The following is a 267,117-nucleotide window of genomic DNA, read 5'->3' as shown; positions in this document are numbered from 1 at the left end:
AAGTTGGAAGGGATCGTGAGGGTCATCTAGTCCAACCCCCTGCAATGCAGGAATATTTCACCCCACATGGGTCTCGAACCCACAACCCTGAGATTAAGCGTCTCATGCTCTACCAACTAAGGGGGTGAGCTGCTTTGCAAGAAGAAAGCAGCTGGCTGGGTAGAGAAGATTCCATCTGCTTTCCTGCACACTTGGAAAGGAATGTGGGAGGGCCTTCCTTTTCCCTCCCTTTGATTCTAGAGGCTGCCCAGCTGCTTAGTCCCCGCCCTCTCCTTACTGTCAGCAGCAGTACAGCAAAAGAGGCAGCTGTGCTGTGGAGCACACAGTGAGTTGCCCCTAAGATAAAAAGGAGAAAGATTACTGACTGGTGGGTATGCATGCGAGTGAGTGAACCTTCTTTCTTTCTGTCCACAGCTTCTTTCCCTATTTTATATTAGTTTCGTCTTTTGTTTGTGTGTGTGCCCATGTTTTCTGCATTAGTGCTTTCAGATGCCCGATTTTCTGCAACTCAATGTAGGCTTCTAATTGTCATGGATGCCCGATTTTCTGCAACTCAGTGTAGGCTTCTAATTTGTCCAAGCAACAAAGCATACATGCACACACACAGAGAGAGAGAGAAAATGCCCAGGTGTGTTATAGCAATATGCACACAAATTATGTGTGTATAATTGCAAAGCAAAATTTTCTGGATACACCCTTGAATACAATGCAAGTGAAACCCTTGTAATTTTTTTTCTTTGCGTTTTTGAGATCAGGAATCCTAACGTACTGCTTCTGATATCAAATCTAGATCTTAAAATAAAATAAATGATTATATGATTGGGGGGGGGCTTCCAGGGCAGAGAAAAATGACATTGACATGCAGTGCAATTAGTACATACAAGTATTGCTACATCACTTTGAGATGTTTCACAGGAACCAATTCATAAAAATGAATGAAATATAAAAGAGAACTGGGCTCAAAAGAACTTTCTGGCCCCTGGCCTTGTTTCTTTAAAAGGGGGCTACTCTGGGTGATTTGTACAAGATCAGCAAAAGTTTCTGACTTAGTTGTTTCACAATAGGTAAAGGTAAAAGGACCCCGTAACCGAAAAATGACTGAAAAAAATGACTGCTGAAAAATGACTGCTTTGGGAGAAACCAGGAGTAGTTTTTTTTATGTGAAAGGACTTGTGTGGCTTGGTTTTGGTACTGATTGCAAATCCCTAGGCTTGAGCATGTGTACCTTAATGTAATTCCAACAGTTTAAGCCACTGTTTCGTGGGTTGGCTAAGATTGATTAATCGTGGACCAAGTAGATCCCACATGCCTGAAATCTGAACACTTCTGCATTGAGAGAACAGATTCCAGCCTGTGAGAAAGGATTTGCATGGTGACAATAGTGTGCCAGGGGTCCACTAGGAGCACATGTTAAGGTGGAAACAGCATGGTTTCACATCTCCCCTCTCCACCAGCCCAAGCACTGCATGCACCCAGTGAAGCAAGGTGGAAAGTTTTCCAGTGTTTTATATTTTTCCCACGGGAAACTCAATGTTTCGTAAGTTCATTAGTAACAACGAAGGGATGTCAACTCTGCAAATATAGCATTAGGCAAGCTTGACAGTTTTGACTTTTGTTTTGTTTTGTTGGCTGAATACAAGTAAGGCAAACATGCTAAGTTAGATCACCCTCTAGGGCATCGGGAAAATTTCCTGATGCAAAGCGCCCTAAGGAAATCAGCTTAATTTGCATAAAGGGAAATTTTCTGGATTTATTTTTTTCCAAATTCGCACCCCCCCCAAAAAAGAAAACCCACATCCTAGGGTGCATCCCCTCCCCCACTGAGTGTATATTCGGGTGATCTGCTTCCCCTGCTGGTGCTTCCTGAGTTGAACTGTTCAAAAAGTGGCCTTATCTTCCAACTTTACAGTCCTCTGCTTGAAGGGAGGCCGGATTTAAGTCCTGCTTAAAGATAAAGAGTCACAAGAAGGGAGAGCAGGAAGGGGTTTGGAGCAGAATTAGCAGGTACACTGGTCACTTGGTCACAGACTTCTCCACTATGGAGAGGTCACCTGTATTTCCATTTAAATTACAGAATTACTATATCAAATTATATAGTATACTGTAATTTATATGACATACTGTATTTTAACAATGTATCTATGCAATTCTGCACAGTGTGCATAGAATACTTTTATTTCCTTTTTGGTTGAAATGACCGGGATAGTTGAAACAAGAAATAAACTTTGACAATGATATCAAATTTTATACACACACACACACACACACACACACACACACACACACAGTGGCACCTCGGGTTACAAACACCTCGGGTTACAGACTCCGCTAACCCGGAAGTAGTACCTCGGGTTAAGAACTTTGCTTCAGGATGAGAACGGAAATTGTGCCTCTGGAGCAGCAGGAAGCCCTGTTAGCTAAAGTTGTACCTCAGATTAAGAACAGTTTCAGGTTAAGAACGGACATCCGGAACGAATTAAGTTTGTAACCAGAGGTACCACTGTACACACAAACACGACCCACCACGGGTCTAGTCTATTGTCTGAGTCCCCCCCCCCCAAAAAAACCGTGGAACTGACTCTGGTGAAGCTAGGCTTTATTTCACCCGTCAAAGACACAGCTTCACACACACACACACACACACACACACACACACACACACACACACGTATTTGTGTACACACACAGAGGCTGGGAGCCTCAATGGCGCCCCTGGAGACTTCACATCACCCGGGCCAAAATACAAACCAATTGGCTAGCCCCCCTGTAGCTATGGTTCTGGCCTGCAGTCATTGCCTGGATCTGCTGCTTGCTCACCTGCTACTTTGCATTTGCAGAAAAGAAGGGGAAGCGTTTCACCAGTAGCACTAGTTGCTGCGTTCCTCCTCCCACTTTCAAGGGCATAAGGGTGGGACCTAGCTGGGCAGCAGGCGCACCGCAGCTCTTCTCTGAGCATGCTCCTGCCAGCAGCTATCAAGATGGTCAGACGGGTGCAGCCAAAACTCTTGCAAATCCAGTCCTTGCTCATTTCTGTGAAGGCACTTCATCCTGGCACCCGTGTCGCAGCTGATTCCCTGTGGGAGTTTGTGTACAGGTTAATGCACTCCCCCCCTCTACATTCTACATACATATAAAAGATACCGTTTGAGAAAGACTTCAAACAAAAGTTCTAAATAATTGGCCATATTGCTGCCATAGTTTTTTTCGCTGCACTGCTGTTGTTACTGTTATTGGTTATGATAATGTGATCAATATCATTGATCACCTTGGTTAGGCTGTGGCCCAATAAACACTTTTATAAATAAATGAGTCAAAGGGTAAATATATTAACGTAAAGCCCCTACTGTTGATAGTAGGTCTCTGTTTTAGGAGTTGGTACTAATAGGCTGGGGTTTGCCCCCCCCAATTATTTATTTATAGAAATTATATTCTACCTCTCCTCATTTCTGCAGTTTCTGGACAGACCTCAAGGGCCACCCCACAAAGAGCAAATTAAAGTAATCCAGTTGGGAGGTCAGTAGTGCTGAATGACTGTGGTCAAGCTATTGCCAATTTTTATTTTCTGGATTAGGGAGGTCTACAAAGGCAGCTGGTCTCCAAACGCCAAACAAAGAACTACAAGACTTCCACTAATTTAGGAAGTGTGCACGTGCCTGTTAGTTATAAAGATAATCTGCAAACGGCAGTCACTCTGAATGGAAATTTACAATTTGGCCCAATTTCAGAATGGGAACGGAAGAAGCGAGAAAGCAAGGGCTTGACGTTTGTTTGCTTGTGTTTCGAAATCACATCTTGATTGAGAAAGAGAATTAAAGGAAAGAAACATTCCCTATAAGAGCAACGGTCTCAAGGTGAAGTTACAGCTTCAGAGACTCCTAGGTTTGGGGCCTGTTGCCGTGTTTGCACATTGCAACATTCTAAAACCTGTAGAGAATATTTGCAGCAGTCAGTATGCATAGATTGCCACTGAATCCCAATTGCTGGGAAGGACCAATGGGAGAGAGCTAATGCTCTCATGCCTCTGCTTGTAACCTTCCCAGAAGCATCCCAGAGGAAGGAAGATGCAGGACTAGACGGTCCTTTGCTCTCATCCGGCAGGATGCTTCTGATGCCCCGATTTCAGATTCAGGTGCCGCAGCTCCAGGGTTTGCAGTGCCCCCTTAACTGGTACAGCTCCCCTGAGCATTCCAGCAGGGTAACCAACCCATATAGTAATTCTTTTGCACATATGGATGCTTCTTTTCTGAATTCTTCTTTCCCTGCAACTGCTACCACCACTAGAGTCCCCACCCCCCACCCCGAGGTCCTGGGTCAGGAGGGAAGGAAGAAAAACACACACTTCACAAACTGCGACGCTCCAGAAAGATTACAGGAAAAAAGTTTAAAGCAGGCCCTAGCATAGGAAAGGCCAGCATTGGCACTCTCTGGACATTGTTGGACTACAACTATTATTATTATTATTATTATTATTATTATTATTATTTAATATTATCTATTAACTTAATATATTGATTAATATATTAATTCCACTGGGTTGCTCAGACACGTGACTAAGCTGCAAGGCAGTTTGAATACTTGCCAGTCTGATTCCTCCAGAATGAAAATTTAGAATAGGGTTCATTTATGCCAGCTTTCTGTAGTTAGGATTGTTCCATTAGACAGGTTTAATTAGAGCAATTCTATACCACACCTTTGTACACTGTTATCGGGGGGGGGGGGGGAATCAGCTTATTCCCTTATAAGTTGTCTTACAATGCTAGTCTTCGTAGTCAGCCTTCGTTGGCTGGGGCTGATGGGAATTGTAGTCCAAAACACACACTTTGAGGAGCCACTAGATCCCCTCTTGTCTTTTGCTGCAGCAGAGCAATGTGATTGCTCATCTGGAATCTGAATATGGACATCCCTTCTAACATTTGAAACTATACTGGTGGCTACCAGTTGCATCCGCTTTCCCCTCACTCTTTTCTCACAACTTCTAGCGGAAGGTGGGGGGGGGATGCCTCCCGCTTTTCAGCAAATCACATTTCCCCCTCTTGTTCTTTTATTAGAATTGTGCCAGCAGACACGCCGAGCATTAGAACATGGTGTACAAACAAGCTGAGAACACCGTCTACATTTCAAAGAGTGATGTAGACCCGTGGCAGGCGGTACATACAAGATTTCTGCCGCTGCCAATCCACTTCTCCTTCGTCATTCTAAATCAGTAAAGTTATTAGCAGCACCTGTTATCCGCCATTCCAAATATATATATTTAAAAAGTTGAGTTTCAGAAAGAAAAGGCATGTGGTTTTCTCGCCCCTGCTCCCCCCGCCCCGCCCCACACCTTTGCCTTCTTTTTCTTAGTATTTCCAAACATAAAGCTTTGCTTTCCCCTCATAAACTAGCTGGATTCGTTGCATGGAAGAGTAAATTAATCTGCAATCTACTTGCACTGGCAAAGAGTGCTTGATCAGATCCGATGTGGCCCAGGCTGAAACGATAGGTCCTTCATTAGCCAAAGTTTTTTTTCCCAATTTTGGTGCACTTGTCATGTCACATCGGTAGCTTTCTCGATATTGGCGCACCAAGAACTTGAGTAAAATAACAGAGTACAGTAACTTGCCGTTGGCAAGCACGAGTTTCCTCATCTTCTCGACTCTTGCAGAGACCAAAAATCAATACTGTCTCTTTGCTGGAGATTGAAAGTCACTGCTGATTCAATGGAAATGAGCACTCAAGAGCAATTATATTGTTTCACAGTGCTTACCACAATATCCTAGGCTTCTGTATTAGAAGCACTTACCATTCCTACTTCCAAAGTCACGCAAGAGTGCCTTGCTGCTACAAACAATGGTTCCTGTGTGAAAGAAAAGAGGGCAGGCAGAAGTACCAGGGGGTGGTTTCGGACAGCCTTCTTCCTCAATCTGGGGCCCTACAGATGTTTTAGGCTACAGTTCCCATCAGCCCCAGACAGCCTACAGGTGCGCACACTGTAGACATGGGTGCCAGGAGAAGGAGCTGCTCAGCAAGGATGGTGTTGGGCATGTTTACTAAAGAAGGTGCCAGAACCCACCATGGACACCTCCCTTGTTCTCTTAGAATGGCAATGGCGCCCACCTGAGAGGTGTCGGGACTGAGTTCCTGTGAGTTCCAGTTGAAAAAAATCCCACAAGCCAATTGGGTGTGGCTTCACTGCCCCCCTTGCATACCAAATTCACACAGGAGAGTAATTCCTGGATGTGCATATCAGACCCAAAAAGTTAAAAATGCTGTTCCTTTAATGCTGCTCTTAACCACCTCTGACACATGGCGTTATGCATGATCCACTATGCCATGGGGTGGGGGAGCAGGTCACTTGGTGCATCCTTCTCCTCCCTCGTGCATGTTGATTTTACCCACAAGACCTGGAAACGGCTTTCTCTGTAAGCCACCTTGGGGGGGGGGTGTCCTTCGGGATAAGGAAGCAGGATAGCAACCGAATAAGCAAAGGCATAGAAACATCGTAAATACATTGGCCATATAGCTGGCATGATGCAGTGGTTAGACTGTTGGACCAGGACCTGGGAGACCAGGGTTCAAATCCCCACTCAGCCTATGAAGCCCATTGGGTGACCTTGGGCCGGTCACTGTCTCTCAGCCTAACCTACTTCACAGGGTTACTGTGAGGATGAAATGTGGAAGGGCAGAACTACAGGCACCTTGAGCTCCTTGGAGGAAAGGTGGGATAAATAAACAAATGTATCTGCCGCTTCTGTTAGCAAGTAAAGCACCAATTTTTCTGTTGCTTTTCACCTATTCCTGTGAGCTGTGCTCACTTCGGCAGCACATATACCTATTCCTGTGAGCTGTTTTTTAAAAGTACTATTCTTTTGACAACCAGTCTGAGACCTTCAAGAATTGATCCAAAGAGTCAAAGGGAAAGTCAATTCATGATGTAGCCCCTTTATGGGCTGCAACTGTGCCTTACTTCTGGAAGTCCTGTAAGGGTGAGAAGAAGTTCAGCCTCCGTAGCTATTTAAGCCTGCACTTGTCTGTACAAACTGCCAAAAAGGAAACCAATAAAACCTCAAGAATGGCGGGGATGATAACAAGCTTAGCCCTATAACAGTTGACTTCCCTCCCCGCCTCTCAACTGGTTTTGATTTCCCTCTCTCTCTTCAGTCAAGATTCCTAACCGCTATTTTTATATCTGGACAGCGCCGTCTTAATAGCTGGGGTGCTTTATAAATAATGAAATAATCATAAAATAAGTCTCCATCGTTATGCTGAAGCATTTGATTTAAAAGTACAAAGCTGCAGGGGGGGGGAAAGGATCATGAATGCTCATGAAAGAACCCCATTGAGATTCTGGGTTTTTATATATTCCCTTTGTTTTTCAGAGAGTCCATGATTGACCCAACACATTCCATAGTAAACCATCCACTCCAGGGGACCCGTCGTAGTCATGTTCTTGGACTCCAACTTGCATCCATCCCATTCAACATGACCAATGGTCAGTTGGGATCCAGCAACATCCAGGGGTGACCACGCTGGCTAGCCCTGATCTAGCCAGTTTGTTTGAACTGAGTTATGCTTCTTATCCAATGTTTGCTAGAACTTGCTCTCTGAACCCTTTTGGGACCATTTTGGTGAAAAGTCGCCGACAACCTACAATTAAAAACAGCTTCTAGATGCAATTCTCAAAGTAGCCTTCCCCTTGGGAAGAGAGGGAGAGAGGTCTCCAGCGAAGAAGCACATACTTTGAGTGAAGTGCTTCCCAGTTGGTTTCACATGGCTTATCCAGGGATTTCAGGGATTTCAATGTCTGTGGCCCTTCAGACATTGATTCACAACAGCTCTCGTTATCTCTGGCCCTCTGCTGTCTCGGCTAGAAATGATGGCAGCTGGAGTCAGACAATACCTAGAGCGCCACAAGTTCTTCTTTCTCAAGGTAGAGAATATCAAGTCTCAGGTCTTGCGAAAGCCCTCTGACTGATATCTCTGCACTGTAGGCGTTGTTGAACAACAACTCTCATCATTCCTGGTCATTGGCCATGCTGTTGGGGGCTGATGGGAGTTGAAATTCCACAACATCTGGAAGGCCACGGGTTAGCCACCCCTGATATATGCCTTGCTGTCTGCTAATCAATTTTTTTAAATGGAGAGCAACCAAAAATCAACAGTAGAACCCACACGTCCATATGCCAAGTGTGAGATTGCCCTGGGGCTATATCGGCTCAAGTCACTTGTGGAACGATAACATCCCTAGGCATTGCTATAGAATCAGAAGCTTCCCTTATTCAGCTGCTTACATTTGTTCTTGTTTACACTGTGTCTCGTTTTTGATAGGAAGTTTACTTTCTAGCGTTCCTGTTTGGAAATCCAGCAGTGGTGAAGAAAGACACGCTGCCCTTTGATTCATGCCAGCAAGTGCAATGCAGTGGCTAATAAAATAGCTTTCAAGCACTTCTTTTCCAAGCTACACATGCAGTCTTTAATTGCATCTGTGGCAAAGAGCCTAGTCATGCCCGTCATGCCTCAGGCGTATTCATACGGCATGATGTGTGTTCCATATACAATGATATAGATAAGATTTGTGACATGCCTTCGGTAAGGTAAGCAATTCCACATTCCAAGTACAACTCAGTGTGCCCATTTAATGCAGTATTCAAAGAGGTCGTCTATAAGATAGTCATAGCAGGCCTTTGAGTTCCTCATTAAATCAGGTGCTTTTCCCACAGCCTAATCATTTTGGAACCAAAGGTAAGAATTATGCCATTTCTGTAAGTTTGGCAGCTTCTTTGGTTTGTCAGGTCTGATTAGCTCTTCAACATCACTCGGGCTGTCCCGCAAGATTTCTGGCTCAAACGATCCCATTGGCAACAGCTTTGCTCCTGCTTACTCCTGGCACAGAGTTCTGAACTGTATCTGTACAGTTAATTAGGATGGGACACCTTGACTGCAGTCCAGTGGCTTCCTGGTTCCACATCGAGTAGCTCTTGCATTTGCCTCAGTGGGCTTTGAACAGAAAAAGGAAATTCTGTACATATCAAGTATTTTCTCCTTATGGAAGACAACTTGCCTGCAGCTCAAGATGACACCCCTTGCTTTGAATTCTGTGTGCAAAGGTCTTGCGCTGGTTTCCTAATCCTGGCTATTTGAAGGAAGTCAAAATGAAGAAGAAGAAGAAGAAGAAGAAGAAGAAGAAGAAGAAGAAGAAGAAGAAGAAGAAGAAGAAGAAGAAGAAGAAGAAGAAAGCAGAAACATAGATGTGTTTTCCACAAGTACCGGTAGCCAAATTCATAATCTGAAATTTATTGAATTAATTGGTAACTGGAGACCAGTTTACATAACCATCTTATGACCCTGAATCTCACCTTTGTACCATGCCATTGGTGAGCCAATCATGCTCAGAATTAAATTGTAGCTGCCTACCCATTAAGATCGGTGTGTGTAGGTATTCAGAGCTGTAGAAGCTGCTGCAAGTGTTACCTTTAACAATAAAGAATAACAACTCTGCCATGTGCATTCCTTGGGCTGGAAGCGCCCTTGACAACAATGTAGGTTTTATAATGTTTAACCCATTATATTTTATTTATTCAGTACTTAATTTTTTGTGAGGAGTCCTAGCCAGTGATTCATATTCTAAAGAAACAAGACATTTGAAATGGAAACAACAGATCTCTTTATTGTAGGTAATCAAATGACCGTCCCTTGCCAATTCTGAGCTATAATACTCACATACTCAGAGAACGCAGGTGTGGTTGTAGTCGGTAGAATTCTGGACCAGCTCCTGGGAGACATGGGTTTGGATCCCCATTCAGCCCTGAAGCTCACTGGGTGACCTTGGGCAAATCACACTGCCTCTTAGCCTAACCTACCTCACAGGGCTGTTGGGAGGAGGAAATGAAATGGGAAGAGGGAGAACCATGCATGACTCCTTGGGAGAAAGAAGGGATATAGATGTGATAAATAAATAAGAAATAAAACCATGTTGGTCCCAATTAAGTCACTAGTAATGTAGATTTAAGAAGGGCTGAATACGCTGAGCAAGAGTTTCAGCTGTTAACATTCAATGCTCTTCTCAGCTGTATATGTTCAGCCTCAATTCACTTGCTGCAGTATGGAGCTAGTGATGCTGTCCTGCCTTAGAAGGCTGTTGAAGGTTTGCCGGGACAATGAATGTGAAACACTGTGAACCATAGAAATCCCATTGTGTTGTTATCATGACACTTTAATCCAGGGGTCAGCAAACTTTTTCAGCAGGGGGGCCGGTCCAGTGTCCCTCAGACTTTATGGGGGGCCGGACTATGTTTTGAAAAATATATATGAACAAATTCCTATGCCCCACATATAACCCAGAGATGCATTTTAAATAAAAGCACACATTCTACTCATGTAAAAACATGCTGATTTCCGGACCGTCCGCGGGCCGGATTTAGAAGGCGATTGGGCCGCATCCGGCCCCCCGGGCCTTAGTTTGGAAACCCCTGTTTAATCCCTTAAAAAGGTCTTTTTGGTAGGGGGAAAAACCCAACTCAGCTACCTGCAGGTCAGTGATATCTCAACAAGAGCCACACAGCTTCTTTTAAACCACTTAATGTTGAGCATGGTAGAAAAACTGCTTGTGATTTTAATTACCCAAATAGATGTAATTTCCAGAAGGACAATATCAATTGTATTGAAAAGCCAGATATAGTCCACTAAGATATCTTGCCTCGTTGACAAGACAATGCATAGCCTCTGGAGCCAGCCTGTAGTGCTGACTTAAGTTCCATTAATATTATAAAGGGATTGGTCTTCCTTTAATTGCCAAGCTATTATCATGCCAACGCAAGGTCTTGGGGGACTCCTACTCCTTACAACTATATTTTGTTGCATCTGGCATCATCCAACAAAAGAAAACTGAACTGAAATCAAAAGAAGCAGAAAGCCTGTTAATTTTGAAGCAGAAAATAGAGATTAGAAAGCATTTTTCAATACAAAGAATACATCTTGTTCATACACAACAGAGTAAAGCTTCTTCAACGGTATCAATCAGGAACTTTAGACAGGACTTGTAGAGAGCCAGTGTGGTCTAATGGTTAGAGCACTAGACTGGGTTCAGATCACCACTCAGCCATCAGGAAATTCACTGAATGACCCTGGCTCAGTCACCATATTTCAGCTTAACCTCCCTCACAGGGTTGTTGTGAGTATAAAATGGGGAGAGGGAGATTTGTGTTTGCCACCTTGAGCTCTGGTGGGATATAAATGTTCTAATAATACATTCAGCCTGCCATAGAATTTCCACCCTCCCCTTTTAAACACCCCTGAAATTTCTCCTTTCAAACTAAAACTGCTTAAACCAAGAGATAACGTACGGATTGCGAGCCAAAATGGATTTTTCCCTTATGGTGTAATTTGGATTGTTTAATTGCGGAACAGCCAAATGTGAATTTTGTGACTAGCAGCAGTTACAAATAAAAAAAAAAGTATCAGCTGCATATTTTATCCTTTATTCTCCCCCCCCCCCAAAACCCGGCGCAATCTTCCTTTCTCTCTGCTCCCTCTCCATTTTTCATTTCTACATTCATTTAATGCCGTGTATCCTACTGTGGCTTCGTGCCTCTGGATTTGACCCTGTAGCCCCTTGTGTACAGAAGTAGCTGTGCTCAAATGAGTAGCACATTTTGGTTCACTAGGATGGCGCTTGAGAGCCAAGTTGCTTGTCTGCCTAAGTGTTTCCAGGACTCAGCCACCAGTAATTAAAAACAAAAATCTTGAGAGACAGCCAAGGCATTGCATAACTACGACACATGCACTTTTTATTACCCTTCCATAGATTCTTCCCTTGCCAAAGACATAAAGGAACAATGACACTGGCTCAAGGCCATCTCTAGAAGTATCCCATACATGTCAATGAATGTATCTCACACTTGCATAAAGTGACTTCTCAACTTCCATTCAGCCCTGCCAATTGCAGCATTTCATACCCTTCCATTGATAGTATAATGGATTAGTGTCTCCTGTACTTCCTCTGACTTCTGAGCCATTATGATGTCAATGGAAAAAGTCTTATACAAATTCTCCCACTCAAAGATGACACTTTAACACCCATATTTTAGATTTATATATGCAGTGATGCTAATGCTCTCATCACCCCAATATATTATATTACACACACACACACACACACACACACTCCTTTAGCTATTGACAGTTTGCAACTTATTTTAAGCTGAAACGCAAAACCGTTCGGGGGTTACTCACAAAGCCAGCAAGTAAGTGCACATTCCAGAAGAGCATTCAGTTCCTGGAAAGAACACTCATTCAATTCAATGGGACTTGCATTAGGGACATTGCTGGTGGAACGTGCCCTTTAATAACACACGTATAATACGATCATTATGTATGGGATTCTGCTAATTGCTCTGGGGCAACCTAGTCAGATGGGCGGGGTGCAAATAAAAATTATTTTTACTATTACTATTATTATTATGTCCACAGGGCTGCTGGTGACCAATAACCCAAATATTGCCACCTCTAAATCCATTGTCAGGCCAATCCGGTAACAAGACTCTGACACCAGCTTATCAGGACTGAGGGGTGTAGTCTAGCTGCGTTTAGGGTGTGATCCTGTGCCCATGCAGCTGGGAACATACCCCTGAGAAGTGAGCAAGACTAATTACTTAGTAAATATGTGTCTAATTCCACTGAGAACTTTTAAGCTCCCTTTACGATGATGAATGCTATGTAAGCTCCTGAATATTAACTTTGAAATCAATTGGATGTGATCTGAAAAGTGGCTGAATCATGTTCTGGATTCATCCTACTACACAACAGGATGACACACTTTTATAGTACTGGGTTGTCCCTTAAAACAGTGTGCACTCGTTTTTGAATTACATGCTTAATGGTTACAGGGAGGTAGCCGTGTTGGTCTGAGTCGAAGAAAAATAAAAAAAATTCCTTCAGTAGCACCTTAAAGACCAACTAAGTTTTTATTTTGGTATGAGCTTTCATGTGCATGCACACTTCATCAGATACACTGAAACAGAATCCACCAAACCCTTATGTATATTCAGAGGGTGGGGGTGGGGGTGATGGGAATGGGTGATGGGCTGATGGGAGTGGTAAACCTGTAGATGGCTGTTAACGACTGCTGATGACTGCAATTGGTCCTGGGGGGGAAAAACAAGGGCTGAGGCGCTAAAGAAAGCTTGATCATGCATAATGAGATAAGAATCCGATGTCTTTATTCATCCCAGGTGGCTCCATGGTTTTAAGCTGGGTAATGAGTTCCAATTCAGCAGCTTCTCTTTCCAGTTTGTTCCTGAAATTTTTCTGTAATAAAACAGCTGCTTTGAGATCTTGCATAGAATGTCCTGGGAGATTGAAGTGTTCTCCTACTGGTTTCTCTGTCTTGTGGTTTCTGATGTCAGATTTATGTCCATTTATCCTTTGGCGTAGGGTTTGGCCTGTTTGTCCAATATAGAGAGCTGAAGGGCACTGTTGGCATTTGATGGCATACACAATGTTAGAAGATGAGCAATTAAATAGTCCTGAGATGGTATGTTGGATGTTGTTGGGGCCAGTAATGATGTTGTCCGGGTGTATGTGGCAGCAAAGTTGGCATCTGGGTTTATTGCAGGCTCTGGTACCAGTGTCCATGTTAAGTCTGGTGGTTGTATTATTGTGGGTGAGGAGTTGTTTAAGATTGGGTGGCTGTCTGTAGGCAATGAAAGGTCTTCCTCCCAGAGCTTGAGAAAGGGAGCTGTCATTGTCCAGGAGAGGTGTTCACAATAAAAATTTAGGTAGGATGTCATTATAGAGTTAGGTTGATTGTTAGCTTGCCTGAGTCTTCTTTAAAATAAAACAGGGGGGGCTGAATATAGGCCAATGTACAAAGCCCAGCCTGGGTTTGTTTCCATTACAGTGGTACCTCACAAGACGAATGCCTCACGCAACAAAAAGCTCGCTGGACGAAAGCGTCTAGTGATTCTTTGTTGCCTTGCAAGACGAAGCTTTCTATGGCCGCATCTCGCAAGACGATTTTTTTGCTGCTTTTTTTTGCCGTCTGCCGTTTGTTTCCGCAAGACGAAAATTTCCGTAAGATGGCACAGCCCGCGGAATGAATTATTTCTGTCTTGCGAGATATCACTGTAGATGGTTCCGTAGATCCACTGCAAGTAAGACCAGAAATGAACATCACATGATCAAGATGCATTGCAGGGGGTTGGAATAGATCACATCTCTCTCTCTCTCCTCTCTCTCTCTCTCTCTCTCTCTCTGGCACACATTAGTGTGTAGGTGTGTCGCACAAACGTTCCCCATACTCCTCCTGGGCTGTAAACGGGTTAGTTTAACTTCTGGTTTGCTAGTCAAACTGAATTACCGGTACGGTTCTGTAGGGTGAAATGATGCATGTCCAAAAAGCATGTCACCAACTTGAAAAGTTTGGAAAGCTCTGGACTAGATGGTCCTCAGAGTCCCTTTGAACCCTACAATTCTGTGATTCTAAGGTGCAAAGACTTCAGTATGGTGAGCAATAATTCAGATGACATTTGCTGTGGACACTTCCAGACTTGCTACCATGGGGTGGAATCCTGACAAATTCAGGACATGCAATTATGGTGGATTATATGTTGCATTTTTATATATAATGAAGCATAAGTGTTCATTGGAGTTAACTGGGGCAACCCAGTCAGATGGGCGGGATATAAGTAATTAACTACTACTACTTATTAATAGCTACCTTTCTACCAGTAGGACAGGGGGCACATAGGAAGGAAATGAGGTCAGAAGGATGGTTGGACAGTGTTCTCGAAGCTACGAACATGAGTTTGACCAAACTGCGGGAGGCAGTGCAAGACAGGAGTGCCTGGCGTGCTCTGGTCCATGGGGTCACGAAGAGTCGGACACGACTAAACGACTAAACAACAACAACAACAACTTATTAATAATCATTGCTTTAGGGGGGGAATGTTATCTGCCTTGAATATCTATTTTTTAGATAAATAAAATAGTTACTGCTTCTAGATAGCAGGTGACTGGTGAGGGTAAAACAAAGCCCTGTCATTTCTCTCTCGCTCTTTCTTTCTATCTCTGCGCAGAGTCAAAACATATAAAATATTTCCTGGGTTGGGGATGCATATTCTCAATCAATAACTAAAACCTCATGTTACACAAAGGAGAGCAAGCCATTTTCTTTTATAATAGATTTCAGAAAGTGACCGCACTTTGCATTTCCTGCCTTTATGGCGGTTTTGGGTTTTGAAAGTCCCATCAATACAAAGCAAAGAACAAGTGTAGCACGAACCAACGAGCCCGTACAGGAGAAAAGAAAGACACAGAAACTCACAACAAGGGAAGAAGCAGACAGATCTATGCCTCAGGTCAGGTTTCAGTCCGACCTCTGTCTCCATGTATGTGGTCATGTTACCCCAAAGTGCTTCAGGCAAGTGGCAATCGAGATGTCGGCAAGGCGGGCCTGTTAGCATCGAAGTCACACGTAAACCTGAGCTGTAAGCAACAATCTCACTCAGTTCTTTTAAAGAATTAATATCTCAAATGATACTTTGAAGTCAACAGGTAATAAAGCCAAAGTTTCCATAAAGCAACAGGGGGAAGGGACATAGAGCAGGCATCCCCAAACTTTGGCCCTCCAGATGTTTTGGACTACAATTCCCATCTTCCCTGACCACTGGTCCTGTTAGCTAGGGATCATGGGAGTTGTAGGCCAAAACATCTGGAGGGCCTGACATAGAGCATCTGCCTGTCATGAACTGGCAGGACAATGGGGAGGAGAAAAATGATCCCAGAGAGGGGTGTAGCCATGCCTGGTACACACCAGGGCAAGCAGGGGGTGGAGAAGGAGAGGTTGGGGGTGTAGAAAGTACTCACAGGGCGACAGAGAATGGCAAGGGGGTGGGGGACTGTTCACAGGAACCCGAGGAGCAGGACTCAGAGCCAGAGGGTCCCCCGTCTCCATGAGCAACATGGCAGGCTCTGAGGTGTAGGAAGCAGCAGGAAGGGCACTCCAGGAGGCTGAGGCAGGCCAGGGCCCACAGCCCAGCACCCTAGCTGGCCAGGTGCGACTCGCTAGCTCTGGGAGGAGGTGTGTGATTCCTCAGCTGGAGGAGGCTTGGAACAGGTGAGGGTCACCTGCCCCATCAAGCCCAGGTGCTGCAATCAGCAGGCAAAGTACAACAGGGAAGCGGAGCTGAGGTGCTGTGTCTGCTCAACTGCCCATGTGGATGGATTGTGGCTTGGGTGTCCTAGGCTGTGCTTTTCAGGACTGAGCTCCAGGTTTTCTGACCTTGGAAAGGCTGCAGGGACTTGGCCTGACTGTTGGACTTTGGACTTGCTGTATTGAACCTGGGCTGTGTTTCCTGTGTTTCCTTGGGAGCAAAGACCAGTGAGACTGGTCGCCAGGTGTGCCGGGGTTCAGGATACTGCCTCGCATGCAGAAGGCTGCCGGTTCCATCCTCCAGCATCTCCAGGTAAGTGTGGGAGAGAACTCTGTTTGAAATTCTGCAGAGCTGCTGCCAATCAGTGGCGATAATGCTGAGCTAGATGGACCAATGCTCTGAGTCAGTAGAGGGTAGATTCCTATATTCCTTTCCAGTCATTGTAAGAGCCCAATTGGTCTCTCCCCAAAAGTGTCAAACACTCTAGCCATATGGCACGCCTCACAAAGTGTGTTTACCATTCCCAGAAGGCCGCAGCTGGAGGGGTTGGGTTCACCCCAATTCCTGAACAACCCACCTGGCTCTTCTGCTGATCTACAGTTGACTTTAGTAGAGATTCCTGCATTGCAGTGTTTCTCAACCTTTTCCCAACCCTGGCCCCCTTCTGACCTCGTTTACTTCCTATGTGCCCCCTGTCCTACTGGTAGAAAGGTAGCTATTTTGTTTGTAAATAGAACATGTTTTAGTAATAATTTAATTATATAAATTATAAAATTTCACCTGTCCCCCCCTGGAATATCCTGGGGGATCACGGGGGGCGTATGCCCCTTGGTTGAGAAACTCTAGATTAGGTGACCCTTTTGCAGTCCCTTCCAACTCTTCAGTTCTACGATTCTATTCTCGATGCCACCAGCATGGCTGTTAGCTCACAGAATTATGGAATTGGAAGGCATATCAAAGGTAAACTACTCCAACCCCCTGTTGATGTAAGAAATCCATTGCTACAGCATCCCTGCTGTGCTTCCATGGGGTATATCCAAAGACCCATTGTTTATGGTCCCATCTACACTATACATTTAAAGCAGTATCATACCACTCTGAACAGTCGTGCCTTCCCACAAAGCATCCTGGGAGCTGTAGTTTGTTAAGGGTGCCGCGAGTTGTTCAGAAGCCCTAATACCCCTTGCAGAGCTCCACTTCCCAGAATTAATTCGCTGGGGAGAGGGGTGGATTGATAAACCACTCTGTGGATTATAGCTCTGTGAGGGATTGCCCAGCAACTAAAGTCATTGATTGTAATTAGGTCCCATTGATTTCAAAGGGAATGAAGTACTGCAAACGTAGACTGGCTCCAACTCATGTGCTTTAATACTGTACTTGAATGATCTTTGGGGTTGTACAGATTTCATGTAATTTTCAAAAATACAATGAAAGCAAACAAAATATCTTTCATTAGGAGAGGCTACAAGACTTCTTCCCACATGGATCACACTATTCCTCTATCACTAGCCTACTAAGCCAAAGGCATCCGACCTTTCCAGTGGAAAGGGTTCCCTAAATTGTTTCCTGTTTTGCAAAGTCTGGGCAGGCATTCTTCAGCCAGCAAGCGGTGTGGGGGTGAATGTTGCCAAAGCCGAGGCCTCAGGAGCTGTTTGTACCAGGGAGAAAACAAGGTTTTCTGTTAAGAAAGGGTTGAAAGATCAGGAAATATGGGCACACTAACAGCTCAAATGAGAATGCTGCTCTAGCACCAAGAGATAAAACATCACTTAGGTATTTGTACTCCGTATCAGAGCTGAAAATGGTACCCTGAAGAATGGTTAAATGAATTCTTGCAAAAGCCCCAAACAAAAAACAAACCCTAGTTTCACAATTTAAAAGAGAAATGGTTTAGCAAATAATTGTTTATGCTTTTGGGTGGATTTTTCTTCTTCTCTCTGTCCCACCCCTCATAATTTACCCCTTACTTCTGTGTCATCTATGCCCCCTACCCTGTTTTTCTTTTCTTTTCCTCACTAGCTGGTAATAACCAACACACAGGGATCTAAGTCATAGACAGACAGTTGTGGTCAGTGACTGTAGGACAGTGGTAGAGCATGTTTTGCAAGAAGGTCCCAGGTTCAATCCTCAGCATCTCCAGGTCGGGATGGAAGGGAGCCCTGTAAAATTCTGCAGAGCGGCTACCAGTCAGTGTAGACAATATTGAGACTGATGGAACAATGTTTTGCCTCTGTATAAGACATCTTCACTGGCATTTCATAGTACTGTGGTACCTCGGGTTACAAAGACTTCAGGTTACAGACTCTGCTAACCTGGAAGTAGTACCTCAGGTTAAGAACTTTGCCTCAGGAAGAGAACAGAAATCGCATGCCGATAGGGCAGCAGGAGGCCCCATTAGCTAAAGTGGTACCTCAGATTAAGAACAGTTTCAGGTTAAGAACGGACCTCCGGAACAAATTAAGTTCGTAACCAGAGGTACCACTGTATATGAGAACTGCATTCAGCTAAGTAATTTTATATTTGCATATAATATGTGTGTGCATATATGTGTGTAATCTGCTCTCCAAAGTGGATCCCAGTAGATTGATCCAACCACTGGAGGGCCTCATTCAAATCCTCTTAGGAACAGAACCTCAATGTTATCAGTGGATCAGACTGGTAGTTCCAATTTATTGGTTAATCCCAATGGTTTCCAGCATTTACGGCACATCGTTAAAAGGAAATTGGAGTTTACATGATGAGGAAGAAAACCTCATAAAATCACAAGAAACATAAAAAGCAGGCAAATGTTAAGGTTCTTAGGCAAAATAGCCCCTTTATGCAACAATTTATAGCTAATAGACTGTTTACCTTGAGATGGATAGATTTCTAAAAAAAAAAAAGAGAGATGGATAGATTTCTAATAAGGTAGCCACATTTACCTCGCTTTCAGACGCCCTGTTGATTGAGCCTTTGTCTTGATTTGTTTGCACAGAGTTTGTGGGAGTGTTAGATGACATCAGCTTTGATTGACCCTTCACTGTGATTTGATTGTGGGGAGCTTATACAATGTTGTGTCAATAATTGCCATCCCACACTTTCCAATACATTTTCTTCATCTCAGACAGTCCAGTTTTGGGGGAGAAGTGGATTCATTGTGCAAGAGTGTGCTTTAATGGTGCAACCTGAATAGGGCAGTATGTGACTGAATCTATACTGTCCAAAAACAGCAACTGGAAGCCCCTTTAGATCCCATTGACCTGTATGTGAAAAGTAAGACAGATTTAATTCCCATTGATCTCAATGAGTAACAAAATCAGCTAGCCTTGTCTAGTGGATAGTTTGCAAAGCCTTTTCCAAATGGAGCCAGTCACATGGGATCTGGGCTTCTAAGCAGACCCAGGTAACCATTTGCTAAATGCAGACCGGTAGTTGTCATGAAAATTGCTGGCTGCCTTCTTCCCAAGAGCTACTTGGATTTGCAAAGATATGTTTCTTGTGTCTCTCCTCTGGTTTGGAAAACACAGCCAATGAGAATAGGCAGAAAGCACTCTTTAGTGAAAGAGCTGATAAACTATCTGGTTGTAGAAGACTGTGGAAAGGCCATAGCTCAAAAGGATCCCACTCGGTCCTTTGCATGCAGAAGGTCCCAGGGTCAATCTCTGACCTCTCCGGAAGGACTGGGGAAAACCTGTCTGAAACACTGGAGAGCAGTTTCGAATCTGTACAGACGGTTCTGAGCTACGTGGGCCAATGGTCTGAACTGGTACAAGGCAGCTTCCTATGTTTCTAAGAATAAGCAAATAAAGTCTGTACATCTCGCGTAAATGCAGGGTGAGTCCACAGTTGGGGACACCTTGTGTGTGAGCGACTTCCTACTTACACAGGAAACTGAGCCTACACCAATATAACCCAACAGGCTAGCTGAGACTGGATCCTTTAAGTCAAAGTGCTGTTATCAAACTGTAGAATCCCAGTCATTTTGCATCACAGGCTCACACTGGACTTGTTGCGTGCACGATGCCATCTGCATCTATTTTGTAGCAGCCATACCTCTTCATCACTTTGTCTCTGTGCAGTGGCATTCTGTGCCATGCCAGCTTCTGCACTTGGGAGGTGGGTATCTGGAACCAGCTTTGTTTCTTGTCTCAAGATTCCCACATACACTTAAGGGAAATGCGAGGTCAGGGTGATGGAAAGGTCACACACACAAAAACATCCTCCTGAGTTAATGCATGGGTCAAAGTCTCTGCAAATGAATGAAATGTTTGCTTACAAGGCATGTCATTTCATTGTTAGCAGAGGAGTCTTCCCACTTGATCCTTGCTTCCAAGTTTCAGAGATAAGACTTTCACATTCAAGGATGCGGGTACAAATGAGTGCACATTGACTAAAGACTAGGCTTAACCCTTCCCTTCAACGTGCCTCGATGCATCTTTCTGTAAGCAATGATTTCTAAAAGAAGCTATCCTCTTCCCAGTATCCCAATTTGGAAAAAAATAGCAGTTCACTCTGACTTCAGGTGCCCATCTTAATCTTTTGGTACAATGAAAATAAAGACAAAAAAGTTCGAAAATCCTTATTGTAACAGCAAGGAATTTTTAAAGGAATATGTGATTCCCTTCTAAATGACATTTCCTTAGCATACAGCTCCACAGTATTCAAGCAAGGTATATTGCAGTTAACAGTAATTTTAAACAGAAAAACTAAAACAAACCTAATTGTTATGTGCCTGTGGATTGCCAGTCTAAAACAATGAGAAACCTGAGTGTTTTTTTTTATTAAACCCTAATATTTATGTGCACATTACATGGAATACTGAATCCTTGCTTTCTCCCGTCTTACTAAAACTCAAAGATCACCCAAATAAACTTGCTGGTATTCATGGCTGTGCTGCCACGTCTTCCATTCATTTGTCTGTGGCACCATTTCCAAGAGATGCCATTTGCAAGCTACCAACACGCTGAGGACACTCGAAACGCAACAAAACAATCCCACTCTCTCCATTCGCAGTGTTTGATATTAGGCCAAGTACAAAAGTGTGCTGCTTATGAGCAGCTGAAGAAAACACAGCAAAATGTTCCCTTTGAGAATGGCAGAGGTGCTTTCGGAGACTAAGAGTACATATGTTCAAAAGTTTTGATATTATGATTTAGAATACTGGGAAATTTAGTAGACTCTCTGAATATGTCGAGCTTCGTTGTAAATGCCTACGGGCGGCGCTCAGTGATGTCTGCTTGTTTGTGCAGTGAAAATAACACTTGTGCAATGAGAGTTCTGGTTCCTCATCTCCCACCCCCAGCCCATCCAATACACCCCAAAATTCTGCTTTGGGGGAGACATGAAGGGCCACACGGGGAAGAGCAGGAAGGAGAGGCCTTGTTGCATGAATAGATGCCCACTTGTGCTATGTTTTAGTGTCTAAAATGGTGAAATAGGTGTGGGGGCAAAGCCTCATTTACCTGAATGGTCTAGTCTAAGTGATATTTTGAGTATAAATAGACATTTAGAGGGGTTTCTACATAAAAGGAAGCAAAGATCAGGCTGTTGTGTGCCCTTGAATAGGTAAAAAGAAGGTAAAGGACCCCTGGACGGTTAGGTCCAGTCAAAGGCGATTATGGGGGTTGCGGCACTCATCTCGCTTTCAGGCCGAGGGAGCCGGCATTTGTCCATAGACAGCTTTCCAGGTCATGTGGCCAGCAGGACTAAACTGGCACACGGAGAACCGTGATGAGTGCCAGAGTGCAGGGAAACGCCATTTACTTTCCCACCACAGCAGTACCTATTTACCTAGTTGCACTGGCATGCTTTCAAACTGCTGGGTTGGCAGGAGCTGGGACAGAGCAATGGGAGCTCACTCCGTTGCGGGGATTTGAACCACGGACCTTCCGATCAGCAAGACCAAGAGGCTCAGTGGTTTAGACCTCAGCACCTCCGTGTCCCTACTGTGCCCTTGAATAGCTCCATATTGGAGAGAATTAAGGGTCAAATTATATGTTACAGTTAAGGTTATGCTTAATCCTGAAGGCAGTTTACAGTTGGGTTATACCTTTGCCTTCTCGCCCCACACTAAAACATGCTGCAAAGGTGGAGGATTTAGTTCAGTAGAGCATGTACCAATGTGTTTATGAATAATAGCTGGAGTTTTTAGATTTTATTTATCTATTGCATTTTTTACCTTAGCTCTAAGGCAGGATACGTTGTTCCAGGTTCCCACTCACCATGTTTATCCTTACGATGACCCTATGAGGCAGGTTAGGCTGAGAGGGAATAGCTAGTATAAGGACTGTGGGCTTCAGGACTGAGTGGAGATTTGAACCTGGGTCACCCCTGTTCTAATCTATTATGGTACCCACTACACCACATTACCAAAAATATTTTAAAAAATAAAATTAATTATAAATTATACAATTGTAATTCTAAAATCCATATAGTCTTAGAATCCCTTGTTCCAATAAAGTTCCATTCTTGAACTGTGGAATAACCATACAAAGTAAAACACTGGTTTCAAAGTAATGTTTTTATTTATTTTTTAAACCCTCAAACTAAACCTTTTCACATGGAAGAAGTTTAACATAGAAACTACCTTTCAGGTGAGCTGAGTGGGTGCTCATCATTCTATCCATATATTGGTTAAGATAAATCTTTCTGAGTTTTTACACGAAACAAGCATGCAGCATTTAGTCTAAAAAAGCAAAACGGACTTTGGAGTTTGGTTTCTAGCAAAGAGGGAAGAAGACATTTAGAGCAGACGCAAGAGTGATTCATACTATAAACAAACTGATTAACATATTTCATAAAGGTTGCTGAGAGAGAAAAAGTTGGGGGAAAGATGTAATTGGTATTTTAAACAAAGGACTAACGAACAGAAATGAAATAAATGTCTGAATATTGCTGATGAGAAAAATCTTCCAGTTTTTATGAGGTGCTAAAGGTTGAAGAGACAAAGTACATACACTCCAAATTGGGCACTTGCAGTTTAAAAGAAGCACACACCCATTTAAAAATCTTGGTTCCAGCTTTCTGTCTCCACAGATGACTAAAATAGTTGTTGTTGTTCTGTTATGTCCTCTCCTTGTCCAAAAAGTAGCTGCCAGCACATCATGGCGCTGATTCAAACCCAGAACCAGCTCTCGGCTTGAGGGGGCAATGTTTCAAGCAACACCAAGCAGCTGGGTCTAGTCTGGTCACCATTTTAACTTCCCACAATGCTCCAATATAGGATTGCTCCAGGGCACTGTGAGAAATGAAAATGGCATCCGACCCCCCCTCCCAAGCCGTCTGAAGGCAATCCTATATAGGGAAGTTTTTTATTGAATGTTTAATGTTTTGTTATGTTTTTATATATGTTGGAAGCTGCCCAGAGTGGCTGAGACAACCCAGTAAGATTTGTGGGGTATAAATAGTGAAATTATCATTATGGAATGGAACGTCCCTATTTTCATTGGAGAAATGTTGGAAGGTATGCAGTTAGGTACTGCTACCCAGTGCTGCTTCAGAAGTGCAAGCTTCGGTGATGGTCCCATTCTGGCTCCAACCCCCAAACACACAAGCAGTAGATCGTACTTGCAATTATTCAGTACAGGTACTGAATTATGGTACAAGCTGAACTGCAGACACAAAGCTCAGGAACCATGGCTCAGGAGTTCAAGAGCAGGGCAAGAAGTTCAGAAGTTGACATGAACAACAAAGATGTCCCAAAAGGTTTCCATGCCCCCACCCACCAAGCTTTTAAAGACAATTTGTGGCACACTCTCTTGCAAGACTCGCTCACCTTGCAGGAATGTTGGGATTGCAAATGTGCGCTCCTGTGGGGTGCGTCTTTTCCTGCCTGCAAATGTGGCATCTGGTTCTAGGCAAAAGACTGCACCTTCCTTTTTGAACTCTATTCAGTCCCTGCCATTTCCAGTTCCACCTTGCCCTCCTAGCTGCTCCAAGCTCTCCTCAGCCTTCACTGAGACTCTCCACTCAGATAGCATCCCTGCTCCTGCCTTCCATAGCAGCTGAAGCTGGGCAGAAAGGAGAGATCTGCCTCCCCTCCAACCCAGGTTCCTATCATTCACCTCCCCTTCTGTTTCTTCCTTCTCCTGTGACAAAACCTACCAATCCAAAACCGGTCCTGGTAGCAGTGCAGGCCTCAGGACAAGACCTCAAGAATGCCAGGTAAGGATGCTGCTGGCACTGTTCAACCCAGCACATCCTGAGTGGTGATATCAAGAGTATCTAACAGCAATGCTCATGATAGCCCTTAGTGCATGCGATGACCCAGCAAGACCCAGATATGGTGGAGAATGCTTCTTCATGCATGCATGTATTATTGTGATAAGGCTGAGGCTCAGGGCCGACCCTAGCATTAGACAAAGTGATGCAACCATCTCAGACAGCAAATGCTCAAGTTATTCTGGCTATTCCTCTTGAGCCTCCAGCCATTCTTCTCTGTTGCCACATGGCCTCTTTGGGCCACCCAGTAAGATTTGGCAGCTGATCCAGTTCGCTTTTGTACATGGCATTGCCATCTTGTTCTTAACCTCAGCGAGAAAAATATATTGAGACTGCTTAGCTCCTCAACCATGCCAGCTGCTTGGCATCAAACTCAGGTATACTGCAGGAGCATGCAGCTGGAAGAGCGGAGGTATGGGAGTGAAGAGCGACACAGAAGGACATCTTCCAAGGGATCCAGAGACAATTGCGTGACTGATTAATGTGCTTGTAACAGGGAGTGGGAAGAAATAGATGAGGCTCTTAGAGCAGAACCAAGAGCAACTCTTGGTGTTAGGAACCTGGGGGTTGTCATATCATGGAGAACACCACAATTAGTTTTTGATCACATGGTTTTGCGCAGTCAGATTTCTTCATGGAATGACTGTACCCATTCATTTCACATGTCAGCAAAGATTCCTTTAGACAGATGTACTATGTAAAGCTTTCATTTTTTCTGGGTTCTTCAGTGCTATTTGAATTTTCTGTGCGGATGTTTGAGTACACACGTTTGCTCTGCTGCTCTTTTTTGTTTCTTTGTGAAATATTTTTCAATAAAATAGTTTTTAAAAACTATATCTGCTTAGCCTTAAGCATGCGATTATACACCTCGTATGAAAGGTGCTATTCTTCCAAATCTTGGCTTGTAAACATTATTTCTGGCTCTGCAACACTCAGACAATATTATTTGTTCTTTTTTTTCATCTTTAACTTTCTCATTAAAAAAAAGGCTGAACCTGTTGAACCACCTTTGAAACCAACAGGAATGAAGCATCTTCTCACCTGTGGATGATAACAGTGTTGTCGCATGAAGGCTGTTTCCAAAGTTCAGGGCTGTATGGAAAAGCTCACCCACAAGGTCTGTGTATCTTGTGGGTCACAAATCAAAACTGGCTTTGGTTGACATCTGCAGAGTCAGCTCTTGTCCTCAAACACTGTATTCTTTTTCAATACAATTGAACAGGGTGGGGGCACCATCTTTGTATTATCCCAAGAGATCAATCACACTTTTCTGGGGGGAACAACTGTTAAGGTGAAAATGGAACAACACACAAGAGTGTGAGACTCAAAAGCCAACGATATAAACATGCCAACTGAAAGATCTGGGCACAATTCAGTATATGAGCAACACTAACATTCTTGGGCTGCTGACAATATGTAGGATTTATCCTATTTTAATATGGATTCTCTTTTTTAAAAAAGAAAAGGTTGCAGATTTAATTATGTTGGACTTGACAAAGCTAATGCAATACCATTTATCAGCTCTACTGGTTATACAGGTTGCATCTTACCTTTGCTAAGGATTTGTGTTGGCAGATAGAATTTACAACATTTGCTTATTTTTCAAAGTTGTATCCCACCTTTCTTCAACATGGAGTTACTCCTACTTAAACTCCACCGACCGCTCTTTGAAGGAAAAGTAGCCTGACAGATGGAATGACTAACTAGGAGAGGATCACTTGGTAAACTTCATAGTTCAGCAGAGATTTGAACCCAGATCTCTTGCAATAAATAACGTGCAATAAATAATAAAACAGCAGCAGTAGTAGTGGTAATAATAATAATAATAATAATAATAATAATAATAATAATATATCCAAAGCTTAGGCTGAACCTGATCTTTACTGTATATGTGTTCTGATTTGTCTGTGGAGAGGTTATACAACAATGGACAGTCATCTGGATTTGCTGGAGGAGTATTTACATATCTTCCTGATAATCATCCCTTCCATCTACATATCTGAATGCACTTACCCAACACTTTCCTTTTTAGAATTAGGATAGCGACCTTTTAAATCCACTTTAATTGTACAAATCGGTGGTGGATCTTGGGGTCTCAAAATTCAGCAGCGCACTGTGCGAGACCCAATTTTGGCACCCCTCCACCTCTCAGGTTCCATTGTAAATCATATTTGTGGCACACCAGTGGCACCCCCTAGGCTCCACACACAGTGCAACCAAACCAGTTGGACTCTCCTAGTCTGCCTCTATACAAACCAAATCTCCCAGTAGGTCCATGATTCCTTCCTGCTAAATACTGGCAGTTGAGCGGGGAGGGAGGGAGAGAAGGTTGATAATTGTGGCAGCAGGAGAAAGAATGATGTGGGCTGGTGACAGACTAGAGCCTGAACAGACCTATGAGGAAAGGTAGAAGGAGAGAGTTATGTTTAGCCTGGAGATTATTAGGAAGTAATATGAGAGCAATCTTCATCGGTCTGAAGGGCTGCCCTATAGATGGAGCAAATCCAGAGGGCAGGATGTGAACCCAAGAGGTTCAAATTAAAAGGCTAAACTTCTTTGACTGAACTTTATGAAGAATTTCCTGGCAGTATGAGTTTTTTGACAGTGAAGGGACCCAGAAGTTGGTGGAAGCATATGTTTTTAAGTAGAGCCAGGATGTCCACCTAGCAGGGATGCAATAGTAGTGGTTTTCGCTAAGTGTTGTGGTGGGGTTAGACTAGATGGCATTTGAGGTACCCTCCAACTCCATCGACCTGTGAATCTATGGACCACAGGGCTAAGATCTTATTGCCTTTGTAGGCAGAACTGTTTTCCCTCCAGAGGGGAAGAATGGTCCTCAGTGAAAAACAATTGTAATATGGACTATTAAAAGTAATAGTGAAAATAATGAAATGTAAGGCTAAGTGAGAAAGGTTGAAAATCATTAGATGTGGTTGATGGAAGTCCCAGGCTTACAGCCAAAATGATGTATAAGATGAGAGGAGATGTTATGTTTTGTTTGGAAAAAATATATAATAACTAATATATATAGAGAGAGAAAGTGAGTGAGAGAGAGAGAATGGTCCTCAAAGGGTGTGTGTGTGTCTTCTGTGCAGAATCATTCTACCCAAATCATCAAAATGTCTTTAAGCACCGAGGATATTTTTAAGAGCCTGTTCGGCATGAATGTTCCTCATAGAAATCTCATCCTGATTCCTTGCCAATCCCAAAGGTCATTTCATCGTGGAGAAATAAGCGTGTCTTAAACTTCTTATCCAAACTGTTACAAACTGCTGCATCTGTCACTTGCCGTATCTGTTGGCACTGCTACAGATAAATGAAGCTTCTTTGCCATGAGATGAGTAAGGAATTGGTTCCAATCTAGCAGACTGGTGTTCTCTCTCCCTCCCTCCCTCCTTCATGTCTTTCTGTCGAGTGGGATATGATTGGCATAGCAAATCTAGAAGAGGCTTTGGATCTGAATGTTAACTGGGATTGAGACACAGGCAGGCACACACAACCGTCCAAGTTGCCTGCAATGCTTTCTCCATTTCTTGTGATGAAGATTTGCTTCACTTGTACTCAGATTGGGGGGTGGGTGGGTGGGCAGGGTGTAAGACAAGGGTTCCTTTTTAAAACAAGCAAATACACAACTAGCACACTTAGACTCCTGCCTTGAAAAATCAGTCACATTCGTGTTGTCAGAAGGTGGAAACAAGGAAAGCAGCCATACGAGTAACATGACAAAACTTCTCTCATGCAATCCTATCATTTTGGTAATTGTCAGGGATGCTGGTGGCTACCCTCGAGTAACAACGCTCCACACCGTCGTGTCTTTAAGGCTTTTATTGGTGCATACTTATTTACAGTGCAAGAGATAGAGGAAACATGACTGTTCAGCCTTCATCAGAACCTCGCAATGGCGCTTTCCGGCTACGCACCCAGCAAAGTAGTTTGGGGACCCCAACGCGCCGCCCCTTGCTCCTACGGGAGCTGGCACGCCTCAAATCGGGCATTGGGGGAAAGGGGCGTCTGTCCGATGCTCCGCCGCTGGCCATTTCCTGTATAGGAGCTCTAGGCTGCAGTCGCGGCTCTTGCTCACTTCCTCCTGCCCTTCATTGGACCTGCCGCTGGAGCTCTGACTGGTTGAGGAGCTGGACTTTATGATGGGGGCTGTTCTCTGTAACTCTGCCCCATACAGGTAATAATAATAATAATAATAATAATAATAATAATAATAATAATAATAATACCCCGTCCATCTGCCTGGGTTTCCCCAGCCACTCTGGGCAGCTTACAGTACATATAAAAACATAGTAGAATGTCAAACATTAAAAACTCCCTGATACAGAGCTGCCTTCAGATGTCTACTGAAAGTTGTGTAGTTCTTTACCTCCTTGACATCTGGTGGGAGGGTGTTCCACAGGGAGGGCACTACCACTGAGAAGGCCCTCCGCCTGGTTCCCTGTAACTTTATTTCGCACAGTGAGGAATCCAAGACCCTTGGAGCTGGACCTCAGTGTCTGGGCTGACCGATGGAGACGCTCCTTCAGGAATACTGGGCTGAGGCTGTTTAGGGCCTTAAAGGTCAGCGCAACACCTTGAATTGTGACATACCTGAAAAGCATGGTTAAAACACATTTAAAGCGCATGCCTTCCCCAAAGCATCCTTGGACCTGTAGTTTACCCCTCACAGTTCTATAATTTCCAGCAACCTTAACCTATAATTCCCAGGATTGTTTGGGGAATCCATGTACCATGAAGGGTTTTTTTTGGGGGGGGAGCCTTTCCACACACACACAGAGAGAGGGGGGGTAGGCAGGCAGGCAGAGAGACACACAGAGTACAGATTTACTTGGCTTACAAGTGTATTGCAGGTAGAGAGGTCAGTGTTGGCAAACAAGATGATTTGGAGTGTCGTTGCTCGAGGGTAGCCAGAAACCTCTCTGACAGCTGAGGTTGTTTTTTTGGGGGGGGGGAGTTTACACTACCACAAACTTCCCCCTTTCTTGTTAAATGGAGGCAGCAGATCTCATTTGTGCTTCCCTGGATTCAGTGCGATGCTCCCTCCATTGAAATGAATGGGGCCTGGACCCATGAAGACTTCCATGTGAGCACCGCGATATACATGGTGCTCTGAAGTTTACAGTTATCAGAAAATGCAGCAGAAGTACAAGAATCTGCCAAAGAAAAGCACCATCTCATTAATCCTTAACCTCATTGATTTGACTCAAATAACAGCAGAGTGAGGATTGGATTCGGGGTGTCTCTCTCGTTCTCTCTCCCTCCCTCCCTCTCTCTCTCTGACTGGCTTCAGAAAAACCTTTGGACGCCGCTTCCTCTCCCTCCAACACAGAGCGCTGTGCAAATAGCACTCAGAGTAGCACTCTGCAAATATTTAGCTTCTTTTTGATACCAGTGTCAAAACACTTATGTGCAATTCCAAAAAAACTCTGCATAACTTACCATGTTTAACCATACATTGTAGATCCCCCCCCTCCACTGCATTGGAAGTGTAGATCTTCCGGGAGGCCAGCTTGCACTGAAAGCATTCGTTTATGTTCGAGTCCTGCCCTTCCCTTCCAATCTCTTCATATAAAAATGAACCTTCTCTTCAAAGTAATCCCAGGCGGCAACCCAAAGTTAATAGGAATGGATTTGTTTGCCTAAAAATAGATGAGTGAGCCAAGTTTGCCACTCACCCCACACAAACAACAACATCTTCCACATTCTGTACACAGTTGCACAACCCGTTTTTATAGCATCTTAATTGTAATGATTTCCTACAAAGGCTTCTAAGAATGTTAGTTTGTTGGGACTTCCTAGAATTCTGAGTTTGTATTTTATGCTTGTTTTATGAATGTACTTTTATTGTCGATTTCATACTTTTCACCACCATTATGCATAATTCTCCGAAAATAAGACACTGTCTTATATTTATTTTTCCTAAAAAAATAACACTATGGCTTATTATCAGGGGATGTCTTATGTTCCTTGCTTAAAAATCCTGCTATGGCTTATTTTATGGCTACGTCTTATTTTCGGAGAAACAGGGTATGTGCGTGTGTTTGTGTGGTATATATATATATATATATATATATATATATATATATATATATATTCAAATAAAGTAAATTTTAATTAAAGGGCAGGTGCCATGCTGTTTTTATTGTAATTATTTGTATATTTAAAACAGATTTCATAAATATATTTCGTTTCAGTTCTATCAGTGTTGAATTGTTTTCTATGTTCTTAGCGGTTCTTGTTTTTACCTGTCAGCCGCCTTGAGCCCCATCAGGTGAAAAGGTGGGGTTTCTATGTATAAATAAATAAATAAATAAAGTAAATAAAATGGAGGTGACAGGAATTACTAGGAAGAATACTGGTGTACTTCAAAAGGACAATATCCTGGACACTGAGAGCTGGTGTGTTGTGTTGTTTAGACTGTTGAACTAAGATCTAAGAGACCAAGGTTTGAACCCCCAGTTGGCCACTGGATGACCTTGGGCAGGTCACTGCCTTAATTCAGATTAATCTGCCTACAGTGTTGTTGCAGGAATTAATTGAGAAGAGGGAGAACTATGTACTCTTGCTCCTTAGAGAAAAAGGGGGGGATATAACTGCAATAATTAAAATAATAGCACATTACCATCATAGAGGGTAGCCTCCCCACCATCCCTCACTTATGATTGGGTGTAGGGACATATAACGAGTTTCTAATTTAGGCTGCTCCTACAGCTGTGCATCAAATAAACTGGGAAGAAGGAACCACATCCAGCCTCACAATTAAACTAGTCATTTAGGAGTGTGGACAATAGCTCAGTTGTAGACCACCTACTTTTTGAGCAGAAAATCCAATTTCAGTTCCTGGCATTTCTAGTAAAACAGGGTTATGTAGCAAGCGATTAACCTAGAACCCTAGAGAGTATTAGAGAAAATCCAATGGATTCTTACATGCCCTTAGGGGGTTTGGCAGGGGTGGCACCCCTGCCAAAGCTTCGGCATGGCCATTTTGTGGAAGGTGGAAATGACCAAAGCGATGGACATCATTATTCTGAAGCAACTTCTTTGAAGCAGCTCCTTGGTTTACTAGAGAGCAAAGGATAATGAAGAAGATAGGGAGATGAGTGCAACCAGAAATATATTTGGAACCAGAAAAAACCTGGACATAAGGGAGATGGTTGCAACAGTGATGGTTGCAAAGATGCAAGCCTTCTCCACCCCAGCTGCAACCTCATAGTGTTGTCCTGCAGAGCTTCTCTGGTTGGCTCCAGGCCAACTTGATAGGCATGGAGATAGCCGCTGGAAATCTGCTGTGACGTGTACGCTAGGCTTTTTGAGGACAGCGTTGCTTAGACGTCAACGAGTCAGTCCTGAGAAATGTCCAGTGTACCATTTATAGTGTGGCTTTGTAGAATGAGTTTCAACTGTTGCCATCCAACGAGACCAAAGAGGCACTTGGAGGGGTCTTGGCTGTTAATCCCTCTTCCATGGGATTATGGCTATGGGAAGGGAATAAGAACTCTTGGCATCCTTAACCAACTGCAGCTCCCAGCATCCTTTGGGGGAAGCCTGTTTAAAGTGGTATCACAGCGCTTTAAGTGTATGGAGTGAATGTGGGCCAAGAATCTGTTCCCCCAGCTATTTCTGTTCCCACCTTTCCCCTTTTTAAAGCCACAGGACCCCAGCTGTGGACCTTTGGCAGACCCTCTTCTCAGTTAGCTGGCGACAGGGAATGGAAGCCTAACAGTAACAAATCCACTCTACTAATAGTAGACTCCCCTCCCTTTCCCCCGATTCCTAGGAGACAGATATGGTTACGCAAGGTCTGTGACACGAGGCCCCTCTGAGGCTCTTTTAAAACAAGGGAACGACAAATTGCCTTTTTCTCTGCTTCCACGTGGACTTCAGCTGTCATTATTTCCGAAATAAGTTTTAATTAAAGCTGCCCTCCGTACAATGTGCTACACTTCAGCTGTGTAGCAAATAACACATTAATTTCCCCTGACTCCTAGTAATCTTACTCTGTTTTATCCTGTTAACATCTTGTTCTGGCAAACACCGGTGGGAAATAACAGGTGCTAGCAGAGAAGCAATACAGAAGAGGGTTAGTGGGAGTTAATGAAAGTGATCGCCTTCTTTTCCGCTTTTTTTTTAATATTTGGGTTTTTCTTGGAAAACTTTCTGTCTTGGATCGTGATGGACCCCTCTCCATACAGCTAGGTTCTGCATGAAGTCATTCAGAGCTACGCCAAAGAGGGGTGTTTTCGACTGGAATGTCTTCCTCCTCACAGACGCTCCATGTCATCAGCAGCTGCATGATGGGCAGAATAACCACGGCCATAGCTTTTCCTGGCATAGAGATTTCAGAAGCAGCACGTGTTGAATTTCTGCCTGTCACACAGCTGAGAAATATCAGAAAGTCTCTGTCAGGAAAAAGAAATGGCAGCGACTGACTAGGTTGAGGGCTGAAGCTAAGCAAATTGGGGCCTTGTCATTACTTGGATGGGAGACCACTTGAAATCCATTAAAGGAAGTAAATGTAAGATACATTATGCAGAGGCTGGGTAGAAAAAGACAAATGCCCTCTTATTTTGAAGGCATTCTAGCTTCCTCACAGGATTGGCCCAATACATTTTGCTCCCCAAGGTGAAGATGTACAGAAACCTATCCAACAGGCAGTTGAATCTTATATATGAGGACAACATGCAAACTTAAATGGTGCAGGACAGTCTATGTGACACACAGAGCTCTGTTCTCCACACCTTACTGTCACATCTGCCTGATTGTAGGGGTGGTCCCGCAAGTTCTTCACATCATATTCAGCCAAGGAGTCCAAATTATTGTTTTGTTTTTCTCTTGGTTTTGTTTCAGCAAGAAATAGCTGACCTTGGATGATGATGATGATGATGGTGATGATGATGATGATGGAGATGGAGAATGAGATTTTAGGGATCAGGTTTCTTGGACATCTCACCTTAGACTCGGAAACTTACTTTTGCTATTGCATAGCGGTGATTAAGACATGGAACTGCCTTATACCAAGGCAAGCCAGTGTCCCATTCAGCCCAATATTGTCTATTCCAGAGATGGGAAACTTGTGGTCTCCAGATGTTGCCGGAATACAACTCCCATCAACACCAGCCAGCATGGTCAAGTGTCAAGGATGACTGGAGTTGTGGAGATGTAGTTTAACATCTGTAGGGTCATAGGTTCCCCACCCCTGTAGAGCAGGCACCCCCAAACAGTGGCCCTCCAGATGTTTTGGCCTACAACTCCCATGATCCCTAGCTAACAGGACCAGTGGTCGGGGAAGATGGGAATTGTAGTCCAAAACATCTGGAGGGCCGAAGTTTGGGGGTGCCTGCTGTAGAGCATTCTGTTTTCAAACACCAACTGGTCTCCCATTCTATTCTAGGCATTTGGGCGACATGTGACAAGGGTATATCACACAAGCTGACCTTCCTCTCTTCCGTCTGTAGATTTGCTGCCATTGACCTCCATACATCATGCCAAAGGTGAGAAAAGGCTCTACAGGTACAACCAGATTTATTGATTGCACACACACATAGTTAGAATCACAGAATTGCAGAGTTGGAAAGGACTGTGAAGGTCATCTAGTTGCCATATGCAAGTGCTCTTTCTTGCCATGGACCTAACATGCAGAGGGGAAAGCCAGAGCCAATTGGATGGAGGAGTTGGGTGGCCAAAAATGAAATATGTATTCTGTTTGGTTTGGCTGCACTTGGTGCAGCAAGATCTGAAGTTGCACCAAAGGCTGTAATGATAGAGATGCATCAATGCTCCGCACTTGAAAATATGCCTGTTGTCGTTCAGTTTTGCCTGTAGCATGTAACGCAGCCACATCAACATGTTTGCTGCTTGTTGTGTTTTAACTTGGAAAAACAGTCGCATTTGGCGTTAACCAGGTCTTCCCAACTAGCTTGTTTCAGGATTCAAGCTTCCTTCCCACCTTCCTTTCTTTCATGTTTACCCTGAAGCGTAGCAGTTGTTCTCCCACCGGACCTCCTCATTGCAGAGCACATGCTCAGTGATGCTGTTACTTTATGAAAAGCAGTTGTGACCACTGGGTATGCTGCCTAACACGTAAACAACATGTTCCTAGGCAAATTTGCTTGGAAATAAGTCTCTTTGTTTTCAGCAGGACTTATTCTGAAATAATGGTGCCTATGGCGCTAGCTCTAGACTCTTGGGGGGGGGAGCGGCCTTGGGCATGGCACCTTCAGTCGGTCCCCGTAGCTTGGAAAAGCAGGACAATGCACTCTGAGGCTGCATCTAATCTCCTCGGATATTTAGTGCAAAGTTCAAATAGTAGCACTGTTAGGGTGTTGAGCCATCTGCTGGTCTTGGGACCCTGGCATAGTGAAGTTGAGTGGGTGAGTTGGGTAAAGCAGGCTTTCACAAGTTAAAAATGCTAACGATCTGGATCAGATATGTACATTTATAAAGTTATGGCCTCTGATTTAAACCCTTTACTGTGCCTTCGCTCCAGGGATGTGAACGTAAAGACTCCATCAAGTGGCAATTAAAAGATGCATCATTTAAATGTGGTGAAGGATTTAGCCTTTGGTATGCTCTCATTGCCTTTAAGTAGAGGAGCTGAATGCAAGTGTGCGCTACTCACGGGCTACAGGACAGATGTTTCAATGTTCAGACTAACAGGAAGCTACCAGCAGGTGCCTGGTTTTGTTTTTTGCCAAAGAGTCATTTTGCCAAGGGATGCTGTAGGGCTCTCTACACTGACAAACAGTCTGCACCTTTTGCAAGAGGCATAATTGTTAGCAGAAAGAACAGAACTATGTCTTGCAGTAGTTTTACTTTCTCATCGGTAAATACAAGGCTACTGAATTGTCTGGTATATTTCTCTGTTGCCTATCTCAGTGTGGTGCCCATCAGACACAGTCAGCATGGCCAATGGTCAGGGATTATGGGTTTTGTGATCCAACAATATCAACTTCCCTGCCTATTATAAGGGAAGTTTTTAATGTTTGATGTTTTATTGTGTTTTTAATATTCTGTTGGGAGCCACCCAGAGTGGCTGGGACATAACAACAACAACAACAACATGTAATAAAGTGGAATGCAACACTTTGTTTAATGAGGAATGTATATCAAAATATTTGATGTATACCTGCCAATTTCAAAAATCCAAGAGGGTATTTACAGTGCAGTTCTCTAAATATTGACTCAGAAGTGAGTCCAAGGGGACTTACTTCCAGGTAAGTTGGTTACAGGATAGCAGCTTTAGACTCTCAAGTCTTTCTTCTCCTTGATATCCCTACTGTAAATTCTGCCCAGAAAGCAACAGAAACACTGCCAGATTCTGTCTGGGTAAAAAAGAAATTTCTCATATTTTGGATTTATTCATCAGTTCTGCATTACTCTACATCGTTTCAAAATCTGTTCAGTTTGCATAGATAGCATGTTCTTAAATTGTATATATTTCCCCTATCAAATTCAGTATATATACCTCTACCGTGGGTGATTGTATTTATTTTCTGCATTGCACAATTGCTTCACAATACTAGAAATGCAAGGAACTGTTATTATAGTATGTCATTGCTGATGAGATTATTTTTGTTGGTGATGAATGAAGTTACAATTTTAGTAGTTACTGGAGGAGAGTTACATAGATAATGGCTGATGTCGATGGTGGTGATTGACATTTGTTTTCTTAAGGACAAATAGTTCAGGGTTTTTGTTTGTTTGCTTTTGTGCAATTCGCCTGATACCATACATTCAGCTCAAGCAGCCGTCTGAAACAAATACAAGATAGGGTTGCCATATTTCAAACAGTGAAAATCTGGACAGAGCTTTTTTCTCTTTTTTGCCCTCCAGATTTTTGTTATTGTTGGCCAAAGTTGTTGGGCTTTTTTGAACTATTTTATGGAAAATAGACAAAAAAGGCACTGCTGAGATGGGCTGCCATACATCCAAATCCCCCCCCCCCAAAAATATTTGCCCAATTTCTGCCAGGACACTGCTACCAACTGCAGGGTTACGGATATGCCCCAGAAATTCTGGTTATATGGCAACCCTATATAGGAAAACAGTTTTCTGCCCTAAAGCTTTAGCCAATGTAGTTAGTGCCCTCCGGATGTTACTGAACTACAGCTCCCATTCTCCTTGTCCACTGACAATGCTGGATGAGGCTGATGGCAATTGTAGTTCAACAATATCTGGAGGTCACCATGTTGGGTATCCCTGGTGCATTGTTTATTACTATTCCATGGCCAGAATTATTGTTTTCTTACTGACTGCATAGACAATACTCGCTATCCTGCTGATACAAGTGGATGAGCTATGCATGGCTTGCAATGGATTGGCCAGGAAACAAGCTGTTGTCCCGCAATTCAGATGTGTGAGCAATTTGGCCTGGCCAAAAGCTCCCAGAGACCTCAAACACCCTGATCTCCCAAGCCCCCTTTACCTGGCTGCTGCAGTAAACAGCAAAGAGGGGGGGGGTCTCTCTCTAACTCTTCCACCTGGTGCCTGATACACTGCCATAGCTGCCAAGTTATCCCTTTTTAAAAGGGAAATTCCCTTATGCTGAATAGGCTTCCTTGTGAGAAAAGGGAAAACTTGGCAGCTATGGACGCTGCAGAATGGTGTGCCAAGAGAACCAAAGGTTCTGGTCAACCCCTGGGAAATGTAGTTTTCCTCAAGCACTATGGGTTCCTTGTGCCTTGGCATGCTGTCCTAAACGGAGAGGGAAAGACTTCTGTCTTTCTTTTCCTCACAGATGCTAGTCACCAGCAGCCAAACCAGCCATGTAAGTGGGAGATTAGGGGATGAATTGTTTGGAGCAGGGGTCAGCAAACTTTTTCAGCAGGGGGCCAGTCCACTGTCCCTCAGACCTTGTGGGGGGGGCGGACTTTTTTTTTTTTTTTAAATGAACAAATTCCTATGCCCCACAAATAACCCAGAGATGCATTTTAAATAAAAGGACACATTCTACTCATGTAAAAACATGCTGATTCCTGGACCGTCCACGGGCCGGATTGAGAAGGCGATTGGGCCGCATCCGGCCCCCCAGGCCTTAGTTTGGGGACTCCTGGTTTGGAGGGAAGGAGGGTTGGGGTATTATTGGTTGGGAGGCCGCTTGGAGAATAATTATTCTTCAGATCACAATTTAATCCAAGATTTGGAGGTTCCAATACTCACCTTTTCTGTTGCATAAACATTATAACCCCCCCAACCCCCCCTCATATCCAGGCTAAGGAAGTACAGTTTTTGCCAACATCTTAATTCACTTCCAATGTAAACATACGGTTTGCATCTTCTTCATGGCCTTGCCGAACGCTTATCTTCTGCCTTTCATCTGTCCCTATATCCCTAGTGCAGACCACCGCTCTCTCTCAACACATTACTGTACCTTTATTCACTTCCAAGGTCTCCCACCTCATAATTCCTAACTTCCTCTTATTCTTAGAGCATTCCTCCAGTCCCCTTTTCACGCTAGTACCCTTCCAAGTGTTCATATCCATGTTCCTACTAAAACAACAGCAATGCAACACCCCCAGTGATTCGTCTTGGTTCCTAAAACTGTAAATAGCTCACAGGGACATGAATGGCATTCATAGTAAGTTAAGGGCAAACAGCACATTGCGGGGAAGATCTGTGATCGAATCATGAGGGGGGGGGGGGAATGCAAAGGTTTATCTTTTTATCCAGGCTTTTTTGGAGAGAGGTGTTAATGGTTGCTTATGTCCTGCAGGTAACTTTATTCATTGGTTGCTGTTTTAACTGCATAACTATAAGCGGGGGAGGTGATAAATGTGCTAAATAGATGAAAAGTAAATAATAGTGCCTGGCCATTAAAAAAAAAATCCTGCTGGAAAATCCAGCATCCTGGTTTCACAGTGGCCAATCCATAGAAAGACTGGAAGGAGAATCTGAGTGCAACAGGGTTCCCCCTACTTGTGATTGACAACTGGTATTCACAGGCCTAATGCTTCAGATATTGGGAGATAGTGTACAGCCATCCTGGCTAGCATAGAAACAGCATATCAGTAGCGTCTAGAGGGATTGATTTGCATTATGGGATTGCTGTTAGTAGTTAACCCTCCATGCATCTCAGGCCAAATCCAAATTGCCTCCAGTTTTGCTTCTGGATAAAGAAAAAATGATGTTGGAAGCTATAATAATGGATATCTAAACATCTGTTCCAGTCCTTGCTAATCTGTGCTCTCCCTCCCTCTCCCTTTCATGCATCTGTTGATCACTGTTTTCTCAAGTTAGGGAGGTATAACTTTTTCAACTGTGTAAACCAGGGGTCCCCAGACTATGGCCTGGGGGCCACATACGGCCCCCAAGGCTCTTTTATGCGGCCCCCCTGGGGACCCCCGCCACCCGCTCTTACCGGCACCGTGCTGCACAGCTGCCGACTTCTGACCCAGAAAAGTGACGGAAATAGCTTGTGCGCACGGGCAAGTGTCATTTCCAGTGTACTTCCGGGTCAGAAGAGGCTTCTGCATATGCGCACGAGCTATTTCCGGCGCTTTCCAGGTCAGGAGTGTGCCAGAAATAGTGTTTGCGCATGGGCGAGCACAGCCGTGTGCTCCCGTGCCCCTGCGTGCGCTCTCCCACCCTCCGGCCCACCACGCAATCGGTGCGGCGGGCATCAGGCCCAAAGCCGGGCAAGTTTGGGGATCCCTGGTGTAAAACAGCCTTCTCCATCCTAGAGATATTTTGAACCCCCATGATTCACTGGTCATGCTGGCTGAGTCTGATTGGAGTTGTAGTAGAGCATAACCTGGAGGGCATCAAGTTGCGTAAGCATCATGGTGCGAAGCATCATAATGGTACTGTACAAGTAAAGAGATGGGCAACAAGAACGACAAGACTAAACTCAAGCATTCAATTTCTTACCAGACTAGCTAAGTGGCAACTGAAAGTTTCTTAACTGTGAGAAATGAATGCTCTTATCTGTTAATACTGTATGTACAATTGAAGCCATCTATAAAAGTGCTACCTAGCACCAAATGTGGAATGACCTAACCAAGCCTACTTCAGGTCTGAAATAAGCCCAATGGCAGTAGTGGCCTGGGTTGCCGATATTTTAAAACATGCAAGTCAAAAGGCGAGACTAGAGCAACTGCACCCCATTTGTTGCTACACAAGAGAGAAACGCCACTTTCTGCAACTCCTGAGCAGCGTACGATTGTGTGAATGTAGCGATATAAGCTCGAGTTTGCTCTCTTGGCCCGTGCTATGTGCAGCAGAGCACAGGCACGAACTCTTAGGCAGCTAAAGGCACGCTAGCTAGTCTACATTCTGATCTCAGTCCCTGGGGCTGGCAATCTCTGTGAATGACACTCTGTGTTTATTTGAAAGCAGCACTCGGTAAATATTGAATTGTGCTAGTCTATCATCAACACAGGTGTTGTTTTTTCTGTAAATACCCAAACGCTGCAGTGACTGCTTACTCTTTCGTATGACTCACTCTTTGCAAGCCTTCCCAAGGTGCTTCTTCAGCAAACTCTGAATCATAGCTAGGAAACATGTGAAATGGCTCCATGCTGGAAGAGCCTTGGAGATGCGAGGAGATTCACTGAAGAAAAGGGAGGGAAGGATTCAAGTCCATAGCATCAGGCATTTTTGAAAAAGAGGCAAGTGCCATGAACACTGTCTTTTTCTTAGAAGGTGGACGCTGCCCACCCACAACTAGTCTTCAGCAAGGTGTGGTTTTTAATAAAACACGATCGGAGTTTTAGAAACATCCCATTCCCAATAAAATAGGAGGAAGATTTACTTTCTGGAAGCTCGACTTTCTCCACCAGCGCCAGCCCTGTGTGATGATTTTTGGCTTTTTTACTTACTAGCTGAAGCCCAGATTCATAAAATGTCTGAAGCAACCAAATGGTTCTAAATAACACCACCTGCCTCTATATCCCAGTTTCAGAAGTTTGTCCCCAGGCTAGGCTTACAGCAGAATCTTAACCATGTTAACTCAGAAAGACGTTGCACTGTATTCAGTGCCTTATTCCCAGGTGTACGTAGCCCAAATTAGAAGAGTAAATAACAAATATATTCATCTTCATTGCACAACAATCCATGGCATTTTTCTTTACTTAGTGATGGGGAATCTGTGGTATTCCAGATTTTGTTGAATGACAACTCCCATCATCCTTGTTACTGGTTGTACTGGAGTTGATGGGAATTGGCTGGGGTTGAGGGGAACTGGAGGCCATGGATTCCTCACCCTCGACTTACAGGCTAAGGACTAAACGTCTGAATACCTTCAACCTAGATCTAAGTCAGGCATCCCCAAACTTCGGCCCTCCAGATGTTTTGGACAACAATTCCCATCATCCCTGACCACTGGTCCTGTTAGCTAGGGATCGTGGGAGTCACAGGCCAAAACATCTGGAGGGCCGCAGTTTGGGGATGCCTGATCTAAGTTGATCCATTGCTGCTCAGAGATGCTTGCATTATAACTATCTCTCACCCTCCTACGCAGCTCCATCAAGGGTGCAGCAGTACAGACCTCTGTGATTCATTCAAATAATCCCTCAGCACAGGTCAAAGAGCCCTTTAAACAGGTTTGCCCTGGAAACACAATCACTGGGTTTGTTTGTCCACAGAGTTCCTCTGCAACACACTGCTTTCTTTTCTATATAACTCTCCCACAAAAACACAGCAAATGACTTAATCTTATATTTGGACATATTTCCCAACAAGCCTTAGTGTAGTATCCACCAACGGAGGGTTAGGGATGAGGGAGAAATTGGATTTGCTTCACACCTAAAGATGAATCTATCAAATTTGCACTTTCTGAAGCAATAGAAGAACCGAAACAAAACCATCCACCCAAATTTGTGCTCATCCAAATTTTGCAACGCGATTCTCCAACCAATGTTTCAAAAAATGCATATATTAAGGAAAAGTGTGCACAAACATGAGTAAATTAGTGAAAACAAAATATAAATATGCATCATATTAGGAAAATTGCTGGCAAAATTGTGTACCTTGGTCAAAACTGCGTACAAAAATGTGCCTAGTAGGAAAAGTTGACATTAAATGCTGATGAATTTCTAGGAGGACTTTTTTTTTTAATTCTGCAAATTGCTGCAGAAATATGGAGAAGTGAATTTAAGATTGGAAAAATAATAAATGGACAATACTGAAATCGACTGATCCTTCCACTGCAGAGTCTTCTGTCAAGGATCTGTTGAAACAGCTAGCTACCGACAAATATTTGTACCACAATTAAGCAGCAATTGCCCTTTCTTGCGTCCTATAGTTTATGCCCCACATTTCCCCACTGTGGCAACTGCAATACTTCTTGTGGCTTCCTCAAGAAGTCTGCTGCTCAAGAAGTCTGTGCAGAAAGCAATAACGTGAGCAGGACTTTCCTTCAAGAGCATTGTACAAGGACAATAGGTGCAGGGCAAAGAACTAGCTCAGTGGTCCCACCCGTGTAGTAACTTCATGCACAAGATACCAGAGCAGCATGAGGAGAAACCAAAGGGAAGCAGATCTCACACCACTAAAATTATGCTTGGATTTTAGTTTTTTGGAGAAACTATGCCTGTAAGATTATCACACAGTTACATCAAGGAGCTGGGACTGTTAAAGGGGGGGGGGGGAGTGTGGTTACAAAGAAGTTGAATATCACTTGTAGAAAACTGTACTCATAATGTGAAAATATTTATTACCTATAGCCATAATTTCATAAAATCAATGAACATGTCATGTGATACAGTATGTGCAAGGTGGATTTTGCCTTTGAGTCATGGATATCTGAAGTAGCCATTGCATCAGATATAGGTGTACATTTGTTTGTAGCTTACAAGAGAATTATAATTCTGACACTATAGTTAACAACATCACTGGACCCATACATGTTGAACTGTACAGCCTTAGGTTTGGAGACAGACATATCTATTGTGAACCACCCTGGGCTCTTTGGATGAAGGGCGGTATACAAATTTTAATAATAATAATAATAATAATAATGATAATAATATTTCTTAGCCTAATGCTGAATGTTATGTTAAGTGGCATTAGTTTGCTAACATTTACTGAACATTAAGAGTATTTTTCACATACTGCACATTGTCTTTGCCAGCAATATACTGCTTCTGTGTTCTTCAATTATACACAGGCGAAATCTACCAAATCCTATAATGTACTCAAACTGTATCTAATGTACTTACATCCATGCACAATACCGTGCACAACAGAAAGATTTCATGTTGTTTGCATTTCATAAGGATGAACGAATCAATAGGAAAAGAGATTTGATGGATCATTAGCAAAGTATGAGATAGATTAGAAGGTGTGAGGGCATTAATAAATCATGCATTTCAAGCAAGTGGCTCTTCTTGGTGGAATGCCTGAAAGCAAAGCATGCAAGGATGGAACTCAAACTAAAAGGGGAATGGGTTGAAAATCACAGTGGCTTTTCCCCAAAGCAGTTTGCTATAGATGTATAAGTGTATACTTAACATAGAAATTGTTGGCTGGCCTGGCCTTGACCATAAGACAGCGGCACTTATATTGCACAAAACAAGCTGCTTTGCCATTTTCCAAGCTGTTAATACATTTCCCAGGGGACCGTGGGTGGGAAGTAAGGTACTGAGCACAAAGTCATCACAGCAGAAATTCTTGGAACCGAGAACACAAAAAAGGCAGCAATATCATCAGTTGTTTTGCATTTATAAAGGAACCAAGCCAGTGACACTACTATGATGGCCATAACTCTGAGTCTTCCGATCCAGTGTTTCTGCTGCGCATGCAGTAACAGGACCCTTAGAGGCAGCTTCTAAACTTGCTCCCCATTTGTTCACACGAGCATTCTGAAATACAAGATACGAAACCTCCCCAAGTACTAAGGTCAATGGGCACACACGTGATCACGCCCATCCGATTCGGGGGACCAGTTGATTCATGGACTATTTTTATAAACACAATAAATAAATACTTAGTAAGAATTAATTGTAATTAGTGAATTTCAGTCCCCTTTCTTGGTACAGGCACTGCCAAAGTGATCAAAAGCTTTCAAATGAGGGTTTTGATCCCAAATGGCTTACTTTTGCACCAGCCGATTTTCCTTGAAACCTCGCTTTGCTAAATCTTTGGTGGAAATGTGGTTTATCAGGCATGTGGCTTGGTTGTGATGTGGCACACCTACTGCTTCCTAGGCTAATATGCAAGGCTGCTTGGATTTAATGTGGAGTAATGTTTGGCTTGGTTTCAACCACTGCATTTCTTTTCCAGATATGCTCTTATATGTTTAGATGTACACTTAAAATATTAAAGTATGGATGTGGCAAACAGACAAATGTATCATACAAATAACACCTGTCAGAGAGAGAGGATTGGCTGAGTCTCCATGTTGAGTCAATGCGCAGTGACAAACCCAGGATTTTGTCTCCTATTATGTGTAATGGTTCTCCAGCTCAGATACATGTTAGCAATATTCCTTTTATTCTAACACTATAGTGTGGGCCCGCATTTGCGATGGAAATATTTCTGAAGTTTGAGCATGTGAAACTAAACAGCCTATTATGCAATGTGCTTTTTTTTGGTGGGGGAGGCCTCCCTTTGGGTACTGGGAGGACTTCCTTCCATGGACCAGCATCGGTGGGCATTTACGCAGGGCCCATTGACCAGTGGCAACAGCTTCCTGGACTTGCTGCATTGATGGAGACTCAGGCAGGGGAGGAGGAAGAGGGATGTAGTGAGGGCAGACTGCCCCAGATGTTTTTGCTGAGGGGGTGACATTCGGCCCGCGGCCCGCCCATGACTCCCAAGCCTACCCCTCCGGAGCACGCCCACCCTGGGCAGCGTGGGCATGTGCTCCGCTGCTGGACTCGGGACTTATCCCTGCTTACCTTTTGCCCTGAGCTTTCTAGGCAATGGTCCTCACTTTCCTGGTCTATGTCCAAGCACTTTTTTCTTTCTTTCCCCAGGAAAAGCTGCTCTTTACCACTGAATCGGAGCAAATGGCAATTTGGGTTTTCCTGCGGATTGCAGTTTGCTCCGATTCAACAGGGAAAGTGGGGTTGCATGTGGATATGGGCAGGGCAAAGAGAAGAGTGCTCAGACACAGACGTGAAAAGCTCAAACCTGTTTCCTTTCTGAGAGAGGGAACCCTCCTGCAAGGTGCCTGCCTCCCCCAAGGGCCCTCCAAACACTGGAAATGAGGCTGGTTACTTCCTCTTCTGTGTGAAGTCTAACAGAACAAGATAGCACAAATAGTTCATGTGCCAGACTTTAAATGATCAGATCTGGGTGAGATTTAAGAGGGACGGCCGGGCAAATACTAGGATGAACGTTAGTTATTCCTCAGCATTAATCAGGAAAGGAAGCCAACCAAGGCTGCAATAAGTCTCATGGCACTTTCTTCAGAAGGTGCCGGAATAGTCCAATGAGTTAAGTATGCCATCTGAAAGACTAATCTGAGGATCACATCCTGCGGGGGAAAAAAAATCACATTTCCAACAGTGTTGCACCGCCCCCCCCCCCGGTCCCACAGCATATTTATCCTGCAAATTAGTAATCGCAATGCATGCGACAAAAATATGCTTTATCACTTTATGTAAACATTAGCTTTCTTCATGCAAAATGCCTACAAAACTGTGGCAATAAATTATTCTAATAGCATCGTTTTACATTAGCTCAGTCACAGAAACTGTTATTCCAGATTCCATGATTATGCAGTAGAGAACATTTGAAAACCCTTGAAAGGTTTCCAGCGTACATATTCCAAATCCCTGCTAATTTGATTTTGTAAGGATTTAACTAAAAAGAAGCTTATTCTTTGCTGCAGTTCCTTGTTCTCTTAATGATGGAAGAGAAGAGCCCAGTTTTGGGAGGTGGTCCCATCAGGATTGGAGCTTGGTTCTTGTGGGTGATTTTTATCTGTTGAGAAAGAAAAGAATTATTACCTAATCAAAAGAGGTGATAGCAATAGATCACAAAAAATGATTATTTTAAGTTTTCTTATTAGTTACACATCAAACAGCAATTTTATTATAATTTCTTGTTCTTATTCTTGTTCACAATCTAGTTCTATTATACATTCAAGTTCACAAATAATGTTTGCTATTTTAAAAGAAGCAATTGAACAATGCTGTGTTAAAAAAATAGGGGAGGTGAATGAAGGAATGAATTTTGAGACCATTGCCTAGGCAATTATCAGTGTATGAAAAAAATCACATTCATATGGTTGGGCAGAATCTCACTCATCAGACATAATTCTAATTATACAAATTAACATCGTAAGGTGTTGTAAAAACAATTTTCCATATATATATATATATATATATATATATATATATATATATATATATATATATAATATTATCTGCACAGCTGTAACTGATTATTGATCTGATTGGCATGTTTGTTTTTAAAAATAGTATTAAGTACCTATTTCATTTCATTTAGACAATCTATTTAATACTTAATTACTAAGGTCTTTAAGTGGTGTACAAGAAATTCTATACAATGAAAATAAAATGGGTTTTTTAAAATAAATAAATAAGTAAGTAAGTAAAGCTATCTTGTAGGTATTTCTATTAGATCACAATCCTACTATATAAGAGAAGTTTATGTGTATTTTGATGAACTGGTTAGAGTGAAATATCCTGAGTCATTTGGGTTGGGGGGGGGGAAGTGCATGTATGTATTTAATAGTGACTTATTTTTAGTTGCTATTTTGTTACTATTGTTTTGTAGATTATGCTATGCTGATTTGTTAATCATAGAATATGATTTATAACTGTGATGTTCAGCATCTTTTTTAGTTGCTTTTTTGTTAATAGTATTTTTATAGATCACAGTTGTTTTACTGATGATTTGTTCATTTACGTCACATGATTTTTGCTGTCACATGATTTGTGGGGTTTCTATTATGCTATTCTTATTTATTGTTTGCTAGCCGATTTGGGATTCATCTGAATGGAAAGCAGCATAGAATACCAGTCAATCAACTAAAATTATAAAATGTCTTCAGTAGGCCCTAGAACAGGCATCCCCAAACTGCAGCCCTCCAGATGTTTTGGCCTACAACTCCCATGATCCCTAGCTAACAGGACCAATGGTCGGGGAAGATGGGAATTGTAGTCCAAAACATCTGGACGGCCGAAGTTTGGGGATGCCTGCCCTAGACGTTCTATAACTAAAATAAATCAAATAAATATAAGTCAATAATCATGTCATACATACTATTAAATCATACATTATAATTAGGTCAATAGCCGGCATGGACACGAATCTATACAGTCCATATTATTTTCACAATGCAAAAATACAGGAAGATACACCAATAAAGTGTACGAAAAATATATATGGTTAACTACAGATTTAAACAGTTATATTTTGCCCAAGAACTGGTCGACGTGTTGCCTCCTTTTCTCAGCATTTTGACTTTAATTTGCAACACAGGGGTTGTTTTATCAGCATTGCCCTAGACGTTCAACAGGGATGGGCCATGTCTGACCTCAACTAGAAGGGAGTTCTATATATTTGGTCCACAATACTGTGAAGACTTGATTTCTGGTTGATGCAAACTGTGCATCAAAGCCAATGGGGGAGACTAGCAGTGATTCCCTTGAAGATATCAGGGATCAGGTAGGGATATAAGGGACCAGGGGGTTCTGATCCAAGGAAATGTAAATGCTGCAGAAGGCTACATATCTGCTGCTGTGTTCATGGCAACACTGACTAGGGTAATGGGTCCAGCTCCATATTTTATCCTACCTACCGCTGGATATAGGAGATAATTCCCTCCACAGCCTGCCGTTTCTGCCACCCCCCGTATGGCAGCTGTATGAGCAGAAGCCATTTCTACTGTGCTTTGCTCTGCCACTAGATCAGACTGATAATGATTTTTTGTACACATCACGTATTAAAAATAGACACTTGATTACAGTAGCATGCCTTATTTATACTTCTCCTAATCACATTGTTCATTGCTCTTAACATGAACTTCAATGCTGAATTTGAAAATAACCATTAGGAATTAAAGTCAAAAGCCAACTTACTAAAAAGGTCAAAAATGATGGAGTAGCATTCTAATTTGTTAATTAATTGATAGTAAAATCAAATCAAATATTGAAAGGCCTGTTTAAAACACCATGAAAGACTGCTTTATAGCTACTCATTTTGATTTCTTTGATATAAAACTAGAAATCACCTTAAATGAGACAACCTTAACGTAGATTATGTCTCCAATTTTCTCTAATTCAAGTCTAAATTAGAGGAGACATTTTATGAATGTATGCTATGCTCAAAGCTAATTGAAAGCAATTATCAAAGTGGCATTTTGTCTGTGACTTTAAGATACATTGTAAGATAATAAATGATTCTCATTATGTAATAAAAAGGTCACATCTTGCCTTTGGGCTAGTGACGCTAACAGTTTTTCAAAAGCTATCTGGGACATTTTCTTTAGTGAACTACGACTAATACAAGAACCATCACTTATTAAATATCAGTTGTCATCTGCACAGTATCCACATCACAAATGAGTATTTCTTTCAAAAAGAAACACCGCCTCATTAAAACTGGCAAAAAATATATCTCTTAAAGTGCATACCTGACATTTTCAAGCTAAAATGAATATCCTTCACTTGTCATTCACTAATAGTAATGTGTGTGTGGTGGTGGTGGGAGTATACTGAGAGGACAGGCTCATTAAAATAGGGAACAGACCGCTTCTTGGGGTGGAAATTTACTTTACAATCAAAAGAGACAGAAATGTAAAAAATTCAACAGGATAAGTGGGTTCTTTTTAAAAAAAACTCTCCCAGAATCCTAGCTTACTCTTCCCTATGGTAACATATGTGAAATTGTATGCATAACTCTACCAGGATTGCTAAAATAAAAAAGGCTTCAGGCAACATTCATTTGTAATTCCTGCAAATTCACCAAATTAAGAACCCTTTAGAGTATTAGTGGCTACATATTTCCTCACAATATACGAAGCAGAAAGTAGCCATCAAGGTACAACACATAATGGATTTGGTATTAGAAACTGACACCACCAGCTTCTGGAACCTTAGTGTATCAAAACTACTAGGTATATTAATAATTCTTCCCATACCAAGAATGATAAAATAAAATAAAAATAAAACCAAACTTCTAGCCTGTTGTTCCAAGTTGTGAGCTATTAAGAGATTCGTAACACCCTTAAACTGGAAATGGTGCACCTGTCTATATAGCAACAAGAAACTCTAAGGGAAGTCAACAGTTCTTACCAGTACAGACTAAAAGAGAAGACTTTTATGCAACACATTTCAAAGCAGGAGCATAAACACATTACCTTCAATGAGTGTACAATTTGTGTACCTAATTAGTTGAGCTATGCAAATCAACTTGCCTATCGCCTGAGCATGGGAGCCACCCCACCCCAAGATCCTCCATCTCTCCAGGATTCAAGTCCATCCAATCCATCATTGTGCTCAGATACCCTTCCAGAGCTTTCACAGCCTCTCCTGATTCAGATGCTATGGCAGGCATGGCCAAACCTGCCATCCAGATGTTTTGGGACTACAGTTCCCATCATCCCTGACCACTGGTCCTGTTAGCTAGGAATGATGGGAGTTGTAGTCCCAAAACATCTGGAGGGCCGAGTTTGCCTATGCTGGTGTTATGGAAAAACAGAGTTGCGTTATCCCTGACCATTGGCCATGCTGGCTAGGGCAGTTGATATCCAACAAGATATGGAAGGCTATAGGTTCCCCACTCCTGTTTGAATACATCTGCACAGTAGTTGCTTCTCTCACTAAGCAGAGGTCCCGAGAGGAGCATAGTGGGAAAGCAGGCTCTCCCCTTAGAGGAGAACATGGGTTGTGGAGGGTTAACAAGATATCCCCAGGTTGGTGGGACGGGTCAGTTTGGATGGCCGCATGTGTGATTCGTGGGTTGTGCTGTTGCTGAGGAATTTAGCATGTAGCAAATGATTGACCGACAGCCTCTGCCTTATATAAGCCTAGCGAGCAGCATCTATCCCACTTTTGCTGCTCGCAACAAATCTCCCACCCGCCCTCCTCTAATTTTAGGGGTTTTGCATTGACCTTGCTGCGCCTGTCATGGGGTCGTCTGTTTTTGGATCAGGGGCCTGGTGGGAATTTTTGCCACTTGCCTGATTGGCTGGTGCCAGGTGCATTTTGCCTACTACGCTGCAATAAGTCACAACTTTTAAGGTTGGCGCTTAGGCATTCGTTCAAATAAAATGGTCGAGGGGAAGGATTTTGGCTGGGCCTGACCCTCATGGTTGCTGCTGCCTTTAGGGGTATTCCCTTAAAGGAATCCTGGGGCTCCACATGTTTGTCCGTTTATCCCCGCTAGGGGCCAGGGCATGAGCCTCGGGGAGCATCTGAGGGATAAAGTCAAGGGCTTGGGCCCCGGCCTCAACATCTCCCAGAGGGCGCTCCCCTACTGGCTCCCCTACTAGACTAGTGGGAGTCAGATCTGTCCCAGGCAGGGGACAGATGGCAGGAACCAGTGCCTAAGCAACCACTCGCATTCAGTTGTATTTAAATAAAGTTGTGGCCAAAATTAATGCCAAAAACCTCAAACTTAAATATTGTGTGATGTGTGAGTTATTGGGGGGATATCTTGGTACCTCGTCACGCAAGAGACCTAATGAGGATCTGTGTCTGCTTCCAGAGCTTAGAGGAAAGAAGAGTAAAAAGCTGACGTTGCCAAAATTACTTTTTGTACCCGCTGTTAAACCCATGGAGATGTATTCTCCCTAGACAATCTTGAATCTAGGACAGGCATCCCCAAACTTCGGCCCTCCAGATGTTTTTGGACTACAATTCCCATCATCCCTGAGCACTGGTCCTGTTAGCTAGGGATCATGGGAGTTGTAGGCCAAAACATCTGGAGGGCCGCAGTTTGGGGATGCCTGATCTAGGAGTTCCACGAAACACAACAATGCACCAACAGTAGCAGATCAAAGCTAATGCTAAGAGGTCTACTTTAAAGGAAGGTTTTGGACCAACTTCCCTGTGAAAGAGGGGCAAGATATGCCTCCCTCTGGAAGGAGTCCCAGAAGCATAGGCACAGCCAATGGAAAATGTCTTCTCCCTGCTCTCAACCAAGCGATATTGCGATTGGATCACCTCCATACTCAGTCCTTCAGATAACCTGGTCCTAAACAATCTTTGCGTTTTAAAGCTCATCACCTTCAAAAGGTGAATTGGTCCCAGGAAAAAAAAAAAGGAAGCCAGCACAGCTTTAATATGCTTTTATATGTGGCTCTTTTTAACAATCTGGCCACTGCATTCTGAATCAACAGTTCCAGGAGTCTGGGATTAGTAGTAGACTTAAATATAGACCAAGTGAACAGTAAGTTTTCAAATCACACCAGCATATCTTGCTTTGCACTCTGCATAATGTTGGTCTTGCCCTATGAACCGCCTCAATGGTTTTATATATATATATATATATATATATATATATATATATATATATATATGGTTGTTCTCTTAAAACAATTTCTCAGGAATAGCATTGCACCCACTGAAATTAAATCTAATTAGTTTGGCATTAATTAAGCTCTAATAATATACTCTAGTATCACTCCTAAGTAGTGTGATCCGTTTCCCCTTCACACAGGTAAATTGGAAAACATGGTAGTGTCATCATAATTTTTAAACACACTGGGAAAATGACAGAGCTGCAAAATTAAAATAAATGATTAATGACATTTTTTTCATGTTTTATACTAATAGGTATTGCTGAGGTTTTAAATTAATAAAGCTGTCAACCTCAGGGTTGTTACAGGATCCAGCACAGAACCAAAATGGAAATTATGTATTCCACAGACACCCACAGATGACACTTTGGAATATTTTAAATTTTAATTAGTAGGTGCAATTGTTTCACCACTCCCCCCCCACCTTTAAACCACTACAAATTAATTGGCAATTAGTCACAACTAATTCTCTTCTGAACAATCTGAATGGGGGAGGGAGGTGCATTACATCTCAGCATAGTTGTCTAAGGTGCAGAAAGCACACATGCAGTAAATTGCATTGTCAATTATATGAAGGGGGAGGGGAGGAAGAACCTGTTGTGAAACTAAAAAAAAAATTATGCCTAGGTAAAGAAAAATAATGTATGCATTGTGCAGTGTGGGACGACGACAACACAAAAATAATACCCAACCATACAGCAGAGAGCACCAGCCCTCAAATGTATGCAGATTAGAGAAGTTCCTACCTAAAGAAGATAGACAAGTTTGAATATTAACAGGTGTTGGGCTGGAAAATGTCCTCTGGTTTCTCAGTGGTTTTTCTTCCTCTGTGAAACAAGTTTCCATTTTCTGCCTAATTCTCAGGGTACTGCAGAATTTCAGCCACTCAGAGATTTTGAGATTATTCTATGACTACAAAGCACCCAGGGTGTGGGTGTGGGTGTTTCCCCCATCCTTACAGGTAAATATTCCTCCAGTGCTCTCTGCAGGCTTCCTGACTGCCCATTCTTCCTGACATGAAAAAGCCCCATGGGAGGAATTACCTCATAGAACAGGCATCCCCAAACTGCAGTCCTCCAGATGTTTTGGCCTACAACTCCCATGATCCCTAGCTAACAGGACCAGTGGTCAGGGATGATGGGAATTGTAGTCCAAAACATCTGGAGGGTTGAAGTTTGGGGATGCCTGTCATAGAATCATAGAGTTGGAAGGGACCCCAAAGGTCATCTAGTCCAACCCCCTGCAATGCAGGAATCTCAGCTAAAGCATCAGCTAAAGATTGGTCTAGATAGAATGACTTATTTTTGAGAAACCCGTGATGGGTCTAAATGATCACAGCATCCTTTTCTAAATGCTCACAGACAGACTGATGAATCTATTCTAGGTACAGGATCTTCCCTGGTATCTGTGTCAAGCTCACTGGTCAGTAGTTACCTGGGTCTTCCTCCCCCCCCCCTTTTGAAGATGGGGACAATATTTGCCTGCCTCCAATCTGTTGGAACCTCACCTGTTCTCCAGGTTTTCTCAAAGATAATAGACAAAGGTTCTGAAATTACATTTGCAAGCTCCTTTCATACCCTTGGATGCAGCTCATCAGGCCCCGGAGATTTGAATTCATTTAAAGTAATGTATTTTTTTGCTACATAAGACACACCTGACCATAAGACGCACCTAGTTTGTTAAAGAGGAAAACAAGAAAAAATATATTCTTTTCTAGCAAGAGCTGTGCAGAGTGTGTAAGCGTTCTCTCCCTTTGCTTGCTTTACAGTGAGCTGGGAGGAGGGGCAGAAGGGGCTCCCGTCCATCCCTCCTCTTGCCTTGCTGTAAAGCAAGCAGACCTTGAGGACAGCCTCAAGAAGGAAGGAAGGAAGGGGTGAGAGAGAGTGAAGGAAGGAAGGGTGGAAGGGGTGAGTGAGAAAGAGAGAGAAAGAGAGAGAAGAGAGAGAGAGAGAAGGAAGGAAGGACCTACCAAGCCTGCTCTTGCAAGAAGCAGTGGCAGAATCAGTGCCCCAAAAGGAGCCCTTTCGGGGCGTTGATCCTGCCGCCGGCTCTCGCAGGGACAACCACGGCTACCACCCCCCCCCCGCTCTTGCGCGTGGCGGTGGCAGGATCAGCACTATGCTGTTGCTATGCTTCCCTGTCTCCAAGCAGACTTTCTCACATACAGTGGTACCTCTACTTACGAATTTAATGTGTTCCGAATGCGCATTCGTAAGTCAAAAAAAATTTAAGTCGAATCCCATAGGAATGCATTGGGAGAAAAAATTCGTAAGTCGAAGCAACCCTATCTAAAAATTCGTGAGTAGAAAAAATCCTATCTAAACCGCATCCAAGATGGCGGATGGAGCTCCGTTCATAAGTAGAAACATTCGTAAGTAGGGTTATTCGTAAGTAGAGGTACCACTGTACTCTGTTTAACTTGGCTTGTTGCCACCCCACTAATTGTCTACTCCAAAAGCTGCGCGTAGTCATGGGTCTCAACAAAGGGATCTATTGTTTATGCCAAAAACAGAAGCACGAGGAAGGGAGAAAGGAGGACCACCTCAGTGCGGCTTTTAAAACTGTGGCTAAAGAACTTTACGGAAAGAAATGAATAATAAAGAAATTAAAGCATACCAAACAGCCTAAACACCAGCGAGAATAAAATATCAATTTCAAAACTCAAACTTAACATAATTACTTGGTTTGATATTTTTATTTTATTAGCAATGTTGGCCATGGTAATTTTAATTATGATGATGATGATGATGATGATACAAAGAAGAACTCAGGTACGGTATAATATGTGGAATGGCTATAAGGCTGCAATCCTGCATCTGGTTACCTGAAATAAGCCTCACTGAACTCAATGGGGGTTTGGCTTCCAAGTAAACATGTATAGGATTCCTCTGTGAGGTATCTAAACCACTTCCCCCATTTCTTCCCAAGTAAGCACACTAAGAAAGTGAAGCATCTCGTCCTATTTTCCTCTGCGCTATAATTAAATTTCCTCAATTATTTAATTAGTGCCTGTTGAAGTCTTTCCAGTGCTTTGAATGGGTCTGCATAAAATCAATAAAAAGGTTGATGGGCCAGCAATATTCAACTTATTTGAACATACTCTTGTTAGAAAGAGCAAAACCAAAAACATATGTATAGTGAGTTCATACATAAGGAAGTAATGCATATATGGGTGGGTGTGGGGGAGAGAGGCAGAGAGAGGAAGCGAGGAAGGGAGATATACTGAAATCTGTGTGTAAGACTGCAGGATCACATCCAAGTTCTTTGATGAAATAATCTAGGGTTGGTTACACTACAAGACTGAGGAAATAAAGCAATCTTTCATTTCGTACAATATTACAGATTGTCATTGTGATACTTTTATTTTTATGCTTTACTACATATACTGATCAAGGCACACTTACCGTACAAGGTGTTTGCATCCATGGCTCCCCATCAATCTGCATAGGCAGAGACTTGCTAGTCCTAGAGCAAAACAGTTGCAGGAAGTACAGTGTCTTCAGAAAATACAGTGTGTGTTCTAAACAGACAGCATGTCCCCATATTCCACCCAGAGGCACTCTAAGGTGTGTATGTGGCATGGGGGCGAATTGGCCATCTGATTGTTTCAAGAGGTCTCCATACTGCAAGCTGGCATACCCTCGAGAGCATTCCAGAAGTGAGCTAAAAACATACATTGGGCTCACAATTTCCAGACATGATGAGATAATCATCTCACCCACTTTGCTACCTTACCTAAGCTGATTTCACTATATCAAAAGTGAGTCAGAATGGATAGCCTGGGTGCCGTACAAGAAAAACCCAAATCAAATTAAGACTGCTGAAATTGTGGGTGGAAATTCATGGCATACTTCATGCAGTAAAACATGGGCAATAGCAATTTATTATGTATCCTATATTATGACTAGTAGAGTATTGACCTAGGAGGATATACAAGTACAGTGGTACCTTGGTTTACAACCACAATTGGTTCCGGAAGTCTGTACTTAACCTGAAGCATACTTAACCTGAAGCGAACTTTCCCATTGAAAGTAATGGAAAGTGGATTAATCCGTTCCAGACGGTCCGCGGACTACTTAACCAGAAGCGTACTTAACCTGAAGTATGAGTGTAATTGGTTCTGGAAGTCTGTACTTAACCTGAAGTGTACTTAACCTGAAGCGAACTTTCCCATGGAAAGTAATGGAAAGTGGATTAATCCATTCCAGATGGGTCCGTGGTGGTTGTAAACCAAGGTATGACTGTACAGTCATACCTTGGGTTACAGCCGCTTCAGGTTGCGTCTTTTCGAGTTGCGCTCCATGTCGAACCCGGAAGTACCAGAACGGGTTACTTCTGGGTTTCGGTGTGCACGCATGCGCAGAAGTGCTAAATCGCATGTGCAGACGCAGGTTGCGAACGTGCCTCTCGCATGGATCACGTTCGCAACCCAAGCATCCACTGTAGTTGATATTTTATTATGATTTATGTCCAAATACTTGCTAGTTCCCCCAAATGCAAACCTCCAAATGCATGGATGGGGCCATTTTATCTATGTGCTCGCTAAGATTAAAAAATGGCACAGAAGCAAAATACAGTGTTTAGCCCACTGATAAAGTAAATGCAAATGGTCTGAGAAATGGTTTTATACCACCAGAGTTTCTGAAGACTTATGCTAGGTCAGTGATGGGCAACCTTTTGAGCTTGGTGTGTCAAAATTTGCCAAAAAACCGAGCATAACTCAGTGGTGTGTCACTTCAAGAAAAACCCCATAATTTTGTGATATTTATAGTTTATGTATAATGTAAAATGTAAAATGTATAATTGTAATATATAACTGTATTTAATAAACCAAAAACTAATTATTTAACCAAACCAAAAACCCCTTATTTATCACAAAGTGCCCAGAGTTGTTGAGCTTTTTGGGGGGAGCTGCTGACCAAAGTTTTGGAGGTTTTTTTTTGGGGGGGTGCAAAAGTTGCTTTGCTTTTTTGGGGGGGAAAGAGAACAGAAATAAATGACGAATAATACCTTCGCTGGAACTAACATGCAGCACCGACATAGTCTGCCAAAGCACCAAACCCCCCAAAACAGAACAGGTTAAAAAACGAACACTATTACACCCAATCATAGTCTGCCAAAGCGCCAGAAAAAACAGCACAGAAAGGGTTAAAAGACCAATCTCTGGCTACCAGCAAGAACAACAACAAAAAAGGATCCGGGTTTTAACAGCGGAGACAAGCTGTAGCGGAGACAAGCTCTAGTGGAGACAAGCTGTGGGAGGAGCAGGAGAACAAATGGGAAAAACCCACCACCAACAGCGCGAATGGGCCGATGGGGCGCGTGCCAGCAGTGAGGGCTCTGCGTGTCACGTCTGACACGCGTGTCATAGGTTCGCCATCACTGTGCTAGGTAGTGGTCTGAATACCACCCCCCCAACCTGTTCCAAGTGACAATCTAGACAGGACAATTATGCAAGGTTGGAGTGAAGGAACTGTGCTTCCAATATACTGTATAAGAAAAGTGAGAAGACTGACGCAACAAATTACAGGCTGATCTCTTTGTTGTCTGGAGTGAGCAAATTATTATTGTGCTAACGATGAAGGATTGGGCTGAGCAGACAAGCATACTGGCCCAGAAGCAAATAGGGTTTCAAGAGGGAAATCCAACCATTGCTTCCTAATTTCCAGCAGTGGATGGAATGATGGGACCTCATCACAGCCATTTTGCATTAAGCCACACCCCGTGCCCCATAGCAGTTCCTTTATGACTAGTGCCCCCATTAAAATGTAACCACTGGTCCAAAAAAGATGGCGATCCCTGCTTTAATATTGTTCTGTCCAACCAGTAAATTCACAACCCTACTTTTGCAGAGGAAAATGTAGTTCCTACCTGATGATAACAGATGAGCATTGAGCAAGACGTCTCCCAGCACTTTTCAGCCCAGTGTATATTTGACCCATCTCCATGGCTCCCTCCAGACCAACTACTTCCATCAGCTGATCACTCAGATCTGAAAACAAAAGCATAACTCTTAGAACAGAGGAAGAAGCCATGGAGGATAAGCATGGCTGCTGCTGAGAACAGCAGCTCCTCGTCTTGTTCTTCCCCTCTCACCAGCGATCCCTAAAAATGTGCAGTTGAAAACATTGTTTTGTACTACTAATGTTGCAGGAAAGAGAGAATGCTTCTAGGTTTTGGAGACCATGTTTTCTGTAATCTCATGCCCAGGCCCCTGCATTGAGTAAAAGTTCTTACATACTCTCAAGTTCTTTAATATATGTAAAACTAACTAAAACTATTAATGTCTATGCGCTATCCACAAGATAATGGCTCCATGTTCTTATGGCCTCTGCATAGAAAACTCTTATTCCCTCCCCCCCCCCCCCGCCCGGTGATGGAAACAGCTGTGTTCACATTGTTATGCAGAGTTCTCAATTGTACGCTTTAAAAAAATAATAAATAAAGGTAAAGTTCCTATTTTTCCATTTTTGTCAAAAAGCAACTACGAAAGACAGGATTATTTTTGCTAAGTGGAGACACAAGCTTGTGACAATATCAGATCTTAATAACTTCTTGCCACAATTTTATGGCACATTGTTTCTCAATAAGACCAGGATGGAGGAATGATCCATCGTCACATGTGTGATTATTTTATTAGAAATATTTTGTCTTGGAACATGTCAACTGAAAGGGAAAACCCTGGAAAAACTAAGGGCAAAAGCAGCTTTTAGAAAAGCTATTTCCACCGATCATAAGAAACCATAAGAGAGAGAAAATATGTGCAGACTTTTCAAAGTAGGTGTAAAGTTTAAACATTAATACAATATCCTAGTCTGGGAAACTGCCTGAAGTGGGAGTAAGAGACAGTCAGTCATTTTTGGCTTAATGCAACTGTGTTAATGTCAGTTTTCCAATGAGGATCTGAAGTCAGAATAAGCCAGAGTTTCAGATTCTGGTTAGTAAACGGACATTAAACCCCAGTTCCTCATTTGAGATATAATGGGAATTGTGGTTTAAACTAGGTGTGGAGAACCTTTGGCCCTCCTGATGTTGTTGAACTACAACTCCCATCAGTGCCAGCAAGCACGATCAATGCCCAGGGATTATGAGAGTTGCAGTTCATCCACATCTGGAGGGCCCAAAGTTCTCTACACCTGCTTCAAAGAAACCAAGATTAAAGTGCCAAATTTGCAAGGGAAGGAGATATGGGGTGGCAGAGAGTGTAGGCCTGCAATTTATTGTTGCATTAATGCACTATGGTTTATTAAAGCACGATCACTACATCCAAAATGGGCCCCAAATGTTGATGCATTGGATGAGGAAGGCACTATCCTCTGGGAACTCATGCAACCGTGCAGCCTTTTCCACGAAAAGACTGGATGATGAGCCCAACATTAGGCTGGTAAGGATAAAAAAGGTAAACGACCCCTGGACGGTCAAGTCCAGTCAAAGGCGACTGGGATTGCGGCGCTCATCTCGCTTTCAGGTCGAGGGAGCTGGCGTTTGTCCACAGACAGCTTTCCGGGTCATGTGGCCAGCATGACTAAACCACTACTGGTGCAACGGGACACCGTGACGGGAACCAAAGTGCACGGAAACGCCGTGGAATGATCACAGTACACTATAATGAGCCTCACTGCACTCTGTTCTCTGTATGTGGAGGAAGTAGAACATGGTCTTACGGTTCAGTCCTATGCATGTTTGCTCAAAAGCAAGTCCCACTGAATTCAGTGGGATTAACTCCCAAGTATGCATAGTATTGCAGCTGTACATTGCAATGTCAAATACATTTATTCTGGATGAAGTCCCACTGAGTGCAAGTGGACTTACGAATGCAGTCTGACAGCCTGATCATTTAAGGTGCTCTTTGTCTATTTTGGTAACACACACACACACACACACACAGAGAGAGAGAGAGAGAGAGAGAGAGAGAGAGAGAGAGAGAGAGAGAGAGATGCTCTCACAGAATTTGAAAAGTATTAACTTTTTCTTTTTTAAAAAAGCAAGCAGACATCATTGATTACTCAAATTTGTTGCCAGGAACAGATGGACAAGGAGCAGGAACATTTTACTTCAGTTCTAGATGCCTAAATGCCCCTGCTTCATAGATTAGTAGTTAATACTGTACCAATTTTCATGGGAAATGTTATTTCCAGGAATGATAGAACAAAGATCCAACCACACACGTGTCACACACAAGTGCGAATTTGGGGTGACTGCACTTAGTCAAATACATATATAAGTCATAAAAACATATGACATGTAAATACTAATACACTTTCTTATATCTTTAATGTGTGAAAGATCTATGCTAGTTCAGTGGCAGTATTTCACTTCCTCCAACCCTGCAGTGCTAGTGGGATCTGGATAAAGTTCACTGTGTGACTGATGAATGGAAATCAGTAGACCTAAGGAACTTGGAACTTCTTCTGAACAAGCACTATCCACTCTTTAATGAGGTCATTAAAGCATATCTATTTAGCACAGCAATGGAAGAACTTACCAAAAGTGCAAATTAAATATGCCTTGAGCCTTCTCAGGACCAAGTTGCGCACATAGAAACAGAGTTCCATGTGCTAATTGCACCCAAAATTTGTTCCCATATGCAGGAGTCTCTCTCTCACACACACACAGTTCCTACTGCACAGGTCCAAAGAGATTAGCATTCCCAGTATATTTTACTGCACTGATCACCTGCTTGCGAGAGCGGGAGAGTAGTAAGTCAAGCCCACTTTCCTCCAACAGGTGATTGGTGCTATCCAAACTGAGCACCATCTTGCGACTCCTCTCATGCCCCCTATATCCACGCCACACTCCTCAATGCCTCTGTTCCTCACTTGCCCCAAGTGCATTTGCCTAGCATCCTTAAACCATTATGTTCAAGGTTGCTTGCCTCGATGGAGAGATGTGAGTGGGGTGTGGATGGGCGAAACCTCTGACTTTTATGCAGCTGAAATACAGCCTACTGTACAAAAGTAAGAATCACAGCTGTTGCTCCATGCAGTTATGCCTCTAGCCCTGCCCAACACTGGCACACACACCAACACTCCTTGGGCAAGAAGGTTGCCCATTAAGAAATGTAGCCTTTGGGCTTAAAAAGGTTCCCCAATCCTGCTTTAGACTATAAACTTCCCTGTCTTAAGAGAGTGGGGCAAGATTAGGCAATATAATCAGTTCCAGAAAAGGAGTGAGAGACTGATATATACAGATAAATGGGCGATGTGTTCAGAGGGTCATAACCTTCCACAAAACTATTGCATATCTTCTTTTTGCTGAGATTTTTTTTAAAAAAGGTATTTTCATTCTTAAAAATGTAAAAGACAAAACAAGCAGAGAGCAAAACTTAGCACAATGTACTCCTACAATGTGTGCCCACACTCCATTGTTTGTGTAAGTCCAGAGGCAATGGCTCAATACAGACACCCACTGAGTATTATTTTACGATGGCCTTGCATCCTTGAGAGCCTGTTGGCTTTACGCTGAACTTTGCCCACGACATGAAGACTTTCACTTGTTTTCTGTGCGAATGACCTATCAGACTGTGTGGGAATGTTTGCACAGCACCATGCCGCTTCTGCCCTCTTCCACAAACCAAACTACTTCACGCCTCTCTTCAGATTAGCAGGTTGGTAAACAAAGCTAGCTCTCATGAGTGACTGCTGATGTCAGCAGCATGCGAATGGCATGTGGAGAGGGGCATCTGACCCTTTGCCCTCCTTCCCAAAGTGTGGGGATGGGGTAGATTGGGCGGGGGGGGGGGAGAGGACAAAGTCACCAGGGAGATTTCCCTTCCATTTCCTCCCATCAGGCTGTCTGAACAATTAAAGTGACAAAGTGAAATCTAAGCAATGCTGTGTTTGTGAATGCTTGTTCCCTTATTGCACTGCCCAAACCAAGGTGATGATAATATACTGAAGAGCCTTCGAGGGCTTTTGAGAAGACTGTGCTACAAGGCAATACCAGGCCATGCCTCAAAGACTACATTTCAACATTTCTCGGTGAATATAAATCAAGGGACATAAACAAGAGCTGGGGTGGAAAGGAACCCAGTAGTGTTATGATTAGAAGTGGTGATTTACACATGGAGGATTGTTCCTCTATAATAAAGCTGTTTTGTAAATATCCAATTTATCTTGGCCATATATAAACACTTGCAGACCTGGCAAGAGATTGAAAGTCTCTATTAGAATTTGGGGTTACTGCACTTAGTCAAGTACATTTACATAAAAAACATCAACGGTTGGTGGTAAATCTCTCCCTGTTGGCAGTTTGTCTTTAGAGAGTTGAGGATACAAGGCTTCCTAAATGTAATTAAAGCATGGTAATCATCACACTGGGGGGGGGGGGAGGAAAGAAAGTTTGGGTTCTAGCTAAAATATAGCATGGGCTTTTGAGATCTGGCTTACTGCCAGAGCCCTTGGAAACGTGCTGAGTTGAAGGCTCTCCTGTTCACCAGTGTCTGCTTTGAGTGCTGCATTAAAAAGAAAGAAAGAAACCAAAAAGCAGCCCAACCAAAACAACACAGTTTTGCAATATGCAGGAAGGTAGAGACGTTTTCATACACAGAGACAGGAACTGCTGCCGCAGCGAGTGCCAAAGGCATGCTTAACGTCAAAGGTTTGTATGCTTTAACCGTAACAAAATGTCTCAATGCTTGGATATAAAAATAAATGACCAAATGATGTTGCATTGTCAGCGGTCCAATTTCAGAAAGGAAAGTTTTCAAGTCATTTTGCAGGCACTTACACAGCATCTGGTGTACACAGAGATGTTTTCCACACTCACCCCCAAATAAGGTGAAGGTTGAGTTTGCCACTTGATGACTGCATGACATGATGCCCACAGTCACTTGACATTGCCTCATCCTCACTGGTGCACAACACTGTGGGCGGCTCATATAGTGAGCCAAGAGACACCGGCTCTTGAGTAACTGACTGATGAGACGTCGAGGTGGTGCGTACATGCGCGAATCACCTCTGGGTCGTGAACTGCAACCTGACATACAACGGCATGCAGACACTGTACCAGCATTGCCAGGATTAGAGATGTTGGGAGTTGTGGTCCAACAGAACCTGGGGAAGGCACAGTCTCCCCGTTTCTGGATAAGAATTACCAAAATGCCTACAATACACTCAAGGAGTGAATTCAAAAGCGAGATTAAAAGAACTGGCCCATGGGCTGAAGGTTCCTCATCCCGGGTATAATAAGTATTATTTGATCCTGGAGTCTACGGCAAATGCTTAGTACTGGCATTTTTCTCCTACAAAATGAACTGTTGGGAGTAGGCCTCTGTAAGAGCCCCAACTGTGCTGTCCTGACCTAAACAATAAACAATATACAATATATCGATACTATCACATTGTATCTGAAAGACCATATCCCCTCTGAAAGACTATATTCCCTCAAACTTGCCTGGGTTTTGAGAGCTTTGAGGGACATCCTGCCACCCTCACAGCCAACCTTAGGGAGGCAGGAGAGAGCCTTCTCGGTGGCTGCTCCCAGACTTTGGAACTCCCTCGCAAGAGAAGCTAGCCTGGGTTCCTCCATGTTAACTTTCCGTCAGCAGGTGAATACAGTTTTGTTCCAACAGGGTATTGGGAATTGGCTACTTTTAATGAAAGGGCAGGTGCCATGCTCTTTATTATTGCTATTATTGGTATGGTTTTAATAGATTTCATATATGTACATAGTTTTAATTTTATAAGTGTTTATTTGTTTCTTAATTATTGCCCGCCCCGATGTTTCTAGCAGTTTTTATTTTTATTTTTAAGCTGCCTTGAGTCATGTCAGAGAAAAAGGTGGAGTCCAATTTTTTTTATATAATTATAATAATGATCTTCCATTCTGTCTTCCACACATGCATATAACATTGGTAAAAGGCGATTCAAAATGTGCTTAAAGTGGCAGATGTAGATTCTAAATATAATCATCTATTATAACTAGAAAGTAAGGGGAGAAAAATAAGAAAAACAGAAGACCTAATTAATTGTGAGAAATTTTAAGAAGCATTTCCCTTAAGTGTATGTGTGTCCCCTTTAAACAAGCACACTTCCTGATTAATAGTAAAACATAAAATGGGGGAAAAAAGAACTTGGGCATTGAAAGCACTATTCTCTTTCCCTCTGTGAATATAGCATTAAGAACAAATACCAACTTCTAGGGTTCTAACATTTTGAAACAAGGGGTTTCATCTTGCACTTTCAGGAGATCATTATGGAAAACCTTTGGTATACCTTGGGGAAAATGTATTCTCTTTTGACAGTTATTCTTTTAATAGTTGGAAGCATAATTCTGCTTTGAAGCTGGCCATGCACACAAAAAGGTCCCTATTATTTTAAGCCATATGTTTTAAAAAGTTATTTGTTTTAAAAGGATGTTCACCATATTAGTTTTATGGTTCCCTTCATGCAATGGAACAAAAGCCATTCTATGAAAGGATTCTGAACTTGGACAAACTGTATTTTTTTTTTTAAAAAAAAAAACCACTGGGAGGGGGAAGCAAAGTTCTTCTCTGTTTTTATCAAATTTGATTGCTGCAGCTGTTCCCAGTTTCTGTATTTTAAAAATAGCCTTATTCAGTGCCTTGTTGGCTAAAGGCCAGAGTATCATTAGAACATGATGTACAGAAAAACCTCTATTCAGTTACAGATACAGAAATATATTTAAGATCAGTGGGGGTCATCTGAAGCAAACACTTGTAAAGGGAAAATGGAATTTTAATGTGCTCAGACCATTCGCTGCTTTTAGCTGGATATTTAAGAAATTCAAACCTGATACCTTCCTGTTTGTCCGGGCGATATCAGATTGCTGCACATCATGCACAAACAATATGAACAAATCAGGGCCGTTTCCACTAACAGAAATAGATCTTGTTCTCAGATTACTTCTAACAGTTTTGGCATTTACTTCAAATGGTTTCTAGTAACATTATACATTTCAGTGGTCTATAAACATGCCCTTACCTAGAAAAGAAAAGATACTGGAACTGAGAAAGTTGAATCAATGCAATCTGCATCGGAGTTGTGCATCTTGTTAAATTGCACCTCTCTCACAGTGTTTGTATGAATAAAAGACAAACCACAATTATTAAGCCCCCCTCCCCCACTCGCCACCCATAAATACTCCATTTATCAATGTTATTTCCCTACCCTTTCCCACCAAGGAAAACATTTAAGTATGTGAAGACATCTTGGTGTCTTATGCTTTTGTGTTTTTACCCATATTTCCTTGGACTGTTCTCCCTGGTCAAGCCAAGCAAAGGTGTTGCTTCCTAGGGGAAGAAGAAAAATTGTACCCATTCCTGCTGTAGGCAAGGGTGGAGGCACCCTTATTGGCTTAGATCAGGGGTCAGCAAACTTTTTCAGCAGGGGGCCGGTCCACTGTCCCTCAGACCTTGTGGGGGGCCAGACTATATTTTGGGGAAAAAATATGAACGAATTCCTATGCCCCACAAATAACCCAGAGATGCAATTTAAATAAAAGCACACATTCACATCATGTAAAAACACCAGGCAGGCCCCACAAATAACCCAGAGATGCATTTTAAATAAAAGGACACATTCTATTCATGTAAAAACATGCTGATTCCTGGACCGTCCGCGGGCTGGATTTAGAAGGTAATTGGGCCACATCCGGCCCCCGGGCCTTAGTTTGGGGACCCCTGGCTTAGATCTTTTCAACCCTACAATCCAGGACCACTTACTGTTTTCAAAGGAGTTCATATGCTTGCACCTTCATCAAGGTGACAGCAGGGGTTAATGGCAAGGAGAGATTGTTAATGAGAGCCAGTGTGGTATAGTGGTTTAGAGTGGTAGACTCGTAATCTGGGGAACTGGCTTCGTGTCTCCATGCCTCCACATGCAGCTGCTGGGTGACCTTGGGCTAGTCACACTCCTTTGAAGTCTCTCAGCCTCACTCACCTCACAGAGTGTTTGTTGTGGGGGAGGAAGGGAAAGGAGAATGTTAGCCACTTTGGGACTCCTTTGGGTAGTGATAAAGCAGGATATCAAATCCAAACTCTTCTTCTTCTTAATGGAGAGAAACAAGTGGCGCTGGCATCAAAATTTGGCAGTGAGCATCCTCTTCACCGCCGAACAGGAGTGCTCCTGTTTAGAGTTCTAGCCAGCTAGTCAGTCATGCCTTCCCCCTCCAAGATACCATACAGTATACACTGTTAGAAACTAAAGGACAGCATTTTACTCCCCCTTTCACCAGCTTTCCATTTGCCCCTTTTTCAACTTAGACGCAACATTCCATGACTCCTTGGGGGCGGCTATCCCTGCTAGGTTTTCCTTTCTGAAGGATTTTTTTGTACTTTTGCAAATCCAGCATACTGCTACCCTCCCTCCGGTTTCTCAGCAGCTCCAGTTTGGCTGAATTTCTGTCGGCACTCAACGCCGGCATTTGCTATTAGAGGGACGGACTGCTGATAGGTAATTATAAATCTGAGATGAACCAGAGTAATAAAAACTGGAGTGCACAAATAAACATGTTTCGGTTCTCAAGCATTTCGTTAAATGGAAACTAAGGTCACATGTTGCACTTGTCATGGGGATTAGTATCCCCACGGAGAACAGGCAGATGGAGAAACTTAAAAAGTGCACAATATACATTTCTGAACCTTAATGATGCTACCGCGACACAATTCTACATACGATATAGAAAAGACATGAAAAGTCAGATTCTCCATAAACATAGCCGCCAAGTCTCCCGTATTCCCTGGGAAACCCCCGTTTTTCTAGCCGTTTCCCACTGGCAGCCCAGATTTTTTTTAAAAAAAACCTGTGAATCCCCCGGATTCTTACCTGCCTGGGGAGTCTCTGGACATGTGCAGAAGCGATTTCTGGTGCTGTGGCCATTTTGGAAATGGGCAGAGCATGCGTAGAAGTGACTTCCGGTGCTGCTCTGCCCAGTTCCAAAATGGCCGCAGCACGACTTCCGGTGCAGATCCCGGATTTTTTAATCTGGGAGTTGGCACCTATGTCCATACATATTATTATTATTATTATTATTATTATTATTATTATTATTATTATTATTAAATTTCTATACCACCCTATACCTGCAGGTCTCTTATCTTCCTCTCCCCTCAGACAATTAGATGCATGGACTAGACAATTAGATGCATGTAGGTGGCTTATGTTCTGTAAGTGCACTAAACACTACCCATCCCTCAACAAGGCAACTGTTTTAAATTTTTAAGCCAGGCCTGATGGATGAGGCTAATGACTCATCTGGTCCAGCATCCTATTCTCACAATGGGCAGTTGGATACTTGTGGGAAGCATGCAAGTAAGACATGAAGGCAATAGCACTCTTCTCACCTGCGATTCCCAACAACTGGTATAATATATGCTGCTCTTCAATATAAATGTTTCCAGAGCATCTCATATGGAGAAGAGGGGAGAGCCTCTTAGCCCCCCTTCCTTGACCAACAACAGCCCTGCAGTGCTGCCAGTTGAAATAGGTGTGTGTGTGTGGGGGGTCATGTTCAGCCTCAAAGGTAAATGGGGAAACTGGGGGGAGGCAGCCAGTTAATTGTTAAATCCTGAGACCCCAGATCATCACACCTCCCTCCAGCCAATCCCTTGCAATTGACACATAGCATAAAGCCAGCTCTCCAGCCCTCTTCTTCTCCTGGAGAACAGGGCAAATTCCTGGCTTTACCCTCTCTGGTCTTAGACTTCCAACATGTGGGTTCCTGAATTTTGAGGGTGCTAACCGCACAGTGACTCCACTACTCCCAATTGTGAAACCTTGTTAGAAATAACAGGGTGGAGTCCAAGAACTGGGGCCCCAAGATTGAGAAAGGCTGCTATAGAGTATCAAGGAACCCTTCGGGATCTGCTCTGACACGTACTCTGTCCAGGAGGCATGTAAAATGCAGAGATTTCTAAGCACACATATACCAACTTGCATCTTTCTGTCGGAGCAAGCCAGATGCATTCGTTTTGTTCAGACGCACATTATAGTCAGGCAAATACACTTGAGGTGAACATGTGACAGGACAGTGACTGTGGGAGCTGGGGAGAGTCTTGTGATGCCAACGGAAAGCCTGGAGGGCTTCATTCATCTCCCAGGACTGTGGTTTCCCCACCCTGACTGTTCAGAAAGCTTCTGTTGGACAGCCCATAGTGATATGGCATGTTGGACTAGGACCTGAAATACCAGGGTTCAAATTCCCACTGGGCCCTGAAGCTCACTAAACTAATTAGTGAGGGTTGTTGTGGGGGTTAATTGAGCAGGGAGAGATCCATGCACACTACCTTCGGCTCCTTGGAGAAAAAGTTGAGATATAAATGCAACAAACAAACAGGCCATTAATGGTCAAGATGGTGGTCTTTCACATGCATATGGAACGCTTCCTTTGTGCTTCACAGAGAAGCAGACCCCACATCTGAGAAACACTTTCATAAGCTACAGCAGGCATCCCCAAAATTCGGCCCTCCAGATGTTTTGGACTACAATTCCCATCTTCCCCGATCACTGGTCCTGTTAGCTAGGGATCAAAATCTGTGCAAGTTGTTACAAATGTGTGAACATTCAAGCAAGGTGGGGGACGAGATGCTGACCAAAACTTTCTAAGACCTCTCTGAGATTGCATCACAAACTCTGGCAGCACCAATAGCTGCTTGAGGGAAACTATAGGAAATAATTCTGAAACCTGGCAAGGCTCAAAATCTGATTGGCAAAAACAGGGGTTTTATTCCAACAATTCAGCTTTAATAAAAATACAGTGGTACCTCTGGTTACGAACTTAATTCATTCCGGAGGTCCGTTCTTAACCTGAAACCATTCTTAACCTGAGGTACCACTTTAGCTTAATGGGCCCTCCCACTGCTGCTGTGCCACCAGTGCGCAATTTCTGTTCTCATCCTGAGGTAAAGTTCTTAACTTGAGGTACTACTTCCGGGTTAGCGGAGTCTGTAACCCGAGGTGTTTGTAACCCGAGGTACCACTGTATATGAAATAAGCCACATGGGCACATAACCAAAGAGGCATACTTCTCCAAACTGGGATAACAAAGTGGGGGGAGAATATTTTTTCCTCCATGAGGAGAAAAGTATCATACAGAGAGGAAAAACAGCAGATAGGGCAAATCCAACACCCATGTGAAGTCACCCTAAATTATGCTAACGAGTAAAGTTTGGATGAAAGTGTCTGATTTGCATATCTATGTTCAGAAGGAGGGAGGGGGAAAACCTGGTGGCAGGATTCTGTAGCCCCCTGCTGATAAGTGTGAATGGAAAAGATTGCTGGATCATATTTGGCAAGAATCCTTTTTAAACAAAATATTGAAATAATTGACACGGAGGGCTGTACTTTAGGCTTAAATGCATGCTTCAATGGGGCTATTTATGTGCTTAAAGTTAAGTATGTGGACGAGTGCTTTTCTGGGCCGTATTTGTATTTCAAGGGCTCAGATGAGAAAATAGAGGCCTTTAAAATAATGCTTCTTGTAAATCAAGACAACAGATAGAGTGGCTTTAGTGCAAACCCAAAGGGTGCTTTGCAGCTCACACTGCGACTATGTATGATGTGCGCAGTATAATATTTTTCCCTTCCAAAAGCATAAGTCATCTATACATAGGAAAGCAACAGGAACATTTTAACCTTTCCTTCTTACAAAAAAAAGAAAAAAGCCCCCTAGTCTCGACACTAAGTCCAGAAGTGCAGGAGATAACTTGCAACACTTTGAAAAGAATGAAAGGAAGTGAATGAGGCAGGTGCACTAATAAATGGGTGGTCTCTGGATTACAGTATTTATGTGTGCTGTGTTTGAGCTAAACATCAACTTAAATGTTACACATACAAAGTAGCACAACAAGAACATCTGTGTTGGGGGGACGGAACTGGCATGGCTGACACCTCCAGTGCCAGGTGCAAAGGAAATGTCAGGGCAGCTTGAGAAATCTTGACAGCAAGCATCTGTGTACATCAGATTAGCTCCTACACTCCTAGCCCCATACTATGCATTGGAGTATTTTATACATCTGGCTCTGGATTATGTGATAAATTTCATTCATCCCGGTGCTGGCTCTTAGTTTGAAGATGGAAGTCACACAATCCCCCCTCCCCACCCCCAATCTGTATCATCTTTGATCTGCTTGAAAGAGGGTAGCTTTGCATAAACAAACAGCCTCCTTCAATACAGCTATCAGTTAATAAATCACAGGCTGTGTTTGCAGAGGCTTCTTTGTAGTGAGCTCTAGAACTAGAGTTTTACATGGCAGATTTAAAATTCAAAATTTAAGAAGCCTTTCCCAAGTAAAATCACTACTGGCTGGTAGAACAAGAATGCTTTTAAGTCCCTCTAGTTTCAATGGGATTGATCCACTAGTAAACTTATTTAGGATTGCAGAAGTTTCTCTTAATTTCTCATTTTTCCAACCTTAAGTTCAGTTCTCTGCATCAGTTTGGGTATATTTTTTTAAAAAAATTAATCAGTGTTTTAGACAGATTTCTCCTAATTTACATAAATTTGTATGCAATTTTGTCTCATTTGCAATTTTTTACAAACCAATTTCCCCTAATATAATGCATTTTTGTATGTTATTTCCATGAATATATGCATTTTAAAGCACACTTTAGCACAATTACTTGGTTGGATAACTTCACTTCCCAATTCAGAAAAGTGAAAATTTCAAAGGACACTTGAGTGTTTCTTTTTGTATCACTTTGGAAAGCAAAAAAAATCAGGGAGGTTCACCTTAAAATATGAACTGAATTGAATTTCTCCCTCCTCCTTTAAAAGGACTAAGGATGTTCAGAACCATGGAATGATGGAGAATAAAAAGAAAATAGAAAATGGAGAGGGCAGAGAGAGAGAGAGAGAGAGAGAGAGAGAGAGAGAGAGAGAGAGAGAAATGGAATGGAGTATTTTGGGGGGGCAATGCAAGTTGCAAGCATGCCCCCCCAATCCAGACTGAGACCACAATAGGGAACAAAGGATTAAAACTTACTGTCCTCCAAATTAGGGTCTGGATCAGGGGTTCCTGTATGGAACAGGGAATCCACAATGCACCCTGCTCCCAGCTGGATTCAAAAGTGACAAGGTTTTGCTAATAATATGCAAAAAACGATCCTTTATAGATCGTTGGATCTATAAGATCCGTATGTCCATTTCCACTAACACCCATGAAAGGTTCCTACTGCTATCAGTGGCATGTTAGACACTCGTAGGCGAAGTAAGGCCTTGCTTCCACACACTTCCTTCAGGTTTATTACCAGAGTGCCTGATTCATTAGAATGATGGGGTAAGAAACTTTCATCTGTGCCAACTACACCACAGAAACCATTAAATAACTATCAAGTTCAGTGTCAGAAATATATATTCGTGTCACGAAGAGTTGGACATGACTAAACGACTAAACAACAACATATATATATATGTGTGTGTGTGTATACAGTGGTGCCTCGACTTACGAATTTAATCCGTTCCGAACACACCTTTGTAGGTCGAAAAATTCGTAAGTCGAAAAGCTCCATTGGAAACGCAATTTCCCATAGGAATGCATTGGAAACGGGAAAAAATTGTAAGTCAAAGCAACCCCATCTAAAAATTCGCAAGTCGAAAAAACCCTATCTAACAGTTTCCGTTCGGATGTTGAGAAATTCGTAAGCGTGCGGCCATTTGCCCCATTCGTAAGTTGAAAAATTTGGTTGCCGAGTTGTTCGTAAGTCGAGGTACCACTGTTTATGGTTTATGGACACATTGGTTTACGAATTTTCAGTTTACGAACGCTGCGGACCCATCTGGAATGGATTAATTCACTTTCCATTACTTTCCCATTACTTTCAATGGGAAAGTTCGCTTCAGTTTATGAACGCTTCAGTTTATGAACAGACCTTGTCGTGATTCTTACCCTAGATTACTAGGTGAATACAGTGGAACCTCGGTTTATGAACACCTCGGTTTACGAATTTTCGGTTTACGAACGCCGCAGACCCATCTGGAACGGATTAATTCACTTTCCATTACTTTCAACAGGAAAGTTCGCTTCAGTTTATGAACGCTTCAGTTTATGAACAGACTTCCGGAACCAATTACACCCATGCTTCGGGTTAAGTACGCTTCAGGTTGAGTACTCCGCGGACCCGTCTGGAATGGATTAATCCACTTTCCATTACTTTCAATGGGAAAGTTCGCTTCAGTTTATGAACGCTTCAGTTTAAGTACTCTGTGGACCGTCTGGAACAGATTAATCCACTTTCCATTACTTTCAATGGGAAACTTCGCTTCAGTTTATGAACAGACTTCCGGAACCAATTGTGTTCGTAAACCGAGGTACCACTGTACATACATACATACATACATACATACATACATACATACATGAAGAGACCCAAATGATTCTATTGCTGTGTTTGTGTAAAAGTTGCATTATGATTGTTTACACTGTAAAAAAGTTTTATTCTCTTGACAACTGAGTTTTCAACTGCCCATCCTCCAACCCTCCTACATCCCCCCCCCCCACATGAATATCACAGAGCAAAACTACACATTGAGGAATGTGCTGTTAAATCTTCAGTTTTTCCTTTATTAATTACATTGCCAGGGCAAATGGGGGAAGAAAGAGTTATCAATTCAGAGAGAGAGAGAGAGAGAGAGAGAGAGAGAGAGAGAGAGAGAGAGAGAGAGAGAGAGAGAGAGGTTCCCATTGACACCAACACATGTAGCCATGTGCACTGGGGGGGGGTGATTATTTGGATTTAGGCTGGGGAGGGAAAGGACGAATTTCTTCTCCCCACATGCTGCATTCCTGATAAGAATCAGAAGCACTTACACAATTAATTAATTAAATGGGGGGGGGAAACACAGCTGAATGCTATGCAGAAAAAGTATATATTTATGAATGAAATAACTGACCCAAATAATCTAAATATTTAATATTTTAAAGGCAATACATCCATATTAAAGGAAGTTCATAAATGCTAAATAATGATATATGAAAAATTATGAAAGGCTGGTTTAAAATGAAAAATACTCTTGCAAATTTTAATTCCTTGTTTTTCATCTTTTTTTCTTGTTACTTCCATTTTTAAAGCCAGACTCCTTCATTATTTTCTGACCTGAAATGAAGCACCATCTGGTGTGAGCATGTTGAGATTCGACGTAAATGAAATGTAGCTGTTTTCTCTTGATAAGGCTTTAAAACATATAGGTATTCAATTAACTTTTTTAAATTTTTTTAAATGCTTTTCTTTTAACAAATATGCTGCAGTTTAAGAAATAAGGCAAGTTCCCATAATCAGAATGATATGCCATTAACCTCTTTAATATTTCAATTCCAGAAATCTGAACTCTAAATTTAAGTTGGGACTGGGAGTATCAATGCATCTATGTTATCTGCCCTATATTATGTGAAATGTGCCACACCTAAATCCACTGAAAGCCAGCATGGTATAGAGTTGTACTTAGGCTAAGGCAGGCATCCCCAAACTTGGGCCTTCCAGATGTTTTGGACTACAATTCCCATCTTCCCCGACCACTGGTCCTGTTAGCTAGGGATCACGGGAGTTGTAGGCCAAAACACCTGGAGGGCCGCAGTTTGGGGATGCATGGGCTAAGGAAACCTGGGTTCAAAGCACCATTCAGCCCTGATGCTCATTGGGTTATCTTAGGTCAGCCACTAAATCTCTGACTAATCCAGTGGTAGCCAATGAGTTGCCCAGAAGTTGTTAGACTACAACTCCATGATCCCTGACTATTGGCCATGCTGGCTGGGGCTGATGGGATAGGGCCCAACAACATCTGGGGGGGGGGCAGACTGGGACCATGCTGTCTACTCCAGACCTAACCAATCTTTCCCAAATTGCTGCCCTCCAGATTTTTTGGACTCCAACAGCATCAGGAGGGTACCAAGTTTGGGGAAGGCCGGTTTAATCAAAAGCACAGCAATGCTGGTGCCTTGATCTTCTTGGAGCAAGAGTGAGATAAAAATGAATGGTTTCAGGTGCTTTTAAGTATGTATGAACAGACTGTATTTTTGCACATACAAAAATAACCACAAAACAGTACCTGCTGCTGTGCTATACATGAAACACATGAAGCCTTGGTCTTATGGAGGACACAGATTAATTTCAGGATTGTCTCGTGCTTGTGCTGCTGCGCAATGCACACAAAATCATAGGGGTTTGTGGTGGTATGTGAGACTGGGTATATTGTGTTGTGGTAACAGCTGATGTTTCATTGGTTGCATTGTACTGTCCTGCATGAATGCATTGCGCCTCTTGCCTACAAACACTCGTACTGCAATTACTCAGTCTTTTAAGGTGCTTTGTGGGACTGTGTTGTGTTTACTTCAGCAGCCTAAAATGGCAACTCCTCTGGAACGGAGTAGAAAAGTTGGTCATTAATGGGCAATTGTATCACTCTAGTTTAAAATAGGCTTCAATTTGTCCTTACTTCATAAGGGAGTAGCAACAGTAATAACAATGTTAACAAATCTATTGCTTCTTCCATCTGGGGAACTTGGTGTTCTTTATTTTGTGATGAATGTTGAAATTCTAGGCAGGTAGCCAAGACAGAGCCTTGATGCCATTGATGCCTGTAGTTTTCCTTTAAAAAAAAAAGCTACAACAAAAAATACCATCTAATTGCTGCATAATGCTCACAAAACAATTCTGTATAGTCTCACTTTCATAGCTCGTTCATCTTCCTTTCCTACTAGTTCTGTTGATCCAGGGCCAATGGATCATGATCCCAAAGTACAGTTCAGTATGCAATTAAGTGGCCATGCCATTGATTAATCTTAGTGCCCTCCTTGGCACATTTAACCAAGCTGTGTAAAAGCTTTTGAAAGCCAGACAGCAGAAGCATGATAGAATGTCAGCCCAACCTGATAAATTTGGAATGCGGGCATGTGGTAAACTAATCAAACAATTGCTTCACCATGGCTTAATTTCAGCGTAAAATACTCCCCGCTCCTGCCTTTGGAGCTGTGTGAATAGCCTCTTAGAATAACCCCACAGAGGTGAACGCCAAGTCATAGTTTTGTCATCTGTATCATGACTCAGGGCCAATTAACATTGCCATTTGGAGATGGAAAAGACCCAATGAGGTAACTCTTCCCCTTAGATTTCAAGTCAAGTGAATATATCCCCTCGTGGGAAGGGTATAAATTACATGCAATTAATATTAACACCCAGGAGTGACTTTTAAAGAATCTGAACAGAATAGCTCACAAGGAAAGAAAAATAAATCTGAATTCCAATCTGTAAAATAATCTGAGGCATTACAAAAAAACACATGTTGGTAGGGCTTGCTGATCAGAAGGTCAGAGGTTCGAATCCCCGTGACAGTGTGAGCTTCTGTTGCTTGGTCCCAGCTCCTGCCAACCTAGCAGTTTGAAAGCACGTTAAAGTGCAAGTAGATAAATAGGTACCGCTCCAGCGGGAAGGTAAACAGTGTATCTGTGCCCTGCTCTGGTTCGCCAGAAGTGGCTTTGTCATGCTGGCCACATGACCTGGAAGCTGTAGGCTCCCTCGGCCAATAATGCGAGATGAGCGCCGCAACTCCAGAGTCGTCTGCGACTGGATCTAATGGTCAGGGGTCCCTTTACCCTTTACCTTAAATCACAACTTGGTATATGAGCTTGTGAGTAACCATTGCTTCTTCTGCTTTTGCTTTTATTACGCTTCTTTCTTAAAAGAGATAGTGTTCAAATCCCAGAAGACAATCTCTTTTTGCCAAACAAATGTTGGAAGGGCAGAATGGTTCAATCCACAAACAGGCCAAACTGATGACACCTGTTGTCATTGTTTTGTCCTGTGATGCATCAACTGTTCTTAACGAACAGCCAGACATCTTGTTTCTGGGTCTATAGATTTTTCCTTGGAAACTCCTAAGAAGTCATGCCTGGGCATAATCTGGCTCTTGTGAGTAATTTATCTGTAAATATATATAAGTCCACTTGTGTATCCTCTAATATCATTTGAAAAGTTTTGAACTTTTTGGTCCAGCCTTCTTAACCCCTCCTTCGAGAAAAACTCTGCATGCATGGTTTTTAGCTCAGAATTAGTTTAGGTCCCAAATAATCAAAATGATAATGGTCTTGGATGTCTCATTAGAAAAAGAAAATCAATGTATCTGGGCTTCGCTGCTGTACACCCAGATAATATGAACCTCTTACGGGAGTATATATACAAACCCACAGTCTGCCATCAAATACATGCCTTTGTCATTTAGCTATGTATGCTTCACTACATTGCAAGCTCTTATTGACTGAAGACAGTGATACTGTAATGCCTTAAAGACTGAGAATGTCACTCACTATTCATTTAAAAAAGCACTTCTTTGGTAAATGTTCATGTTAAAAAAATACTACTCAGTGACTCAGTGGGAACAGGACAGGACAGGAAATAGTTTCCCCCTCCCCACAATGGAGTGCACTATTAACATATCACAAACCTGCTCTGCTTGGAATTTCATGCTGCTGCCTCATGAAATCGCCTTTCCCCCTGCAATAATGAGCATTTTAGCCTCTCTGCTCATTTTATTATTACCTCATACTAATAAATGCAGGAATGTTGTATGGACATGTTTAATAATGATACGTTGTCAATTGTACAATTTCATTATCCCCTTTCTTTCCTAAATCAAGGTACCGGTAAATTAATCCTGGAAAATTAAGGCTTTTAATTTGGATTTTTTGCATATATTTGAAACTACAGGCTGCTCTATAAAACTCTTGCTAAGGTAAATATGACACAATCAAGTCCTTTTAAAAACAAAACAAAACAGTATGGGGAATAAATGTAGAAAAAGACTCCGAATTGATCTCCAGTGAGTAGGTTACCGAAGATATGTGTTATTCCCCACTCCTCCAGAAGGTAAACAGGTTTTAGAGGTGGTCTCTACACTTGAGAAGTTCAAGAAAAGCTGCTGGGGATATCACAGTTTTTATGGGTGAGTATTACAGAGCTGTGGTTAAAAAGAAACACCCCAGATTTATGGAAGAAGAAGAAGAAGAAGAAGAAGAAGAAGAAGAAGAAGAAGAAGAAGAAGAAGAAGTCACTATCTTGGTTGCATCCTGGAAGGTTGTAGGTATCCAAAGTGACTTCAAACTTTAGAGTTTCAGTGGGTAAACAACATGGTACTGTTGCCTTATGCCCCCCCAAATTGTAATATCTAAAATGGCCTTGAAATGTCATGGTGCAGAAAGGATAGTGATGGCTATGAATGAGACAAGTCATGTGAAAGAACTGCAGCCAATGCTAATATAAAAAATATGCCCCAAAGCAGGATATTTTCATATTTGCTAGTTAACTTCAACATTGTATGTTCAGGAAAGCAAATTCTCTTACGATTCCTTTATTACAGTCTCTTACTTTACATAACTACTTAAGTGCTCCAGGAAGAGTCAGTCTAGTTTGCTTGATACGTGAATTTTCTCTGCTGCCAATTATAGCATGGTAACAACCACCCAATTACTTTCTGCCTTCAGGTTCAAGTGAGTGACGCATATTACAGGACCCCAGATTAATTTAGCATCCACCTCTGTTAAGTGTCTTTATCAACAATATCAGGACCAGAAATGTCATATAAGTAAAGCTGGGCACATTTACAGCAAGCTCAATGTGACCCAAAACTGACCTGTGATAGGAAGCAGCAGGAAAGCCTGAAGGACCTATAAATGGTTATTAACTTGGGATAAAATCACTCATTTATCTCAGGTAGGACCATCAGTAATTTGGAGCATGCAAACAAAGCCTAAAGAAAGGCATGCAAACACTTACCTTCCAGGTCTTGGAGACTTTCGGATTCTAAAATGACATTGTTTAAGTGTCATAGGCATCTGTGTCTTGCTAATTCCAGTTACTGCAAGCTGCTTTGCCGATTTGATTTTGCAGCTGAAAATGACTGACTGCCAGACAAAGGGACAGAAACGGCTGCAGCTGGTATTATTGATTATTTCCTCAATTTGAAGGAAGCAAACCAGAGACTAACAACATGGGAGGACAAAGGCTAAGTTGTTCCTTTTCATCTCTGGCATAGCAAGCCTCTGGTCACTATACCATGCAGTGAATTAATTCAGAGAAGGGACCCATTATCACTGTAATGTTTGAGGGTTGTGTAGAAGTCTTAATGACTTGCCTGCTGTGATGGGAACGTAGCGTTTATCATTTTAATAAAGCCAGAGAATTGTAGACAGAAAAGACACTGAACCCAACATGAAGTGCCAATGAACACTGATGGCACTGCACAACTAAACATTTATCAGCTCGTAAAAATAACTTTCCAGTAGCTCATAGTCTCAAACCAAGAGACATCCGGCCCATAGAAACAGAAGTGTGAGTACTCATCAAATTGTTTGAAGACTATGCAAGATTGCCATAATTTATTTGCCGAGAAGCAGGACAAAATAATCAAATCAAGACAGGAGACTTATGCAAACTTAAAAACAAATTATGCTTGTTGTTTCTGTCATGGCTCTTTAATTTCCCTCCTATGCTTCACTGTTTTCTGTTACTAAGAGCTCCAAATACAGATTTGCATGCTAAAAGCAAATCAAAGCGACGAGCAGACCTAATTTGCCGGCCATGCAAAAGCTACAAGTAACCCTAAACCTTCCCAAGTTACACTTATCTGTAAAGTGCTGTATGTGGCACCTTGCTCATCACAGGTTCTCTGGTAACCAAACAGCATTCAGTTGTGACCATCCTTCACAGCGTCAGTGTAAGGATGCTATCTCCAGGATTCATTATCTTAAGATTCGTGGTTTACTGTACGCTTTAGAGGAAGCTGGTGGGACTGAGTTCAAAGCAGAACTGAAGGTTCAGTTGTATTTCCTTTATCTACACTTGACTCAAACAATGCTCAAGTTCCACCAGCATCTTCTTGTAGCCCGTCACTTTTATTATTCATTTTTGTTACACAAGGAAAAGGCTATACCTAGCTAAGTGGACCCAGGTGGCGCTGTGGGTTAAATCACAGAGTCTAGGGCTTGCTGATCAGAAGGTCGGCGGTTCGAATCCCTGCAACGGGGTGAGCTCCCGTTGCTTGGTCCCAGCTCCTGCCCACCTAGCAGTTCGAAAGCACATCAAAGTGCAAGTAGATGAATAGGGACCGCTCCGGCGGGAAGGTAAACGGCGTTTCCGTGCGCTGCTCTGCTTCGCCAGAAGCAGCTTTGTCATGCTGGCCACATGACCCGGATGCTGTCTGCGGACAAACGCCGGCTCCCTCGGCCTATAGAGCGAGATGAGCGCCGCAACCCCAGAGTCGGACACGACTGGACCTGATGGTCAGGGGCCCCTTTACCTTTAGCTAAGTGGTAGAACATCTACTTTGCATGCAGAGTATCCCAGGGTCATTCCGAGGCATCTCCACATACAGTAGGGACCTGTCTAAAACCCTCAAGAGCTGTTTCCAGTCACTGTAGACAATATTGAGCTAGATAGATCAACCGTCTGACTTGATACAGTGGTACTTCTGGTTACAAACTTAATTCGTTCCGGAGGTCCGTTCTTAAGCCCAAACCGCTTGTAACATGAGACACGCTTTCACTAATGGGGCCTCCCGCTGCTGCCGCCGTGTGACTTCCGCTCGCAACTGGGAGCATCTACTTCCGGGTTAGCAGAGCTCGTAGCCCGAAGTGTTCACAAGGAGGATGGTACGTAACACGAGGTTCCACTGTGTAAGACAGCTTACTACGTTATGAGTGTTATTGCTTTATTTATTACGTTTATATCCCACCTTTTCCTCCAAGGACAAAGGGCAGAATATGGGGTGTACTGAGAGTGGAGTAAGATAGGCTGAGAGACATTAACTTGCACAAGGTCACCCAGGGTGCTTCTGGCTGACTGGTTATTCAACCTGGGTCTCCCCAGTTCTAGCCCATACACCACATTTTTTTCCTCTGGGGTCTACCAGGTACTTACATAATCTCCAATAGACCCTTCTGCATGCCCCCTCCCACCTAGAGGTGGGGCAGTGGCCACAAGGGATGTGGCTGTTACCATAGTGTATGGAACCCTCTACCATAGAAGGTCTGCCTAGTGCCCTTCCTACCGGCTTTCTTGAGTAAAGCTAAGACTACCTTTTTGCGATGTTTGTAAGACTAATATATTGCTCCTGCTTGTTTTGTTTGTTCCTGGGTTGTCCTGCACAGATGCTGTCTTTCATTATATGGGTTTTTTGTTTTACATTTGATGCTTAAAACTGTGTTGTAAGTCACCCTTTCATCCACTGTGGATTCACAGGGCAGGTTAAAATATTTTAAATAAATGAACTAGAATAATTTGGTGAAAGGAGGAGACTGCTTTAACTAGGGGACGTTCTCTGCTTCCATCAATCATGCACATGTCCCGCAAACAAATCAAAATTTGACACTGCAGGAATAGGAAGTTCTCAAACAATCTCGACCATTTATTTGGAAGGTAGCTTTCTCTAAGAAAGCCTCTCTAAATATTTCTGCCTCTTGTTGTTACGACTATACATTTGCAAACAAAGGTAGCAGATCATATGATAAAATGAACGTTAATACACACACACACACACTTTTTTTTAAAAAAAATGGCTCTACTTGTGATGAAAGGCAAAAGGAAGTACTATTTCACATGACACACATAATAGCTATTGATATCCTAATCTAATTCTCTTTTAAAACCATCCAAATTGGAGGCTATGTTCTACTTCCGCTGCTAGAAGGGGGCCCCGGCCAAAAGGCCATGTATTTAAACTCTCTCTTCCAAAGAGTGAAGGCCACAAGCCTTCCAGAAACTTAAAACTATTCGGATACAAGCACAATAGGTGTTGACATCAAATAATTCTTTACATCCGAAGAAGCTATATTAGAAAATCTTCAGACTTACACTTGACTAAATAATAAGGGTCATATACTTGAGCCTTCCATTCAGAATGAGACTCATGCTGCCATTGCAGGATGTCAATGTCAATGCCTTAGCATATTAAAGGTAGTGATACTACTCCTAAATATCCACAATTCTCAATACTCAAAATAGTGCACAGTTGAGATTTAAAATGAATTACTGATTAGCTGAAATGGGTAGGCCTAATTGTGCTCTTCCTGAAATAATTACAAGACTCCCATTGAGTTCCGTAAGAAAAAGATTATGTCCTATGAATTAAAACATGCCTGCACAGACCATCTACTTTCAATTCTCGAATTCTGCTTGTCTAGATAGTCCTTTGAAAAGACTTAATCTGTTCTTGCATACTTAAAGAGGACTTTATTAATGTTTAACTTCCTGTAGCTAATTTGGCTGCTATGTGCAACCATAAAATTTTATGACAGTAAACATGAGAGATGTGCCTAAATTACAATGGAATGTTATTAGACTACTTTCTTGTTATATTTGGTATCAGTGCTATTACATTTCACAATGTGAAATACTGTATTTCACAATGTCTAATTTTACACAAAGCCTTTTTAAAAAAAGAAAAGAAAAGAAATTACGGGGATACATGTGCTGAGCCAGCTATTCCAACTACCTGACTCTTTTATCTATGCAGTATCTGATTTAGATATTTGATCGGTACAAATGCTTTGGCATAGTGCTGATACACCTGGAGACATAATTTAAGTGGCCAGTAATGACAGCAAGACATCACTGAAATGTCTTCACATGTTCGCTTGATGCAGAGTAATGCATTTAAAATGGCTCCTTGCATCTCTCAAACACTTCTCTACAAATTGGAGCAAGGAAATAATATAATGATGCACTGAATATTGTTTTGCTCCGGTCAGGAAAAGAATCAGCTGCCAGTCCTTTCATTGTGAGGAAAAAACAGGTCAATGGTAGACTCAAAGAATGGGAAAAATAGTATCAGAACATTGTTCATTACATCTAATATGTCAGGGACTGGAAGGACTCTGGCAAGTATGTGGCGGAGGCAGGGGGGCAGAGGTGAACCCAGGAGAGGGCGCCTGGCCCACAACAAATATTGAGGAGGCTGAAGATGCCTTGGCCTCTAGAGTTGGCACACCAACATTATCATTGAGCTCCAATCTTTCCTAATAAATTTAAAAATGTTTTATTTGTGTTCTGCTATCCAGTATTGCATATGCAGAATTTTACTGCTAAAATTACTTTAAACTCAATCAATCCACCTAATCTTAGTTCTATCTTTTCTAAAGCAAACCCTCTAAAACCCCAAATCCCATGCTGAACTAGTGATGTCTGCCTAGTTTTACTTTTGTGTTCCACTATCCTATGTAGCTTATATGGTTCTGCCCACATATAACAAAGCATGTTGCCATATTGTCGTAAATCCTGTTGCACATAATAGGATTTACTTCTGAATAAATATGCATGGGATTGCTCTGTGAATGGTAGTTCCTATGAGATTATTTCAACCACAAGAAACTGTGTCCAATGGATCCATTCCTTTTCATGTCTCCTCTCATAGTGCACTATTGAATTCCTGTCACTGAAGCACTACTTGTTCAGCATTTTCTGGATTGCAAACATGGAATTGGGGATTTCAGAGTGTTTGTCACCGAAAGATTGATTTGCATACATTTTAATTGGACAGCAGTGCAAGGCTTTCAGCAAGTGGAGCTTACCCCCAATGGTTGGAATCATTAGCTGAAACCAAGCTGCTTTTTATAAGCATTTTCTCTTACTTGCACCTTCTCTGTGATCCCCCCCCATAACTACAACAAGTCTGGGGAACCCAAGGCCTCCCAGACAGTGGCAGAGGAAGAGGAGTGTGGGGGGAGTGGACCGCCCCCGGCAGCATGATCCCGGTGGGGTACCATCGCGGCCCACCCGCCCTGGGCACCCCACCCCCACAGGTGGTGCGCCATGCCCCCAGGACGCGCACCAGCCCCACCCCTGCTTGCTCACCGTCCCCTGTGCCGGAGCATGAAGCTCCGCCACTGCTTCCAGATGTTAATAGATGACAACTTCCAACTTCCTAAACCACTGACCACACTGGCTGGTGATGGTGGGATCTGGGAGCCCAACATCATCTAGATGGCCACAAGCTCCCCCACATCTGAGCCAAGGATTATTATACTTGCTGTGAGTGAAACTCATACATGCTACAGACACTTCAGCTTTTAAGGATTGTGAAAAATCTCTTTCTCTTCCTTTTGCAGCTGGAGCAGTTACATTTTATAGAATGTACTGTTTTGGTTTTAATATTCTGATTCAATAAACAATCCACCATACATACTCAATGTTATTGGGAAGAAAGTAGGCGGGGAAATAGAGCCACATAATTGAGCCTGCATTTGTCACAATGCCTCTGGGAGTTCCAGTCTACACTGGGATCAACAATTTCCAGTTCTTATCTCACACACTTAGCCATTATGCTATAGTGCCAGCTGTTCCAAAGATAACATTTCCTACATTTATGGAAAGGGTAAGCTGCAACGTAAGAACATAAGAAGTCTGCTGGATCAGGTCAGTGGCCATTCTAGTCTGGCACCCTGCTCTCTGTGTCCAACTATACACGCAAGGGAAGCTTGCAAGCAGGATCTGAGTGCAACAGGACTCTTCTCTCGTGTGCTTTCCAGCAATCAGAAACACAATGTCCCCAACAGTGGAGCTGGTAGCCATTGATAACCTTATCCTCCATGGATTTGTCTAATCCTCTGTCAAAGCTATCCAAGATGGTGGCAACTCCTACTTTTTGTGAATTTGTAGTTCCGACAAAGAAGTACTTTCTTTTGTCTGTTCTAAATCTTTGAACGTTCACCTTCACTGGGTGGCCCTAAGTTCCCGTGTTATTATTGTGCTCCTTGCTCAACCTCTCTCTAAACAACTCCATTATCCTAGATTAGGGACTCAGCTAGATCGGTGAAGAAAAAGCGTTGTACAGGGGTAGCTTGGTTTAAGAACAGCTTAGCTTATGAACAACTGGAATTAAGAAGGCTGCAAACCCGGAAGTAGGTGTTTTGGTTTGTGAACTTTGCCTTGGAATAAGAACATGTTCCGTTTCCTGTTGAGTGTGTTCCATTTGTAAATTGAGTCCCCCGCTGCTATGGGAAAGCACGCCTTGGTTTAAGAACGCTTTGGTTTAAGAACGGACTTCAGGAACGGATTAAGTTCGTAAACTAAGGTACCACTGTATATGCATCATAACACTGTGACACCTGATGGCGCTGTGGAGTTCTGTTGTTGCCAACCCGACTTCTCATACAAAATTCACAGCGTGTTTAACTGAAGCGTTTCCATGATGTGTCTGCACCTGGACCAAGTACTCTCTCCTCAATAATGCAGACAATTAAAGCCAACCATGAGCTGGTTCAAGCTTGCAAACTTTGTTTCTACACAGTGCTCCCTAAGTTTCCCCTAGGAATGTAATGGTGCAGAGTGTATTTTGTAAGACCTGGGATATCTGCAGTTGCAGGTGTGAGTCCTTGAAAGCATTTTCTATGGTTGCGGTTGCACATTTTGTCTCCAGTTAACAGAGTCACGAGGATCTCTCCTCAAAAGCCATAGCACTGTGTGTGTGTGTGTGTGTGTGTGTGTGTGTGTGTGTGTGGAGGGAGGGAGGGAGGGAGGGAGGGAGAGGGAGAGGGAGAGCTGGCTTCACACAAGGCATTCTCTGCATGAATGCTCCCTTGGGAACATTGCAAGGAGATAAAATTGTCCTTACAAGTTGGCCCTGCATGCCCCAATCAAAGGAAAGGAAAGAAGGAAAGCCCAGAAAAAGAATAGGAAACATGCTGTGTACTATTTTACTAGAAGCAGATGCACTATGAAACTAGATAGGGAGATATAATGAACTGAACAGGGTATCAAATTATTGTAATTTGTATATTTAAACAGACATCTACATTAAAAAAACAACAACTATAGGGCCTATCTAGATTGCTTTGTTCATATTTGTGTGGCATGCAGCTATCTTAATTCAGCCAGTCAAATTATCAGCCTGAAAGCTGACAGAACTTTTCTTCACTGTTCCAGCTCACTGTTCACTCTTTCTTCCAAAGCCAGCTCTCAATTCATCCATCATAGGACTCACTGAGCAATACAGATGTGAATTTTGGGCAGAATAAATCAGCCACAACAAAAAAGCAACACAGTGCAAATAAATAGAACGGTACTTGTCACTTTATTCCGTCAACAGCTTTGAATCCCACACTGTAAATAGGGTGGTGAGACTTAACGCCATGCAGAATCTCAGCTGCTAGCAAGCATCACCAAATATACGACATGCCCAGAAAAGAGCCTTCAAAGCTTAATTTCCCTTAGAAGGTCTATATCGCATGCTATCCCAAGTCGCAAACGTCCCCCCACCCCACTTTCTTACCAATATCATACACACTGATGGTAGTTATTATTGAATTGTGCTGTATATATAACATAGCTAGGGACCATCATTCAGATGATTATAGCGAGAAAGAAATCTTTTTCTGTCCTTGATTTCAAAATCAACTTAAGGAGAGGTGAGCACGATGGCCCTGAGTGTGTGTGTGTGTATATGTTATGTGCACAGGGTGGGAAATGATAAAACGTCTTTAAATCACAATACATCGTTACAACACTTCAAACTATTTTAGATTAGGCTGTTACTTTCCAAAACATCACATGCCATTTCAAAGCAACTGTTATTCCTATTGATGCCTCAACTTTGAAACTTCAATTTTTTATTTTTTAAAAAACCCTAATGAAAACACTATGCTTCGCCGGGAAGGGAGGGGGGAGATTACAAAATTAATAATTTAGGTTTGGAGTGTCTGAATTCTAGTCTTTTAAAAGCTGCCTGCCAACAGATGGTTGGCATTTAGAGAGCACACACTGGCTGGCTGCAGTCCTAGGCACAGTTACTTGTAAGTAAGTCCCCAAGAACTCAGTGGCTCTTGCTTCCAAGCAGATATGCACAGGGCTGTGCTTAGTAATTTGTAAACTATATTATTACCATTTCTTTTTAAGTGTGCCTTTTCACTTACAGAGTGAATCTGGATTTTCCCAGGTGAATCGTGATTTTATGCTCTTAGCCACTGCCTCTTGCTTTCAACTTTCAAATTTAAAATTGCTACAGTGGCTACATGATTCAATAATTGTCCTATTGGAAACGAAGCAGGTATTCTGACTGTGATTTCAGGTTTTTCTGTTTGCTTTGGCAGCTGCTTAAGTGTAGAGTACAAAAAACTAATCACAATATATTAGAAAATTTAACGGTGTGTGCATATACATTTCAGTTATATATATTTGGCAATCACTATTAATAAAAAGCGTGTTTGAAATTTATGCAAGTGCCCTGTTAATTTCTGTAATGTTGCCATCTATGTGCAGGCAACATTGTACTTTGTTATTACGCCATTTCAATTTTAGCGGGGGCTCACTAGCCAAACGCTGGCACCTACAACTTGTAAGGTTATGATTAAACCTCACTTCAAGTCTGTAAAATGTAAAGATACTAGCTTTCATTAAGTGCTGTCATAAATCTTTCTACTCCGGCCTTACTAGATTTAATGTTTAATCTTCTCCTGTGCTGCAGAGGCATTACCCAGGAGTGCATCTAACTCTCATTTAAAAGGATGTGGGCAGCTGTAGAGCCAGGTGTGGGAAAGATGTAACCTAACCTTAGTCCGTCGTAAAAAGGCTGATGAATTAACAACGCAACAACTCTCCATTTCAAGAAATCAGCAAAAAATGCCCACCCAACAAAGCCCAAAGGATGCGAGTTTCTGTAAGTCAGAGGTGGGTAATATGTAGCCCTCCAGATATTGTTGGACACCAACTCGCATGAACTCCAGTCAGCAAGGTCAATGTTTTTTGGCAGGGCCGTCTTAAGCAGGTCGGGCGCCCTGGTGCGCAGATCGCTCTGGCGCCCCTGCCCCATTTCTTCCCGCGGCTGGTGGGCGGGTGCAGCGTGCAGTGCCCCCCTGCCAACCCGGCGCCCTGGCGCCCCACACCACTAGAGTCAATGGGCAAGCCGCCCCTGTTTTTTGGGATGATGGGAGCTGCAGTTCAATGAGATCTGAAGCACCATAAGTCCTACATTTCTGCATTGGCTGTTCCCATTTGCGCAGTGGATGCCTTTGAAGTGCAGGTTTGTTTCTTCACCCCCATCAACTGATTGACGAAATGGGGAAAAAAATGCTTTGCCAGTGCTATGCTTGGGGCTTCTCAAAGCTTTGTGCACAGGGCTGGCAAAGCGGCATGCGCTGTGGTTCGCAAGCGCCTGACAGGCTTGGCTCCAGAGTAGCTCATCTGCAAGTGGAAGGACTCCTCCTCTTTGTGGAAGAACTCGGGATGTTGTGGAGCCTGTAACTCACACAAGTGAGGGCCTTTTAAAGTAGATTTTCAGAGGGGACAGGGGAAATGAGTGAAAATTACGTTCTTGCTTCTCAGAGCAGAAAGTTCTATGGTTGGAGCCCCACTCACAGGAACTCTGGCTCTGACCCACTGTTTATATCCAATGTTTTTGTGAGGTATTTTTGGAGAAGAAGAAAAGTGGGTGGCTAAATAGCCTCTAATAAAATACTTCCAGTTGTTGTTGTTGTTGTTGTTGTTGTTGTTGTTGTTGTTTTAAAAAAAGATCTCTTTAATCGACAGATTCAGAACATCTGTTTCGTTCTTTGATTTGTGTTGCCCTGTTTGTTAGCCACCTCTCCGAAAATGTTCCAGGTATAAATTATTTGCAATTGTAAGTGGATTTCCCCCCCTTTAAATACTGCGGGTTGGAGGAGGGGTAATTAACAACATACGATTACAGGTGCTTCCTTTGCAGGGAAAATAATCCACATTGTTATTGTAATTTAGCATAGTGATTTAAAACAGCACTATGTGCTATGAAAACATTTCAGTAACAGATAAAAATTCAGTCTGAGGTGGAAAAATTGGACTCATTCAAGAGCCGGATAATTCTGAGGCTCTTCTGTATTAGGGGATCTTTCAAGATGGTGAATAATTGTAATAAAAAAAGATTACATTAAAATAATTGACTTTAGTATGATAAGGTGTTTGAATTTGGGTTTGGTTAAGAGTCACACTTATATCTTGTAATGCCAAATAGATGGTTTCTCCTGCTGACCTTTATATGAGGAGGCAGGAAAATCTGTCATCGCTATTCAATTTGTTTAACTGCAGACACATGTTCCCTAGAGACGCCTGACACTATATTATCCATTTAACCCTGCCCTGGACACCTGGATCTTCAGATTAATAATTTTCCAAAATACAAACGAGACATTCCTGCTTATTCTTCACTGGATGTTGTGGAAAATAACCTGCTTCAGAAGAAAAGCTTATTCCTTATCCCTTGAATATAGAAATGTTCAATTCCTTAAGCTATTTTGCAAAGGAGTTCTATTCAATGTAACACATTTCACTTATAGATGGTTATGGTGCATGTTAAAAACAAGATTTAAATAACATCCTGTAGCTGAGACAATTCTCCTTCAGTTGGAGATACTTGGGTTTATGACTATCTGCCCCTTCTGCAGGGCCATTTGTCCCCCACAAAAGGGGGGGGATATTTGTCAATTTTCAGTGTACAATTGAACCCTAAGAATGTTCATCTTACATTTAAAAGGAGACTGAAAGCTACGAACATACAAAAGCCTTGCTGGTCCTTCAAGCTGTGACCTCCTGTCCTCTTGGGACAGAATGCCCCCTGGCAATGATAATACATAATGATGTCACCTCATCTTTAGAGACGAAACCAACCACTGCCCCATAAAATTCACCTGTCTCCCCCCAAAACTGAAAAGACGTCTCTAAGACGGCTGGCTATCCCTCACCTAGAGGGACACAGGTTCTTTATCTCTGCTGGCTGCTGATTGATCTGTTTTCCTCCACTTCACCTGTCTTCCCAATATCATTGCCACACATGCTTACATTCTATCATCTGCTCCAGACACTCTTCTCTTGCCATCCAATCTGTGTACTCAAATCTAGTGTGCAGCTGGATTGTAGTTTCTGTATTTTAAATTATATCCACCATCTAGCTCAGTCCAATGGATTATTTAGGCTAGGGGTCAGCAAACGTTTTCAGCTGGGGGCCGGTCCACTGTCCCTCAGACTTTGGGGTGGGGGACGATAGTTTGAAAAGAAGAAGAAGAATGAATTCCTATGCCCCACAAATAACCCAGATATGCATTTTAAATAAAAGCACACATTCTACTCATGTAAAAACACCAGGCAGGCCCCACAAATAACCCAGAAATACATTTTAAATAAAAGGACACATTCTACTCATGTAAAAACATGCTGATTCCCGGACCGTTCGCGGGCCGGATGCAGAAGGCGATTGGGCCGGATTTGGCCCCCAGGCCTTAGTTTGCCTACCCATGATTTAGGCACTGACAGATTTTGTAGAGGAGGAAGACTGACCCAGGGTTTAGGAGGTGAGCTTGGGGTGTGGGTGACCCGCCTGACCCGTTCTTTTCCCCCTCTACTGCTTTTAAAATTGTGGTGTCCCTTCTGACACGGTAAAGCATTGCCAGTAAACTCCTGGGTTGTTTACATGAGCATATTGTAAACAGGCTGCACTGGAAAGAACAAGCTGCCTTACAAATTAATGGCATTGTGAGGTGCTGCCTGCTGGGGTGAAAATAAATTGTAAGAAAATATAGGGAGACAGGTAATGGGCACTAGCTCTGCGGCACAACACTTTTCAAATAGCTGGTGTTGACTGTGTGCCAATAGATATGGCAATAACTGTCAACAGGATTTACAGTACTTTCACATTTACACAGCAAGAGTGGAGAGGCTGAGAGAGTTCTATAGTTTTATTTAAAGTTGAGTGCCAACTGTTTCTGTACCAGCTATTTCCAAGTAACTGGGTCACAAACACACTGGCTGTCATTCATGTGTGTTGCTAAAGCACTCTTTTTTCTTTTTTTTTAGTCCTTGGTTATCACAAGCCCTTGAAGCATGTTTTTAGAATCTTTGCGGCATTATCGAGGCATATGTTTGCAGAACAGAATTCCAGCAAGGGTATATCTTGCCATCTGTCATGAATCCCACCAACTCTGGTTGCCCTAATTGAACTCTGGGTGCTGTGCTAACGAGAGCTGCTTCATTTACAACAGGGATGGGCGAAACCAGTGGGAATCACCTACCAGGCCCAGGGAGCACAGCCAATGGGGAGGGATTCTGGGAGTTGCTGGCATCCATCTGTCTCGAGAGACAATGGAGTGCACCTCCGGGGGCGAAGTCAAATCATTGCATTAGCAGCACCGAAGTGACCTTCCTTGGTGTTCAAGCCTGTGCAGTGTGTATGGAGTTTCTGGGCTGCTGAGATAACAAGACCTCCCCCCCCCCTTGGCCTCACTGATGTGGTCCAAAGAAAATCAGAGCAATATGTTTGGAACCAGATTGGCTTCAGGAGTTGCCAGAAGGAGGCGTACAAGGTGCCATCCAACCACCTTAGGGCCTGCATTCCAGTTTGGGGTAGGGTTTACTCCTTAGCCTTTGCTTCTCCTGAAGATATCCCACAAGGCAGTGGGGGTTTAGGACCAGAGTTTTCCTTCTCCTAGATGGGCTACCTTCCTAGGTGGACTAGCCTCATCTGCCCCCCACATCCCTCTGGGAGTTGTAGATCAATGACATCTGGAGATTTACATCTTTCTGTTGCTGCTTAGTGAATGGTGATAGGTAGCGTAGGCAAATTGTTTTGAGCTGCTGTGGATATCTGAGGAATCAGGAGACCGATGAAACAATTATCTGAGCCACTGCAGGCAAGGACCCTATTTATCATTTCAATTCTGGACCCATAGAAGAATATCTACCTGCTTCATTGATAGTAAAGCAGGGGTGCCAACTTGAATAAAATACATGATTGATTACATGAAGCAGGGCATGCACACCATTTCAATGGCAATGCCCTTCTACTGGGGGGGAGGTAAAGGAAAAGGGACCTCTGACCATTAGGTCCAGTCGTGACCGACTCTGGGGTTGCAGCGCTCATCTCGCGTTATTGGCCGAGGGAGCTAGCGTATAGCTTCCAGGTCATGTGGCCAGCATGACAAAGCCGCTTCTTGCGAACCAGAGCAGCGCACTGAAACGCCGTTTACCTTCCCGCTGTAGCGGTACCTATTTATCTACTTGCACTTTGACGTGCTTTCGAAATGCTAGGTTGGCAGGAGCTGGGACCAAGCAACGGGAGCTCACCCCATCGCGGGGATTCGAACTGCCGACCTTCTGATCGGCAAGCCCTAGGCTCTGTGGTTTAACCCAAAGTGCCACCCGCGTCCCTACTGGGAGGGTCCCCAAATATTTTATGGGGAGCCAAAGCTCCCTTGGCCCCTAGGAGATGGCTCCTATGGTAAAGAGTTTTCTAAATGCTAGTAGTGGCATCTGGATAAAATCAATGACATCTCAACCACAGTGGCATACAATGGTTAATGAGCCAATATCATTAACCAGTGAGTCTGCCTTAAAACCTCCCTGGAGTTTCAAAAGCACTTGCAACAATGTGTGCCTGGGAGTTGCTGTTTAGGAAACAAAGAAACACATACACCCCGCCCCCTGCAATTACATCTGAATATCTGTCAGGTGCTTTTCTGTATTCTAACCTTTCGAATCCAACAAGGTTATGATTTTCAATTTCCATGCCATATCAATGAAGGGTCTTGTATATTGGTTTGGGGATAAAAATTAATAGGTCTGATACAGTACATGAGTAACGTTTTCTACTATACTGGCACTGAGAAACTGCTACCTGCTGATGTAGGAATTTATTTAAAGTTTTTTTTTCTGCAACAAACCTACCCAAACTTGTTGAAAGCCTGAAAGTACCTTTGCGCAAATGTTTATGATATTTCTAACCAAAGTGTCCCCAACACTGGTTTAAATTGCTTTGGTTTTATGCTTTTTTTTGTTAGGGGTATGGATGGCACACTTGTTCCCACGTAAAGGGATATAAAGGGCTGTGTGAAATCTGTTTTTAATTCTTCTAAGCTGAGCCTCAGAATAGCATGTCTTTTCAAAAACCCCACATTTCTCAAATGCTTCTTTAGAGTAGCGCTCTCAGCTCTGGCCTGGGTTCATAGCTGAGCAGGTAAAAACCTTTCACTTAGCAAACTGGCGCATGGGAAAGGCAGATCTCTCCTCTGGAAAATGAATTGATTCTGCTAAAACAAAAGATAATAGGAAAGGTTTCCTTTAAAAAAAAGAAGGAACTATTTGCAACAACTTGAAAGGAAGGGTGACACTGTGGCCACTGAATTCAGAAGCGCTGAATCCAGAAACTAGATTCCTTTAATAGCACCTACATCAGATCTCTTTTAGCTTAAGCCACATGTTTGATTTCTGTCGGGACACGGGTGCCTTTTAAACATATGTTCCATCATTATAGGAATGTGACTGAACTATCCAGTTTATGGCAAGTTTTGATAATGTGAGCTGCTAGATAATTGACAAAAATGTTGCTAGATAATTGAAAAAGAAAGAACCCATTTAACTAGCATGAACAGCATGGAGAATGACATTGTTATACAGCTGTCAAAAAAAAGAAAGAAAGAAAGCTGAATGGTGTAAAATGCTGGAACTTGCTTTTGTTAGACCGATAAGGAGTCAAACAAGTTTATGCTCTTGTCCTTCAAATATGTATTTTAAAAAAACTTCATGTATTGTAGTCATGAAGGCTACAACAAAATGGTAAATGCTACCTGTATTCTACTGTTGATTTACATTAGGGTCACGGTGGAAAATGTTGAGCTGTAAACCTCAAAATCTGTGGTGTAAAGAGGTAATTCACAAATGAATTAACAGTATTTTTGCTGTTATTGAACTTACTTGTTTTAACTAGGTTTTCAAGCTTTTATTGGCTAAATCTGTAGGTCACGGGACAAAAGTCTTGGGTAGGTTAATTGATAGGGGTCAAATTTAAGCAGCAAATCTGAGGGTTGAAGGCACATGCTTATTTTTGAGGTAATTTTGGTTCTGGTGTGTTCCTCTAAAAGAGAATTAAAATAAAAGGTACTGAGGATGGTCTTTCCCCCTAACAATGAAGACTTTTGTATATTTAAAATTTGCCAATTAACACTTCTCTCAATACGTAAAAATGCACCGATATTGACGTGCAAATTATTGACAATAAAAAGTATAAATTTGAGGGTTGATTATTCTAGCTGTTAATACACAAATACACCTTTGAACATCTTACATTTGTTCTTCAAACCCTCTTGAACTGTCACTCTTGAGCATATGGCTGATCACAAAAGCCAAACATTTATTTTTTAAATAATTTCAGCAATATGGAGTAATGCACTCTTGTATGGAAAGTTAAATTATAAATATTTCCCCCTATAGCTGACTTAGGAATGTGGTGCCAGCCTGGACAGGCTCTGTCAGAGGACCAAGAGGACTAGGAGCCCAAGATTAGTGGCAGCGACAGCGGGGAGTTCAAGTAGTGATGGATAAGAGATTCCCACTCCACTGTTGTTGGACACCTCTGTAAGAGAGGGGGAGTTAGCTGGGCCAGAGTAGCTGAAGAAGCAGCTGGCCAGAGCTGACTGAGTTGGAGTCGGAGGGTTGGACAACCAAAGCAGCTTCCATGCCCAAACTGGGCCTAAACCTTGATTGAAATGGAATCTAGAAAACTGGCTTCATCCAAGAGGGCCTGGATGTGGCCTGCAACCATTCGCTCAATAACCTTGCCCAAGGAGGAGAGTAATTCTTTAGTTTTCTGAATCCAGTGAGGGTTTCTTAAGGAGTAGTCTCACTCTACCCATCCTATAATGATGGCTAGGATATATAGAAGCTTGCACAACCACATGTTTCTCAGTATTACACAACCTCATATTTCTCAGTACCTGTATTACACTGGCAGTATTTGAATGTCACCAAATATTTGAAATAAAAGTTGTGTGAAGATCTGCATCCTTATTCAGACTCTTGCCCAAAGCTATGAACATGGTTCACATTCATGTGACTTATAATGCTTTCTCTCTCTTGCGTGCCCATGCGTGCCCGTGCACACACAGTTTCTTTTTTAAAATTGCTGGTGAGAACTGACTGTTAGATGGGTGAAATTTCTAAATCACTTTTTTAAAAGCACATCAGAAAAAATCTTCTGCTGTTTGCTGAATTTGTTTTGGCATGCAGAGACTTTAATGCACCTGCAGAGAGAATGTTCTCCGTAATGGATGACATCTGGTTTGAAGACAAAAGTGGAATGTCAGTAGTTATAGTAAAGGGTATGACAGTGGTTAGAGCCAATCTAGCTGGCAACTGCTGTGAAGTCTCTGAACAATTGTTTGGAAACATGCAGCTTCTTTAGGAAACTGAATAATTCTTACAAACCGCAAAGGCCACACAGATCCTGGACCATCATTCCCCATCCTGATGCTCTCTAGCTGATGGGGATGCACCAGGCTGGCATAGGCTCTACCAGACATTTGACTTCATCACTTCACAGTAGCATGAGCATATTATAATTAATATTTGAAAGAATTTAATGTGCGGGGGAATGTGCCTGGGAGTGTTAGCTTTAGGCATTCTCACATGTTATGTGAAAATGAAACTCCCCGCTTTGGACTAGAGCTCGCATTTTTAAAAGGAGAACGGGTGGGGAAAAGAACAGAGGTTCAAACCAAAGACAGGAAAGTTGTATTCCTTTTGGAATCTGCTGCTCATCACAATTGCTTTGGTTGTATTGGGAGAGGGGAAAAGATGGTGTGACTTCCTCCATTTGTTGCAATTGTTATACAGTCTGAGGCTCTGGGATAGATGGGGCTCCAAGACCCAGGTCACATTTGAGGGAGCTGTGTAATTTAGTCTGCCCTATTTGTTTCCACCTTAAGATTTTCAAATACACTCTGATGTACCACTGTGTTTTTTAAGCTGCACAAAAGGCAATTTTACACAGCGTAACTTTGGTTAAACCACAGAGCCTAGGGCTTGCCAATCAGAAGTTCAGTGGTTCGAATCCCCGCGACGGGGTGAGCTCCCGTTGCTCAGTCCCAGCTCCTGCCAACCTAGCAGTTCAAAAGCACGTCAAAGTGCAAGTAGTTAAATAGATACCGCTCCAGGGGGAAGGTAAACGGCGTTTCCATGCGCTGCTCTGGTTCACCAGAAGCGGCTTAGTCATGCTGGCCACATGACCTGGAAGCTATACGCCAGCTCCCTTGGCCAATAACGCGAGATGAGCGCGCAACCCCAGAGTCGGTCACGACTTGACCTAATGGACAGGGGTCCCTTTAACTTTCCCCACCACAGTGCTGCAGAAATAATATACCGTATATAAAAAAGTTATGCCTGACATACTTTTCTCTTAATGGTATAGAAAGCCCCTCAGACTGGAACAAAGTATGTTGTGTCAAACAAGGGGAGGGAAGAGAGGGCATTCTCAGGGGAAAGGAGTTGGGGGGTAGGGGTGATGTGTGCCTAACACTTTTCCTCTGCAGCCTTTCCTCCAGCTTCTTTCTCTCACTGGGAAACCTTGTCTGAGAGGAACAGCAGTCAAAGGGCTTGCAGAGGGAAAGAGGTGGTGTTAAACCCCTCAACCCTGGCCACTGTATCCAGGGCCGGCCCTACGTGCAGGCTGGGTGGTGCAGGGCACCATGGCGCCAGCCCGCCAGGAGGGCGCCGCGAGCTGCGCCCACCCGATGGCCGGCCGGTCCGCCGCGCAGCTGCGCCCACGGCAACCGCGCTGCGCCTGCCTGCCCACCCGCCGCGCAGCAGCACCTGTGGCAGCCGTGCTGCACGCGGCGCCCACCGCGCTGGGAAACGGGGCGGGAGGGCGCCGGAGGGATCCGGCACACCACGGCACCAGGGGCGCTTAAGATGGCCCTGACTGTATCTCTCCACCACAAATCTCTGCTCCTTCTATTCTGCCTAACAGCAGCTCATACACTCTCCTGCATTTAGGCTCTGGGTGAAAGTTTCTATGGCACCATTCTCCTCATGGCCCCTCCTTGCTTCCGTTATGTGCTATCCCCTGTTTTCCCTGCTTGCCTACACACAGCTCATTCAGTCCTTAGACTCTGATGGACTTCAGAACCTGCATGCAGGGGTGGATGAATCTGTCAATCTCAGTTTTTCTTCCAATTTCTTATCCTTCAGCTTGCATATTATTTGCTCTAACATATGAATTTCCTCCGCACTTTCCCTAATACTTGCTTCCTTGCCTTTTACGCCCTAAACGGCCTCGGTCCAGTATACCTGATGGAGCGTCTCCACCTCCATCATTCTGCCCGGACACTGAGGTCCAGTGCTGAGGGCTTTCTGGCAGTTCCCTCATGGCGAGAAGCCAAGTTACAGGGAACCAGGCAGAGGGCCTTCTCGGTAGTGGCACCCGCCCTGTGGAACTCCCTCCCACCAGATGTCAAGGAGAAAAAACAACTACCAGACTTTTAGAAGACATCTGAAGGCAGCCCTGCTTAGGGAAGCTTTTAATGTTTAATAGATGTTTGCATTTTAATGTTCTGTTGGAAGCCGCCCAGAGTGGGGGGGGGGGTTATAAATAAAGTATTATTATTACACACTATTTTTGATTGGAGAACATTGCAAAATTCGGAGAAGTGCAGATTTGAAGGACAGCTATGTTTTGGCTTGCATATTGGTTGAGAAAGTGTAAATTTAGGAAGGTTCTCAATATAGTGCAAACCAAACAGATTTATCCCCCAACCCTACCTGCATGGCATTCTAACCCTAGCCAAATTGTAACACATCTATTTGGTTGATTTTGGATTACATGAAGTGCTGCAAAATAAGGCTACACTCCCTTTGACATGTAGGTACCTGTAGACATAATGGAACCCTAATTTACAGATGAATTGCCAAGTCCTATTAAGAAAACTAAAATATTAGGGGGGGGATAGAACTTGAGAAAACTCCTGGATGTTCTCTCAAATCTGTGGCTTTGTCAGGGCTAACGATTATTGCTTCACTCTGGAAATAAAAACATCTGACAGGATATTCATTCAGTATAAAGAAATAATGGAAGAGATATTAACAAGTAAGCTAATATTTGTGTCTCAGTTCTCAACCCAGCATAACAGACGTTAGCGCAAGACTAATGCAAAACTAGGGATACACAAACATATTAAAATAACTATATATATATATATATATAAAGACATTAATCTGAAAACAGAAATCCTTTTCTGAAACTGTCAAGAAATCACCAAATCTGAGCCCAGACAGGAAGCATGCTGTTTAGATAGCTGAAAGATCTAAACTTTTCACTTGACCTAGTTAGAATTATGGTATAAATCCTCACCTTTAGGATTTGCTGCCAAATGCTCTCTCATACACTGAACAGTCATCAGCTATTTGTAAAAGTATACATAAAATCTTGAAGTTTTATTTATTTCTATTTGGACTCTCACCTTGGCATGCAAACTTCAGCTCCTTAGCATCCGTAACAGTGCTTCTTTTATCTGACCTGTTCTTTTCGAATAGACGATGGCTTCGCCTTTTCCTGGTCTCACCCCAAAGATTTGATCCTCCATGCATGCTTGGGATGTTCAAAATGGCAATCCCTTCCAGGGAAATATTGTTTAAGTCTATCTGAAATCCATCACACTTGCCAGGAAAAGAAGAAGAGAGAAATAAAGGGAGAAATCAGTGATGTCAGAATTAACCTGCTACATGAGCTCCGTTCCATACATCCTTATTTTCTGTCTTTTAGTTTCTGACACAATATGAGTAAGCATAGAGGCCAGTGTCTGGACCCCACCCATAACATTTTCTCCACACCCCAGCCCTGAACTGTAGGCAGGGCCGGCGCATCCATTAAGGCAAACTAGGCAGCTGCCTAGGGCGCCAAAATGGAGGGGGCGCTGGCCAGCCTGCCCGCTGCCCAGTGCTGCCTGGGGCCGCCTCCACTGCGCCTGTCATCTGTTGAGCGGCTTCAGGCCGCTATCCTGAGGCGCGCGCATGCCTCCGGAGAGTGGGCTGAAGCCGCTCAACAGCTGACAGGCGCAGTGGAGGCGGCCCCAGGCTTGCACTCCCCGCGCGAAGCTCCGGGGGCACGCGGGGAGCGCGAGCCTGGGGCCACCTCGCCGCGCCTCTCAGCTGTTTTTTATTTTATTTTTATTTTTTATTTTTCTACTTTTTCTATTTTCTATTTTTTTATTTTATTTTTATTTTTTATTCCACTTTTATTTTTTTCAAAAAAAGGTCAACAGCTCTGGGAAATGGGGGGGGGGGGGCAGAAGGTGATCTTCCCTAGGGCGCAAAAAACCCTAGCACCGGCCCTGACTGTAGGGCACCTGCGAAATGGAAAATGAAACAATGTGATAGCAAAAGAACTAATGCCCTCAAATCTAGTCCCCGATAGTCACCAGTTTTGAAGGCACTTGTGATGACATCACAGAGCTTAGTGGGCAAATACTGGTATTTGTTCAAGCTATCTTCACAATCAGCAACAATGGGCCCTTTAGCTCTCTCTGTCAAAGGTTTCATTTACCCGTGGCACTAAAAAGAAAAGGTCAGGAGTTCTACCTTCTGTAATATTGGATGAGCTTCTGGGGAAAAACAACAATATAGAACCAGCCCAAATCCAGAAGGGGAGGTGCTCACTTAAATGGTTTGCTACATCATCAGTCTTCAAACTTGCTTGTATTCATTCAACCAAGTTTAAGCTGTTTTGATATATTGCTTTTCTGTATAGTTTTCCTAGACCATTTTAACCAGCCATATCTCTTGCGGGAGGCTTGCACTGGTATGATTATAGGAAGTTTACAACGGTATGGTTAAAATCAGTCCAAACTACAGTCACAGCCATTTACATAATGCCTCAGCATATGGTAATATTGTGCTCATGTTTTGTTTTAGGAACAGCTACCTGCTCAATCTGGTTTCTTCAGATAGTGAAAACTTGAAATCTCCTTTGTGAAAGTGGCCCAAGTCGAAGTAGAACTGCAACACCTAGCCTCTTGAGTCAAGCTATGATTCCTTTCAGGTTTCAAATGCCTTTTGGATTCCACTTTGATCTACTGTGACATCTCACACCTCATTAGTAAAGTATTGTTATGTTGCTTTTTTACATAATATGGCTCTAATTCCGACATCACCTTAATTCATAATAAGTGTTGAAAGCAATACAGTGGTACCTCGGTTTATGAACACATTTGGTTCCGGAAGTCTGTTCATAAACTGAAGCGTTCATAAACTGAAGCGAACTTTCCCATTGAAAGTAATGGAAAGTGGATTTATCTGTTCCAGACGGTCCGCAGAGTACTTAAACTGAAGTGTTCATAAACTGAAGCGAATTTCCCATTGAAAGTAATGGAAAGTGGATTAATCCATTCCAGACGGGTCCGCAGAGTACTCAACCTGAAGCATACTTAACCCGAAGCATGGGTGTAATTGGTTCCGGAAGTCTGTTCATAAACTGAAGCGTTCATAAACTGAAGCGAACTTTCCCGTTGAAAGTAATGGAAAGTGAATTAATCCGTTCCAGATGGGTCTGCGGTGTTCGTAAACCGAAAATTCGTAAACCGAGGTGTTCATAAACCGAGGTTCCACTGTATTCACCTAGTAATCTAGGGTAAGAATCACGACAACACTCCACGTTTCTTTGTGACAGGCATATAACTCCCAATTGGTCTCCCAATTCTTTTTATTATTATTATTATTATTGTTATTATTATTATGCTTTATTATTAAGTAATGACCTATGGAGGGCAGTGCAGGGTGGCTCTCTGTTGACAGAGGACTAGAAGAAAGAAATGGATGGCAGATGAGAAGTTGCACATAGATGGGAAATAGTAATGGCACCTAATTGTGTCATAGGCCTTCACATGTCACCACAGCACATCTTATGATTGAAGTTTAAGTGTGGAGCTACACCTGTTCATCACACACACTTCCTGAATCAATATGCAAACAACAACAAAAATAGCTCTCTTTCCAAATTGGCACAACTTCAAATTTTATGATACAGTTCTCTGACTAAACAATGTGTACAAAAGTGTTATATATGTTAGGGGAAAACTGCATATATTACTTAAAAAAAATACAAAAGTTGTATTATATTATTATGGGACATTTCTGGCAAAACCTGCAGATTAATTAAAAATTACATATAAAAATGTATTTATTCAGAAAATCCACACTAAAATGCTGACTTGTGATGAATTGTGTTGAAAGCCACCTTTTGGGGCAAGGGTAATGATACAGACTTAAATTGTACCATATGGTTACCAAGTTGACATTTAACTACAGTAGGGTATTGAGTTATTATAATACATTAATTCTGTCCCCACGTGCAACCTAGACATCAAACAGTAATGTAGACAGAAGAACTATCCTTCCAGGTCCAAGTATTAATATTTTCAAAGTTCTTTAATTCACCATTTGAACCCCAACCATTATTTGTTGCTAAATTAGGGTGTCGATCTATCATTCATCTCACTGCCAAAAAGGGTGAGATACTAAACAATTGCTTATGTGTACTAACATCATGATGATTTGAATCTAATTTTAAAATCATCTAAATAAAAGGCTTATCCAATCTCTTGGGCTTTTGTTTTCTTTTATTTTTAGCTTTCTGTTGCTGAGATAGTAACTTGGTTTTGTACTTTGCTGTTGTCCCTTCAATTCATCATGTTTTTAATTGTTCAGTTTTAGGGCAGGGAAATCGAACTCCAGGCAGATCCCAAGACCCTGGTTTGTGATTAATATTATTAACGATGTGTTATTTAATGGTGCTTTCTTAGTTTTACGGCCTTTTATCATTAACTGCCTTCATATGTCAACTTGAGGAGATATTACTGTAGAAAATGTGGCCAACAAATTTTAGGAACAAAAGGAACAGGTCCTACTGGACAATACAGTAAAGGGTTCTCTGTTATTCCTTGGCTAGCCTAGTCCTACTCTATTCCACATGAATGAACTCTTATATGGATCATACAAAATGGAGGTAATGGGACCTCACTGACCAGACATGTCTACCTCCAGGCCAACATGACTGTCCAATGAGAAGGTTTGTGGAATCCAGGTGCTTAATGCACAGTGTCCAATGAGCTCAGAGCAGTGTGCCCAATAGGCTGTGCTGGTGCAAATAATGTTCCAAATGGTTCAAGTTCACCTGCAGGTAGTCACTGTTGCCTTCAGTTCCCTTCCCAAGGTTTACTTTAAAAAAAAAAAAACCTCTGGACCACTGAAATCTCATCTTATCCTATCTTGCTTTTTCCTAACCTGTCCCTTCTACTTGGTATATATTTATTTCCTTTCTTACTTGCCCATTCTAGATCTCAGGCTCTCTGAAATGTAGCCATTTGTATATGCTCTATGTGTTGCCATACACAATGTTTGAAAGTGGGAGGAAGAAAGAGGAATTGGAGCCATTAGGTTTCCATTCCGAAATTTGCTTTTCCGGATCAAAAGTTAAAATCTGCATATAATATTAATGAAAGGCAGCCTAAAACCTCCAGTAACACATCCTGGAATCGCTTGGCAGCTGGGATGGGGGGAAAAACTTGCATTTTTATTGACTTCCTTTTCAGTGAGGGGTGAGAAAGTGTTTTTAAGTTTTGTACTGGAATCAAACTTTTGGGTTTTGCTTTTACACCTCACATACATGTTAAACATAAAGACGAATTCTTTCTTTTACTAAAAATTCTGCTCATGTGTATACTCACTTACTGCTATACATTCTCGATAAACAGATATTAATTTCATAATTAAAAGTAATCTTGTGTAAATACCCTGCAGGCCTCAGTGAATCAAACACATACTGTGTGTCAGGCCTCCCACTGTCTTCAAGTGGAATGTACTGGCTGGATAATTAGATAGTACATATTTTTTAACCTTATTTGCATGCATATTATATCTTTTGCACACTGACAAGCAGCAGTAACAACAAAAGTCAGATTACCACAGGGAATTCCCACAAAGAAGTCTTCATTCCTTATAATTTGCAGCCTAAATTAAAATAATTTGATCTTTGACAAGGATGAAATGTCAAGCAGAAGGGGGTCCTCTACAAGCCACAGCCTGTGGCTTCTGAAATCTGCCTAATTTATGTCAGTCACTTCTTAATACATATTTAAGTATTACACGAAAAAGATGATAAATATGCAATCTGACACCTTTGGTATTTCCCTGCTGTTAATTTATAAAGGTCTTGTGCCCCCCAAACTGACTAAAATTATTTAAATAAAGAGAGAATTGTGATATAAGATGGTGCAGGGAACATATTCACTCAATATTGAACACAGCAGGCAGTATACTAAGACAATTATTTCACTAGGCCTCGGAGTCCTGCTGTGATGAGTTACTTTCAGAATTACTAAAGGAGAAATTCTTTTGTTCAGACAGAGGAATTTTCGGTACATGTCCATTTCTATTGTGCTAACATATCAAAGTTGAATTAAGAAAGACAAATATATTTTATTTGGTATTGTGTTTGTCAGATAAAATGATGGTATTTAGTACACAGCGTCATGTATAAAAGTGGCATAAATAGATATTGATAAAGAATGAAGAAAATGACTTCTTAACAAGTGAAATATAGCATGTGGCTGCACACTATCCTAAGGAAAGCCCTGCTGGATCTGACTGAAACCAGCCCAGAATCCTGTTTTGCACAATTGTCAGGGGTTCCAGGAAGTCTCTGTGTCATATTTATTGCTGATAGCTTTCCTTAGCAATTGGTGCTCAGCAAGCAGCTACATCTGAACACTAACATCCCATCTAGCTATCATGGCCAATAGCCATTGATAACCCTGATCTCCATGGGTTTATCACATCTCTATTAAAAGCAGTGGCAGAGAGTCCATGGCTCTCCAGATGTTGTCACTCTCCCATCATCTCCAGCCAGCATAGCCAACAGTCATGGATGACAGTAATTTTGGTGCAGCAGCATATGGAGGGCTACAAGTCCCTAACCCCCAATTCAGTGTCAGGTGTCACATCCTGCATTGGTCAATTCCATAAATTAATAGTTTGTCGTGTGAAGAAATATGTTGTTTGTTCCGAATCTTTCTTCACACCAAGCTTAACTTTCTAAATCTCTCTATAGTGTTAGTTAAGTCGCTGGGCCTTTCCTTTCACCGCTAGACGCCCACAATAAATTGCTGAGCACCGATCTGGATTTCAAATGGACAACCACTTCTAAATCACAACTTTTAAAAGGCTCTGCCCCTGAATGGAATAATAGGTACTAAAATTCCTCCTTAGATTGTGGGCCTCTGCTGCTTTAAGGTTCAGGAATATTCCTCCTTATGGCTTAACCATTTTATGGACCAGGAATAGCTTTCTTCCTACTCATAGTCCTTCATAGCCCTTTGCTGTACTGAGTGGATTCTGAGCATGTCAGCCCCTCTGTGCACTTTGTCTGAATGAGCAGCCTCAAGTAGTATCCCTGTCCCCCGAGTCGCAAAGCTTTCTTGTTACAGGTAGGTAGCCGTGTTGGTCTGACGCAGTCAAAACAAAATAACAAAATCCTTCCAGTAGCACCTTAGAGACCAACCAAGTTTGTCACAGGTATGAGCTTTCGTGTGCATGCACACTTCTTCAGATACACTGGTGACTTCTGTTTCAGTGTATCTGAAGAAGTGTGCATGCACACGAAAGCTCATAGCTATGACAAACTTGGTTGGTCTCTAAGGTGCTACTGGAAAGCTTTCTAGGTTAGGGTTTGCAGGTTCTTCTCTTCATGGTAAAAAGCTGCTTCAGGTTGCTCACTATAGTTCCTGAGCTGAGTGCGTGCCCCTTTGTGAGTCTGAGCTGCATTGCACCTGCCTAAGACTACACCCCTTAAATCACCTGCACCGTTTGCCCATATGGCATAGGTGAAAACCCTGCTGCTGTAAACCCACAGTCAATAAGAAGCAAGACAGGATAAAGAGGCTACAATACATGGTCCCAAAATATTGGCAACCGCTTATGAATGCTAGTTATGCTCACCTCACTTTTCAAATTCTTCATCACCTAATCGCAAACTGGTGTTCTGTGCACGGACAAAAGTTACTTTATGAAAAGAATGGTTCCCTTACACCCCAAAATGCATTCTTTAACCTTTAATTAAGGAAAGCGAGTACAGTTTTCGTGAACTCATCTTTAAAGGTTATAAAATTTAGATGGAATATATAGAAATCAGTTTTTCAAATTTACATTCCCAAAGCTATTCCTGCCTTCACAACTTTCCCCCCTCTATTTTTATTATTATAAAAAAAACAACAACCTGTGCTATAGAGATCGTAAACTTTCCAGTTGGTTCCTGATGCTAAGTGGCTAAGTTTCGATTTCCTGCTTTTTCAGCTGTTTTAAGAATACACTGTACAGTGGTACCTCAGTTTATGAACACAATTGGTTCTGGAAATCTGTTCATAAACTGAAGCGTTCATAAACTGAAGCGAACTTTCCCATTGAAAGTAATGGAAAGTGGATTAATCCGTTCCAGACGGGTCCGCGGAGTCCTCAACCTGAAGCGTACTTAACCCAAAGCATGGGTGTAATTGGTTCCGGAAGTCTGTTCATAAACTGAAGCGTTCATAAACTGAAGCGAACTTTCCCATTGAAAGTAATGGAAAGTGAATTAATCCGTTCCAGATGGGTCCGCGGCGTTCATGAACCGAAAATTCGTAAACCGAGGTGTTCATAAACCGAGGTTCCACTGTACTGTATTTCAGGGTGGTTTTATACCCTGCTTTTGCAGCTGTTAGCTGCTACATTGTACCTCCATAGCTGGAGGTTGTTTGCTTCTGAATAACAGGTGCTAGAAACTGCAGAAAGGAAAAGTGGTGCTTGTTCTGAGATCCTGTTTGCAGATTCCCCATAGGCATTGGACCTCCAGTCTAATCCAGCAGAGGTCTTCTTATGTGGAATGAGAGGTGACTGGCAAGGCAAGGCATAAAGTGACATGAAATGAGGTCAAACTTCTCTCCCTTTGCTACTGTAATAACACTTGCCTAATAACAAAACTGAATCTTATTCCAATGTTCAAGTTCCATCAACAGTCCCTTTATTTCACTGGCCAGTGCAGATTTGGGAAATTGTTTTAGGTTGTTTTTTTCTGGATTGTCACACTGTAAATTTAGAAAAATTCTGTACACTGCCTTGGAATTTAAGCAGTTTATAAATATTCATAAATAAATAAATGCTCAGGGCGATAACGGAGCAATGGATTCAAACTACAAGAAAGAAGATTCCACCTAAACATTAGGAAGAAATTCCTGACAGTAAGAGCTGTTTGGCAGTGGAATTTGCTACCAAGGAGTGTGGTGGAGTCTCCTTCTTTGGAGGTCTTTAAGCAGAGGCTTGACAGGCATATGTCAATAATGCTTTGATGGTGTTTCCTGCTTGGCAGGGGGTTGGACTGGATGGCCCTTGTGGTCTCTTCCAACTCTATGATTCTATGATAACAAAAGAATGTCATCATGGCTTCAAAGTAGAATGCATTTTGTTGCCTAACTGCATCTCTTTTGAACTCAGCATCTCTCCCACTTTTTTATTTGTACATAGACCTTCCCTAATGTGTCTTTGAAGAAATGGTTCATGTATATGTTTATTATTTATTTCAAATTGCACTTTTTGTTTCTAGCTAGTCCCTTACCTGCCCTGGGAACATAAATCTGAAGTTGTGGGACACACATTATGCAAATAAATTAAAATAAATAAATAAATAGATTAAAATAAACATTTGGCTTCATGTATAACCCTCCAGTTGCTAGAACAACATGTAGCAATTAGTTCCTTACTTCTATTTCTAGGGATTCGTGAAGCTTCTTGCAGGTTGCTGAAAAAGTTTCTGAAGTGCCAAATTCGAAATACCAAAATTTATTCTTCATTCTGAAACACGAAGACAAAAGAAAAGAAACATCAATATCTGCACATTTCTTTTTTTAAAGAAAAAAGTTAGCATCCTGACTTTCATCATAAGAGATGCTAAGATCTGACATCCAGGTTGAAATAGATGATCTCATAATTTTCAAAAACTTAAATGCAGCTGTCAAGAGATATAATATCCCCTACAGCTATAACAGGAAAGTTCTGTAACAGAGATAGATTAGCTAACTCTTAGGGAGTTTTGGCAATTGCCACTTAACCAGAGACATGTCTTGAAAGCTTACTGAGTCCCATTTTATGTGTCATACTTGCTAATTTGATTCCTGATGCTGTCCAAAATCCAGTTCTAGGGTATGCCATCATAATGAAGTGAGGTGGGCAAAGTAAAGTAAAGAAGGAGTCTTTCCCCAAGCTAATTCAGTGGCTTATTGTTCATTATGACAGGTATTTAAAAAATAAAAACACAACCATTCAATGTATTCCAGATCTTTAAATTAATCGGCTGTAAGGCAGACGTATTGACAGGAAAATGGAATACACTAACAAGTTACTAATATTTAAGAAGCGAGCGGAAAAAGTTAGCTGATGCAGTTGCCCCATAAAACAGAAAATACACTAATATTTACATAGTATTTCAGACTGAAACATACATTACAATTTTCCTGGGCCATACTTTAATATTAAGTGTTGCAAGCAGATCTAAATAAAGCTATGCTGAAGATGTATAATTTAGGCTAATTTATTGCATCCCCCCTCCCCTTTCTACTTAACTTTAAAATGTACTTTGGGGTGGGGAGAAATCTGTTGTATAAAAAATGGCTCCATGGTTCCATCTGCACTACTCAGTTACTTACTATTCACTACTCATTTCACTGTGAAGAGGGACTGATTGTTAAACTACTGCAAGAAATGTAGCTCTGCGAGGGGAATAGGGCTCTCTTAACAATTCTCGGCACCTTTAACAAACTATATCTACCAGGGTTCTTGGGGGGAATCCATGACTGTTTAAAGCGGTATCATAGTGCTGTAAATGTATGATGCGAATGTGGTCTAAACATCCGCATTCATAAACAGCCCTCTGGGCATGCATAAACAGTGCTACAACACCACCACTGTGCATGGCAGTGAAGACAGAAGCACTTTTTGCAGGCTGCTGATGACAAACAGAGGGCTTTTGATGCACTTTGTTAGCCTGTAGCCTTCCGATGTTGAATTAGGACCATTTCCTATGTTATCATTTTAACGTGTGCAGTACATTGCAGCCATGGGAAAGTACATATTGCCACAATATTTCTAGCAGAGTTACTCTCAATAGTACAAAATGAGCCCTCTTCCCCCACCTTGTGGTCCTTGAGTAACTGGCCCAAATCCTGTTCCTCTCAAGTTACAGGATTTGCAACGGCCTGCCAGCCTGTTGCTCTAAATTTAAACTTTATGCTCCTGAATTCAGGATATTTCCGAATGATACAGAAAGCACTGCATCAATAGGAACTGCATGCAATTAAGGGATGCTCAATAGTCTTCAGGAATGGCTAAACTGGGTCATAGCTGCCAAGTTTTCCCTTTTCTCGCAAGGAAGCCTATTCAGCATAAGGGGAAATCCCTTTAAAAAAGGGATAACTTGGCAGCTATGAACTGGGTTCCCAGAAAAACAGAACTTAATCTGGAGTACCATATTGTCCTTATGGAAAGTGTTATGTATTGGTTTAATTTGTGTACATGAGTTTCTCTGCTAGTCCTGTAACTACTTTTCCCGCTCCAGGGCGATTCAAATGGGTGCAGTGACAGTTGCTATTGGTTAACTTGTTAGCACAATTTGGATCCTCACTCTGATAGGGTCCCGCCAAAATCTAAATGTATCCTTTCCCCAACCCCTGCTCCTGAGAGTATAAAAGGAGCTCACCCTTTCCCCCCAGTCAGTCAAGATTCCTACTGCAATAAAGAAGACTGTTCTTGTTATACTTGACTCCTAGCAGTTCCTTGCTAGTATGCTGAATCACTATTCTGAGCTGACTTCACGAAGAGCTGAAATCGCACTCACGACATAACAGAAAGGTCTCTTTCACATTATATCAAATGCTTAGATAGCATTTCTTCAGCACCATAGGACTGCAATCTTTCTGCCACTGGACTCTGACATAAACTTCAAAAAACAAAGCTAAGCAGGAATGAGAGTCTATTGTTAAGTGACATCAAGTTTTAGCAATAGTTACTGTGATTCATTTTAAACATAGGATTTTTATTTCCCACATCCAAAATATGGTTGTATCCGACTTCCATGGGCCTCCTCTGACATAGCTGGCTAGAACTTTAAAAAATGAACCATTAGCCGACTACACATTTATTTCTGCATGTGGCCATATCTCGGTTATACAGTACTATAGTGATGCCAACCTTATGCAAACTCGGAAAGATATATATATACATGCAAGAGAGACAATTCAGATGAGATACTGACTAATAAGAATTTTTGTTCTTCCCAGGGGCAAAAGCTGTAATGTGGAGGATTTCATGCTGAGATCTCACTCCCTCTTTTATATAACTTTTATTTATAAAGCCAAGCAACAAAACATTCGGTCTGCACTAAACTACATTATTTGTCACAGAGAAGCAACTCTTTTCAACCTTCTGGTTTTTGCCTCCACACATAAGCTGTTGTATCATTCTTGCCTAACCAATGAGTTATGATTTATAAGAAGCTCATAAGCTACACATCAGGCCCATATGTCCCAAAGTTAGTTGGATACTAACTGGAGGAAGAACTGTGAGGGGAGAGACTCCATCAGGCAAGGCCTCCTTCCACCTGCCTTGCCTCGCCCCCTCCGGCCCTGGGACTCCTCATAAGGAAGCTGTGCCTGGAGGAAGAACTGTGAGGGGAGAGACTCCATCAGGCAAGGCCTCCTTCCACCTACCTTGCCTCACCCTCCAGTCTCTATTTTTCAATTTGTATTGTATTGTTTTATGCACTGTGGCTTGCTGTTGTTTTATTGATTATTGTTTTGAAATTATTTATTGTAAATGTCAAGAGTGGGTTTCTGTTTAATTTTCATATGCTGATATTATTCTATACTATTTTAATGATTGTTGAACGTTACATTATTTGATTGCTTATTTTAAAGCTATGTTTTATTATCATATTTGTGTATTGCATTATATTGTTATAAGGTTGTTTTGTATTTTATGAGATTCTGTTTCTTCAGCTTGTAAACCGCTTTGAGTATTGTATGATAGAAAGGCGGTATACAAATTAAAAGTGATGATGATGATGATGATACAGACCTCACATGCCCCATCAGTATAGGAATTTTCATTTCTGCAATGCAACTCCCCACCACTACTACCCCAACCAGCTCCGGAGGGCTGGGGAAGCCACTAGAACAGACTTGGGGGGGGAGGGGGAATCCTGCATTGATGGGATGCATTACTCAGCACTACTTTGGATACAGCCCAAATAATGCCTGGTACTACGTTGAACCATCGTTGGGTAGCCCAGTGCTGTCTACCCTGACTGGCAATGCAAAAAGTCATTGGTTCGACCCTTGGGATCTCCAGGTGCGGTTGGGAAGGACTCCTGCCTGAAACCCTGGACAGCTGCTGCCAGTCAGTGTAGACCAAATTGGGACTGATGAATGACATGGAATACGTTCCCTACGAGGCAGTAACAGCCCGAAAGATTGCGTCTCCACCCCCATTGTTCTGCCCGGACACTGAGGTCCAGTACCGAGGGCCTTCTGGCGGTTCCCTTGTTGCGAGAAGCCAAGTTGCAGGGAACCAGGCAGAGGGCCTTCTTGGTAGTGGCGCCCCCCCTGTGGAACGCCCTCCCATCAGATGTCAAAGAGAATAAACAGCTACCAGATTTTTAGAAGACATCTGAAGGCAGCCCTGTTTAGGGATGCTTTTAATGTTTAATTGATTATTTTATTTTTCTGTTGGAAGCTGCCCAGAGTGGCTGGGGAAACCCAGCCAGATGGGCGGGGTATAAATAATAATAATAATAATAATAATAATAATAATAATAATAATAATAATAATAATAAAAATAAACACTTCATCCCAGTTATTAGGAAGCCATGTTATACCAAATCCATTGATCTATACACTGACTGGCAGCATCTTCTTTCCCAGCCCTACCCAGAGGTGCCAGAGATTGAATCTCTTCCTGCAAAGCATGTTCTCTAAGACTTTGCCACAGCCCATGGCTACCTAATTTGAGATCTGTATACTCCATTCCCCCCACTACAAATAAGAGCAGTGTTTTGTCATGACCCCAACAAGCGTGAGTACCTAGCTCTCTGAATGCAGCATAAAAGAGTATGGAGAACTACAGCCACCAAAGTTTCTTGTAGGTTTAGTGGAGCCAGTTTGGTTATCAATACTAAAATAGGCTGCAGTGCAGCTCTGCATTATGATGTTAATTAAAAAGCCCCCTACTGTTAAAACTATTTTATATAACCTTTCTGATTAAGCAATTAGATGGCATATTATCAGAAAAAATTGCCCTGAGTCTAAATATGGAAATAATAAATGTTTTATTATACACTAGATGAGCACGTGAACATGGCATCACAGTGGGCACAGCTAAACTTTTTTTTGAAAAGTGAACAACGATGAATTTCATTTATTAATAGAAAGGAATCAAATGGGTAGGTGTAAAATAATTTTGAAAGATTAAGCCCTTTCCATCTTAAAGATAGTACACACAGGCAATGCATAGATGCCCACTGTATAGTGCCCCAACTTTATCAGTATTTAAAGAACTGTCAAGTGTATTTATAATTCTTCACACTTTTGCACACTTGGACCTTGATCTAGGGATTCTTCTAAGGGATTAGAGAAGAGCAGGGTAGGTGAAAAGATGCCTAAAATCAAGGCCAGCCCAATACATTTTACTGCCTGTGGCAGAGGAACAGATCGACTCCCCAGCCCTTCAATGGGGGAACACTGTTTCAAGTCCATCCCAGACTTAGTTTGGGGTAACCCCACAATGGGGCACCACTTTTCAGGTGAGTTCACATCTCAAGCCTCTCTGCTCAAACTTAACTGGCACCACTAAGTTTTTAAAGCTTTGGTTCAGTAGCATTATAGCCCCTTTAATTCCCCCCCTTTTGCTTCTAGTCTACAGCAGAAAAACAGGTCCACCTGGATCAACTAAGCTTTTATATTCATCCTATCACCAGCGCAAAAGTGGCATATTCACCAATTCACACATATCTAGCGTTAGCCTTTTAAAGGACAGGGCAAAGTATCGTTTATTCCCATGACATCTGTTCTCATGAAATATGCTTTCACCAGCAACGGAGCTAGCTGCTCGGGTGCCCGGGGCGGCGCAAATACCATGCACCCAGGAGCGGGTCAAGCCGGGCCAGAGCATGCTGAGTTGAACGTCCATGGAGTCCGCAAGCCCACACTGCCATTTCAGGCAGCGCAGAGCCTGCAGGTGCCCGAGCCACCGCATCACTCCCCAGGAGAGACTTGTGGCTTGGGCGAGCTGCAGGCCAGGCAGTCACCCCCCCCTCAGTGATGACACCCGGGGCGGCCCGCACCCACCACACACCCCTTCCTATGCCACCGGCTTTCACACCTAAACCAATTTTTGCAAAGTCATCCAGGGTTGACTTTTCTGTAAGTATTATTTACCTATGCTGGGGAGAACAGTAATTTTTGTGTGTCAAGATGACTCATTTGTTTGTTTATTTTGATGTTTGTTCCTCAAATCACTGATATTATTCCAAGTATGATCAGAAAGTTTAAAACTGCAGATCCACGATGCAGTCTACCCTTGAGCGAAATATACCGAAGGACAGCTTTTTGCACAGGTGATCAGTACAAAACAGGAAAGGCAGTGCAACTATATGTTAAAACATAGTGCTTCTTCTTCATCATCATCACGGGCCTACATTAAACCAAACGGTGTGATTTAAAAATTGTCTGGAAAAGTTCATTGTCTGGGACCAAATCCACCCATCCCTGATAAAAGCAATTGCAGTAACATTTTAAAAATCCGAATAAAATCAGGCAACACCCCTGCAGTTAGGCACAACAAATGTTTAGACAATAAGGATAAATTAGTATTAATTTATTTTAATGCTTTTAAAAAATAATACTTTCCATTGAAAAACAGCCTTTTCTCATTGCTCATAAATCTATTACCTAGGTAATTTTGTACTTAGGTAAAATGATTTCATTGTGGCACATAATATATATTAATAAGATTGTATGACTTTTTTTAATGTTCTCCTTTTCTTTTCAGTCCTGTCTTGGCTATCATATAATCCCCATTTTGCTTTTTAATGAATCAAATGAAAAGATAAGGAAATGGTCAGTGGCAATGCATATCCAGAAGAATTTTATATGTCGGTAGAAAGATTTATAACAGGCTCATCTTTGACATTTTTTATTTCCAATAACTAACTCTAGGAATGGCACATCAGAGGTAGTAGTATCTTTCTGCATACTGGTTTAAACACCTCTTTCTGAATGCTACACCAAAAACCCCGGTACTTGCATACTTTAAAGCATGTAGCTAAAGCTCTCTGTGGCCAGTCAATGGCTGACTGTCTTGTTGGTATTCTCTGTGTAGCAAGCATAAATTCAAACTGTGTGCAGAAAGGAAGAAAAAGAGACTAATACATACATTACGTTGAAACTAGGCTACAGCTTTACTAAGAACCATCATAAAAATTGGGCAAAGAGACGGCTGGGATCCAAACATACCGGTTGTAGCGTGGTGCTCATGCAAATGTGTTGCAGAGAACTAGAGATCTGTGCATGACGAAGGTCACTGTATGTTTATTAATGGTGTCACGTTGCAGCCCCACCTGTGCCCCTATGGATGTGCAGAGCACCATATTCATCATTCATCATCAAACCTTTATTGGCATCACTTACAAACATTCAAAATAAATAGGCCAGTGCAATCTTGTTGCCATTTCAACAGTACAGTGGTACCTCTACTTACGAATTTAATGCGTTCCAAATGCACATTTGTAAGTAGAAAAAAATTGTAAGTTGAATCCCATAGGAATGCATTGGGAGAAAAAATTCATAAGTCGAAGCAACCCTATCTAAAAATTCGTAAGTAGAAAAAATCCTATCTGAACTGCATCCAAGATGGCGGACCGAGCTCCATTTGTAAGTAGAAACATTCGTAAGTAGAGTTATTCGTAAGTAGAGGTACCACTGTACAGTCACTTGCCAAAGGGAAGAAGAGGCAAGCAATCTATTTCACCTCTGTGGGTCTCCAGCAATGGCAGGGTCCTGTAACGTACTTGGTCCTTAAAAAAAAAAAATCAAATAAGTGGTACCTCTACTTACAAATAACTCTACTTACAAATTTTTCTACTTACAAATGGAGCTCCGTCCGCCATCTTGGATGCGGTTTAGATAGGATTTTTTCTACTTACGAATTTTTAGATAGGGTTGCTTCGACTTATGAATTTTTTCTCCCAATGCATTCCTATGGGATTCGACTTACAAATTTTTTTGACTTACAAATGTGTGTTCGGAACGCATTAAATTCGTAAGTAGAGGTACCACTGTAGAGGAACTTAGCTACTGTCTTGGTGAGCTTCTGGTCTCTCCCCTGTAATAAGAAGCGTATGACCTCTGTCTCTGGTTTCCATATTGGGATACATAGTTGGTCTAGGAATTGTTGGCAGAGATCATCATACATTTTACATTTAAGGACCATGTGAGCTGGAGTTTCCACCAGGTGGGCATCACATGGGCAGATCCTATCTCCTTCTGCCATACCCGCGAACCTACCCCAGAGGAGGTTGGAAGGATTGAACCTAGCCAGCGAAAAAGCCCTTCTTTCTTGCGGGTTAAACAAAAATTGTACATAATTGAGGTTAAATTCCTGCGCCCGAGAGTGGAAAATAAAGAGGGGAACATGTTTTTTTCCGCAGCTGAAATTAGTTCCTGGCGCTCTATGTCCCACAGCCTAGATTTTAACATGGCCTTGGCAATTGGAAAAGCCACAGCACCGAAGAGATCCTCTGAAAGCCCAAGTTGCTGTATCTTTGTGCAAAACAGTTGTAGCCCCGGGGAAGGGAAGGAGTCTGACAGAACTTCGCTAAGTAAAGTATCTTTGTCTGCTGAAAAGCAAATGTTTGGCCATAAAAGAAAACTCGCCCAGGCAACTGTCTCTAGCTTATGTTGGCCTCCCTCTAGACACAGAGCACCATATTGACCACGTTCCTTAAACTTTGTGTCCAACTGCATTTGATGGCACTTACGCTTGGCGCTTTACTTTTCCTTTTTATAGTAAAAAATGAGGCACCAGTACTCATATACTGAAAAAGTGCCGAGGTTGCCAGCACAAAATGGCTGCCATGGGCAGCGAAGAAGAAGAAGAAGAAGAAGAAGAAGAAGAAGAAGAAGAAGAAGAAGAAGAAGACATGCCAGTATTCCAGACATGCCAATACTATCACAAAAAACCCTGCTTATGCTGATGATTCCTAAAGTTTCACATCAATTTAGTTTGGATCCTGCTCTCCATAATCTTAGTTGCCTGTTCATACATATGCTACTGTGCAGGCATATAACCTGAAAGATAGGATCCAAAAGAAAAAGGGAGACGGGAATTCAAGTTTGCCGACCCTCTCAAATGTTCCAATAAAACTTCTTTTAGCTGCCTGCTCCCTAGTCTTACAAAACTGACCAGCCCACATGCTCTCCATCCCTGTTTTGTCGGCCTAGGAAGAAACCTGTAAATCCTTCTGGCATAAACTTTTACTCTTCCAATTTATCCCTATTACTCTTTAAAAAAAGAAGATAACTAAGAACTAGAATGTGCCTTGAAGTTAAAGATTACATTGAAAAAATACAATTTAGGATGCACCTGCACTCTGCTGCTTTGTTAAACTCCCCGAAGGTTATATCTTTTATCAGGATTATATAAACGTGATACTCTCAAGTGGCATAAATTAACAAGAGGTTACCTCAAGCACCTGGTATAAAACCAGCACCTGGTATAAAACCAGCAATTACACAGCAGTGTGATATCTGAATGATAATAATTTACAAGAGACTTCCCGCCTAAGTGAACAGACTTTCTGATCCGTGATGCTTTATCTTCAAAAGCAAATGCCACTATTCATAATCACAGTCAGATGCTTATTAGTGTCTTGTGGAAAAAAATGTTATCCGCACGGTAGATGAAAATGCTAGACATCGGGCGGGTGTGGAGGGGTGATACCAAAAAAAAAAAATAAAGAATAAAAATGTTTTTGCCTTTCGCATTTGATTGTGTAGATTTCTGCACTAAATATACATTTATATTTTTCCTGACAGTTTTTGCTTATTTTCTCGGCTTCACAGTTCTATAAGCAGCTGCTGACATAGCAGTGGTATATTAATACGAGAGTTGCGATTATATATGGCTTAATAGAAGTTGTGCATCTGTGCAACTGGCAATTGTGCACCAAATGAATGCACGGATAATCTGAACAAAACAGACCACTCAATTGCCTTCTTAATATTGATCATTGCCTCATTAATATTGAACATAGTTAACAATGTGAATTGATTACAGATCTCGTTAATCTACATCGATTCCATACAAATTTTGTGTATTGTCTGGGCAAGGTATTTTTTAGTTTCAAAGTAGAGAGCAGCTATAGCAGCCAGCCAGGGCAAATGCAACCAGGTTGACATGGTCAGTTTGTGCAGATTCCCCATTCTCTTGGAGATTATTCATACTGACCAGCCGATGTACGGAATCACAAATTCTTGCTATTACTATTGGCATGGTCTTCATGCCTTCATGTGAATGCTTTTGGACATTCTCTTTTTAGCTCAAATCCATTGCAACATATACAGTGGTGCCTCGCAAGACGAATTTAATTCGTTCCGCGAGTCAATTCATTTTACGAAAAATTTGTCTTGCAAATCGCGGTTTCCCATAGGAATGCATTGAAATTTCTTTTTTTGCCCATAGGAACACATTAATTAAATTTCAATGCATTCCTTTGGGAAACTGCGATTCGCAAGATGATTTTTTTGCAAAATAAATTTGTCTTGCGAGTCACCATCAGATCGCAAGACGCATTCGTCTTGCGAAAAATTCGTCTTGCAGGGCATTCGTCTTGCGAGGTACCACTGTACATTAAATAATGAAGGCTGCATTCCTAAAGCACAATCCAAACTACAGTGGGACTTGTGAGTAAACATGCACAGGGTTGTACTGAAAAATCCGTACACAGCTTTGGAACTACTAGCTCTGATGCATTTGGGGGAAATCAATGAAGCACAGTATAAAATCTATGTAATTGTGTGACTTATAACAGAGAACCTTATTAACTTTATAGCAAGGTCATAGAACTTCACACTTCATTTTTAAATTATGTCAGAGGAATAAAACAATTTTCCTTGTCTTTACCTCTAATATCCTGCTATGCTAACGCAGACCTGACACAGACTTTTACTTAAATTAATGAAGCTATTATTATAATTCTCCATAGGGCTATGATCAGGTTTCTATGAAGAAAATCCTGGCTGCCGGATCCGACTGCATAATTCTTACTGTATTTCAGAATCAAAAATGTACAAAGCATTTTTATGAATTGCCTCTCTGTAAGGCAGGGCCACATGGAATTCATTAGTCTACTTCTGACCTAGGCAATATTTAACTCTTCCTAGAAATTAAAGTTACAAAGTGATATTTAGTTCAGATATAGTCTAAAAACCACGTTTCAAAACATTGTTACAAAACAATAGAACAAATATTGGATGTTAAATTTGATTGCTCTCAATTAATGTCACAGGCAATCCTCCTTCCAGGTTTACCTGTCTGTGGTCAAAGCAAAATATCTGGGACACTGGCTTTGTACCATGAGATCAACTCTCCTTCTTGAGAAGTTCTAAGGGGGGCGGGATGGGGATCCTATAACCCTGTTTCCTTCCACAACTCAGTTCCCTTTCTGTCAAGAAATGTTTGTGTTTGTGTGGGAGCCACATCAAATTTCTGATGCTCCAAGTATGACTGTCACATTTCTTAAAAAAATGTATGCATCTGATAAACTGCTCTTCACTGGCGCATGTATTTATACTGCCACAGTTTACATTTCTTTCAAAAAGCAGCAGGATGCTGTTACCTCAAATCCAAACAAATAGTTCACAAAACTTTTCAACAGCATGGAATCTCATGTAGCGCAATTGCACTCTTGACTGCTCCTTGGAAATAGGTGTCCACCACCGTACCGAAGTGAGCAAAGAATACTACCTGCTGACATTGATTTGCGACAAAAGAATTTCTCAGTAAGTCTTTCTCTTTAACATTTACTCTTAGGAAACCTGTGCAGTGGGAGATATTTATGAGTTGCTTTCAGCTTAAAAATAAATCACCTCTAATTCCTCTAAGCGAAATCAATCAAAAGTCTGTAAAAAAATGGGCTAGTTGTTTGGTCGATTCTGGCAGAAAAGTAAACAGCACTTCAGCTTTTCTCTACCATTAAGGCCTAAAAGGCCTAGAAAGTAAATCAATATCTCCAGTCAGCCTTCTGGCCATTGTTTAGCCAGTAAATATGGATTTTCACCGGCTTACTACACTCCTTTGGGACTAACCTATAATCCACAGAGAGTAATAATAAGTTCGTTATCTAGTTCAGCTCTTTGTTGTACATTTAAATGGGCCACATCCATCAGCTGCACTTGTTGAAGTTAAGAGATGATGACATCCCATTCAACTTATTTCATAATGAAACAGTTGCAATATATTGCAGAAGGAACTGTTTTAAAGTCCCGTTTGCTGGTGGATTATTGAAATGGGCAAATGTAGTGTGTGTGTGTGGGGGGGGTGTCAGGGGTTTAAATCCCCGATTTTCTATACAGGATTACTTCTACATTAATGAGCTAAATCGTGGCGCTGTTTATTTCTGTCACGCATACATCACACAATTTGTTCATTATTCATATCAATCTGTTTCAAATATTTCCGGTTAAATACTGCTGTGAAGCAGACAGCTGTCAGAACCAATCAGTGCTTTTTAAGTTTAGCTACCAGATGTTTGCTGGACCAAAATGATTTCCCCTCCCCCTTGCCTAGGACAGAGAAGAAAGCCCTCATATGGTTAGACACCCTGTGCTCTTAGCCAGAGATAGTTATAGGCCGTGACACTGAGTACTTACGTTCACTGTGCATATACATTCTCTATGTAAGCAGAAGGAGTTCAGTACCAGTTGACAAAGCCATTGAGTGCTTTTACTGTCAATAGCTTCTCTTTATTGTAAAGCAGGCATCCCCAAACTTCGGGCCTCCAGATGTTTTGGACTACAATTCCCATCTCCCCCGACCACTGGTCCTGTTAGCTAGGGATCATGGGAGTTGTAGGCCAAAACATCTGGAGGGCTGCAGTTAGGGGATGCCTGTTGTAAAGGGTAAAGGTAAAGGGACCCCTGACCATTAGGTCCAGTCGTGGACGACTCTGGAGTTGCGGTGCTCATCTCACGTTATTGGCCAAGGGAGCCAGCGTACAGCTTCCGGGTCATGTGGCCAGCATGACTAAGCCGCTTCTGGCAAACCAGAGTAGCGCACGGAAATGGCGTTTACCTTCCTGCTGTAGCGGTACCTATTTATCTACTTGCACTTTGACGTGCTTTCGAACTGCTAGGTTGGCAGGAGCAGGGACCGAACCATGGGAGCTCAGCCCGTCACAGGGATTCAAACCGCCAACCTTCTGATCAGCAAGCCCTAGGCTCAGTGGTAGTTGTTAATCAGTCATCCCCCCCCTTAGTTCTGCAAACTTTTAGGGCACTTTGACATGGCCGGATTTATTACGGGCAAAATGACTTCTGCACCTCCAGGTCTCCTACAAAGTTCTGCTGGTGTGGATAGAGCTTGTTTGCCTCCAACTCGCATCAGACCCACCCAGCGTGGTCAATGCTCAGGAATGATCAGAGCTGTAGTCAAATGAACTCTGGATGGGCATAGGTTAGCCACCCCTGCTCTAGGAGATCTGCACCTCCCTTAAAAAAGAAGAAGAAAAGAAGTAGCAGCTTAGCAGTGAGAAATCGCTGCTTCTTCTATTTAAAACTTGCAAGGAAGTTGCACGGCAATGTTTCATCTTTTCCTTACCTGGAACTAGGTAGAATGGTCACAAAAATATTCCAAACATCAGTATGTCTCATCTGCATTGTAGCCCCCTGGTGCCTTTTTCTTCTTTGAGGTACTAATCTGATGAGAATGCCTCAAACATCTTTTCTCTTGGGCTCCTTGAAGAATTATCAGGGTCAGGCCCTCAAGCAGTCAGGCTGGGGTTGCAAATTGCAAGAGGTAACAGTGCAGAAGCTACCACTGAAGGCCCAGAAGAAGTTAGCGTGAGGCAAGGAACGCATGGGCCTGGGCTTTAAAAGGCAGCATTACAGGGCAAGGGAGCCTGAGCTTTCTCCAGTGAGACTAATCAATCAGAATACGGAACACATTTGAAGGCTAGGGCTTTATAGGGATCAGCTGATAAGAGCAGTCAGTCAGGTGACCCATTAAATACTGCCATGTACCCTCGAAGAAGGTAGCTCAGTTTGCCAGGCTTTTCTGAAGTTAAGCTTGGCTGCTGGGATCACAGCTCAAGATTGCACTCCCTTACAAGGCCTAACAGAGGCAGAGAACTTTGTTTCTGGGCAGCATATGCATATTGTTAATAAATAATGTGAATTAATAGACTAGCTAATGGAACCAGCAAATTAATGGCTAAGTATTTAATATCTCCACTTAAATGGTTTTCCACACTGACTATAGCATGCCTGATGGTAAAAAAAAGGGGGGGGGAGTATTCATATACCGTATTGATCAAATGTAACTGATCCTGTAAAAAGGTCAATTATTATTATTATTTTAAAAAAGTGCTGTGGGTGCCAGCACAAAATGGCTTCCATGGGCAGGGGATAAAAGAGGTACCGATATTCTGTATCAGTGAGTACTGTCACCCCCCCAAAAAAAAACACAGACTTGCTGAAAACTATATAATACAATGTGTATCTATTATCTTTCCAAGTTTCATAAAATAGCTTCAGATGGAGGCTAAAATCCTGAGGTACTTAAATAAAATTCAGGACTTGTCCCCTGCCTCAAAAGCATGGATCCAATCTTCTGTTTCTGATCTCATTTGAATATCGTATTTTAAAGAATATTTTCACCACATGCAAAGTTTTGTTCTGTGCAAAAGCAGATAAAACTTTCCCATTTTCTTCAGTCTCAGCATAATTATATTGCCACTGCTGTTAAGATGTGTGCAGCTGGTATGATCTAATGTTTTTACTTAAACACTTTTAAGACGATAAATTATTACGTTCTTATAGATAAGTTTATGTATAAGTAAACAACAGAAAGCAAACCCTGATTCTAAGGTCATGTGTTCTTTAGCAAAAATGAAATGAGTTATATCCCTAAAAAAAAAAAAAAAAAAGTTGCCCACATCCAGACGTGTGTGTGTGTGGTCAGATGCAAATCTATCACTTGCATGCATTAATTTCAACACATGGATATACTTGGATATACTGAAATTAGAAGGGAAGATCTCTGTGTGAGAGCAGTGAAGGGAAAGAAGTTTATTATGGGCTTCTGTGCCTGGAATGGATGACTGGATCAGGGAGAACATATTGTTGTGTGCACCCCAATCTCGTAGTGGCAAGAGTATCAGCGCTTAACCAGTTTGGTTTCCTCGAAATGAAAGCCTATGGAGCCTGTGGTGTCTTTCAGCTGTATGGTTTTATTTACCCATATATACAACATGAGCACACGATAGAAGGGCTCACAGCATTAACTCGCCCACAGATCTTGCCTCCCTATTAGGTTTCATAGCTTTGGATTCAACACAGAGAGGAAGTCGATCCTCTCTGTGTCTCCTTCTCTTTCAGCATCAGTCAGACTCCTGTACAGACCATACCCTCCAACTCCCGGTTAGAAAAATCTGGGATCAGCAGCGCGGCACCGGAAGTCGCTTCCAGACATGTGTAGAAGCAACGTCCAGTGACGGCGCTGCCCGATTTCTGGTGCCCAGACAAGGGCAGAGCAGCACTGGAAGTCACTTCTACGCATGTCCAGACGTGCTCAGAAGTGACTTCCGGTGCCGCTCTGCCCGATTTCCGGTGCCCAGACATGGGCAGAGCACCCAAAATCGGTTCTGCGCATGTCCAGACATGTGCAGAAGGAGCCTCCCTGGTAGGTACTGAAATCCGGGGGAACTGTTTCCTAGTTCTGCTGGATCTCTCAGCAGCTTTTGACACCATCGACCATAACATCCTTCTGGACCGTCTAGAGGGGTTGGGAGCTGGGGGCACTGTCATACAGTGGTTCCGCTCGTTCCTCCTGGGCCATGTTCAGAAAGTGGTGATTGGGGGATGAGTGTTCGGACCCCTGGGCTCTCACTTGTGGGGTGCCTCAGGGCTCTGTCCTCTCCCCCATGCTTTTTAACATCTACATGCGGCCGATGGGAGAGATCATCAGGGGGGTTGGGCTGGGTGTTCATCAGTATGCGGATGATACCCAGCTCTACCTCTCTTTCAAATCAGAACCAGTGAAGGTGGTGAAGGTCCTGTGTGAGTGCCCAGAGGTGGTTGGAGGATGGATGGCGGCTAACAGACTGAGGTTGATTCCTGACAAGACAGAAGTACTCTTTGTGGGGGACAGGAGGCGGGCAGGTGTGTAGGACTCCCTGGTCCTGAATGGGGTAACTGTGCCCCATTCTGGACTCACAGCTGTCCATGGAGGCACAGGTCAATTCTGTGTCCAGGGCAGCTGTCTATCAGCTCCATCTAGTACGCAGGCTGAGACCCTACCTGCCTGCAGACTGTCTCGCCAGAGTGATGCATGCTCTAGTTATCTCCTGTGCCCCTTCTGAGGTCTGCACCTTAGTTGGGCTTATGATAGAATCAACCTTTCTCGGTCCTAAATCTGAAGTGCAGTTATCTTATTAACTCTAGATCGACAGGTGAGACTGGCATCAGAACATGTTTCATGATGCCCAACAATTTATTTCCTCTTGATAACAGGCTTGATGAATATTCCTACAGGATAACCTTGAGAGCAAAAAGACAATAGATTAAAGATGCACTAAGAAAATCCATACAGATAGCTGAGTGAATCCATCAGTGTTAAACTGAGCAGGATCAACCATTTATGGAAAGCAGAATAACCAGGAGGTAGCAGTGACCTTCAACCTCTGTAAGAATTGCAACAGGAAAAAGTAACGACAGGGGAAACATCCAATATTACAGCAAACAGACTGCTAATCAACGCATTATCGATTCCTCATTTTTGTCAAGGTCATTTAGTGTCTTAAAAAATGATCTCACACTAAACCTTTAGAGAAAAACAGAGTAAAATGCTATTAATTATGGAAGACAGTCAATAAAAAGCTGATTCTCTTAAACACAAAGGCAAATCTTGTGTTGTCCTTGATTTATGGTGATAATTATAATGATAAAACATATGCAATTTTCAACAGCCCCTCATTCAAGTTAGGCTAATAACACAGCTTCGAAGGCACATGTAGCATATACACAAAACTTAACTTTTAAGAAAATGTACTTAACACAAGAACAGTATAAAAATAGTCCTGAAATTTAAACTAGCCTTTTGTTGCTACTCTATGTTTCTTTTATTTGCCAAAATTAATAGGAAATTAATAATAATATTTTTGTACCACACCCATCTGATTGGGTTGCCCCAGCTACTCTGGGCAGCTTCTAGCAGACTATACAGAAACACAACAGAACATCACACATGAAAAGCTTCCCAATACAGGGCTCCCTTCAGATGTCTATGGAAGGTTCTCTCTTTGACATCTGATAGGAGGGCATTCCACAGGACGGGCGCCACTACCAAGAAGGCCCCTGCCTGGTTCCCTGTAACCTCACTTCTCACAATGAGGGAACAGCCAGAAGACCTTCAGAACAATGAGAGCGGAGACGCTTCTTCAGGTATACAAGGCTAAAGTCTAGACAAAGATTCACTTCTTAAAAGCATTCATTTCAATCGGTTGCAAATGCATTCCTATGCATTTTAACTGAAACGTGAGCTCCTCTGTATAAGCAGGTAAACCTGCGCATGACTCCTACTTAAGGACCAAAAGAAATTCTCCTCCATGCCTAATCAAGACATCTATCTTGTCATCATGTAGCTGCACGTAGTGATCATCTAAGCATGAGAAGGATCTAGCACAAACTGTTGGGGCGTGTGCAGAGTGCCCATGCAAAACACCAGCAGGATGTGCCAATGGAACAGAAAAGCACTAGACAGTTTGGGGCTGGGCAGTTCCTTTACTGATAGTATAATGCAGTTCCTCAGCTTACCAGTTACATACACTTGCAGTATACAGTACAGCCTTCCCCGCAGCATACAGTCTCCCTGAAGCACTCCAACACAGATTAGGCTCCAGGCAAGAGCAAACTTGCCTCAAACACAAGGGTAGATTGTGCTGAGTCACTCTCACACTTAACTAGTTGCAGGTGCAGGACAAACACACCTAAAATTAACCAGCACATCATAATTAACCCTTTCTTGTCCTTTTCTCTCTCTGCATGCGTAAACCCTAGTACATTAATATATTGCTCACTTTATCCTGGAATCGTAATGTACTATACTAAATCAAACAATTGGGTCTGTCCAACTCAGTATTATTATCAGGTGCATAACAACGGAGGGGCATAGGGGGCAGGCAACCCCTAGCTCCATACTAGCTCCACTCGCATGGGGGCAGTGCCCCTGGCCTGCCCTTCGCCTCCTCCACCCAAGCAGGAAGAAAAAGAGCGCGCTACGGAGCGGGTTGCCAGGCGGCAGCGCCGGCAAACTGCTCTGTAGCGCACTTTGCTTCAGAGCACGTCGGCCACCCGGACATGTGCATGTGTGGACATGTGCAGTTCGTCCTGGTGCGTGTGTCGTGACATCATGATGTCCGCGTGCTGCGGAGCAATGCCCCGCCCCCAGGGGGTGTCGCCCTGGGCAGCCAAGCGGCACCGTTCACCACTGATTATTATGTACACAGACTGGCCACAGCTCTCCAGGATTTCAGACACCTCTACCTGGAGGTACCAAGGAGTGAGTCTGAGCCATTTTGCAAGCAAAGCACACCTCTACTACTGAGTTATGCCCCTTCACCTGCCACCTGAAGTTTTTTTTTAAAAAAAAACTTGAGATGCTAGGGATTGCTGCATGAAAAACAAGTGCTTATTGGCTAAGGCTATTGCCCCCCCCCCTCTTCGAAATAGGCCACTTACATCAAAGCAAGGGAACACATTAAATCCTTCCAGGGAAAATCAGATACAATCTATGGACTAGATGACCTTGGTGGTCCCTTCCAATTCAACAATTCTATGATTTTAGTAATTTCTCTCTCTCTCTGTGTGTAATGATCAAAAATGTTGCAGTACAGCAAGAGTGTGATTGCCACTCTTGGAAATGACTGGCTAGAAGAACCTAATTATGTGGCTTCTTCACATCCCCCCCCCCAAAGTTCTTCCATTCCTTGCAATCCAAGCAGCAAAGATCACATTACCATCTTACAGATTTCTACCCATATTCAATGGTAACAACATGCAGGTTCTTGCGGTTTATTTTCCTTTGGATTAGAAGCAGCAAGGGCAATAACTATTCCTATTTCCTAGCAAAAAGCCCATCAAAATAGACACATATTTTTAAAGTATGCTGCAAGCTGACCTGTTTGTGTCAGCAAAGGCTAAAATCTAACACTTTTGTACACCCTTCTCCCCGGACAATTATTTGGAGAGCGTGCTATTAACATACATTTGCAAGGTGTAGCAACAGGTCCTGAACCGAAGACCTCGCTATCATGAAAAGCTTTCACAGTGTTTGCTTTGTTGTTACCTGAATGACATGGCACTTAATTCTGACAATCTGTCATTTCCCAAGCAACTCCAGAAAGGGCAGTACTCATCTTTTCCATCAAAAGCTTTATGGTGCAGAACTGCCATCTTAATGTCATGTCAATCTTGCAAGCATTTAGATTGACTGTCATATTACTCCGAGGCTGCCAGCAAAGAGAGGCACCTGTCTATAGGGTTTCCACCCTACAGCTTGTATAGCTCTCCTTGATTGTCTTAATATAGGTAGAAGATTGCTGTTTGCAAAGGACATTTCAACAATATCAACAATTAATCACTGGCATGATCCTGACCGTGTTAAGTACTTTAACGACCCTTCAATTTCAATAGCTGAAGTTTAAGCATAACAAAAACAAAGATGATGGGCTAATGCTGCCAATTTCTTCAAAAGTCCAAAATAAAACAAGCAGCACGCAAAGGCACCAAATTCAATCCAGTTTCAATCAAGTATTATTAATCCAAAGAGAAAACAATAAGAGAACCATATACAAGTGCTGACACAAGAGCCAAAATCAAACGTTAAACAGATAGCATGTACAAATTAAAGGCAAACCAGTCTTTATAGTCTTTGAGGCTATCTAGCGGTCAGCAAGTGGCAGCAGGTCGAACGAGGTGTCAATGGTAGTAGACAGGCTGCCGGCGTTTTTTTGCCTGTTTCGCCCATATGACGGGCTTCTTCAGTAGTTCTCCTTGTACTTTTATGTTTAGTGCATTCACTGGTGGTATAAACCAGGTCTTATTAGTATTCGAATTAAGACACTAATATACATATAAACAGAACAAATATCAAAAACAGTACTTACAATTTGTATGAAACCACTTATCTTGGCTTAGGCCACAATGCTCAGGTGTTTTTTCAAAAGGTTCTCTCATTTACATATTCACTGGTAATACAAATCAAATTCTAATTATTGTTTGAAATAATACAGTAATACAATTTCTAAAATACATGTACACAAAAAGAGATACTTACATTTCTTGTATTCAGAGTATTTTTGGTTTGAGCATGTATTGACTAAGCAAATATCCTGTGTTTGGAGCACACTTATATACAAAAAGTTGGTTCACAGGTGATAATAATTAAAGATGACAATTAGGAGGGGGCAGAAGAATGTGAGTACTGATAACACTTACAGTATCTCTATAGATGCGGCTCATGCAATATGTGCCCCTACAGTTTACAAGTAAAAGAAATAAAAAGTGAACATATGCAATATGTGCCCCTACAGTTTACAAGTAAAAGAAATAAAAAGTGAACATATGCAGTTCACTTTTAAAATCAACTCCATGACCACATGCAACTCCAAGAACGTAGTTTATTGCATACGGTGCCCTTGCAACAAACTGTATATAGGCAGCACCACGCGGGCACTAAAGGTACGTATAGGAGAACACAGATCACGCATCCGCAATAAAGTGATGGAAGCCCCTCTTACACCTCATTTTTTACAAATGAAACACAGTGACTCCGATTTAATGTTTTTTGGCTTATGGCAGTACACACCCAAGAAATACCACAAGCAGGATATCCTAAAAATATTGAGACAACAAGAAACTAAATTGATTTTTATGTTTAAGACATTACAACCGGACGGTTTAAACTCAGATCTTGACCTTTCTGTATTCATTTAAACGAACACACTAGCAGTATAACATACAGTAATCATAGAGATACTGTAAGTGTTATCAGTACTCACATTCTTCTGCCCCCTCCTAATTGTCATCTTTAATTATTATCACCTGTGAACCAACTTTTTGTATATAAGTGTGCTCCAAACACAGGATATTTGCTTAGTCAATACATGCTCAAACCAAAAATACTCTGAATACAAGAAATGTAAGTATCTCTTTTTGTGTACATGTATTTTAGAAATTGTATTACTGTATTATTTCAAACAATAATTAGAATTTGATTTGTATTACCAGTGAATATGTAAATGAGAGAACCTTTTGAAAAAACACCTGAGCATTGTGGCCTAAGCCAAGATAAGTGGTTTCATACAAATTGTAAGTACTGTTTTTGATATTTGTTCTGTTTATATGTATATTAGTGTCTTAATTCGAATACTAATAAGACCTGGTTTATACCACCAGTGAATGCACTAAACATAAAAGTACAAGGAGAACTACTGAAGAAGCCCGTCATATGGGCGAAACAGGCAAAAAAACGCCGGCAGCCTGTCTACTACCATTGACACCTCGTTCGACCTGCTGCCACTTGCTGACCGCTAGATAGCCTCAAAGACTATAAAGACTGGTTTGCCTTTAATTTGTACATGCTATCTGTTTAACGTTTGATTTTGGCTCTTGTGTCAGCACTTGTATATGGTTCTCTTATTGTTTTCTCTTTGGATTAATAATACTTGATTGAAACTGGATTGAATTTGGTGCCTTTGCGTGCTGCTTGTTTTATTTTGAAGTTTAAGCATATGCTGTAAAACTGTCCATTTCAGCGGTAGGGAGAAGGGCATTACTGTGACTAGAGTGTTCCTCCCAAAAACTACTGCATGCCTATCCTTCAGGCACCTTGCACCTGACCATTAAAAGCTGCGTCATTCAAGCAAAAGAACTTTATGATTTAGATTATCCATCCTTACGGTCTATTTTTAATCTCCACCCCAATGTAGTAGCCACTGCATACTATCTTCCTATTTAGGGAAGCCACATGTAAACAGCTGTCACCTGGCAGTCACTTTTAATTGAACTGTGTGACAGTTTCCTCAGTTTGGCAACCAAACCAATCAAGAGCCTGGAGTGGCTCCCCTACGTGGAGAGGTTACAATGATTGGAGATTTTTCAGTTTAGGGGGAAAAAAAAGGCAAATGAAAAGGGATGGACTGGAGGCCTACAGAATTATGCATGTGAGAAAATGATGTGGTAAAAGTAAGTAAGAGGTTTTTTTTTCCTCTCCCTCTCCCATTTATTTATTTTGAGCATCTGTACCCCACTCTTCGGCCAGAAAGGCTCCGAGAGTGACTCATACACAATCAATTAGAACAACCTGCAATCTATAATACTACAACCTACAATCTATAATACTAGAACCCGGGTCATTAATGAGTGACTTTGGCTAATTAAACAATTAATTTTAAACTTTTAAACTGTGAGGGGTATTGGTTTTGTTTGTTACTGTCAATAATAATGTTAATAATAATGTTAATAATGTTAATAATAATAATAATAATAATAATAATAACAATATTCAAGGAAGCTGGATGTTGGGAGATTCAGGACAGGCAAAAGGAAGAACTTCTTCATGAAGTACATAGTTAAATGGAATTTGCTACAAGAAGAAGCAATGACAACCAGTTTGGATGGCTTTGAAAAGAGAATTGGACAAATTCAGGAAGTACAATACTATCGTCAGCTCCTACCTACCTACCTACCTACCTACCTACCTACCTACCTACCTACCTAAGGTCCCATGAATCCTCAGAACCCCAGGTGATCTTTTCTCTTCAGAGAAGCAGCTTGTGGGGACCTTACACCAAGAGTTTGGTTACCCTTTCTATCACTGGATACCATTTTCTTTGTTTTCATTTCATGTTTCTGACCAGTTCAGCATCTCACTCCTCCTTTCCCCTGCACAGTTTCTGCTTCTATCTGCCCTCCCTCCCTTCTCACTAACCCATCCCTGTGGTTGGCAGCCTACAGACCCTCTTTTCTACTTCTCTTATCTTTCCTCACTTTCAGGATGCTCTTTGTGGCAGCCTTCGTTCCCTTTGTAATCTGTGCCCCTCTCCATAGCTGCCAAGTTCTCCCTTTTTTTAAGGGAAATTCCCTTATGCTGAATAGGCTTCCTCGTGAGAAAAGGGAAAACTTGGCAGCTATGGCCCCTCTCCCTCCTTGGTCATAACCGCTCGTGTCTCTTTCTTCTCTCACACTTTTCCTTTGTCTCCTCTGTCTTCTTCATCTTCACCCTGGCCCCCTTCTCCTCCTGCTTCCCACTGGTACCAAGAGAGGAAGCTCTCTGGCACTGGCCTTCAATCTTCTGGATGCTCTCAACAACTCTGCTTCACCCAGTATTCCGGCTCCAATGCCTTAGCCTCAGCTGTGCATTGGTCAGCCGCATAGGGTGCAACATCACCCATCAGCATACCTTCACAGCTATCAATGGCTGTTAGTCATGTTGGCTATTTGTTACCTCGTGTTTGCTCATGTTCCTTCTTGTAGGCATCCCATTTGCACCGCATTGACCACTGTGAGAACCAAACTGGTAGGCAGAATTCTTCTTATATTCTTATTTATTCACATCATGGATAATTATCCATGTCATGTGAAAAGAAACCTTGTGTTTTACTGCAATGCCATTGCAGTGCTACTGAAGGATTTTTTTTATTTTGCAATGCCATTGTAAGCCTACAAGAATGTACATTGGGGTGGCATGGCAAAGGCAGGTTTTCACTTTTATAGGCTTCTGTAGACAAATAGTAACTTGCCATTAAAAGGTAGTGCTACAGGTTGCAATTTAATGAAGGCCATCTCAAATCTCTTCCCATTTCCACTCCACTCTGGAGAGGCAGGGTTAGCAATTAGCACGGACAAATGAATTGTGTATAGTTCTGTGTGCCTGCGTGCTGCTCCTCCTAAGTTGCACGGAAAACTGGAAACTTTGAATGAAATGAGATTTTCAGCAACTCTCTTTGGAGTCTCCTAATAAAGCAATAATTACATATTTTTCCCTGCCAACATGACGAGTGATAATATGCTCCTAAGAGTTGCATGTGCCTCTCCATAGAACAATAAGTATTAACCTCTGCCTTGGCCTTTTGATTGCAGAGAAATACTCTCTTTTGTTGCACGTAAAAGGAAAACATCATTATCTACTGTCCCTAAGGTGCCTTAAGTGGAGAGGCAAAACCTTCTTTGAAAATAATTCCAGTATTAGTAAAAAAGCCTGAAACCATAAAATTATCTTGCATTATTTATCTAAAGAATTGAACCATTTTCTGGCAAACATACAGCTTTTCTTTTTCATTTTGCTTACCACCAGAACATAAACTTTTTAAAAAATAAATAAATCTGAGTTTAAAGTGTTAAACCTCAGTTAAAAGCATTTAATGCTTAAGTGATACTTTAAATAGACTTAAATACCAGAAGAAACAACTGGTATTAAATCTTTGTGAACCTTTCTCTGATGGTGGCTATCAGTTGGCTGATGGAAATTCATTCTCACAGCAATCAAATTATAATTAAATTGTGCAAAGATTTAATCAGATAGCACAAATGGCTACTGCAACTGTTTTCTCATTAGCCCCCAAACCTTTATGCTGTACTTGTATAAAAGTTAAATTAGTACAGTGTAGTTGTGATCTTGTCCAGGGAATACGTTTAACCTTGGAGGCATACTGTGCTTTCCTTATAGAAGGAGGTTTTAAACCCCCCCCCGCCCTTTAGAAGGTTGTGTAAATAGGATTTCTGTAGTATTTTGAGAAAAGGACCGAAGAGATCATCACATAATAGCCTCTTTGGAAACTGAATCCATCTAAAAGCGGTTTATGAGGTACATTCAAGTAATAACAAGTCCATCAGTCACTCCCCAGACTCCTTTCTTGAAAGACTTGCATGAAATCCTTCCAAAACGTATTTCAAAAAGTTTCATGCCTCATTCCTGCAAGGGCAATCTGTATATCAGGGATGGTGATCCTCTGGCCCATGGGCCAAAGCTGGCCCACCAGACTTCCCCATTTAGTTCAGGAGCCTGTTTGCGGCAAGCCATGACTACCTGCGCTACCTGTGGGGCAGGTAAGTCTGGAGCTTTGCTGCAAAGACCTTTGCAAAGAACTTACCAAGCACCTAACAACCAGTTGTTGTTAGGCTCTTGGGAAGCACTGTGCAATACACTTGGCAAACCCTGTGCTCAACACTTCCCAAGGCTTGCAATGCTTGCTCAACCCTGTGCATAGTGCTCCCCAAGCACATGACAATCAGCTGTTTGTTAGGCATTTGGAAAGTACTAGTCTGAGCAAGCCCTTCAAACTATCTCCTCCCCCACCCCCCACTCCTAGGGCCAGCTTTGACAGGTTATGTCAGATAATGGACAGGGAATTCCTGCCCATCACTTGAAGTTGGCCCATAAGGCTCTGTGAGGAGATAGAGATCTGGGCCATTGGACCAAAAAGCTGTACACGTAGAAGGCCTCTGTGCCTGGATGAACTTTTGTGGTCCTGTAGTATGGAAAAACCTAAATTTCCTATAGTTGGACATACATATGGGCACTCCATCCATGAATGCTGGCCAAAAATATTATCAGAAGGAACTAAGAGTTTTAAACTTGATTTTTTGAGCAGGGTAGAAAAAAACCTGAATTCAGGCATCCTTTTCCCCAATGTCAAATTTGACAATTATATGGGTAATTTATCTGTGGTTTAAATATTAGTGTTTTCAACATAGGCCTGGACTGAATCCTACTATGTGTTATGTACCTTGTACTCCTAGAGCAGGCATCCCCAGACTCCGGCCCTCCAGATGTTTTGGACTACAATCCCCATCATCCCTGACCACTGGTCCTGTTAGCTAGGGATCATGGGAGTTGTAGGCCAAAACATCTGGAGGGCTGCAGTTTGGGGATGCCTGGTTTAGAGAAATACCCTCCAGTTTTGAAGGTGTGCGGGAGGCTGCAGGAGAGGAGAGAGGCAGAGAAAGCAACTCTGCTGCGCTAGCAGAACAGAAACACAGGATATAGCCATTAGACTGGATCATATCATGTGTCATAAAAGTTCAAAACAGACTCAACTTAAAATAGCTTTTAAAAAACCCTCAAAACTGTAGGGTTTATAAAAACCATGCAAAGTTTAATGGTATTTTAAAATTGGTGTTCACTTAAAAGCAAGCATTTTAACCCAATGATATGAAGAACTGATCTACAGTTTGAAATAGTTGAAAATAAGCTAGCTAATACTGTAAAACAAAAAAAGTACTGTATATTGTAATTTGCACTTCTTACTTAGATCCCCAAACAAAAAAGTACTGTAATAATAATAATAATAATAATAATAATAATAATAATAATAATAATAATAATTTATTATTTATACCCCGCCCATCTGGCTGGGTTTCCCCTGCCACTCTGGGCGGCTTCCAACAAACGTTAAAATACATCAAACATGACAGATAAAAAACTTCCCTAAACACGGCTGCCTTTAGGTATTTTCTAAATGTCAGGTAGTTGTTTATCTCTCTGACCTCTGGTGGGAGGGTGTTCCACAGGGCGGGTGCCACTACCGAGAAGGCCCTCTGCCTGGTTCCCTGTAGCTTTGCTTCTCGCAGTGAGGGAACCGCCAGAAGGCCCTCAGTGTCCGGGCAGAACGATGGGGGTGGAGACACTCCTTCAGGTATACTGGACCGAGGCCGTTTAGGGTTTTAAAGGTCAGCACCAACACTTTAAATTGTGCTCGGAAACGTACTGGGAGCCAATGTAGGTCTTTCAAAACTGGTGTTATGTGGTCTTGGCAGCCGATCCCAGTCACCAGTCTAGCTGCCGCATTCTGGAATAGTTGTAGTTTCCGGGTCACGTTCAAAGGTAGCCCCACATAGAGCGCATTGCAGTAATCCAAGCAGGAGATAACCAGAGCATGCACCACTCTGGCGAGGCAGTCCGCAGGCAGGTAGAGTCTCAGCCTGCGTACCAGATGGAGCTGATAGACAGCTGCCCTGGACACAGAATTAACCTGTGCCTCCATCAACAGCTGTGAGTCCAAAATGACTCCCTGGCTGCGCACCTGGTCTTTCAGGGGCACAGTTACCCCGTTTAGGACCAGGGAGTCCTCCACACCTGCCCGCCTCCTGTCCCCCATGAACAGTACTTCTGTCTTGTCAAGATTCAATCTCAATCTGTTAGCCGCCATCCATCCTCCAACTGCCTCCAGGCACTCACACAGGACCTTCACTGCCTTCACTGGTTCTGATTTGAAAGAGAGGTAGAGCTGGGTATCATCCGCATACTGATGAACACCCCGCCCAAACCCCCTGATGATCTCTCCCAGTGGCCGCATGTAGATGTTAAAAAGCATGGGGTAGAGGACAGAACCCTGAGGCATCGCACAAGTGAGAGCCCAGGGGTCTGAGTACTCATCCCCCACCACCACTTTCTGAACACGGCCCAGGAGGAAGGAGCGGAACCACTGTATGACAGTGCCCCCAGCTCCCAACCCCTCTGGATGGTCCAGAAGGATGTTATGGTTGATGGTGTCAAAAGCCGCTGAGAACTAGGAACTAGGAAACAACTCTCACCTTTGTCCCTAGCCCGCCGGAGATCATCGACCAGTGTGACAAGGCAGTTTCATTCCCATGATGAGGCCTGAATCCTGAGTGGAAGGGATCCAAATGGTCCGCTTCTTCCAGGCGTGCCTGGAGTTGTTCAGCCACCACTCGCTCAATCACCTTGCCCAAGAATGGTAAATTTGTATATTGTATATTGTAATTTGCACTTCTTACTTACCCTGAGCCATTTGGGATAAATTAGGCTTTACATCAAATAGGCAACAACTACATAACAATATATGAACTGCTTGCACTCATCCAGCTCACTGACTATATCTAGGAAATAATTACAAACATTTCTGCCCATTAACACCATATTAATTATTTTCATTGTCTCATTAGTGGTTTGTTTATGACAGATTGGGTTGACAAGAATGCTGATTGTCAATGCCATTACTTGATAATGTATTTACTGGCATAAACTGCTTCATTATAGATCGAATCACCTGTATTACACTGCTGTCTAAATTGAGCTATATGACTTACAAAAAAACATTGTGTTAGGATTATCGTGGGCCTAGAGACTCTCTAAATATGCATGTTGCTCTCTTTAGAATTGTTCAGCTTTTCACCCCCAGGGGCAACATCTTGAGCCCCACACCAAGGTTAGGAACATAGGAAGCTGCCTTGCACGAAGCCAGGCCATTGATCTATCTAGTTCAGTGTTGTCTACACTGACTGACAGCAGCTCTCCAGGTTTACAGACAGGGCTCTTTCAGCCCTACCCGGAGGCTCCTAAAGATTAAACCTACAAAGCAGGTGGTCTGCCACTGAGCTGTGGCCCTTAAGGAAGAAGAGTCCTAAGCAGGACCCCATGAACCACGAAGAGTTGCCACCAGAAGGAAAATAGTAGCTGCTACTTGTGTGTGAAGGAAAGCATTTTGCAGGCAAACAGATGACTGTCTGGATGTTAGCCATTATGCAACAGCAACCAGTCATTTGCTGGAGCCAGCTTTTTGCTGATTTTGTGTTTGAAAAATCAAATACAAATGTGCATGTTCTGATCCAAAATAAACTCGCTGGTAATGGAAAGATTTGAGAGTCATAAGAAATAGTACATGGTATTAAATCAGTTCTGGATGTGATTGCATTCTACATCAAATTTGCTGCTGGAGTTGGCTTATAGATAGAATTTTCTTATGGAATCACAACCTTTTGAAGCACCAAGTGCTGTTATTAAATCTGCTCTCCCATATCCATGCTTTCTGGGGGGAAATGTGTCATCTTCTGATCTGCCTAGGATTATTCATGCTCGGGCTTATTGTAAAAAAAAAAAATCATTATAATCAGCTTTGAGGATTTTTTTAAACATTGAAGTATTATAAACATTTTAATAACAATAAAATAATTAACATTATTAATACCAGCAGAATCTATTTCTGCATTTGCACTGCAACTTAGTAAATTTACATAGGGACACATTTACCCTAATGCCATGAAGGCATACATATTTTGTTTTAATGCAAGTACAATACATATAATAGAGTATTTATAGTCATAATAAAGAATGAATGAGTCCCTATAAATGCACACTATGACTGGATGCATTATTTACAAATGTTATATTTTGCATCATCTTGACATTTGACAGATTCTAAGGGCTATGGCAGCTATGCTTCAGTGAGTAATAAAAGCACTTACTCCTGAGCCACCGAAATGAATGCAACAGCTTTAGGAAACTTACAGGCAAAATATTTTTCAGCTGCTCAGGGGCTGTATACACATTCCATTTGTATAAGTGGAAAATAGGCCCTAAGGGTCACATCTATTGCTCGGTCAAATCAACAGGTCTTTTATAAGTTAGCATTCAAACATCCTTTTATAGATAAGGGGCATCTTACATTTGGTTCCATTTTCCAAACCTCCTTGGCTTTGCAAAGTCTAATCTACTCATTAAGGATGCAGTTTCCTTTACAGTTAAGTATACTTAAAACTCAAATGGAACTTATGCACAAATTATTTGTGCAGGACTGCAGCCTGAGAGATTTGCAGAATATTCTTTTGTTGGGTCCGCCTTTGCTTTAGAACAAAATTGAACAGTTTATCACATGAAGCTTCCTTCAGTGAATTCTAGGCATTGGTCCATAATAGGTAAAGGTAAAGGACCCCTGGACGGTTAAATCCAGTCAAAGGCAACCATGGAGTTGCGGTGCTCATCTTGCTTTCAGGCCGAGGCAGCCAGTATTTGTCCACCGACAGCTTTCCAGGTCATGTGGCCAGCATGACTAAACCACTTCCGGTGCAACGGGACACCGTGATGAGTGCCAGAGCACACAGAAATGCTGTTTACCTTCCCGCCACAGCAGTACCTATTTATCTACTTGCACTGGCGTGCTTTTGAACTGCTAGGTTGGCAGGAGCTGGGACAGAGCAATGGGAGCTCACCCCGTCGCGGGGATTCGAACCTCCGACCTTCCGATCAACAAGCCCAAGCGCCACCCACGTCCCTATTGGTCCATATAGTCCAGTACACCATTCATGCAGAGTCAAGGCAGCTCTCTCTGGCAGAGGTCTTCCTGATCTTACAATGATTTTCTCCCTAGACTGCAGTCCCTCATTCTATACTAAGCATGGCTCTGGAGTATCCTATGACTCTGGGAAGAGGGGGGTAAATTAGCAACTTCCCCATACATGATGGAGATCTTCAGATCCCCAACTAATACCAATACAGTTACGAACTTAATTCATTCCAGAGGCCCGTTATTAAACTGAAACTGTTCTTAACTAGAGGCATGCTTTCACTAATTTCCGTTCCCATCCTGGGGCAAAGTTCTCAACTCGAGGTAACTCTTCCAGGTTAGCGGAGTTGGTAACCTGGGGCGTTTGTAACTCGAGGTACCACTGTACTCACCTTGCATTCAAGGCCGGTCTGAGATATTTTGCTGCTGTAGGCAAAACCCAACAACACTGCCTCTGCCCCACCCCATAAATTGGTTCCCACCGCGCCCCCTCCCTGCCCCACCATTGCACCCAAACTACTGCCACCCGTCACTGCAACTGTATCTTCACCTGCAGCCGCACCCATGCTGCAACCACAATGCAGCAGTAAGGTCAGGGCCGGCTCTACGTAGCCCCCCAGTGGCGCAGTGCACCATGGCGGGGGGCTGGTAAGCTGGGTGCCGACCTGGCAAGGAGGGCGCCATGCGGCGAAGCCGTGCGGAAACCAATTGCGCCCTGCGAGGGCGGGGCGGGCGGCGGAGCGATCTCCGCCCCTCAGCACCAGGGCGCACGATCTGCTCAAGACGGCCCTAAGTGAGGTGCAGTGGGTGCAGCAGTGAGGACAATGTTTCAGCAGTGCTTGAAGCCCTGGCAGAGACTGGCAGCGGTGCAGCGGTGGGGGTAAGATCTGAGACAAATAGCTTCACCTTGCCTCATGCAAGGCCATAGCTGTCAACTTTCAGATTTGAAAATAAGGGATCAGCAGCCTCACCTGTCCCGGGGACAGTCTACAGTATATCTAACAATCCAGGATAGCAAGGCGCTGGAATAAGGGAATTTCCAGCAATAAAAGGGAAGGCTGACAGCTGTGGCTTGGAATAAGGGAGTTTCCCACACAAAAAAGGGGAGGGTTGACAGCTATGTGCAAGGCTGCCCCCATAGCTGCCAAGTTATCCCTTTTTTACAGGGATTTTCCCTTATGCTGAATAGGCTTCCTCGCGAGAAAAGTGAAAACTTGGCAGCTATGGCTGCCCCTGCTTGTGTCCCATGTTCTCCTCCAGGAGTAGAAACAGCCCTCCTGCAAGCAGAACTCAGCTTCCATGAAAAGGAGTCCCTTGTGCAGTTGATTAGGGCAAGAAATTGTAATTTGTCAAAGACCATTCATGGCTGAGTGTGGAGCGGTTCTTCTTATCCAAATCCAACATCCCAGTCACTATACCACAGTAGTTCTCGCCTTGTCTGCACAGCTGTAGGTAGAGCGGGCCCAATCATGATTAATGGGCTTAGCTTACAAAAGTTTATCTTGTACTAAGAAATACCTATCAAATTCATTGTATGAACTGGATAAAGTGAAAATTAAATCCTTTCTCGCACACTCTTTCTAGTTTTTATATTGTATATGCATGAAACATGGACAGAAGAAATGCGGTCCATATTTGCTTTCACATATATAAGCGGAGATTTGATTTAATCAGTAGCTGAATGGCAGTAAGAGGAGATGTTTTGCTGTTTCAAATGGGATGCGGAAAGACAATGGTGACTGCCAGCTGAGTTGATGAAACAATGATTACAAGCAAAAGACATCTGATGTAAGGAGCTTAGCATAGCAATACTGAACAGCAAAAGAAAGGCATTGTTTGTTGTTCCAGAAAACACATAGAACAGTGATTAGCAATGGCAGCAGATGAACTGTAATTCAGTAGTGTTTCTTCAACAAATTTATTTATGAGGCTATACATAAAAATGATCATGTACATGGTGTGGCCCTTCATATATATTTTTGCTATTTAAAACCAAAGGGGGGGAGTGGAAAAGAGGATAGAGAAAGAAAATGGTTCCATTTGGAGATAATGTTAAACTGCAGAGTTCAGTGCTACATGAATAAGCAATGGGCTTGAACGCTCCCCATTTTTCTTTGCCCCTTCTAGCAGCCCCCTCTAGCTACAGTTAGAGTAGGCTTCCTCAACCTCGGCCATCCAGATGTTTTTGGCTTACAACTCCCATGATCCCTAGCTAGCAGGACCAGTGGTCAGGGATGATGGGAATTGTAGTCTCAAAACATCTGGAGGGCTGAGGTTTAGGAAGCCTGAGTTAATAATAATAATAATAATAATAATAATAATAATAATAATAATTTATTATTGGCCAAGTACATTTTCGAACATACTAGGATTTGTTTCGGCTACATTGCAATGTAGACTTACACACACTGTTCCACTCACAATACAAATAAGCAAAGAAACCCACCCATAATTGACCTCCCCTTCAGCTATACATCTACAAATTTAACAATTTAATGGCACAAGGGAAAAAACTGTTCCTGTTAGAAGGACAAACTGTGATTAGTTTGAGCTACAGTTTGCATAAACAAGCCAAATACAAACTGTGGTTAATTAGAAAGGAAAGCAACTGCTTCCAACTGCCTCTTCACACCTGGGGTGGATCGACATACATCAACAAAATGCTATAAATAAGTCAGAAATTAGATCGTTATAACAAAAAGGGAAAAAAACACTATGGAAAATTGAGTAGATTTTTTTTCTGCTCTCTGGAGCCACCTGGTGTTGCATGTTCATCACACATTCAAACAGTTGCTTTTTTACTAATGTAGCTGAGGCGCTGTTGGGGAAAGGAAGCGGTGATGCAAAAGCAGACTAACTATTATCACTAAACTATGGTCTAGCATTAAGTCTGATCAAGATGAAAGGCTTGGATTGCTGAAAGGGAAAAATGGAAATAAAAAGAAGATGGGAATCAAGATTTAGCAGGGTAGCAAACAATGTGAAGAGATGGACAGACGGCAGTAGAAGGTACCGGTAGTCAACCAAATGAATTAAACGCACAACAAATTCTTTAAAAATATATATTCATTAGGAAATTGTAATTAATTTGTCAAATATGATTCCACAGGCAATCTTTATTTGACTAGCTTTATTATGTTGATTGCATACCTGCTAAATATGTTTCCCAGCTAGATAATTGTCATAATTTGCATCCTGAAAGAGCATCTCTGGAACACAGAGAAAAGGTATGTGTGTGACACGGATAACTCAGGGTTTTTGTGTTGCGCACCCCCCCCCCCCAATAGTAGCTTCAGGGTTATGGCCATGGCAGGAGAGGAAAGGATTAGCTGCCTTCCCTTCCAACATGTTGTATTCCTGACCCTCATCCAGTGGTGTGTGTGTGTGTGCTGCCATACCTGCTTTTAAGAGTAAAATAAAGTTTGCTGTAACCTGTTTAGCATCAGGTGGAAGTTTGGCCTTAAGATGGAGAGGTAAGTTCAACAGAAATGTCCTCTATCTTTCAATGGTATCCGGTTATGCTGCTGTTGATGGTCCTGATGGGTCTGTGATGCACTTTGACGAGGGCGAGCAGAGTTTGGGTTTCCTCCAGAGTAAGAGCCAAAACCCTGTAAACGCAACATGCGAATATAGTCCGGGCTTTGGTTAATGGATCCCACTTTTGGTGAATTATGCAGGTGGATGGTAAAAATCGGACAAATGGCCCACGTGGCCTGGGTTAATTCACGTTAGTTCCAATTGCCGACCAGACTTGCTCCATGAGATGCTTGTACAGGTAGATATTAGGAATATAGGGATCAAACAGCATGCCTTGTTATCAGTGTGCATGTTGTCACAGCTTCTCAGCGAACTATGACTGAGATGTATTAGTAGGTCAAGAGGAGAAGGCTCTTCAATTTTTCAGAGCCCTAGAAAACAGCTGACATTTGAAGGAGACCTTAGGCCTAGCAGGAGGCCAACTCAATTGTTTCTCGTTCCCCTCCCCCGTATTCCAAAAAGAGAGAGAAGAAAATATATATAAATAAATAGACACGGATTCCATTATTAAAAGACTCAGGGTTTATGCCAGACACCTGCCCTCTGTTTGTTTTGTATGATTTACTGCCTATACCCCCTATAAGGCTCATATAATGATTTGGATAAAACCATAAAGAAATGTGTTATGAATCTTGCTTCCTGGAGCTGCAGAGGTTGGGCCAGAGGTGAAATTTCAATGAATTACACTCATAAGTGCCCATGAATTATAGATGACAGCATAGCTAGATGCATTATTTTATCTCAAATTATGGCTGTGCAATCGGATAGTTATAAGAACTCTCCCTCTCTCTCTCCCTGGCAGCTTTATGAAAATGTTGGCAGCTTTAAGAGGTCGGGCAAGAACGTAGCTACCTTAAAGAAACAGATAATTAAGTATCTCCTAATCATCTACCACTTCTTTCTGCCTTTTCAAAAGGTTAATATTGAGAATGCTTTAGAATTCAGGCAGTCAAAAAAAAAAAAAAGATATAGTGACCTGATAGAGCCTCTAACCTTTACTATTCCTGAACCTATTGTTCAAGCATTTAAATAATTCTATGACATTTTTTCCTTCTCCTTCTGTCTAAAGGCAGAAGTGGAAACTTCTGCAGCTGCATGCAAACAAATTTCGACAAACAAATTTCACCTGAATAGAGTTTATTTATTTAAATATATTTGTCTCTCACCTTTCTGTCCCATTTCTGAGATGCCCAAGGCAGCTGACAACATTAAAAACACCATATAATATTTTTTTAAAAAATTATATTTTATTGATTTTATACAAAACAAAAACAAAAACAAAAGATACAACATTACATGTTTACCACTGGCTTCCACCCACCCTCCCAGGGCCCTCTTCTCCCACCAGAGGGACCCCCGAAAGGCAGGCAGCCGGCAGTGTTTCCTTTTATGGCTGGGTTTCTCCCCCACCCCTCCCTCCCACCCCAGAATCCCCCCCTGCCACCAGGAGACTCCAAGAGAGGGAACGAAGAGGAGGGCATCCATCCAGCCAATTTCCAAACTGAAAAAAGCAAAACAAAAAAGAAGAAGAAAAAAAGGAAAAATGAAAGAAAAATGACTTCCCCAACCTCCCCCCTATCCCGATTTCCATTTTCAATTCTTATTTAACAGTATTCTTATTCTTATTCCCATTCTATTTCTACAAGAAAAAATTAACCTTATATTATAAAAAACTGTCCCACTTTTTAAATCCTCTTTAATCAAACTAGCTTGATCTTTCTAAATCTTTTTCATAAACAAATCTGCTCATTACTTTTATTTTTGACCTGCCTATTTTTATCCTCCAAAGCTTCTCTTTATTATTCTTATTTGCACAGATTAAAAATCATAATTTTCCCCCTCCCCGCCCCGATCACGGCCTTTCCCTTCCAGTCCAGTAAGTTCCAAAGTCGTCAGTCCAGTTATCAGTCCTTTTTATCTGTCCTCAAAAATTGATATTCAATCTTCCTTCAACCCACCCCCTTTTTAACCTGTTTCAAAAACCAACCCCCTCTGTCTCCCCATCCCCAGTCTTCTTTTCTTCTTTGCTGGCCATTTTTCTCATGGGTGTTCTGTCTCTCCTGTAGCTCTTGCATTATTGACTCCTGTGATCCATCTTTGTTCTTTAAGTTTTCCTTTTCCCCATCGCTCAGTTCATACCGCCGCTCGTCGTCTTGTGCCTTTTTTTCGGTTGAAACCTTTTCCTGTAATTCTTGTGTTCCTTCTTTAACCAAGTCCTCTTTTTGCAAATCTTGCTCCTTTTCCTCTGGTAAGTCCCGTTCTCTGAGCTCCTGTAGATCTTGATTTATTTCCAACAATTGTTGCTGAGTCTTGTACGTTTCTATTCTAAATTCCCATAAGAGTTTTATCACTCTGTCCTTGAACGCAGATGTGCAGTCTTTTGTTGCCATTGTTCCAGCTTGCTGAGAATGGCGCGAGGCTTGAGAGCCAGGGGGTGTTTACAAAAAAGATGTATTATTGCAAATCCAAACTGGAAACTGTATATTGTCCGTAGTATATAACTTCAACTTTAAAATTGTTTCAAACATTCAATCAAAAGGTTTTTAAGTATCAAATCCTTATTGGCATCCATCTTCACAGTCAGCTTACCGTCCTCTCCGGGCTGCCGATTTCAGGGCAGGGAGAAGCTCTCCCTTTCCTAAGGTGCAGGGAATATCAACTTTAAAATAAGTCTCTCTCCTTCACCCTGCCACCGGAGGTAATTCTTTACATTTAATCTCTGAAGGAGTTCATATAATAAGCTGCTTTTCGCTGAGACTGGTCATCATTTCAATTGCACTGCTTCTTGCATCAATCAGTGGGAGAAGGTGACTTCCGTTCTTTTCCCCTTGCTCCCGTTACCGAATTACAGTCCAATATTATATATTCAAACTTTACTCACGGGTTTTTCCAAATCAAAAATTTAGAAGAATCTGCCGCTCACCACCACCGGACTCGAAGCTTCACTTCGCTGAGGTAACGCTGTTCTCCAAAATGGCCCCCGCGACTGCAACCCTTTCTCTCCGGGACTCTTATTAGAGCTCACCAGAGGATCGGGGAGTCGCTGAAAAATGGGGCACCGCCGGAGCTTTGTTTCCAGAACTCTCGATCTGGAACTCTTTTGGGGCGCTGCGGTGCTTTCGCAGCCTTTCCCCCCCCCCTCAGCGAAGCCAGGCTGTCTCGGAGCTCGAGACAAACCCCGCCGGCCAGATCGGGCGACAAACCGGAAGTCTAAAAACACCATATAATATTAATTACAGGTAGGTAGCCATGTTGGTCTGAGTCGAAGCAAAATAAAAAAATTCCTTCAGTAGCACCTTAAAGACCAACTAAGTTTTTTATTTTGGTATGAGCTTTCGTGTGCATGCACACTTCTTCAGATATAATATTAAGCTGAACAAGAAGAGCAGATAAACCTACTTTTTAAAAAGCTGGTGGATAGCAGTTCAGGAACTGGTCAGGCCAACCGGCCTGCCAGAACAAGCAGTGAAGTTTTCACCTGACATGCCATTAAGGAAGGGGTCAGCCAGATCTCCTGGGGCATATGCCTTAATGGAAATACTGACATAGCAAATGCAAGCAACAAGACAAACAAACATGGAATGTGATTTCGTAGGACAGTGGTATGGGTTCATTCTATGGTCAATCACCAGTGAAACTGGGGACCTCAAGACCAGCTTCACTTGATATCTTGAGATGTAGTAATGTATTGCTATTCGCATTCCTTCTTTGAAAAACAGAATAAAGACTCAAAACATAGTGTTGCACACCAAACAAAACAAGACTTCTGTGTACTGTAATTCTTTACATGTGTTTGTTACTTATGGTTTCTTTCTTTGTTTGTTTCAAAAAGTTTTTAGAAATCTCCTGGGGCAGAGAAGCTGTCCTTGCCTGTGTTCCCACTAACAATAGCTCTGATGGAAGTAGGCTGTGAAAAGTTCTCAACCTGAGATACTACTTCTGGGTTAGCGGAGTTTGTAACCCAAAGCGTTTGTAACTCAAGATACCACTGTAATACTCAAAGGCACCCCACCCCCTAGCTGCCAAGTGTCCAGTTTTTCGCGAGAAACCCCCAGATTTTAATCTGTTTCCCGCTGTTCTCCTGAATGGAGAAAAATCCTGGAAATCCCCCAGATTTCCTACCTGCCAGGGAGCCTCCATTTTGGGAGCCTCTTCCCATGTGTGGGCACCGGAAATCGGGCAGAGTGGCACCGGAAGTTACTTCTACACATGCCCGGCGGCCATTTCAAGCACGCTAAGCAATTGAATCCTGGTGAAACTAAGGCAAAATATAATTGTGGCGAAATATGCTTCCTCTAGGACTGGAGGAAGTTAGCACACCAGCTTGAGGTGTACAAAAGAACTCCTGGCCACAGGTGTGCCCTGATCATTCAGAAGCAAGACTGGGAGTAAACACACTCACACACCCACACACACACACAAACAAACTGTACACCTGATTTTTGATCAAAACAAAGCAGTTCTACTGAGCAAGAACAGTTTTGTCTTGTCCGGATGAAGCCTCAATTTGTTAGCCGACATCCAATCCATCACCACTCTCAGACACTGATTCAAGACCTTTCTTGGTCTCCCAGGAATGTGTTACGAATCTAACATCAAACATCAGAATAGAAACATGGTGACTTTATAAAAGAAACTCTGGCATACTAGGAAGTCTTCACTATAAAGTATTTCCTGTTGACAGATTTCCTTTTGTGGGAAACCAATTTTGTGTCTTGTCCAAAAAGAAGAAGCAGCAGCAAAACTTGTCTGTAGGTGCTCAGAGTACACACAACTATTCACTGAAGTGAACTGAGTCAGTCTACTGCACATTTAAAAACGACAACAACAACCTTCCTGGACTCAAGTAAAGAAGTATTTAATGCTGTGAAAACACAAAGTATAGGAAATTGACTTGGGTTTCTTTTTAAGAAGAAACTCAGAAACCCTTAGATGCGGCTCTAATCCTGTGACAACCAGAGAAACCTAAAATTGTTTAGACTTTGAACTATTCATTGCACATTCATTGTTATTTTATCTATTGGCTTTATTTGTACTGCAATCAGGTACACTGCCTGCACTGACTTAACATGCAATGATTCACCGACTGTCCCTTTCAGCTTTGTTTAAAATTAGAAAATTGGTGTTACGTACATATATACTGGCACAACATTTCACATGTGCAGAGACATCAAAAAATGAGTGTTAATTTACTCATGCGAGATAATTTTATGTGATTTTTTTATATAAAAAAGGTTAAGTGGAACAACTAATAATGGCAGTGAAAGAAATTAAATCAGGATATGAATGAGTACTGCTTTATATTATAGGTGCTTTACCAATCTAATTGCAATGCCTAAACTTCTCACTTAATCACTTCTCATATTCTTTTTCAAATATTAACCTTTTAAAGAGTTTTATAAGCTTAAGAATGGCACAGCATATTATTAGGGGATTTTTTTGTGTTCTAAAAATGATGCTGAAAACGAGTGACTTTTAAACATTGGTTTTAATTATTAGGAGGCTTATATGAAGGGGAAAATGTACTTTAACAAGCATCTAGACAAGTGGTCTGATTAAGCTATTCTAATCTGCAAACCTAATTATCACCTTCTTATGGAGTACAAGGCAGAGTTTTAAAAGCAAATTAGTGTATCCTACAGTGGGACAGCTTGTCATTTTATTAAATAATGTTTTTCTTTACAAATAAAATGGTTAAGTTTCATTATATTAAGGACGCTACCAGTTCCCTTCACCCCATGTCTTTGAAGGTCCTCACTACCACTGCATCTTACAATTAATATTGCAACATTTTAATGGTTTATTAAGTATTAACCATTAAGTACTAATTAAGGCTATTTTCCTCCTAAACCTGTAAAGGAGAAAATGTTCTGTATGTATTTTACATTACATTTAACTGCAATTTAGCACGTGCTAAAAGTATTTCTTTCTGTAGTGTGTACTCAGCACTATTCAGTGGATAATGCATTTTTAAAACGGTGAGCGAAGAAAAATTGGCTATAGACTTGAGGGCTAAAACTCTTCTCTTGAACTTAACTGATGCAACATTAGTGCTAATGGCGATTCTAAACAATATATAATTACTAATAATCTACAAAACATTTCCACAGCACAGTTCTTCTCATATTGCCTCACAATGATGGGGAGAAAAGGCCATTCTGTGAGCTTCATCTACACCAGGCATCCCCAAACTGCGGCCCTCCAGATGTTTTGGCCTGCAACTCCCATGATCCTTAGCTAACAGGACCAGTGGTCGGGGAAGATGGGAATTGTAGTCCAAAACATTTGGAGGGCCGAAGTTTGGGGATGCCTGATCTACACCCAATTGTATCCAGTCTACAACAATGGCCCCTGGCTGACATTTAAGCTTCAGTTGGCACCACATGATACATTTTGGCCTCAGAGATGCTAGAGCACATTATATGTCAACACCACTTCAAGAGTTAAGAGTACACATATAATTTTGGAACATGCCCCTTTAAAAGACTTTACAATAGAGGCAGATCCCAGTACAAGTTCTTTGGTCCTTGAAAGAAGAACAGTATAAAAGTCCAAGAGTGAAACCTTTTTGGAGATCTGGTGAGTAACCTTTCAAGGTACATTCATGATAGGCTACACTTATCACTTTAAGATAGCTTCGTACCCAATTATAAAATATATGTGAAATCCTGTCAAATATGGTGCATTAAGCTATTATATAAAGGTAATTATAACCAAGTGTGAACATATATTGAGATGTTAATCTTCTCAGTTTCCCCCAAACATTTCACATTTATGAGCAGAGAATCCTGGGTGGTCTTTCTTCCAGGTATTCTAATGAGCTTTGGAGATCAAACTGAATATTGCACTTTCAAACAACTTCATCTCATCTCCATGTTACATCAAATGGCACCACTACATATAATGGTATTCATTTTAAGACATTTATCTCTGCTTTAATCAGCTTAAACCACGTGTCCAGAGGAGGGCAACCAAAATGGTCAAAGGCCTGGAAACAATCCCTTATGAGGAACGGCTTAGGGAGCTGGGTATGTTTAGCCTGGAGAAGAGAAGGTTAAGGGGTGATATGATAGCCGTGTTCAAATAGATAAAAGGATGTCATATAGAAGAGGGAGAAAGGTTGTTTTCTGCTGCTCCAGAGAAGCGGACACGGAGCAATGGATTCAAGCTACAAGAAAGAAGATTCCACCTAAACATTAGGAAGAACTTCCTGACAGTAAGAGCTGTTCGGCAGTGGAATTTGCTGCCAAGGAGTGTGGTGGAGTCTCCTTCTTTGGAGGTCTTTAAGCAGAGGCTTGACAGCCATCTGTCAATAATGCTTTGATGGCGTTTCCTACTTGGCAGGGGTTTGGACTGGATGGCCCTTGTGGTCTCTTCCAACTCTATGATTCTATGTTTGTTAGGCTACATAAAACCTCTCCAAAGTTTTCTATTATAATGTAATATATGACTGCTCTATTCCTCAGAACCACAAGAAGCCGACTCTTCATCATTTCTAGATTCCTCCCCTCCCCACAGGAAAAAAAAAACAAAGTAATATAATAATGTAAATGTGCATGAGTAAACATATATTTTTTCAGGACATCAGAATATTGTCTGTCGTTCTCATTTATTCATTATGTCAATATGAAGCTTCTGGAACACCATAATGTGTAAAATGCAAAGTGAACCTAGTTTGCAAAATCAAAAATTTGTTTAGATTCAAATGTTACTTGTAGATGCCGACGAGATCAGACTTGCCCGCAAGGAAGCACATTTTAAAATAGGTGGGGTTTTTTTTTGCTGGTTACACTTCTTTGTTGTTTTAAAAGTGAGGATTATTGCCATGTCTTACAAAAAAGGTAAAAAACACAAAGCTCAAAGGAATCAGGAAATTCCATTGAATGTGAAGGATGTTTCATTAGAGCCAATTGCTTTACAACAGGTGTAGGCACATTCCTAAAAGTTATGCTTACAGAGAGAATAACCATTATCCCTTTGTAAATGAAATTCTCAAAAAATATCTCATTGTGTGAAAATGGGGCAACAGAGAGCGCTCTCTGATCCTTGCTATCCCCAGCACCAGCCTTCACACCGTAATATTAAGGCCACATAGGTATAACAGGGACAGAAGGCAGAATCCCAATCCTCTATGCCTAACATAGTAGTAAAAAAGTGATCTCCCAAGAGGCGTAATTTACGCGTCTGTCAGTCAGCAGATTTCCAGCACACTTTCTCCCAGCTTCTTCTGTCTCCACATGCTAGAAATGACCCAACCAAGTATAACACAGGGTGCAGGGTTGATTGTCCACCTCTCCTGCCCCATCCCTTCGAGGAGGAGGAGGAGGAGGGAGGGAGGAGGAAGGTGTGGCCTTGGAGGGCTTGCAGCCAGAATGGGCAACATAACACATTTTAAAATTATGATAAACAGGAAAATAGAAGGAAGAATTCTCATCTAACTCAAATGTTGATCTAATAGAGCAACAGGGGAGGGAGAAGCGCTCCTTTAACCCAAATTGTGACCTGTCATGTTAATTGCAACCAGTGAATGTGAACAGACATCAATATGCAATGCCAAAAGTAAATAAGGGAGGTGGGAAGACCCCCAGGAAGCCTAAAGAGGTACACTGATGCCTTTAGTCCCATATCAGCCTCCTTGGAGGAAAAGAAGAAGAAGAGGAGGGCAGCTCTCCTTCCACTACACTCTTGCTCAGTTTTGGCTCCAAAACTGTTAAACTGCTTTTTCACAGATGTGCATTTGGCACTGATGTTTTACACCTTTTGTAGGTTAATTAAGAGGCACCTACTTACTCTGGCCCTTGGATGTGAAATATACCTTCTTAATTGTTCTTCCTCTAAATGTTATTGTTAATTGTTATCCTTTTTATTGTTTGCTGTTTATGACTTGATTCTTATTTTCTATCATATTTTTAGCCTGTGCAACCCACCCTGGTAACTTAAGGTGAATGAAGGGCAGGTTAAGGAATAGAAGGAATAAATAAATATTGACCAGAACAAAAACAGGCTGCAAACCCCCATTTCCTTTTCTCTTCCAGTGTGTGTAGAATGATCTGAATGGAGATGTTCTTCTAAGTGACAATAAGGACAGGAGTAAGTTTACCTGAGGGCTGGCCCACCCATAAGGGAAGATGAGGCGACCATGCTGGGCAGCAAGATCCACAGGAGCAATGGAATCCAAGGAATGTCTTGCTCCCTGCCGCTGGCACAGTGACAGCAATGGCTGTGGCACATTCCCTGAAGCCAGATCTGCCTCCTCCTCAGCACCCCTCCCTATGCTGCCTCTACAGCAGTCTCTTGGTGAATAGGAGGCACTGCTGATTTCCTCCTCCCACTCTTGTTCCTGATATGGATATTTATTTGCTGCTCATTCCGGATGTTTTTACTCACCCCTTATTCCCTGGTGGTGGGGGGACGCACCATTTTGTGGTGCCAAAATGGCTTGGGCTGGTCTTGGTTTACCCTCTAATGGCCTACTACTTTTCAGAAGAGACAGATAGACAAGCAAATGGGTAATTGTGTAGTGCTCTAACTGAGGTATCTACTGATGCCCAAATGACTACTTTGTGATTCTAAACAAAGAGGACTCTGCCATTGAAACCTGATTGCTGAAAACTAGATACCCACTGACGGGTGTCACCCTTTCCTTCCTTGGCCATAATAATAAAGTCTGTTGGCCACATGCCTAAGTAGCTCTAGCTCAGGGATAGAGAACCTGTGGTCCTCTGAATGTTGCTGGACTTCAACTTCCATCGACCCCAGCCACTGTCATCAAGGTTCAGGGCTCTTGAGAGTTGGAGACCAACACAATTTACAGGTCCCCCAATCTTGCTCTAACTAGAGACATACCCAACCACAAAACCTGTCTGACAAATACAAATATTCCTCCTATACGGCCAGAGAGGCAGACATGTTCTATATTGAATTGCAAATAGCATGCTACGGACTGCTCAATACCTTTACTTTTGAGATGGCAAAAGCCTGCAAATGGCAAGTTTACATTCTCATTTATGTGCAAAGGCATTTCTCTAAAATTACCTCCATGAGAAAATCTAATATTGTCTCCAAAAGAGATATATGTCCCTTGTTCCTTGGTGTACCCTTAGACCGTATATGGTCATATCGGTTACTGACATGTGTCAGAGTTTTTTTCAACCGTGAAGCAAGCTTTTGTTGGTTCATAGACAAATGCTAAAGAATACACACTAAAAAATGAACTTCAGGATCCTCAAGCTCACTGACTTCAGTGGAATTTCTTCAAAGTTTATAGGGGGTGGCTCTCTGTTCTAAGTTGTCAAAGGACATAATGTATTGAAGAAAATACTACTCAAATAGAGAGAGACTTTAAATTTCATGCAACAGACATGGTTTAACAGCATTTTCCTGCAGGTCTGTCAGCTTGTCAGTTTTTATTTTATTTTATTAAAACACTAAACCAAGGGCATTAAGTAGCTATTGATTTAACTTTATAATAAAAACTGAAATCCTGGCTCGTACTTGAAACCTTCAGCTTTATTATTTCGCATGACACTAAAGTCTGTTAAAGGAGCAGAAGAAGTGAGAGGAATGAGGAGGGGGAGAGAAGTCAGAACAAAAGGGGAGTTCAAGGAAGTTAAGGAGCTGTCATGGACTGGCTGGATGCAGAGGAGTGGGGGGGGCAATCAGCTAGGCAACCCCCAAGGGAAAAAGCTTCAGAGCCAGGAGATTGGTGGTGAGATGATGATGAGTGGCCAGAGGGAGCAAACTGGGAGGAGGTGGTGCCGGAAGCTGAAGTAGTAACAGGGTTTAGTGAGCAGGAAGAGTCTGTGGCAGACTGCAGTCCAGAATCAGAGGCAGAAGAGGAGGCTGAAGAAGAGGGGGGGCAAGAGGCAGATATGAGGCCTCTTCTGCTGCGACCCTCCCCCCAGTTGCTCAGAACCCACAGAGGTATGAAGAAGGCACCGCAGAGGCAGGCAAGAGAAAGGAAGCTCAGATTGCTTGGGGAGGAACCAGGGGAGGGTGGGGACCTTCAGTCCTTGCAACTGCCTCACTGGGGCAAGATCTGCTGGGAAGGCTTGCTGTTTTCACCAGGCCTGTGAACTGGAATTATGCACATGAGGATATAATAAGGGACACTGGGCAAAAATAAATAGCAGATAAAATTTAACAAGACCAAAGAAACCATAAAAAAATTAGGCCAAGTAAAACTAATATACCTAATGGTTATTTAAATTGGGGAGGGGGGAATAGCTTTCTAGCTTCAACACACAAATAGTCTGGAACCTGGCAACAATTCCAGAACTCTTCTTCTTAGGGTTAGAGAGGAAATGTTTGTGAAGTATCACTATGATCAAATGTGGAGGCTGAGAAACAGAAGTAATTTCCTTTGAGGTTGTGTGTCTAGTCAAATTAGAACCAGCAAAGATGGAAGCTCTACTAACTTCTGCAGATCATATTCATTTCAACAGATGAAGACTGATTAACTCAAATATCCTAAATGATGTGAATGATGTTTTGATCTCTGCAAAAGATAGAGCAGGTTTAATTAGGGGCAGTCCTTGAATGAGTAATTTTGATGCAGGTGGCACATGTAATGCATGAATGCTGTGTATATCCCACCGTGAAATGCATTTATTCCTCTGCACATGGTTTAGTATATGTGGGATCCACTCCAGAAGAACCATGGCAAAACACAATTCTGCATGTTAAGAAGGTCAACAGTGCTGTATTCAGGAAAGAACATTTTACTGAAGAATGAACACATCTACTTCCTGTCTGTGACACCTTTGCATAATTCCATCCTGCTGAAAAACAGTTAACACCTTCCTGTTTCTAGTGTATCTGAAGAAGTGTGCATGCACACGAAAGCTCATACCAAAATATAAACTTAGTTGGTCTTTAAGGTGCTACTGAAGGAATTTTTTTATTTTGCAGTTAACACCTCTTTATTTAAATGCACCTTTTAAGAGAAGTGCAAAATCTGGAGTGGAATGTGGAGAGTTAAGTTTATCCACACCTTGGTTCAATAAGTGTGAATCAGGTTATTTTGCACAGGAATCTACAAAGTTCAAATTCCTCAAGCTCCCTAATCTTTTCAATAAATATACAGTAGAAGCAGTATACTTTGCTTCTCAATCTGAAGTTACTTAGAGAAACTATGATTACTCTAGAAAAGACTGAATGGCAGATTTGTCAAATCTAGCATAGCTAATTATCAGTCTTCTAAAGCAAGCATTTTTTAAAAAAATAAATGAGATGACCACAAGCTTCTTTTAGCATGTAAAACAAAAGGAAGAAAGCAGTTTACCAAGCAGTGAATGACAGGATACGATAGTAAATGACACAAGTAATACTTCTTGAATACAAAAAAATGGTAACTATTTGGACAACATTGAAACTATTTAACAGTCTGCTATCTCCGAGTACCTGTACAGTAGTTGCAAACTCTTCAGAAAGTCATAAAATGGAAGCAATATGTCACTTATAATGGAGCCCGGATATTATAACCAGACAAGAGATTTTGTTATTAAAACTGATGTCTGAAGTTTTTCGCAAAGCCAATTTTTGAGACTATGGGAAAAGAAGATATATTCTGTCACAGCCTTGAATTACTCTTCTTAGCAAGACTTTGTGCCGAATATTCCATTCTTATGGAAACTATGCGTTCTCATCTTTCCACCCTTCTGCCTAATGTACGTGTGTATGTACAGTGGAACCTCGGTTTATGAACACCTCAGTTTATGAATTTTCGGTTTATGAACGCCGCGGACCCATCTGGAACGGATTAATTCACTTTCCATTACTTTTAATGGGAAAGTTCGCTTCAGTTTATGAACGCTTCAGTTTATGAACAGACTTCCGGAACCAATTACACCCATGTTTCAGTTTATGAACGCTTCAGTTTAAGTACTTCGCGGACCCGTCTGGAACGGATTAATCCACTTTCCATTACTTTCAATGGAAAAGTTCGCTTCAGTTTATGAACGGTTACTCCGCGGACCGTCTGGAACGGATTAATCCACTTTCCATTACTTTCAATGGGAAAGTTCGCTTCAGTTTATGAACACTTCAGTTTATGAACAGACTTCCGGAACCAATTGTGTTCATAAACCGAGGTACCACTGTATTGATAAAACACAATACAAAAATAAGTCTTAACATGCAATCCACTTGCACTGTGTTTCACCAATGTTTTTGTCTTTTATTCTGCCTCAGTGATGTGCATGGGCTAGCGCTGATGAATCACAATATGTATGAGTTCATATTGAGTTCACATGAGTTCACAATAGTTCACATGAGTTCACAATATGTATGAGTTAATCCCCAATAATATATGTGCAAGTGCATCATGAAGTTAGAGAGGATAAAAAACTTGTGGCGAACTGCATGTGCCAGGTCTGTGATTCAGCTTTGATGTCCGCAGACTGAGGAAGAAGCCAACATGGCACAGATTTATTTATTTTTGGCGGTGGCGGCAGGGTGGTGGTGGTTGAGGTGACAAAGATTTCAGAAGGTCAGAAGATGACCTATTGCAGGGGTCAGCAACCTTTTTCAGCCGTGGGCCAGTCCACTGTCCCTCAGACCATGTGGACTATATTTTGAAGGAAAAAAATGAATGAATTCCTATGCCCCACAAATAACCCAGAGATGCATTTTAAATAAAAGCACACATTCTACTCATGTAAAAACACCAGGCAGGCCCCCCAAATAACCCAGAGATGCACTTTAAATAAAAGGACACATTCTACTCATGTAAAAACACACTGATTCCTGGACCGAAGATGGGCTGGATTTAGAAGGCGATTGGGCCGCATCCAGCCCACAGGTCTTAGGTTGCCTGCCCCTGACCTATTGTATCTCAGCCCAGGATTCCTTAGACTAGCTATGTCCCTTTAATTAGTACCTGACAAGATTGCAATGGCAAAACACAGTAACAAGGTATGATAGATGTGTTTGGAGACAAGAGGGGCAGCTTCATCATGCTTGTCAGGGATAAGAAAATGCTTTATTTGTGCCACAGCAGTTGTAACAGCAGCAGCAGCAGACTAAACAGTTCAATGGGAATAAGCCAGTTTAAATACTAGTACAATTGTTTAAGGAGACGGTGAATTACACTGGAAGTCTGCAATCTTGATAATGTTCTGTATCACAAACACAATCCTCTACTTTGAAGAATGAGATGTAAATGTGTTTAGTTATGCGAGCATCCTAATGCAAAGGCATGAAAAACAATATGACTGAATGATGCTACTTCTAAAAATGCAAACTGTGATCAAGTCAAAACAAAGTTTTATTTGCATAAAAGTGATACATGTTAAGAAACAACACAAGCAATTCAAATGAATTGTCACAAGCAGGAACTGAAAAATGGTTTCTAAAATGTTGAAGATACACTTTCTAAAAGGCTATGCATTAGCCGCCTCCACTTCATTCTTCTGCTTAAAGGCAAGGGGGAAGAGTATAAGAATGATGACATGCTAGATAATGTGTTTTTGCCTCTGTGGACAGCTCTATAAACAAGAATGCTTTGCAAAAAGCAGGAATTTACATGTTAAAATGAGGCTCTGATCTGTCTGTATAAGGAGGACCGTGGAAAATAAAGTAAACTTAAGGTTTCCCCAGTTTTTCAGATTCCAGATTTCTACAGGCTGCATATAAGCTAAAGATCAGTAGACTGAAAAAGTGCTCTGTTGATGCAAATGGATGGGAAGTGCTTGTCCTTTGTGGTCCACTGATGGTGCTTCTGCCCTTTTATTTAGGTAAAGTTAAAGGGACCCCTGACCGTTAAGTCCAGTCGCGGACGATTCTGGGGTTGCGGTGCTCATCTCACTTTACTGGCCGAGGGAGCTGGCGTTTGTTTGCAGACAGCTTTCGGGTCATGTGCCCAGCATGACAAAGTAGCTTCTGGTCCAGAGCAGCACACAGAGTGGTACTTATTTGTCTACTTGCACTTTGAGGTGCTTTCGAACTGCTACCGGTAGGTTGGCAGGAGCTGGGACCGAACAACAGGAGCTCACCATGTCATGGGAATTCAAACCGTCGACCTTCTGATTGGCGGACCTTCTGATCTATTTACTCTGATGAATAGGGACTGCTCCGGCGGGGAGGTAAATGGCGTTTCCGTGTGCTGCTCTGGTTTGCCAGAAGCAGCTTTGTCATGCTGGCCACATGACCCGGAAGCTGTCTGAGGACAAACGCCGGCTCCCTCAGCCCATAGAGCGAGATGAGCGCCGCAACCCCAGAGTCGGACACGACTGGACCTGATGGTCAGGGGCCCCTTTACCTTTATATATAAGTTATCAGCACAATAATAGCTGTTGGACTTATTAAGTTGTCAGTATGTATACTGTGCCAGCACCGCGATCTTCCAAGCCTCATGATTTCCTTTTAGAGCAGGTTAATTCTGTCATCCTTTAACACCCTTTTAACATCAACCTAACCATAGGGGGTGATACAGGCAAAGTTCATTAAAAAGAGAGCGACAACAACAGGTTTCTGCATACTTGTATGAGCTGTTCCTTCTTACTCAAGATTATCAAATGCCACTTAAATTGGACTTAGAAACTAATGACTACTGAACAGCCATTGATTTAATGAATAAAATGATACACAGTTGACACTTCAACATCCTGGGTTAACTGTGAAGGGTATGGGGACAGTGACTCTGAAGTACTCAAAGTAATCCATGTAATGAAAATATGTTGCCTGCCTGACATCTTTTGAAGAAAATTAGATTTTATTGACATTGGCCTATAGCATATGGATCTGTTTTGAATCAACAGTTTGTACTTGCAGAGTGTATGCTGGGCAATTTTTCAACTCAGCAGGGAAAGATGCTTAACATTAAAGAGTGCCTGGATTTGTCAGCCTGTGGTGCAGACTGTGATTCTCCTATGCTGACAGCAGAGCCCTGTCAAGCTGACATCTATTATTTCAAGGGTACACTGAAAGGCAGTCACCGACACAATAATTCTGGTCCTCTTCTAGAGATTAGGAAGCATCACCATTCTCCCAAGTAAGAATAGCTTAAAGCTATAGGTTTAATTTTCTATCCCTTCTTAGATTTTTTTTCATAAGTAACCCCTAAAGTTAAGGTGGACAAACAGGTGAGTCTCCAACTGCATTAAAAACTTCAGCTGAATTCAACAGAAACTGCATTAATGTCCTCGAATATGTATGAGTGGTTTGGAATGGGTGAGTACAGGCCTGCGTGCTATTTATGTTCTCTAGACAATTTAAATATAATTGACTGGTGCACAAATATTTGTGGGCCATGTTCACCCTTCACATTCTTTGCAAAGCTAAACAATGGGCCATGGTGTTATGAGTACAGATCTACTGTACCTACCTACCACTACTGAGTATCTACCACTACTGTTTTTTGTTTGTTTTTAAGCCTTTAACAAAACCAAACAGCTAGATATGTGGTTTTTTTAAAGAAACAGAGGAAATAGACAACACCATTTTCCTTAAGTCAGGGTTCACAATGTGTTCATGGCCCAGCACAAGCACAATACAGAGTTTGTTATGCTGCTACAAACTTTTTTTTGGGGGGGGGGAGGAAAAAAAAGTTAATTCTAGTCAAGTGACATGCCAAAAGTGGAAACCGGACTGAACTTGTACCATGGTGGTTCATGCATACAACTGGATTGGCGCTATTCATGGAAATGAAGAATGGTTGACATTTTCCTGTTAAAATCACAAACTAAGACGGCAACATCTTAGAAACACTATAAAATGCAAGATGCATATCCTATAGGATCACAGGCATTAATTGCGCTTATTGCTGCACAGGCCAGCCCTAAACTCTGAAGCAACACTATTAAGTCCAAGGCCTCATCTACCTTAGTACTAAAAGAATATATAACACAAAATAAGGTTTACTTCAAAACATGGAACCTGGTCAGGATGATGATGTAGGTACCGTTTGTCTTATCTTTTTCTTCTCCTCAAAAGTTAAATTCCATACTTGTGGCTCAGAGACTTTATCATACTTTATGTATATTTTAGTCGATGACTTGATGCATGTGGCCTCCAAGATGGTTAAGTAAATGGTGTTATTAAATGAGACTGTCAGCAGATGTTAAGTGGCAGATATTGGCACCAGACAGGGCCATAATCACTGACAGACAGAAAATGTCAAGACCACAACAATCAGCTACATAGGAGAAAAATCAGAACGCAAAGAGTTTCGGACTCTGCCTGCCATCTTACTAACTTAGAAGCAAGTTCGATTACTTCCAAGATGATGCATTTACATTTGGGGTGCTGTATTTCTTCATCACAACAAGAGTTCAGAAGGTGACATTTGTTTCTATAAAATGTTTTGGGTCTTTCAGCATGAGGAACAGGATGGGCTTTACCTGATGGGAATGTTCATCCACGACAGAGGCCTGGTTCACACATCACACTAAGCTAAACCATAGCTTAGCACAAATGCACAAGTATGCAGGTTTCCAGAGAAAAGAACTGAGCCGCTTCACTCCACCCTTGTTGTTCTGCTGCTACACTGTGCTAAGCGAAGGCATAGTTTGGCTTAGCATGTCATCCAAACCAAAGCTCATGGCTCTCCAGACAAACCACAAGCTGTAACCAAGGTTTGGTTTCTGGCTCATGGTTTGTCCAGGAGACCTTAACCACAAGCCTGTGTTCAGATGACATGCCATGCCAGCCTGTGGTTTGGCTCAACAAAGCACAGTAGCAAAATGATAGGTGAGGAATAAGGCAACTGCAAACTCCTCTCCCAGAGCCCAGATTTTTTGCACATTCACACTAAGCCATGGTTTGGTTTGGCCTGATGTGAGAACCAAGCCAGAGAGTGCGTAAACCCTGCTCTCCTCTTTAAAGTGTTTTTACATAAGAAGTGTCTTCACAATAGGCAAACATAATGTAGTCGTTCCACAGCAAATTAAACTTTGACAGTTATTTTGCACAACCTTTCATTATGGGAATTATCCCAGTACTAGATAATTTCACACTCAAATTCTCCCAGTAGCTATACAGCAAAGAGTATATGCAGTAAGACTATATATTTTTGCAATTAATTTCCTTAAGATAATGTTAGAGGCATCAGGTTCTTTGAAATATAGATGAATTTCAAGGTGAGACGGCTAGCAGATGTTATTAATGGCATATGATTTATTGTGACATGGAATCTGAGCTGAAACCATATGATTAGCTGAGCTTTTTATAACTTATAATTGCCAACTGCTGAAAATATGCAGCAGGACCCTAATAAACCAGCTTCACTATTAAGAGGCTAGAAATCCAGCATTTGCCAAGTGTTTGATAGCTTCTGCCATTTGTCTCTGCAGGCACTTAGGCTGACCTTGGCTAGCCCAAAGCTGCATTCTGGTTATAGAATAATTCTTGAGATAACCATTTTGGAGATGTGCCATTGTAAAACAGGAACTTCTAACAGTATACAGTTGCACATGGGTGGTGCTAGACTTCAAGGAACATGTTCCCATAGTCCCGAAAACCTTGTATTGCCACAATTCCAGCTTCGTCTACATCTGCTGAAGAAACCACACCCATTTGCCCTACTTCAGATTCTTTGTCCATCTGGCTTCTTCATGTATCTCATAAAACATCTATTTATTTATCTAATGTCATTATACACTGCTTGAATGTAGGCCTCCCAGGTGGTTAACAATAAAAACAATGAAAACTCAGTGAAAATAGTAAAAAGAGCAACCACTGGAATATTAAAATAGTGAATATGTTACAGCATTACTTTAGAGCAGAGATGGGGAGCCCCTTTCAGCCTAAGGATGGCATTCTCTCACAGGAAATGTCCCGGGAAGAGCATGGCGAAAGTGGGCAGGGCCACAGAAAGGGATTCCACAAACACACATCCAGCCATGCAAGCAAGGGGGTTATTGTCACAGTTCAAAGATACATTCCAACCAGACAGAAGCTCTTAAAGAGAGCCTGGAGCAGTGCCAGGAAGGAGTGTGGAGAGCAGGATGACGGGCAGACAGCGCTGAAAGCCAGATAGAGAGGCTGGCAGGGGTACGAGGTGCAGAGGTGCTATGGGGGGAGCAGCGTCTCACACAGGACAACAGGATGTCAGAAGGAGCCAAGCAGGGCCGTCTTGAGCAGATCGCGCGCCCTGGTGCTGAGGGGCGGAGATCGCTTCGCCGCCCGCTCCGCCCTCGCAGGGCGCAATTGGTTTTCACGCGGCGCCCTCTTTGCCAGGCCGGCGCCCACCTTACCAGCCCCGCGCCATGGTGCACTGCGCCACCGGGGGTCTACGAAGAGCCGGCCCTGGAGCCAAGAACATGGCAACTGTGGGGTTTCAATGGGTTTCTTCCGCCTCCTCTTGGCACTGCCGCTGGTGGGAGGCTGATTCGAACCTGGGGGAAGGAGGTGGCCACTGGAGCTGTGCCATGGCTGGCTCCATGCTTCGCCTCTGTGCTATTTGAACATCAGGGCCCCCGGCCCTCCCCCCAATATGGGGCAGGGCAAAAGGGCTCAGCTCCTAAGAGCTGGTGCCCCTGGTGAGGTGCATTTGTCTTCTGGGCCTTGAGGTTTGTCTCCCCTGTGTTTTTCCCTTAATTTAAGACAGGCATCCCCAGACTTCAGCCCTCCAGATGTTTTGGACTACAATTCCCGTCTTCCCCGACCACTGGTTCTGTTAGCTAGGGATCATGGGAGTTGTAGGCCAAAACATCTGGAGGGCCGCAGTTTGGGGATGCCTGATTTAAGACATCATTCCCATGAGTGCTAGCCTCATTCACCACAGCATTTTGGACAACTGGGGGGGGGGTAGGCTAGTCTGCCAAGTCTGCTTTTTAAGATCATGCTTTCTGTTACAAAATCCCCACCCACTTCCCAAAGAAAAACAGGGAAAAGAAAAAAATAACCAAATGAGAAACTCTATGTGTATTTATTAACACTTCCTACCTACCTCCGATCCCAAATGGGGAAACCCAGCCAGATGTGTGGGGTATAAATAATAAATTATTATTATTATTTAATTTTAATATAATTCATATTATATTTATATAAATAACCTTTGGAGCACAGTTCATGTGAACAACTCTCCCAACCCCTCCCGAGGAACATGTGTAAAGCTTCGTTTTTGCAGATTTTACAATTTTTATTTTTTTAGGATTCCTAACGACAGGACTATATTTGTAAATCGGCATTCAGTGGCTCTTGCGATGAGTATGAAAGAGGCTCCTGTCAGCACACAAGTATGTGAGTAGAAGCAAAGCATAAGGATTCACAGCTGCAGCTGCCTAATAAGTGTTCTGCAATGCCTAATGGCAAAGTGTCAACTCAGAGATCTTCAAATACCACACAGTGCATCATCATCTCTATCATGCTGGTCTTGAGAGGCAAGCGTTTTATATGCCAGAGCAGTTTGTTATTTAGAATGGTACCTACTTCGGTTACAATATTGGGAAACAACTGATTTTACTAGAGGGGGGGGGACCCTATATGTGAAACGTTCATATGGACAGAAAGCGTTTGACGCAATCTGCTACTGATACTGACACAAAGAAAGCATGCTGGATCTGTCATTGTTTGTGCTTCACATCCTCAGAGTTCTCTATTCCACACACAATGCTGTACCTTTTTCTTACAGAGGTACCTGCTCGCTAAGGACACACTTCACCTGCTGGTCCCCTTGCTGACTTGAATCTCTCCCCCAACCCCTTTATAAAGACCCTGTGTCATTGCAGCTCAGCATCCACCGAGATGTCTTGCTGGTCAGCTATACATATTTCTATAGAAGAAGCTAATCACAATCATTTCAAGATCCTGGAGCTTAGATATTTCACAATCCTAACTCAAATCCCATCCTTCTCTTTCCCCCTCCCAAGTTGGCTCTCATTTCTCATGCGCTGTGCATGGGCACAATACAATTTGTAAGGACTAAAAAGAATTAGAATCCAATTCAACATTTCCAGAAGGGGGGGGGAGGAAACAAGCCAATATTTGTGAATGGGTACATGCAAAGATCTGTTCCAGGGAAGTGAGGAGGAAACTGAAATGAAAAGTGACAAGAATGCTGGTGAGGACACACCTTAATGAAAGGTGTACTGATGTTGCGGCCAGTGAGACTATTCCATTCATGATAAAATCATAACCTTCTTTGTCATGGCAAATGCTTCTTCGCCATCTGAAAACAAACAAACAAACCAGCCACTCTTGCTAGGTAAGGTTTATGTGTATGAGGTCTCACCTGCTGTTGAACTTCTCTGGGTGTTTTTCTCGCATGATATGAAACCTGTGAGCGATCGAAGCATCCTAGGGGAGAAAAAGAAGAGCAGACGTCTCGTTTGTTGTTGAAATGCAAAATATTGCGAAATATTCTTGAGGTTCTTTTAACCACACGAGACAAAAGACTCTCTGGGCACAATTTAGTTAGGGAATTTACGCGCCACCTTTGAAATTAGCGAAACTGCAAGAAAAATAGCTTCCAAAAAGAAAGTCGCCAAAATGTACACCGCAAAAACTTCTCTGCATATAAAAATAAAAAAGTGCGCCATAAGAATATAATGAATCACACTAAAACTCTTAAGTGGTAACGAAATTCAAACCACTGTTAAATCCCAGGGCACGTTATGAAGGCGCAAGAAGCCTCCTAGGTAGAGGGATAGGAGAGAAACAAATGAACTTGTTTCAACCTGGTGCCTAAAATATAACCGGATTGGTACTATGCAAATATCCCTCAGGAAGGAGATCCAGAATCGGGCTGCCACCCCTAAGAAAGCTTTATTCCTGCTTGACCCTCAAGCTGGTGGCACCAGGAGGAGGACCTCTGATGATGGTTCATAAGGAAGCAAGGTTTCTTCTATAGCAGAGATGGGGAACACTTGGATCAGCAGAAACCTCCATTTTTGCAAAGCGCAGTTGGCAGATTAATTGGAACTAGGCGCATGGTTGTGCCCATCATGGATGCCCGGTCCAGTACCAGGCTAGACCAAGAGGTTGTGTGTGTGTGTGTGTGTGTGTGTGTGTGTGTGTGTTGCTATTGTCCACAGAAGCACCATCTCCTTTACCAGAAAACCTCTTGATCTTGGGGGTGCTGCTGATCCATCAATCATCCTGTTGCCCAGTGGCATCGCTAGGTGTCAAGATGAAAATAGGTGCAAAGTGGGGCTTCAGAGCACAACAGAGATAGGGCTTCATAAATGGGGTTGGGAGCCTATACAGCTTTAAAGGTAAAGTTAAAGAGACCCCTGACCATTAGGTCCAGTCGTGACCGACTCTGGGGTTGTGGCGCTCATCTCGCATTACTGGCTGAGGGAGCTGGCGTATAGCTTCCAGGTCATGTGGCCAGCATGACAAAGCCACTTCTGGTGAACCAGAGCAGCACACGGAAACACCATTTACCTTCCCGCTGTAGCGGTTCCTATTTATCTACTTGCATTTTGACGTGCTTTCGAACTGCTAGGTTGGCAGGAGCTGGGACCAAGCAACGGGAGCTCACCCCGTCACAGGGATTCGAACCTCCGACCTTCTGATCAGCAAGCCCTAGGCTCAGTGGTTTAACCCACAGCGCCACCCAGATCCCCTCTATACAGCATTACAACCTATAATTTTGTAAGCAGCAGCATCAATAAATGTAACAATAGGTACTGACAACAAAAGCAAAAAGCCTTAGCCTAGATCTGTGAGCATTTAAATAAAACCCTTTAGTAACAGAGTGAAATGTTTCTGAACAATGTAAATTACAAAGCATTATTCCGTTACTAAGTTGTGCAGTAAGAGCTTAGAGAATGGATTGCAGAACTATTGACTCTGCATTTAAAAGGTGGGCTTGAGAGTAATGTATTAACTAAAATGATTCTTTATATAATTTTACTGTCATTGCTAACTTCCTGATACCTGTTCTAAGATAATATATGTGCATAAATATACTCTATTGTCAAAGGGATACTTAAATTAGATCAGTAATGACAAAATGGCTTGGCACAGGTAATTAAATGAATTAGTAAAATTTAATTTATAACAGAAGTAGCTGGTATCTAAGCAAACTACACGTGTTCATAATGTTTATATCCCATCTTTCAATATAAAAGAACTTCAAGAGAACTCACAGCAACACTAACATAGTATTAAAAACCCTTAAACCAATAAAAGCAAAAATCAGTAAAATGCAAATTATTTATTAAAAATAATCAGAAGTAAAAGTGATATTTTATTTTAAAGCTTGGGAAAATAAAGACATTTTAACTTGTCTCTGGTCATACCCACACCAAACATTTCAAGCACGTGGCTTCAAATGTTGTTTATAAGCATAGCTGCCAAGTTATCCCTTTTTTAAGGGATTTTCCCTTATGCTGAATAGGCTTCCTCGCGAGAAAAGGGAAAACTTGGCAGCTATGTTTATAAGGATCATCATGAAAAGTATCTGTCTGTGTTTAGTCTCAGAAAGAATTTTCTTACACCTAGCAAGTTTGTATGTTTTTTTCGCCATCTGACAATGAAAACTGTTAGTTTGCATGTTTCTTTATCTGTGCTGGCAGCCAGGAAATTTAGAGCTAAATTGGTGGCTCAATTCTGAATGTTCTTTTTGTTTTTGTTGTGTTACAGCTAAACTAGAAAATTAAAAACTATTGCTATTACTAACCACAATCTTTGGTTTGGCTAGACTGCTAAATCAGGGATTGTGGTTTATGGCTCCCACCAACACTAGAGGGGGAGTGAGTTTACTATGATGTGCAAACTGTGCCAAAATATTAAGTTTCAATGGACTCACTTAGCTGCCAGATGTAGATTAAGACTGAAGTGTAATCACACATAATTTCTGCCTTAATGCCTATATTGTAAGTTCTTCAACCAGTTTTGAATATTTCCTAGAAAATGTAGCAGCAGAAGATTTCTGCTCTTTCCCCTTCCCCTCCAGTGAATTTAGCTAATATGCTATCTTCTTGCCTTTATCCTCAAAGTGGAAACTGTTAAAATCCGTTCCAATAACTTTCTTTTTTAAAACAAATATTTGCTATGGCAACATTTGTAAAATAAATATACATAAAATTAAAAACCAGGCTGTCTTGCCAAGCCTCTGACAAAGAAGAATGTGCATTCATAAGAATAGAACTCAAGAAAGAATCAGAGACTTTGCTTCGACTGGGGAACGTACCCATTGTATAGCTTTTACAGGAAGTGGAATGCTTTCGATCCACTCAAGTAGACACTTAGCAAGTTTCAAAGGATGGCTTATTTGTATATAGTATTCAGATGCACCTGTTGTGACAGACAGGGCCTGCCCTACTATTGGGCAAAGTGAGATTATCAGCTCAGGCGGCAGAGACTGGGGAGAAACACAGGCCAATCCCCTCTGCGGGAGGACACCGCTGTATATGTTAGACAAACGGTTATGGTCTCCCTGCTGCCTCAGATACAATGGATGAAAGTATCCCTTCACAACTGTTAAAGTAAGGTTCTGGAAACACACCCCAGCTGACGTATGAGCACCATCAGTCTGAAAAGGGGCATTACTACCTGTGTAGGGTTTCTAACATGGTGATGGGAGTGCTATTGTTGGCAAAGTGCTTGCTAAGGGTGGGGGACATGTGGCCTCCCAGATAGTTGCAGGACTACAACTATCATCGTCCTTGACCATAAGCCATGCTGTCTGGGGATAATGGGTGTTGAAGGGGCACAGGTTTACCCACCCCTGCAGTAGGAATTGTATGAGGCATTGTTCCCTTTAAATTGTTCTGCCAAAAGTGGGAGGTGTGATAGAGCCATGCCATGCATCAGAAACTGCCACTTTGAAGATGGAAACGATTTTCACTTTTATTCTGCATGACCCGCAAGTTCCCTGAAATGGAGATCTGTTTTTTGCAGAAGGCAAAAGGTTTTGTGTACAGTATATCACTAGCAAATATTTGCTGCCGATTCTAAAGATGGGGAGGATTAAACTTTGTGATGGCTTCTCAATACCTGGATTGGCTAAATTAGCTAGACCACAGAGAGAGAATAATTTATGGGTCTGGGTATATAAATAAAAATTGTTGAATAGAGAGGATGGGTGAAGGGTTAAAGTCGAGCACTTAAGTTGTGAAAATACCTGCACTTTGTAATAAGTGTTATACCACACAAATGATTTGCATGCATCTTCCTGCTGAAACACTTTTCTGAATATCTGTTTTGACTAAATGATTTAGATAGGCAAAAACATTTCCCACTGACTTAATACCCAGCTTACAGTATTCAAAAGAGACACTTATTATTTTTGTCATCTTGACAGTGGAATATTTTGAAGTAAAATGTTACTTCTATTTATTTAGCTGGCACGTTCTATTATGTCATGTAAAGACATTAATTCACAAGTTATTTGAAAAAACATTTCAAACATATATTCACAAAAGCTTTCCATTCCTGAATCCTGAAAATAATGTGATTTTAAAGCATTAACAGTAGAATCTATTGCCTTCAATGACAAGATTGCTCAAAAGGGAAAAAAGATAGTTTCAATAAGCTAGGCCTGTATTTATTTATTTATTACTGCCAAATGAATTAATAGGGGTTTTAAAATAGAGTATTTTGATGTATTGTATCAAAATCAGCAGGTAAATCTGGGTTTGCACTTGCAGTGCAAAGAGCCAACTTATATTAGCAAAATCCTCAGCCTATCTTGTACAGTGGTACCTCGGTTTACAAACACAATTGGTTCCGGAGGTCTGTACTCAACCTGAAGCATACTTAATCCGAGGTATGAGTGTAATTGGTTCCGGAAGTCCGTACTTAACCTGAAGCGTACTTAACCTGCAGCAAACTTTCCCATTGAAAGTAATGGAAAGTGGATTAATCCGTTCCAGACGGGTCCGCGGAGTACTTAAACTGAAAATACTCGAACCGAGGCATACTTAAACCGAGGTATTAAACCGAGGTAGTGGCGCTGAGACACACGGATTACATTTTCTGTTCAAATCTTCAGATGATCTCACCCAAGGATTGCCAAACACAATTCAATGTGTAAATGCAAACGTTTAAAGCCTTGACAACCTGGGGACAGAATACCTGAGGGAACATATCCCATACAGACTTGCCCACGCCTGAATATCTTTAGGAGCCTCCCAGCCCACTCCTTGGTGATACTCCATGGGTCCAAGGCTTCTTTTGGTAGCTCTACTTTAGAGCAGGGATGGGGGAGAAACTTGATTTAGATCACATTCAAAGCCAAATTTCTCACAAAAAGTGTATGTTAGTCAAAACTAAACACAAAACTGTGTATATTAGGAGATAGTCTAAAACGCTGAAGAATTTTCATGAGGATTACCAAAAATAAAAGGAATGTGGGGAAGGCAGCCCTGTGCAGGGAAGTTTTTAATCTGTGCAGGCCCGACTCTAGGGGTAGTCTTGGTGATGCGGGGCGCCAGGGCGCCGGGCTGGCAGGAGGGCGCTGCACGGCAAGGCCATGTGGAAGCAGTGCTGCGCGCTGCACCCGCCCACTAGGGACATTTTAATGTATTTTAAATTTTTGTTGGAAGCTGCCCAGAGTGGCTGGGGAAACCCAGCCAGATGGGCAGGGTACAAATAAATTATTATTATTATTATTATTATTAAAATCAGAAGCAGATAGAACAAAAATTGACATTCCTATTTAGAGTTACACAAATAATGCAAATAATGGTTTCCAAGGAAACCTGATTGGTGTTTGTAAGTTAACATGGGTACACATTAACTCTTCATCAACAAGGGAAGTGAGCAGGAATTTCGTCGTTCTGGGGAAGACTGGCTTCCATGGTTAAATCTATGTTGGGTCATATTCACCGGCTGGCCTTAAGCAGTGTTTTCCCACGGCTTTATAGTCACTTTAATTTCATCATCATAATCACCCTATCCCTTACATTGATGAATGAAATAAGGGCTGTAAACCACTTTACATGCTCGAAGTGCTATATAATATTAATAGCCATGTAGGGTTTCAATTATGATAACAAAGTGTTGTGCTATAAGCACAAATAATTCATAGCAGATATACTTTGGACACCATGTTATTCTTGCTGTGTGACAGGCCTGGCCTATAAAAACACAATAACTTCTGGAGAACGGAGGTGAAATTCTGATCTCAACGCTTGTTCTATTAACATAACCAGAAGTAAATAATGTATATAGTTATTTTAGCACTCAGATTGCTTTGCAATCTATATCTTTTTAATATCCTCACACCAACTCTGTGAGGTAGATTGCAGTTATTATCAGGTCTCAGGAGGGCAAATAAAGCTGGAAGATTATCCGCAACGGCCTGGTTTTGTGCCTGTGGATCAGCCTGGCAAAGTCTGCTGAAGCAGTGATGCAGGTGATCTCAGACCATGCCATGATGGAACCCGTACTGTAATCCTGCTAAGTGAATCCACTCCTGAGCCCCTCCAAATTGCAACAATAATGCCCACAGCCTGAAATAGGGATGGCTATGACTTTAAATAGGGAGGTCACTGAACTGTGGAAATGGAATCTCTCTCTGGAAAAGCCACACCAATTACAAGTCAAACCAAACTCTCTCAGCCCTGGTGAAGTCTTTTTTTTTTAATTCAAAAAACTGTCAAAAACATTTTTATAAACATTCCTTTTAAGACGGGGTTTCTCAAACTTGAGTCTCTGGCTGTTTTTGGACTACAACTCCCATCATCTCTGATCACTAGTCCTGGTTACCTAGGGATAATGGGAGTTGTAGTACAGAAACAGCCAGAGGCTCAAGTTTCGGAAACCCTGACATAAGAGGTCATGAATCAATGGTTAAACTGATAGTGTGGTTCTGTCAAGGTCAGAACCTGGCTGCTATAGACAGAGAAGGATAAAATTAAGTTTCCCAAGACAGTGTGTAAGTTCTTTGTTAACTATGTTCCTTGGAGGGACATCGTAAGTGTAAGAACCACAGCATGCTGGAGCAAAATAAGTTCTAATCTTTCCCCAAGCAATATCACGGAAAGGGTTGGAATGACTATAATTTATGAATTATGAACTGGAAATTGAGCATAATGTGTTCTTCATCTGTTTATTGTCTAAAATATTACTAGCATTAGTTTCTTCCTTTCAAAACCAATGGTTTTAGTTAGTATAAAAGTGCTGTAGAGCTCCCTTTAACTATTTTAAAATCTAGGGATATTACTTGTTTGCAGTAATTTTGCTATTGTTGCATAAATTAAAAATTAGAGAGGTGGCACCCTTAACAAGCTCCCATTTATGCATTTTTCAAAGGATACTGAAATCTGTTGAGCAATTCAAGATTATAATTTCAGCATCTGAAACCTACACAGAGTAATTCAAACAAATGTTATGACATTTAAGATAATGAAACTCTTCAGTAATGCCAGAGTGTCCAACTTCACGTATTAGGAGTCAACAGATGTCCGTATACTGAATTGCCAAAATAAAAAGTTAGTGCCTATTTTGATTAATACGCCGAATCAGTCCATGGTGTCTCTTTAAAACTGGCATGCATTACTTCAAAACATCTATTCAAAATCCATTCTAGGAAACAGAGCTAGACAAAGTGTTCCCAAGACAAAAGGAAAACAATAAAGCACTGTATAACCCTTTTAGCAGCGTGAGCTGCATATTATTGACAGACCATTCATTGCAATCAGCAAATGATTAATTGCAAACTTGTTACTAAATTGACCACCGAAGGGAAAAAAAAGAACCAAAAAAGAGACAAGCTTCAGTATACTGCTAAAGAGGAGGAAAAAACTTCTCTTAAGAATGATTGGAGTCTTCTTGCAGTGAATTAAATTCTAATCAATACTCTTGTTGACTACACTGTGGCATAATTACTTCCTTAAATAGCATAGGTACCCATTATTGAGGACATTTAAATTAATATTTAACCTAAATGTATTTTTCCCAACTACTGAATCAGCATTTTCAACTTCAACTTTCACAATTAAATGTTCTGCTTATTATCAACTACAAGAGCCATAAGTCCCCGCTCCTAATATCATTCGGTTTAGGAGGAATAAATTTAAACATTTAAAGCCCAACAAAGCACACAGAGATATTTAATTATTTTTTAATGTAATTTGGTATGTGGGTTTGGCTCTAATGATGGTAATGAAGTAAGTTGAATTGATGCTATATGCAGGATTATTATTATTTACTTCATATAAACTGTTTTTACTATTATTATTTTACAAAGTTTATACAGTAAAGTCATTAGTTAATGCATCCAACTAAATTCTTGGATCCCCCCCCCAAAAAAGACAGAACATTTTGGAGTTGAGCTACAGCAAACCTCGGATTATCAGTCCTGTGTGTACACAAAGCAACATTTGAGGGGCAAATTGACAGCCCAATTGGATCTGTGCTTAATCATGCCACTTCCACAACTTCCTCCAACCACCACCAGTTAACTGGCAAACACACCTTAGAACCCCCCACCTGGGAAGTAAGTCAGGGCACAGGAGAAGGAGTGGGAAATGATTAGCTGTGGCTGGGTGGAAAGAGTTAAACACCTTTCCATCCTACAAACTTCTCCCTTGCAAAAACTGGGATTCTGTCCACCATACAGGGGGAGGGGAGTTCAATTTACATGGCAAGGGTGGTGTGGGGGGATGGGACGGGGGACAGGACATTCCACACACAGTACCTTACCCATGTAAACTGAACTCCCCCAGTCCAGAAAATTGCTGTTTGGCAGACTGGGGAGAACATGACTGATGAAGAGGATAAAGTGTGTGGGGGTGTGGGGGTGTAATCCCCACACCGCATCCCCATGTAAACCATACTCCACCCAGACCTCCCCATTCACTCCTTCCTCAAGAGCAGGCATGTCAAACCTGCGGCCCTCCAGATGTTTTGGACTACAATTCCCATCTTCCCCAACCACTGGTCCTGCTAGCTAGGGATCATGGGAGTTGTAGGCCAAAACATCTGGAGGGCCGCAGGTTTGACATGCCTGCTCAAGAGTATGAGAGAGGGAGGGAAAGAATAAGAGATACTGAATGGCCCAAACACCAGCACCAGCCATGGCCACATGCAGCCTACCGACAGCTGCCCAAGGACCTTTGGTTGTACACAAAACTGAATTTTCTGAAGTATAAGGAAAGCATAGTTGTATAGTGATTCGGTGGCATCACCTAGATGTCCAGTGAAAAAGTAGAGATGGGTGAGTCCTGCAAAGCTTTCTTTGACAAGTTGGAAAAATACTCAAGTCTTCTGGTAGTGGTTACAAAAATTACCACTTCTTTCTGTTTACATACAATGTAATTAAACAGCTCCATTAGTGAAGTCTCAGTTAAGAAGAAGAAGAAGAGTTTGGACTTGATTGATATACTGCCTTTCACTCCCCTTAAGGCGTCTCAAAGCGGCTAACAATCTCCTTTCCCTTCCTCCCCCACAACAAACACTCTGTGAGGTGAGTGAGGCTGAGAGACTTCAGAGAAGTGTGACTAGCCCAAGGTCACCCAGCAGTTGCATGTAGAGGAGCGGGGACATGAACCCGGTTCACCAGATTACGAGTCCACCGCTCTTAACCAGTACACCACTCTGGGACAGGAATAATATTGAACTGGGTGAAAAAGCCTACAACTTACAGAAAACCCACAGCATTCCGCCATGGCAGAATCAAATTTGGCATTTCTCTGACACCATGCCAATTTCTGTAGCTATTTTACTACATCAGCTTACACTGAAGAAGATAAATCAGAATGAGGACCACCTTTATGAGGTCTGGGTATGGCTTCCTCCTATTCCCCAAATTGGCCCCATGCAGAATCTTTACTCTGCACTCAATGAAAGATAATGGAGCAATCCATGGAAAATGGGAATAAATATGAAAAATAAGAGCTTCTGAGCATGTGTGCCTCATTCTCGCCACTGAATAATCATATCCTGTAGCCAGATATTTACAATTAAGGATTGGGCTGTCCAGAAAAACATGGCAAAGATCACTTTTTATAAATTAAGCATTGACTGATTGTATCTAAGTTCACATCAGCAGAAGCGGTAACTTAATGGTCTAATATAGAGCAAAGACTTTTTATTAACTGAGATAGTATGTATCTGTATCAGGAATCTACATAAATGCAAATTTTAACATTGTCTCCATTTAACGAAGGGCTGAAACATAATATACAGTACTGTAAAATGTCCCAATGAGACTCTGTGCCAGATTCAGAATATGCCTTGATGGGAATAGTGTTTTCCACTCTCTTTTATTTTCCATGAGCTCCTCTTATAATGCTGATACGTAAACCAACAAACCCGACATGCTATGTATATTGAACAGCCTCTCTGGGTACCAGCTGGCTTGGCTGTATGCCTTTCTAATGGTAATGAAGTCACACAGCTGCTAGGACAATCAGCTGGAGTTCAGATCATCTCTGGCTGAATGGATAGTCCTGACTGTTTTCTTATCAGGGACCATTTAAGTTGGTTTTAACAACAGTGTAGGGTTAGATAGGTTTACATGGTTACAGCAAAGTGACTTTTAAAAATGAGTTTAGTAGAGCTCAGAAAAGCCACCCTTTCTAGCTTATAAATGATACTTTGTGCTAATCGATTTATGAGGAATCCCATTCTCTTTTCAAAAAGAAGAAGGAGACTAAAGGATGAAAAGATGAAAAGCAAACTTTTATTCCTTCGAATGAGGCAACACAGATCAGTCCCCCAATGTTTAAGGGACCTCTGAAGAATAGCGCTATTCACATTTTCTTATGAATAAGGGGCTTGGGGAAAAGGTTGGGGCCATCTACCCCCAAACTCCTATTTTAATGCTCAGTGTGCATATGTGAAGTATTGGTAAAAAACTGGCATACTTGGCCAGGAAGGACCAAATTCACAAAATGACCCCTTTAAATAAACCTGAAATAAATTTACTTTTAAAAATTGGTACAAAACATTAACCATCATTTTCTCAATCAAGTTTTAAATAGACATTTTGCAAATATCAGCAGAACCACTCAATATCCTCATTGCTGCACTAGGGTAATATGCATGGTCTGCTTCATCACTGTTGAAACATTACTATTCATGATATTACATGCATTCATATCCTGACTATATATCAAAGGTAGAACCCTCTGACTTGAAAGGCCAAATTCAACCTGGCAAAGGTCCCAATTTGGCCTACAAGGTCTATTTCTCAGAGCCATGCCTACCTGCCCCACATCTAACACCATATCTGATATTAGTGTGGAATCAGGTAGGGACATAGCTGTGTGTTGCTGATGGCTTGTTGTCCAGCTCTCTCTCTCTTAAACACGGCAGAACACCAACAAGTAACTTCTCATTCCACCCCGATGCAGCGAAGTCCAGTGACCAAACTATATAAATGACACTATCCACACGGTCAGATGTATGATAATTCATCAGATTATTCCCCCCCCCCGATATTTCCTTACAACTTCCTAACTGAATCTACAAATCCTTTGAGGAAAAGAAAGACGATCAGCGCTGCTTCTTCATATCTTAAAATAAAGGACATTGGCAACATCTCTCCTAACAGTGAGATAAATATCATGCCTCCCACAAAACCAAAATATGAAAAATCCACCCACATAAGTGATGTCACACTGACTCAACTAAGCATGCTCAGACTGAACATTCGCATTCAGGGGGGGGGGGAGTTTCCTAAAGGAAAGTAATTCCATGGTTATTAACCCCTTAGTGTCGAAGTCAATACAGCCTGTGTTAGTCTGCATTCTGGGATAACATCCAGGATCTTTCTGGCTGCAGCCGAACATTTACGCAAGAGCACAAATTTCTACCACATCCACTAAGATTTTACTTGCAGGGGGGGCAGGAAACACAGGAAAAGAAATCAAATTTATTCTACATGCCAATTCGGTTCTAAGCCTCTGAGCGGAGAAACAGATCGTTGTGAACTTTTGGTGGTTAGTCCAATTGTCCGATTTCATTATTTCCTAATCAGTCAACCAAAGACACCCACAATGTCTAGATCAGCTAGGTAGAAAAAAAGATTCGTTTTTCCTGATACAAATCTTGCAGGTGAGTTTCTCTCTCTCTCTCCCTCTCTCTCTCTCTCTCTCTCTCTCTCTCTCTCTCTCTCTCTCTCTGTGTGTGTGTGTGTGTGTGTGTTTTCTATTAAAGGCATGATCCCAATCCAGAGCTGTGTGCTCACTCCAAAACACATACAGAGCTCCTACAAGAGGAAACATCCCTACTCCTTCAGCAAAAGAGAAAACTACATGAGCACACTATTTGAAATCATAGCAGCAAAGGAGTCAGGACAGGATACAGGGAGTGGCGAGAATGACATGCCAGTGAATTAAAAAAAAAAACCTGATTCGCCACAGGCAGATGTTAGTATTAGCATTGTTGACCATGCATTTATACAGTCGTGGCCTCCCTGTTTATATTACATGCATGTTCATCCTAAGGATTCACAATGTGAATATTCAGATTTTAAATATCATACATCTATGAAGTTTTCATATGATGGGTTGAAGATACCACCAAGTTCAGAGCCACGTTACTGCAGGGGCCACAAGAGAACCTTGTTCCAGAAGATGGCACATGCAATCTTTTGTATTTATAACTACATCAATTACTGTTGGCACAGGTCTAACCAATTTGTAAGCCGGCACTATGCCATGTGAGCAGATGGGATGAGGTAGACCGCCAAATAGCCACGTATGTGCATCAATTGTGGGTAGAGATGGCACTATTCCCAGCCATGAAGTTCTAAACAGTTGTCCATCCTAATCTATCAGGCTTATGCTTATAATGAATAATCATTATAAACTGGATTAACTTTCAAATTATATATAAAATATGTTTCTGTGTGTGGGATATTTCCTTGTAAAAAATGAAGATTATAATTAACTTTTATCGCTTGCAGTTTTCTGTAGCAGATCGTCAGCCTCACTTTGTAATACCCTTCAGAACAATAAAGTCAGCAAAAACTTATCGGGGCCAGTCACCTGAGAATAGCTCTACTCAAGACCTGAATAACTAGCTCTGCATGCTTCCTTCCTTCTGTTTCCTGACTCCTGGAGTAATGGGGATTTAAGCAGTATAAGAAGGGGATAATTCTAAGAATGAGAATGAGGCACTGCATTGTCACCTGAGCCCTGATGAGGAATATCCACCTTGGCTGATCAAAAACATGTGCTTCAGGGACTACCTGAAGCACATGTTTTTTGCTTCAGGTAGTCCCTGGATACCTCTAGGGAAGATATCTCCCAAGGTCCCAGACATCCAACATTCCACAGATGCAACAGCCAGGTCACCAAAGAAGAAGGACTACAGAGGCCAAGAGAGACATAACCTGGTTTCACTAGGAGGTTACACTCTTACCTCCCAAGAACATCAGTGAAGGAATAGCTGCTCCATTGCTTGCTTCTTCCACTTCATTCTTATTTCCTTTTGTATCATGATTATGAACCTTTGAGCTGGGACTATCTTATCTTTCGGCATATGTACAATACTGTTACATAAGCTGGACACCACCCACAATAGTTTCCAAGTCGTGGTAAGATTCTGGGGGAGCTCCAGAAGCTCATACAGGGTCTGTGTTCCTTTGAGAAGCAAGACGTGACTGTTGTAGCTTTAAGATATATGATTCATTCACATATTTACACCTGAATTTAAATGGAGGGAATCTAGATCTTACAACATGGTCAACCCAAGAGGGTCTTGTTCCCCACAGCACCAAGCTGCCTTCATTCAGCCTGCCCACAAAGGATCTGCCCTTTTTCTCAGCTATCCTAAGCCTCATGACAAAGGTCCCAAACTCTTCCTGTGACATCATGCTCAGTTACCCCATACCTGCCAAGTTGCTGTCAGAGAAATAAGGGACCGGGCCGGAAATAGCAGACCGGAAGTAGCGCTGCCGCCATTTTGGAACTGGGAGGAGCATGCTCAGAAGTGACTTTTGATGCTGCTTTGCCCAGTTCCAAAATAGCCGCCGCGCCAGAATAACCCAGGGGGAAACAAAAAAATCTGTTTTTTCAGCTAGGAACAGCTGGAAAAACGGGGATTTCCCGGGGAAAACAGGAGACTTGGCAGCTATGAGTTACCCCAGCAACCTTCCAAATCTCCTGCCTCAGGGCAGAGGGGGAAGGACAATTTCCTTGCATTGCCAATGGCCTTCAATGGCCCTGTATTGTTTCTTAATGGCTCTAGCTTGGGCCAGGTCATTTTGCATATGCAAACTGGTATTTTCCCTTCATATCCCAAATAATCAAAATCCTACGAATGCAAACTGGTATTTTCCCTTCATATCCCAAATAATCAAAATCCTACAATTTATTAATTTCCAGCGTTTAGGAGGGTCCCCTCTCAAATATAATGATACTTAGAAGACTTTAGCTACACAAGATGCAGAATAACACCCCTCTCTCTTTCTCTCTACCTTGAATAATGATCATTGGCAGGTTGCCAGAGAAAGAATGCCAATTCATATGCAATGCCAAAGCTATAAACATAATGGTACACAAGTCTCAGGTTCCCACCTTCCCCCTACATAGTTACATTTCTAAACTTACTTTTCAGTTCTCGGCAAGCCACAGTTTAGTCAAATCACGGTTTGTCCCGTTCAGAGAAAATAGCAAGCTATTGTTTGCCAATAACTCATAAATATGTTGAGAAACAACAAGAAGAGGAGGAAGTGTGTGAGCCAGAAGTTTGAGCCTGTTCATGTACATCACATTAAACTATGGTTTGGCATTACATGAACTGGTGCTTACTCAAAAACATGGGCCTCTCAGCAATGGTATTAGGGTAGCAACACAAATATCTGTCCCCCTTGTGCACAAGGCTCCATTGCTAAGGTTTGATATATTTAGCAATCACATTAGTATAAGATTAGTTTGTAGTGCCTTGTCAATCACTGCTGCTCAGGTTGCACTTGGTGATGCCTATGTAACTTAACTGAACAAAATTTAAGAAATACTGCATGTGATTTACGAGTTATATCATGTTTAGAAATTTACAACTTAATTCTGAACCATTGCACTGATACATATGCCTACAGGGGTCCCACAGATGACCATGATACCCAAGTAGTTAAACATTTTACCAAATACCTGGTGCAGATATGGTGAGGAAAAGTGTGGTTTTCATGCAAATACATGCCATCCTTCAGCACAATAAGCCTTAAAATTTTGATCTTTATAAGCTTGGGCCTGATATGCCATTTAAGTTTCACAGGGTGATATCCAACCAAGTCATATAAAAGACTAAAAGTAGACTCATTTATTTCAGTGGGTCTACTTGAAGCATAACTAGTGTTGAATATCATCCACTCTGTATGCACATGATAATAAATTTGTATACCCCATAAAAGAAATCAGGCACATATTGATTTACTATACAAATAGGATATTGTAGCTTCCAAAGCAATATTCTTGATGAAGCAAATTAAAAGGAATATGTACACAATAAGCACCTTATTTTTGCAAGAGTAAGCATGCTTCTGTTTAGAGTTACAATACCCTATGAGTCTGCATACTGTGCTCAAAGAAATGCTCAGAGCTCAGCCCAGCAATCTAATGGTTAATTAAGGACCTTCTGCATCTGCTTAAGGTCTAGTATTTGATAGCAAATCTCCTGAATGGCATAAAATGACATGTATTTTAACAGGTACAGCTAATGACAGCATATTAATATTAAATAAAGCCTGGTGATTAAGACAGTCTGCACTTTATTATCCTACTACACATGCCAAAATGGTTTGAACATATTTTTTTGCAATATATTCAAGGGAAAGTACCTTTTCTCTCATCTATAATCAAGTGTAGATAAAGATCATAGTAAAATTCTTAGAAAGGTCCTTAAAAAACAACAACCTGCAACAGTTCACTGTAATTTTGTTCCCTAAGCTCTACAAGTAAAAGGTAAAGGTAAAGGGGCCCCTGACCATCAGGTCCAGTCGTGTCCGACTCTGGGGTTGCAGCGCTCATCTCGCTCTTTAGGCCGAGGGAGCCGGCGTTTGTCCGCAGACAGCTTCCGGGTCATGTGGCCAGCATGACAAAGCTGCTTCTGGCGAATCAGAGCAGCGCACAGAAACGCCGTTTACCTTCCCGCCGGAGCGTTCCCTATTTATCTACTTGCACTTTGATGTGCTTTTGAACTGCTAGGTGGGCAGGAACTGGGACCAAGCAACGGGAGCTCACCCCGTTGCAGGGATTCGAACCGCCAACCTTCCAATAGGCAAGCCTTAGGCTCTGTGGTTGCCACCTGGGTCCCTCTACAAGTACATCTGGCTCTACAAGTACATCTGGCTAAAACTGAACAAAAGAGTGATCAAGAACCAACATCTGTTTTCAATATAAGATAAACCTGTTTACACGAACGCTTAAATCACAATTCATTTCTGAAACATTTAAAAGATATTTCCCAGTAATATTCAGCATATTCATCAGGAAATTGCTCCTGTTTATTAATGTTTTTGGATCCTTAACGCCAATCTTGACCACTTCTATGCAGGAATGTTTCTCTAGCAACGGTTGCAGCAGCCTCTGCGGTGCTGTGAGCTTTGCAGAAACAGAGCAATTACCGCCTGTAAAAATCAACAGTATCCAAATTGCTGAATGAGACAGGGCTCACATTAAAGATTCTGTACATAAAAAGGCTAACAAATGAAATGGTCATATGACAAAGAGCCAAGATGACATAATATTATCAAGAAATAGTGCAGTCATAATTTTAAACCCACAGATGGTCTTTGAACACAGAACGTACATCTATAGAATCCCAGGGCTGAAAGGGATTGCCAAGATTATGAGCTGTATCTTCCACACACTATGAGGAATGACTACACTTAAACTACGCAGACGTTCGTGGACTAAGGCCCACTCTCACAATAAATCTGTTAGTCTTTAAGGTGCCGTGAGACTCCATTGTTCTGGTTACAAAAAAAGAAAAGAACAGTCAGCTATCTTTCTGGAAGTTATATAGACATTGTGTTCCGCTGTGTAAGAACACTCTAAAGACTGTAAATATGTGTCAGACTATAGAATCACAGAACTGGAAGGAACCTCAAAGGCCCCATGTCTAACCTCTGGCAGATTAAAGAAATCCACTTTTACAGCATCCTTGAGAGGTAGCCATCCAGCCTCTTCTTTAAAATGACTTAAAAATGGAGGGAAATCCACCACTTTGAGCTCACCTTTTTCACTGTTGTACAGCTCTTTCTAATGTTTAGTCCAAGCCCATTTTCCTGTAATTTGAGCCTACTGGTTATTGTCCTATCCCCCCCTCTCTCTGTGTGTCTGCATTAGGAAGATTATTGGAATACAGTGGTACCTCGGGTTAAGAACTTAATTCGTTCTAGAGGTCCATTCTCAACCTGAAACTGTTCTTAACCTGAGGTACCACTTTAGCTAATGGGGCTTCCTGCTGCCGTCACGCCACCGCCGTGCAATTTCTGTTCTCATCCTGAAGCAAAGTTCTCAACCTGAGGTACTATTTCTGAGTTTGTGGAGTCTGTAACCTGAAGTGCCTGTAACCCTGAAGCGTCTATAACAGGCATCCCCAAACTGCGGCCCTCCAGATGTTTTGGCCTACAACTCCCATGATCCCTAACTAACAGGACCAGTGGTCGGGGAAGATGGGAATTGTAGTCCAAAACATCTGGAGGGCCTAAGTTTGGGGGTGCCTGGTCTATAACCTGAGGTACCACTGTAGTGTAGATACTTCCAATGACAGAGTATCCTCTCCCTTGGGTTTATAACAGTGGTGTCAGGTGTGTTGGGAATTCCATTCCACCCTTTGCTGCAGATATGTAGGATTGTTACATTGTCACATGTCTGTTTCATTCCAGCACAGATTGCTGGAGTCTCTTGAGAGGAACACCCGCTCTGTATTGCTATTGTTTTCTCTCTCTCCGAGAAGAACGACAAGGAGAGAGGCCATGCTTTTCTTTGTCCTGATTTATGTAGAATAAATGCATAGTTTAGTACAGTATCCACACCTTGAGCCTGATCTGTTGTGTGTTTACTCTGCTGAGTAATGTGTGCTATTGCATGCACAGCAGCTTGAGCCACAGACGCATGTCAGAGGAGGATGACTGATGGATCTCCGCAGTAGCAAGGCTGAGAGAGGCTGAGAGGGGAGAAAAGCCAGCTGGCTTTTCATCCCCGGTTCTGACAAGGTGTATCCCTGTACATCTGGTGGCCCATGAAAAGCAGAAGTTGGGACATTACCAAGGTGGCATGGGAGGTGACAGTGGACAGCAACAATGCCCACATTAATATTGCTTGAACTGGGTCTGACTGCAATAACAAAGGAAGGATCACAGTAACAGTAGATAAAAACATTTACACACACACACACACACACACACACACACACACACACACACACACCAGCTTTACAATATATATTTTTCCTATTTTTAAACATGTTATCATATTTTATTTGGGTAATTTTGTCTTGTTTTTTGTAAATCACCCTGGAAGCTCTGCTGGCATGTGCAATATTAATCTTTTAAACAAAATTAATATTAAAAACAGAAATAACAGGAAAGAAGGTGGCAAGAAACCATGATACTTCTAAGAGCAACAGCCTCAGAAGAAGTCTCAATGGAGGCATGTTTTGACACAAAATCACTTTGGTGCTCACAGTTAAATTACTGCATTTTTCACACCAATTAAAAATTACATTATCTCACAGATTTATAATTTCCAATTTGAAAATACATACAAATTATTGTTTTTTGCTATGTCAGATGTGACACTGAATTTGGTTTCTGTCAAACTATAAATCACTTGAGATGATACACAGTGGAGCGATTTGGGAGCGGGGGGGGGGGGGAGCTCACAGCTTCCAGGTAAATTTGTTTATAATTTATAAAAATAATGCCTGCTAAATGTATCAAAGACTTCTATAATCTGGAAGGTAGATTTGCTACCATGTCACTTTAAGGCAGTGTTCTTCAACCCCCTTCAAAAAACCATGCATAAAATATATTATAGAGCATTATACTGAATTACTTACTTTAGACATATTGTTCTGAATGTACTTTTATGCAGTGTCATTTAACCTGACTTTCAGAAGCTGAAATAGGAATTATCAAGGAGTCATTTTTTGTTACCAAGCAGCTCAGTTCAGCCAACCTTCTGCATGTGCCCAATAATTATGATGAACAACCTACAAAGGCATTCCTATCTTTACCTTCCTCATGTTTACTTTTCTGCTGGACAGCAATACCTGACCCTTCTTTTAATACTATTCCCTTTGAATTCAAGAGTCAAATTCTACTTACAAGTCACAGCATTGGCCAATCTTGCTAAAGCAATCTTATTGCTTGAGTTCCACACGTTAAAAATAATTTCAACAAATTTCTAACAAGCAGCTCCAAAGAACTGTAATTTATCTATTTGTGAAAGCCACATTTGGGTTGATCAATTAAGAAAATACAAGAACATTTTTTTAAAAATCATATCGGTTTCATAGTGCTGCCCGCCAACATTTACTGTTGCATAATTGTTTCTTCGAAAATAATACTTCAAGGAGACTAAAATGTAAGAAAAAGAAGGAGGGGGGAAGAGAACCATATGATATTTAATGTATGTGTCCTACCCATCTTTTTCTGTTGGCTTCATCTCCTAAGGTTCTAAAACGTAACCCAACAGAGTGTTTAAAAGCAACCTATGTCATTAAATCAGTTTCTTTTAAGAGACAGCTGTGAAACTTGATTTGTGTTCAACAAATATCGTTTGCCATGTGGATAGCTGCCTAAGAAGGAGCTAGAATAGGGTACTTAATTAAAGCCATATGTCCCCACCAGTTATGTGCCATCTATGAAAGTAGCTAGTCTCCAACAACTTACATATAAAGTAGCAGCTAAACCTTTATTTGGGGAAGAAACAAGTTAGTGGAACCACTGCTAGAAATCTTATCATCTAAGTCAGATACTAGGGTGTCCAGGTATAAAGAGGAAATATATCATTGGGGAATGTTGTGGCTGGTGCAGTTAAGTACTGGACCACCACAGCAAATTCTTACAGGGTTCATAAATCTGGCAGGTTCAAGCCAATGACTTGAAGCCATGAATTGCACCATGTATGCAAGCCTTCAGAGAGCAATCCAAGAAACCTGAACAGGCAGGCTACAGTGTTTGAACGCTCCCCTCTGTCATGACTTGGAGGGGCATGCTGAAGATATATTCTTTACTATGCAAGCTGCAAATTCCTGAGATGCCTCAGAGTTTGGCAAGCCAAAGTCATCATCGTTACACCACAGCCTCGCTATAATTTATTCAGGTTCCGTCCTAATTTTAATGAATATACAAAGAGTGTTCTTGCATGGAGAACAAGGAAAGTTGCATACTGTATAGTCATTTCTATTTAGTACACATAAATTCCTCAAACTTGTCAGATTGTGGTACCCTTTTTCTGATGTACCAAACAGGAAGAAATAGTTCAGGCATTTGAAACTTTTCCACATGGAGAAGACTATTGAATGCAGCCGCATCAAAGAAATTCACATTTCACCAAGTTCATTGATGAATACAGGCACACACTCTTTGCTGGCGATTCATGCAAGCATGGCAGGCCATTGTTTAGTTATTGCATTCATGTGAACTGTCAGCAAAAAAAAAAGTCTGAATAGAACTAGCAGTGTGAGTGTGAATTGGAACCATATCCACACCAAGGAGATGTATTAATTTGATTCAGAACCAATTCAGTCTAGTTTGCACAACCTGAATTACATTAGCAGTTAACATTATAACTTAATGCATCTTAACTATTTTGAACAAATTTGAAAGTCTAATTTAAATCAGTATTGCTGATTTTGTAGGAACCCATATGGGCATAGGTATGAGCAAAACTGAGGGCAAAAGATGTAGTGAGAAAGAGGAATGATCAAACTAAATGAAGAAGGAATGAGGAGGAATGACAGGAGATCTTCTTGGTAACTAAATACTGTTTGCTTTAGTTTCATACAGTACTAATCACTAGAGGCCTGCTGCTTAAGGGTTGAGATGCAATCCATATACAAGGAGTTATGCAAAAACATAAATTAATTGTGAACATGAATGTCTTTTATTGGTTTAGCCTGGCAACCCATTACTAAACTATTTCCAATTGTATATCTGCCTGAGATTCTGTCATGATCCTACTGGAACATAGTGTCACATAGAGGATTTTGGGTTTGTGTCAATTCTACAATCTTGGTTTAACATTTTCTCCTCATCATAGCAGACTTGCAGCCTGGGCATCCCCACCAAAATGCCCCCTATTTCTTTCTTCCATGCTTGGGCCCTACTGAAGTGTGGAACCAACTAATTTTACTGGGCAACTCTCACTCGCAACTCAATTTTCTGATTATACGTTGATGTGTCCATGCACTCACTAATGACAAAAAGCAGATGTCCCTGAGGAGTGAGACTCATAGGGTCAGGAAAATCAGAAAGAAGGCTGGGCTCTTATCCCCATCAGATAATTCTTCCCAAAGAGAGAGGAAACCTGGTGCAAAGGCACCAAAGCAGATCGTAAAAACCAGGAGGGTAGGTGAAAAACTACCAGATCTGAAGCTTACTTCTAAACAAGAGTGAGATTGCAATGGGGAAAATACAACATGAAGCTAATTGGCTTCAATCAACTTTTTTTCCTCAGCATGCAAAAAATCACTGGAACGAAACCCTGGTCAAGGGAAGAGAAAGAGAGAATATTCACTAGAAATGGCATTTAGAGCCAAATAAGATGAATCCTTTTGAAAGAATGTTTGCAAAACAATGGTTTTTTTATCATATTTTTAAAAACTGTCCTCTGAACATGGGGCAAAAACGCGTCTTCTTTTTGTTTCTGTATATAATCAAGTCAAGATTGACTTGTATGGATTTGCTTATTCTTGACATGCATCAAATCACTGATATTTTTTTCAAGAAAGCATGCTTATTATTATTATCATATTTCTCTAAGATGCCAGGTGGTAGTACTTGTAACCACTTGCTGTGGGAGTGAGAAATGGTTTATTTTTATTATTCCTTATTGCAGTACTTCTTTTCCTTTTAAAGGAACAGCAACTTATCTCAAGGTAAATCAGAGGGTCGAATTAAGACTTCAAAAGCAAACATGAAGCTCCTTCAAACAAAACAAAAGAAAACAAAAACCCCAACATCCCACTCCATAATATCTAGTAGAATTTAATTTCTGTTGTGACACATAATGTTCTGAATTGACAACATATTGTCAACAATCTACACTCCATTATGGAAAATGATACTCCCCTCTCAAATGCCTTAGGTGATAGGAAGACAACCCCTAAACCCCAAAAAACCTACTCACCTCCATCAGCGATACAAATGAACGCTGTTACACCCAATCATAGTCTGCCAAAGCGGCAGAAAAAACAGCACAGAAGGGGTTAAAAAGCCAATCTCTGGCTCCCAAAAACAACAACAAAAAGGGATCTGGGTTTTAACAGCGGAGACAAGCTCTAGCGGAGACAAGCTGTAGGAGGAGCGGGAGAACAAATGGGGAAAAACAACAACAACAACAGCACGAATGAGGCGCGTGCTAGCAGTGAGGGCTCTGCGTGTCACGTCTGACACGCGTGTCATAGGTTTGCCATCACTGCGCTATGCTGTACCAAAGGGAATACCACAACCATGTTGGTGGTGCCAATCATGTATTGTTGCTTTTCACATCCAGATATTGCCTCCTCTCCCAGAATGCAAATCAGTAAAGGTGCAAAGATAACTTTATTTTATCACTCTGTATCATTCAGCTAACTCCAGGAGAGGGTTTTGTCTTCAGAGATTTTGAAATCACTTGGCCTGGGTTGAAAGTGTACTGAATATAACCACACTATCGAACACTATACATTTAACACTGGCAGCAATTATTAATACCTGGTGTGGTAAGTATCTTTTCCCAGGGAATCTGTCTGGATGATGGATTAAGTTACATTGTTAAATTCAGCTTCAAACATTATCTCATACAATTAGCCAGACATAATTAGGCGTTAAAGTGAGAGGGTATAATAGTCAATCATGATCTTGTTAATCTTGTGGCCTGTGCTGATTCCCATAAGGTGAAGGCCAAAATGGACTACAGCATTTTTATTTGACTAGTATTTATGAATTCATGTATCATTATCTAAATATTACATTTGATTGAGATCTCATTAAAGGTCTCTCTGTCTCATATCAAAATGTCAATAACCCTCCTAAGATAAGAAATGTCATTGACTAAGCCTGTACTTATTAATCTAATAACTTCAAAAATGATCACAGTTGCCTTTCAGAAAATAATTTCTTCTCATTAGATCCCCATTGTCAAGTTTTTGGTTTTTTTCTCTCTCTTAAAAAATCAGCACCCATTCTTCAAAGGTAGATAATGAAAGGAGAATGTAAATAGTTGGTTCCAGAAAATATCTCAAAGAGTTATATAATACATTGGGGGGGGGGGTTCCCTATAGCTTTTTAACATCACATCGCCAGCTCATATTTTCTTTTCTCTCACTATATATTTTTTTGAAACAAATAATAAAATATGAACTATAAAATGAAAATGAGGATCAAAAGCTGGGTTGTTTCTTTCTCAGAATAGAAATGGTTGGGCTTAGTGGGTAAGTGCTTCCTTTTGGACAGACATGTATTCAACAGTTACTGCTGTAGTTCATAAATGGATAATCTAAAATACCAAGCTAAGATACAAGGCTTCATATGTGCTCCCACACTCACCCATCAGGCTTCATATGTGCTCCCACACTCACCCAGAGCTCTTGAGCAAATTCCCATCAAGGGAATCAAATTCCCATCAAAGGAAGAAGTCTGTCCTTTCATACATTCAGGGGAAACAAAAGATGCCTTGGTATTGCACCATCATAATGGACCAGATGTGCACATGGAATGATCTTCATTCATTCTTTTCATCTTCCTTTCAAATAACTGACACAAAAACCATATTTTTAAATTTGGGTCAGGTACTATGACATGGGTGCACCCTGATCAATTGAAACCAGCATCAAATATTGACGGCAAGTTTTCCCAATATATGTATAGTGTCGCAAGGGGAGAAAATACCTCAAACTGACAATAAGAAAAATCTCTGGAATCACAAACTCATGACGAAATAAAGAAATACCCATGTTCATTTAATTGCCATATTGGCTTTAAAATACCTCCATGATCAGAGCCACTATGCCTCCGAGTACCAGCTGCTGAGGACTAATAAGATGCTGGACTATGCTGGATTTTGGTCTGATCCAGAATAGGGCTCTACTACTTGTGTTATCAGGACACAGGTGGCGCTGTGGTCTAAGCTACAGAGCCTAGGGCTTGCCAATCAGAAGGCTGGCGGTTCGAATCCCTGTGATGGGGTGAGCGCCCGTTGCTTGGTCCCAGCTCCTGTCAACCTAGCAGTTTGAAAGCACGTCAAGTGCAAGTAGATAAATAGGTACCGCTCCGGCGGGAAGGTAAATGGCATTTCCATATGCTGCTCTGGTTCGCCAGAGTCATGCTGGCCACATGACCCGGAAGCTGTACGCTGGCTCCCTCGGCCAGTAAAGCGAGATGAGCACTACAACCCCAGAGTCGTCCGCAAATGGATCTAACGGTCAGGGGTCCCTTTACCCTTTACCTTTACTTGTGTTTTGCTCTTACAACAGGAATACAATATCTGACATGAGGAGCTGTAGAATTCCTTATTTATACTGTGTCTATCAGTACATTAAGGGACACGGGTGGCGCTGTGGTCTAAACCACATAGCCTAGGGCTTGCCGATCCGAAGGTTGGCAGTTCGAATCCCCATGACAGGGTGAGCTCCCATTTTTCAGTCCCAGCTTCTGCCCACCTATGAGTTTGAAAGCACGTCAAGTGCAAGTAGATAAATAGGTACCGCACTGGTGGGAAGGTAAACAGCATTTCTGTGCACTGCTCTAGTTCGCCAGAAGTGGCTTAGTCATGCTGGCCACATGACCCGGAAGCTGTCTGCAGTCAAACGCCGGCTCCCTTGGCCTATAGAGCGAGATGAGCACCGCAACCCCAGAGTCATCCGATTGGACCTACTGGTCAGCGGTACGTTTACCTTTTTTATCACTACATTATGTGCCAAATAAAATCTACCATCAAAGGTTATATGCAATCAAAAACAAAGCGACACACAATACAGACATTCTGGAATTAACCTATACAGTATTGTCCAATATTTAAACAGAAAATCCTTAACAAGACATTCATGGGAGGAAATACTTCACAGTGTTATACTTCAGTGAGTGTTAGAAATAATATTATCAATATGAGAATGTATCACAGTTATGGTAGATTATTATTAATACAGCACCATGATGAACTGTTAATCATTACTTAGTGAATTACAAATCTCGTATAGAGAAAATAATGCCATAAATAATTAACAGTATATATGGACTAACATAACTATAAGCTAATTATACACCGCCTAGCTGACAGTTACATTCATCCAAGCTTTTAGGTCTCTGTATAATTCTGAATTTGCAGTTGAACATTTGCTTTTCTTCATGTAGCTTCAGTATCCCCCTCCCCCACAAAAAATGCAGAGGCACTCCAAAGCAGTATTCTGTAGTGCTGTTTAAATAAAATATTCAACTGCTTAGATCTTGTTCCTATGATCTATGCAGAATGCAAAGATGAGCACAGGGTGACCCCAGGGCTCTCTAAGTCAACAAGCTCAGGAGAGCTCTAAGAATGTGGCTGATTTCATTCTGAAGCAAAGCCCATATGCAAAAAAACAAAACCACAGGAGTATTTGCAAGGAGCAAACCCTTGATGGACCACAGCACTAACACTGGAAATAAGCCTCCGTTTGCTGTTTTAGTGGTAAACATTTGCATGGCTATGACTGGAGATAAGACTCTGCCTGCTGCCTGGTTCCACACAGGGTTCTCTCCCTGCTCTACCTGGAGATGCTTGGGGTTGAACCTTCGGCGTTCTGCACATAAAGAAGATGCTCTACCACTGGCTCTCTAGCCATCTTGGGCTTAGAAGAATACCTTGGTCTATGATATTGAAAACACTAGAGAACAAGGAGAGTCAGCAAGGTAGGGCTCCTACTATTCATTTCACAGTCCATGGCAGCTTCCATTCCAAAACCCGGCCTAAAACCAGACCGGAACAGCTCTAAACAACCAGTTTCGGACAGAAAAGTCTGAAGATGAGATGCAATCATGTGCGCTGACACTGCAGATTCTACCCTTACTTTACACTTCAGCTTGGGAGTCATTTAGCTTACGGGGAGTATTTAAATGTATGGAATAAACAAAATGATCAAGGACCAGCTTCTATCATAGTTTGTTTTTCTGTGAGGACTGAAAACTTGGTGATTACAACAGGGTTTGGGGACACAGGCCTGCAAATATATGTTAAGCTGTTTTTGTTGCTTAAGTTTAGACTTCCAATACATTTTTCAATGCTTTTAAGTGTTGCAGATGCAAATTTTGTTATAATTTATATATTATTATTATTATTAGTCCCTTTGATGGTATTCTGATGTTCAAAGCAGGATATAAGTATTTTGAACAAGTACATAAAAATAGGCTGAAATATAATTTTTAATTATATTTTAGATATAGGCTGATTTTTTTTTAAGGACTAGGTGTACTAAAAGGTTTCCTCTTCCTTGCCTTGTATTTCTTGTTTGTTCTGGGTATCACTTTGATTTACTGCCTTCACGTTTAGATGAGCATCAATTACAAGTCTGCATTGCCATCTTAGTGTCAGAAACACCAGTGTATTTGCTTGTAGTACATGTGGGTGATGGTAATAAATCCTCATCTAATATAAGATTAAGTTATGATCCTAAGTTGTTGTAGCTCAGATTCTTTTCCCATTCTGGAAGAATATATTAAAGTTATGGAATGAAACATGAGGCTAAAAACTTAAGAGGATTGTGAAGGGGAGCTAGACCCATAACAACGCCAAATTTATGATTATGTGAACTAAGCAGTCATTTTTTTCCCTATTGGCAGAATAAGAGGCTCTTAGTGACTGGCTATAGTTGAAGGATATTAAATCAGGACCATGCAAATTTCTATTTGATAGTGCATTTGGATGGTAATATATTAGGTGTTGTAAAAGTACACTTGTCTTTGCCGTAGACCTTTGCTACCATATGATAATAACTTTTAAGAGAATACATACAAATTTCTATTCATCAGCAGTACTACAATGATTTTTTTCTCAATATGCTAGACCAGTTTTTTTAAAAAATAAAAATATATATGTTAAGACTTAAGGCATGCTTCTCAAAGAATCCAGAGAACATTTCTTGTTAACTCTAGTTTTTCTCACTGAATTGTTTCTATGGTTGGTTTATCTTGATTTATAAGCTGTTCTGCCGCCGTATTATCTAACCCCTGTTCATACATGATCTGAAATAAAGTGTCTCTTCACGTGGGGTGGGGTGGGGTTGCTGCCTCCCCTCCTCACAAATAGACAAGGAATTGCAGGTGCCCATTTGTATGTATGGGAAATGCTCCCCGCCTTTGGACGAGTTGGGTCACCACATTCTGCACCAGCTGAACTTTTTAAGTTCAGCCCAAAACTGACTTTTGTAATTAATTGTTACAAGGCATGGCAATAGTCACTAGCTTAAGTGGCTTGGAGAAAGGATTTTAAGGGTTGCGGAAATAAGTTTGTCAATGGATTTCAGCTATCAAAATTATGAGAGTTTTCACAGGCTGTGTACCTCTGGTTACAAAACTGCTAGGAACAAACAAGAGGGAGCTGGTGTAACTAGTACACTCTGGGTTGAGTACTGGATAGATTAGCAAGATATTACAAATGCAAATTCAAAATGCAAATTCAAAAGAATGAGTAAGTAGTATAGCTCTATGAATGGCTGAGAATCCCATAGCTATAATTTCATCCCAAACAAAAGTGGTTCTGTGTTAAATGTATTCTGTATTCTTCACTCATCAATATAATTCTAACAAGATACCTCATTGATCAATCTACTTTAGCACTGTTGACTTCAGTGGTCACCACACTTCCCCCTGCCCCATAGACCACTTGAAATTTGCTGAGGCAAACCGGCAAACCACTTAATTCTTTTTCTGCCTGTTGTCGCAATTGTAATGCATGGAGCTAGGAGCTGCGTGATTTTTAATTGCAATTTTACAGGGATGCTGTGGAACACCTGAATGAATCTTGTGGACCACGGGTGGTCTGTGCACCACCATTTGGGAAGCCCAGTCTATGCTGACTGTCAGGAGCAACTCTTCAAGGTTTCAAACAGGACTTTCCCCCAGTTTTATCTGGAATTGAACCCCGAGACCGTCTACATGCAAAGTATGAGCTCCACCACCGAGTTATGGCCCTCCCCCAGTGCTAACCCTATTTATTTGGTTTCTGTGTCATCCAGAAGATCAGTAATGGATTCAGGGAAGCGATAAATAGATTGCAGCTTTTTTATCAAGTAACGTATGGAAGCAAGCCTAATTCTGTCCATTAAAACAAAAGAATATATTTAAGAAATCTTTTTCAGCAGTGTGCCTTTGAAAGTCTGAATATTTACTAACATGACAGTTAAGAGGTGTTAATGAATGATTCATAGTTTATATTTGTATAGGCACCACTAATTTAGAGCTACAGCTCTTCATATGAGCCATTAGGAACTGTGTGATTATATTGCCCATACATGAACAGGTGGAAGAGCTTGAGAAAATAATTCTATTTTGACTATGTAAATAAATTTATGCAAATTGTTTCATTTATGTATTCCTTTTTCTAGACAAAACTGTATATAAAATAAATTATCTGTGCAGCCATCTCTCACTCTGAGCATCAATTCTGAACAGTGACTTAGAACAGAAAAAAAAACAAAACACAACAAAAACCACAGAAGAATAAGCACAATTCTTACCACTCCAATGGAAAAGTAATTATTGATGATGCTGTAAGGCACTGGGTCTCCTTTTTCATCTTTATCGTTAGGTATGACTTCAAATTTCCACCTGTCAAGCAAGATCTCTGTACTGTTCTCAATATCTTTTAGGATCTTCAGAAGATTCTCGCCTTCATACCCTGCAAAAATGCATACACACCGACTTTTAAACAGGACTGCCTTTGCCCTGCTCGTTTTATTTCCTCACACAAGTTTAAGCACCACAATCTCACCATGCAGCATTTCACAAGAGAAAAAAAATGCATTTAAATCGTGGAAACCCGGGTCAGTTTTAGCATAATATGGAAGTTTCTTCAGCCCTGCAGGGCTGATACCATGCCCGAGCTACCATTTCCTTACAGAACTGGTGCCAACGTCCATTGTCACGTGGCCACGTGGGTCCAGCTCTTGTAGTAATGGAGCCACCAGCCACCCTTTCCTCCTCACAACCTTACCTGTGGTATTATAATGGCCTGGGATCCAAGCGCTGCCTGCATAACATAAAACACAGCACATGACAGCCACCCAGCACAGTTTGGAGACAGTGGCTCCTAGTTTTCTTGACTATTACAGTGCCCGACAGCCATGGTGTGTGAGTGTAGAAGTGACAGCAGCTGCTGAAAGCTATAACAGAGCAGTTGCTATCAGCAACACTATACAAAAACCCAACTCAAACCTGGTGATGGTTTTGCTCCAGGCCAAGGAACTACAAAAACAACTTCAGCTTTCCACCAAACTAATGTAAAATGGCTCACCCTTCTTTCGTGGAACCTAAATTAACAATCACTTACAATTTCTATTTATTGCCTTTATATGTGACTATTCGTCAAGGTGCCCAATAGCATAGCCGAGAACAGTCTAGTTCATCCTGTCATTGGATATACATGCCTGCCAAGTAGACTATTTCTTTCCTAAAGCACCAAAAGGGATTTGGGGCTTTCTACATCCTACATATCAGCTCCTGCATGTCACATGGAAAAACACTTTTAAAAAATAAGAGTGGGTTTCTGATAAGGTACTGAGGTGTGCGATTAGAGGAGGTGAGAGGGAATCAAATAAAGGCTTGAGGGTAAGTTCATGGGTGGTTTTACCCTTCCTGCACATTCCCCAGAACAGCCTAAACCCCCTTGAAGCAGTCTCATGGGCTCAGCACAGAGGTAAGGTAGCACTACGCGCCATCTTCTCCGTAGCCCATAATATTTCATTCTTCTCTGTGGCTGCTCCCATATTGTGGAATTCCTTCCCGAGAGAGGTGAGATTTGTTATCTTTCTGCTAGCAGGCTAAGTCCTTCCTACTAAGTCCTTCCAAAGACAGGCCTTTGGAAGCCAACATGCAGGCAGAGTTGATCACTGGGTTGCTGTCTTGGTAAATTGCATTTCAACAGCTGGTTTTAAACACGGTGCAATGTGTTTTCATTGGGCATTTTGTTTTGTTTTTAAGCAAAGTTTGTTTTTACTGTTTTGTATTTTATAATTGGTATTTTCAAACATAAGCCACCTTAATTCCCAACTTGGGAGGAAGGCAGGGTATAAATATATTAAATAAATTGCCTTTATTAGTTGTAGCTAGCTTTCAAAAGGAGCAAATGCATGTCACTATTAAGCAGAAACGCCTTATTTAATAAGATCAGAGAAAGCTGAGAAGTCTAACCTGAGGAAGATCTTTCCATATAGATTTTATTGTGTCAGTAATCACGCTACTTAAAAGTCCTTCATCAGTTGAGATTTGTTACAAAATTTATGGCTGCAACTATGTGATAACCATCATATGTCTATAGCGTTTGAAAGGTTGCCTTTTTCTTTTTTCTTTTACTATGAGGGCACAAAGCTGTACTGTTTTATTCTGTGAACCGCCCTGAGATGATGAAGGGCGGCATATACATAAATCTAATAAATAAAATGACACATGCTTGTTTGATAAACAGGAGGGGGGGGGAATCAATCCTTTTCCATTCAAAGATAATGAGATCTTATCGTCTTACTATAAGCTAATAAATTAGTACTGCGGAGCAATGCATCCAGTAGCAATGAAGTTGATTCTGTAAAATTGTTACAGGTTTATTTGTTTAATAATTCATAATCCATGCCAGGAGTTTGCACCATTGAGAAGGGAAAATTACTCACCAGCAAACAAATTTGTTGGCCTCCCTTCTGTTCTCCAATCCTATGGAAAAGTTTCAGGAGGGGGGGAAAAATCAGTGTTGTGGCATCAGCTACCAGGGAAAAGGAGGCAAAGAATAGTGAAAAGAAGAGAACTTGAGGGCTAATTGTATTCTTCCCTCCTAAACAGACGGCTTTCTAAGTGGTTAAGTGCGAGTCCAGAGTGGACAGTCCATAAAGAAAGAAGTAACAGAGTTCAATGATGGAGGTCCAAGAAGAGGGACGGTGACAAAATGAATCACCATTGTGCAGACTTGCATTGTTAGGCACACCCCTACTTTCTCCCATTCTGCAGAACATTCCAGACAATCAGAGGAAGCGGAAAGAAGCTCCAAAAGGAAGGAGTCTGCCAGTTAGGCAGCCTATGAAATACACTGATAAATGTTTTCTCCTCTTGCTGGCATATCTACCTGTCTGGCAGAGCAGCTTGATCAGCATACCGGCTTTCACATAAAGCCTGAAAACATAGTCCTTGCATGAAGTGGCTATGCATATATACAGGCAGATTATCTCCCCTCTGGATAAGGGAGGATTAAGGCTTTCAGCGGCTACCAGCCACGATGGCTATGTTCTCCCTGCACAGTTCAAGGCAGGAAGCCTCTCAATACCAGTTGCTTGGAATGGCATGTGCAAAGAGTGCTGTTGCATTCAGATCCTGCTTGCAGGCTTCCCACAGGGATCTGGCTGGCCAACATGAGAACAGGATGCTGCCCTAGATGGGCTTGATGCAGTAGGGTTCTTCTTACAAAGTCCATTCTTTTGTGGAAGAAGGTGAAATATTTACAGTTTGGATTACAATGGGCTTCTGTAAATAAGAGATTAAGAAATACAAGTGGCACATGTGAGCTTTCATCACTCACACATAGAAGGATGTTTATAGCTGATATAGAAATTAAATATTCTTTTTACATGCAGAGAATGCCTGTCAAGATAAGAGATACTTCAGGTGAGATTGGGTGGGTATTTTTGAAGTCATATCAAAGTCCCAGAAAGGTTAGCTTTCATAATTTTGAGTCAGTCTGCCTGTGGAGTACAAAAAAACCCAGAGGGCTACACCTATGAGACTTTCAGGTTAACTGTTAACTCAATACAGTAGAAGACATCTGAAGGCAGCCCTGTTTAGGGAGGCTTTGAATGTTTAATAGATTATTTTATTTTATTTTTCTGTTGGAAGCCACCCAGAGTGGCTGGGGAAACCCAGCCAGGTGGGCGGGGTATAATTAATTAATTAATTAATTAATTAATAATATCATCATCATCAATATACAAGAGCTCTTTGCTGCTGTTGTAGTGAGTTTCAGAAAGAAAGAAAGAAAATGTGGATCAACTACACAGACAGGTGATGATCCTAATTACGACAGAAATCTAGTCATATTTAAGGCCGATTGCAATCGGTGAGACAAGATTATTTTGACTAATGTACCAATGCTTTCAGAATGGCTTAACACAACCAGCTTTTCTTGGATTGGGACCAAAAGTTTACATAGCCTACATTTCCAAAAGGAAAATCATTAAAGAAAAGGTATTTAAGACAGCAACATGAAAGACATAGCTAAAATCTGATCCAACTCTAAGCTTAATGCTAGGACCTCTGATGAAAACTCCAGTTATTATTATTTTTAAATAATGATAATGATAATAATAATACACATTTTTTTGAATAATTTGATTGTACTACAACTGCAATAGTTTGTGATTAAGCCTTTCATGCTAACCAGCAGATTCTGAAAAGAATTCTTTTTTGAGATATTCATATAATTTCCTAGAACACGATCTATAACATTACACAAGTAAAACAGCAAGATGTGGAAGAAAGATATTTGGAACAAGACAGACTAAGAAGAATCATTCAGGCTCTAAGATATGAGTTCAAGACCAGCTGAAGATAACCAAGAGAGAAATATATTTTTCCCATTCAAACTGGATATATCCGTGATCAAAAAGTTACCACAAAATTGGATAAACCTTATTGGTGGGGGCTTTCTTTGCATTGCAGCAAAGATTCTCAATACCAATACTAGTGAAGCTAGAAAAAGACCAAAATATATGTGCATAGGCTGGCGGGATCACATTGAGTACAAAGTTCATGGTGTGAAAGTGTGAACGCTAACCAAGAGTGTCAAAAAGCTACAACCAAACAAAGCTAGTATGCGGGACTTTCAAGCCTTGGACAAAGGAACCAGAGGAAGAGGAAACAGTCCAAATGTAAAAGACACCACTTAGTTAAAGCTATGAACTTGCAGCGGAAGAGTGAAGGTGGGAGAACGAACAAAAAGCTGAAGACTTTTTGGAAGTTGGCATTGAAGACATAGTTAGAGAAAGAGATATGGGTGAAATAATTTTCATTTATCGATGACTGTATTTTTTTTATCCTCATTTGTTTAGGAAGCTCAGAGCAGCTTTCATAAATCTTCCATGCAGGAACTGATCATATTCTCACCGGCTTAACTTCAGCAATGTAAGAGTGTCAGGTGCTCCCTTTGTAATACTAGACACCAAATTTCAAATCTAAGGGATCCAGAAGAGTCTTCTGGAGACTGAAATGTAGGCAAGCTCAATTAAGGCCATTTACAGACTGCTTTGACACCTTAAAGCGGTATAACTTACATAATCACAAGGCCTCCTGTTTCCTTGACAATATCTTTCTCATGGCATCTTGTGTAAGTTTCTACTGTCCTCCCCTTTATACAGTGCTGGATCTAGAAAGAAATGTGTGGGTTTTATTTATTCTTTGCCTCCAGGAATCCTGGTAGATAGCACCAGAAGACTGATTGTCTGAAATCTACTGCAGGATGAGAAAAGAAGGAAAGAACTAAACAACAAACAAACATCCAATATATTAGCATTGCATGATTTGAGACTTGGTATTTAACATTCATGAACAAAAAATAGCACTAAACTTTGGATCATTTTTTTCAGGAAGGCCAGGAGCAAAGAAACAAGCTTTTGTTTCTAAATTGTGGGGCACGGGGGGAAACAATGCTTTATATTATGTTCAATCCTGCTTTAAAAGGTAAAAAATAATTGCTATTTAGAAGTTTCATGATTATAAACTCATAGAAATTGCTAACTTCCTGTTAGCCCTGTGAAGGTTTGGAGCCGCCAGCTCAATCCCTGACCTCTCCATATTCATCCAGTATAGTACGGAGCCTGTACAGAAGATTGGATGAATATACAGAGACGGAACCAAAAGCCTTGGTCCACAAGTTCACTCTCCCTAATATGTTATCAGCACAGGTTGCACTGACATCACTACAGAATAATATCACTCATTCCTCTGCCATTCTGATTTTATGGGTTTGTCTTACATGCAGTAGTATAAGTGCTGACATGCAGCTGTGAAACCAAGTGAGATCTTGTGCTCAGAAAGTGGGGCAAAGTCAGGTTACTTTTATTCCAGTTCCCGGGGACACTCCACTCCCAAACTTCTAACAATGACTGCAGAAGAAGATGCAAGGCATTGTTGGCTGTATGTTAAAAGGATGGAGAAATTGGCTTGGTTTGGTAGCTGACTGCCACATTCTGGACCACTACATGAAGTGAAACACAAGTTATCTTTTGAAATTGACACTACTCCAAATATCGCAATGCAACTTTGCAAGCAAAAAAACGCTTACGCAAAAGCAAAGGTGTGGCCAAAATGATTCTATCACTGAAAACCATGTACAAAAAATAAAATGCATTACATTAGAGAAAGGTGATCTTTAAAAGCGTGCATATTAGGCAAACTGGCAAACCAAAAGGAGCATACAGTGGGCTAAATTCACAGAAAAAGACACATGAACTTTCACATGGAGCTTTTTCGTTAACAAAAAATCAAACTGATGTGGAAAAAGGGAGGACTGAACTTGAGACTGAAAAGTGAGAGAAACCGAAATTGGCGGATCTGTCTATTCCTAGCTTTCCCTACCCCTCCTACCAGAGTAGAACAATGTTTATTGGCTGACATGACTGTGATGTTCAGGCACTGAGAAGGAAACATCAAGGTGACAATGCTAAATGCAACCAGAACTGCCATGTTTAAACCAATGAGCCACTGCCTGATTGCATTGCTTTGGAGGAAAAAATATATATTCCATACCCTTAAAACACAAACGGTGGTTAAAGAACTGCATGCAAGATACCTTTACAAAGGAAATTCATTCTACATATTAGCAAGTGAAATAATGTTTTATTTACCTCCTCCCCATCTCAGACACCTGGCTAAGTCATTCCCAGTTCCAAGGGGAAGAATAGCAACTGGAGGGTGCTTAATCAAATTTGCTTTTTCTGTGGATAAAAGAAGTAGATACTGTTAAATGGTAAAAAGCAGATGAGCCAATGTATAGATCAAGCAAGTATTTAATTGCATAAATATTGTGGTCAGATAATGTTTTGACTCAACCATTAGGCCGTATTACTGAAGGAAAAAAGCAGCCTTCCAAATTAAATGAGTTATCATTTTTCCTGCAACTGCCATTCTCATACATTATTCCATTATTTATTATTTTAGACACTTTTGGCATATAGCCTATTAGCCACTGACTAGCTGCCAGTGCTTCATATTTCAGTGGGAGAATCAAACAGTTCTAGAGCTCTGGCACTTTCTGACTCATATTCGAAAAGAAGCAAAGAAGATAATATTTCAACTTTTTTGTTCAAAGTGGCCATCTTTTGATAATTGCTATTCTCTATAAGGTAATTATTGAACAGATCAACCCAATATGTTTATTTTATATTTCATAAAATCTATATACCATTTGATTGTTAAAGAAAAACACCTCTAAACTGTTCCATATATGTTCCATATCCAACTTTAAAAAGAAAACGCTTCCTTTCTGAAGTGAGTAATTAGAGAGTATCCCCCCCCCCCGCCTATACACACTGTTCAGGTGTGCTTTCATGGGGTTGCAGCGAATACTACTCCTACTCAGAGTAGACCCATTGAAGTGAATGACATGGCTAACTTGGGTTCATTCATTTCAATAGGTCTGTGCCAAGTTGGCTACTCAAGTTGGCTACAACCTACTGTCTATTCCAAAGGTCAAAGTGATTGAATGGGAGTTCTAAGTTGCTTCAAGAATCTGCTTTCTTAGAACATTCCATAGGTGGACCTTCTCTACAAAAACTTTATATAGAAGGTCAGTGGCAGCATCAGAAACCCTGAAATGAACAGCTCAATAAAATTAATCTCTCTGTGTGTGGAGGGGGAGGCATTCAAGATTCTGGCTAAAATGGGGACTTTCAGACCTGTCGGGAAAGCTGTATTGATGGTTCCCACAACAGGACACAAATAACTGACCCTAATGGTCTTACTGATTATGAGCCAGCTTCCAGTGTTCCTGTGACATAGAAAAAGAGTACTCCTATACTTCTTCATATTAAGAGAGCCAATTTTAATGAGGCATATGCTCTAATACTGCCCAAAGTCCAGTGTAATGAAAGAGGATCAGCACTAAAATGAGATATTCTCTATAAACAATATGTGAAAATGGTTAGAGAGCTTAAGTTAGAACTTCAACTGCCTCTTTCAAAAATTCCCCAAACACTCCTAACCAACTTCCTTTCTGCAGCCTCCCCTCTTTTGATTACTTTAGCAAGGAGCAGAGGAAGTTTCCCTACCTCTGATGAATCCCAAGACTCAAGGGTACATAAAGCTCAAATCGCAGACCTTTGATAAAGGTTCAAAAAATATAGTTCATCGCTCAAAAATGGCACGTTACCTATGCAGTCCAAAATCCACCCCACAGTTCCATCTCCACCACATGCTAATACTCGAAAGTCAGCCACATCTCGGAAAAAATTCAACCTGAAAGAGAAAGGACGTGTGTGAAGTTATGACCCACAACCTTGTTCTCTCAATGCTCTGTGGACAGAATACTTGCACAGCAGTTACCTCTGCTCAGCTTGCAAGCACTGGCTTCATGATGAATATAATTCTCAGATACAACGGGCTATGCTATAAGGGAACCAGTCATAAGATGCTAATTACTGCAAAGTGATCCAATAAAATTAGTTTCATTATAACATGCAGTTTATTATGGTGAGCAGTAAAATATTCATCTCCTGGGAACTATATTTTAATGTATGAAGATTAACTAGCATGTAGATGCCAAGTAGCTGTAAAGAACATCGTTTTTCAGAGAGGGATCTATGCAACCTATGGCTGACTTGCAAGAGTTTTCAAATGATTTCTAAAGCCAAATAAAAACAAATGGAACACAAGCCCCCTTCACGTTACTCACAAGCTGTGCTGTTGTCCTCAACTTAGGAGCTCCTGGCCCTGAGCCTGGCACAAGCAGCACCCTGGGTGTAGGCTTCCAAGTAACCAGAACACCAACATGACTCAGTGCTCTGAAAACATGGAAGTCTACATGCAAGCAGATACTCACCCGAAGGCTTTTTTTCAGCATACAACTATATGCTAATACAGTCGTACCTTGGAAGTTGAACAGCTTAGTTCCCAAACGTTTTGGCTCCCGAACATCGCAAACCCAGAAATCCGCTCCACCGCACGGTGGGGAGGAGTTGCGGTGGATCGCGTGACCGCCCCCTCCCCTCCGGGGGGCGGGGACTTGTTCCACGCCGCCCGGGGGGGGGTCCCAGCCACGTCATCCGTCAGCCAATCTGCTGGCCGGGGGCGTGGCCGGGCCCCGTTTAATCAGCCGCGCGAGCCGAGAGGCTCCCTCTTGGCTCGCGCTCTTGATCTCCCACCCTCTTGCAGGTTTTGTCTTTATTGACCTTGCTATGGACCTCGGTTGGTCGCCGTCGAGGGGCCTGGTAGGAATTTTTCCACTTGGCAAATTGGCTCAGGCCATTTAGTTTTCACCTACCGCGTAGCAATCATCACAACTTTATAAGGTTTTGCGGTTAGGCATTGGGTGACCTCCTGGTGGGGAGGGGAGGCCTGGCCATCGCCTGCCCCTCCATGTGTAGGTGTATTCCATTAAAGGAATCTGGGGGTGTGGATCTTGTCCGAAGCCAGGGCGGGGCTAGGGCCATGCCACAACCCTTCCGGAAATCCTGGGGTGAGCTCGAGTTGGTTTGCATCGATGGGGCTCACCCTACCAGTGGTTTACCCTACCAGACTACCTGCACAACGGGCAGGAGTTAGATATAGCCCGGTCTACTCAATGCCTATAGGGACCCAGGTGGCGCTGTGGGTTAAACCACAGAGTCTAGGGCTTGCTGATCAGAAGGTCGGCAGTTTGAATCCCTGCAACGGGGTGAACTCCCGTTGCTCGGTCCCAGCTCCTGCCCACCTAGCAGTTCGAAAGCACATCAAAGTGCAAGTAGATAAATAGGGACCGCTCCGGCGGGGAGGTAAACAGCATTTCTGTGTGCTGCTCTGGTTCGCCAGAAGCAGCTTTGTCATGCTGGCCACATGATCCGGAAGCTGTCTGAGGACAAACGCCGGCTCCCTCGGCCTATAGAGCGAGATGAGCGCCGCAACCCCAGAGTCAGACACGACTGGACCCGATGGTCAGGGGCCTCTTTACCTTTACTCAATGCCTAAGCCAATACCGCTCACATTCAGTAATCAAAAAAGTTGTGGCCTAAATTTGCCCCATAACATTAACCTTATCTCCTGTGTCCTAGTGTTTTATTCCTCCTTGAGGGGGTGGTTGCGGGATCTTGACACGCAAATGACTGTTCCGGTTTGCGAACTATTTTTGGAAGTCAAACATCCGACGGCTTCTGCGGCTTCTGATTGGCTGCAGGAGCTTCCTGCCAGCCAGTCAGAAGCCACGCTTTGGTTTTTGACCGTTTTGGAAGTCGAACGGACTTCCGGAACGGATTCTGTTCGACTTCCAAGGTACCACTGTACTTGGAGATCTGTAGACTGGACCAGGCAGTGCATGCAATGGAACATTATCCTGCTTCTGAGTCATAACCATTTTGTCTCCACATTAGGAACATAGGGGCCTTTGTGGGCTATATAGTGAAGTTACATTAACTTAATTAACAAAATGAGCAATGCTTTCAAAAATGCTTAAAATGTATGGGAAATAGCCGCACTAGAAAAGTTAATCAACAAAATTTAATTTGCACGAGGACAAAGGATGTCTTCAACTCATTGTGGTTCCCCCTTTATCACACACAGAGCACAAGAAGGCAATGACCTACCCCCCCCCAACAGAATATGAATCAATATTGCTAATCTGACCCAAGCACCACCACCTCATGCATGCAAACAAACCACACTGCAACCAGCCAGGCACTGGGCCCTCCAAACTATTGCAATGCCAATGTAAATGAATAAATGTGCAATAAAGGGCATGCCCACCTGATGCTGACATGATACCCTACACAAACACAATGCACTAGAACAAAAGAACATTACCCTCCCATCTCTATTCCCCAATTGCATGATGTCTTTGACAATAGTGTTTCATACAAAACATAAGCAAACTGTGAAAAAGACTCTTATGAATCAAAAATGGAGATGCTATATGCACTTTTCCTTGTTCATTTGGTTGTATTGTAACATGAGAAAATCTTTAATAAAAACTAATTAAAAGAATTATTACAGCAGATTACTTGGATGATAAAGTTCCAAGCTGAAATGTAGATCAGCAATTCATTTGTTATTCAAAAATGCACATGTGTAACCACACAAGATACACACATGTATATATATCTGAACTACTGGTATATTGTGTGTTTCCATCAATAAATTTCACGAGTGCCTAGTATGCTCATAAAATAGAGATGACAGATACAGTGAAAGAAAAATAAATTACTTCTGTTAAATAAACTGTTGGTTTTTTGGGTGAAATTACTTGGGCTGTACACATTCTAAGTGAAACACACTTGATAAGTTACATAAGTTTCCAGTTCTGCACCATTTATTATCTGTTAATGACAAACACAATAGAACATGGAAAGAAATCAGTATCAATGACAGGAGGAATAATGAGAGGTAACATCACTACTCATTCTGAAGAGAGAAACTAGCTATGAACATGATATAGGCCAGCACCTGCTCAGCCATAATTTACTGACAATATTTTTGCAGGCATAAACTAGAAATAGATACATTTCAAGGACAAATGTATTTATACTGGCCATAGCTTACAAATTTATGAAGAAATGCATGTCGCAGGCTTAAGAAGATAATTGTTGAAATAGTAGTAGTGAGGTGGACTGTGAACAATTTTTATAATATGGGCCCTAATCAATACTTGAATTCCAATTTTCAGGGAAGTTCATCCCTGGTTGAATAAGGACAGGGGTCAGCAAATTTTTTGTAGCTTGGGCTGGTTCATGGTCCTGCAGACGCCACAGTGGGCTGGAGAGAGTGAGAGAGAGAGAGAGTGTGTGTGTGTGTGTGTATGCACAAACACTGTTTCTGGCACGGAGGAGGTGTGTGCAGCTTCCCATTGGCTGCAGGAGCTTCCTGCAGCCAATGGGAAGCTGGCCAGCGTCGCGGAAGATGGTCCTCGCTCTGCTCAGCGCTGGTTTAGCACGGCACACGGGAGCTGACCGAGCAGGCGGCGGGGGTCCATGGGCTGGTTAAATAACCCCCATGGGCCATAGGTTGCCAACCCCTGAATAAGGAGAACATTTTACAAGCAATGAAGAAAAGAGATATTTAATTTAAAAGTAGCAGTTATACTTGTTCATAATAAGGAAATGGTTGGTTGGTTGCTTAGCCACATGTGCTAACCTCTAGTGCACGTGTTGAACCTGTGCTTTGTAACCTGATTTATGTACCACTCTGACATATGCATTAAAGCCTTGAGCAGAAATGGTGTCAAGAGTAACCATTCTTCATCCAAGGCAATACACAGCATGAAAAGGTCAGTAGATTCACAAAGGAAAAGACAGGACCCAAATAAGCAACTTAATGTTGCAATCTTGTGTATCTTTCCCAGTGGACAGAAATAAGCTTTGAATGATAAAACTTAATTTGCACAAATATAGCATTCTTAATAAGTTAACACAGATGCAACAACGAAGGATCCAATTGCCAGATTTTAAAGCGGCATGATTTAGACATTTCAAGCATAGACATTTCAAGAGCGGACTATGGAATCTTTCTAGGAAAAATGGTGGCCTCTCCACCAGTTGCACAACTGTTGTTTACTTAGAAGGCGAATAATGACTGAATTTCAGATGCTTCAGCATAATTAAATCTACAGTAGCAGTTGTTGACAGAGCTGGATGGCTCCTATAGAGAGACATAACCACTGAACAGTGAAACTCGTTTCAGGGTAAAAACAAGTGCTCATTACAAATTGTGCAGTGTATCAGAATGGCAATTTTCACATCACCTTGTTAACTGTGGCTCTTTATAAATATACTGCACTTTTCATATTTAGGCTCAGCTGTTGAGCCTGCATTGTTTCTCCAATTTACACTACTTTTCTCATTACTAATTTTCAAATATCAACTCAGAATATTAACTGAAGGGTTCATTTTGGCCTCACAAATTCTCAAACTTACAAAGTGTGCATACTAAAAGCATGGCTTTTTCTTTTTTCTTTTTACTGGAAGACTGGAAAGTACTGAATGCATTGCCCTTTATTTTCCCTGAATGACCCAGGAAAGTAGAGACCTACTAGCCTTTCTGTCTTAGGCAAAGCATTAATAAGCCCCCCAAAGAGAGTTTAATACACATGACCTGCTCAACAGCAAGATGCAGAAGACAAACCTCACTCACCTCCACTGGCAGCACACTTATTTATTTATTTGCTGCCTTTATATGCCACCTTTTTGTCCAAGGAGCTCAAGGTGGCTTAAATGGTTCTGCCTCCTCATTTATTCCCCATAACAACCCTGTGAGGTAGGTCAGGCTGAGAGGAGTGACTGGCCCAAGGCCATCCAGTAAGCTTCATAGCACAGTGGGGATTTGAACTCTGCTCTCTTGGTCCTTGCCCAACATTCTAATCATTATACCACACTAGTTCTCACTATAGGTAAAAAGGGTAAAGGTAAAGGACCCATAGTCCAATCAAAGACAACTATGCGGTGTGGCACTCACCTCACTTTTCGGGCTGAGGGAGCTGGCAGACAGCTTTCCGGGTCATGTGGCCAGCATGACTAAACCGCTTCTAGTGCAACGGGACACCACGACAGAAACCAGAGCACACGGAAACACTGTTTACCTTCCTGCCACAGCAGTACCTATTTATCTACTTGCCCTACTGTGCTTTCAAACTGCTAGGCTGGCAGGAGCTGGGACAGAGCAATGGGAGCTCACCCCGTCGTGCAGATTTGAACCGCCAACCTTCCAATCAGCAAGCCCAAGAGGCTCGGTAGTTTAGACCACAGTGCCACGCACTTGCTATAGCTCTCAGTATACCACACTGTAACTCCTCCTCTGTGCAGGGCCGGCCCTACGGCCAGGCTGGGTGGTGCAGGCCGCCAGGCCGCCAGGGGGGCGCTGTTCTGCGCTCACCCGCCAGCCGTGCAGAGAAATGTGGCAGGGGGGGCGCCAGAGGGATCGTCGCACCACGGCGCCCGGGCGCCCGACATGCTTAAGACAGCCCTGCCTCTGTGCCATGCAAGTTACACTCTGGATCATTGATAATAATTTCTGAGACATGCTGGCCAAATACTGACAATCAACTCATCTAGTGGAAGTGTTTCTAGCCACAGATTTGCTTGGTCATCTGGACTGACACACTTTGAAGGTTAGAATTAGCACCTTGAATTACCTTTGGAAACTTACGGGAATCCAGCAGAGCTGTTTCAACACAAGAAAAAGACGTGATCATTGCAGCCAATGCTTGTGTGTGCTGAAGATGTCTCCGAGAGGTCTCTGAGGGTGGTCCCATGACAGGCATTGTTTGGAGCTGCCAAAACACCAAACTGTGTTTCTCAGCCAGGCTCCAAAGGGACAGCACTTTTACTGGCAGGGAAGCAGCTAGCAGGTGTAGGGCAAAGGCACAGTTGTGTATGAAAGTGGCACCCACCCTTTGACTTATTATTTGCAAGATGGTTCCCACTGAACTGAGCAGATTTGCAACACATCCTGCAAAAAGATATTTGTGTACAGCTAGAAGAACAACAGAATTGCAGATATGGATATTTATTGGAAACTGAGAATTATATTAATTTTTGTAAGATTTTTTTTAAAAAAAAACAACAACCCATGAAATATTGGCTAGATAATTAGTCAGAAATTTCTTGAAGTCACTTCCCTAACTTTTCTAAGACAAGTTGGACTTTAAACACAGTTTCTTAAATGCAGAAACCGAGAATGGGAAAGTGCTTCAAATTTTAGTCTTCGCTGCACACTGCCCTCTTGTGGCTGTACGCTACACCTTATCCTTGCAAACCTTTTAAAAAATATATTCACAGTGTAATCCTGCACACATCTACTCAGAAGTAAGGCCCACAAAGTGCAGTGGGGAGTATACTTAAGTCACCTGGGTGACAGAACAAGCTGCTATTTCATGTGGTTGCCACTCCACAACATAAACTTATTCCACGTAATGCATCTCAGTAATCCTGAGGAATTTCTTTGGCTTCTGTGGGGCTGTCATTTTATAGTAAGAGCTTCAGACATGCTGTATGGTGTGTGGGTGGGTGTTGGTGTTTTAAAGAGCAAGAACCAATATCTTCAATTTAGCCTTGAAGTAAATTAGAAACCAGTAATGAGTGAGGTTACAGGGAACCAGACAGAGGGCCTTCTTGGTAGTGGCACCCGCCCTGTGGAACGCCCTCCCAGCAGATGTCAAGGCAATAAGCAACTATTTTAATTTTAAAAGACAACTGAAGGCGGCCCTGTTTATTGAAGTTTTTAATGTTTGATGCTGTACTGTTTTTAATATTCGGTTGGAAGCCGCCCAGAGTAGCTGGGGCAATCCAGCTAGATTGGCAGGGTATAAATAATAAAGTATTATTATTATTATTATTATTATTATTATTATTATTATGCAGTATTTTGTCATGTTGGGACTTATATGCCCCTGGGAGCTAACACCTGCCCATCAAACTAGATGTTGGGCCACTTAAAGTTTCTGAACTGCTTTCAAGGGCAGCTCTGCCTGTAACACAGTAGAGTAGTCCAGACAAGTAACCATCGGGGGAAGCACCACAGCGGCAAGATCTCTGTTTTCTAGGAAAGATGCAGATGAGCCTGAGAAGAGGTGCTCATGCCCACAGCAGCCCTCACTAGAGAAGCCAGGAGACATGGTTCTTCAATGGACTATAACTCAGTCACCTCCCCAGCTATAGGACCACTCACCTTCCATCAATGGGAATCAGGGAAACTCAGTCAATAAAAGAGACATTTGCCCAGGAAGTAAGATGCTAAGAAACAATGAGAGGCAGGGTAATGGAAGGAGAAGGAATAGAGAAGCAAGAAGAATAGAGGGGTAGAAGGCATAGATTTCAAAAAGAGCCAATCGACTGATGTGGGGGGAATTCAGGGTACAGGAAAAAGGTGATCTGCATGCTGATAAAGTAAAAGAATTAGACAGGGAAAGGAACTATGAGTTAGTGAAATTTAAGGACAAATTGCAACTTTCACACAAGTTATGGGTGTCATCGCTCTCCATGCATTGCTTCTGCAGTTAAATTTATGCTGCCAATACACTGAAAATAATATGCTGCATTTATCCCCCCCCCGCAAAAAAAGCTAATGTTTGATTTGATGACATTTAGGATGACACTTACCCTGGCATTGGCCCATTTCCAGCAAGGCTGTAAACTTGACGAGGATTCAAAAGATACTGGAATTTTCTGTAAATTCTGCATGGGGGGGGAGAGAAGAGAAATATTTAGCAAGCCCTATTAGCTAGTCAATTGGTAATCCTAAATTAAACCAAGATATTTGAGTTAAACAAAATCTTGCCCACCTGAGCTGCATCAACTAGTGTGTGTTTGTTTAACCTTTATGATTGCATATAAGAATATTATAATGCATGAAAACAGAAAAAAGATACGTAGCTGCATGCCTTATTTAAGTCGCACCCTCTTGTAAGTTGGCCACATCCGAACAGCCTGATCATTTATCAAATGTTTATTAATGCCAGTCAAATCCTTGGGAAACCAAACTCTTGCACTATTCTTGGCCTGGACGTGATCCAAAGGAAGGGGGAAGTCAGTGCAGGGTGACTGGGTTTGTCTCGTGGATGGATGAAATACTACAATGACGATGACTAAACTAGACTTCTGACAGGTGGATATGCTTGGGGTTTTAACAGGACTGAACTTTTCCACAAATAATCAGTGCTTTCCCTGTCTTCTATTGGAGTAAGAAAAGGGTTGCTATGCTAAGCTAATCTATTTAATAAAGTCTTCCAAAGAGAGAAACATTTATTTGGAAGTACCTGCAAGACAACTAGAGTGGAAGGTCCATCCCGATTCTTATGCAACCTGCCATTTTTGTGGCATTACAACCTTGACCTGTCAGTCACAACATAACTCTCTCTCTCTCTCTCTCTCTCTCTCTCTCTCTCTCTCTCTCTCTCTCTCTCTCTCTCTCTGCCCTCCCCCCAAGCTGGCATCTACCTTAGAGTTTGGAGACATAAATTTAACTCTTACAAAGCTGTCCTCCTTTCACTAAACACTGGAGTTGGAGAGCACTGGTAAAATCACGACCCTTCATTACAATTTAAACCTGTTAGTCATAAAAACCCTCATCATCCCACTCCATGCATTTCCCTTAGAGATATGTTTTGTTTTTGTAAAGCTGGTTTCCCTTCCCCACACATGGTGACATTTTCCTTATATGATAAGTATATAGGCATTATTTTATTTTTAGCACATGCTTCTCTACAGCATTTTTTTTTAAAAAAAAGTCTGGATCACTAAAGCACCAAAAAGTGCTTTAACTCATTCACCCTTGTACCGATCTTGCTCTGCCTTGGGCAAGGCCAAAATTCCTCCCAGGAACCACATCCAGAATTCAGAATTAAATGCAAATAAGATGCCCACCCTGCATTTCCAGGGTGTGAGAGATGCTTCTTTGTGGTTCCACGTAGACCTTTTTTGATACCCTTGCAGCTTTCTAAGCTTATGCTTCCTGGTTCTAAGGAAATCAAGGCTGTGTGCACTCCAGGAATTTAAAGCAAATTTCCACACCCCAACGAATCATGGGAACTGTAGTCTGTTAAGGGTGCTGGGAATTGTAGCTATGTGAAGGGCAAACAACAGACCCTAGGAGTTCTTGTGGGGAGACACGTGCTTTAAATGTATGTACGCAGTCGAAGTTTATGATTTCCAGGACTTCCACCAGCAACATTTAGTCTTAATAGGTTCCTTTCATTTCTCTTTGTTACTTTTTAAGGTTGATATACTGCTTGACTGCAATAAAACCTAAAATACTGAATCATGTCATTTTACTTAGGAAACTATTTGGCTTTGAAACGGTAGCAGATTATTTCCTTGGTCACCATCCCACCTTCTTGTTCAGTAGGGCAGGGAGGAAGACTTCAGTAGGACTGTGAATGAAGACTTGTCTTTAGCAAAATAATCACAAAAAAATCTATATATTTGATACTGTCCTTGTTCATTTTTATTGCTAGTAATGTATACACTGGGTCACATAATCAGTGGTAGGTGGAAGGGGAGGATGAAATGTAAGACACGGTTTTTTCCCCTCAAGTATTAACACAAATAATTGACTTCCTCACAGAAAAACATTATCATGAGCAATAAATACATACCTTTCTCCTTGTTTTCCACCGCTCTTAGGGTTGACGAAAACTAGAAGCGGATGAGTACCCCGAGAAGGTGTAATCTAAGTTGAGAGAATTACCACAGAAACCCATTAATCTCGAGTTTTCAATTCTGATTCTCCTTATATCGACTCGTGTTTGTGTGTGTTTAAGAGAGAGAGAGAGAGAGGAGAGAGAGACACTATCTCATCGCTAAAACATTTGTTAAAATGTAAGTGAAATGTAACCTAACACAAGGTTACACTAGTTGAGACTTTTAAATGTTTCTGGTGAGGTTGGTTTTTGTTTTTGTTATTATGTATTTTTTTGTTTGTGTACTGTAAAGCTCCCTGTAATCTTCAGATGAAGGGCAATATAGACATTTAATTTACAATAATATTAATAAATATATGTTTTATTTTAAAAAATCCCTACTTCATCCGACACATCACCATGTAATGGTTTTTAATATAGTAAGAGTTTAATGTAATGACGGGATAATATTAAATCAGCTCTTTAGTGCAACTTTAACACCATTGATTCCCAATTTTAATAACTATTCAAAATGATCCTAAATACTTTATTCATAATACTCATGTTGTTACCTTGTAACTATGTTGAGTTATGCTCTCAATCCACCCTATCAAACTAACACTTAGTTTAATACTTACCATATCTATACTTCCCCCAGTAATGTATTTCCACTGAACTACATCTTTTGAAAAATCTATTATCCTGCTGCCTTCTTCCTCTAACCCTTATTGCCTTTGTTAGTTTAATCACATGCTATTGCTTATATTCTTGTTGACCAAATGGCTACTGTAGGTAGACCGGGCTCCCACCACCCCAAACTTGACATATTGCCAGTCATACAGTCATTGTTAACTAATAGACTGTAATTTATAAGCATCCATGAGATATAGTTTTTTTTAAAAAAAAAAATCCAAACAGTGCACTTGAAGATCCCTTCATAACTCACACCCAGTAATATGTATACCGTGTGTATATCCATCAAAATGTATTTAATTTTTCTAGCATAATAGTGCTATCGGTCTAGGATAGGCTTAGAATTTTCATTGCCTGGTTTGGCTGTAAATACAACTGGGAAAACCAGCCAGATGGCTGGGAGAAAAATATATTATTATTATTATTATTATTATTATTATTATTATTATTATTATTATTATTATTTCTTCTTCTCCTTTCTGTGTTTCAGGGAACTTATATTCACCTGTGACCTCAATTAAAGTGTTTGTACATTCTGAAAAGTTTTATGATGATTTGCTCTAAAGATATTAAAGTCTGGTATATATTTAATAATACTAATACTAATATTTAATTCAGATAAATAATAAATAATTCAGATAAATAATATTTAATTCAGATAAATAATAATATTTAATTCAGAATGATTGCCAACAACACAGGTCCCCTATTCCTGAGCTGCCCGTCCCCTTGATTTAGAGTGGTGCCTACATAGTCTAGTCAATAATTTCTTGTGGCTCCTCAGGAACAATCGGTTAGGGCCCCACATCTCTCGCACTCCCTCTTCTCATTCCCTCCTACCACTGCCCCTATACCCCCCTAGAAAGCTTCTGCATAGCACCAAGGAACCTTTCTGATCACTATGGGATGGGATGTGGGGTTCTGAAGGGAGAATGCATCTTGGCCCTTCAGATGGTTCTCAGGATCCAAGCCATTGTTCATGGCTGCAATTCTGTTAGGTTATTAACCCTAGCACTCTTGGCTGACGGGTGTAAATTTTTAATAAAGTTTAAATTTTTAACAGGGTTTAAGCCCTACAACATCTGTAACTTCCACTTCTCTGCTATTAAGGAAAGACTGTTCAGGACCTTGTTCAGCTCCCCAGGCAATTATCTGTTTGAACCGGGGGGTGGGGGGTGGGAACGCCTATGAATTGAGTCTCATATGTTTCTGCATGGATAGCATAACATTACAGCCTGTTATCAAAAGCTGTCATATCTTTAATGCTCATCTAGAGCTTTAATCAATTCTACTTATTTAGTCCAATTCCAGGGGTGTTTGTTCCTGTGAATGAAGGATAAACCAATGGTTCTCATTGTGACAAAGATGGAATGCCTCTTAAAAGTCTCTATGGATTCAGGTTAATTAATGAGGCTCATCCTAAGGTTATACATGATATATTACTTCCTCTAATTAGAAATAATAATCCTGATCATTATGCTGGTTAAGCTAGAAAGAAATAAGATGAATGTGCTTAACTATGATTAATAATAGTTGTACCTAAGTAGCAATCTCCTCTGCCACTGAGTTGCCTGCATAGTCTTATATGACTATGTTTTTAACAGCATAAAAATCTTAATGAATATTCTAAAACTTTTCTTTCTGTAATACATACTGGTTTTTTTTAATTTAAAAAATTGCAGCAAATCTGGGAAATGTTATCTTTTCCTTACTCTGATGCCAGGATAAGCTTAGAAACACATTTAAGAAACTACTCGAATTCACCAGTCCTTACACTGCCACAGGAGCACGGAATCCACTTTAAACTGAACATCTAGTTATATTGTTATATTTCATGTATTAAAACACAAGCCATTATAGGATTATGTGTAATGCTAAATCCACTTCCCTTTTTTGCTCGGAGATCCTTTCTGTTTGCTCCCACATGTTGGCTTTAAATCATGTACTAGTTACACAGGGAATCATTACTGATATCTCAGATAATAATAAACAGCTATGTGGATACAGTATACGTTTTAATCCCATACAAACATATTGCAACCTGCTGGCTTCTAGTATATCTTAAGAGAGGTGTCTGAGGTAGGAGAGGGAGTTCTTGTACGGATATTTTTTTTTAAGATGTCACCCCTGTATTGTATATGATTCAGCCACGCAGAGTGCAGGTCTTTACAAATTATTGTGTGTGTAGGGAATAACCCATGCAATTGAACTTATTCGTGTTAAATATAACAGCTGAGTTTTTGTTAAATGTTCCAAACCCAATCACGCAACTGGAATGAAATATAACTGATCAGGATATATGCTAATGCAGATGTGAATGACAGCCAGAAAATGACTTGCCTTCTCACCTACTGGGCTTTTAAAAGCAAAATGTTCTACCAATTTTGAAAAGCAGGCTTGAAAGTCCTGTGCAGATGGCATTCCTAGAAAGGAACTGGAGAATCTGCCAAGAGTTTCACTGTGCGTTTATATTCCATTGCAGAAAATGTTCTCTTCAATGTTACCAGTCTAGTGCCTTCTTCACTCCTAACGGAAGATAACATGGAGACACCTGGAGGCGATTTTGTTCTGTGTAAAGGCAGAGCAAGACAATGGTATGATTTCATAAACCATGTTGCAGGTAGAGATCCTGGCGCATCTTATCATTATATAAGAGCGTTCACTCAGACTCTCCACCCCTGTTCTAAATTTTGCCCTGTAATTGGGTAATCTGAAATGTGCAACCGGATGCTACAGTTTTATGCTGGGGCCCCTGTATTGGGCCAAACTCATTCTGCGACATGGGAAAATGTTGGAAGAGTAGCTGTACACAATTTTAAACACAACAGAAGTAATCACACCTGAAGGCCTTGCCCTTCTACAGTGACAGAATTTGCTCTCTGCATCTTGTTCCGATCACCTAGTTTGTTTGTTTGTTGAGAACCATCATTTTCTTTTTTCACAGTTGCCTGGCGTTCCTAAAAGGGAGGTTGGAAGCAGCAGATTAGTGCATTATAGTATCTTACTATGGTGGAAATTGAAGACTCTCATTCTAGCCCTATACATTCAAATACTGCTTTAGTGATTGCAATCAAAGCATTAAATGAAGCCCAACTTCATATACATCTATTTATGTATCTAAGCATAATAAATAGATAGGTGATATTGTATTTTGTCACAATAAGGGCTAATGCAATGGTATGAAGTTGGTAATAATAATGAGGTCATCTAAGCGGTATGATTCTTATTGAAAAAGGAGATATATAAATAGCGTTTTTGCCCCAGTCTCTTTTTTTAAAAAAACAAAACCGAACAACTACTAAAAGGCACAATTGTTTTTGCAATCTGCTTTACCCAAAATCTGAAGTTTTCAAAAGGGTTTGTTACATTACAACCTCACTAATCTGAGTTAGCTACAACACAATCCTATGTACAGTGGTACCTCGGTTTATGAACACAATTGGTTCTCGAAGTCTGTTCATAAACTGAAGCGTTCATAAACTGAAGCAAACTTTCCCATTGAAAGTAATGGAAAGTGGATTAATCTGTTCCAGACGGTCCACAGAGTACTTAAACTGAAGCGTTCATAAACTGAAGCGAACTTTCCCATTGAAAGTAATGGAAAGTGGATTAATCCGTTAAAAACGGGTCCGTGGAGTACTCAACCTGAAGTGTACTTAACCCGAAGCATGGGTGTAATTGGTTCTGGAAGTCTGTTCATAAACTGAAGCATTCGTAAACTGAAGCGAACTTTCCCATTGAAAGTAATGGAAAGTGAATTAATCCGTTCCAGATGGGTCCGCGGCGTTCGTAAACCGAAAATTCATAAACCGAGGTGTTCATAAACCGAGGTTACACTGTATGTCTACTCAGAAGTAAGTGCCATTGACCTCAATGGGACTTAGTCCTTGCTATGTGGGTATGGGATTTCAGCCCTAAAACCAAATTTGGACTATCTGGCTAATACAAAGTTAATACAAAGTTGCTATGTGTGTACAGGATTTCAGCCCTAAAACCAAATTTGGACTATCTGGATAATACAAAGTTAAGACTGAATGCATGCAAAAAGCAGGAAAACATTCTCCAAGTGGTGAATCTTTTTTATTTCTTACATACAAATGCTTTTAAGAAGCATTTTCCCAGGTGAAAATATGTCACCTCCTCAGCAACTGTGGATAAAGAGGCTTAGGAGAAAGGCACTACCGTATACAGGAAAAGACTTGGAATCATAGCTACACAATCTTCCAGTGTTTACAGCCACACAACTGGCAGGAAAGCATGGAGCACTGCTGAAGCCAGCATGGAACCACAGTAAGGAAGTGTGCACCTCAGGAATTTCATTCCTCAGTTGCAAAAGCCAAAAAAATGCCTCCTACACTGCAAAGTCCACAGAGCTACCCTATATATCCCTTGGTTTTTCCCACCCCCTTGTGACCAGTACATTCTGGTCTTCAGCAATATTTGAGCAGATGGTGGTCCAGGCAGATGGGTAGCAGATCGGACAACCAGATTTCACTTCCCCGAGTTTTCAAAGGCTTACATTTGAAGCCTAGGTCCTATTCCCATAACGGCTGAAGGAATTTGGCAGGCACAATAGGAGACAAGAATGCTGGGCATCAAGTCTGCCGAAGGAACTCAAGACCAGGAGCACCTTTTCTGTCACCTTCCTTACCCTCACTGTTCTTTGAGGATTAATTCGACAAACAGAAAAAAATAAATAGCCTAGTCAATATTCTGTGCCATTCAATCCCAGTCTCCCAATCCCAATTAGACTTGAAAGCTTTTGCAGATCGTCTTTCACTATATGAAAGGTAAAGGTAAAGGACCCCTGGAAAGTTAAGTCCAGTCAAAGCATAGCTGCCAAGTATCCCGTATCCGCCGGGAAACCCCCTTTTTTCTCACCGTTTCCCGGCGGTCTCCCGTTTGGCAGAGAATCCCGGCATTGTCCCTTAAATTCGATTCTTCCTGGCGGCCATTTTTCTGGTGCCGCTTTGCCCTTCTATGGGCACCAGAAAATGCCGGCGCCGGCGCCTGAAGTCGCTTCCGCGCATGACCGGAAGTTGCGTGACGCGACTTCCGGTGGCGCTTCGCCCTTCTATGGGCATCAGAAAATGGCGGCGCCTGCGCCGGAAGTCGCTTTTACGTGTTTCCGGTCATGCGCGGAAGCGACTTCCGGCGCTGGCGCCACCATTTTCTGGTGCCCATAGAAGGGCGAAGTGCCACCGGAAGTTGCGTCACGCAACTTCCGGTCGTGCGCGCATTGCCGATCCCGGATCTTTACGATCCGGACTTGGCAGCTATGAGTCAAAGGCGACTATGGGGTTGCGGCGCTCACCTCGCTTTCAGGCCGAGGGAGCCGGTGTTTGTCCACAGACAGCTTTCTGGGTCATGTGGCCAGCATGACTAAACCGCTTCTGGTGCAATGGGGCACTGTGATGGAAGCCAGAGTGCACGGAAATGCTGTTTACCTTCCCACCACAGTGGTATCTATTTATCTACTTGCACTGTCATGCTTTCAAACTGCTGGGTTGGCAGGAGCTGGGACAGAGCAACAACAGGAGCTCACTCCGTTGCAGGGATCTGAACCACTGACCTTCCGATTGGCAAGCCCAAGAGGCTCAGTGGTTTGGACCACAGCGTCACCTGCGTCCCTCCTTTGACTATATATATCCTAAAGGAAGAAGTGACAATTCAAGAGCTAACTGCTCCAATGAGGAGAGCAGGGGAATCCAATATGCTGCCCTTCAGAAACTGCTGGGTGCAAACTCACATAAGTCAAAGCCAGCCTGACGTATGGTCAGGTATGATGGAAGTTGAGAGTCCAATGACATCTAGAGGGCACCATGTTGGCTACCCCTGCTCTACTAATTAAACACCTCTACTTTGTGCTGCTAAAAATATTCCTACAGGCACATTCATGAGGAAAGTATGCAGATGTAGGCAGTAATGCTACTGGCTTCTTGTTGTTGTCGTTAAGTTAAACTAAATTAATTGTGCAGGTGTTGTGCTTCATAGTAACAAAACACATATAAACACAGAAAAAAAATGCAGACTGCCAGAAATAATATTCGTAATTGTCGTGATCAATTTACAGCTTTTAAAACGGGGATGGGGTGGGAGGGAGGGGAGAGAAAGAAAAAGAACTAATGTTGCAAAGTAAGGAACACTGACAGATTTTTTTTCCTGCTGCTGCTGCTGCAGAGAGAAAGAAAAGAACCAAGTCTGGTGGTAAAATTGCAAAAAAAAAAAAAATAGTAATATATAGATCATATTGAGGCCCCCCCAGAATCCATGCAGGTCTAGATAAACATCACAAAAAGGTATGTCATCTTTTGCTATGTTGTCTTTTAAAATGGTAGGCTGTGACATTTTTTAATCACCTATGGTGGTCGCTTCAGTCTGAATAAGTTCACTTTAAGTTGGGCCCCTATTATGTTAAAGGGAAATCAGGTGTGCCTGCTAACAAGAAGCGCTATCTGCAAGTATGCGCTTTGCCGCCCCTCTATTCCAATGTTCAGAAACTACAAATGAAGCACAGAACAAATTACAAATAGAGAAACCAAAGGCACCTGAAATCTCAGGAGAATATTATATTCCTTCTAAATGTAACACAGAGGACAGATAGTTTTGTACATACTGTACATGTGTATAGCATTCTGACTGATAATTCATAAATATTTATTTTTTCATGCAGTGGAAGGTTCCTTAAGTGTTTATGATTTAACAAGCTAACTTAACTTAATGTGCAATACAATCTCGTGCATGTTTGCTTGGCAGTGAACTCCAATTTGTTCAATGGGGCTTCCCCCCCAATAAATGCATTTAGGATTGCAGCCTAAGGTCGATTTGTTCTGAAGCCAATTTTCAGCTACTAGGTTTTTGGCCACTGAAATATATCTTTAAGTAAAATATGTATTCAGGTTCTTTATTGTATATAATTTTATTGTTTCTTAACTTTCGTAAGCTGCCTTGGGAGCTTTATTTTTTAAAAAATAAAATCTGTTTCTTATCTCTCCCAAGAATCAAATCAAGATCACTACAGAATCCAAAAGGTAAAGCAATTCCTAGCACATTCCTATTCAAAGGTTTCTTAGGAAAATGTTTAGAATGGGATTAGAATGGGCACCACGGAGGAAGTCACCCTTAACATTATCACATCTCCAGCACTGCTTATCTTGCTGATTTTCCTAGGGGTGTGATACTTTGCAATGGGTGTCAACTATTTTTATAAAAGGTGACATTTGCAAATCAGTTTTCAAATACAAAAATCAATGTTTATTCCTCCTCATTGAACTCCTAGATCATTGTTTCACTTTTCCATATAACTTGCATAATTGCTGGCTGGCTAAATCCTTATCTGTTTATCCTAGGTTATTTCTACCTGTAGATTCTTTTCATCTTACTTGCCTGAAATGGCAAGTATCTCAATAGAAGGGATGATGTAAACATTGCCTAAGTAAAGGGTTTTTGTTTGTCTTTTGCAGTTAGAATTCTTCAGTAGAACTACAGGACTGAAATATTAAAACCTTGAAATAAGGAGATCAAACAACATTTGGCATGTCCTTCAAAAACAACAGCTATGTAAAATCCCAGGGCGATTGTGCGATATTCTTATATAAAAATGGAGGTGAAGCTGACACTTATTGAAAATAAATGACACTGCAAAATGCAGATATTTATTTTCTGGGTAGCATATATGTTCTAGTTATGACTATTTTATTAGGGTATACAAAATGATTGATGCGGCTGTAATCATTTTGTCTCATGGACACAGGCAATGCTGAGTGAAAGTTACTCAATAAAACACTAATGCACATTTTGACGGCTCGCAACGTGAAGGTATTCTGTTTCCTCCATGAACTTCTAGACTAGGGGGAAAAATCCAAAAAGTATTGCAACAGGACATTGGATTCCTGATTGCCACCCTTAGAGGCTGATTAGGTAGCAATATCCTATTCCTGTTATTCTATATAGTGTTAGAGATTAAGAGAATGCACCAGTACAACTTCTCCTTGCTCGGGATTCTCCCATTCACAAGTCCAATCAACTGTTGATCTTCTACCCATGGGCATAAAATGGACGTTGATGCAGACAAGAAAAGGCCTTATAGGCCTTATAGGAATTATAAAAACATACACTGAGTTGCTCTAGGTCTGTCCCAGTTTGCACAATGACATTACAACACAAAGATTCTATTGTACCATTATACCGGATCTCTATTTTATGTTGTTTATGTTCAAGGAGTAGAGGTTGTTCAGCCCTCTTACTGCTATGACAATGTTGTGTTCATCTTGTTAAGGCAGAAGAATCAGATGATGCTCTTCCAAAGTGATGTTTAGCTGATGGTGTAAACTTCCAGTGAATTTTGTTCAGGAAGACTGTATACGTCTTCTCTGCTGGCTTAAAAAATCCATTTCACACAGACATGAGGGGAAATCTGTTTCTGCCCCTCTCCTCCACCATATTATCTAAACATCACCATTTCAAATTCTCTAAAAACCACAGGAACATTTGTGATGCAACTCATAAAGTCCCAGAAATGAGAACAAAGGTCCTCTATAATATGCTGAAGGCAAAGTTCTGAAGAACAGGATCTTCATGCACCTATTAGCTATCAATAGCTCAACCTGGACAGCTCAGTTGGTTAGAGCGTGGTTGCAGGTTCAATCCCTGTATGGGACAGTTGCATATTCCTACATCACAGAGGGTTAAACGAGATGATCCCCAGAGTTCCTTCCAACTCTATGATTCTATGAAATTGCCTAGAAATAGAGCAGAGCTCCACCCAAACCAGAATCCACATCGGAACTACGATTTTTGGCTGGGACAGAATTCATTGAGTGGATCCAGGGCATTCTTTACGTACCAGGACCTAAACCAGTTCCAGAAACGTATGAGGCATGGCACAACCAAGTGAGTTGCTATGTCATGCTGTACCCATATCTCATGTTCAGTATTCACAAGGCAAGGTCTAATATGGTTGGAGGACATTATTGTGGCTGCTCAAGCTCTACCCTAGTCTGTGAAGAGCTCCCGGAGTACCAAAAAAGACCACCCACTAGGGTGGTCTCAGAATAGATATGGAACAGTCCAGAGTGGTTCAAAGGACCACACTTGTTCACACCTTGTTTGCTGTGAAGGCTCCATCACGCTCAGGGAATGTCAGTACTGCCACTCTGTTGTCTCCAAGCATGGGCAGAGACCTGTCTCTGCACACACTGATAGCAGAATTCATTACAGATATCACACTCTACTTGAGCTTTGGTGGAACAGAATGGAGTCCTTGCCAAAACTGTACAAAGCAGAACTTACTGGCTTGCTTATCCCTGTTATCAACCCTGGACGACCATTAAAACTTCAACAGTTCCGATCTAATCTCAACTGTGAGTAATTTAGGATCAGTCTAGGGTAGTCTATCCTTTGATAAAAAAAAGTCTTCTTTTAATATGTAATGTGCAGGTCTTCTGCTTTTTGGAGTGCTGCAAGAAATACAGACTGCCATAACTACTATGCCAGCCCCAAAATGTACTTTATGGCAGGAAGTCAAAACACCAAACAACTTTTATTTGCATCTGTTAACACTTTTATGTTACGCACCTCAGGAAGCGAAACTCCTAAAGGAGGTAGAGTCTGTTGGAGAAAAACAGTTTCAGCTACAATATTAATATTAATTAAAGACAATTCCTGCAAAGAAAATTTGAATGTGTGTCCATTTTGTTGAGCTAGTAAAGCAGTTTCCATTACAAGTCAAGTCATTACAGGAAAGTAATGTGGATGCATTGTGTTTATATAAAAATTTTCACAAATAAGATAAAGATAATTAACAAAAATCAAATCTTAAAAGCAATAAAAAAACAGCACCATACAATCCAAAACATCAGCATAAAGCAAAAACTCATCATAAAATGGCTTCCAGAACAAAAATATTTTCACTGCTCACTTGAAAATGGGAAGAGATGGTGGTTGGCAGATACCCCCAGGTAGGAAGGTTGGTGCCACCACTGAAAATGCCCTGCCTCTTATATCAGACAACTGAGGATGGTTTGGTCAGTCTATTTCTAGTCTGTGTTGGCTTTGCATAGGTTCATGCATAAGTCCTTTCCATCCTCTTACTGCATTAATCTATTATTAAAGCTGAGACCTCCGGGCATAGGGTGGTATATAAATTCAAATAATAATAATAATAATAATAATAATAATCCACACAAAAATTTATGTGGAAATCAAGTCAATCTATACTGAAACTCGCAAACAAATGAATTCCTCAAGCATCGCTACTAGTAACTGAATCCTTGCTAGTGACTAACCAGAGGGGATCTCAAAATGATCATAAGGCTCAGTAATGTTTACATGGACGGTTTACACTAATACTTTAAATGGAACATTGAACCAGTTGTCTTTGAATACCCTGTGTATAAAATGCATTTTTTCATAAGGGATAGTAACACTGCTTCCGTTAAAGCAATTATACCAAGCCTGAAGAGTGATTAGCCACTTCCAAGATTCAAGCACAAAGATTCCCTCCTGTTGCACCTTTCATTGCACAGAAGGTCAAGGGTCAAGGGTGCTGCTATATTATTTCAGGCTCTCAAACAATCTGTCCACATCCTCAGGTAGTATAAGCTAAAGCATATTCCTAGCAAGTGACCAAACTCTATTTTTATAGTTCCTCATGGACTCTAATAACTTCCCATTCTTCTTTCAACCTTTAGCAACACAGCTCACAACCCTTTGCTTCCTTTTTGTTCTTTCCAAATAGTGTTCTGTCGTCAGAGGTACATCTAGGATTTTAGTTTAGTTTAGTTTATTGTTACGGTTCTCGACCAGCATACACATATATACATAAAACAATCCAAAATACAATCCAAAATATAAACAATAAATACAAACCACTTTAACCATTACAAAAAAAATTAGATAAAAGAAGGTATCACTGCTTGGGAGCAATGGTAGCAATTGATCATCTTTGGCTGTGTCCTGAAATTTTTGGGCACTACTAACTAGGTTGGCTCGGATTTTTATGGCTCTAGCACAGAACTTGGCTACCTTTGCTGTCACATTAGAGTTAGCATCTGAAAGAAGCCACTCTATATAGAAATTGTCTGAGCGTCCAGGACGCTCAGCCAGCGTCATGTGGATGAGCTTGCCTCACACCTCCTCGTAGCAGCTGAATCGCAGAAGTATGTGGCCAATAGTTTCCACTTCCCCAGATCCACATGGGCAGCATCTGCCGCACATTGGGATGCGTTTTACATCTAGCAAATTTTAGATCCTAGGCCCCAGTAGAACCCAGCATGCCCACATGGCACCAGCTGCTGACACTGAACCCGCTTGCCTCGTCATATCTGGTTTCAGGATAGTCATTGGGGGCCCTAGACTTTGGCCCCTGGCTACATCACTGACTGCTGTACATAATTTTGGGGAACTTTTTTATTCGCTGCACTGTTGTGTAATGTGAAAGTTCTGGAGAACCCAAGAGTAAGAGTTAGCAAACATGATGATTCATGAACCTGCATATCAACTTCTATCAAATTGCATTTGTTGATGTAAAGGCTCATCATCCTCAAACACGAATTGTCATGGAAGTTATTTATGAGGCGCCATCATATCTGCTTAAGCTGGAAAGAGCTACTAGGAGACTCAGGACGAGCAAAGAACCATGCCCATGGTACTCACAGAAGTTTGCATGACCAAACCACAGGGAATGCAGTTCCCACATCTCTTCAGTGACTTATGAATCAGCCCTCACCTCAAGGCCTCAAAGCAGTTAACCCTTCTACCATCGAGTCAGTGCTCTGACAGCATACCAGCTACATGTGCAGCACAGATCATTATATCACAATCTCTGTCAAAGTGTTGGTTCCCCTTTGCCCAGGAAACTTGATACTTACAGAGTTGACAACCCTAGGTAAAATTTAGGATGAGTGAATAGTGCCAGTTACAATTTATCATCCTCTTCATGCCCAACATGGAGCTGAGAATGGTAGTTAATTGAAAAATGCATCTTCCTCTGGGGGGCAGTTATTAATTTCAATCTGACATGAAAAAGAAACAAAAAAATAGCTCTTGCTGCAGATAAGAACACTCTTATACTTCAGTTTTTGAAGTTTTTGCTTGGAAAGGAACTATACTCTGAACACCATGGGATGAAGGAGAAAAGGATTTTGTGTCTGGTTTCAATCTTGCATCCATTGTGTGTTATACAACACTACAATTGTATATTTAGTCTGCTTAGATAGAGGTTGAGTCCTCAAAGTGAGCTCTTTTCAGTGCAGAGGCACTGGTTCACAGCAAATCTGAAGTAATATTTGGAAGCATAGTACAGGGTTGTTGTTTTTTTAAAAAAACGGTCCATCTATCCTTCCGTCTATCTGTCTACCTAGTAAGCTCACAGCTTACATTTAACTTGTACACATTCAGCTTCATGCGCTTGGCAAATTTGGAAAGGAGGCTGGCCTCTGGGGAAAATGAGTTTTGCAATCCCACCTGCTATTGCACCCAATCTGTTCTGACTATATGAGATTTTGGCTTTAGGTGCGATCCTAAATTGCAGGCTTACAGAAACAAAAAACCCAACTTTTAAAATATTTAAATGATAGTAAAACAAACAACAACAACAACAACAACAACAACAACAACAACGGGGGCGGGAGTACTGCCCAAGCCTCCAGTAATCAGGAGTACAGTTGTCCTATTATTACATTATTATTTGCAGGTGGAGAGAGAGGTCCCCATCTTTGTCGTTTGTTAAATGGACATCTGCCATTTATAATACAGAGCAGGAAAGTATTAGTAATCTGTTACTGATTCTATTCACAAAATAGTACTGTTACAAACTGGTAAAAAGTTGAGCAAGTATGTATCTAAATACTGAAACTGCATGCATTTATGTTGCATATGCAGAATCATATAAAATAAGCCATAGTAAGGGGCAGAGATATTTTTTCTTCTTGCATGCAACCACCTCATGCCAATACTCTGCTTCTAACCTTGTTATAATCTAATTCTATTGTAATACAAAAGCTAGGATTAAATTGAGTTAAAGGTTTCCTTAAACTCACTGCCCGTCAACCTCATCGTGAACTTTCATTATGTGCATGCAATTAATTGGATCCAATGAACAATTTCAGAACTGAGTTATAGTATCCTCCATACCATATAATTAGAATATAATTACCCACAGGATATCAGAAGGATGCAAAACCCTTTCTTCTAAATGCACCCTCATTAGGAAACAAATCTCAATGTACATTTATTTGATCAGTGTGAATTAATTAACATGTTACAGAAATAAGAGGGCAGCTATAAACTGATTCTGGCATCTATTAAGAGTACCATGAGATCTACATGCACAGATTGTAACCGAAATCATTTAATTTCAGTCACAAACATCACCATAAAATATATCAATGCACATAGGTACAGAGTTCCTCTTGAATAACTTCTGCAAAGGTAAAAGTTTCCCTGTTTTAGTATTCCTTCTGGGAGACTCAGAAGTATTACTCTGTTTTCGATGGTTGGAGTGAAGATGAGAACAATGAACAAGGCTAAGATGCACTCCAGAGTCTATTAAACTTTATTTTATATGGAAGACAACAACATTCTGGATAAGACAGGAAAGTCAAGAAAAGAGAAATATCAAAAAATTCCTGGACTATATCTTCACTCCATGCTCCAAAAAGCAATACAAATTGGAGATCACACAGACTAAAAGTTAAACACTGTTCATTAACATGAGCAATGGACAGATAATACAATAAAATGCAGCAAGAACAAACCTAAAATGAAAATCCAAATGCACAAAAATGAGATGCATTAGTAACTGGCCACACAATAACTGCCAGGAAGTATTAAAAAATTTCCATGGACTCAGGAGCTTTAGAGAACAATGTTTCCCAAGACTTCTAAGAGGCCTGAAATACTGCTGTTGCAGCGTTTTCTTTGACAAAGAGAGGAAGGAGACAGGGAGAGAGGCAAACTTAGGCAGGCAGATAGACAGACACCTTACTGGTGCCATTCATCTCCCAACATGAGTACATTTTGGAGAAGGAAGAGAGTGGCAGGAAAAAAGGAGGGCAGGGATCCGAAGAGTCTGTGGCAAAGGCAAGGGACAAGGGGAGTAACCCAGGAGAGGGGAGCAGTGATTTATGGGGTGTCACACCACCTGCAAGGCAAGAGCTGGGGAAGGAGGGAGTGGGATGGGTCAGTAGTTTCCCCACCTTCCCCTGCACCACTGTCTCCTAGAACCAGGACAGGCTTGAAAAGGAGGAGCAGCAGCGAAGACTTCCATGCAGGAGAAGTCTCAGGTCGCAGGCATGCAACCCATCAGAGGAGGATATATAAGCTGGAAGAGGGGAGGGCCCCCCCTGTTGTTGCAACTGCTCCATTGGGCCCAGACCTGTGGGCAGGTGTCTAGATGTTAGAAGCGTGTGGAACACAATGGAAGCTGCTGTCAGTGTTTCTCTTGCCAATAGAAAGTTAACTATTACACGTATGCCTTCCTTATCTGGGATGCGTCGTGACAGTCAGCAATCTAAGCCAATAAAAGGGCACATCCAAATTTGGAAGGACCTGGGCCCACCATGTGTTGAGGTGAGGCTATTCATGATAACGTGGTGTCCTTAAAAAGTGGGGGGTGAGGAAAGCGACAATAATTTGTCATGGCAAAGTGCACCAGACAATCCAGCATGAAATCCTATTTTCTGAGAGTGATATTTATTATGGGATACAAGTTTACCTAGTACTGTTATTGCATTTATTCTTGAAGAGTTCTAGATGAGTATCTACACATGTCTACATACATGGGACAAACAATGTAGTAAGTTATGATGCTATGGGATAAGCCACAATATTAAAGGTATATTGGAACTCAGTTGTTTAGCCTCTTCATTAGCAGAATTTTATTCACATAGAAAACTGACCATTAAGATCATTACTTCAAGTTATCTTATCTGTAGACACTCACAATGTTACTAGGCTGTGAATGAAAGATCCTAAGATCAAGAAAGAGTTCCACAGCAACAATGTAAAAGTATTATCTCCTACATTATTGTGGGGGGGGGGAAGAATCCCCTTCATACTTGAACCAAACAAACACATACTGCTTATTCAACAAAATGTGTGTGGGATAAAACCAAGATTAAAAGCTGAATTTCCTACTGTGAAAAAACATATTGTGCAGATTTGGCCATTTGTTCAAATTCATAGATCCAAGCTGGTGAATGGATCCTTTTCCACAATGATGAACAGAATTATGATGTCACTGTAAAGGCATATTAAATGCTGCCCCAAATACAGATAACTCTTAACAGGCATTCAGAATTGCATAGTGCCTCCAAAAGGTTTCATCCATTAAGTTCCAACCACAGATGCCCAACTCAAAATCCTTGAGACCTACAAGAGGCAGTATAGCTCTGGATATCAGTTCGCTGGGGACAAACAAAGAAACTGCATTCTCTCATGTTCTGCTTGTAAGGTTCCCAGAGTAATTTTGTTGGTCTTTATTGGAAACAGACTGCTGAATGAGGCAGAAGCGAGTGACCTGCCCACATCCAAAAACCAGGCAGAAGTGGAGTCAGAAGCCCCAAATGCCAACTCTCTCAAATCCTTTCCTCCACCAATGTAGAGGTTCTTGGACTACAACTCCTATCATTCCTGACCACTGGCCAGGCTGGCTCATGCTGATGGTAGTTGGAGTCCAGCAACACTTAGCGGAAACCACATCGACCACCCAGGTTTAGTATTACGAGAATGAGCTACAGCGAAACTTAAGTTTTGCATGTCCCCCCCCCCCGCCTTCCATTGTATTTAGTGGTCATCTAAACCTTAAACTTTAAGGTGAACTATAGCTGAAAGAATACAGCAACATGAGCCATGGTTTGAAGTTGGATTAACAAATCATAGTAAAGATTAACCACAGCTTGTCCAGGTGTGGATGAAGTGGAAAGTTGTAGTTAATCTAAAGTAGAAGCTTCTAAACTCATCATGGCTTTGCCAGAGAAGGATGGGGGGGCAGGGGAGCACATGAGACTAAGGCTCTCTGTGGCTTATTCTCATAATGCTACAGATGTAACATTTAGTGTTACATCTAAACCAGCCCTAAAGGGAGAAAAGCAATTGTAAGTGTATCATCAACAAAGCAATTGGGGGGGGGCACACATTACAGTACTTCTTTACCCAGTGTTAACTTATAGAAGTGACTGCTGCAGGTTATCAACAGAAAAAAACAGCCCAAGAATGCTACCCATTCTAATTTACCACCCAATTTTCATTAAAAAAAAACAACAACAGTAAAGGAAAAGCCATTGTTTAGAGAAAATAGTGGCATAAAGTTTGAATTTTGCAAATTTTACATTTCTCATTAGTGTAGTTTCGCAACATCACGATTTTTAAATTTTGAAGCCTATTTAAAGAAAAACAATTGTATTCAGAAAGACCACCATTAACATAATTTATGGTTAAAGAAATGCTGAGCTGGGCATATCAGCTTAAGATGTGTGCCACTGTAGTTTTTTAAATTCTGAGAATGTACCCTATTTAGTAGAGTACACGATTTTTCAGTTTATTGTAGTATTTTAAAAAAACATGATCACACCTAACATGGCTCTGGAGTGCAAAATCAAAGGCTGATGCCTGCACAAATTTCAGAAGTCAGAGTCAGGCTAGGGCATTGACAGATCCCCAGTTATATGGAATTATGAGCACCAGAGTCCTACAAGATTATTTTGCTTCTTCTGTTACTACCGTGTTTCTCCGAAAATAAACCATACCCAGAAAATAAGCCATACCCCCCCCAAAAAATAAGGCATGCTCCGAAAATAAGCCATACCCCGAAAATAAGCCATAGTGATAGACAGTTCAACCTTGTAGGTTAAACTGTACCATACTTAATAAAAAAAAGACATCCCCTGAAAATAAGCCACCATGTGTTTTTTTTAAGGAAAAATAAATATAAGACAGTGTCTTATTTTTGGAGAAACACGGCACTACTCCCAAGGCCCCCTATCCTACAAATACCTGTATTTTTCCAGAAGTGTTCAATAGACATCATCGCTCAAATCAAACAAGCTTTTTTCCCCCTCCGGGTGGAGAGGATTGCGACAGGGTTGCACAACTCTATTGACATATAAGCTTTGAAGGTCCGTCTCAAAAGCTCTTCGTAGCGCTCTTCACAGAGCATCTGTATTGCCCTTTTCATTGAGTAATTATATTTGTAGACAGGTAAATTTACTGCTCAGTCTAGCAGCATAAAACATATAATGTTGATGCATTGCTTGCTGCAAGGCCAAGGCCATCATTCCAGGTAACCTCCGGTGGAGATCAGAGCCCTTAGCATTGCAGATATATAACATGCATCCCAAGCAAAATGTGCCCATAAGAATAACTTCATCATTCTAGGAAGCTAGATCTATAAAAGAAGTAGGATGTGCAAGTATTCGACCTATACAATTTCTGGTAAATTCAGCATGACTAAGTGATAAAACCAGAATCAGTTTCAATTACAGCATCCATTCTAGAAGACATTCAGTTACATAAAGGAAGAGGGAAATACAACATACTATCGTTAGTGAGTTAGCATTTTGTTTAGATTGTGCTGTCAGCACAAGGCTGTAGTAACAGCAGCCTTGAAGCTCTCCTGTAGCCTTAAGATGCCTTTAATGCAGAAGAGCTCTTTTGAAATGGATGAACAAGAACTTACCAATACTACAGGGCAGATAGATGTGGGTGGTAGAATATGATCCTTCAGAACGCCACAATCACATTCAGGTTTGAGGTGTGATGCACATTTGTTATGCAGCTATAATGAGAGAGAGAGGGAAAAAAAATATCATTAAGAATATAAATGTCACAGGAGTCGGCCAATGTGAGTGTGCTGAAATACACTGAGCTGTTACGATGTAAAAAAACAATAATAATTAAACTTTGAAGGTGACCAATTTTAGATGAAAGTACAAAACTCAAATATAACATGAATAAGTAGCACTGGGATTGATTTCACACAGAAAGCATTACTTAGTAAATATGTATGTAAAAGTCATGTTACTAACTTTTACAAAGTTGACCAACTGAAAAAGATGATACTTACAAAGTAATAGCAAAACAACAATGATCTATTAACATCAAATAACCTTTGAAACTTGGTAACAGAGAATCTTATGCCACTTTAAAGTCTAACAAGTTTTTTTATGGCATAAACTTTCATGGACTAAAGTCCTCCTTCATCGGATACATGAAGTGTTATCCCAAATTGCAGGTATGACGTGTTTTTGCTGCAACGAACTAACACAGCTAGGTCTCTGGAAATTAGGCTTTTACTGAACAATCCTAACCATGTCTACTCAGAAATAAATCCTATTGGATTCAACAGAGCTTACTCCCAGAGATTAGGATCGCAGTCTAAGCAAACAAGTACTATCAGTGCAATCCTTAAAAAGCTTGGTCAAAATAAAATTCCACTGGGTTCAATGGGACTGACTCCCTGGTTAAATGTGGTAGAATTACAGGTTACATTTCTTAAACTACTACACCAACATGGGGAAGATAATTTAGTTGGTACATTCCTTTCCAATCAGCACTGTTTCATGTCAACATTTTTGTTATCAGATTTACCTGTTTTATAGGCAATGTCCTAGCCAATTAAGCTTTCAGATTAGAGGTTTTTAATTTAGGCTATAATCCTAGCTATCTAGGAATAAACCCCATTGAATTTGATGGTGTTTTTTTTACTTCTGAGTGCACTTACATAAGATTATGTTGTTATATAACATGACTTTATAGGCAGTGCACGAATATTTGGTTCAACAGGTGGTCTCATTCCCTGGGCAGAGTATCTTCCCTATCACTGTTCCCTTGTCTGTATTCTTTTTTTCTTTAGGTAATTCATATCCTTATTTTTGTAAGTACTAATAAAGGTACAATCTATCTTTTTAAAGTACAGTGGAACCTCGGTTTACGAACACCTCGGTTTATGAATTTTCGGTTTATGAATGCCGCGGACCCATCTGGAACGGATTAATTCACTTTCCATTACTTTCAATGGGAAAGTTCGCTTCAGTTTATGAACGCTTCCGTTTATGAACAGACTTCCGGAACCAATTGTGTTCATAAACCGAGGTACCACTGTATGTAAGACATACCTTTTGCCAGTTACATACCCTTTAGCAAAGGATAATTTGGCCATGGCATTTCTGAATTTAAAAGTGACTGGCATTTTATTGAAACCCTGTCCATATTAATCATTACTGTAAAAAATAATAATAGTAATACTTTTTTCTGGCAGTTTCCTAGCAACAAAATAAAAATGTATCAATTTTCAATTTCCTCCAAGTACTGAAGCTTTATTGTGGGTGTCTTTTGCTCACCCCACAATCTAAAACTTGTCACACTAATTCACCGCCTTAGTGGCAAGGCCACTTTACCATAATTAATGCACACTTAAGCCATTCTACAACCAATAAGGTTGATTTGGATTCCCAACCAATCTACTTGAATCGGTTCTCCCCCAACCTCTTCTGAGGCCCAATTCAGCATTCACACTCTATTGACTTCCATGCAGACCATTTGTGCATTTTAAGCGTTTAAAATTCTCGAATGCACACAAAGGCAGACCCAGGTTAGAATAAGGACCCCACTCTTTGGTGCTAGCTTTTCCCCCCAGCCCCTTAGCCACAGCCTCAGGGAGCACATGTGCACCAGTAGGAAATGCTGTGGTACATCAGCCTGCATAATCACAACCATTATTATCAATCGAAGGCACTCACTGTGACTTGGCACCAGACGCAATGCAACCCAGTCAATCCTTGGTAACATTTTACAGTTTTGTGGCACTTATCACATTTGGATGGACAATTCCCTTCTACCCAGAAGTGATGCATGACCTAGGAAAGAAAAGTGCAGCCAGGAGTAAAATCTTTCCTTTCTTTACTTTTTAAAAAAGACACTTTCCAAAGAGCCACATCTCTACCAAAGCATGCAAAGCAACATTAAACTATTAAGAGGAACCACATAAAGTACTGATAAAACTGAACAGTTAATACCCTTAAGTCAACAAATATTGAAGAACAAGCAAGCAGGCCACAAAAACAATAAAACAACAACAAAGCTATCAATCAAAAGTCTTGTAAAATTTTAAGGTTTTGACCTGACACCTAAATAGCTTTGATGAAATCACCCTCCAAAAAACTGCTTGGGGAAGGTATTCCACATAGGAGATGCTATCACTGAATAGGCCTCGCTACTAGTCCTCCAACTGTCCTCACAGGGTGAGGGAGTACCCAACAACAGGCTTAGAAGATTACCTTATAAGATCAGGCAGGTTTGTACCTTGGGTTCCTATGTTGCTTAGGGTGTTAACATGAAAACCAGCACTTTGAATTGACGTTGGAAACCCACCAAAACACAGTGAAGACAATAATGGTGGCTCACCTCAGTATTCTTTTTGGATTTCACATATGTTTTGATGCAAGAAGCTGGTGCTCTCGAAACGCAACGTTCATGGACTGTATACTTACAAACTGAAAATGCAACAATGTAGTTATTGACACAATTTTATAGAAACCTATTTTGAATAACTATTCAAAATATGCTATGGTCCATGGGGTCACGAAGAGTCGGACATGACTAAACGACTAAACAACAACAACATTTTGAATAACTAAGGTTATCAAAAGGCAATTCATTATTTGTATCAGGAGCATGGAAATCCAAATCTAGCAATTTGCACTGAAGCACAAAAGCCCATAAAATAAAGGAAATATTGCTTAATATCAGCAACATCATGGGAGGAGTGTTTCTAGGACTAAGGTGAAATGGCTATTTTTTGCTGTTGGATGCTATATGTTGTTTATGTAATCTTGTAATTCAATATTTATAGTATTGAGATGTGATACTTTGTTTTTGTAGTGTTTGTACGAAATTCATCCCTGCTTGTTGTGAGCAGGAATGAGCAGTTTTTGTTGGTGTTTTTTGTGTGTGTGTGTGTAAAAGCAGCATACAAATAAAACAAATGAACGAATAACAAGTATGGTCAATGTAAGAATCTAAGACTACTCAATGGCTGAGCAGGAAATGCTTAACTGAATCAGCCCTTGCCTTGTCAACAATAGTTCCTAAATTGAAGGAGGGGCAGATACTGAAGACAAATTGATGCCTGCCAAATGCGTTTGTGTCATTGCCAAGAAGGAAATATCTATATTTTACCAACTATAGGCATGAGAGCAGCTGGCAAACCCAAATGCAAAAAGCAGCAAGTTTATGTTATTCCCTCTATTGATTTATCAACCTCGGGTAGTCTTCTTTCCAGATAGAAATCATTATAAATCTGTTCATTTTATCATGCACAAGGTTCAATTATCATTCACCTTGCCAATTTCCATTCCCCAGAAAAGCTTCTCCCCTCTTGCCCTTCATCGCTTTTCTGCACTTTGTAGCCTTTATTGGTACAATAAAGCTTAAATGGTTTCATGGAATACTGACTCAAGAGTGGAATCCAATTGATGCTCTTGTGCTCATGGAAGCATTTTGATCCAGTCGATGTTTCTGCTAAATCAGGAGATTCCCTGCTACCCACTGGAGCTCCCATACCACCCAACAATTAGTTCTGGAAGGCCTCCCAACCCTCTGGAGCCAATCTCAGGGGCTCTGGGGGCTCCGGGGGGAGAGGGAACCTTCCTTCTCCTTTTGTTAGCAGCAGTCATCTTGTGAGCACAAGGGCATCAGATGGATTCCAAACTTGATATTTTTCTGGTGACTCAGCAGATAACATTACTGCTATGAGGAGGACTAATGCTAACTTCAGTAGTCAAAAGCTCACCCACATTCAAAACAAAAGCACCATTTCTCCCAGGTTTTATCTTCAAGGGTAGCCATGTACAAGGCTTTCTGACCACGCTTTTGCACTTATTATGTACATCCAATGGGAGGGCCAGCTATAAATCAAATATACTGCAGGGAGCAACTTGATTGGCCACAGAGGGTTGTGCGGCCCCAAATGTATCCTCCAGAACCCTATTCCCCCCTTCTGCAAAGAACAGAACAGAAAAGGGGAGGACAAAAAACCTTATAGCTAGAATAAATGAGGGATAATCAACAAAGGTAAATCAAGGCAAACAGTATGGATTGCAGACAAGCATGTGCATCTACAAAATACTGTATATTCTTGCGTATAAGACTACTTTTTAACCCAGGAAAATCTTCTCAAAAGTCGGGGGTCATCTTATACACCGGGTCGTATTTCATATATGGCGAGTATATCCCAAACTTTATATTTTAACTGGAAGAGCTGGGGGTCGTCTTATACGCCCTGTCGTCTTATGTGCCGTACTATCAAGTTGAGGGACTCAAAATCCAAGCTGAATGATTTTAACTATACTGACATTATTTTCTATGTTGGGCTTGAGTTTCCCAAAGAAAGGCATGGGTCGTTGCTATCAGAGGCACATGCTCTTTTTTGACTTGCCCCAGACTAGAGCAATCCTCTCTTAGCAGAAGCACTGGCATAAACTGTAAAATAAAGCAGGAAGCAGTTGTGAGTTTAATCCTTTGGGAGTGACTGGCAAATCATCTTCTCCAGATGCAAAATTCTCCTTGGAGCAGAGAAGCCATTTTCTAACATAATACTACGTCATGGGTTAAGATTACAAGAACTAGCCACTGCAAGTATAGAGCACACATCCTTCTCTATATTACCCATTAAATAAGTTTCTGCTTCTATTAACTGCCAGTTAGTATGTCATCCATACCGGGGGGAAATTATAGGTTATCTTAACTGAGGGTAGTTTAATCAAGCCAACTTCATACACTATGGTTTTAAGATGTCTTGTTTCAGCAAACCATAGCTAATATAAACTACAGTTTGTACACGTTCAGACAACATGACAGTATTTTATATTCTACAGTGGAACCTCGGTTTATGAACACCTCGGTTTACGAATTTTCGGTTTACGAACGCCGCGGACCCATCTGGAACAGATTAATTCACTTTCCATTACTTTCAATGGGAAAGTTTGCTTCAGTTTATGAACGCTTCAGTTTATGAACAGACTTCCGGAACCAATTACACCCATGCTTCAGGTTAAGTACACTTCAGTTTGAGTACTCCGCAGACCGTCTGGAACAGATTAATCCACTTTCCATTACTTTCAATGGGAAAGTTTGCTTCAGTTTATGAACGCTTCAGTTTATGAACAGACTTCTGGAACCAATTGTGTTCATAAACCGAGGTACCACTGTATGCATAATATTTTATATTATAAAATTAATACAAAATGGAAGCAAAAGTTTCCAAACTTCTCATTGCAGCCGCGACAAAGGGAGGTGCCTAAGGACTGTAGTCACTCATTCTCAAGGATCCTAGGACACCCACGCCATGATTTGTATCAATTTTATTCAGTTTGTTGTCTCAAAAGTTACCTTGAATTTTTGGAAAGTAAAAATAGATGCCACCGTCTAAAGAAGAGTCTCATATGTTTGCCTCTTTTTCTACACTTTGGCATAAAAGCAGGGCAACACCTGAAAATTCTTGGTCTAATGAAAATCTGTGTCCTGATTAGGATGATGAACAGGGCTGGATCTCGTTTAGAGCACGATCAGAGCTAAACGGGACGTATACTCACATGAGCAGGAGAGGCCCTGTTTGCCTACTCCTATAAGCATGTTCAAGCAAAGATTGCAATAGGCAGGTTTGTTGAAGTGTTTCAGCCTCCATACATGCTGCCCATCATCCTTCACATTCTGCAGAAGACATAAAAAGAAATGGATTTCATTTAATGGCATAAACAGTGAAACCCATAAGTGCCAATAAAAAATTGAAATTGACTCAAGAACATAAAAGACAATCTGCTTCTTCATTTATTAATTTGCAAGAGATCAAAACACAATTCTTTCAAACAGGCATGTTTGGGGGTTGGGTTTTAAGCTCAGAGTTGCATTTCCAGAACCTTTTTACCTATGGCTAAGACTGTAATACCATCCTTTCAAGTTCATAAAATGAATATCTGCCCAAGCAACATGTATGCAACCTTTCCTGCATTGTTATTGTGTCTGGAATGACATGCATTTCTTTATATATATTTTTGCATGCATAGATTTCTTCTCCAGCTAGGGCTGTGAACACATATAGCCCTTGCTATGCCAAGGCATTTTCCTTTAATCATCTTTTCCTATGCTTGGCTTTTGGTTCATGAAAGATTATCACTAGATGAATGCACCTGAATTCAAATTCATCAGCAAGAAGCCCCCCCTCCCCCCAAAGGAAAGGGGAACAGATATCTCAAATATATTTATTTAAAAAATAACATAAAATGCATAATCAAGATATATTTATAGTTGCACAGTAGTTTTAATTTTTGCCATTTATTCAAAAGAATGGTCATTACATGTGATTTCGCCTCCATTGGAACAGAACATATGGAGCGACTTAGCTGGCATTTTCCTTATCAGAGAAACAAACAAGTCTTGAATGTGGGTGTTCTGCCAATTAAAATACTTCAGTTACAGCCTGCAACTGATCCACAGATCCCATTACATAAATACAGTGCACTTTCGGAAAATAACATATTCGATTTTTGCTCTGGTTAGCTGCCAAATATCAGCCACCTTAGCTGTTAACATATAATTATGTGTAATTGTAACTTAAATAATTTCTAGAATGGAAAAGTCATGTTGTTATATCACCACCATAAATGAGTTTTAAAATAAAATACGTAGGACTACGTTGAGCAATTCTCACAAGTCACCCACCAACTTCCTTTTACCCATACCAAATTCTTAGGACCCACCCTATCCTCTTGACTGTCATTTGTTTTAACTTATTTTTAATATTGTGCTTTCAGTTGTTGTAGTCCACCCTTGAACCTCATGGTGACAGGCAAAAAAAGGGGGGGAGAAAGAAGACTTAGCAACAGTTAAGATTTCACTCAGAAGGAGAGGTTACAACAAAAGTAGGCTGGCTTTGGAAAATGATGGAGTATGTTGAACTGGCAAGATTAACAGCAAAGATTAGAAAACAAAATGATGAAAATTTCATTGAGGACTGGAAACTTTTTATCGAGTATTTAAAGAAATACTATAGCAAGAGCAGGATTTGAAATATGAGCAACAGCATGGAATTATTAAGATAAATAGGTTAAATGGAATGTGTTAAATAGTATAGGCAAAATATGCAGCATTTAAGGGTCAATATGGAAACCATGGAAGGGGAGGACAGGAAGTGAATTGATAAAGTAACTCATGGTTTATGTTAAAATTTGAAAAGTTTTTTTTTCTTTGTGAAAAAATAATAAGTAAGATTTTTTTTAAAAAAAGAAGATTTCACCCATTTTTCTTTTCCGTATTTCTATTTCTGGTTGTCAGCTCTCTCTCCCTCTTTCCAATTTTCCATATGCAATAATGCTGGTTTTTGTATCTTTACTTAATCACGGTCTTAACTATGGTTTCTGTGTCATAAACACCAGCTTGGATCAAAGTGCTAAGGTATCTGTGCATGGACTGCAGGTGGCGAACAAGGAAGGGAAAAACACACTTCCCATGGACTTCAGTACTATCAGTACTAACAGTAAAGATGGGTACAAATGGAAGAAAAATGGGTTACACTATTTCACTAGTTGTGTGCCTCACTGTCTGCAAAGCTGACTGAATTCTGCAAAGAGGTTGGACAGCTAAAACAATTTTCACTGGCTTCTGGTTGCTTCAGAATATTTAGCCTTCTTGCTGCACTGTTTTCAGTTGCTTCTTTTTGCTGTTGTTTTTGAGAACTGCTTTTTGTTTTACTGATGGTTATTTTATGTTGTACCCTACCTTGGCATAATTACCAATGAAGGCGGCAATGAAAGGAGGCATGTAAAAAATAAAATAAAATAAACTTGGCATGTGTGCTGTGGAATTGGTAAGGCAGTTTCCCCTCTCACCGCCCTTATTTTATTCTTATTTAGTGTGTATGCATCAGAGAAAAGGGAATGAGAAAATCCTTTTAGCAATGTCCCATATTAAGAGAAAAATCAAAAGCCAACAGGGTGGGGAAAACCATTCTAACGTAATACAGAAACTCTTAGCACTCACAAAGTTCCATGTTTGCTCAAGAGTGGGAACTTTGCAACAGCTCCCCAAAGCGGTTTCTGTAATAGTTTCCAGAAAGAATTAAAGCTACTCCCTCCTGTGGAAATCCAAAGAACAGCAATAAAGCTGCCTTCAAGCAAATCTTTCTCCAGAAAACAGGATTTCATACTGAAACCTCACTAAATCTCACTGTGTGCAGAAATATCCTACAGTTTGTTGACATACTCTCCAGACTTTTAAGATCGTCATAGATCATTTTCCATTTTACACTCGTTTTAAAACTGGAATAAAAAACACACATTCTGCCTAAGCTGAATGAGGGATTTTGAAGTTTTCAATATTGTTTATAAGCATCAGATAAATTGTGCATTCTTGTATTAATTTGCATATATACCCTGCAAAACAAGCCCAAAGTGTACCAGTGGAGGTACAAAGGAGAAATGCATTGAGATAATCACTCTGGCATCAATCTTACATATCTGCTTCATCTGCTTGCGGACCAATTCCGCAACAACTCTCTATACTGTACATTGAATGTAAACTTTCATCAGCTACATATTTACTTATTCATTCATATATTTTGTTTTAAAGGTTAATTTTAAAACTCAGTAGGTTCATAGGACTTATAGTATTGCAAGTTACAAGGACAAGTGTTATGAAGCTTTTAAAAATCACATCTTGGATTACATAGAAAAAGCAATTGCAGTGCAACTCTGACATCTAGTGCCAGGGAAAGGGAACACAAATTACAATGGCTGAGCACACTCCAAAAAGCAGTGCTTTTATAGTTAGGGGGAAAGGCATGGTGTCGTTTTTCTACTAAGCCAATTCATCTTGGCTGCAAGTCCTGGAAGACCTGCTCCCTGCCTTGCAGACATTTTCCCGCCTGACCTGGGAGGGTAGGGTCCTGACCTACGCCAGCTACAAAAGCTGAACAAATGGTTGGGCTCGAGTATTTGTTTAGAGAGTTTTGTTGGGCAGAAATTGTTGCTTTTATTGATATTATTTTTGCACCTTTATTATAGATCTTATGATTAATGTGGATATTGTTCAGTTTGGTTGTGGATTTTTGGGTATTTTATTTATTGTTTATGACTACTTTTATTGTGGTGGAATAAAGTATTTTTTCATGTTTTAAGCAGCCTTAAAAGCATGGCTTGAACCAGTGGTTTTTTTCAAGGGGGTACTCAGGGGGTAGGCATCATCATCATCATCATCATCATCATCACTTTTAATTTGTATACCGCCTTTCTATCATACAATACTCAAAGCGGTTTACAAGCTGAAGAAACAGAATCTAATGAAATACAAAACAACCTTATAACAATCTAATGCAATACAAAAATATGATAATAAAACATAGCTTTAAAATAAGCAATCAAATAATGTAACGTTCAGCAATCATTACAATAGGCAGTACTGGCACCTCTTTTGTTGTTATTTAAGTGTGGCACTTATTGTAACAACTTCAAGGTGAGTAGCAGTACCCATTTTTCTAGGGGAAGAAAAAACCCTGGCTTGAAAGGCAACATACAAACAAAACCTTGCATGCATATTAGAGTGTGCAAGCTTTTAAGATATGCAGAACCCATCGTTTGAAAAAGTGACAAAGTAGCTGAATTCTCATAAGTACATTCAACCTTCTTGAAAACAAAATTTAGTAGATTGCCAGTTCTAATGTATGGCTAGTCCCACATAATGGCCTTGGAAGCAGAGTTGCCCTCTGATGGGTGCAGATGGGTAGAGTTAGGCTTACGTGGCAGCAGTGATGGGTTGCCAAAAGGAGAGTTTGCCCCCTCTCCCACCACTGCTGCTCCTGCACCAGTTAATCAACACAGAGAGAGCAACAGTGTTGTGAGGGCTGGCTGAATGGCCTTTTGAGGAGGAAGAGGACCAGCAGGGATGGGGGGGGAATAATTTTTCACTCGAGGCTCAGGCGACTTCAGTGGCAAAGGAGTGCCTTTAACCAGCCTTGGCTGGTGCATCAGCTGCAAGTGTTCCTTGGTCAGAATAAGCTTGGCTGCAGTGGCTCAAACATGCGTAACCTCACAGATATGCTATTGTAATCCGTTCTGTGGAATTGCCTTTCAAGACTGGTTTGGAAGGTTTGCAGCCTGTTTTTCGGGTGTTAGCAACCAACACCACCTTTGTTGGGAGTGTTGAAGATTCATTCCCCGTGTCTGCAGTCATGGGATTGTTGTCTATCACATGGCTGTGTATGTTTTTCATTCCACAGAGTGGGATGTGACGAAGACAGGATGTTTGTGTTACTGTGTGCCGTGAAGTGGGACTATTGTCCTTTATTCTTGCCTCTTTGCTGCCTGATGCTAGAGAGAGAGGGAGGCATGTTGCAGTGCTCCGTGTGTGTTTATATGTAAATAAAAGTAGATTAGCCAAAATGCTGAGTTGCTGAGTTCTGTTATGCAACTGTGCAAATTCTGCAGATCCCTAAGTGTGCTAATGCTTCTTGGCATTAGTCGCTGTTATGTTCAGGCTGAAGAAAGCTTTTGAAGCTCCCAAGCGATCGGCTGGAGGGAGGGAACATGCCAGTTGGGCATGTGTGTCTGCCAGGGTCCCACTTGAGAGTAGGAGATCCTAACAGGGAGAACGGCCCTTATTGAAGGTATGCAGCCAGATTTTCAGGGTCTTACTAAGGTCCTAAAGAACCTGGGGCCAGAGTATTTTAAAAACAGCCTTATTTCTCACACCCCTGCCCTCATTGCAATCTGCTGCTGAAGCGAGTGTGACTAGGCCTGGCGTCTTCAACAAGAAATTAGGCATTTAGTTGCACCAGGGGTAAAGGAACTCTTTCCCTAATGAAATCAAGCTGGCACCATCTATAATGTGTTTTGTACACCAACTTGGATATTTCAGAAAGCGTTATTAAACTGATTTAGCTTTTTCATAACCTTCTTGTCACATCACCCATTCTGCACTTGTTTGCTTCATGTCTCTTGTGCAGTTTTATTTGTTACGTTGCTTTGGTTTTAACTGAGATTTTGTATCTCACATTGATATATTTTTATATGTGTTTTCAAGGGAGGAGGAGGAGGATTCAGAGCTCTGAAAAATGGCCTGAGTAAGGTGAACCGGGTAGGAATCATCCAGCCATATACTATATACCTTTATTTTAAAAATTATGCATAGTTCAAAAATTGTGAACAGGGACAAAGGAGAGTCATTTCTGAAAAATGACCTGTCACCGATGTGGAGAAGGGCAGGTAATAAATTAACAATACAGTGGAACCCCGGTTTACGAACACCTCTGTTTACGAACTTTCGATTTACAAACTACTGTAACCCGGAAGTAAGTAAACCGAGGTGTCTGAGGCCTACGGAGGCCTCCGCAAAGGCCTGAAGACTGGGCTGCAGCTGCGGAGGCACTCCCATGGCTCCACAAAGGCCCGGACTCCACGGAGGCATCGGAGCGAAGGCCCAGCCTCCGTGAAGGCATCGGAAGCGCTCCCATGGCTCCGCGAAGGCCCGGGGTGAAGTCCCGGCCTCCCAGAAGGCATTGGAGCATCCGAGACTGGGCCGCAGCCACGGAAGCGCTCCAATGCCTTCTGGGAGGCCGGGCCTCCGCGGAGGCATCAGAGTGCTTCTGTAGCTGCGGCCCAGTCGCGGACGCTCCAATGCCTTCCGGGAAAGTGGGCCTTTGCAGGAGGCATCGGAGCATCCGTGACTGGGCTGCAACCACAGAAGCACTCCCATGGCTTTGCGAAGGCCCAGCCTCTGGGAGGCATCAGAGCGAAAGCCCGGCCTCCTGGAAGGCATCGGAGTGTCCACGACTGGGCCTCAGCCACGAAAGCACTCCAATGTGGAAGAGGACCCTGAGCTCCCATCCAAACAATTACTATCATCAGCCCAGGTAAGAAAAAAAATCACATTTTCATTTTGTACTGTTATATTGATTTCATTTTATGGATCAATTGCCTCATTAGGCAGTAAATTTCATGTTAAATTGCTGTTTTAGGGGGTGTTTTTCATCGTCTGGAATGGATTAATCCACTTTCAATTACTTTCAAAGGGAAAGTTCGCTTCAGGTTAACTACACTTCAGTTTAAGTACAGACTTGTGGAACCAATTGTGGTTGTAAACCGAGGTACCACTGTAATAGTAATAACAAGGAGGAGGAGGAGGTAGACTGAGAAAATTATTGGCGTACATCTGAGGTCTCCAGCCTTTTGCTCTAGGGGCACTTGGGAAATCTAAGAAGCTGTCATGGGCACCACAAAATACCCATTTCGCTGAAGATAGATTGGGAGAGGTTCTGAGTGGCACTAAAGAAATAAACTCCGCAAGAAGCAAGTAAAACATGAGCAGAAAGTAGGCAATGTCCGCCTGCCAAACACAAACACAAAGTTAAAAAATCAAAAATCAGGAGGGGGAGCTTTAGGCAGACGAGAAGGGGTTGTTTTGAAGACAGAGTGGTGCCCATCAGCAAAACATTAGGGGTTTATACCCCCCCCTCAACCAACACACCTGTAATTCAGGTTGAGAACTGAGAATCATAGCACTACAAAAATGAGAGGAGACCCTTCAGATCATCTCTGACCATGCTGGTTGGGGCACTGAGGTCCAGCGCCGAGGGCCTTCTGGTGGTTCCCTCATTGCGAGAAGCCAAATTACAGGGAACCAGGCAGAGGACCTTCTCAGTAGTGGCGCCCGCCCTGTGGAACGCCGTCCCATCAGATGTCAAAGAGACAAACAACTACCAGACTTTTAGAAGACATCTGAAGGCAGCCCTGTTTAGGGAAGCTTTTAATATTTAATAGATTATTTTAATATTCTGTTGGAAGCCGCCCAGAGTGGCTGGGGAAACCCAGCCAGATGGGCGGGGTATAAATTATTATTATTATTATTATGTTATTATAAATTGGAGTTGAACAACATCTGCAGGGCTGCAAGTTCCCACCAGTGGAATTCATGAAAATTATAGACCAAAATTAATTGAGGGCAACAGGTTCCCCATCCCTGACCTACACAGACTTCTCACCAGAAGTCTTACCATTCCTAACTGTAGGGCTGCCATATGTCCAGATTTTTCTGGACATTACAGGGATTTCAAAGGCGGAATTGATGTCCAGGGGGAATTTCCGAAAGGCGGTGCTTTGTCCTCACTCTTAGGGAAGCAAACCAAAAGAATGTGTTTTTGTAAAAAGAAAAGCTCACCAACCTTTGGGTTTTCCTTAAAAAGTGCAACAAAACAAAACAAAACTCAACAACCTTCGGGGTGTCCTAGTTTTTACTTTTCAATCTTCGGGGTGTCCTAGTTTTTACTTTTTGAAATATGGCAACTCGACCTAACTGGTTTTGCTAGGAATTGAACCTGACACCTTTCCCATGCAAAGCATGTGCTCTACCTCTGGGCTGTAAGGTAAAGAGACCCCTGGCCATTAGGTCCAGTCGCGGATGACTCTGGGGTTGTGGTGCTCATCTCGCTTTACTAGCTGAGGGAGTTGGTGTACAGCTTCCAGGTCATGTGACCAGCATGACTAAGGTGCTTCTGGCGAACCAGAGCAGCGCACGGAAACGCTGTTTACCTTCCCACCGCCGTTTACCTATTTATCTACTTGCATTTCGTGCTTTCGAACTGCTAGTTTGGCAGGAGCTGGGGCAGAGCAATGGGAGCTCACCCCGTCACAGGGATTCGAACCGCCGACCTTCTGATCGGCAAGTCCTAGGCTCTGTGGGTTAACCCACAGCGCCACCTGCATCCCACCCTCTGGGCTGTAGCCCTTGCTATAAGGCAATCTAAGTAAAGAGAAAGTATATTTCATAATGCTAAAGATACCAAGAGGGAACTGCAGACTTGTTTCATTGAAACTAGAAGGCATCAAAGACTTCTTGGGTTAGTATAACAGAAATTAATTATTACGTTTTTGTGAATTTTGTTTTCTAATGACTTTTACAAATAGCACATTAAACAACTTTTGATAGTTGCATTATGTAAATATGATCTAGTTAATCAATCCATGTAATTGCATTGTATCTTAATTGTTTTGTTCAGCATCCTAATTGTAGTACCAAAGGTGGCATAAAAATGCAATTATAATAATTATTATTACTATTATTAGTCAATTTTGCAGCTGCTCTGCAGGCAAATCTCCCATTTATCCCAGTAAGAACTATGCCTGCAGAAAAGCTGCAAGAGCATGAACTAAATAAGGGAAATAATAAAAAAGTGAATGAAAAATAAGGTAGGGATAATTATTTCACAATAACATTATTTTTCTTCAAGGCATTTAAAAATATTTACTTCCTTCTACTTATATGGTTTTTCCAAACTAAAACAGTTGTTAATTCAGTAAGAGAGCTGCATTTTTAATGGATTATATAGAAATTATATATGCCTGCTTCTTAGGAGAAAAGCAATGACAAACCTAGACAGCAGAGACATCACCTTAATCAACCTAAAAAGCAGAGACATCACCTTGCCTACAAAGTTTGTTAGTTTATTGTACGACCAGTCACACTGCTTTGCTGCCGGGCAGTGACTAAGCAGTGAGAGATTTTACTTTCTTGGGCTCCTTGATCACTGCAGAAGGTGACAGCAGTCACGAAATTAAAAGACGCCTTGGGAGAAAAGCAATGACAAACCAAGACAGCATCTTAAAAAGCAGAGACATCACGTTGCTGACAAAGGTCCATATAGTAAAAGCTATGGTTTTCCAAGTAGTGATGTATGGAAGTGAGAGCTGGACCATAAAGAAGGCTGATCGCCGAAGAATGGATGCTGGAGGAGACTCTTGAGAGTCCCATGGACTGCAAGAAGATCAAACCTATCCATTCTGAAGGAAATCAGCCCTGAGTGCTCACTGGAAGGACAGTTCGTGAAGCTGAGGCTCCAATACTTTGGCCACCTCATGAGAAGAGAAGACTCCCTGGAAAAGACCCTGATGTTGGGAAAGATGGAGGGCACAAGGAGAAGGGGGCGGCAGAGGATGAGATGGTTGAACAGTGTTCTTGAAGCTACAAACATAGAATCATAGAATCATAGAATCATAGAGTTGGAAGAGACCACAAGGGCCATCCAGTCCAACCCCCTGCCAAGCAGGAAACACCATCAAAGCATTCCTGACAGATGGCTGTCAAGCCTCTGCTTAAAGACCTCCAAAGAAGGAGACTCCACCACACTCCTTTGCAGCAAATTCCACTGCCGAACAGCTCTTACTGTCAGGAAGTTCTTCCTAATGTTCAGGTGGAATTTTCTTTCTTGTAGTTTGAATCCGTTGCTCCGTGTCCGCTTCTCTGGAGCAGCATAAAACAACCTTTCTCCCTCCTTTATATGACATCCTTTTATATATTTGAACATGGTTATCATATCACCCCTTAACCTTCTCTTCTCCAGGCTAAACATACCCAGCTCCCTAAGCCGTTCCTCATAAGGCATCGTTTCCAGGCCTTTGACCATTTTGGTTGCCCTCTTCTGGACACGTTCCAGCTTATCAGTATCCTTCTTGAACTGTGGTGCCCAGAACTGGTCACAATACTCCAGGTGAGGTCTGACCAGAGCAGAATACAGTGGTACTATTACTTCCCTTGATCTAGATGCTATACTCCTATTGATGCAGCCCAGAATTGCATTGGCTTTTTTAGCTGCTGCATCACACTGCTGACTCATGTCAAGTTTGTGGTCAACCAAAACTCCTAGATCCTTTTCACATGTACTGCTCTCAAGCCAGGTGTCTCCCATCCTGTATTTGTGCCTTTCATTTTTTTTGCCCAACTGTAGTACTTTACATTTCTCCTTGTTAAAATTCATCTTGTTTGCTTTGGCCCAGTTGTCTAATCTGTTAAAGCCATTCTGAAGTGTGATCCTGTCCTCTGGGGTGTTAGCCACCCCTCCCAATTTGGTGTCATCTGCAAACTTGCTCAGGATTCCCTCAAGCCCATCATCCAAGTCATTGATAAAGATGTTGAACAAGACTGGGCCCAAGACAGAACCCTGTGGCACCCCACTAGTCACTACTCTCCAGGATGAGGAGGAGCCATTGATGAGCACCCTTTGGGTTCGGTCAGTAAGCCAGCTACAAATCCACTGAATGGTAGCATTGTCTAGCCCACATTTTACCAGCTTCTTTACAAGAATATCATGGGGCACCTTGTCAAAGGCCTTGCTGAAATCAAGATAGGCTACATCCACAGCGTTCCCTTCATCTACCAGGCTTGTAATTCTGTCAAAAAATGAGATCAGATTAGTCTGACATGACTTATTTTTCAGGAACCCATGCTGACTTTTAGTGATCACAGAGTTTCTTTCTAGGTGCTCACAGACTGTTTGCTTAATGATCTGCTCTAGAATCTTTCCTGGTATTGATGTCAGGCTGACTGGGCGGTAATTGTTTGGGTCCTCTCTTTTCCCCTTTTTGAAAATAGGGACAACATTTGCCCTCCTCCAGTCTGCTGGAACTTCGCCTGTTCTCCAGGAATTTTCAAAGATTATTGCCAGTGGTTCTGAAATCACCTCTGCCAGTTCTTTTAATACTCTTGGATGTAGTTCATCTGGCCCTGGAGACTTGAATACATCTAAACTAGCCAAGTATTCTTGTACTACCTCCTTACTTATTCTGGGCTGTGTTTCCCCTGCTGAATCATCTGCTCCATATTCTTCAGGTCGGGCGTTTTTTTCTTTCTTGGAGAAGACTGAGGCAAAGAAGGCATTGAGGAGTTCTGCCCTTTCTCTGTCCCCTGTTTGCATTTCACCATCTTCTCCTCTGAGTGACCCCACTGTTTCCTTGTTTTTCCTTTTGCTACGGACATACCCATAAAAGCCCTTTTTGTTGCTTTTAACCTCTCTGGCGAGCCTGAGTTCATTCTGTGCTTTAGCTTTTCTGACTTTGTCTCTACACGTGCTGGCTATATGTTTGAATTCCTCTCTGGAGATTTCCCCCCTTTTCCATTTTTTGTACATATCCCTTTTAAATCTTAACTCAGTCAAAAGTTCTTTAGATAGCCAGCCTGGCTTCTTTAGGCACCTTCCATGTTTCCGTCTCATTGGTATTGCCTGAAGTTGTGCTTTTAATATCTCCCTTTTAACAAACTCCCAACCATCATGAACTCCCTTCCCTTTTAGTATTACTGTCCATGGGATTTCACCCAGCGTTTCCCTAAGTTTTCTGAAGTCGGCTTTCTTAAAGTCTAGAATTTGGACCTTAGTATGCTTGGTTGCTCCTTTCCGCTGGATAATAAACTCCAGAAGAGCATGGTCACTCCCACCTAATGATCCTGCCACTTCTACCCCACTAACCAAGTCATCACTATTGGTTAGGACCAGATCTAAAATGGCTGATCCTCTTGTTGCTTCTCCCACTTTCTGGACAATGAAGTTGTCTGCAAGGCCAGTGAGGAATCTGTTCGACCTTATGCTCTTGGCTGAGTTTGACATCCAACAAATACCAGGATAGTTGAAATCCCCCATTACTACTATCTCACTTCCTTTGGAATGCTTGGCCATCTGTTCCAGGAAGGCATCATCTGTGTCCTCAGTTTGGCTTGGGGATCTATAGTAAACTCCCACAATGAGATCACTGTTGTTTTTCTCTCCCTTAATTTTGACCCAGATACTCTCAATTTGGCTTTGAAGTTTTAAATCCTGGATCTCTTCACAGGTATACATATCCCTAACATATAAAGCTACTCCTCCTCCTTTCCTGTTTGGTCTATTTCTCTTAAATAGATTGTATCCCTCTATTACTACATTCCAGTCATGAGACTCATCCCACCAGGTTTCAGTGATGCCTATTATGTCATATTTAGTTTGCTGTACCAAGAGCTCAAGTTCATCTTGTTTATTTCCCATGCTCTGTGCATTAGTATACAGACATTGAAGACCGTTGATCATTCCCCCATGTCTCTTATTTAAGGATATTTTCGTCCCACCACTAGGTCTGCATGCTGCTTGCTCCATTTGGTCCCTGACATTCGGATGATCATCTTCAGCATTTGATAGACTCCTACCTTCAGGACCACTGTCTCCCTCCCCCACATAAGTCAGTTTAAAGCCCTCCTGATGAGGTTTTTGAATTTCGTGGCAAAAACATTCCTCCCAACTTTTGTGAGGTGCAGTCCATCACTTGCCAGAAGTCCATCTTCAAGAAACTGCAGACCGTGATCTAGGAATCCAAACCGTTCCTGTTTGTACCATTTGCGAAGCCAGTTGTTCACTTCCCCTATTTTTCCCTCTCTCCCTGGGCCATGTCGTTCAACTGGGAGGACAGAAGAGATGACAATTTGTGCATCTAATTGCTTCAACTTCCTGCCCAGAGCCTCATAATCATTTTTGATCTTCTGTAAGCTATGGCTTGCAGTGTCATTGGTTCCCACATGCACCAAAAGGAAGGGGTATTTGTCGGTGGGTTTTATGATTCCTTGCAGCCGTTCTGTTACATCTTTGATCTTGGCCCCAGGTAGACAGCACACCTCTCGAGACATCTTGTCAGGCCCACAGATTACTGCTTCTGTACCCCTCAGTAGGGAATCCCCAATCACCACTACACGCCTCTTCATAGGCTTGGTTGGGATTCTTCCATGTGCTGTCCCTTCCAAGGTTACCTGCATATTCCCAGAGGACTGACTTGGTTGCTCGTCTTCATATTCCTCATCAACTGTGATGAGGGAGAGATCCTCAGGTGGAGTCTGTTTCTCGTCTTCCATGAGCACTTCAAAACGGTTGTGTAATTCTAAGCACTCAGAGCGATCCCTGGGCCTTCTACTTCTATGAGTCACGTTCCTTCATACATCTGGCTGCTGTGTTGGGGAACTGACCTCGTCCTCAGGGAGATCCCCTGTCTCCTCCTTGGTGCAGACAGTGTGCTCTGCTGCATCCAAGAAAAGCGCCAGCTCTTTAATTCTCTGGAGCGTAGATACACGCCCCTGAAGCTGCTGCACCTTCTCTTCCAGAAGGGCAACCTTGTTTTCTAGTAGGGCAACCAACTTGCAATTGTTGCAGGTGTAGCTACCCACATCCTTTGGCAAGAAAGGATGAGTTTGACCAAACTGCGGGAGGCAGTGGAAGACAGGAGTGCCTGGTGTGCTCTGGTCCATGGGGTCACGAAGAGTCGGACACGACTAAATGACTAAACAACAACAACAGCAAATAGAAATTATAGAATGCCAACTTTTTTGAGGGCTGTATTAATTTATACAGCCAGTGGTTCCAAAGCTAAGCATGGCCAACACTTTAAGGTAGTATTTTCAAAAGAAAAATTGAGAGGGGCTAAAAGAAGCTTCAGTGGCCAAGGTAAGAGATCCAGGAAGCAATCCAGAAAGACATTAGTCACATGATTGGCTTTTGCATTCTTCCTTTTTCCTGTTAAAGAGAACCCCCATGGGGAATGATTGACACCAGAACCATGGGCTTGGGGGAGGCAGGTTTTAACCCTTTGCCTAATCCCTATCCAAACTGGGCAATTCTTCATGAGTGTTTGCATCTAGCTCCCATATCCAGACACTCTTTCAGCTTCCAAAGCAGTTCACAACAATAAAATTCTGTGTCAGAAAGAGTGATGAAACCCTACCCACAACAACACTTGTCAGTTAGGCATAGACTGCTGCCATACAAAGCATCCTATCATTTGTTTTAATGCTCTATAGAAGAGGGAGAGAGTAGAACCCTTCTTTTTTTTATAGCCACCCTATCATGCATTATTTTCAGATTTCCAGGATAAAAGGAATACCTAGTCCCTTAAAACGTTCCCGGAGGTGCCCACTAAGGGTTTGGCTTAAACAACCAAACAAAAAAAGCAATCACATGCTGGGTTTACACCAACTGACACGAGAGAAATGATATGATGGGCTGTGGTTCAATCATCCTTTGATTTATCTTTTTGGTGGCTCTTACACTCTCCAGTCCAAGCAACACTAAGAGTGGGATTGTAGTCATCCCGCCCTGGATCCATTCTTCCAAGGAAACGGTGCCATCATGGTCATAGTCAATTTCTTCCATCATCTCATGAAGAATCTGTTAGAATAAAGGAAGGAAACCAAATATTAAAGTAAATGGCATCAAGGAAGAATGCATTAAAGCTGAGAGCCACTTACTACACATGGAAATAGAAAGTGACATAGCTCATAAAGCGAAAATGTCTTTTCTCACTTGAGACAATTTTACATTAGAATATGGAACAGTATAGCCTTTTAACCTATATTTGCTTTGTTTTGTTTCTCCATTTTTAAAAACAACGTTAGCGTCGTTTACATCTCCCAGTAGTGCTTCCTTCAATTCTATCGCTGAAATTCTGAGTAGCAAAGAGGGAAGTTTTGAAAAATCACTTTTTAAAAAAAACTTATTTGTTTATAATAGTAAATATTAGTTTATAATAGTAAATTCACTTCTAATTGCCTTATAATAGTAAAAAAAAGGAAAGGGGGAGATAAAACCTTGACACAGTTAAGGTTTTGTGAAAATTATCGCCTGCTGTCATCTGAGAGCACCAGATCTCTACAAAGGGGATCCCTTTCCATCAGGCTGCATCTAAAGGGGAGGTATGATAGTGTGGTCTCCACTCCATTAGCTCAGCTAAACTCAGTTGCCAGTGGATTCTTCCCTACAGTCATGACCACTGCACTTCATCATTATGTAATAGCACAAAGGAACTCAAATCCAAATATAATTATTTTCCTCTTCCCTTTTGAATCACAGCTCTTTACAGTTTAACTATCAACTGTATAAAAAGGGTGTAGCTAGGGAAACAGACTGGAAGTCTGAAGTCTGAAGAAGTGTGCATGCACACGAAAGCTCATACCAAAATAAAAACTTAGTCTTTAAGGTGCTACTGAAGGAATTTTTTTATTTTGTTTCGACTCAGACCAACATGGCTACCTACCTGTAACTTAAAATATACCTGTATATTTTGCCACACTTAATGAGTCACTTGCTGTACCTATTCCCTGAGCAGGCCTTGCAAGGGTTTTGGCCCACTGTAGAGCTTTTATGTTGGCCCATCTAAATGTTTTTCCCTCGGCATTTGTCAGGGGAAGATATCAAAACATTCCTAGAAACAAGAGATTCTGCAGATGTTCTATGAATGTCCCGGACACTGTAGAGTATATTCTCTTTCATTGTCCATTGTATAATACGCTCCGTCAACATGTGCTGTCCCCTCTTTTGGGTGGTCTGGAACCCCAGCAAGGTGAAAGTGTGGGATTCTGCCTATCTGATGTTGACCAAAGGGTAACGGCGGGGGTATGTGATTTTCTCTTTTATGGCTTTATTTGTAAAATGCCTAATAAAGGTTTGATAAGTAAGCAAGGGTTTTGTTTTCTACCTAGGCAGTCTTTTCATCAAGAGATTCTAAAACTTAAATGCAACAGAAGGCACTCGTCAAGTTCAGAGATAAAAAGTGTTTGTGCGTTTAAAAAATACCTTGCATCTTATTTTAAGACCTCAAATGAGGTAAACCTTTGTCCATGGCACAAGAATGTTATCACGAGCATACAAAAAGTTATCCACATTTTAATATGACAGCAGCAGGCAGAAGCTGCTGCTTCAACCACTCAGGACCATTCTCTAGTCATAAATGATGCTGAATTAAGTTCCCATTACTTTGCTGTCTGTGGCAACATTAAGCCAAGAGGTTTAACTTCAAGCCCCTCTGCTGTAACAGTACAGCAGCTGGAGAAGGAGAGGTAAGCAGAGGTCAGAGAAAGGACTGCGAGCAGAGGGGTGTCCTATTTGCCATTCTTTGGTCCTAATGGGAAACTCATAAAACTAAATGTGATGCATCCTAGAGTGGCTAAATGAGAAACAGCTGTGGTCATCCTCAGGCCCGGCTCTAGGTAGACCCCCGGTGGCGCAGGGCACCATGGCGCCGGCCCGCCAGAAAGGTGCCGCGAGCTGCGCCCGCCCGCTGGCCGGCCGATCCGCCGGTCTGCCGCGCAGCTGCGCCTGTGGGAGCCGCGCTGCGCCCACCCGCCCACCGCGCTGGGAAATGGGGCGGGAGGGCGCCAGAGAGATCGCGCTGTGCCTGCCCACCCGCCGCTGCGCCCACCCGCCCACCGCGCTGGGGAACGGGGCGGGAGGGCGCCGGAGAGATCCGGCGCACCACAGTGGCAGGGGCGTTTAAGACGGCCCTGGTCATCCTGAGGCAGCTGCATCCCCCTTGGTGCCTACCCATAAAAGCAAGCCTTGAGTTAGAGACTAGTTCAGCAGGTTCCAGGAACCCTCGTGAGATAGGTGGTTGGGTGGACTCATGATAAGAGTCAAGAGAATGAGCGGCATTGAACGGAGAAGTGTGTCGTGATAAGGCACTGATATCAGTATACGTTAGCAACTTGTATTAATGACTTTTTAAAATAAATAACAATTTATTATAAATATTTTGCAATATGTGCATTGCTGTTTTAGTTTTATGTGCATAAAACTATTGTGGGGGAGGAAGGGAAATGAGATTGTTAGCCGCTTTGAGACTCCTTCGGGTAGTGATAAAGTGGGATATCAAATCCAAACTCCTCTTCTTCTACATATTTTTTATATAACAAGTGCTATGGCAATGATCTAAATAAGCAAGCAAACAAAACGTTAACCTTAAATAAAATTATTCAAAGCAGTCCTTAGATACTTTCATTATTAATTAAATCATTGACCTGAAGGAATGCTTACTGGACTGAGTTCAGTGACATCCCATTCAAGATATTCTGCAACGTGCATCATCTGAGCGATAATGTTTTCCAGTTCCTAGGCATGAAAGAAAGATACATGATCCTTGTTAAACATACTTACAAAAATACTTGTTAATTTATGCACATCTCTCCTTAAATTTAATGAAGTGAATTGAATTGTTTTAACACAAACTAAACAAGTATTTTAAAATTTAATTGAAAATGTTTTAACTCATCTTGTAGAAATAACATTTTAGAATTTTCATGCTGGAACACGACTGAAAGCAGAAAGGGACTACAGAATCAAGCAGGATTGGCAAGTATTGATGGTACCACACAGAAAGATCCATTTCTTGTTTAAAAGCCAGTTCCACAGATCTAAGCATATATGGGGTGAGGTAATCCTTCAAGTAAACTAGTTTCAAGCTGTTGAGAGCTTTATATACCAACAGTAACATCATGTACTGTTGCCCTCAGGAAAAAAAAACCCTGTGCAAATAAACATGGCTGTCTCTGTGGAATCATAGAAGCAAATACTTTTTTCTGCACAACTACATACAACTTAAGTGCTTCATTCCAACCTGCCACTAGAAAACAAACTATTTCAAAAAATTGTTTATTTTCTTGCCTTGCTTTTCCAGATCCCTGTTTCATTTACATGGATTTCTTACATTGGCTTAAATCTAAAAGGTTCAGCAAGTGGAAAGAACTTCCTCACAAAGCAGCGAGACTTAGTTCCCACTGACATCAGTTATGACTCAGCAAGACCCAGAAAGTGCAAACAGCTTAGTCGGGATCAAACTCTACAGCTGCAATTTGGATGGAACTATCTGCTGTGTATTTAACACAAACACCTGCAATTTCTTACAAGTTTTCCGTTTCTGCCACATTACAACATTAACAAATGCTGCTATGAATGAAAAAAATTTACCGAGCTATCCAGGAAACCATTCCCATCTGTGTCATACAAGCGAAACATAACTAAGGAGAAAGAAAATATTAAAACCATTATGTAAGAAAGCAATGAGCTCGTATTTTTAATTTACGTCATCAATAGATCAGAACGCTACTTAGAATTAAGCCATACTAAAACCAATGGTAGAATTTACCCTCCTCCCACATACTGCCACCATTTGCAGCAACATTTGGCGAAGGGAGCTGCAGTCCAACACATCTGAATGACCACAGTTTCCACAGCCCTGATTTAAGGTTTCACCCGAATCAACCTATCATCTTTTTCTGATTGAGGGCAACCACATATATTTCAACTCCGTTTTCAGCAATATTTAAATATTAAATATTTTAAAAGCAAGAATTTGTAATGAAACAGCAAATGCCCAACCTGGGAAATATTCACTAGAGGTATCAATTCCCTTCCCCACCCTATACCCCAGGCATCCCCAAACTGCGACCCTCCAGATGTTTTGGCCTACAACTCCCATGATCCCTAGCTAAGAGGACCAGTGGTCAAGGATGATGGGAAATGTAATCCAAAACATCTGGAGGGCCGAAGTTTGGGGATGCCTGCTATACCCTCTCCTTGAAAAACCAGACTAGATCAATCATTGCAATCACCTATCGTATGTATGCTGGAGACGTGTGCGCATCTTACTTCCCCTCACAACTTATTTCTTTTTTTAAAAAAAAATTCATATTTTTGTACAGAAAATGAATTTATGTGGATCACATGTGAACTGGGTAATTTACAGGTATAGCCAATATCCACATTCGAATATCACATGGCTTCATGGGCCAGTTGTATCTGAGAGTGGTTAGCACACACATTCTTTGATTTCCATAAATCCATAACCAGGGGACAGCGTGGGGTCCATGTGTGCAGAAGGAAAGCCGTTTCTGTGAACCAGTCTTAGGCCCGGTTTGCATTCTATGTTAAAACCCTTGTAAAATAACACAACACAACACAACATAACATAACAAACATGAAATAAATAATAAAATAAATAATAAAATAAAATAAACATTGGCTTAACATGCACAGGTGCTTTGCTTCTCTCCCACTCCTACTGGGCCGCACAGGCAGCCACAAACAAACAAGTCAGAAGTAGCATAAGGCAAACACAAACCTTGGCTTGCCACTCATGTTATATTTAGAGAGAAGCAAACCAGCAGCCTAGGTTCAGACAACAACACAAGCCAAACTTTGGTTTGTTCTTCCCCTGCGTGGCACAGCCAATGTGTCAGGTGGGAGAAGGCAAGCACTCATGCACATTAAAGCGCGGGGCATGCAAACCAGGCCTTAGAAATCCATCCACCCACCTCTCATTCATGTACACGTACACCACGCATTTTAATAAAATATAACAGAAAGGATCACACTAAGAACACTATACAGTTGGATCCATATGAATGAAATAGTCGTCATGGTCTTCAGAAAATAAACTGCTTCACATGACACCCTTAGGCAGGTTATGTAGTTTACAAACAGGATAAGAGTGGGGGGGGGGTCGTCTTATCTCTCAGATTGCAGTGAACCTGAATCTCCAGCAGATAGAGCCTACTGCCTACAATTTCACACCAAATGTTACTAACAACTCATACTGCTGCAAAGTGCATCAAAGACCTGAAAACATTCAAGATTTTTAATGAAAGGAGAGCAAATATTACACACTCTTAAAGGAGGAGAAGGTCGGGACACCAAAGGGCTTAACTAGATAGACTGAACGTTTTGGTCCACAGATTTGCATAATGGGTTTATTTTGCAGGTACGGCCACCTCTCTCTTTGAGTTGCTTTCTGCATTTAAATGACATCATGAGCTCAGCCGTACTTGCAGTCTAATGGAACAATGATCCATCTTTGGGTTCCAACTGAGTTTGGATCATTTCCATTCTACAGGTAGCAAATCTGGAAAACATCACCTGGAAAACAAACTGCTTCAACAGCCACAGATAATGGGTGATACCCAACAAGTTGTAATCAGAGGAGATTCATTGAAACCAATGGATTTAAGTCAACTGATTTAAATGGGTCCACTATGAATATGACTGGGACACAGGTGGCACTGTGGGTTAAACCACAGAGCCTAGGGCTTGCCGATCAGAAGGTCGGTGGTTCGAATCCCCACGATGGGGTGAGCTCCCGTTGCTCGGTCCCAGCTCCTGCCAACCTAGCAGATCGAAAGCACGTCAAAGTGCAAGTAGATAAATAGGTACCGCTACAGCAGGAAGGTAAATGGCGTTTCCGTGTGCTGCTCTGGTTCGCCAGAAGCGGCTTTGTCATGCTGGCCACATGACCTGGAAGCTGTATGGCGGCTTCCTCGGCCAATAACGTGAAATGAGTGCCACAATCCCAGAGTCGGTCAAAACTGGACCTAATGGTCAGGGGTCCCTTTACCTCTACCTTTAATATGAATATGACATGCATTGGATATCTCACAATAAATAGCACAGGTGCTAATGGTTGAGCCCTTGCCTCTCAGAGTTTTTCTACAAAATGAGCTTAAATCGGTTTTATTAATCCCACATCTTTTAAGTATGTTAACTGCCAAAATCTGAGAAGTCTGAAAACAAACAAACACACAGTTACCATCAGCTGATGCAGGGTTTGTGAAAATGTGTCACGTCATTTTCATGTTAAAGTTGATCACATTGATGAGTATGGGCCACGATCAAATACTGATGTTACATTTTTTAATAAAAAATTGTGACATTCTGGCATTTGAATTTTCATAACTGATTGAATTCAATTAACTTTTACTCAGAGTAGACCCACTGAAATGGGTCCAATGGGTGTACTCTGAGTAAAACCTCTCTATTTACCTCCTCTATGATCCAAATAAATAGGTACACACTTGAGTTTATAAAACCTAAGAGAGAAAGCTGAAAGCAAAGCTTCAGAAAATCAATTTATATAGTCACATTATAGATACTGTATCCTCATATATCGGTCAATAAGCTTTGAAAGGAGATTGTAACAAATTGTCATAAACATCTTTTACACCTCAAATTTGCAACAATTAGATGCAACTGCCATTGGTTAACTGAGTTTAAAACAAACACACACACACACAACCAGCATTTATATACTTTACATGTACTACATACATTCTAGTTTGTCTTCAGGTCTTCCTCTTTCAAGAAGGGAAAGATAACAAACAATATCTTTCAACTGGATAACTTCTGGTATGTGCAAAGTGGAAGGTGGTGGGCGAGATGGTGTCATGCTTTTAGTAATTCGCAAACCTGAAATAATATTCACATTTTTTATATTTAAAAAAAAAATGCTTACCAATAAAACAGAACTTTTAAAAAACGACTTCCCACATTGGATTTCCTGCTCAGAAAAACTTATTTCTCCCTGTAGCATCTGTGAAACTTGTTACCTTTTTTTGTACCAATGATGGGCAAAACCTAGAGTGGAGAACCACTGCCTCCTTGGGACAGATCCTGTCTGTGGAAGGGCCCTATCTAGCATCTGGGCCTCTCCTCCACAGTCCAGCCCCCTCTTCACCCCCACTACCCAAGTGAACTGCCAGCATTTCCATTAGAAGGAAGGAAAACAGCAACAGAGCAATCTTTTCAGTAGCTGCTTTTCTTTCTTGTTAGACACTGAGAAAGTGGCAGAAGAGTGGAGGGAGGTTGGAGAACAAGAGGATAAAGTTCTGCTAGGATAACAAAAAGGGAGTACAGTGAATGCGGTATCCTGTGTTCTGCTATTCCCACCAGTTTTTCAGATACAAATGTGAGGAAGAGAATAGCAGCTGCCCCAAACACCAAAGATGCCTTAACTCCTTAGCCTGGTGGAAAGCATCAGTTGAAAGTAACCTGCCGTTAAACTCCTTAGAAGGAACAGGGACAGTTCTGGAAGGCTGGGTTAAGTGCAAGTGTAGATGGATGGAGAGGAGAGTCAGAAAGACCCGAGTCCACTGATACAATTGTAAACAGTCATTACTTCTCCCCAATAATCCTGGGAACTGAGAGCTGTTAGAAGGCTAGGTTTCCCCATTATAAAAACTGCAAACTAGAGCCTTTCACCATGCTCATAAGCGCGCGCACACACACACACACACACACACACACACACAGAGAGAGAGAGAGAGAGAGAGAGAGAGAGAGAGAGAGAGAGAGAGAGAGAGAGAGATTTGCTTAAATGAATCAAAAGCTTTCTCACTTATTTTGTTAGGTGTCCAAATGTTTTTAATTAACAGTACTATACTACTGGTTCTTTGCTCCTCAGGTTAACTCTGAGAATATTTGCACCTTCATGGAAACTTACCTGCTGTTACTTTTTTAAAAAAAACAGCATAGTGTAATTTGAATGTGCAACTTTTGTCTTTGAAGGCAATTTGGACACAAAAAGCCCTTTTAGAACACACCATTTATTTGCTTAGTACAAGGAACAAAACCTAGTACATATTAATTAACAGCAATCCCCCAAAGAGCACATTATCCAAACAAAAACAAGACAATTAATGTCCTTGTACAAACCACGGCAGGAATACAAATACAATCTGGTCACAGTAATTTCAATGGGCATTGAGTGCTAGAAGTGGAGGGGGGGAGAGCCTAAATAAGAACTAAGCTGTATACTGAAGCCCTTGTGCTTCAATAGAAAATGCAGAGGCCTTCTATCCATGTAACCGTCAGTGCTTAATGAATAACGTTGTGTGTTTGTGTGGGGCCAGATTCACCTAAATTCCTGGGTGCCAGATTCACCCCATAATACCTGGATGTAGTAAACGCCAGATCTAATCAAGTTCTGATTAAACGTTGCTAAATACAGAACCCCCTCTGGATTGTTATGCTGACAAGCCAAGCCAACTTGTCATGCCAGCTGGATGGCCCATTAGCTGGAAAGGCCAGTGGTGGCCCATCAAGGAAACCATTAGAGGGCAAGAGTGCCAGGCAAGGGGGAGTGGACAGATGCAAAGCACAGGTTTAGCATTTCAACTTTGAGCTGTGTAGGCTGTGGGGAGGCTCCTAGTGTCGGTTAGCAGGGAGGAGGAGGAGGGGCAGAACTCCATGTGAACAGGGGAAGACAGACTGGAGCGAAGAGACACAGAGGAAGGCCTTTCACTGTCCTTTGGATCCAATGCTGCCCTCGAGAGGGGAGCCAGGCCTTCATAGGATGTGAATGCTCTGCAATCCTGGCATCTAGGGTCAGGTTGTACATATGTCTAAATAAAACCCATATAACATAAAGACATCACAGTCTCTGCTGTGCCTCATTGTCCCAAAAGGGAACACAGACCCTGGTAAGCGTGCCTGCAGCCTCTGGAATCTCGCACCGCTCATGGAGATTGGGGCCGCATGTAAAAATATTAGGAGAGTAGATGAATAAAACACTGGGAAGCACCTATGAAACTTGGACCTAAGGTTGTCCACTGAGCATCTTGCGGGTTGAACCACATGTCCTGGTTCCACTGAAAACATTGCTTTAAGGAGAGTGGTTTGGATTGGAGAATCAGCTGGGGGTATTAACCATTCCCTTGTCAAATTGTTCCCCGAACAATGGCTTTTCCTCCTACAACATTTCAAACATGTATTTGTTAAAGACTACATTCAGTACGGCTAACTCCAGCAAAGCTCCTGGCTTGACCCTTTATCCCTCTCTGCCCAAATGAAAGTTGTGACTGCTGTTTTTCTCCCTCTCCCACTAGCTGAAGGCTGAGTCATTCCTAAAAGATGTGAGTCACTAAGGAGTATTAAAGCCTTTTCATTAAATCCTTGATCAGGCGGCACATTAACCAAAACTATAATGATAGGTCCAGTAATAACAATAGCAAAGACAGCCGAACACCACATTTTATCTATTTACTTACCTCCTGGAAGGAGCGGAGGCTTATTCTTTACCATAGGACTACTATAAGGGATTTTGCTGCCAAATGAGGTAAATAGGTGCTCACAAAATTCTTCTGGGAGGTCAGCCTCCAGGAAAGTCTTCATAAATAACTTGAATCCTTCTAAGTCAATTGTCTGTGGAAGAAGACAGGGAATTATCTATATCTGAGTATTTTAGGATGAAACGTCATATTTTGTTTTGAAAGGTGGCACATAAATTTCTAAAAATATATGAAGATCATTGCAGGCACAAGGCCTCTATTACACATGGGATGTGCACACATATGCCCATTTTTCAACTGACACTGAATTCTATATTTCTTTTATTGACCCAGTTTCGTGTCACAGCAAACCAGACTTAGTGATTCACAGTGAACACAGCTATCTGAGCTGTCTGTTTCCTCCACATACTAGTGAGGACAAGACAAACCATGACCCCTGGCCTTAATGTTATGTCTAAACCAGAGATAACAGTTGTTTCACTCCAGCACCCTGCAATGCAGGAATCACAACTAAAGCATCCATTACAGATGGTCATGTGTTTAAAAACTTCCAATGAAGGAGAGTCCACAAACTCCCAACCTTCCACTGTCACACAGCTCTTACTGAAAGAAAGTTCTTCCTGATGTCTAGTCGGAATCTCCTTTCTTGTAACTAGAATCCATTGGTTTGAGCCCTACCACCTGGAGCAGGAGGAAACAAGCTTGCTCCATTTTCCATGAGACAGCCCTTTAAATATTTAAAGATTATCATCACATCTCCTCTCAGTCTCCTCTTTTCCAGGCTAAACATACCTAGCTCCCTCAACTGTTCCTCCTAAGGCTTGGTTTCCAGACCCTTGGCCATCTTGGTTGCGCTCCTCTGCACATGTTCCAGCTTGTCAATATCCTTCTTAAATTGTGGTGCCCAGAACTGGAAACAGTATTCCACGTGTGGTCTGAGCAAGGCAGAATAGAGCGGTATCATTACTTCCCTTGCTCTGGACAGTATACTTTGGCTGCTGCAGCCTGGGGTAGCATTGGCCTTTTTTGCTATTGCAAAGGGTAAAAGGTAAAGGACCCCTGGACAGTTAAGTCCAAGTCAAAGGTGACGATGGGGTTGTGGGGCTCATCTCGTTTTCAGGCCAAGGGAGCTGGCGTTTGTCCACAGACAACTTTCTGGGTTATGTCGCCAGCATGACTAAACCGCTTCTGGCACAACAGAACACTGTGACAGAAGCCAAAGTGCACGGAAATGCCGTTTACCTTCCCGCCACAGCAGTACCTATTTATCTACTTGCACTGGCATGCTTTTGAACCGCTAGGCAGGAGCTGGGAAAGAGCAATGGGAGCTCACCCGTTGTGGGGATTCGAACCGCCAACCTTCTGATCGGCAAGCCCAAGAGGCTCAGTGGTTTAGACCACAGCGCTACCTGACATCACTGTTGACTCACACAACTCAATGACAAGGATGTAATTCTAGACACACACATCCTGCCTCTCCAGCAATAGTCAAACTCCTAACTGTCTATGGATCAACACTGTTGATGCTGATTTGTTTGTGTGTAGCAGGAGGAGGGAGGGAAACTTATTAAGTACTGATGCTAAAAGGGCAGCACTTCTCCATCACACAAATTTCATTCCTGGTCTTCTAGACAACAGTATTAGAAAAGAGCAATCTGTTTTACATACATTTAGATTAAAAGTGCAAGTTCTTCCAGTCCGGTAAGGAGCAACTTCTTACCGTATTTGTATGAAGGCAAAGAATGCAGTACACAACACCAGAATACAAAACTAATGAAATGGCAGACTCTGCATCTGTGATGTCTTAGAAGAAATATCCTGAGAGTAGTATTAATGGGAGAGGTAAGCTTATTCATTTTTACAGCTGGTGGTCAAGAATACTTTATTATGTCCCTGCGTCACCAAGCTTGTGGGAACCATGTGAGGTAAGAATTATTAGTCCACACTGTCCTCTAAACACACCCGCACACTTCTGCTCTATGTGTCATGGCAAACACACTAAAAATAAATTGCAATATCTATATGCAAACAGCTACAAATAATGGGATACCTCTTTTCCCTAATTGCAAGGGAAAGCAAGCAAGATGCTTTTGTCCTACATAGTCCGACAAATGCATAGCCACCATAATCATAAATGAAAACAGTATGAGAAGAGAGGGGTGGTGAATCATACTGAAATCATTTACGACACCCATAACAAAAAATCACGTCTGGAATAATTTAGAGATTATTAAGCATGCCAATAAGAGTGATATATGCACAATGACTTTCAGGATGCACAATATATTTTGTTGAAGCATCCTTATAAAGTTCCTTTAAGCATGTGTCTACTCCATCCAAGAGGCTGATGTCTAGTATGTATACAAATACAAAGGACATAGCCCCTCATTCTGGAGGCGTACAATGTGAAAATAGCCAGAGGAGGTTCAAAAACATGCAAGACTGTATACAAAGAAATATATTTCTATTGCTCTAACTTAGTCTATTCTTTCCCACACTCTTAGGTGGAATTTACACACATATAAAAAAAGCTTGTGAAAATGCTTTTTTAAAAAAGTTTCAAAACATACATTGAATATTGCATAGCTCACTTTCACCATCTAGTGTCACATTTGTATATTTCACTTTACAACACATTTGAAATGTTTTATTTGCAGCTGTGTAGCTCAGTTCGTACTCCTCAAAATGGGACCACAAAATAGGAGCCAATCTCTCTTACTATCAAGAGACCTTTATAAGTTAGGGGGTAATTATGAACAAGGAAGTTCACAGGTGACAGGATAGAAGAACATCTCATTCTACAGATAAGGACTTTGACAAAAACAGGTCAGACACACCAGCTTAAAGCCACAGTTTTACAAAATATGGACCAAGACAATGAATCACTAGTCTATAGTTCCAACAATATCTATATGACCCAGTGTCATGAATTAAGCTTCTCCTGCTATTCTGTGACTGGAGTTTATAAGGATAATTAGGCAAGTAGATGATAATGCATTTCATGCAAATTCTGAAAATCTGATTGCTCATATACATAATATCCATCTCTTTTGTAAAATAAATAACACACAGTCCAATCCTGGTCTCCATGAGTATTCCAATGTGCACAGAATGCTATTTTAAGAATAGGTTTACTTATTCTATATAACACTGAAGTCCAGTGCCGAGGGTCTTCTGGTGGTTCCCTCGCTGTGAGAAGCCAAGCTACAGGGAACCAGGCAGAGGGCCTTTTCAGTAGTGGCACCCACCCTGTGGAACGCCCTCACACCCCATGTCAAAGAGAAAAACAACCACCAGACTTTTAGAAGACATCTGAAGGCAGCACTGTTTAGGGAAGCTTTTAATGTTTGACAGACTATTGTATTTTAACCTTTTGTTGGAAGCCGCCCAGAGTGGCAGGGGAAACCCAGCCAGATGGGCAGGGTATAAATAAATAAATATGTTGTTGTTGTTGTTGTTGTTGTTGTTGTTGTTGTTGTTGTTGTTGTTGTTGTTGTTGTTGTTGTTGTTGTTAGAGCTGTTCTGTACATACCACAAAGATGCAATCTTAACAGGATTCATGTATATGAAAGTTCATGCATATGACAGCACAACTGCAGAGTCCAACAAAACGTGTGTGTCTTCATCTTTCTCAGAAAACAGTGGCAATAAAGTCTATTAATTAGTTTCCCAACAAACAACGGTGGGGGTGGGGTGGAACAGTATGAAAGTGAAGTAACCATTAAGTCAATATTCTACATTTTCTGTAACTGTATCATTTTTGCAGAGGTGCATGCAACTAGAAAAAAAGTATCAAGAGTTTTATTAAAATGAAGGTTGCCATTGAAGTCTGAGTGCTTCTGCAAAGCTCCATAAAATCAGTAACATGCCAGATACATTATAAGCAAACAAAAAAACCACCAACGATGCTTACTTGTTTAAGAATATCTTGCTTCTGGAGTGCATGAAAGAAAAGAAAAATATATAAATAATAGTAATACCGTCCAGCAATTCTGAATTTCTGTTCTTAAAAAAAAAAGCATTTTCAGCTGAAAGTGTTTTTACAACTATGAAGATCAGAAAATAATAATGTGTTAAGTGATAATAAGTCTCTTTATATGTAGTTAGTAATAAGCACAAAGAAATCGTTCTAGCACAAACTAACAAATGGTATAAACTTTGGGTAGCCCCCTTTTTGGCCATGTAGCAATGTCACTTCATTTGCATATGAATTAGCATATCAGGAAGACACAAGTTACCATGTCTGGTGTGGGTCTGAAAATCGCTAATGTTGCAGGAGTACGATTGAAGGGTCCAACTGAAACAAGACCCCAAATGGGTAAGTTCTGATTGCTTGTTTCCACCATTTTTAATGTAGGTGTGCAAGGAACTGCTATATTTGTACTGAAATTTCCCAGTGAACAGGCTACCTTTAATGATCTCATTACACCCAACTCTGCCCAATTTCTCTCACTTGACAAAGGTGAATCTCTCTCTATAGTTCTAAAGGGGATGGGGATTCAGCAGCATCTCACACTCATCATTACAACCATCCATTGATTTCATTCCCATTTTACATGTAAGGAATTGAATGAAATATTGCACACATGGCCACAATCAGGATATGGCTCAAAACTGCCACACAGCCACATTTAGGTTCTGTATGCAAGACAACACCTGCCTATAAGTTATATGCATGTGGCCTCGCTGCATGGTCTTGCCAAAATCATGGGCACAGAATCCACATAGGTTTATTCAGTTCACAAAGCAAAAATCATGCATGGCGGGTAGAGACCAGCTGCCAAAACCCAGACTGCAGCTCTTTGCACAGGGCTATTGATTTGCCAGAGTCATCAACTTTACATCAACTGGAGTACAAAGTGTCAGGCAACTCAACTTTAGAAATTGAAAAGAGAGCAGAAAAAGTAATCCTGCAGAATGCAAAACATTAATTTCAATCAACTACTGCAAATATCTAAAAGTTAGATAAGAAAGACAAAGTTACCCCTTCAGGATTGTACTTTGCTAGCACACCATTACCATGGAATTCTTCCAAAACATCCTTAATTTTCTTTGTAGAATCTGCAAAAACAATGACGGATGCCACCAATTTATTCATCTTGTACAAAACAAGGAATACAAAGTATATTTAAATCAGTCACGCACCCCCAAACCAAAGCCTGTTTTCAACAAATAGTCAAAATTTCAATCCTCCAAATGAACAGAAGGAAAACCAGCAGACTAGCAGAAGATTAGATAAACATTAATGAATAACAACACATGAATAGGCTGAATTATAAACATTAATGCTTCTCCCAGCAGTTAAAGGCTACTTATTGCTGCCTAAATCATACTACTACAATACTATGCACAGTATAGAGTACCAACAGAATGATATCCAATATTGAAGCAAAACCCTTTTAAGTCCTGGAAAGAAAAATAGGGTTTTTCCAAGAACAGCCAGAAAAAAATAGCAGTTCTCAGTCCCATCCTTCATCAGAGTTGTCTGGTAGAAAAGCAAGGACAGGAGGCATGGGGATCACCAGGAGCCTAGCATCATGACCCTTTAGGAAACTATTAAGATTTCAGAACCACAAATGAGGAATAGCAAGCTTAGAAGAAGAGGCCAATGAGTTTATAACCTAAAAAGAAGAGCAATATATAATTACTAATAGGTGGTGGGAAATGTAAACTGGAACATAAAATTCATGAGTTACCTGTACATGAAAATGTAAAATGGATCACAGAAGTCATGAGTGGAATTGTTTGGAACAGATTTTCTAAGTATTTGGTGACAATGCCCTAGAATCATAATACTGTACTAGAGCACAAATATTTTCATGACTTGCAATATTTCTCAGTTATCTGCTTCATAGTGTTCTTGTGTTTATACTTGTACACAAATTGCAACAGCTGGTGTTTTAATTCTTAGTTTCAATGCTTAGTTGTTTAGACGTGTTTGCATTTTATACTCAAAGGCCAGTGGCCGAGGCAAACGGCAGCCACAGCAAAAGCAGTTCAGACGGAGACTGTGGTGCTGGGGGAGAAAAGAACATTTCCTCTCTGTTCCATGTTCTCAATGAAAATTGCAGACACAGAGTGCTGCGGCTTGCTGCGTTAGGGGAAACTTGCGCACAGCATGCAGGTCAAAGTCCCAGGTAGGGGTTTTTGTGAGTCTTACACGTGTGAAAGAAATTGATCAGGGTCAGCCTTCTCCAGCCTGCTACCCTCCTGATGTTATAGATTACAACCCCCATCAGCCTCAACCACCACGGGTGTTGTTGTAGTCCAAAATACACAAAAGCCACCAGGCTGGGGAAGGCTCGTTTAAACTAAAAATGAACTCCATTCTTGATTCAGTATATGGAACCATGAAGTCTCATAACCTAAATCAACATTCCCTATCAATGGCACCTTACAAATCTAGAACTGGTTTGTAAAACATGGACACCACAAGTCTGTACGATGCATAGGAATTTAAATAAATTATGCTATCTAGTTTTCAAATGCAGTGTGTGTCCAGAAGGATGCAAATGTACAATTGTGTACACACAATGCCTGATTTTACCTTCCTTGCACTTCATAGGAGGCTGCTTTTGGGGGACATAGCAGCCAATACCAGGAGGCACCTAATATTAGAAATTGCTTTGTATTCTGTTGATGTAAACACCACAAATTTACTGAGCAGAAGCACAAGTTTCAGAAAATCAGGGATTGTGACAATTTAAGTATCAATTATTCATAAACCAACAAAAATCAAGTAAGTAGTTTTAAATTTACTCCCTTCTTATATAATCTATATCCCGTTTCCAAACCTATGGGGTTTTGTGAGGGCACAACGTTTGTTTTTATTTTTTTGACAGGTTTGCAATCTAATTTTCCAATATTATTTTCAAAGTGATTTATGCTGCAATCCTAACCTCCCCCCCCCACCGCACCCTTTATCTGGGAGTAAGCCTTGCTGAATTCAAGAGGACTTAATTCTGAGTAGACACAGTTGGGACTGTGCTGTGATGTATGTGCTGGTACTTTCTGGATGTACAGAAAAAGCAAGTGTCCATCAAAATATGCCCCCACACCAGTGAACCAAATGTAACAAGTTCTCTTTAAAAGCAAAACATTGCCACTGCTATGACTTCAATTTATTGAATTAAGAATCTGAATTCTAATCCCACCCACATCAAGTGGAACTCTAAAATACCGAAGGAAAGGGAGAAATAAGAATTCTTCCAGTTAATGGCTGTATTTGCAAGCAGCCCCCTCACTTAATTAACAATAGTGGGTGTGTAGAGGTTAGCAAAAAATTGCAAAATGAACCTCAAACCTTCCTAATACAAGACATAAAAAAGAAAGTGTTTTTTTCTCTGCCGTAAACTAGTCTGTCTATTGCATTTTCTGAAAGCAGAGTTTTTATTATGTACTTTCATTTATGTGTATGCTATGCGAAAATGTCTACACAGCAAACTGGATAGATGCAAGGTATGAAAAGTGCTAACCCAAAGTGAGAGGATGTGGGCTGAAAACAAATCACTTTGGTGGGATTTATATCAGTTGCATCTCAGAAATTTCTTATATTATACAAAAAGAGTTAACAGGCTGCTTGCAATAAACAATAGCGTTGGCTTCATATATCTTTCCTTGTTTCCGAGGGTCGTTAATATGCTGCAACCACAATGGTTAGATCAGAATGAAGTGTGATGTCAAATTTGTTAGGAGAGAGGGAGAAAAATAGCTTCAAAAGTTTCCAGTGAGAAAGAGCTAAAAGGTTTTGCATATACTGTACCTAGAATACGTCATTCAGTCACTTTAATAGCAGTTTCTTTTCCATTTACATTAGCTGGGCTTGAATTGAATTTCAAGGCTGGATCAAATTTTGCCCAGTGTTCTGAACAAAATGTCAAAGAGCCAACTTTATCCTAGTCAAACCAAATTTTAGAAACAGAACACTTTTTTTTTTAAAGAAAGCCATCAAGATGATTCTGGGATTCCACATTGTGCCCCAAAATTGGTTTCCTTGAAATGAAGAGGACAGGTTTATAGCATTTCTATGATGTATGGTTTTATTTACATATGCATGGAGGCTGAATATAAGATAGAAATTTGCAACATTTAAACCCCAACAGATCCTGTTTCCCCATTAGGTTTCTAGGCAGCTACCAATGTCGTAGCATTGAATTGTCACAAAGAACCATCTTCTTTATTTCCCCCCAAGACTGCCATTCTATTCCCCCCCCTCTCTCTCTCGCACACACACACACACACACACACACACACACACACACACACACCAATGATATGACCTCTAGCCACAGGTTTCTAACCAGCGGACTTGCAGGACTCTATTTTCAGCAGTCTCTCAACAAAGAAATTCTACTCCAGATTTTCTTTCTTTCTGCTTCATATTAAGCTGCAAAGCCTCTGGATACACAGTCATCTACCCTCTGGGCATACTTACTTGCCAGAGTACAAAATATCCTGGCCCCTAGTATGGTAGCTGGTGGTTTTATTGAAAACTTTAATCAGGCAGCAGAGAGATCGTAGAAAATTTAAGATTTCTTTTTATCTCGCCCTGGAAAAGCACAAAGGTATGAATGCATGAGCTACTCTACCTATCATTTTCAGACTCAGCACATAGCCTCTTGAGCTCAAGGAAGGCCAATCATCACTGGATCAATGGCCACTTGCAGTGAAACAACAACCTAACCAAAATGTAGGCACAGAAAACAGATCTGGGCCTCTATGGGCCGTCACTAGGGCCATCAGGGGCGCGGAAGGGGCGCCAAACACTGGTGTCTGCCTCTGCGCGCCTCTGCTGTTGAGAGGCTTCAGGTCGCTCTCCAGAGGCACGCAGGGAGCGTGAGCCTGGGGCTGCCTCCTCTGCGCCTCTCAGCTCCCCGCACGCCCCTCCTGCCCGCCCCACTCACGGGGGGCGCCGGAGGGATCTTGGCACCAGGGCGCCAGATATGGTTAAGACGGCCCTGTCGAAGGGAATCAGTTCCGGAAGTCCATTCAACTTCCAAAATGTTTGGAAACCAAAGCGTGGCTTCTGATTGGCTTCAGGAAGTTCCTGCAGCCAATCTGAAGCTGCAGAAGCCCCGTCGGACGTTCGGCTTCCAAAATAGTTTGCTAACCGGAACAGTCACTTCCTGGTTTGCGGCATTCGGGAGCCAAAATGTTCGAGAACTAAGCTGTTGAAAAACCAAGTACACACAGACACACACACACACACACACACAAACACACACACCTGAATAATTTCTCTCTCTCTCTGCATATATATATATATAGATAAATATGTTTACTTAAAAAAAATTGTTATGTCAGCAAAGTGCATCTGGACACTTTTATGTCTTACATTTTCACATAGCTGAACATTTGATACAAATATACAGAAGTATAAAAGTTTTAAAAAATTGAGTACTTACATTCTGCATACTTCTGAAGCTGAGAGAATTCCGAAGGACTGAGGTTTGCCCATTTCTCCGTGTTCATCATAATGATGTCAAAGTGCAGTTTACATACCAGTCTTGTTGTCTGCTTCAAGTGGAGGTAATCAAAATACCCCCCCAAGCAGTTTTTACAGTTTAGTTTCTCAAATTATCAGATATCCAGGAAGAAGAAAATCAATCTGCACTAACTTTTAGATGGTGCCAATTTTCTGAAGCTTCTGGCACTGATGGTATATGAAAACACTGTTAACAGAAAAATAAAAGCCACAATTAGGAGATACAGAAATGTGCATGTGCTGTTTTTGATGATATATGCTAAAATATTCCTAAACTTTCCACAAGTATTGCAAATCATTTTTGTCTGCCACAACCACCAACAGCTTTAGACAAGGGAAACTGCCAGACTTTATGCAGCTAGTTGCCCTCCAAAGTTTTATGCTTTATTAGGCACACTTTTTAGTTACACTTTTCAGAAGTCAACACTGCTGAAGATCAGGGCTGAAATTTTTACCCTAATATTATGACTGCCAAACAAGTTTCACACACTGCATGAGAAGGAACTAGGATCTCTGGACAAGAGTAAGACTGGACCCTGCTATATACTCATCAAATGACGTAACAATTTACTTGGGGCTTCAAATTACAGATGTTGAAGAATTCAAACAGAAACTGCCTATGTTCTCTGAATCATCCCATATCTAGAAGAGAAATCAATCCAGCAACTATGATTGGCATTCATTGTTGTCAGTCTGCAAGCAATACATGACATTCCCCCCCCCCATTTGCATTGGGTTCCCTATAATTATGTAAAATTCCACCACAGCAGCCAGTGAGATGAATGACATAGCTTTTCAGAAACTGAAGTGCAGTGGAACAGAAGCAATGGTACATGCAGCAAACAGGATGGAATGGAAACCGATGGCTTCTTATATCCACAACTTCAAATATACATTTTAAACCTATATAGAAACTTGATTGCACACACAGTAATCCTTGCACTAACAGAACATTCAGGCAGTGCTACTTCAGATACAACCGTTAAGATTCAAAAAGGTTTAAGAATGCAAGTTAAATCTGCAATGTGTTAGGAGGAAACACACTTTCAACAAGGATAGGAAGGTATTTTTATATAGAAAAATGTGAGCTGGAAAATACCCATGACATACTGCTCAATAACTTGCAGAGCAGAAGTAAAAGCTTACATAACATATAAACCAGACAAGGATGGTTAAGAATTAGAACGGTACATGTTGTGATAGGAAATTTCTTCAAATCTCTGTGCTACTTTTCCAGGACTGCGTTCCAGTGGAATTCATGCCCCTTATGCCAAGCACCCCACCTAATACTTCCTGTTATAATAAACTATTTTAGAGCATTTCACCCTCAAGGTGTAATACGGATGCATTTCAATAGAAGCTTTCATCCTCTCTTATCCTAGACTTTCCCCCAATTGTTTTATTAAAACAAGGATCCTACTGCACCTAAGTCAATAATTACTGAAGGAGTTCCCTTGGAGACTTTTATTTTCTGGATTCAGCATCTAAACCTGGCATTAATTAGTTGGCAAGCAGAATAAAGCACTCTCTCAGCTCAGCTGGCACCCTTGCTTCCTAAATCATATTTCCCCCTCATATGACAAGTTGTTAATTATTTTGAAATGTAAAAAAAAATTGCAGTAAACGAACAAATGAACTGTAATACTGGTAGTTTCAGAGGAAAGGGATTCTGGTAAACAATAATGGTCAAAAGATTTCATCCACCGCAGGGCTGGAGACAAGGGACACAGTATGAGTGAAGTCTTTGGGAGGACTCTTGAGCCTTTGCAAAAGTCACATAATAGGCAGAAATTCAATCTGTGGTGCTTTCTGTCCCATAGAGATGCATCTTTAAGGAAGCTTCACCCACTGGATTTCCGTCAACCATGCTGCTGTTACAAAGGCACAAGAGCTCTGTCATAAAAACGAAGAAAGTTAGTTTACTGAAGAGCATCTGGTAACCGTTGCAGGGAATCCACAGCTATGGCAACAGTCCCATGCATACTCGCACATAATACAATTGCCTAGTGTTCAGTAGTCAGGGTCAGCAATCCTCAACCGTTTCAAACCCAAGACCCAATTTTAACCCAAACATGAATTGAGGGACCTAAATTTGCATGATGGTAGTTCTTTTGCTGAAACTCACCAGTGGTCTACCGGTAGTTGTCTCCCAAAAGTGGATGTAGGGATCTTATTACTGGATTTATCTTTCATTTTTCAAATAGAACATTGCCCAAGGTAGCATAAAGAAACATAGAACCTGAAAGGTTACAATAGAAAATTGCACATACAAACTATATAACTAGCACTGCAAATAAGCCACAAAAATATCAGCAAGGTAAGAATCATCATCCTTCTAACAATGAACTTGTGTGGTCCCGTGCCTATCATTTTGCTGGTGAAACAGCGCCACCTAATCATAAGGTCATGGTTTCTGCGCACTCGAGGGACTCAAGTACACAAAAGGATATTAGCCTGCAAATTGCTATAATTTTTTTTAATGACCCGGCAAGCTCACTTGCTTCAAGGACCTGTGAAATGATGAGTACATATTGCAAGTTGGTGGAAAGAGAACAAGCAAGCACACTTGCAGCTGTAGCGATATGCAACATGAGTTTATGAACAACACTGCTTCCTGCCCTGCACTTCTTTCAAGAGGAAGGAAATAAAAAAGGATACAGTGGAACCTCAGTTTACAACTATCTCTGTTTATGAACGCCTCTGTTTATGAACGCTGCGGACCCGGAAGTGTTTACGTCCGGGTTCCGTGGCATCGGATACGCAGATCGCTTCTGCGAAGCGTGTGTGTGTGCAGAAGCGCTCTATTGGCACTTTGCACACGCGCAAAAGCATGCCTTCGGGGAGTGAATGGCTCCGTTTACGAACGCCTCCCTTTCCCTGCTACAAAATTCCTGGGCTGGTGGAGTCCTTAATAGAAATGGACCTGGTGATTCACTGCAATGCTTTATTGCTGGTCTCCGTCTGTATTTACTTAAAGTTGGCACTAATACTAACTCAAAGCAGTCAGCTGCGCAGAGCATGATGGGGAGGCACTGACTGCTCACCTGCCTTTCTAATGTGCATTTCCTCATATTTTTCCCCACTGCCAGCAGCCAAGGGGGAGAGGGGTAGGGAGGTCAGTGTGAGACAGACACAGTGGCAGAGTCAATCTAACACACCTGGATAGCTCGGTTGGTTAGAGCATGGTGCTGATAATGCCAAGGTTGCAGGTTCAATCCCTGTATGGGATAACTGCAGATGCCTGCATTACATAGGGTTGGACTAGATGATCCTCAGGATCCTTTCAAATTCTAGGATTCTTTTATCATCACACTGTGGCTCCCTCTCTGCCACCTTATCCCCCTCTGTTACCACCAGCAACCTCCACAATGGGAAGGCAGGTACGCACTGAACATAACTATGCCCAGTTATGACAGAATGTTCTCCTATGCCAGGCATGTACATAACAAAGAGACACATTGCACTGACTGTACAGAGCTAGTAGCACAAAGATAGCACCCCTGGGAAGCTGTAGACCAGGCACCCCAAACTTCGGCCCTCCAGATGTTTTGGACTACAATTCTCATCTTCCCCGACCACTGGTCCTGTTAGCTGGGGATCATGGGAGTTATAGGCCAAAACATCTGGAGGGCTGCAGTTTGGGGATGCCTGCTGGTGCCCCAAACCTCTTCTCCTCTGATTATAGCAAGCCAAAGAAAAAGGAAAAAGAAAGATCTACAGTCAGTGCAGCTCATTCTGCCAATCGTCTACAGTTAAAATTTGAGGATGGTTTCTGGTTAATTAATATGTCAAAGGAGGAAAAGTTCACAATGGAACTTTCAATAAAATCATGCAGGTTTCATTTCAGGTTATGGTGAATTATTTTTCTGAAAACCAGTTTATTTTTAAATAGATGTCCCATGTAATTTATTGTTGTCTTAACACTTAATGCTATTAAAGCTACTGCTGGGATTGCTAATTATATTACATTCCAGAGCTTTAATGTCAGCGTGCGGAGTTCAGTGACAGCCTGCTTCAGCAATTTAATAAAAGAGATTTCATTTGAACAAATCAGCATCAACATTCATGTCAATAGCTGATCAAGAAGCTATTGTAAGCCCAGAGAAAGAAAAAGGAATAGGACAGACGCTCTTGTCTGGTAAAATTATGATGATGCTGTGTGTAAACCAGTCATCACTTTAAGTCATCACAGACCATAAACATATTTAGATATAAATGATTTACACATACCACTGACCATGAAGCATGTTATTAGCCAAATTAGTCGGTGAGCATGCTGCTTGGTTGTGCACCCCTCTCAATCCCTCCTCACTTTGTTCCTCCCCTCCTTGAGCAAGAAAACAAACCACTGAGCAGCTGACTTTGTATTACCTTAAATTTGGCTTCCCAATCAAAGTTCGTTCAGTGGGAAGAAGGACCACAGGTGCGTGTTAGGACATAACGGTAAGCCAGCCACTATATCATTTGTCTTCCTGCTCAAGGAAGGAAGCAGCACAGCAGGGAGTATTCAAGCTACATGTACTACTTTGTCTAAC

The 267,117-nt window shown here is 41.7% G+C and overlaps 1 protein-coding gene and 2 long non-coding RNA genes across 4 annotated transcripts; 1 reads left to right on the top strand and 2 right to left on the bottom strand.

Annotated features, from left to right (window-relative positions):
• Nucleotides 1-44,859: 44,859 nt before the first annotated feature.
• DGKB (diacylglycerol kinase beta) lies at nt 44,860-262,769 on the bottom strand. Of its 2 annotated transcripts, XM_088654314.1 has the most exons (25): nt 262,503-262,769; nt 258,083-258,159; nt 257,012-257,032; nt 253,078-253,231; nt 250,361-250,498; nt 247,229-247,278; nt 246,299-246,373; nt 243,539-243,658; nt 229,257-229,374; nt 226,069-226,157; nt 225,405-225,521; nt 223,343-223,441; nt 215,242-215,274; nt 208,506-208,622; nt 204,949-205,022; nt 202,955-203,029; nt 195,049-195,134; nt 193,526-193,615; nt 187,166-187,326; nt 158,634-158,698; nt 104,279-104,369; nt 95,957-96,152; nt 56,641-56,761; nt 54,174-54,234; nt 44,860-45,200 (listed from the first exon to the last, which is right to left on the bottom strand). In XM_088654314.1, the coding sequence occupies exons 1-25, from the start codon at nt 262,570-262,572 to the stop codon at nt 45,093-45,095; spliced, it is 2,406 nt and encodes an 801-aa protein (XP_088510440.1). In that variant the 5' UTR covers nt 262,573-262,769; the 3' UTR covers nt 44,860-45,092. The 2 variants fall into 2 exon arrangements, with proteins under 2 accessions (XP_088510440.1, XP_088510441.1); XM_088654315.1 differs by lacking the exon at nt 215,242-215,274.
• LOC148684239 (uncharacterized) lies at nt 123,626-124,417 on the bottom strand. The gene is made up of 2 exons (XR_015946363.1): nt 124,007-124,417; nt 123,626-123,919 (listed from the first exon to the last, which is right to left on the bottom strand). It is a non-coding gene; the product is annotated as an uncharacterized LOC148684239 (long non-coding RNA).
• On the top strand, nt 124,421-125,591 carry LOC148684238 (uncharacterized). The gene is made up of 2 exons (XR_015946362.1): nt 124,421-125,210; nt 125,298-125,591. It is a non-coding gene; the product is annotated as an uncharacterized LOC148684238 (long non-coding RNA).
• Nucleotides 262,770-267,117: the final 4,348 nt, after the last annotated feature.

The sequence above is a fragment of the Zootoca vivipara genome, chromosome 11, assembly GCF_965207765.1.
Source record: "Zootoca vivipara chromosome 11, rZooViv2.hap1.1, whole genome shotgun sequence".
Lineage (NCBI taxonomy): Eukaryota > Metazoa > Chordata > Lepidosauria > Squamata > Lacertidae > Zootoca > Zootoca vivipara.
This window is presented reverse-complemented; position numbering and strand designations above follow the sequence as displayed.

What these genes read in the sequence shown, in the direction of transcription:
- DGKB (XM_088654314.1), bottom strand. Translation starts at nt 262,572, where the DNA reads ATGATGAACACGGAGAAATGGGCAAACCTCAGTCCTTCGGAATTCTCT. An exon ending in GCGTCTGGTGCCAAGTCACA is followed by an intron (nt 223,442 to 225,404) that starts GTGAGTGCCTTC and finishes CTCTCATTATAG; the next exon opens with CTGCATAACAAATGTGCATC. An exon ending in TAGAAGGGCAAGGCCTTCAG is followed by an intron (nt 205,023 to 208,505) that starts GTGTGATTACTT and finishes CTCTCAACTTAG; the next exon opens with ATTACACCTTCTCGGGGTAC.